Consider the following 288,358-nt stretch of genomic DNA (forward strand, 5'->3'; position numbering starts at 1 on the left):
GGGGAAGGGCTGAGGTGGGCCTGGAGAGGCCACGGGGGGAGGGCGCAGAGGGCCCGCGCAGCTGGGCCCACCCTCACAGGCACTTTGGAGACTGGTGTCCTGGGAGGCAGAGGCAGCCCCTAGCTCAGAGCAGGAGGGGAATGAGGGGAGACCAGGAGCCAGACCGCATGCTCCCCGCCCCCCTCTCCTGGGGCCTTTGGTCCTGGGAGATCCAAGCCTCCTCCCCAGCCCGAGGCCAAATTCCAGGAACCAGCCTGCCTTCCTCAGCAAGGCTCCCAGCTCCGCTAGCTAGCGGGGGACTGGTCCCAAAGCAACTCCTCGGGCAGAGAGAGGAGAGAAGCAGGGGGGAGGTGGGGTGTCAATGCCCTGAGGCAACGTGCTCCCCACCACACTCAAAGGGAAAGACACGGCCCACCTGGCCTCCTCCAGTTTGAGAGCGGGGCTGTGTGGGCAGAGACTGCCTCCACATGGGATTGTGTCTGCCACACAGCGGTCAGTGGCAATGTATGGTGGGGGGAGCGCTATGGTGAGGGACTGAGCAAGATATGGCAACTCAGGGTACCCAATATGGGCTGACTGTTCCGGCTTGATTCCACCCCCTCCCCTCCCCCTGCCCCCAGTGAGCCTGAAGGCTAGAGAACGCTGTGTAGGGTACCAGACCATGTGTGTATGTGGAAAGGGGTGGGGGAGCAGGCCTAACCCTCCCCACGGGGTGACAGTGACTCGTGACTTGCCTTGTTGCAAGTGTTCGAGGGTGCATGAGAAGTGCATGAGAAGGAACATCTTTGGGAGAATGTGTGTTTCTGTGACATGTCTGGACTGGCAGTGTGGTCAGGAGTGCACATGATTTTGTCATTTCGTGCTTTTGTCTTTGGGTTTGACAATACGTGTGACCTTGTGGGAGATGGTGTCTGTGCAGAGTCCACTTGCAAGAGGGAGACCCGAGCAGCCCAGCCAGCCCTCCTCACCAGTGGCTGCCAGGATGCTCTTTGGAAGCTAATTCCTCAGGGACAGACTGGGAAAGAGGTGAAGCCTTCAGGTGCATGTGCAGTGGGCAGGGAGAGGGGAGAGTGACCCCACAACCCGGGACAGGCCCGGCAACAAGGGACATGCTCTGTCCTGGGTAGAGGGGCCCTGGGACAGAAGCAAGAGGTGGCAGTGTCTCGATGTCAAGGCTGAGCTTGTGAAGGAGTATCCTGGGAACCAGCCTGAGTGCCTCTCTGCCCTTAAAAGAAGACCTCAGCCAGCCCCTGGCGCCAGGCTGGAGTTCAAGCCCATCCCAAGCCCCAACCCTTTCTTCCACCAGCCACTCAGGAGCTTCTTTCCTCCTCCCCAGCTGACAGGAGGTCCTGGAGCCCCAGGCTGGCGGAGGACAGAAGATGAGCTCTGAAGGGCACAGTCGAGGGCTGATGGCAGTGCCCCCTGTGCCTTGGGGAAGATCTGGGCAGACTTTGGGAGGGTGGGCAGAGATGAGCTGGGGCCAGGCCCTCTCCCAGGCCCGGTCCTCGGGCCAGGGCTGGTGGGACAGGCCAGGGACTGGGTGGAGGGGCGACGCTGAGGCCGTGGGGAGGCACTGTGGCTCCGCTAGGCGTAGAACTCCTCCTGCTTGTCAGGCTTCTGGTACGTGACGCTCGCCTGCTTGGGCTCCTCCAGCGTGTAGCTGCCCTCGTCCTTCTTCTTCATGCGGTAGATGAGCAGGGTGACCAGAAAGGCGGCAAAGAGGGCGCCCACCACCCCGCCCACAATCACGGCTGTGGAGGAAGAGGGTAGAAGTCAGAGCCCAGAGGAGGGGATGGGGGTGGGGGTGTAGGGCTTGGAGATAAGGGGAAGGCCTGGCGAGAGGGGGCAGGGCTCTGGGGGGTGGGGCAAAGAGTGGGGAGAGGAGCCGGAGACTGCAATGGAGTGAACTCTAAGTGCTGCCATGTCCAGCGCTCACTGCAGCCTGGTCAGATCTAGTTGCCTAACACACACTAACCCATGGGAGCGTCATACAGCTCAAGGGTGGTGCCACGGTACCCATCCAATGTAAGGCACCAACAGTCAGAAGATGCTCCAGTATTTTATGTGCCATTAGGAAGGAAAACCTCCGCTAACAAAACTATGATCCATCCCAACCAGAGGCGTTAACATATGAACAGCCATGCCCTGAGAATTGATTAGTGCAAGATGATTATCTCCGCTGCACAGATGATGAAAGGGGAGCCTCGGGAGGTGAAGGACCTGCCCGAGGCCACACTGCTCCTCTGGGCTCCTCCTCAGCAGGGAGCAGGGTATTGGACCTCCGAGTCCACTCTTCAGGAGACTCAGCCAGGGCAGGTCCTCAGTCTCTGGGCTCAAGGGCAGGGACACATCATGCCAAAGAAAGGACTCAGAAATTAGGACCCAGGAGTGAGATCCAGAAGGGGTCAACCAGCATGACTCAAGAAAGCAGGGGTCAAGGGCAGAGTCTGAAGAGGGGTCAGAGGGTGCTGAGGAAAGCGCTGGACGTAGTATGAAGTGCAAGTCAGACTCTGGGATGGGTGATGGTCGGGGACAGACCAGAGGGTGGGTTCTGGGAAACTAGGCTCCTGCGAAACTCGCACCCTGAGCTTCTCCAGGGCTAACTGAGGCCGGACCAGCCGCCCCACCAGCGCTCCTCCCGGGCCCAAGCCTCACCTACAAGCACCTCCTTCCGCTCCAAGACACTCTTCTGTGGCAGCTGAGCCGCTGAACTGCCGGACTCAATGGCATTGTCCAGGAGGCCAGGGCCTGGGCGAGCACCCTTGGGCAGTGTCCCGGGTGGGGGCGAAGGCTTAGCCGCAGCTCCACCCACTGCCACCACCTCATTGTCTGTGTCAGGCTGCGTGGTCTCTTCCTCCGGCAGCTCAAAGTCCCCGCTGGGCCCGCCACTCACTGGTACTTCCGGCTCATCCTGGATCGTGGTCAGGAAGGACTCTGGAGTTGGGGTCTGTGGGGAGGATGGCATGAGCCCAGGAGCCAGGTCCCAGCACCCCCTGTCACAGGGCAGACACACACACACACACACACACACACACACACTACCCCACTGGGCTAACACTTACCAAGCACTATGTGCCAGGCACTGTGCTAAGCATATTATGGGCATTTTATTCTCCTAACACCTCTGTGAAGGTGTTATTGTTATGCCCAGTTTACAAAATAGGAAATAGGTCAGAGAGGTTAAGTGACTTAGTAGAAATAGAACTAAAATCCAGATCTATCCAACTCCAGCATCTGTGTTTCTAACCACATGCTATGCTGTGTTTTCTCACTTGGCCACATACTGTCCCCATCCCATCTCCGTCACTTCCCCCTCCAGTTGCCGTGGAAGAGTCCTGTCGAGTTTCTGTTAGGGAACTGCTGGGGTGCAGCTGTTACATACTTGGGCCTGGTCCCCAGTCCACATGCCTGGGGCAGAGGGGAGCCCTTAGCCTGGGGCAGGTGGCCAGGGAACCAGTCCAGTGACCATGAATCTGGGTGGCTTTTACCACGTGGGGCAGGACCAGAGCCGGGATCAGGGCAGGGGTGCGGAGGGGCGGCCGGGGGTCAGGGCTGAGAGGCCGTGTGCAAAGGGTTTGTCTGGGTCTCGTCCTTGTCCCTGCTTCCTGCTTAGCCAAGCACCTGGGAAACAGCAGGCTGCCTAGCTGCTCAGGAGTGGGACCTGCTCTGCTGGGGCTGACTGGGGAGTCACAGAGGCTGATGCTAACCCTCCACTATAAGCCTGGCCCCAAAGGACTTTCGTACCCCAGTCAGTGTCACCAGGGCCCCTTCGTGCCCAGCAGACCCACCTAGGACCAGGCTACTTGTCCCATCTCCTTGATTCCATCCATCCCTGGCATGCCAACATCTCCACCCTCTTCCCTTCAGTCCCTCACCCCCCACCCATGCCCACCCCCACACGCACGCCCGGGTCTATGGAGCCCATTGCTAGGTTCAAATCCTGACTGCCATTGCTGGCTGTGAGGCCTGGGGAACATGGCCCACCTGTAAAAGGGGGATGGGTGTGCGGAGACGAGGCGGCACTGAGCCTGTCACCCAGCTACTAGTTTGCCTCTCAGACTGCCCACTTAGTCACTCTCAGACTAATAATAATAAAACAATAATTATGATAATAACCATACTAAAATTTTTCACTTCTGTACTATTGCCAGGCACTTCGGTGATGTCAGAGAACTTAAGTTTCTCAACACTATGATTTGCATTCTTATTTTCTCCTTTTCACAGATAAAGAAACAGAGGTACAGAAGGTATAGAAAGTATTGGTGACTTCCTGAAGTCACATGGCTAAAAAAGTGGCAGTGGAAAAATTCCCACCCAGACTCCCTGGGTCCTGAGTCTGTACTGTTACCCAGAACACACAGGCCCCTGGCCCCTCCCCCACCAACACACACATCACCCAATTCCTTCCCAACACCCTGAGACCCATCCTGGTCTCTCTTCCATCCCCACCCAGCTCAGCCCCCATCCTCATCTTGTGACTCACAACCAGCCTTGGCCTCCAGCCATCTGCTGCTCTTCCCTCCCCCTCCCTGACTGGCTCATTTCCAGTCCTCGCCTCTGCCCAGGTCCATCCTGTCCAGGCCCTGGCGCACCCTCCTCTGATCTCACTCCCTGACTTCTCCCAACCTACTTACCTGAGCCACCTCCATCGGCTCAGGGGCAGTGGTCCCCAGGGGCAGGGTGCTCTTCTCAGGGATGTCAGGCTCCTGGGTGGTCGCTGGCCTGGGAAGGGCTCTTGGCCTGGAGGTAGCGGTACTGACCAACCTGGGCGTTGGGGCCTCTGTGTCCAAGACAGCCACCGTGGTGGGAGGTGAGGGCACCGCTGGGGTGGTGGCGCGGGCCGTGGCTGCCGTGGTCAGTGGAAGAGGAAGAAGCCTCTGTACACTGGTGGTCCTTATGACAGAGGTGGTGGCCGTGGAAGGGGATGCCGCAGGGATGCTAGGAGCAGCGCTGGCCACTGTGGCAGGCACCAAGGCCACAGTTGGGGCCCCTGTGGTTGTGGCTGCAGTGGTAGCCATGGGAGTGGAGACAGTGGTGGCTCTCTGGCTGGGCTCTTCTGGGATCTCTGTCACCGCCGGGAGGCTAGTGGCTGGCTCTGGGGTGGGACGCTCAGAGGGGAGCTCTTCAAACGGGGTGCCCACAGGCTGGATGTCCATGGTAGGTAGCACAGCAGGGGTGGTGGGCACTGCCAGGGCCACGTCTGGGCTGAAGCGCATGGCTGTCTCAATGCCTGACTCTTGCTCGAAGTCTGAGGGGGTGGGGGAGAGGAGAGAGCTAGGGATCTGGGTGACTATGCGGGCACAGGCATGAGGATCCCAGGGAAGCAATGGTCATCCAGATGAGGGCTCCTAATCCTCACTCTTTGCACAGTTTTCCCAGGACAAGATGAAGGAAAGAAGGAAGGCAAAGTCTGGCCAAAGGTTACCAGCTGGCTGATGGCTGGTGGATGTTCCCCAACTCCTCTCTGCCTACCAACAATTCCTCTAGGGGGCCATCTCTTCCAGGAAGTCTTCCCTGACTATCCCAGCCCACCCAGCCTGAGGCTTCTAACAGGTTGAATCCAGGCAGTGATAACTAAGGGCCTACTGGCCACAGATCACACTAGAGGTTGGGGGAGCAGGGGGAAGGGCATTCTGGGAAGAGGCAGTGGATACAATAAGGGCTCCCTAAGGCACAGCAGAGGGCGAGAGGTAGAAGACCTTTCTACAGAGGAATGCTTGAGGAATCTGGAGGACTCAAACCAGGTCAAGTGAAGGGACTTGGGAGGAAATGAGAGGGAAAGAGAAGCTGCATCAGCTCCTAGGGGGTCTGAACCAGGCAGAGAAGTGAAGAGGAGCCAGAAAGGTTTGAGAGCAGAGACATGACCCATCAGAGATGAATTTAATGAAAACTAACTTGCAAGAGGCTTTAAAAAGCAGGCTAAAGTGAGAAGACTAGAGGCAGGGGCTTGTGAGTGGCCAGTTCCATGGCACACAGACCTCCTACAAACCCCTCAGACCTGCCCTGTCCTCTCATTGGGCCCCAATCTCAGCACACACCCCTGTTTAGAGCTCCCTCTCTGTGCCAGACCCTGATGGTTTATACTGAAGCCTTCCAGAAACTCTGAAAGGAAGGTGTACCTATCACCATTCAAGATAAGAATACAGAGACTCTGAGAAGGAAGGCAGCTAAAGGTGGCACAGCTATCAAACAGCAAAACTGGGATTCGAACTCACACAACTGCTGGCCTTTCCCAGGGCTGACCTCAGACTCAACTGCCCAGGCCCCACCCTTTCCCATCAGTGCCCAAACCCTGCCCTGGCCACAGATGACTGAACCAAAGGAGATTTTGCCCGGCTATGTTCCTCCAAGTGGTTGGAACAGTACTGAAAACTGGGTTGCTAAGGGACACCTGTGTTCCCACAGTGGAAACGGGAGGTCTGCACAGACCCCAGCAGAGCACACAAAGACAGAGCTGCAGGGAGTCCTAGGCTTGGATGCCTTAAGACCCTAGTTCTACCCCCAGAGGATGACTGGCCCTTCTTGTGCTTGAGGACCAGAAGCTACCCCTGTCTGACCTCCCCTCTGGTAGCTCCGGATGGGGCACTGGAGGCAGATGGACGTTGTCTGCACAAATCACGCACACAGGGAACAGCAAGGGAAGGTACTTACAGCCTGAGCCGGACCCCGAGTACAGGTCATCCAGCTCGTCATCAGGGAAGGAGTCATCGTCCCCGGAGCCCTCGAGGTCCACGGGCCTCTCAAAGTTCTCACTGCGCCAGCGCTGAGTCTGGGGAGGGCAGAGACAGGCACAGGGTCCAGCACCCGAGGCCAGCAGCCTGGACACGCCCAGAGGGATGACAGATGGGCTCGTGGACCGAGTAACAACAGAGGGACGGCATCAGCTGTGGCCTCCAGGTGGGCAGAGCCAGAGTGGGCCTAATTCCCACTTCCTACGCACTCAGGGGCCAGGGTAGAAGCCCCATCTTGCTGACGGCCACCACCACTGAGGACCGGAGTCACTCCCCTCCCCTCCCCACTCCATCAGAACCGCTAGGTATCAGAGCCAGATTTAGAGCCAGCATGCTGCATTTGAGTCCTGGCTCCACCACTTACTAAGTGTGTGACCTGGGGCAGGTTACTTAGTCCCTCCGTGCCTCCATTTACTCATTCTTCACAGCCACCAGCACCTGCCTGCCTTATCCGGTACGGTGTAGTACGTGTGCAGGGCTGAGCACACTTCGTATGCAGCAGGTGCTCCACACAAGTTCGTGCTTCTCTCGGTGTGGCCAGCGCCACAGATCCCCTTCCACAGAGGAGAGCTAGGCCCATTGCCCCAGGTCACCAGGGAGCATATAATGTGATGAGATGCACACTCGGCTTGGGACCAAAAGTCTTACACCTTGAAATCCCAGAGGCAGGGCAATTAGTCCCATCAGATAGACGTGACCTTGGGGTGAGTTGGGGCTCTAGGACGGAGTTACCTTGGATAAAGGTGGGACACATGGAGAGAAGGGAGTGCAGGCTCCAGCCTTGGTCCCGGATCCTCCCCAAAACAAGAAGTCAGAACCACCCCCATCATCGTCCCCCTCAAAGGATCTCAACAGCCGAGTCAGCTCAGGGGCTAGTGCTGTCTCAAGGGTCTCCAGGGGGTCAGGAGAGCTGAGAGAGCCTTCTCCTAAGATCCAGCTAACCAGGCCTGGGTCCAGACCATCCCGCCTCACTGCACCTCTGGGCTGAGAGCCAGCACCAAGGACTTCCAAGACAGGAGTGTAGAACACCTGGGAGGGACAGGCTTGGCCCCACGTCCAGCCACACCTTGACCCCGATTCCAGAATGGGCCCAGCCACAGACTCTGCCCCCTAATAGCTTTCAGGAGGAAGGCAAGATTGACTCCTGCTGCTCAGATCTGAACATCAGCCCTTGAGTCCTAACAACTGAAATAAAGAGAGAAAGGCAGAGGAAATAGAACACACAAAGGCTCCGAGGTGGGGAAGAGCAGCCTGCACTCTCAGATCCGGCCGTGCCTGCCCTCCAGCCTCACCCAGGGTCCCTCTGCACCCCTTCAGTCACTGGGTTCCAGCCATCCTGGCCCCTCTCTGTTTCTGGAACAGGCCTGGTCTCCCCTGCCTCTTTTGCTCATGCTGTTTTCTCCATCTAGAACATTCTTCCTTCCCCATCTCCACACCCTCCAACTTTGTGCCAACTAATTCCTACTCCCCAACACTTCCTTTGAGAAGCCCTCCTGCTTTGACCTTCCAGAGCATCTTGTGCTTCTGAATTCACGTCCATCACTACTGTGAGCTGTGTCTGCTCGGGGGTGCACATGTGTGGTGACTGTGTGTGCTCCCACTAAACTACGCCTCCAAGGAGGCAGAACTGTATCTGGCACATAGTAGGTATTCAGGGGATATCGGTTAGGGAATGGCGTTGCAGCTGGAAGATGTGACAGGGGTAGGACAGGAGCGGGAGCTGAGGCTGGGGAAGCCCATCACAGAAGGCTTCGGTGTCCAGCTGACGTCAGCTGAGGATGAGTCTGAGCATCCGCACTGTTTGGCTGGCGTGGAAGCCACGGAAGGTCTGTGAGCGAGAGCGGGGCCGATCAGCACTGTGTCTGTGCTCAGCCTCTCATGCCCCCATCCCTGAGAGGCCCCCTTCCGGAGCTTGTACAGAGCTAAAGAGAGGATCCCAATGCTGGCTTCCTGCCCCCAGCCTCGACCACCTGCTCCAAAGCCCTACCCAAGCCAGCCAGGGCAGGAGGCCAGGGCAGGGGGCCAGGAGATTCCCCTCCCCCACCCCCACCCTTGTTAACAGACACACAGACACACAGAGGCTCAAAGTAATGAATTAATCAGTATTTACTTGCTACCAGTGAGTCATGGAGTGGAACAATTAGTGTAATTGCCTCCGTGACTAATTGCTGGGTCTTCCTCCAGTTTAAACATTCCCGGAGCCCAGATCAGCCCCAGCTCCCATCTCCACCCCCACTGCCCAGAAAAACACCCCCCAGGACCTGAGGTGAGGAAGCTAGAAGGTTCCCCACACTGCCAGCACCCAAAGCTGGGCCAGCTTTGCCAGAATCCCTTGGAGATTCTGCTCATTTCTCAGGCAAACTGCCTGAAGCCAGAGACCGCAGCTGGGGCCCAAGGCCACACAGCAGGATGTGGAGTGAGCAGGGACAATGGCTCAGGCTCCACTCCTGGGCGGGGCCATGCTCACCGTCTTCCCATCCTTCCAGGCAGGCCAGGGAGACCTTTAGCTGGGAGGAGAGGCTCTAAGAAGTCTGTGGTCCCTAGGGACTCCCAAACTGGGGTAAATATGAGGCCCCAAACAGGGAGTCCTCACGATTCTTCACTGACAAGTGACGCCCAGTGGCCCCTAATATCCTGCTCCCAGAAAGGCCTGCAGAAAAATCCAAAGACTCCCCCCCACCCCAAACCACAGACCCTTGAAATGACACACCCAGAGACACGGAGGGAACTTACACAGACACACACTCACCTAAAGGCAGCCACAAAGGTACCATGTGGTGACGTGACTTTGGGTGCAGACAGGCCCATGCATGGGGGGCAGGCACTGGGTGAGGGTGTACGCTGTGCAACTCTGAGGCTCAGAGACAAGCATGGTGCCTCCAGTGAACCCATCAGCCTCCACTCAGGTAGCTCTCACCTAGATACTATTCATCCCAGCTCAGTAGCCATTGACATGACAACCGTTACCATGACGACCATCTCCTTCATGCTAAGGACCAGGAGCTCGAGCTCCCCACAGAGATGGGGGAGCAGGAGAGGGGGAGATCATGGAGGAACAGAGAGGATGACAGAAAGGGAGGAGGGCTGAACACATGGGATGAAGAGGCAGGGACAGAGAAAAGCCAGGGGTCAGGGGGGCAGGGGCGGGGAGGACTCACTGTGGGAGAAAGAGGAGGGAAGAGTGGGAGGTGGAGGGAGCGAATTCTCTCACATCTGAATTTAGCCTCACGCTCACCAGACAAAGCTGGGGAACAGGCCACCTCAGTGATTTTACAAACCTGAATCCAAGAGATCATTCTTTCCAAAAAATAAGCAGCCCCCAGACTGGGGTGGAGGGAGGGATAGTCAATAGCCCAGTCACCCCTGAGCTTGCCCGGGGAAGCTAAATGCTGGGAGCCCTGAGACCCGTGGGGGTGGGGGTGGGGGTGGGGTGCAGAATGCCATGTGTCCCAGCACCTGCCCCAAGGTGGCTGAGTGCCAGCTCTACCCCTCCCTGGGCCAGCTGGGGACCTGGGCTCAATGGGGCCCTCCCAGGAACACTGCAGGGGGCTGCTGGTGGCAGAAACTCCCAGGGGGACTGAAAGGAGAGAGGAAAGAGCTGCGGGTGGGGCCCTGAGCCTGGGAGGCAGCAGGGAAAGCCTCAAAAGTCACAAAATGCCAGAGGAGGAGGGTGACAAACTGCCTTTGACCCCCAAATAACCTCTCATTTGCATAATCCATGCATAATTAGCATAATTATCCATGCCATTCCCTTAAAGGAGAAGTGAATTGGAATGCCCCAGGACCCTTTGGCCTCCCCCTGACCTGACTGCACCCCTCCAAGTAAACTTACACCCTCCTGTGCCTGATACACACACACACACACACACACGTGCACACACTGCAGCTAACAGATGATCCAGCAACATCCTCAAGCACACACCACACATCCCAGTATACACAGCCATACCCTACAAAACATACAACTATACACACACACACACCCTGGTGTACACACATAATTATGAGCTACATTTACTGACCATAACCTGCGTGCCCACCTTAGCTCCAGACAATAGAGCCTGGCACACACCACCTCATACTCACCCATTTACTACACCCCTAGCTACATGTGTACACACACACACACACACCCTGCTCCTCATCTAACACACCCATGGATGCCCCACACAAACTTTGGAAAAATCTCATCACCACATGGTGGCTCACACCGACCCTCCCCATGTCCAAGCACGTCATTGCACACATCCCCGCGGCAGGGGCGGGGACACCGGCAGGCTCTGACACAAAGCTCTCACTTTGTAAACACCATTTATCCTGTTTGCATCCCCCACACCCACCATGCACGCACGGCCCAGGGTGTAGGCGGGAGAGCAGACCCACTGCAGAAGCCCCTGCGGCCCTGCCTCCCCACATCGCCAGTGCCAGGAGCAGACACCCACCCGTGCACCAGTGAAGGCCTGAGATCCCCAGCGGAGCCACTCATGGGGCTCAGCGGGGGTGGAGAGCCCTCTGCCCACCGCCGCTGAGGGCCTGGCCCAGGTCAGGCACGGGAAGCACACTACCTGCGCTGTCTCCTTCAGTCCTCACAGACGCCTAAAGTTTTATTACCCGCCTTTCCCAGATGCAGACACGGAGGCTGGAACTCAGACCTGAGACATGAGCATAGGTCCTCAGTCTCTGGAACCCTTGCCTAGGGCTGCCCCCAACCCGCTGCGCAGCTGGGGCTCCTGCACTGTGACCCAGAGCCCCACTCACCTGCTGCATGAGCTCAGCTCAGAACCACCCAGAGCCACATCACACACCCAGAGCCACATCACACACCCAGAGCCACATCACGCACCCGGAGCCACATCACGCACCTGGAGCGACATCACGCACCCAGAGCCACATCACGCACACCCCGTGTCCACACACCATGGGCTCTCACACACCATCTGACACTCGCAGCCCTGAATGGGCACCCACCCCGCAGATGCCCACCAACAAGCCCCTGATACCTGCGTCCCCCAGCCCCCTCTACACGCGTGCACTGCACACACCCCGAGGCACACCTCCCCTCCTGGGTACACACAGCACACACACGGCACCCTGCCCAAGGGACTGCCATGCACTGCCTTTCCCCACTGCCCCCTCCCCCACTTGTCTCGAGCTGACCCCCCAGCTGCACCTCAAGGAGGCACCTCAGGCTCCCTCACTCACCACCCACCCCTACCAGATCCTCCTCATAGTTTCAGGTGAGGCAATCAGAGCAGCCGGATATCAGGTAAGTCTCCTTGCTTCACAGTCGCTCACTGAGTATGGGGGACACGGTCAAGGAGAAAGCCAGGCTCCCTCTGCCCTCGGCCTTTTGCCAAGACCAGAGGTCTGGGGTCTCTCATGCCCAGCCCCTACCACCAGTCTTCCCAGAGAAGCAGGACAGCACAGAGGTTAAGCCAGAATGGATCAGCACCTCCCTGACTACCTGTGAGGAAGGAGGCCCGCCACGGAATCTCTGGCATCTCAGTTTTTTCACCTGTAAAACGGGGATGATAATAATAGGATATTGCTCACTGAATTGCTATGAGAACCAAACAAGCTCATGCTGATAATGAGCTGAGCACAGAACCCAACACCTAGAACTGAACAAATAAATGTAGCTGTGATTATTGCTAGTTCTATGTTAATATTCCTACTATTATTATTTCTGAAGATTTAGTCTCATTTAAGTCTCACCATCCTCATGAAGGCAGTAGAATCAGGATGATTACACCCATGCTGCAGATGAGGCTACAAGTGTCCAGAGAGGTTAAGAGGCATTGCCAAGGCCACCCAGCAGGGGAGAGCGCAGGGAGAGGAAAAGAGAGGCTGGATGAGGGGGGAGAAAGGGCGAGTTACAGACACAGACACAGACACACAAATTAGGTCAACTGGCAGGAGGCCAGGAGCCCAGCACCCCTGGGCAGTGCTAATCATGTTGCAAAAGCTTAGAATAAAATCGAGTGTAATTAATTCTGCCCAAGCTTCCTCCCGTGCACCAGCCAGACTCAGGCACTCTTCTGGTGATGAGACGCAATGCGAGCAGCGGTTGGGATCCCAGCTTTAGATGCAGGCAGTATTGGGTTCAAGTTCCACTCTGCCTACTTGCTGAGTGACTCTGGGCAAGTTACTTAACCTCTCTGCGCCTCTGTTTGGTTAAATGGGGACAATAATAATTCACACTCCATTGAGTTGTTGTGAGAATCAAGTGAGATAATGCACCCAGAGTACTCATGCTGCCCAGCACACGGGCAATGCTCCAGTTGCTTGTTGGCATTACCATGTCACATTTCCCACCGCAGGGGTCTCTTAAGGCTAAACGGTTCATCCTGAGTGGTCACTGAGTTCAACTTTCCCTTCTTACAGATGTGGAAACTGAGGCCCAGAGAGGGAACAGACCTGCTTTATCCCACCCCCTGATAAGAGGGTCCGTGGTGGAGAACTACCACGCCAGGTAGCACTCAGAGAGGTAAAGTAATCTGTCCAAAGACACACGACTTAACGACCAGCTCCTGGAAGCAAGGTGGTCTGAGCAGAGCTCTCTGGGTCCCTACAGGTTCTGTCGCCACCAGTCCCCGTCCCCAAAAGGCCCTTGGTCCTGTGAGAACTCAGTGCCCCTCACGCTCACCGGTTCCAACCCGGAGACTCAGAGCATCACCGCAGGAATGTGGGCCGGGGCCAGGCTCTGGGCAGCAGGACAGCCAAGGGGGCTACACAATGGAGAGCCTGGACTGGGGAGGAGGCAGCCTCGGTCTCCACCCCCGAGCCGTCCACAGCTGGCTGGGAACCCAGCACCCACCACATTCACTCGCTGCTGCGGGGGGGGAGGGGCAGGAAGACTGTATCTGCAGGGGAAGGGGCCACAGAGTCCAGGTCCCAGAGAGCAGAAGGGCCTGGGGGAGGAGCAGAGTGAGGGGGCACAGAGCATTCCACCAAAAAAAGATCCGCAAAGCCCAGAGGCACACTGGCGCTAAGACCCGCCCCCCCCCCCCCCAAGATCTTCCTTCCACAGGGCAGCTCTGAGGACAGGAAACACCCCTTTGGGTCCATCTCATCTCAGCAAACTGCTCTGCAAAGGACACCCTGGCAGCAGAGCCCTCCCTGCGCCATACCCCAAACCCACCCTCAGCTCCAGCCTGCCCCTCCCACTTCCACCACTACCTACCCTAGTGCTCCCACCATCCTCGCAAAACACCCCTTCCCCACGGGGCCCTGCCCTCATCCACACCCACCCTGGCCCAGATGCGCATCCCGGCTCAGGAGGCCACAGTCCCTGGGAGCCAGACAAGCCCCCTTCTCCCTTCTCCACACTTCCGTTGGCCCATGTGTAAAATGAACAGTTGAGCTTGATGCGTTAAGGGCCTTTCTTACTCCGACACTCAAGGCATCTAAAACGCCAGCCCTCAGGCCGAAGAGATCCAGGGCAATGTTACTTATAAGAGAGAAAAAGTGGAAATAACCTACATTCCCCACAGCAGGGCACTAGTTAAATAAGAGGGCACATCCCGAACATGGAATATTATGCAGCTATCAATAATTGAGCTTTCACAAACCCATACTGTTGAATTAGGCCTTTAAAAAGCATAAATGCACAGCGAAAGGTTTTTATTTTTTATTTGTCTCAAAGGATATTGAAGGACATGAAAACATGCACAAGTAATACAGCAGGGCTGTTCAGAGGATCACGGAGGCGGCTCAGTCTCCCACACCTACGGCCTTGGGCAGGTACTTAGCCTCCTAGCCGGGCTTCCCTGGTAAACGAAGATCATCACACCCACCTCATGGGGTTCACTGCAAAAGACCCTGTGCCCACGTGTTAATGAACTGCTCGATTCATGCTGGCTATTAATACTATCATCATCAAATTTTAAAAAAGTCTACAAAAAATATATAAAGAACTTGATCCTGCTTTACTGAACTCACTACCAAACTGAATTTCTAACTGCTGAATTCTACTAAAGGTTCCCAGAGGCTCTCTCTGGGCAATGGGATTACACAGTTTTTTTTTTTCCTCAGGACCTGTGTATTTTCCAATTTTCCACAATAAACGCAGAGCATTTTTATTATTAGGAATAGCACATTCTTTCTGAGTGCCCGTCCCTGCCATCCTCTGGTCGGTGACATTCCCCAGCCCCTTCATTCTGCTGAGACCCCATTGGGACTGTTCCTGAGGAAACGCAGGAGTAAACGGAGGAAGCAGCAGAATGGAAAATAATGCAAGAGCCTCGGAGGGAGCTGGCAGGGCCCAGGGCCGGCCCGTGTGCTGCACATCACCACAGTCGGGCCGGCTTTGGGGGGCCCAGCTCCACCCACCCGACATCAGTGTGGTGGGCGGCCATGGTGGCCCACAGTACCTAGACACCTCACCTGTCTTCTGTCTTCTCCTACCAGCCCAGTTCCTGCCCTGCCATCCCTGCCAGTCCCAGGCAGGGTGCTGGCTGGCCACCCTAGAGCTGCTCACACTGCCACCTGTGCTTAGCCAGAGGTGACAATGCAACCCTGGGAAAACCAGCCCTTTCCTCAACCCAGGGCTGGGGTCCCGCCCCCTCACTGCTCCATCAGTTCCCAGCCAACTGCCCTCTAGCATCACCATCTTGGCCACCTTGACCCGCATGGCTCATTTATTTCTGTCCCCTGAGAGCAGGACCACCCACTGAGGTCCGGGTCCAGACTCAGCAGCCTACTCACCCAGTGGCCCACCCTCATGCTCCTCCCATGCTACACCCTTCACGGTTCTGGGAATTCAGGCAGCTCAGGCTTTGCACATGCTGTTCCTGCTTCCTGGAACACCCTTCCCCATCTCTTCCTGCTTCGGCCCACACAGTACCCCCACCAGAAAGCTCCTCAGGGTGAGGCCAGCATCAGTGTCCACACAACCCTTCCTTCCCCTGCACCAGGGCCCTGCACAGGGACAGAAAGACAGACTGGCTGAATGTTTGGGGATGAGCAGAAAAGGAGGACAACTGCTCCCATGACAGGTGGCCTGGCTCAGGTGAGCAGCCCCACCCACCACTCCACGATGTACCAGCAGGTGACTGGGACTGAGCCTCCAGGCTTTGCAACCACCCCTACAAACAAACAGGCAAGGGCCCGCCCATTCCTGGGGCCTGCAAGCCTCCAAAAACAACCCAGTGTGGGGTTAGGTATTCCAGTCCTCGCCTCCAGAGAGCCGGGTCAAGTCCCTTCACCTCACTGGGCCTCAGTATGCCCTTCTATGAAACGGGGATAATGATTCCCAGCACACGGAGACACCAGCTGTGATGGGCCGAGCAGTTATTGCAGTTAGTAGGTGCTAGGGCATGACACAGTCTCCCTACTCAAAGTCTGCCTTCCTGCCTGACCACCAAATCCACCCGTATGACCTCCCACGGCCCCTGTCACTTCAACACCAGGGCTGTCTCATAGCTCCCCACTGCCTGAAATCGGCTCATCATTTACTTATCTAATGTCTGCCTCCCCTCCAACAGCTCCTGGGGGTAATGACCGGGTCTGCCAAGGCCACTCTTCTGTCCCGAGGGCCCAGAATATTTCTGGGGCACAGTCAGCCCCCATCAATATTTGTTCAATGAATACTAGGAGTGGGATTGCTCCCTACAGAACTGCATCACCCACTTCCGGCCCCCAGTCTCTATGTAGTTCTGGACAGGGCCCTGTCCTCTAGCCTCAGTTTCCCCATGTATAAAATCAGGGGGTTAAATGAAGGTCTCTGCAAAATCCAACCAGGAAGGACTCCAACTGAGCTGGGAGGACGAATGAGAAATTGAGACTGATCCCAACATAGGTTTTTCATAAAACTATGCAAATTATATGCAAAACATGCAGATTAGCAGGCTCCCAGCAGAACCTACAATTCTAGCCACTTTACAACCAGGCCTGGGCTAGGGGAAAAGTAGTATTTACTGAGCACCTACTAAGCACCTGGCCCCTTACTGATGGGAGCCAGGTGAAATGGGCCTCCTTACTCCACAGACTTAGAGAGACCAGGCAGCTTGCTGAAAGTCACAGAGAACCTAGCTGGAGAGTCAGGATGGAGGTGCTGGGGGGCAAGGCAGGTGGGTGTGGGGCCTGGTGGTGGGGAAGGGGGCTGAGAGCAAATGGAAGCCCCAGTGCCAAGTGTCTGGTTCCCATGCTCACAGGACCTGAGAGAAGGCCAGTCCAAAAGGCAGAAGGATCCTGGGGGCCACCTGAAGCCAGGTGAGGGAGCTCCAGGGACCTTACCAGCCCTGGGGTTCCAGTAGGCTGACCCCCAGCCCTCCTCCAGGAAACTGAACAGTCCCCGCTGGAGTCAGCCCAAGACAGACCCAGCCCTCCTGGCTGCGCTGGGACACCTCATGGCTGTGACATCCTCCCTAAAACCTCCCAGGCACATGCCAGCATCACCCCGAGGTCACACAATGAACACCCCTACTCCTGCAACATCCCCATCTGTGTGAGCATGTGCACATGCCTGTGTCCCCAGGCCCAGCCTCCTGAGCAGTGGGCTGTGGTCCCCTCACCTTCCCAGTTGCTGGGTTATTTATAACCAGTGGGAACTAACTAACACAGGGTGGAGATGTGACTCCCCACCCCGTGCCTGGAGCTGTCCCACTGGCTTCAGGGATGGAACAAGCCAGACTCAGTGAGTCATGGGCCTGCAGGGCCATCACCACCATTGCCCAGATGGAAACTGAGGTGCAGAGCAAGGAGATACAAAAACTGCGGAAGGGACTGGCAGAGCCCCAAGAGACCGGCCTGAGGCCACACCAGCCCAAGATGACACTGGGAGGCACGGGTGGGGTCAGGAAAGGGCGGGGACAGACTGATGCCCCAGCTCTCCCCCTCATCTCCTGAGTCCTGGGAGACAGGCAGGGCCTTGTCAAATATGGATGGCCTATAGACACCTGAGGGACGATGGCTGCAGGAGGAATGTAGCCACCAAGTTGGAAAATAAACGCTGGGGAGGCTGCGGAGAGCCAGAGCCTCATACACCACCAGCGCAAATGGAAAGCGGTGCCGCCACTTTGGGAAACAGTCTGGCAGTTCCTCAAAAGCTTAAACACAGTCACCATATGATCCAGCAATTCCACTCCTAGGGTATCTATCCAAGAGAACTGAAAACATATGTCCACACCTTTTTAAAAATAGCAGCATTATTCACGACAGATGAAAAGTGAAAACAACCCACATGTTCATCAACTGATGGATAAATAAAAGCTGGTATGTCCATACAATGGAATATTATTCAACAAAAAAAGTAATGAGGTACGGATGCATGCTGCCACATGGATGAACCTTGAACACATTACACTAAGTGAAAGAAGCCAGTCACAAAGGACCATATGTTATATGATTCCATTTATATGAAATGCCCACATAGGTAAATCCATAGAGAGAAAATAAATTAGTGATTGCCAAGGCTGGGGGCTACAGGGTGGGGAGAAGTGGGGAGTCACTGCTATTAGGTATAGAAAAAATTTTAATAGGTTATAAAAATGTATAAAGTTGGTTATGGTTGCACAACTCTGTAAATATACTAAAAACCATCAAATTATATGCTTGAGATGAGTGAATTGTATGGTATGTGAGTTAAATCTCAATAAAGCTTTTGTTTAAAAAACAAAAAAGAATGTGAGCTTGAGACTCAGAGACAGCAAGAGACTGGCCCAGGGTTGCACAGCAGAACCTGGACTCAAATATTCAGCTGGGAACAGAGGTGAAATTTACCCTGCTTACCTCCTCTCCCATCCGAGTCTCCCCAAACCAAGCCCCACGTGAAGCCTTCCCAGCTCCCACCTCCAGAGGGCAAACATTGACTCTGCAGACCACAAGTGGGAGCGGCCCAGCATAGCAACGGCTTCCTCTGTGTTTGTCAAAGGCCACTTTGTCAGGTGGGACCACTGGAAGAGGGCAGACTTGGCCCCAAGTGACCCAAGAGAAGGGTGGCAACTCTAAACTAAGCCTGGCTGCCATCTCCATTCCTACAGCCAGGGTCCCAGCTCCAGCTCCCAGTGGTCCTGAAATGCCCCCTCCAGGCCCTCTGTCTATGTGGCTGGTCCCTGGCTGCCCTTAGGAAGACACATGAGGATATGTCCCTGCCAGGGAAGGGAGCGGGACAGTGGCAGGGCCCCAGTAGTGAAGCACAGCTGAATTTGAAGACAAGTCTGTCTGTCCCCAGCTCCCTGTGACTATCTAGGGCAGCCACGAGGACAGACACGTCTCTGGGGCCCACCCCTCATCCCTTGTCCTGCCACCACTTGGCTCCTGGACACCGGCCTCCGTCCAGCCCATCCGGCAGCCGCCAAGCCTGCGGCTGGTTTCCGCTCTCTAATTCTCTGCTCAGAGGCCCGTCTGTCCCGAGGGCTGTGCCAGGCCTCTGTCTGGCAGGTGCTCAAACCCCAACGAGGATGAACTCAGGTATGAGGCCTGTGTGCCTTAGTATCCCGCCTCCAGCCCACTACCTCAGTACCCTTCCCTGTCCCCGGCTCTGGCTCTGGTCCCGTCTAGGCACTAAGAGGGGAAGACGTGCCCTCACAGAACCTTACAGAGCAGACTTCAGGGCAGAGGCCACAAGGATCCTGAGGGGAAGCCAAGAACTCTCCAGGGACCCCCAGCTGCTCAGTCCCAGCTGTGGGGTGGAGGGAGCCACAGAAAACCCTAGAGCCTCTTCCCACCAGCCTCCGGGGGTCCGGCACATCCTCAGCCCGCTGCCTTTCAGAACAGCCCTCCCCACTGGGCCCCAAGAGAGGAGTCCAAACACCCACAAGGGGCTTAGGGACCCTGAGTGTCCTGGACCTGGTGCCCTGCAACCCAGGGAAGAGGTATGCCCTGCTCCCCTCACAGGTCACTTAACCATGGCTTCCCTGACCAAACCACCCTTCGAGTCCCAGCCCACCCATCCATCACCTGACCCTCCACAAGCAGTCAGAGGCTGCAGCCCTGGGCTCCTACCATCAGATCCCCAGTCACACCAGCTTACCCCCTCCCTGCAGGAGGCTCCACTAGGGCGGGCCCCAGGCCAGCCCAGGACCCCAGTGGGGTCTGGATGAATGAGCCCCAAATGGTCCAGCCCAGGAACTGGAGCAAACGGGACCTGTAGGAAGAAGAGCCTGGATTGGAAAAGCAGGGCTCAAAGTTGAACATCAGCAAGGGGCTGCTCCTGGAACCCAGTCTTCCTCCCCAAACCCCAGGACAAGGACAGGGGTGGTGATTGTGACCCTTGTAATGACAGCGGCCTCTCATCACCACTGCCCCCATTAATATCAGTACTGGTCACCAGCTCTGGGCACAGCAACATGATGGACCCTGGGCCAAAGAAGCCCTAATGCTTGCAATGACCCTGCAGGAGAATGGTCACCATCCAGCTTTACAGAGGGGGCATGAGTGCATTGAGCTGCCCAAGGCCACCCTGCGGACAAGGGAGGTCACGGTCAGAGCTCAAATGGAGCTGACAACCAAACCACCCTCTTTCCACACTTCTCACAGCCACTGCTCACAGACGCACCTAGAGTCCCTGGGTATTTCCAAACTCCCCAGGCACTAACGCCTTCAATACCCAGCTCAGGCCTCCCTTCCTCCTGGATGCTTCTCAGCCCTGCGACCACCCCCCTCCCTGCTCAAGGTCCCCAATTCAGCATATCCTGGTTGGGCCTCATCCTTCCACTAGGTCCAGACATGCTCTGGCCAAAAACAGGTTCCCAGAGATCAGAGTCCCTGGGATGTCTCGTGCTGAAGATTCTGACTCAGGAGTCAGGCAGCTGGTTAAATGAAGGGACCACCTCCCCTGGACTCTCTGGCTGTGTCACTTTGCTCAGGGGCACACAACCACGCCCCCTTCCCAGTAAGTCTGCACCCAGGGTCTGATAAATTACATTGAATGGAATCTCTGAAGGAATCCCAGTTTGAAATTTGCGGTGTGCCTGGAGGTCAGGCAGAACACAAAGCTCTGAGGCCCTCTGCACACCCCCTTAATCACTGCTAAGGAGGCAGATGACCAGCTGCCCCTCTGGCCTGGGCTCCCTAGATTCTAGGATTAAGAGCTGGGATTAAGGACAGACACATTCCTGGTAGCTTAGAGGCTCAGGGACATGTGTATGTGGGTGTGTGGTGTGGGTGTGGGTGTGTGCATGCAGGTACGCAGGTGCACATGTGCAAGCACACCCAGGGCTGTTTCTGGGCATGCGTGCAGGCACATCCGTGTGTGTACACCTGCGGGTTGTCAGGTGGGCTTAGATGCCTGTGTGGGTCTGGGTGTGCTCAGGTGAGTACAGTGGCTCTGTCTCTGTGAGTGGTACATGGGCACCAGGGCAAGTGTGTGTTTCCCCATTTCTGTGTGCTCATGTGTGTTCAGGTATGTGTGTGGGTCTGTGTCTCCGCATGTGTGCACAGGACAAGGGTGTGTGCTCAGGTCTGTGTGTTCCTTCACGTATACAAACGGGTCTACAGGGGTGAACATTCCTACACGTGCCTTGACTCCCCAGAGGCAGGGAGAATGTCTCCCAACTTCCTCCACATTCTCCCAGGAACTGCTGATATCCGTGGCTACCCACCCGTTGGGGGCAAGCCCCCCACAGCTGAGAAAGGAAGAGACAGCCATCTGGGGGACCCCCAAATCCCCTGGCCTGGCCTCACACCTGAGCCACTAAAACAGCTGACGGCAGAGGAGTGAGTCACAGAGGTCCTTCCCTACACAGCCACCAGGGCCCCCACTCACCAGCACAGACACAGCGGCGCCCATCACACATGTCCAGGTCTGAACCCAGACCTTGGCAGGAGGAGGGCCCTAGCTCCACACGGCAAAAGGATCACCCTGGGCCCAACCACAGCCTCAGAGACCATGCCCCCAACACAGAGTCGTGACCCCTTCTGGATCTGAGATGGTCCCCCAAAGCCTCCCAGCCCCACTACCTCATCTGAGAACGGGATTCAGCAAAGCCAGGGCTCAGCTCCCAGAGGCTCCTGGGGGGCCACAACCCTGGGGGTGCTGCTCTGTCCTGCCCCACTGGGGGATCCTGAGCAGCCAAGCTCCATCCTTGGTTCAGTGTCCTCATGTGAACAGCAAGGTGAGGGGCTGGTTTCCTTCGGCTTGGTGCCCTTAGAACTCCACTTTTGGAGGGGGGGGGATGAAGGAAAAGAGGGGTTCTGGGCCCAGGAAGGCAAGAAGTAAAGAAGGGGCCCTCCAGCCCCAACCTAACCCACCTCTTGAGCCCTCTAGGCCCCTGTCCCCCAGGACTCCTTAGCGTGTAGCCCCACTGAGTGGCAGCCCGGGAGATGAGAAGTTCCAACCAACCACACACAGAGTGAGTGAAGCAGAGGCCTCTGGGGACCAGAGCAGGAAGAGGAAGAAGAAAAGGGGGGGCGGGGGGGCGGGGGGGCAGAGGAAAGAAGCAGGAGAGGATTGTGGTCGGGAGGGGGGTGGAGGGTAGAGGGGAATATCTCTTATAACTAAAGCTGAGCCTCCAGAATCTCATAGTACGTCCACCTTCCAGAAAGGTGGAGTCCAGACCCAGTCCACCCTCAGCTGAAGGAGGCAGGAGTCCCTCGAGCCCACGGCTCCCTGCTGCCAGCCTCCACTCTCCTTTATGTAAGCTTGGGGACAACAGCAGCAGGGGGCGGGGGAGAAAGGATAAGGTGTGACAACTGGGGAGAACCAGAGTCAAAAAGATTGAGTATGTGTGAAAGCGTATGCAAAAAAAGATACAATGTAGCAATGTCAGAATCTGGGGAAATGAAACAAAGTACCATGTGTGAGGGCTAAACTGGGAGATGATGTAATTGGGGGAGTAGCTGCTGCAACAATGTATCCAAGTGAGGGCTCCAAGGAGATAAGGATGCAACTCTGTGGGGAACCAGGCTCCATGGAGCAGTGTAACGGAGTGCAGGCTTAGCACAGAATCCTAGCATGTAGAAGGCCAGCCCTGCCTTGGAACCTAGAAGAGGGAGGCAGGAGAGAAGGGACTGAAGAAGGGCTCACTGTGCGCGAGAAGAAGTCGGTAAAGGATCCCCAGAGGAGGGGACATCTGAACTGGGTTTTGGAGGATAAGTAGGAGTCCACAGGAGAAGGAAACAATCCATGGAGGTGAACAGCACATGGTTAGGCATGAAGGCAAATGAGACAACGTTGTACTGTGTACCCAGGAGTCTTGGGTGGAAGCAGTGAGGGCTGTCCAGGGCAAATGGATGAAGTTGGAGAAATTAAGTGAACTGGTAAGGGTCCATTTTGCATAGTCTTGGGCATGAGTACAGCTGGGCCTGCAGTCGGGGCAGAACACAAAGAGGTAAAGAGAGGAAATATGATACAAGGGATGATGCCCTGCCCTGGAGTCAGGAGAGAAAGTTTAGTCCCAGGTTAGCTGCCAACTTGCTGTTTACTTTGGGCAAGCCATTATACCTCTCTGAGCCTCAATTTCCCCACATGTAAAATAAGAAGGCTGAACTACCGGATCTCAGAAGATCCTCACTATGACTAGAGATCACTCCTCTGGCCTCAGTTTTTCCTTCAGGACAATGAACAAATTGGAAAAAAGTGTTTCCAAGGGTCCGTCCAGCTGAAACTGTCTTCAGTCCCCTGATCTTTCCCCAACCTGGGCTGTCCTCAGCCCATGGCCCAACCTGGACAGAAAATATGCAACAGAGAACAGACCCAGGTAGAAGCCAAAAGTGTCCCCAGACCTGGGTCAGGGCCACACAGGTTCAGGAACCTAGCAAGATCTGACTGGTCTTAAATTCAGCCTCTTGGGGCACCACACTTTACAGTTTGCAATACACGAGGTAGCATGGAGCAGTGCTTATGCACCAGATTGGACTCTAAGGCAAACTGCTTGGGTTCAAATCCTAATGAGTGTGCCACTTACTAGCTCTGTTACCTTGGACAAGTTGCTTAACCACTCTGTGCTTCAATGTCCTTTTTTTTGTGTGAAATCAGGATAATGGGCCTCCTTCCAAAGGCTGTTGCAAGGATTGAGTTTTTATATATAAGACATTTGGCAAAGTATCCTGCACATGGCAGGCACTCAACAGGCGTAATTCAATATTAACATTATTGCGTACATACTCTCGTTGGTACCCCATGCCAGCCCCTCAGAACAGCAGGGCTGCACTCATTTTACAGACCAACATCCTCTACCTGCAGAATGGAACCCAAAGCTTTGATTTGGACTCAAAGCCCGTCTTGTGAGCCACTGGAGTCTTTCATGCCAAGGCCCCGTGGGATTCAACCATTAAGCCCCAGAATACCCCAGGGCACAGTGCCACGTGCCCAGTTAAATGCAAGAAACAACCTACTCACATTCAGAATAGTGGCCCCCTTTAGCAATGGCTCCTTCACTCCAAAGGGAGACACGTTCCTGTCTCCACCTATGACACCCTCCCAGTTGGGAATTGCTACTTTTAACCACACTTCAGTTCCCTAATATAACATGACCTTTCCCACCTCTGAGCCTCTATCTACCCTGGTCCCTCTGCCTATCCATGTGCTGCCATCCTTTAAGGCCTGGTACAAAGGATGCCTCCTGCATGGAGCCCTCCCTGATTTTCCAGAGCCAAAACCAACCTCTCATTCCCCTGACTCTTGTCCTCAGCTCCTTTCATGTGCTGGCTCCCTCACCTAACTGGAGGCTTCCTAAGGTCAGGAGCCACGTCGAGCCCCCTCAGGGTTCCTAGTGCTCAGCACAGGCCAGACAGACAGGGGGTATCAGCAAAAGGTGGCTAAAGTGACTGGCAGGTCAGCAGCAGAGTAGGGATAAGGATGCAGGTACCTGATTCTCCCCAGTGCTACTTCATCCAGAAAACCATACTCACAGCCCAGCCCCTTATGGCCCGAATTTGACTGATCACGTCCCAGAGGCTGGGAAAAGAGGTGGTGCTCAGCATGATGGGCAAGAGGAAGGAAACCTCTGCCCTGGCCCAAGACGAACCACAGACAGACAGGCCATGTGAAGGACACAGGCATCCGACTCTCCCGCCCTGTCTGGCAGGCACATTCTCCCCTCCCAATGGGGCCACCTCAGGTCAGGCCCTGCCCTCTCTGGCCACAGGTCTTTCTGATGGTTCCTCAAATGGGGAGACTGGAATGACCTCTGAGTCACTCAGTCCAATCTCCCCACTTCACAGATGCAGAAGCAGAGGCTCCGAGGGGGGAAAAAAAAACTGTCCATGGTCACTGGACAAGTCAGAAGCAGATTTACCTCTGAGACGTAAAATCTCAGGAAAAGTATAAAAATGAAAATAAGTAAAAGTAACTTATCCAGCAGTAGCTTCCTTTAAACTAGCTGCCAACTAGTTAACTCGCTGCACCTCCCCCGACACTACCCCTCACCACAGCCTAGCGAGCGAGGCACTACTTACTGGTCACTGGGCAGAGGGGACAAAGACTGTGGCAAGGAGTAGCTTGCCCAAGTTCACTCTGCTCCTCCTTGGCAGAGCTGGGATTCAAACCTGTCTCAGAGGGGGAGGCGGGGCTTCCCTCGCTGCTGTTCTCCCATGCCTCCCCCCAAAACCTCACACAGGCACAACGCAACCAATGACAAGACGCGGGACACACACACAATACCCTGCACACCCGCAGCCCCCAGCACAGGGCCTGGCATACAGCAGGTGCTCAATAAGTGTTTGCAGAACGGACAGATTAGTCTATGAAAAGACAGGCCCTCTGCATGTGCACATACACATGTCCACATGTCCCCTCGGGTGCCTGGTGCCCCCAAACACCACGGCATCTAGGGAAGCGCAGACTGCAGCTGCAGCTAGCTGCTTCCCCTTGGCCACATCGCTTAACCTCTCCGGCCTCTGGGTCCCCATCGGTAAAATGGGGACAATACCTACCTCATGGGGTCACAGTGAGAACTGAAATAAAGCAGGTGAAGCACTGAGAGCTGTGCCTGGCATTTAGCATGCACTCTCGGAGTATTGGCCATTATCATGTCATCATTGTCACCGTCTGTGCCTATTTCCCCAACACAGAGGGCATCTTGCGGGTGGAAACCAGGTAGGATTCAGCTGCAGACATTCCCACCCCACTGCCCATGGCAGCCTGGCCCTGAGGAGGGGGCAGTAAACATGGTGGGTGAGTGAAGGGTGGAGGCAGACACAGGTACCCACACCCCAGCGTGGGCCTTGGAGAGGGTGGCAATTTATGGGTTCTGCCAGACACCCCAAGAAGCAAGACTATCCTTCCCCTGCTCCCAGTATAACAGCCCCCCAGCTCTCCAGGAGCCTTGCTGGTCAGCTCCCCTCCAACGCTAGCCCAGGGAGGGGGACTGGCCTCATGAGCCGCCCTGGTGCCCACAGTCGAATTGGCAATCAGTTTGCTGCAATTAGATTTTCCACATCCCGCTGGTGATTGATTCTAAATTACCCTTATTAAAGTCTGGGCTGGTGAGCAGGGCTGGGAGGGGGTGGGGCCTGGCTGAGAGTGCAGGGGGTACAGAGAGAGCTCTGGGAGGCCGACCCCAGGTACAGCAAGCCCATGGCCCATCCCAGGAGCAGGATGGAGGTGCTAATCAGCATTATCACCCTTGCCCCACCCCCATCTCAGGAAACTGGCCCTGAAGGGGCATGCTGACAAGGTCAGTAGTGGAACAGACAAGTCCAGATGAGAAGGGGCAACTGAGCACCGCTCCACCAGTACCTGGCCACGTGAGCTCTGGCAGGTGGCGGAACATCTACGAACCTTCTTCTAAGTGAGGGCAACGCCACCAGGCTCCAAGTGGCCTGAAGGCTCGATGAGACCACCTAAGGCTAGAGGACGAGGCCCAGTCCCTGGACCAGGCTGTGTCTGGGCTTTGGGCTGTGGGGCTGCCCATCTCCCCCGTCTCAGCTCCCATGCAAACATCAACAGCCACCTGCTCAGAGCCAGGGCAGGTGTGATGAGAGGAATGCAGCCAAGGTGCTCCGAGCTGGGAGAAAAATGAAAAGAACCTGGTGTCACCATATCCCAGGCCGAGGCTGCAAACAGCAGGGTCTCTCTGGGGTTCAAGGACTGGAAGAACCTGGAGTCATTGAGTCCAATCCTCTCTGGCTCCAGACTGGACTGCAGGCTGCCAACAGCACCAGAGAACCAAATGTCTCGTGAACTGGGCACCACAAGATCTGAAAAGTGCTTCCTGTAACCTGGCCCAGACCCTGCCTGCTCCAGTTGGAAGTCCTGGCCCAAGTTGTCCCTCGGAGGGTGACTCCCAACCCCAGGGTTCTGCTTTGGGTCATTGTGATCATTCAAACTTGGTTCCCACACTCTCCCAGGGAAAACTTTGTCCGTACCCTGAAAAGCAAGTCCTCAGGTGAGTCCAAGAAAGGGACAGGGAAACAGCAAAGCTGAAGCAGGTAAATGGAAGAAGCCAGCACTTCAGGAGCAGCCTTCTCCTTATCATGCACTTCATTATTTCATGTTCATTCCCAAACAACTCTAAGGCAGAGGCATTCTTTGCTCACTTTAAAGGAGAGGAGATCAAGGCTCAGAGAGGTTAAGCGAAGTTGGCAAGATCACACAGCAAGAAATGCGCAGAACCTGGATTTCAACCCTGGTCTAGTTGGCTCTAGGGTCCCTGCTCCTTCCACTACCTCAGGTTTGGAGAACCCAAAACAGACAGCACCGAGGCCCAGCTGGGGCATGGACGTGGTAGAACCCTCTCCACCTTGTATAAAAGGCCAGCTGTGCCCTCTACCCTCAGCAGCCAAGTAGGGAAAGGCCCAGAGCATTTGTCCAGGCCGCATCCACCCCCATCCCCAGCTGGGCCCTCAGCCATTGCTGCTCAGACTCCCCCTGTAATCATGGCTTCCTGTTTGGCGCTGAGAATAGGCCTGGTCAGTGGGGGAGGGGAGCGGCCGCCCCTCTGGCCTGGGCCTGCTCTGGAGGGAGAGGGCCGGAAGTGAAGGCTATGCTGCCTCCTGGAATCTTGGAAGGCTAGGAACCAATGCAAGGGGGTGGGGGGGTGTCAGTCAACAAATATTTACCAGGCACTGGCCTGATGTTCCCAGGATGTGGTGGACCATCAGAGGGGGCAGCAAACTAAGCCAGGTGGTTGAGGACTAGCCCAGACCCTACTCCCTACAGGGATGAGGGTCGAAGTAGGTGGGAGGAAGGGGCTGGGCCTTGTGACAATTTCTGGCTCCGGGCACCCTGTCCCCTCAGACACAAAATCACAGGGCTCCCAGCAGCTGGGCTGGAGCCCAGAGCCACAGCGCCAATGTCCCACCCAGATGTGGTGGCCAAGTCTCAGCACTCAGACCACAGGCTCGCCCCATGGGGCGCCTGGCACCCCCTAGCCCATAGGTACCCGCCTTGGACCCAGCAGGATACTGCCAGCCTCACTCTGTCCCCTCAACCCACCTCCTTAGGAGAGAACACCTAGCCTCAGCCTGAGCTCCAAAATTCACATTCCTGACTTCCTTCCTTCTTTCCTTCCTTCATTCATTCACTCATTTATTTATTCAAACCATTCAATTCTGAGCCAGACACAAAGTTTGCCATGGAGGCTCAGCAAAGAACAAGGCAGCCTCTGGCTGCCCTGCGGGTGCCCATGGCCTATCAAGACAGCCTCCTCACATTCTCCTGACTGCTGTGTGACTTCCAAGTCACTTCTCCTCTCTGAGCCTCAGTCACTCAGGCCAGAGAGAACCTTGGGCGCAATGGGGCAGCAGGGATGTAAATCTGAGCTCCACATGACAACAGTGTAAGGACCAGAGGGGATGAAAGGCAGGGCTGGCCACTGATGCAGGCTGAGCTTCAGCGCTGTGGGATCCAAGGCCTGTCCAGGAGGAAAGGTGGCTTTTTAGATCCCTCTCATCCTGAGGTCCTAAACATTTCCCCTTGCCTGTGCCAGGATCACACGGCCCAGACGTGAGCCCTGCCCCCACCCCAATTTTGTTGACGGCGCTGCAGTTTACCAAGAAAGCTCTCCTGGACCCATCCCAAAGCCGTTCACAGCAGCCCTGGCCCTGTGAGGTGGTGGAGAGCACACCTCTTCCCCCACCTCGCATCACCCACCTGCGAGACCGGGATTAGAATTAAATGAGAAAAGATACAGGACACACCTGGCCCAGAGCCTGGTAAAGAGCAGGCGCTCGTGAAACAGCAGGAACATGGGCATAATTTGGGAGGTAGGAAGGCCCCAGGGAGGTGAGGTAAGTTGCCCAAGATCACACAACAAGAGGGGATGAAATCAGGACGACGGCCCAGTCCTACTAGCCGGCCAGGCCCTAGCTCCATCCAGCGCTGCCACTTTCCAGCGGTGTGCGACCTTGAAGTCATTTAACCTCCCCATGCCTCAGTTTCCTCCTTTGTAAATGAGGGTTCTAGTAATTCCTACCTCCAAAGATTAGCATGAGGATTAAATAAACGCTGGTTCTATTATTAAGCCCTGAGAGGTGTGGAGGCTGCCTCCCACCCAAATCAAGCCCTCACTCAGCCCCTGCCAGGCTGGGGAGATGGAGACTGGACCACCGCCCACCCCCAGCTGCCTCAGTGGGCTCCAGCCTTCAGAAATCCTATTTTTGCCCCTTCTGGAGCGATAGCAGCTTTGTGGGGAGGCCCCAGCTCCAGTGGGAGGCACAGGAGGGGGGCCTGGGCAGGACCTGGCTTCTGGGGGAAGCTCTGTCTCATCCTTCTCCCCTTCAGGATGCCCCTCGCACCCACCCCTCTGCTGCTCCAGTGTTTTCCAAAGCCTGAGTTCAGAGCTGCCCTGTCTCAGTGTTGCTGGGGGACGGGCGGGACCCCCTAGTGTCCTGTGCCCCTATCCATGAGGTGGAAGGAGCCATTTGTTTTCTGTTTCTCCAGCAGAGCTCAGCCCAGCCCCAAACCCCAACACAAGGGAAAAGAAACCCACTGGATTCGCAGCTGGAGGCCAAGAGCAGAAGGCACCAGGTTCTAACTACGCCATGAGGGTGCTGTAACCCCCAACATAGTCCTGTAAGTCAAGTAGTTGTGCTCAGTTGACAGATAAGAAAAAAAGCCAAGGGTCGGGGCTAGCAACAGCCGGCTCAGTGTCACATGGTGGCCACTTGCGTAGCTTAGCTCAAACTGCCTCCTCCGGCTGCCCTCCTTGACCTCTCCAGGCTCCCTCCCAGAAAGGGCCCAGCTCCTGAGGGCTCACGACAAGGCAAGCTGGGCTCGGTCTACACAAGGAGCTCACTTTCTCATCACAACATCTCCGCGAGGCTGGCACTGTTGCTGTTCCCATTTTACAGACGAGGAAGTTGAAGCAGAGAAATCCCTTACCCAAAATCACACAGCAGGTATCTGTCCCCAGAGTCGCTGCCACCTTGGGGGCTAACAGGCAGCAGTTCCCTGTGGTGTCCCTGTGTCAGGCCCTAGCCTGGAATAGCCCAAGGGTCCCCAACTTTCCATTTTTACAAGGAGAACAATCTTGCCCTGGTCACACAACATTCAGAGTCAACTGGAGTAGCTGGAGGGGAGAGGAGTAGGGATTGAAATGGTGGGGGTGAGGAACCATGAATCAGGGCTTCAAAAGAATTCCCCGATTGATATGCTCTCCCCATGGTCCCTCACCCTTCCCCTCCCCACCCTTCCCACATTCCCAACCATAGAATGGCAACCTTATAAAAGAACAAGAAATTAATATTTGTTGAGTGCTTATTATGTGCCAGGCATTGTGCTAAGAGCTTTACATATTAACCCCTTTCATTCTCGTATTCCGCCCCATTTTACAAAGGTGGAAACAAAGGCACAGAGAGGTTAAGTAACTTCCACAAGGTCACTCAGCCACAAAGTAGTGAACTCCCATCACTGGCAGTATTCATACAAGATTAAGAGGCACCTAAAATCTCATGCAGCCCTGAGCTTCTATTATATAAGAACATGTTTCAAAGCTCAAATTTCCAGGATCCCCACATTCCAAGCCTTTTGGGATGGCGACTTAAGTACAGCAACTGAGGTGGCCATGAAGGCAGAAGAGAAGACTCCCCAAAGCACATGCCAGGACACACACACACACACACACAAACACACACGCTCCAACTCAGCACCTGCAGCATGAATGAGACCTGTTATCCACACTGAGGTCACTCCGGAAGCTCCCTCATACACACACATACTCCCTTTCAAGCTGGTGGGCAGGCCTAAGGACCATCTTGTCTGTCCCTCCCCCCGCTCCCACCAGCCACTTCCCATCCCAGTGATAGCCTTAGAGGACCCCGCCATGGAGGCCACTCCTGGAGCCATCCCCATTGGGGCTCTTCTGGTCTAATTCCATCCCTCCTCCTGTAGGCATCGCTGGCAACAGGGCACTACCCATTAACCTTTTGCTTCCCAGGCCAAATAAGGTGACGCCCCTCCTTGACAACCGGACCCAGGAAGATGTGAAGCCTGGAGAGAAGACTCCCCACACCCCCCATCTGGAGCCTCAGCCTCCTCTCCTTCAAGTTGAGCCCAGCCCATCCATATGAGCCTCCAGGCCAGAGCTCCAGGGTCTTGCTTTATCTGCCACCCAACATTGAGTGTGAATCATGCCCTCTCCCTTGCCCTCAGACCCAGGGGTGCCCTGCCTCATTGAGGCCCTACTGTGCACTAGGGTCTGTCACTCAGTGTGTTCTCAAACAGTTCCTTCTCCCACCTCCAGGGGAATGGGTTATTAGCACTGGTTTATGAATAAGGAACAGTTGTTCAGCGAGGGAGGTGACTTGCCAGGATCACACAGCTTGATTCCTGCTGGGCCTCCAAGTGTAAAGCATTTCGTCCGGAGTCCCTTTTCATGCATCTACACAGCCAGCATTCACTGAGCTCCTTCTGAGGAGGAGCGCGCACATCCCCTCATTTCATCTTTGAGGAGGGTGTTCCAGCCCCATTTTACAGAGGGGAAAATAGTGGCTCTGAGAGGTGAGACAATGTGTCAGAGGTCACACCAGCAGCCAGTGGCGATGGCAGAATTTGAACCCAAGGCTGTGTGATTTCCAGGACTCTGATTTCAAAGATGGTCTTCCAGAAGTGTAGCGAACAAAGTGACCCAGCGGCTAGGACAGTCTGGGTCTCTGTCCCTGCCAGGGGCCTCTTCTCCTCACCCCACCCGGGGAGAAATGGGCTGAACCATCCAGCCACCATTCAGGCACTTCCCAGAGCATTCAACACTTCCCTCCCCCCGGCTCACAGCTCCACGCTGGGAAGGCTGGTGAGTAGCCCATCTGTCCAAGAAGCAACCTCTGAGTCCTTGTCTGTCCTTCTCCCATTGTATAGGCTGGCTGACTGAGGCTCAAGGAGACCTGCAGGGGTAGAGTGAGTACAACAGGGGGTGGGGAGGGGGGCACCTAAGAGGCCTGGGTCCATTTCAGCCTGAGGAACAGCGGACAGGCATAGCTCCTGGAAGGAACCAAAAAGATTGGGCCTAGAAACCTCTAGCTCATTCCCAGTCCAGGCTCCAGACATGTGCCCATTGGGGAACTCGCTTGGAGCCTGAGTCCCTCAAAGGGGGGAAGGGGCCCTTCATCCCTATACCCTCCTCCTCCTCCTGCTCCCCCAGTTGGACCTGGGACAGAGCTCAACCCACAGCTGCTGCTGCTGCTGCTGCTACTGCTGCTGCTGCTGCTGCTCCTGCTGCGGTCACTCAAAGGGACACTCAGGAGTCACCTCATACATTTGCATCCACCTCTACCTGCACACACTTGGTCCCCCTCAGGGGTACATGCCCCATGCCCCATGGAGTCACCCATGCACCTGCATACACATACACACATGCACACACTCCCATGGGTCCAAGCACACGCCCACCACACAGTCCCCTGCAGGCACACACAACCATGGCCAACAGTCACCCAGCCCAGGCACTGGTACCACGCACAATGGGCCACCCTCACACGACCAAACACACAGGTAGGACATGGTGGCACTCACCCATCCCTTTCACCCATGCATACACAGACCACAGGTCCCAGCACCCTTCACTGAAGTGGACAGACACACACACACACACACACACGGTCACCCTCACTCACCCCCTCAGGTCACCTTCACACAAGTTACCCTCCACCCCACCCCTTCTCTGGACCCCCACTGCCCTCATCAAAGCGACCCTGGGAGGAACCAAATGCATACCCTCCCCCAGTAGGGGAACAGACCCGATGCCCTAAAAGTGGCCGTGGTCTGGGCACACCCACGAGCAAATTCCACGTTTACTCCAGACCCAAGACACACCCAGCCCTGGCCTCGCGCCCCCCAGGCCCCCGTCAGCCCCCACCCGCCCGCGCCCCTCACCCAGAGCAAGGGACCCCGCTCCGCCCCCGGGAAGGCGGATTCCCAGAGCCCCTGGGGAGGGGGAGCAGTCCCGGTTCCCGCCAGGCCTCCCGCTGGGCAGATGTGCCAAAAGGAAAGGGAACCAGCCCCCAGAAGGCGACCGGCGGCGGGGCCGGCTGGCCTTCCCCAACCGATGCCACCCCGGAGGGCGCCCACGGGAGAGGCGAGGGACGCAGTGGGGGAGGGGACCGGGGGATGGAGAGGGGATCCTGGCGCGCGTCACTCACCCCTGTGGCGCGCCCAGCCAGCAGCAGCAGCAGCAAGGGCGGCAGCAGCAGCCCGCGGGCCCCGGACCCGGCCGCAGCCCGGGTCCCAGCGCCTGCCCCGTGGGCGGCCCCTGCGCGGCGCGGTGGCCCCGGCTTCATGGCGGCGGCGGCGGGCGGGCGGGCGCCTTTGTTCCCGAGGCGCGGCGCGCGGGGCGGCTGCTCGGCGGCGGCGCGGCCCGGCTGCTGGACCGACGCGCGGCTCGCTCGGGGCTCCCGGCTCGGCGGCCCGGCTCCGCCTCGCGGCTCCGCGCCCACAGCCGCCGCGCCCGCAGGAAGCGTGCGCCGCCGCCCGGCCGCCCCCAGCGCGGGCGGGGCGGGAAGAGGGGCGGGGCGGGGCCGAACGCGACCCCCGCCCAGTGATCCCCGCCCCTCGTGCCCCCTGCCCCCTCTGCGCCCCTCGGCCCCCGCCTCCAGCGCCCCAGCTCCTCGCCCCGAGTCCGTGCGCCGGGGTCCCCCCGAGCGCCCCGCGCCCTTGTACAGGATGTCCCCGCCGCAGTGGGGTCAGCGGGACAGCGGCGCGCAGCCGGCTGCCGTGAGCTCTAGGACGAGGACCCTGTCTCGCTGAGCCTCAGCCCGGAGAATGGGGATCCCTCAGAACGCGCCTCCTCGGGCTGTCATGAGGGAGGGCAAGGATCCCGTGCGGGAATGCGGGGTGCGGGGGACGGGCCTGGCTCCTCTGAGGGTCTGAGTAGATGGGTCGCATTTGTATGATCTTTAGTAGCCTCCCCCCAAGCGCTCCGTTCACAGGGCTCTTCCAGGACCCATCACCCACTCCAAATCCAGGTCATCCAAGCCCACTGGCCATTGATGTCCCCAGGACACGGCTGGCTGGATGGCCTCGGATTAGGTAACGGCCCTCTGTGGGCCTCAGTCTCCCCTCTGCACCTGCGGGGTGTTGACTTCTGGGCCCTGTCGCTGGGTCTGCTGCGGAAAAGCTGGGCAGACCAGGAGCGGTGCTGCTTCCCCACCAGCTAGCTGTGTGACCTCCGGCGAGCGGCCCCAACTCTCTGAGACTCAGGTTCCTTAGGTAGAATGGAGACCCCACCCCCTCCAGGGCAGGTGGTGTAAGAAGTCTGTCTGTCCCTGCGGGGCCGCCTTTTCCCCCTGCGTGATGTGACGCTTCGCAGCTGTCTCTACGCCCTTATCCCCATCTGATGCGCTATCCACTCCCTTTTTTTTTCGAGTCTCCCACCACTAACTAGCACATGAGCTCCAGGAGGGCAAGGGGTGGGGTGGTCTTGTTTGCTGCTGGGTCCCCAATACTAGCAGAGACTGGCGGCACATGGTGGGTGCTCAACACAAATTTGTTGAGTCAATGAATGAGCTCACCCCACCCAGGGGTTCTGGGAGGAGAAGGGGTGAATACTGATTAAGCCCTAACTGCGTGCCAGGTGTGGCACCAAGTGCTTTCATTCTCTCAGCAACCACATGAAGTAGGCGAGGTCAGTATCTCCTTGATAGGAAACTGAGGCCCTGAGGGGGAGGTTTTTTGCCAAAAACGGCAGGCTAGAAGTCTCCGCTCTCAGCCCCTGTGTTCCAGCACCCAGTGAAGGGCCTGCCATCAGGAAATAAGAACTAAATTGAGCTGAATCTGGAACAATTCCCCTGAGGAAAAAGGAACTGAAACCAGGACGAATGGAGCTGAGAGGGGAATTGTGCTAGGGTGGGCTCAGAGGAGCAGACTCTGGGGCACCAGACATGATCTGCGGGTGGGGGTCAAGGAACCTTGCCTTGTCCTACGGGGCCCTTGGAAGGAGGTCCAGAGGACAAACATCAGCTCAACATAAAGTGGAGCTGAATTCCAAGGTGCTCCCTGAGAGGGAGTGAGAGCCACATTCTTAAAGGCTATGTAAGTCCAGGCCAGCTACCCTTTGGCAGAGATCGTGGAGAGGAAGGGAGGGAAACATTCCAACTCTGAGATTTAAAATTCCCTAGGAATTCTGAGCTCCCAGCCTCTAGAAATCCCATTCCTAAATTCCTTTAGGAACTCTGACCCATGGGTACCTTGGGGAGATGGGTGGAGAGGGGCTGATGGGGCCCAGTGTGTGGGCAGCTGCTTCTAGTGGAGATAGTAGAGCTTGGAGCTGAAGAGCTCTGACTCTGAGTTGGGCAAATACCTGGGCTCAAACCCAAGTTCTGCCAGTTATAAGCTGTGTGAGAGTGGATGAGAACTTTACCTCTCTGAGCCTCAGCTTCCCAACAGTAATACGGGAATAATGAGCACATGGGTTTATTTACTCATTCTCCAAATATCAGCTGAGCACTCGTGTGTGTCCACTCAGTGCCAGGTGCTGGGTTGTGAAGATTAATTGAGCTCTTCCCTGACATTGTCCTGGGGTTCAATGCAGGTGGCTAGGATGGTGCTTATAAAGGGACACGGATATAGGGAGTCACCTCCCAGGGAGGCTGCCGCAGGTGCAGAGAACAGACCGGCTCTGAGGAGCTCCCAAAGGGCAGAACTAGGGCTAAATGTCCCCCAGGTATAAGGAAGAACTTTGGCATAGTTGCATCTGACCACAGATGGCTATGGTCACTCTGAAAGCTAGGGAGCATTGTCACAAGTGGTATGCAAGGCTCAGAGCTAGCTCTCAGGGAGGCCACTAGGACAGTGTCCATGCATAAGGAGAGCATGAGCATTGTCCATCTTTAGGGGTTCCTGCCAGTCCTGAGACTTCTGGGGGGCAGCACCCACTCTTCCCTGACATCCTGAGGAGGAGAGGTGAGGTAGGTGGGAGTGTAGAATCCTTGGGCTGGCCAGGCCAGGAGCGCCACCTGCTGCTCCTCAAAGATACTGGTCACAGCCAGAATCAAGCCAGCTCTGGGCCCCTGAGTCTCTGCCCCTCACTCCTTGCTGTCCTTGGGGTTCACAGGTGCACACATTCACCTGCATTCCAGCACACAGTGCATTCATACGGTCACCCCCCCCCCATGGCTACCTGTGCATCCGAGCCACATGCCAGCATCTCAGGGTCTCTCTTCACCTGCCATCACCACTCACACAGGCATGTACCCACCCACCCCCACCCCACCCCCGCAGCACAATGACTCCCGGCCCACTTGTCACCTCTGGGGATCCTTCCTGGCTCCCTCGGGCAGGGTCGATCCCACCCCTGCCCAGCACCCTGGACAAGCCCCATCCATGCACTCCCCACCCTGCTGTTTTTATTTTTTAATTTTTCTAAATATATTTATTCTTTTAAAAAATGTTTAGAGAGCAAGGAAGGGAGAGAGAGAAAACATCAACTGGCCACTTCCCATACACACCCAACTGGGGACCAAACCCACAAACCAGGTATGATCCCTGACTGGGAACTGAACCCCCAACTTCCTGGTATATAGGACAATGTTCCAACCAACTAAGTCACACCAGCAAGGACCCTCCCTACCCTCTCTATTTTTAGTCTCTACTGTCTGTTTCTCTGGAAGTGGGAGCACTCAGGGTCCCCAATGCGCAGTAATTGCAGGACTCAAGCAGAGCTGACTATATGGCAGGTTCTGCTCTAAGAAATGCACACTGACATTATCCCCAGTTTAAAAGTGACAAACCAAGGCACAGCAATGTTACAAGACAGATGTGCCCAGGGTCACACAATGGGTGAATGAGAGCTGAGATCCTGACCCAGACTCTTAACAGTTCCACTCTAAGGCCAGGTCGGGAGTAAGTCAGGAAGCATTTGATGAATGGATTAGAGTCAGTGAGGGGACACACACTGTCACGGGGGCCCGGCCAACCCACAGACATACTCAGGCAAGCCTGGAACTCAGATTACTCTCGACAGGCATGCCTGGCAGCCATGCCTCACCTCCCACCTCCCACCACCCACCCAGCAGAACTTCCTCTGCTCCTGGCAGGGCTGCCTGGCTCTAACAAGGTGGAGAAGGGGAAGCAGGGCCTCAGCCAGCATCTCTGAGCTCCACGCCTGAGACTTTTATGCAGAGTTGCATCTCCAGGTGCTCAGTCATTGTTACCTGGCTCTGCCTGCCCCCAGAGGGTTGGCTAAACAGACTGGCTCTTTGGAACTCAGCATTGCCATGTGAGGTGAGAGCCAGGGTCCACTGAGGGCTTCCTCTCAGCCAGTTGCGGCTCTGGCACTCACCGGAATCGCTCTTGTTCATCCTCCCCACAGTCCTGTGGTTTGGAAACAGCACACACACTGGCCTCCCAGGGCTGTTGGCCCGGGGAACCAAATGAGCTGACGCTGGGCACCCTGTGAGCGGAGCTGGCGCACGGTGAGCGCAATGCATGCATGCGTTCGCTCTTTACTCCGTCCTATTTTATAGTTGGGGCACTGGGGTTCTGAGAAGCTGGGTGACATGCCCCAGGTTACATAGCCTTGCTGTGCCACCCCCTGTGGGCACAGGGGGACTTTGTGATCCTAACAGGCCTTGGAAACAAGTCTCTGTCTCCCAAGGTGGCCCCCACAGTCACACCCTGCTCCCTCTCATCCTCCTTCTCCATCACAACTTCCAGTCTTGCCCAAGATTCAGGCCAGAGCTGGGTATGCTTCTGAGAAAGTCTGAGTGGAGACTGTCCTGAGGTCAGTGACCCCAAAACTCAGGAACTGAAACAGGATTCTGGCAAGAAGGCTCCTGATCTAGAACCCACAGAGGGAACTTGGGGACACTTGGACTGACCCTGGAAGCAGGGTGACCTGATGAGCTGCTGGGTGCACCCCCAGGGCCTGCAATGACCAGGGCTTGGCCTCCATTTGTGGGGGCCTCCATCTGTGGGGAGGCCCCCGCCCATCCTGCCTGTGTGAGGGTCTCCCTGGGCCAAGCCTTAAGCTTGACCTAAGACCCCCTGTGTGCTAGCAAGTCCTTTCAAAGTGAGAGTGGGAGACAACTCCTGGGCTCAGAGCTGCCTGCAAGGCATGAGGTCAGAATTTGAACCCAGGCCCCTCCTAGGTGTGTGAGCTGGAGCTTTGTGAAGCCCCTCAGGGCAGGTGTGGGTGAGAAGGGGAGGGAGGAAGTCTGACTTTGTGACCCGAGGGCACAGAGTGAGGCTGGGCTGGCCTTGAAGGAGGGAGAGGAGAGGCTGCAGAGATGCAGATATCTTTGTCAAGGTCAGGGCTGGCCCAGGTGCCAGGCCAAGTGGCAGGGGAGGGGTCAGGGAAGAGGGGAAAGGAGGGACCTGGCACTTCAAGCTGGGTATGGATGGATGGAAATAGGAGTGGGTCTCAACTCTGTGGAACTCTGAAGTTATAAAGTTTGATGGGATTACAGATACAAAGCCAGGAACAAGGCCTTGGACGGGGGCACCTGAGACGCTCTGATGCTTGAACTTCGTTCATTTTACTGTAATTTGCCTCTGAATGAAAGCCCACAGCAGGGCTGTATTATACCACCCTACTACACCATGAACCGAGCCCAGCGAAGTCCTGGGGTCTGGGATGAGGGTGGGGTTAACACCACGCTGGGGGGTTGGGTGTCACAGAGTGAATCTAGCAAGACTCAAGGGTGGTGGTGACACCCCCAGTAAGCCCTGGCAGGTGGCCTTGGAGAGGAGATGCTCTGAGTCCTGCCCAGGAGGGCCCCCGAGGTCCTGCGCTCCCTCCTCCTGGAGGCTCCAGAGGTCAGCACTACGGTGAGGGGCCTGTTCACTGACCTCGAAGGGAGAGCACAGGCGGCCGGCCTTGGGCTGCTCTCCACACTAGCCCCTCCATGCACCCATTTCATGAGGGAGAAAACTGAGGCCCCAAAAGGGAAACAGACTGGTCCAAGGTCACACAGCATATGGCAGAACATGCGCTGCTTCACTCCTGCTGGGGGGCATTCTCTCACCACCCCCTTCTTCTCGACCAGATGCCCTATTGTTTGGAAAAACTCAGGGAAGGACCTCCCCCACAACGAAGGCCCTCATCCAAGCCTCTCCTTGGGTCTGCCCGTTCTGGCCAGTTCAAGGTCACAGGGCTAGAAAATGGCTGCATGGGGGACGGGAAAGGAGAGGGGGGAACCGCAGGGATTTGGAGGTGGAGGAAGAGGGGGTGAGGGCAGGATGGTTGTGGGGAGAGAGAGAAAGAGAACAAGGAGGACACTGCCATCCCACTAACATTCCCCCATGGCCCCATTCCCGGGAATAAATTGCACATTTGGAGTCATTTTCCTGGAAGAAGAAAATTCCTCTAAAAATATTTTTCCTTTCTCACCTCATGCTGGGGCTAGAGCAGCCCAGCTGGTGACAGCGGAGGAGGGGGCTCAGGAGCGTGACTTGGAGCCCAAGGTGAGAAGGACCGTGGGTTGGGGAGATTCCCCCATCCCCTGGGGCCATGGAATCTGAGGGAACACATACTGAATGTGTCATGGGGGAATTTTTTATTTTGGATTTTTGAGATTTGTAGAGACCAGCATTCCAACTTCACCCTCTAGTTACTGAGCCCCTCTGTGGGCCAGATGTAGGGGCCCAGGGAGCTGGCATCCCAGTGCAGGAGATAAGCTGCGTTCACGTGGGACAGGTTTCTCCTCTGTCCCTCACTGTCAGGGTGGCCCTGGGCAGGTCACTTCTCTCGCCCTGGGCCTCAGTCTCCTTGTGCGTAAATGGATCAGATGGGGGAGGCCAAATGCAATTCCCAGCACCTAGCAAGCAGCCCTGAGGTAGGGCCTGGCTGAGAAGAGGCCAGGGGGACTTGGAGGTCAAATCCCATGTCTTCCACTTCCTAGACAGTGACCTGGGGCCACCTTCCCCCCACTGAAGTTAGAGTGAGTGACCAGTCTCCCTTTCCCAGGGTTTGAGGAAGGTGAACAAAGTAATACAGGGTGGCAGCCAGCTCAGGGAAAGGCTCACAGCTACAATCCAATTGGCCATTATTTCCAGTCATTCTCTGATTAGGGATGCTCCAGGCCTGAGGTGGGCAGGTCAAGGTGCTCTCTACTGAGACTGAGACAGAGGCTGAACCACCTCTGGGACTACATGGCTGAGTCCTCCTGGGAGTCCCAGGTCCAGCCCCACCCAAGGACCTGCCTCGTCCCTGGACTCTGAGGAATGAACACCTAGAGTTTCCCCAAGTCCTGGCAATGGGCAGGGGCAGAAACAGGCAGCACGTGCCTCACAGAAAAGGTGAAAACCAGGACTTACGATTTGCCCAGGGATAGGCCTAGGCTATCTGAGATTTTGTGCCGAGAATTTGTTAGCTATTATTGCATAATGAATTACCCCAAACCCAGCAGCTTACAACAATAAACAGTATTTCACCCAACTTCTGTGGGTCAGGAGCTCGAGGCTAGCTGAGCTGGGTGGTTCTGGTGGCATCAGGGGTGGGGGGAGGACGTCTCTGAGGGGGGCTGGAGTCAGGACGTCAGCAGGGGAGCAGTCACTGAGGGCTGGGAACGTGGGGGCATCTCTGCGTCCAAGCTGGCAGTGTGGCTGGCAAGTTAATACTGGCTCAGAGCAGGAGGCCTCCGCTCCTCCTGTGGCTCTTGCCACATTTCGTCCTGGAAAGTGGTCAAGGGATCCTAGAGAGAGCAAGCTGGAGCTGCAGTGTCCTCGTGGCCTGGCCTCGGAAGTCACATGCCAACCTTTTCACAATATCCCATGGTTTCCAGGCAGCCCTGTTACACACATGCAAGGGTGAGAGGGCCAGAGGCGGGGCCCCCCTGGAGAGCGGGCACCACATGTGGTAGTGATTTGGTGCGTCCGTCCACCTTCATGCTTAAAAGTAGCCCAGTTTGCAGGATAAGTTAAATCGTCACCCTAGTGAAAACTGTAAGGACCCCAGCATAGCAGGGAACCCTGGGAGGCAGCAGCAATCATAATAACAACAAGAACGGCTCCTCGTTTTGGCTTATTTTGTGCCCAGCCTTGTGCCCAATGCTTTGAATGTACCCTGTGAAGTAGGACTATTATTATCCCCATTTTCCAGATGAGGAAATGGAGGAGTAAGAGGACAAATGACTTACAAAGGTCACACAGGGCCAGAGGAGCTGGGATTTGAAACGAGGCAGCTCTGGCATAAAAGGACTTGGAGGTTTTAGTTGTTTGAAAGTTTGGTGCATAAGCTAGGGATGTGGCCCCAGAAAGAGGCACCAGGGACTCGGGTCACATTAACGGAGGCACAAGACTGTCCTCCTCAGCCCCAACCATCTGACCTCATACCGCCTCTGTGAGGGTCAGAGGGCTGGGCTACCACTCCAGCTGACAGGTGGGGAAACTGAGAAGTCAGTGGTCTGCCAGAGGTAACACAGGACGTCAAAGGCAAAGCCAGGGCCTGTGAACCTGATCCATGACCACACACTGCCATCCAAGCCAGAGTGAGGGACTAGCCCTATGTCCAGGATCAGCGGGGGAGGAAGAAGGGGGTAAGCGAAGTCTTAGGGCAGATGCCAGACCTCTGGTCTCCGGGAAAGCCATCCCAGCCCTGACCGCGGCATCTTGAGCCCTTAGGCCTCTATGTATGACGCTTTCTTTAGGCAGCAGCACCCTCGTGTGGCTATAGCTGGTAACTACAGGAAGTCACAGGTTTTTCTCCCCTCACCTGCTTCCTCTCTAGTGCCCCACACATCTCCAAATTCAAGAGAAGAGAGTTAGTCCTGGGGCTGATGGAAGGCGGCAAGAGTGAGATGACGTGGACAGAGCCCTGGACTTGGAGTCAGGACCCGTCAGATGAAATCCGTACTTGTTCAGTGACTCACTGTGTGGCGTGGGTCTCCAACTCCTCTTCTGCAGAAGAGATAACCTCTAAGCTAGCTCACTCTGTCAGGTTTGCATGAGGATCAAAGGAATCACAAATACGATTGTGCTGTGAGGCACTGTGATCAGGTAAAGGATTGTTATATAACCTGTGTGAGAAATCTATCCTGGAGGGACTCTGCAAGAGAGACCAAGAAGGCAGGCGTCTACTTGGTGGGAGCCCAGAATCACATCCTTGGGCAGACGTGGTAGCAATGGGTGATGGCATCCAGGTAAATGAGGGGTGGCTGCTGCACAAGTTCAGCCCGCCCAGTGAAACTCAGTCCTGTGGACGAGGGGTCTACGCCAAGGGGAAAAGCCTCAGGCCTAGAGACGGTCTGATCCAAAGACTTGCGTCAGAACCCAGAACCTGTTTCCAGATCTGTGAGGTGGGGATAGATAACCCGGTTCCTTCCAGGACTGTTGGGGATAATGAAAGAACTTGTAAAAACCACCTCTTGAGATGCCTGAACAGTCAGTTCAGGATCAATGACTTTATGTAAATTTCTTTACCTAACAGACAAGGATTTTGTTCACCAAAACCTGGGCAGAGCCGTTGGATGAGTGAGGCTCATTTAAAGATGGTAAATGCCACTCGTTTATTGTACTAACGTGCCGGGTCCTGTACTGAGGTACGTAATTTCATCCCAACCAAACTTTGATGTAGGCGCTAATATTTATTTTCCTCATTTCACAGAGAAGGAAACTTGGCCTCAGAAAGATGATCCAGGTAATAAGAGTCAGTCGTAATTAAACCCTGTGTTTGCCCGACTGAAAAGCCACACAGGCTTGAAATAAGGGTTTGAGGGAGTGATCATATTTCTAACCAAGCATCTTGCTTTGTTACCACTTAAAAAACAAAACCACAAAACCAAAACATTTCACTAAACGTTATTAACATAAAAACCCGAGTGAAGTACAGACAGAAAACCAGCACAAGTGCCTACTATGTGCCAGCCACTTGACAGTACTACGAATTCTATCCTCCCTCTGCTCTAGGAGGCATTAGTTCAATCTTACATGGGAGGAAACAAGCTAACAGGCTCTCCCCAAGGCACAAAGACAATAGCAAAAGGGAAAGAAATCCAAGCCCCTCTGCCCACTGCCTCTGCAAGGGTCTAGTCAAACCATTACCTAGTAGCCATGACTTTCTCTGACATGATGTGATGTGAGAAACATTTCACGTATGTGTGTTTTCACCTTCAGTCCATTTCCAACAAGGAGTTTGGCTCCAGATGGATACACCTGAGCACACACAATGAGTGGTGGGACCCATATTTGAATCCAGTCGGACTCCAGAGCCCCGGTCCGCAATGCCCAGCACGCTCTCTGGCGGGCCCACCACCACCCCCTCAGCGGAAAGACCCGATTACAGCCACTGAAGCAAAATCAGGTTCTGAACACGAAACCTACGTATGTCAGCTTCCTTTCCCTGTCTTTATTACTGGGACTGCAGGGCCTGCTAGTGACCATCCCTTACCCTTAGGGGACCATGCAAAGCTCTCTTCTGCGACCACCCTGAGGTCACAAGTCCAGATGTGAGGTTATGTGGCTCCTGCCTGGCCTCCCCGATCCTGTAGTTGCCAACACAGACCGACATGCCAGTGGCAGTTTTTGTCAAAGCTTCTGGAGAAAAAGCGTAAAGAAGGGAAGGTGGGCATCCGCAAGGTACAGGGGACAGTCACCTTACTGACCTAGAGCCTCCTACACTAGAAGCTGAACGAAGTCCCCAGTTGGAGATGAGCAAGCTAGGTACTAGGACAGCCTGGGCTGGCCTCTGCCCATGTGCACAGTGGGGCCGGGTGAGGGCGGGGACAGCCCGGAGAGGAAAGGGGCTTGGAGGGGAGGCCTGGAAGACACCTGGCCTACAACCATGCCTTGGACAATGAGGTGCCCCAACACTTAACCTCAGCTGGGTGACATCTGTGACAGCATTCTGATCTAGACCCCGGGCTCACAAATGCTGCCGAGGCCAGGAAGAGGCAGGGATGATCGCCACAGAAGAGGGCGAACCACAGGGCAGACTTTCCCATGCTGTTCCCACGGCTGGTGTGCAGACTCCAGGCCCAGGAGGTGAGTATTCTCATTTTTCTTTCTATTGCATTTATTTTATATTTTTTAAAGAGGGGGGAGGGAGGGCGAAAGAGAGGGAGAGAAATATGGATATGCGAGAGATATATGGATTGGGGTGTCTCTTGTATACCCCCAACCGCAACCCAGGCATGTGTTCCGACTGGAAATGGAACCAGTGACCTTTTGGTTTGCAGGCCAGCACTCAATCCACTGAGCCACACCAGCCAGGGCCTCATTTTTCAACAGAAGTTGGAAATCTGGGTTACTGTGGAGTGTCTTGATTTTGAAAGCACTGGGCAGGCTAAACCCAACGTCTTTGGGTCAAACTGGGCTGAAGAAACAGTTTGACCCGGTGTCTCTATTCCAGTTCTCTTCCCCTCCCACCCCGCCCCTCATAAAACAAAAACAAAACAAGCAAAAACGAAAGAGGCACAAAGGAAGGGCTGCCCTGCGGCACTGCACTGGGGGGGTGGGGGGAGTTAAAGCACAAACTCAGATTCCAAAGTTCTGTATTTTTCAAAATAAAGATCACACATTGTTTAGAGACAATCTACACAAGAGTTACAAAAAATAGTTGCCCAGGCATAAGCATACACAGGTTTGTTAATTATACACATATGGTTACAAGTGTGCTTGCAAAAAAGTTCATTGGAAATATACACAAGGCTCTGGAAATGTACACCGTGTAGTGTTACAATTCTATATTCAAACAAGGAAATTTGACAGTATGTTACATTCACTTACAAGTAGACAAAATGCAAAATACAGTTCATCTTCTGTACAAAAAGGAAGGGCGAGTCACACTTTACAGGGCGAGTGGGGCTCTGATTGTAAGGGAAGCTGGGGCAGGGCTGAACTTTGCACGTCCTTTTGACTGTCACAAAATAAAACATTACTTTTTTAGGATTAAAAAAAACACTATTGTGAACTGAATCATCTTGAATAACATTTAGAAAGGATCTTGCTACAGTCTGACTAGGTGACAAATAAAACCAAGCTATATTTTTCTTTTTAAACATATAACTAGGCTGTATAAAGAACATTTATTTATTCCTTCAAAAGAAAAAATTTACTTCTGGTTGAAATTACAATTTACAATATACAACACTATATGCTACGACCATAAAAGGTGTGAATATACACTGAATGCACAGGGCTGGCTAATTCTCTTTTCTTACCAAAAAACGTGTTTATGTTGATTCAAACTTCTCCACATTTACATTACAGGTATACAAATGTACAATTGTACAATCAAAAGTATGTCCGACTACTAGGGTACATTATAGATACAGATTAGACATCAAAACAAGAAAATACTACAAATTTGTATATATGCAAAGTCTACACCAAGTATACACTATATATTTATAGAAGCAAGACCAAAAGCAGAGTTGGATTTTTTTTCTCATGCTAAATAATCAAGATTTTGCCTTCCAATGTTAACAGAAAAAATCCAACAGGCAGTAAACAAGTACACCTGCCCAGCCTTGAAAGACATTCTGGGAGCTCATGTCTCCTCATCACAAAACAGACTCCACTATCTTCTTCAGCATAATAGTCTCCAAAAAAGGCAATTTTTAGACGTTTCATAAACTTAATGTCATAAAATGAAGCTTTAGCAACTCTGAAACGATTTTCATTTTATATATATATATATTTATAAACAGTGTTAAATGCCAGTTTGGGGTCATTTAACTAAAGTTCAAACTTCTCAGGTTTTTTTGTTTATTTTTGTTTTTTACTAAAATGAGGAGGTGGGGAAGAGCTATTTGCAAAACTTGCCAGCAAGGCAAATGAGTTAAAAACCTTTTTTCTTTTATTTTAAACTTTTTTTGTTAAACCAACCACCCTTAAAGTTGCCACGTGTGGAATATAGATACAACATTCAACAAAATAGGTGGCCTCCCATGTACACTGGTTACCTATGTACAAGTATCCTATACACCAGTAAAACAGGGCAATTAATTAAAAAAAATAATTAGTACATGTTATGTGTAATAAAATTAAATTTACAAAGGCTTTTCCACTTGTGGATTTGATTCCTTTTTTTTTTTCTTTTTGGAGAAGGTAATCCTGGCGCAACCATTCACCCATTTCAGATTCTGCACTAGAACATTTCTGGTTGCTGGTTGGATTCACCAGTGGGCTAGTGAGGTCAGTGGGAATGAGGGGACAGGCCTGATGTTGCCTCAGATAATACCATTGGGGGGGCCACAGATGGGCCCTAAGTCAACGCCATTCTTCATGTAGTATTTCTCCAGCTTGGCCAGAATGTGCTTGCCATAGGTGTACTTGCGAAGAGTCGCGATGTGGGGCCGGATCTGGGAAGGAAGCACAGTCTGTGTCACTCTGGTCTAAAAATAGAGAGGGGTCAGCTCCTAGGGTGCTCCCAGGCACAGCAACGTGCCTCCAAGAACGCACAGCCCACAGCAATGCCTTTCATGCTCCAGCCAAAGCACCTGAATTCCTGAGCTACACTGACCTGTTAGGTCAGGAGAGTAGCCCCTATTCTGCGCGCTGATGCAGTGCGCGGGGGCTCCAAAGGGAGAGAAACACCCATTGGGTTGCCTCTCGCACACCCCCAACCAGGGACCTGGCCCACAACCCTGTTTCACAGGCCGGTGCTCAATCCACTGGGCCACATCAGCCCCAGCCAGGACAATTATTTGAAATGTAAATGTGATTTTGGCACCACAGTCCTGCTGTAATGAACTTGCTCTACTACTTCAAATACAGTCTTGTCTCCTTCCAAAACTTAACACACCAGGTTCCTTCTGCCTGGAAAGGTTTTCAGGGCTCTATTCAAATGTCACTCTTGGGGAACCCTCCCTGTATCCCTATATTAGGAGAGACACCCTGCCAACATGCCCACAGGGCCCTCCTTAATACATCCCCAGCATCACTGTAACTATTTGTGCATAATAAATACTGTCATCCTCACCAGGACGGCAGCCCTGTTAAAAGGAGGGCTCGCTATAGAGTGTGTGCTTAATGAGTGTTAGTTGGGTAAATGAAGAGACATGCTCCAAACTTCCGCATGTCTCCTATGCTCCCTGTGCCGTCACCAGCCTCGTGACCCACTGATCTACGAGTCTTACCACACAAGGCTTCAGACTCCCCCAGCCTTCAGCTGCCATCGGCTGCACCAGTGTGGTGTTTTGTTTTGTTCTGCTCTGAACTGCAGATGGTAGATGCCGCGTCTGGCTCAGAACTTGAGTCCATAACAAAGATTCTCATTACCGAACTTTGTTCTCAGTGAGGGCAAGTGGCTCATCATTGCCAGACCAAGGCCATCCCCTCCCCTGTGAAGGGCTGAGTGAGTTCAGAGCCCAAAGGCTGAGGGTCCAGGTCAGACGCACCCAGGGCTCACAGCACAAACCAAGCTGCAGCACACCTGCCTGGGCCCTGTGGTCTGTGGGGCTGGGTGAGGCTGGCTGACCTGTGCCGTGACTATTCCTGAAGCCGTGGGCCTTTGCAGGTGCCTTCCGGGCAGCTCCCACTCACAGCACCCAACTGCATACTGCTCTCCCTTCCCTCCTGGCTGACTCCTCTTCAGTCTGGATCCCACCTCCTGCCAAGCCTCTCCTCAAAGACTGGGGTGCATGCCTCACCACTGCTTCCCATCACTCCTCCCCACACTACGCTCGGTGGGCAGGGATGAGTCTCAGTCATCTCTGCGCTGGCATCTGGCACCAGGTAGAAATGCCAGGCCAGCCACTACACTGGGCAGGCACCGTTTGGGAAATGGTGGTGGGGTGAAGAAGAGGAAGGTGGGAGAAAAGGAAATAAGGCAAGCAGGTTGATCTGCTGGACTGAGAAGATGGCCTCCTAGGAGGAAGTGGATAAAAGCATGGCCTGAAGATCAGGGAGGGAAATCTCTCTCAAGGACTGAGTTTATGACTCTTTCACAACACTGAATTTTTTATAAAGGTGGGGTGGCAAACATGAGGCAATGGCCACTCCAGATAAAAGGAAAAAAGAGCACAACATGAGACATAATTCAGTGACAAATTCTGCAAAAAGTAGCAAGATATCCACCCTCCTCTGCATTCCAGAAATATGAAGAAGCCAAGGCCTTGCACACTTTCTCTCTGACTGAGATCTGCCCAGCTCGGCCTACCTTATGCATGACTATTTTCCGCTGGGCTGGCTCTGCCACATCGATCATCTTCTGGACCACGTAGTTGGCATACTGGTCCTTCATCATGGTGTATAAGGCACTGTGGGGACCATCGTTCATGGTGCACACCTCATCGATAAGCACAGCACGCTCTGTGCGGGAGGCATGAGTGACACACTTCTCCACAACATTGCTGTAATAAGACAAGTTCAGGGACAACTCTTAGAAAAGGGGGATCCAGTGCTTGTCTGGCCTTTGCCCTGACCTCAAGATCAGCAAGAGATCTTAACATTTTTGAAAGATTAATTCAACAGCTGTTTGGTTCTGAGACTCTCCACCTTTGCCATGTGTGCCCTCCAAAGTGAACCATAACCAGGTAAGTGAAGGGATTTGAACACAAGGTTCATACGACTGGTTAATAGCCAAACAGGTAAATGAGCATAATTTCAACATAAATCAAAACCGATCTTCACTTTTGGTGGGCTTACTGAGACCAGAAACAAAGTCTTACTTATGTCTATAGCCCCAGTGCCAAGCTCTCTAACATACTGAGTGAAAGAATGTATCAAATCTGGTGAGCTAACCTATCAAATCTAAGGAAGACAAGCGCCTCTACCACTGGATACAGCGATACAGAAACCCCCCCCCCCCCACCTTCGCTCTGCAGTACTATGCAATTCTAGCTGAGCCGAAGGTATGGCAGCAACGTGGAAATGAATCTAATAGCGACTGCCTTCTCCCTCTGCAGGAAAGGGAGTTAAGCTATTCCTGAGCTGGTTCAGAGAGCACAAGGCCAGCCACAAATGTTCAGAAAAAGAATGCCACATTTGCCGTGACTGCTTGGCTGGGTTTATCTTTCATCCATTCCAGGCCCACTTTCTCTATACAGTAGAGAGGATCAGAACAAGACTTTGCTAAATGGGTTGAGGACAGGACACTCATTCTTCTGGGCGGAGGACTCAACCATCAGCACTGTCTTTCAAGAAACTAAGCAGGTAGATCAGTTACCACTATGGGATCCCAACTGGCCAAAGGCTTCCACTGTAATACACGATTAATATGGTTTCAGTCTTTAAAGTTGATTCTATTATTTCTGAATCTGTGGTTTCTTGCCCATTTGTGGGTATAAAATCAACTTGGTGATTTGTGACCAGCTTTATTTTTTTTAAATGAAACAGAATAAGGATATGTAAGCAGCTGCGGACATTTTAGCTCTCTCTCGTGCTCTCGCTCTCTCGCTCTCTCACTCTCTCGCCCTCTCACTCTCTCGCCCTCTCGCCCTCTCGCTCTCTCGCCCTCTCGCCCCCTCCCCCCCTCCATGCGGCTTGGTGAAGAGGCCTTCTCCATGCGGAATAAAGAAGCTAAGTTCTCCATGTGGCTTGGAGAAGGGGTCTCCAGGCTGCTTTAAGAGGCTCTCGCCATGCAGCTTTGAGGAGAGGAGATCCATGCGGTTTGCAGGAAGAAGGCAGTTTACAAGGAGGCTGAGAATTGAGAATCCACAAGGTTCTGGATTAAAAGCTGGTGGACCCCATAACACAGACAAGACCTCCCCAATCAAAATTGAGTGATTGGCAGCTACTGGTAAAGCTGAACCGTGTTTGGAAAGTAGGGAAAAGGTTTCTCTAACTTTTCTAAAACTAGCCTGGTTTGGTAGGGGGAGGCAAGGATATGTGTTTATAGGTGTTTTAAAGAATATAAGACTTAACAACAGAAATCCACAAATAACTAAATCTATATAACTGTTAAATAATTCTTTTTCTTTTCACAAAAAAAAAAAAAAAAAAAAAAAAGAAACAGAATAGCTAAGAATCAGAATCAACTGTAGACAATACAACTTCAGTTACGTGTGTGCACATGTGCCTGTGCTGCAGACCTAATAAAAACATACTTGGTGTTCTGCATCACCACCAAAAATGCCAGAAAGTCACTAATCTATTTTTTGGTTTATTCCTACTGATCTGTTTTCTATTTAATGGCTCCTTCTTCTGTTTTCTCTAATTTACTCTTAAGGCCATAAGTAAATTTTATTTTAGATGATATATTTAATTTTCATTTTATTTTATAATAAAGCTTCTGTCTATTAACATTTGCTATATCTTAATTCATTACCAGCATATTTCTCTTTATATTCTTGAGTATAATTAAAATAGCTGCTTTATAATCCTCCTCTGCTAACTCCAACTCTGGGTGGTATGGTTGTTTTTATTTTCGTTTTCTATTTGTTCTTTTTTTGTTGAATACAGGTCACATTTTCCTGTTATCTAAACACAGAAAATGATATACTGTAGAAACTGAGTTCTGTTATGTTCCTCCAAAAAGTATTGCTCCTCCAATCTACCTTTTTAGTGGAGTTAACAGTTGACTGAATTCAAACTATGAACTTCTCCCATGCAGTAGGCAGCAGGTGAAATCTCAGTTCACTTCTTTTAGCCTTAGTAGGGCTGCCTGCAGTGTGTCCCATGCAAATGTGATTGAGGAGTCAACCAGATACTTGGGAAGTTTAAATACAGGCATCCCCCTCCCATAGTTCTCTTTCTTTCCAGGATTTCTTCCCTGTCATTTTGCCACTTCTATTGCCAAGATTTCACCAAACTCTGCCTTCTTGGAATACTAGAGATTTTCTACACCAAGTTAGGAACCCAGCTTTGAGCAGACTGGGAAGGGTCTAGAGGTGAAAAGCCATTAAAAATAGAAAATTCCCTGATTATAGTCAATAATACTATATTATAAACTTCAAAGCTGCTAAGAGAATTAATCATAATGGTTCTCCATACAATAAAATGATAATTATGTGACATAAAGATGTGAGCTAATGCAACTAGTTATCATAGTGCAATATATAAATGTATCAAACCAACACATTGTATACCTCAAAATTGCTCATTGTTATATGTCAATTATATCTTAATAGAAAAAAAACTTTTTTTTTTTAAGGAGAGGAGGGCAATTTCCTAGTGCAATTAACTTTTTCTAAGTTTCAATAGTCCCCCTCTCACCTCCCAATGTACATGCTCATGGTCACCCCTTAATGCCTTCAGATAGTTTTCTGGCATTTTGTCCACAGTTTATAATTGTAATCTGTGGAAGAGCAGGGTCTACAGTAGCTGCTCAGTCATTACCTGACCATGAATCTTTGCAATATTAACATTTATACTATATCCAAGGGTAAGATACTAAATACAATGAACAAAAAAGTAAACTGCGCAGTGACCCAAAGGAGAGACCTAAGAGATTCAGATACCCATTTCCTTGGTCAGGGGATGGGGCATGGAAGCAACACAAGGCCTACAAGATAACCCCTGATATGATTAGGCTATTAAGTCTCTGCATCTATGGATGCTTTTATTTCTTTTCTCCATATCCTATGCTTTAATATTTTAAGGTTTTACGAACTAAAAATAAACCATTTAAAAACATCAAGATCATATGAGTCACGCATGCCTTACAATTTGTTCTAAAAACCATAGAAGAAAAATATATCTGTGGCTGGTGTGGCTCGGTGGATTAACCATCAGCCTGCAAACCGAAAGGTCGTTGGCTCAACTCCTAATCAGGGCACATGCCTGGGGTGTGGGTCAGGTCCCCAGTTGGGGGTCAAGAAGCAACTGTTGATGTTTCTCTCCCTCCCTTTCTCTCTCCCTTCCCCACTCTCTAAAAATAAATAATGAAAATAAACATCTTAAAAAAATGAAAGAAAGAAAAATATAAAGCACAGTGTTATGTGTATGGTAGGCTATGCAGATTCTATTCAGAAGACCATGCCACTAAGCCACCGGAGGGTCATCGATTTCTTCTCCAGCCTCTGCTGCTTATAAGTTACCTAAAACATCTGTCACAACCTGAGAATAACTAATGCCTTTTAGGCTTAAGCTGGTACAACAGGAAGAGGGAAAGAGGTTCTAAGACTATGAAGGCCTGTACGTAGATATGATACAATGCCTCTTTATTCAGGTACCAAAGAGGAAACTGAGTAAAGAACATTTCATAATTCCAAACAAATAAGCTAATGAAATGTTCAGTTTACCAAAGTACAAAACCTAGTATTCTTTTTTTTTTTAAGGTTTATTCTCATTTGAGAGAGAGGGGAAGGGGGAAGAACTCTGATGTGACAAACACCAATCAGATGCCTCCTGCATGTGCCCCAAGGGGACATTGATCCTGCAACCTGGGCATGCATCCTGACCAGGAATCAAACCAGCAACCTTTCAGTTATAGGATGGTGCTTCAACTGAGTCACGCTGGCCAGGGCTAACTCTAGGGAAATGAGGAGCCCACTAAAGGATTTCTTACGTTTAATGCTTTGTAACAGAACTATTTGACTTCTTAAACTATGTATACTTTAATAAAAACAAACATTTTTTTAAAAAAAGAAAATTCTTTCTTTCTCTTTAGACCTAAAAATACTATTTAATCCTCTCTTCTAGAAAACAGTCTATGTAATTCAAAGCCCATACCTTGCAAATTTGTGCTGGCTCAATACAAGTACATTGCCTCGAATTTCTGCTACGATTTTACTCTTATCTTCAGGACGACCATGCTCCAATACATGTTGAATTACATAATTCCCATATTGATCCTGTTTGAGAAACAATAAAAAAAAAAAAAAATTCATGTAAAAATGAGTTCATTTTGGGAGAGGCCTCCAAAAAAAAGAAGAAAGAAAAAGAAAACGAAAAAACTGATGAACACAGACAACACTGTGCTGATTGCTGGGGGGGGGGGGGGGGAATGGGGCAAGCGGAGGAGGGGATGGAGGGGGATCAATGGAGATGAACAGAGAGACTTGATGAGGGGCGATGACCACACAATAATTCAGTGTACAGATGGTATGTTGCAGAATTGTGCACCTGAGACCTACAGAATTTTGTTAACCAGTGTCACCACAATAAATCAAAATTTTAAAAGAGCTATGGTACATTTATACAATAAAAAAATAAATACAATTTTAAAAAAAATTAGTTCAGTGGGTTACCTAAATCCTTACATCTAATCAACTTCTATTTTCCCTGTAACACTATGATGGTTTACCTGAATACTAATGAACATGTAAGAATTTTTAAAAGACAGGTAACGACAGTTTCTCCTATGATTATGAAACACAAACACATCACTACTAGAAAATGGAATATTTATATATATATATATATATATATATATATATATATATATATATATATATATATGCCCAAAGAGCCTAGTTGGGTTCTTCATAAAATACTATATACAAAAAACAAACAAAAAAGGTGGGTGGGAATAAAGAAACACTTTTCCCTCAAACAGAAATGTACAAATGATCACTGTGCCTATCTACAAAGAAAAACTAGAAACAAAGTTTATGTCTAACAAAACAGATAATGCCTAATTAAATAACATTACAAGCATATAATGGACATCCTCATTCATCTAAAGTGAAAGACACTTTGAGAAAATAAATGTGTGTAAGGAATTCCAGAGGCAAAAGTACTTTTGTAAGATGTAAAAGATTAGAAGAGTACAAGAAATATTTTTTTTAAAGTGCCAATGCCAAGTATGTTTGCTTCTGGATGGGAGGATTATAGATAATTTGTTTTGTTGCTAATTCCTACACTTCCAAATTCTTCTACAATGAATATTTAATACATTTACAATATCATACATCCCACCAAAACAAAAAATAATCACTAACCAAAAAAAAAAAAAATTTACTTCAGGATATCTTTGGGCCTTTGGGCATTTTTAAAGTCTGTTGAGCATTTTTAAACAGAAATAAATTCTGGCTTTAAGAAAATTGCTTCAGTATAACATATTACATGTAGGAGTTGTCAAATGGTTAATATGACATGAGAGAAATTTGTAGGGGTAGATGCAAAAGAAAGCATCAAAGCTAGAGAGAAATCAACTAATCCACTTAGTTAATTAGAAATGATAAAACTGAGATCCAGAGAGATTAAATGGCCCGCCCAAAGTGATACAGCTAGCTAGTCCACAGCAGAGCTCTGGGAGGCATATCTCTTTGCTCCAAGGCCAGGCTCTAGTCATTACCCATATTCACAAAACATGAACCAGGCCAGTGTCAATGAAAACTTGCCCAAAAGCTTCGGTGTGCATTTTAAACACATTAACATTACCCTCTACTGGAATGGATACCTGTGCTGAGAAAACACACAAGCTCTGGGCCAGCCCGAGCCCACAGGTGTTTGCAGTTACTCTACTGGCAACTCCACTACCTGTACAAGTTGCTCTGTGTGCTGGTGAAGCTCCTCTAAAATAGGGAGTGTCTGGTCAGGGAGGCAGTGCTCCAGGATCCTCTGAATCACTCGGCAGCCGTAAGGATGCGTGGACAAAGCAAACACCTAGGGCAGACAAACAGAAGTGAGAAAGCCACAGCAACAGTTGTCACTTTCGATGCTTCAGATTGTTAATATACATTATCCCACTAATCTTCACAATGACCTTGACAGTCATGGTTATTCTCTACACAGAGATGAGAAAACTGAAGCTCTTATAAGTTTATATAATGTGCCAACAGTCATAGTAAATGACAGAGCCGGGGTATTTCCTAGCATGACTCAAAAGCTCAAATTATAAGTATGACATTAAGCTCTCTCTTCAAATAGTAAGGTTTGTACTTATATGTGTATGTAAATCCTTTTCTTAATTATCCTAGGAATTCAGAGATGTACATAAATTCAGAGCTGAAAAGATCTTTTCCAAGGAGCCTAGAAAGGAACAGAATCAGTCAAGGTCATGAAAAATATATTTAGTTTAAGAGTCCACCCTGTCAAAGGATGGACGTGGTGGGGTGGAACTGGGATCAAATCCTGAGTGCTTTCACATAATCACAAAGTAACGTCCTGAATCGAACAGTGGTGTTTTCTAGCAATATGCCAAGAGAAGCTCTGCTGCTGGGTCTGGTGCGAGATAAGACACAGGTTTCAGGCCCAGACCACCTAATCTCAATTCTGCCCTTCCTAGTCAAATGACCTAGACCAACTTGCAACTCAGGCCTGTTATCAAGAACAATGACAATATTCCTTGAACTGGTGTGGCTCAGTGGGTTGGATGTCGCTCCACAAAATGAAGGGTCACCAGTATGATCCCACGTGCCTGAGTTGTGGGTTCAGTCCTTGGTTGGGGTGCGTAAGAGAGACAACCCATTTCTCACAAAGTTTCCCATCCTCTCCCTCTCTCTAAAAATAAATAAATAATATCTTTTAAAAAATGAAAAAGAAAAAAAGAATAATGACAATAATTGTAAAAACAGACTTTCGGCCAAGATGAAGGCGTAGACAGACATGCTGCATCTCCCTCCACAACTAAGAAGAAATACAACTACCTCAAAACTAGAGACAACCAGAAATTCCAGAAAATCAAGCTGCATGGAAGTCCAACAAACAAAGATACAAAGAAGAAATACTCATCCAGACAGATATAGGAGGGGCGAAGAGGACTCGGTGTGGTGCTGGTGGTGGCGCAGCAGCCAGTGGAAAGTGCAGTCACACATTTTAAAAAGCAGGGAGGGACACCTGGGGAGTGCTCCCGGCACCAGACCAGACCACACAGCTCACGGTCCCAGCACCGGGGAAAATAAAGCCTTATTGTTTCTGACTGTGCAAACCAGTAGGTTGGGGAGGAGGAAGAAACTGCCAGTCTCTCAGCAGAGTCTGCTTGTTTAAAGGGCCCCACGGTCCTAGAACATCTGTAGACCCACCTACTCTGGGAATGACGACCAGGGCAACAGCTAGAGGGGCGCCAGTCCCATATGGGCAGTGGGAAAAGTGCCTGGAAAAGGACTGAGTGCTGGGCAGGCAGCATTGTTCCCTCTCGGACTCCTCCCTGACATACAGGGCCACAGCGTGGTGAAACAGGTCGCCCTGCACTGATGAATCCCTAAGGCTCCGCCCCTTACAACGTAACAGGAGCGACAGCCCTACCTGGGACGCAGAGGCAAACAAACACAGGAGCCTGTCAAGATGAGGAGACAGAGAAGTATGGCCCAAAAGAGGGAACAGATCAAGGTTCCAGTGGGAGAACTAAGCGGTGAGGAGATAACCAACCTCACAGATGAGGAGATAGCCAACCTAACAGATGAAGAGTTCAAAACACTGGTGAGAAAGATGCTCACAGACCTAACAGATATGCTTAAGTACAACAAATGCAAAAAGGAAGAAGTGAAAGCTATGCTAAATGAAACGAAGGAAAATCCACACAAAACCAATGGTGAAGGGAAGAAAACCGGGGTTCAAATCAATGATTTGGAACATAAGGAAGAAAAAAACTGTCAACCAGTACAGAATGGGGAAACAAGAATTGAAAAAAATGAGGAGAGGCTTAGGAACCTCTGGAACAACTTTAAATGTGCCAACGTCTGAATCCCAGGGATGCCAGAGGGAGAAGAGGAAGAGCAAGAAATTAAAAGCTTATGTGAAAAAATAATGAATGAAAACTTCCCAAATTTGGCGAAGAAACAGACATACAAGACCAGGAAGCAGAATCTTAAAGAAGACAGACCCAAAGAGGATCACACCAAGACACATCATAATTAAAATGCCAAAGATGAAAGATAGAGAATCTTAAAAGCAGCAAGAGAAAAGCAGAGAGTTACCTACAAAGGGGTGCCTATAAGACTATCAGCTGATTTCTCAAAAGAAACTTTGCAGGCAAGTAGCGACTGGCAAGAAGTATTCAAGGTGATGAAAAGCAAGGACCTACAACCAAGATTACTCTATCCAGCAAAGCTATCATTTAGAATGGAAGGGCAGATAAAGTGCTTCTCAGACAAGGGAAAGCTAAAGGAGTTCATTATCACCAAGCTATTATATGAAATATTAAAGGGACTTATTTAAGAAAAAGGAGATCGAAACTATGAACATTAAAATGACAACAAACTCCTGGCTGCTGTGGCTCAGTGGATTGAGCGTCAGCCTACGAACCAAGTGTCACTTGTTTGATTCCCAGTCAGGGCACATGACTAGGTTGCACGTCAGGTCCCCAGTTGGGGACGCGTGAGAGGCAACCACACAGTGATGTTTCTCTCCCTCTCTTTCTCCTTTCCCCTCTAAAAATAAATAAATAAATAAATAAAATTGTTTGAAAAAAAAAGAAAGCTCCTGTCCTTTGACTCTATTTTTAAAAATAAAAAATAAAATAAAATGACAACAAACTCACAACTATCAACAACTAAATCTAAAAAATAAAATAAAACTAAGCAAACCAGAATAGGAACAGAATCATAGATATGGGGATCATTTGGATGGTTATCAGCTGGGATGGGGGAGGGGGGAGAAATGGGGAAATGGTGCAGGGATTAAGAAGCATAATTGGTTGGTACAAAATACACAGGGGGAAGTTAATAACAATACAGTTAAGACTGAAGCCAAAGAACTTATATGCACGATCCATGGACATGAACTAAGGGGGGTGGGATTGCTGGAGGGAAGTGGGGTACTGGGTGGAGGGGAGCAAAGGGAAAAATAAAACTGGGACAATTGTAATAGCATATCAATAAAATATACTTAAAAAATAAAAAAGAAAATGAAAAAAATATATATATATATACTTAAAATATGTATACAGGATGAGAAATTTTAAAAAGTATGGCTAAAAAAAAAGGTAAAAACAATATCAACAGCTAACACTTATTAGATGTTTACTGAATGTTAGTCACTGCACTTAGTGCTTTATATATGGTTTTATGTATGTAGACTCACATGTGTCAATACATACTTAAACAGTATAACTATATTGCTCAATTATAACCATAAAAATGCTAAATGCAAACAGCCTGGAACAACTTGCCTTATTTCACTCAATTTTATGTTTCAAATATTTACTTATAATAAGGTGGGCTTCTGCAGTATAATGTTGAGTAAGTATACAAGGTTTTCATTTAAAAAATTTTTGTCCAATTTTCTGCTAATGGACATCTAGATAACTTAGTCTTTTCCTACTAAGAGAATAATGCTGCTCTGAACATGTCTAAATATGTCCTGTGATGTATATTCGCAGATGTTTCACCTGGTATACACCTAGGCCAGGAGTGCTACGTCACAGAAAATATAAATGTTGACCTTGAAAGATGATACTAAATTACTTTCCCAAACAGTTATGCTAATATCTATTCCCAGCAGAAGTGAATCACATCTCACATTTCTGCCAATAAATAGCAACTGGTGGGTAGAAAAGTCTATCATTTGTGGCTTTATTTTGCATATTCCTGATTACTAAAATAGAATTATTTTTTCATATGTCTACAGGCAATTTGTGTTTCTTCTATCTAACAATGCTTTGGCCCATTGTTGCATTAATTTATATTGTTCTCTTTGATTATAGGAGTTCTTTATGTATTCTGATTATCAACTCTTTGGCAGTTTCATCTTGAAAATATTCTTTCCCATTTAGTCATTTAATCCTTTTACTTTTTCAGTTACATTTTGAAAAATATAAGATCTTAATTTTTGAGGTAAAAAGATCCCCCCTCCTTAACTCAGAAAATACCAATAACTCCCTGAGTTAATGTCTGTAATTTACATTCCCCTGCCATATTTGAACAAACCCCCAAACCTAAAAAACTCTAAAATCCGATTTCAATCTAGGCTTAACAGAACACATGAATACACCTGAAAAATCTACTTATTATTTCCCATTGTTTTTTCCCTTTTCTAAAAAAAATTTTTGCACACCCAAGAACGTATGTTTCACTCTCTTGTCCCACCTAGTTTAGAAGGGGTGTGAGGACTTTTGGGGGTGTGTCTGTGTGAAAGAAGTTAATGACAACAGTGAATTAAAGGGGGATTCTAGAAAAACCATGGTATAAAAAAGCTCTGCTTGGAAGCTGGTGCTGAGAGCATACGGGCTCTTATGACACAAGGCTAAATAAGAATAAATAAATAAAAGCTATTTCTAGCTGTGCTGTCACTTGATAGAGTTCAAATCAACCTGATCATCACCCTATCCACACCCCCCCCCAAAAAGACTCAAACAAGAAACACCTTGTTATTTTAAACATATATTCACGTATAACCTGCAATATTGGTTCTTTAAATGACTTGAATTTTAAAATGTGATTAAAACTTTTAAACACCAAGATAAAACAGTACTTAAACCAAAGGAAAAAATTTATTCTTCAAATACGAGATTTAACCTTAACAACTCTGATGATTAACTCATCCCAACATGAGCAGATGGCTGCATTAATGATGGAGAGAAGCCCCATGGACAGTTAAGGGCAGCATCTCGGGCACGCAGAGCCAGGTGTCTGACACCACTGAACAGAGAGCTGCTATTTACTGCAGCACTTGAGAGCACTCCACAAATCCTGCCCTGTTCTCTGCCCACAATGGAAACACGCACAATCCGTTTCCCTTATTTCATTCCTAAGTCACTTACCTGTCCTTTAAACGCATCGATGATAAACTGCAAAGACTGAGGCTGCACACATTCAATGCATTTCTGAACCACATGATTGCCATTTTGGTCTTTCACACACTTCAGGACATGGCCATCTAGTTCCCGAACCATTTCATTCTATTGGAGACAAGGAAAGAAAGTACCACCAGAATCACAGCGAGCAAACACCTGGACAATCAATGTTCTCCGTATCAAACACAAAAGCACTGAGCAGGAGGGGAATCCATGGTAATGAAAGTAAAGCAATTCAACTGTGGCACTACGGCAATAAATGATGAATAGAATTTTTCCATGTCATCGAACTTTGTTAACAGTAAGCAGTCTTTTAAAAACTATTCTAACTTGCAAAAGACCTCTGGGAGATTAAAAATGTAGACATCTTCAAACAGAATGAACCCTATATTAAGTACTTTATTAGAGAATTTCACATGCAATTCAACATGTTTCTATTAAGACAACCCTGTAAGGTACACATTATTAATAACAGTCGTTAATCTAGAGCTCACTATAGGCTAGGCATACTTTTTAACTGCTTAACATGCTTGGACCCAATGAATCCACATTAATAATCCTATGGAATGGACACTATTACAGAAATGGGAACCAAAACAGAAAAATTAAATGACTTGTTAAAATCACAAACCAAGACTGCCAAGAGTCAAACACAAGCAATATAGCTCCTGTGTGTGGCAAAAGTGTGTCAGTAAACCACCTGTCAATTATACATTATCCTCCACAACCCTCTAACCATATATAAACTGAACCTGAAAGGGGTTAAGTAATGCATTTAAAACTACAGATAGTGACTGAATCAGAATTCTAGCCCAGGTCTGTGATTCCGACATGATGTTTCCACCTGGCTACAGTGACTGCGATGTCAGCAGGAACAGTACTCTCAGTTAATTCATGAAAAGTGTCCAACGCAGGGAGCACCTCGAGGCCAAACACTGAGGAGCGGGGGGAGGAGTTTGTGTGTGTAGGGCATGAGCGGGAATGACCAGGGAGGACACCAGGTCCATGTGCCAGGCCTGCCACTGCACGAGGCAGGCACTCATTCGGGACATGGTGGGGGGCGAATGAACGAGAGAGCGCAAGTGAAGGGAAATGGAAGGGAAGCTGGATTAAAGTCTAGCCTGTTGGAATGATCAGTTCAGGCTGAAGAAAATGACAACTTACTAGTTTCTTACATCCTTCGAGTCTTGCCAAACAAAAAACCCACCTGTAAAACTGCAACTACTAAAACCTAAGCTGTTGTCGAAGAGAAGAGTGTTTGAAACCAATGGTTTTAACACAAGACACTTGACCTACTATAAATTTACAAATTGCATAGTTCATGCTTGCCATGCACAGAAATGTAGCCACAAGCACCAAAGAAAAACTGTAAAAGAAAAGCTGACAATTTAAAAGGTTCGCTACATGTACCACGGAGAAACACCAAACACCAAGAGAAAAGTTAAAGGGGAAACTTACAACTACCTGCTGGTCTGAGGGAATAAATTCAAGCGCTTTCTGGATAACACGGCAGCCATACATCTGCAGTGCCAATGACAGGACGTGACCTCGAATCCGTTCTGCCAAAGCCAGCTTCTGGTCAAGGCTGCCAAACTAGACATAATGTGTGGGTGAACACCATTACTTAGGTAGAAGGAAAGAAACCAGAGAAAGCAAAAGCATTCATTATTCTGTATCAACCACTGGCATACATACCCCTTTTAGCCCAGTCACCGAAGATTAAACCTTTTGTTTAAAAAAAATCTTTGTTTCTTCAACAGAATAGTTCTCAGTCTCTTATTATTAGGAACTGTTTTTAATGTTAAAAAAAAAATTTCTCAGCTACCAACAGTTGTAGCTTCACTATTAATATCTGCTAAATGAAAATGTTATAGCTCAAAGCTGCTATTAATATTATTTTTTAAATCTATACTCAATTAATTACTAGAGCATTTGTTTACTCTAAAATAATAATCCATGTGAGAGACATTGTTTATTAGGGCTTTAGACAATGTCTGGGGAAGATTCAAGGATAACTTTTAACAAATCAATAGCACTCCAGGTGTCTGAGGACCAGATAAAAAAATTATTTCGCCCTGGCTGGTGTGACTCAGTGGACTGAGTGCCGGCCTGTGAACCAAAGGGTTGCTGGTTCAATTCCCAGTCCCTGACATGCCGGGGTTGTGGGCCAGGTTCTCAGTTCAGGGTATGCAAGAGGCAATTACACGTTGATGTTTCTTTCCCTCTTTTTCTCCCTCCCTTCCCCTTTCTCTAAAAATAAATAAATAAAATCTTTAAAAAAATTTTTTTTTAAAGTTCTTTCATCTACATGCAATTTAAGCCAAAGTACATATGGGTACTGTTTTGAATTAGTGTTCTGTATCATTACAAGAACTGATATTATCTATTATACATGGCAACAGAATCAGGAGAAAAAGAAGAACCAAAAGGTACTGCTGCACCATGTTAAGACTCTTCCTAGAATGATTTTCCATCCCTGGTTTTTAGTTTTGTTTGAATAGCATAATCCTGAGGCTGAAGAAACTTAATGCCCAACCCACTCCTTTTCTATACACGGGAACTAAGGTCCAGGGACTTTCTCCGGGTCATGGAATTTCTGTAGCTTGTCCCAGATCATATGGCTATAACCCACTGTTCATTCAACAGTGCTAGCTGCGTCTAACCTCTGGAGCTGAAGATTTCTGTATTTTTATATCTGACAAAATAGCAGTGAAAAAATTGTTTAACATGTTTAGATCGATTTCTTAGTCCACAGCTGGAGAATCAAGTGTCGAAGAATTTAAGTCTTTACGAGAAAAGTTAGGAAGATATAGGCTGTGAGTGTACCATTTTTTATATCTTCATACAAATCAAAACAAAATTAAGACCGAAGAAGTTGACAGTTTTCTTTTGCTTTGTGGCAGGTACTGTACAGTTTCAGCACCTTCCCCCTGTACTAGATTCTTCACTTAAGTGCTTCGCTCCCTTCTGGATTAATAGCTTGGGGTTGTGGATTCCAGTGCACCGGGGCTACAGTGGTAAGCCAAGAATCTCCGCCATTCTGACAATTTAGTTTAGAAAGGAACAGACACCAACCCAACAATCTCATTAATCCTTTCCAAAGACAATAATAACAAAAGAACATTAATGAAGGAAAACGAAGGAACCAAGGCCAAAGGACAGCCCAAGAAGCGTTCAGTAATCCTCATAATTGCAGTTTATGATGAAAAACACTAGAGTTCTTGTTCAAACATAATTATCTAGGAATCATTAAAAAAATTTCTTTTCAGAACACTTTATTGGAGCTACTGCTAAAATTATAAGAATTATTTCCTCTAAAAACGACATGTTTAGTGAAACTGCTGTAATGTGCTGATCAAATGGGGACAATGGTTCTTTTCTCTGAACACGTTTCTAAAACAGACTGGTATCAACTGCTTGGGCATGTAAACGACACATCGCTGCAAATGAACTGGAAAACATTCAGAAACTCCAGCTATAAGATAAATTCTGGGAATCTATTAGACTGTACTATATATTTAAAAGTTACTAAGTGAGTAGATCTTAAATGTTCTCACCACAAAAAAGGAAATGGCAATTATGTGACGTGATGAAGGTGTTAGCTAACACTACAATCAGAATTCTTTCACAATACATAAGTATATCAAATGAACACATTGTATACCTTAAACTTACACAATATTTTATGTCAATTACATCTCACATATAAGGAATAGATATTGCCAAAAAAGAAAACTTTAACACTACACACACTTCATTTTGAGCACCAGAATGGGATTGCAATTCTAAAGACTGCTAATAAAAATCAAAATGCTCTGGAAATTGTCTAAAATCAAATGACAGAGAGAACAAAGGCTTACTTCAAAGAACTTCTGAATGACGTAATTTCCAAATACATCCACCATTAGCTGGTAAGCGGCCTGGAGGATCTCATTGAAGACAAGCTGGCGCTCAGCTGGTGTGGCACGCTCTAGTTTCAGTTGAATGAATCTGAAATACAAAGTAAAAAGAGCAATCACAGCATTTTAGGAAGACTTGGAAACAAGAATTTCCTCAACTTATATATGATTTCTGAAACTATATATGTACTGATATGTACGTTCACACAGGCACAGGTGCATGCGGGCGTGCAAACATACAACAGTATTATTTAAATGAATCCCTTGAGCTCGCTTAATTGAAGAATTTCTAAAAAAGAGCAAATCATGTTTGTGGTGTTAAGTATACCCTAAGTCAACTGAACCTTTAAAAGTACATTTAGCCTTGGCTGGTGTGGCTGAGTGGATTAAGCACTGGCCTGTGAACCAAAGGGTCACCAGTTCAATTCCCTGTCAGGACACACGCATGGGTTACAGACCAGGTCCCCAGTTGGGGGCATGTGAGAGGCAACCACACATTGATGTTTCTCTCCCTCTCATTCTCTCTCCCTTCCCCCCTCTCTAAAAATAATAAATAAAATATTTAAAATAAAAGAAGTAGATTTAAGTTTTAATATATTTCATTACAGTAGGACATACGCACAAAATTTCTATGTGGGTTTGAGGACAGAAAAAGAGGAGGGGGTGAAGGAAGGTGGGCATAACGCAAGAACTCCACCTGACTTTTTCCTTTAGAAACCTGTCCCACATTAAGAGGCTCAAAGCTTATAGTCCTTAATATATTCTTTACCTCATATTTATATGAAGCAATAGTCTTTTAGGATGTGGAATAGTTGTTAGAAATGTCTGCAGGGTGTTCTGAAGTAGTAGCTACTCAGTTTGTCTTTTTTTGGTTCAGGTGACTACCAAAAAAACCACGTTGCCCTGGCTGGTGTGGCTCAGTTGGTTGCAGCATTGTCCCATAGACCGAAGGGTCTAGGGTTCGATTCCCTGTCAGAGCACATACCTAGGCTGCAGGTTCAGTCCACATCGGGGCGTATACTGAAGGCAACTGGTTAATGTTTTTCTCCCTCCCTCTCTCCCTCCCTTCCTCTCTCTCTAAACAATAGGTATGTCTTCGGGTGAGAATTAAAAAAAAAAAAAAAATCATGTTGTCTCTCAATTTGATCTATAGGATCCAAATATGAGAAATCTTCACTGAGTAGCAAGCTGGCAGAACTTAATGAGAAAGGTTCTTTAGAAGTTGTTTCAGTGAACACAAAGAAAAGAGAAATGTAGACAAATTGGAAAGAAGGATGACTAAATCATAATTATGCTTTCTCCCCAGGACCAGGGTCCCTTTCTGTGAAGCCCACTCGAAAAGTCACACAGGGAGGGGTACACCAAGCTAAATTCTGTTTTGTAATAGCTTCTTCTCTCTTACCTCTATGCAGACTGTCACTTCTACAGAATGAAACTATAAAGAAAAATGGTGGCGTTGTCTTACTCCTAAGCAGCAGGATACAGACTTGCATCTGAATAATTCTTAATAGGGATTAAAGTAGCACACACGGGCAGACATTTGTCTTTGTCTTAGTGTTTCTGTGTCTTAAATTGTAGCCATGTTGTGAGGGTGTCTCATGAACTAGAAACACCAGACTAAGGTTTGTTTAAAAAAGAAACGTTTGTTTTAATTAAGCATTAGACCCCAATTTCTGAATTTCTCTTCTCAATCATTTGTGTATCTGGTGACCCTCATAATCCACATGTCTCTGCAATAATGGGGAATATACAAAAAAGCAAACTTTCAATTATTTTATGGCAATTTATTTAGTGTCTACCTCATCTGAGGCATGAAATTTAAGGTATTAAGATTTCAGTTACCTTAACTGCCAAAACTAAGTCCTCACCTGGACCCATGCTGGTCTTGGGAAAATTCCATTATATGCCCAGCAATTTCCCGCAGTTGTAAATTGGGGTACCGGTTATTTCGAAAATCTTCCAAAAGCCTGCTTCTGCCAGAAGGCATGACATCAGACATTCCATAGCGCAAACGGGAGGAAGAAAAGAGGGTGCTGCTGGGGCTGAAGAGGCTGGAAGCACTGCTCGCACTGCGGTACTTGGCTTCAGCGCCGGGAGCAGCAGAGATGAATCTTCCACTGCCATTTGTGAGTCCTCCTGTTGGTTACAGAACAGGAGAACTCAAGGCTCATTGTTAAGGAACTCTGTTCAAGAGTGGAAAAAGCATCGCACATACGAAAACCTGCATCTAGTTCTGATTCCTTTTCAATTCTATTGCTTTTGTATTAAGAATCAATTCTCCTAGTGCCACGACTTCCATAAGAGCAACTCAGCAAGCTGGAAAGAAACTTTTGCACAAATGTTACCAGGAGAATACTTTTAACCACTGATAGGTTACTGCTAGCAAAACGGAGCAATAGTTAGTGTAGCCATTAGTAAGTAAAACAATTAGAAAACTGCCTGCTGTGCAATCCAGCACCTGAGCACCAGGAATTAGAAAACACAAAATGCATGGAGACTTCACTTCAGTGGTTTTCCACCCTGAGCTCTTATTCCTGCCAACAGGGAATAATTCCCACTCCCCTCTGAAACACTATCTTAAAAAAAAAAAAAAAAAAAAATCAAGGGTTCCCAGATTCACCTGTTTTATAAAGGGAGCCCCCGAAAAACTCTGAAGGAATGGTTTGCCACTAAATAGAAGTCTTAAAATCACTAAGCCACCCCAGGCCACAGACTACACACAAGGATTAGGGAAAAGAATAAAACAAAATAAAGACATATGCTTTGATGAAATGGCAGGTTTTCAAGTTCTGCATCGGGAACGAGCAGCTGTTAACACCTGTTGAGACAGAGCCTGAAATGCCTGCAGTAGCAATAACTTTCATGCCACTGATATTGCTGCTGTGAATGATGGCAAGGGAATAATAACTGTGAACTCCTAGACAGGTAAAATAAGAGATAAAACCAAAAGGCTTATCAAAATGTAAAGCAGAGCAATGAATTATAACGAGTATATATTCCCAATAGTCTTATATTTTTTACAATGGTAATTTTTTAAAAACTTTAAATTATACTATAAAAAGAACGTGAAGTCTTTTTCTGTCCCACCCCCGACTCCTTTTAAATAAAAAAGCAAAGTAGATAAGAAATACACATAAAACAAAAAGTGTGTGTAGATGAATAACAATTCAGGATCCACGAGAAAAGTCACCTAAGGTGAGCTTCTTCATGAGTTTTAATGACTGTCTGGTTTGGAGGTTAATGGTAGCTACCAAAATATACCCGGATTAGATTTCTCCACAAAATTCTAGGACTCAGCTTCAAAGGTCTGGGTCTCAATGAAAGTAATGAAACCAATAGGAAAAGGTTCAGTGTCAGAATTTGTAAAACATTTACTGAGCATTTGTCCTAAGCCAGGCTCTATAATAGAAGCACTTTACACACACTTTCTATTAAATTCTCACTGACTTTTTTTTCTTTCTTTTTTTTTTTTTTTGGTAACAGAAAATTAAGGCCCAAAGAGGTGTAATGCTCGTCCAAAAGACACACATTTTCATGGTCAGAATTTGTCATAGGACTCTGATTCCAGAGTCAGTGCCTTTGCAACTACACAAGAGTCCTTTTCAGACTCAGCTATATCAAGCTTCTTTATTCTAAAGGCCACTTATTCTTGTCAAATTCTACAATATTTCTTAATCCAAATGGAAAAATTTCTTTTTAGAAAAGGGAGAGAAGGGGTTTATAAGAAAAGAGAACAGTGGCCATATCTCTGCTCTTTGTTCTACTTCAGAAATAATTCTTTCTTCCCTAACTTCATATTGGAGGAAAATGGGCAAAGAGATGGTAATCAAGTAGGTCACAGGTCCTGGGAGAGTATGAAAATAGCAAGGAACATGCTTAAGAAGGAATGGCATAAATATACATTTTAAAATTAATTTCAAGGCATTTTAAGAACCTGGTCACTGACAAGCACACTTAGGGAAAAGTAAAAAATCAAGAGAAACAGAGCCACACTTCTAAAAGGCCCAACACACATCCTTATAAATGGAAGGTAGCCAGGTCCTACCTCTACACTTACGTAAGCCAATGGATGCACTTAATGTTCACGGCACAATTAGTTTGATTTTGTTACTGTGATCAAAAGCATACTGACTGGAGCACGTCAAGGGTAAAGCCAACAATATTTATACATTTGTCCTAAGGTTCTGATTTGGGGCTCTGGTCTCCTTGGATGCCAGACAACATACAAGGCACATATAACACACATGTGCACATACACAGCTTTTGTTACTGAGAAACCAATTTGAAAAAGAAAATTCCCCAGACACTACATTACAAATGGCAAACTGACAGTTCACAGGCATATTTGCTTGAGCCAACTAATTTTTCTCTGAACATTAAACCAATGATTAAAGTAGACTTTTGCTTAAAATTGTAGTTTCCTGATCAGTTTTGAAAAGGTACCTAGAAAACAGCAGGCCATCAGTAAATATCTCATTCAGATGGGAAATATGCAGAAATGTGTTTTCCAGTTCACTGTGGTTTACACATCTACACAGTCTTGGTCCCTAGAAGTATTTGAATTTGCAATCATGTTATAAAAGGAACATTTCAGACAGGGCCTCAAATGGAGCCTCTTAGTGATTGCATAAGGTTTTCCACAGTATTTGACGGTGGTGAATTTCACAGAGCTACGTCCCATGACAACATTCTACAGAAATTAAGGGCTTAAATGTTTTACTTAAATTAGTATATGCGGGTTTCCAGTTCCACATGTAAGGAGGAGCATGGAAGTCACCACTCCATCCTAACTTCAAGTATAAAGCTAAACAGACTGAAACGTCAACAATTCTTATTGGAACCATAAGAGAAGAGAGGACACAGAGCAAAATACTGCCCCGAGACTGGAGACACAAACAGGCGAAGGAACACAGGTCACACCAGATTATCAGAACGGGAACAAAGAGCATTAACAGAACCAGTACCAAGTAGGAAAACCTGCCCTGTAACTGACAAATTAGAGGCTCAGTGTGGACAACTCTAGAGTTAAAATTCCAGGGGACCCAGATGGACCCAGATACACGGGGAAGAGGGAGGCGTGAGCCACAATAAACATCGGAGAAAATTTTCCTCAGGCTTCTAGCAGTGAAGGGAAAAGAATATTGAAATGTGCCAAAGCACTCTGCCCTTAATTAATATAATAATGCCCTCTGGGGAAACTAGTTAACCAGAGCCTAACTGACCTGGGGAAGGAAAACTAGTTAACCAGAGCCTATCTGACCTGGAGAAGGGAAACAGCCTACTCAAACCATCCAGTCCCACCAAAAGGGGAAAAAAATACTAAGAAGCACTCATGAAGTTAATAGTCAAGAGGCACAGGCTCTGTAAATGAATGAGATATGGATCACAGGACTCTCCTGACATCTCACCACCACATTACTAAAAGCCTATTTACAGCAGTTCCTTTTACCCAGTATGTCAATCAGGCATGGCTATTTAAAAATGGAAGGAAGGAAGAAAAGAAGGGAGGGAGGGAGGGAGGGGAAAAAGCAAGCATGGATAACCAAAAGGCAAAAAACACTCTTTGAAAATAAAGATCATAAAGATACATGGCAAGGATGTTGGAATTATCATACCTGGAATTTAAAACAACTATGACTAATATGCTAAAGACTTTAATAGATAAAACAGACAGTATGCAAGAACAGATGGGCAATGTTAGAAGATGGAAATCCTTAAAAAGAACCAGAAAGAAATGCTAGAGATTAAAAACAAAACACTGTAACCAAATGAAGAATGCTTTTGATTGGCTTATTATCAAACTAGGCACAGATGAGGAAAGATTCTGAGCTGGAAGATATATCAATAAAATCCTCAAAAACCAAAAATGAAAGAGAACACTCACAAAAGAAAAAAAAAAAAAAAAGTATAGAATATCCAAAGATTGTAAGACAACCATAAAAGGTAGAGCATATGTATGATGGAAATATCAGAAGGAAAAGAAAAAAGAAACATAAGTATGTAAAGCTATAATGACTGAGAATATCTCCAAATTAATGTCAGACACCAAACCACAGATACAAGAAGCAAGCAAGATAGAAGCCAGAAAACTACAGCTAGGCATATCATTTTCACACTATAGAAAATCAAAGATATATAAAAGTCCTAAAACAAGCCAGGTGGGGGCAGGGGAGGACTTACCTGAAGAGGAACAAAGATAAGAAATTACATCCCACTTCTCAGAAAAAATGCAAGCAAGAAGAGAGAGGAGTCAAATATTTAAAGTGTTGAGAGAGAGAAAAAAATCCTACCTAGAATTCTACCCTGAAAAATTATCCTTCAAAGTTGAAGAAATACTTTTCAGAAAAACAAAAATTGAAGAAACGTATTGCTGCTAGGCCTACCTTGCAAGAAATATTAGAAGTTCTTTAGAGAGAAGGGAAATAATACAGGTCAGAAACTATGATCTATATATAGAAAGGAAGAGCATCAATGAAGCTTAATGTAATAAAAATAAAAACTTCTCTTATTCTGAATGGATCTGACAAGTTTGTCAAAATAATAGCAACAATGTATTCATTTGTGTATACCTATGTTTATATTATAGGCATATGTTTATATGTAAATGAAATGAATGGAGAAATTAGGACTATTTTCTTATTATGAAGTATTTGCACAACACATGAAATGGCACTGTCTTATTTAAAAGTAAACCTGGATTAGTTGTAAATGTGTAATGCAAACTCTAGGGCAACCATTAAAGAGTTTTAAAAATAAAATATAACCAATATGTTAAGAAAGGAGAGAAAAGGGAATCATATTAATACTCAATTAAAACCACATAAGACAGAAGATGTGTAAAAGACAAAAACAGGAAAAAAGGCAACAAACAGAAAACAATAATGAATATGGTAGGCTTTAATCCAATTGTATCAATCATTTGAATGTCAATGGTCTAAATGCACCAACTGAAAGACCAGAGATTATCAAAGTGGATCACAAAACACATCCCTATATGATGTCTACAAGAAACCTGCTTTAAAAATAGACACATATAGATTTAAAGTGAATGGATGAACAAAAATATACCAAGCTAAATTATCATGTACATACTTCAGTTGTTTTATACAAGTCTACCAAAGGGTTTTTTGCCAGTAGCCATGCCATCTGGCTGTGTGGAATGTTTTTGTTCATTTGCTTTTTGTACTTGTAGTTCTAATAGATGCCTAATGGGCAAAGCCATGTCTTTTTCGAAAACTTCCCAAGGCTCCCAACATCTGGCTACACATTTAATGCAGGCAGAGGCAACACTATTTACCACAATGTTCTCAATCCACTCCCTAATATACAGCCAGGTAGCCCTAAATGAAAAGCCTAAAGTTGATTGTCTTTAGTGCATAATACTGAGCCCAAAGTTCACTTTCACATGGTTAGTTTTCCAGGTGACAAGTCACTTTCAGAGAACCAAGTGAGAAATCACAAAATACAGTATTCCCTCACTTATCGTGGGTATTACGTTCTAGACACCCCCCCCCCCCCGATAGGTGAAAATCCACGAAGTAGGAACCTTACATTTATTTTAGTATGTATATATATTTTAAGGCTTTATAACCCCTTCCCACACATTTATAAACCGTTCCCAGTCCCTTATTAACCTTTTCCACTTTTATAAACACTACTTATATTCTTAAACATATTCTACACTCTAAAACCTACGTAACTTTAACAACATACATGTATACAGTACCGCAAAATCCCGCGATATAGCGAAAACTCCGCGATAAATAATTAAATATAATATTTTTTAAAATCCCACAATACAGTGAGGCCGTGATTAAGTGAACTGCGATATAGAGAGGGACTACTGTACTCCATTTCTATATAGAAAGGAGAAGTACCTAAAGGCATAACAAGACTAGTAAACAACCTAAAATTAGTACAATTTACTGAACAATCAATTAGAAAAAACTACTGCAGGAACAGAGACAACCATTTGGTGTTTGAACTTTGCTTTTCTTAAAGGACTAAGGGCACATATAACCTTGAATTTAAAGGACAGAAAGAAACAATTTTAAGAAGACAGGAAATCTATTATGATAATAAAACCAAATGCTTGTATTCTTTGCCCTGGACAGATTGTTAACTTTTGAGTTCTTTATTGCTGTATTTCAACACTGTGGTAATTAACAAGCACAATACTTTTCTCCCAGGGCACAGGGAAAAGGCTAGGTGTTATCACCATGTATATAATGAATTTTATCTGCTACTTTTTAAATCTTAAGAATTTAAAAATGGTACAATCTAAAAATTAAGGAGAAAACCCTAAGCCTGAAGAAGCATTTCAGGGAACGGGAAGAAGAATGTAGGATGGAGAAATCTATGGGTAGCCAGGACATGAAACCATTAAGGTAAGAATCAGACTTGGGACACTCATATCTATACCACTTACTCTTTTTGTTGTTGTTGTTGAAGTTAGAGGTGGAATTTATAAGAGATGCATGCTTTAGGTATAAACGAGAGCTTAACAGCTTCTTCTATCCCACATATAAACCACAAATAAGGATTACAGACCTAGCTGTTAACATTATTAATTAAATAATTATAAAAACAATACTTTTAAATTGAAAAGTATAACATTCAAAGAACTTTTTAAAAAATCTTCATCTAAGGGTATATTTATTGATTTGGGGGTGGGGTGGGGGGGTGGGGGAGAGACAGCAATCAGTTACCTCCTATACATGACCCAACTGGAGATCAACCTAGGGTAGATGCCCTGACCAGCAATCGAAGTCACAGCCTCTTTGGTGTATGGGACAACACTCCAACCAACTGAGCCACCCAGCCAGGGTAGCAATATAACACATATTTAGCCAAACAAAATTAATATTTGCAACATCTGCCTTGCTTGGGTCATAAAAATGTTATTTGTATTACTAAACATGCGTGGGCATATATGCATAGTTGTGTACGGGAGAAGACTGACAGAATGGGAGAAAGATTTCACATTTTAAAAAACGACCACCCTATGTCAACAAATTTGACAATTTAGATGAAAAAGACCAATTCCTAGAAAGTCACAAATTACAAAAATTAAGAAATGAAAAATCCGAATGTATACAACGTATAGAAACTTATCTAGTAATTTAAAAGCTTCTCACTAGTAAACACCCAATCTAGGATGGCTTCACTGTTGAACTGTATCAAATATTTGAAAAAATAATACCAATACTTCACAATATCATCCAGAAATAGAACCTATTCCAACCTAAGTTATAAGGTCAATATCACTACAAGTCGTCAGACATCACAAGAAAGGAAAATAATAGATATCCTTCATGAATACAGATGCAAAAATCTTCAACTGAAACATTTACACACCAAATCATGACCAAGTAGGATTTATCCCTGGAATGTACAATTGGATTAACATCCAAAAACAATTAATGTAACATACCATATTCATAAAGGATAAAAACCACATGATCATCAATAAAGAAAGAAAATGCACTTGACAAAATCCAAAACCCATTCATGACATAACTCTTAAACTTGAAATTGAAGGGAACTGAACTTAATAAAAAATATCTATGAAAAACCTACAATGATCACACTTAAAAAGTCAAAGACCACTTTATTCCCAAGATCAGAAACAAGGCAAGGATGTGTGTTCTCATCGACTTTATTTAACACAGTACTAGAGGTTTTAGCCAGTGAAATCAGGCAAGAAAAAGAAATATAAGGCATCAAGATTGAAAAACTGTCTTTATTCACAGGTGACATGATTCTATATATAGAAAATCCTAAGGAATCACCCAGAACTATTAGAACTAACAAATAAGTACAACAAATTTGCAGAATACAAGATCTATATACAAAAATCCACTGTATTTCTATAAGCAAGCAAGAAACAATCCAAAGATAAAACTAGAATACAATTCCACTCACAGTAGCCATATATGTTTATAAACAAATTTGACAAGAGATATAAGACCTGTACACGGAACATTTCAAAACTTTGCTGGGGAAAAATGATGCATGCATCTCATACAATACTAATTTAACTCGAAAAAAATATAAGAACTAAAATAATAAACCTTTTAGAACAAAACATGTAAGAAAATCTTTAAGACCTTGAGCTGGCCAAAGATTTTTATACCAGAAAGCATTATAAACTAAATCTCATTAAAATAAAAAATTACTGCACTTCTAAAGACAACATTTAAAAAAATGAAGACAAGCAAAAGACCGGAAGATTACACATGCAAAACATATCTGGAATATGTAAGGAACTCTGACAACTCAATAATAAAAAGACAAACAACCTAAATCAAAAAATTGGCAAAAAATAAGAGCAGACATTTCACCAAAGATATATGAGGGATTAATAAGCACATGAAAAGATGCTCAACATCATTAGTCATTAGAGAAACGGAAATTAAAACTACACACTGCTTGTGGGAATGTAAAATGGTACACTATCTTGGATAACAGTTTAGCAGTTTCTCATAAAGTTAAACATAAAAACAACATACAATTCAGCAATTCTACTCCTAGAAAAATGAAAGCATGAGTCCACAGAACAATCTGTATACAAATGTTTATAGCAGCATAATTTCTAATAGCCAAAAACCATAACCAACAGAATTCCTTCAACTAGGAGTGGTTAAGACAAAATGTAGTATACCGTAAAATTGAAGACAATTCAGCAATAAAATGAAACAAACTACTCATACACATTACATCAAGGATGAAATCTCAAAAACATGAGAAGGGAGAGAAGCCAAACAAGAGATCACGTTAACTGTATGGTTCTATTTATATGAAATGTCCAGAAAAGGCAAATTTAAAAACAGGAAGTGATCAGTGGTATGAACAGAGAGTAACTATAAATAGTCACATGAGGAATCTTACTGAGGGGATGAAAATATTCTAAAACTGATTTATAATGATGGTTGCACAATTCAGAAAGTTATCACTGAATTATACACTGGAAATTAGTTTTATATAATTTTATGGTGAGATATAACTCAAAGTTGTTTAAAGTTGTTTTTTAAAAGTTTGGTATTCAAATAATGGGTATTGGAAAAAGCATTGAAGAGTCTTAAGTAGGCACTCAACAAGTGATTGTTTAATAAATAATGAGAGAAAAATAACCAAGCAGGTCAACGATATTTCTTATAATATCCTAACATATATTTGACTACTGGGAGGAAGTGTGAAAACGGTATCATGGAGAAAAGATCCACACTGGAATAACAGATATAGGCTAAAATGTGCTTTCAAACATTTACTAACTGTGTGATATTATGAAAGTCATTGAAACCATGCTGAGTTTAAGTTTCCCTGTACAGAACAGTCATTTGAGTATTTAATACAATGAATGTACACAATGAATAAATATTAGCATGGTTGTTAGTGATCCAAGAAATGACAGCTGGTGGCAGGAGTGAAGTAGTATTATTAATAGAAGCTATATTAGGAGTGGTCCAATATATACTTGGCAAAGAAATGTTAAGTTTCTTGTACCAGAATGTCTTTAGGGCCTTTGTATGGACACTGCTAAGAACCAAGTACCACACCTTTATTTAGGACTAAAGCATACAAGAACTGTTTTCAGAAGGAGACTGAGCTGAGGCAAAGCTCTAACCAATCAGGATACAAAGTTCCTCAAAAATGACATATATGATATTGTTGTACATGCAGCAATGCAAGTCCAATGCAAATACATGCAACTAAATTGCTTCAACAGGTAAATTTTTTAAAGGAGAAGATACGTTAAAAATAAAACTAGGCAGAAAGCTAGTCATTAAGAAAAGAAATAACTCACACCAATAGTTCTGCCTACTTCACAGGGGGAACATGAATTAAGAATAAGGAGGTATTTCATTAAACTGCTAATACATTGGAAAGAGGAAAGGCACCATGCATGCAAGTAATGTTTCAAGCTCCATTTTCCAGCACCAAGAGCCACAGCTTTTAGTTCAGGGGCTGACAAGCTACAGCCCACAGGACAAATCTGGCCTGCCACCTATTTTTGTAAATAACATTTCATTTTCAACAGCAGAATTAAATATTCACTACAGAGACCATCTGACCTTACATATTTAGTTTAGTACTCAGTAAGAGCTGACACAGTTCAAGTGTATAAACCAAGGAATTAAAAGGTAAGATTACTGCATCTGATAATGCACTGGTTTAAAAGATATCCTGGAAACATCATGTGACAGGATATATAATGTTAATTGTTCCTTTCAAGTCAAAAAGGTTTGACACTAAATCTGTTCAGATATGAGAAGACCTAGGCAAGATATGTAGGTCAATTTCCTCACTTCTGTATCATAGGCATAATATTGTACCTTCCAGAGCTATATAACAGCACCCAAAACCATTAGTAGTATCAGGTAATAACTACTCAATAATTGTTAGTTCCTCTCATCTACATGCTAAACATGATTCTGCATTAACCCTCAGTCTTTAAAAAAAGGCATTCTGTCACTAGAGAACACTTTTATGCAATGTACTCCATTTCCTTAGCTATCTGATACAGACTTAGCAATCTGGAAGGTCCCTACAACTTTTCTAAAGTAATGTCCGTATGTAACCTGGGACCATGAGCTCTAAAACTCTATAGTTATTATCGCATGAAATTTTGGGATACACACACAAACACAAATGTGTATATGTACTTATACATATAAATAATGTTGCCTCAAAACTAATCTCTCAAACTCAGAGATAGCATGATTAGTTCTAGAATAGCAACTATATTATCCTATCCCCTTCAAGTCTCTTTTATTTTTAAAAATCATTTCCAAGTCTTTGTCTTTCCAAATGAAAGCATACTATTCATTTATAGTCAGTCCTCATTTCTGAGTCCATAAAGCAACTTTTAATCTTGCTGATTAAAAAGTGAAAATAGTCCATGTAAACTACAGACTCTGGACAATAATGATGTGTGAATGTAGGTTCATCAATTGTAACAAATGTCCCACTCTGGTGGGGGATATTGATTTGGGGGAAGGCTATGCATCTGTGGGGCAGAGGGTACAAGGGAAATCTCTGTACATTCCCCTCAATTTCACTAAGAACCTAGAAGTGCTCTTAAAAAAAAGTCAATTAAAAAATAATAACAATAAATGGAGAATTACGGGAAAAAAATTAAAAACCAGAATCTTCTAGACAAAGTGTCCATACATGGTAATTTTCCCCAGAACAGTCCAGATTTAGGCCTGTCATCACAGCATACCCAGTTCACTCTGAAAAGTGTTCTGGGCTGCATGATAAATTATATGGTCATTCTAATTCTATGTCTCAACTTCTGCCACCTAAGAAATAAATCAGTACTTCAAAATTCAAACCTGATAAATAACTGGGGGAAAGGAGTGTACACCATCTTCTATCACTTCAAGGATTTAGAAATTTGCCACCTAAGTGAAACAAGTGTCTTTATATTTTTACAGCTTGTGGCTTAAGAAGCCTCTTTCTCCTCCTCGCCTTCTAGGATCTAGATGGTAACATTTTAAAATCCCATATGTAGCATACAACTGGGAAATATACACCTATACCCATTAGCATGCTATATAGTTCAAGAAAATATATACAAATATATTTTTAAGAACCTGGCAAACTTTTTAAAATAAAATTATGTGGAAAAAGTAAGATATTAAATGTATACATGGGGGAAGTCTGAAAAATAAGGCAAAATAATAATCATGGTAATATTTTAGTTATAAAACTAGTTGAATACATCCTTTTTCTATGTCTCTGTTTTCCAGCTTTACTTAAAATGAATCTGTACTGTGTTTATAATGAAAGAGTCTCACGTATACCCAAAGAACAGGGAACAGGATGTTCATACTAAAGCTGAAGTGAATATACAGGGAATAAACCCAAACTTGAATAAATCCAAAACTACTACGCTATGTAGGTATAGCCTAAATAACATGAGGTACTCAAGGAAGGCACAACACCCAGGAAACTTCCAGGTTAAAGGGATTGTCCTTTGCTTATGCAAAGTACGTCTAATGGCATCAGTGGCAAGAGATTTCTAGAGTTAAAGGTGGTGTTAGAGTAATGGTTCTTACCCAGGTTTAAGCTTGAAGAGGATCCATGTGAAGAGAGGGAAGGAGGTGGTGTCTGTGAATGTCCTGGTCCCTGACTAGGGAGAGGCATGCCCACGGGTCCAGGAGAGGAGGAAAAGCTAAGGCCGTTATAAAAACTGTGTCCAATGGGGGTCAAGCTGCTCGATGTCCTCTTATAAAGGTCACTGCTGCCAGTCAGGGAGTCACGGCGGGAGCCACTGCCAGTGTTGGAGTTTGCAACTAAAATGGAATTAAAACAATGCAAATAAGAACAGGCCTGTTCTTTGACGAACAAGCCCAGTGACCTGTTCCTAACACTTTGATCCAGACTCCTTACCACTACAAATTTGTCAGCAGAGACAACCTAACTGTTCATGTGGCAGTTCTAGGGGCAGGTAAGTTAATAAAGAGGACATGGCTCAGGTTAACATGAAACTTTTGTTCAAACCATTACACAAATGCTAAATTTACCTTCCTTTTGTGTCATATATTATGGGGTGGAGGTGGGTTCAAAAGCCCTGATGGCCACATAAGCTATGGAAAAGGTGAAAGAAAATGGGCTAAAAAGAATGCCTTTCATCAACCCAAAGGTTCTAGTAGAAAAATGGAGTACAGAAAACAGATGTGTAAATGGGGTAATTGCCCCATACACAAGACATACGAAAGCCTGTTTTCTCAATAGGTTTGTTCAATCAAAAGTTATTTACTAGATCCCCATTCCAGTGTAAGATACCTTCTCCCAAACACACTCTTCTCTTTTGACATCACACTATTTTACAAACACTCTAATTATCCCATTGTTTACCTTACTGCTTTCCTAAATTTTTTCTCCCATCAAAATGTTAAAAATATCGTGGTCGAATTTCCTTCCTCCCACTTTTCTGAAATATCCACCTTAATTCTTCTCAAGAGACTGCAGAAAACTCATGACTTTTTAGGCCTGGAGATTGTAGAAGAGTCCTTTACCCTGTGATTTTTGGTAAATTGTCTTCCCTGTTTTTAACATCCACATTTCTATGCTTTCCTCCATTTTCTCCCCAATGCCTGCAAAATCCCCCAACTTTTCTAATCCCTGTAACAAATCGACTTTGAAATACAAATAAGTTGCAACACGAGTGTAAACCTGAAATAGGCCTCAACTGTATATCTTGATTTTAAGAGTCCATCATCTCAGAGATAAGTGGGACGGCTGGATTCCCACGGGGCTCGGTCCAGCTCTGCCTGTGGTATCTGTCCATGGTTCCATGCATTGTCAGTGTTCCATAAAGATAGTAAAAATAATTAAAATTCAGTTTTAACAGCATAGCAGTCTGATTTCTACCTGCTGTTCCAAACCCTCCAAGGGCTGATCCCAGGGTGGCGCCGAGAGAACTGCTACTTCCAAATCCCAAGGATGTGTTGGCGGGCTGGGCAGAGCCCTGGGAGAAGAGGGAGCTGCTCTGGGAATTGCTGCTCAGAGAGTTGTTGCCATAGAAAGAGCTGGATGCCAGGTTGTTATTGGGCTGCTGCTGGGGTTGGGGTTGAGGCTGCTGGGTGCCTAAAGGGCGAAATGGTCCATTTGTTGTTCCAGCAAGACCACCGGCTGCTCCATTTGCCGAAGCTGCAGCCGCTGCAACTGCTACAAAGAAGAAAAAAACTGAGCTATAAAAGGGATCGGCCACATTTCCTAACTATATTGTTATCCTTTTTTGAAAAATCTCTTAATTCTCCTGTATCTTTTCAAACTGACACAAACTTTGTAAAGAACTACACAGATCTGCCTTCATTGGAAGCTTTTATTTTCTATTTCAACTTTCAATTTGGAGTCAAAATACCACTAATGCAACTTGACTATGTTGGTAATTGTAAAGAGTATGTAGTTTAAAAACAGGTACAAATACCAAATATATTCATTTTAAATATAACTACTTCAAAAATCTCACGTTTCACAAGTATCTATGTTAAAGACATTTTTCTAGAACCAGTGTCAACCATCTACTAAAATCACTCAAATTCCTAAGACACTTAAGCATGTTGCTATTATTCCTAATTATATATAGCTTAAAATAAAACCTATGACCGACCCCAACCAAAATTTATTCTTCTGTTCTGTCTCTCTACTCCTCTCCTACCCTCCCCACCCTTCCTCCTGCAAAAACAACCAAAACCAAAACAAAAAAACCTACATTATTTTAAAATAATGACACAGATTTCTGTGAAATCAGCCTTGAACTTCTGCCAGTGATACCATTTTATTTAAGTAATCTAACCTCCTTTGTTCGCAGTGGAATGGGTCCCTGCTGCTAACCAAATGGCCCATGCCATCCACAAAATCAGAATCTAACAACGTCATTTTCTGCTTCTGATTCTCTTTGGAATACTATAGGGCAGAATTATTATATTGAGAACTGTGAAATAAGGTGCATTGCCACCTAGTTTAAGAATGTCACCCATTACTGCTTTAGATCGCTGATGGAAACTCACCTGCTTGTGCGGCTGAGGAACTAATGATGACTGGGGCGGGAGCCACAAGTCGCACAGGAGCTCCAAGGCCATTTCTCGCTCCTGTATTCACCACGAGGGCCCCAGTTTGGTCATAGTAAGCAGCAGGAGCCAAGACTGGATAACCTAGGAATAGCAAGCCAACATATTATAAATATATATAAAACTAACAAATGTCCCCTGGGCACCAGCATACTGTAAATAGTTACAAACTCATCTCTGGGGACAGTCAGACCTAGATACATATGCTGGCATCAACACTTACATGGCTGCATGACCCTGAATCTCTGGTTATCCATTTCCTCATCTGTAAAATGAAGATGATGACAATAATAATACCTGCCCTCATAAAGTTCTTGTGAGGATTAAGCTAAAAGATAAAGGTGAAAGATCTAGCATGATAGACGACACACAAAGACTAGTGTTATTATGCACTAGTGTTAGAAAAGAAATTTGGCGCAATGGAGAATACCTACTATACTCTTCAAAGTGCTAACTCAGGTTATCACCAGCAATCATACACTGACAATTTTTTAATGTTTTCTTGATTATATAAATAACAGAGGGTACAAATAATCATAACTATCATAGTACTTCCATACCACATACTAATCTAGGCCTAAATATTCTGCAAGTTAGCAAGAAAAACCTAGACAGGCTTCAATTAACAGATCTTTTAATACCATATGAGATGGAAATCTCCAAACCCTACTGACCCATATAAGAAATTACAGGTGATGTCTCAATAAAACATAAATTCTTAGTAACTAACAAAACAAATAATACAAGTTAGCCCTGGCTGGTGTGGCTCTGTGGACTGAGCACCATCCTACAAACCAAAAGGCCGCCAGTTTGATTCCCAGTCAGGGCACATGCCTGGGTTGCAGGCCAGGGTCCCATTTGGGGGCATATGAGAGGCAACTACACACTGATATTTCTCTCCCTCTCTTTCTCCCTCCCTTTCTCTCTCTCTAGAAATAAATTAATAAAATCTTTAAAAAATTTTTAAAAACAAGTTAAATGTACTCACTAAATTCATAAATGAATCAGTTAACTTGGCTATGTGCCATGGTCAATAAGGATACATAAAACTTACACTGAGGTCTCATAAAGATCTGTGTCAAAGGAAGAACCTCAAACTATATCCAGTCCATGCAAAAAATAGGACCAGGTTACAGTGAGCCAAAATTACAAATATTCAAGATATATATCAATCATACATAGGTAGCCACAAAGTACCTCTACTATTGGTTCAGAAGAGATCCCAGAAATGTAAGGGATGACATTATCAAGAAATATCAGGAATTTCTTCCTAATAATGCTGTTCAAAAACATCAGCATAGAGACTAAAGCCTTGGAGTAATCTATCCCTAATCCTGAGGGAGAAAACAGATCATCACCAACGAAAATGGCATGTTCTAAGCAATGTGTGGAGATGTGCACATCTCCACTATTCTAAGAGTAAGACTGGCTCAGAACAATTTGGTGCTCTCATCAATGAACTGTGGTCTAAGTGAGGGCAAGTATATGTCATCCTTGCCAGTCGCCAAATCATGACAAGTCTAGGCAAGCTAAAAGCACTGCCTATTCTCTGAATCTCTCCCAACAAGCAGACTTTTCCCCCTCAAAGTATAGGAATAACAATGCCGCCTCACCTGGCATTCCTGCAGCCAGTCCTTGTCCAAAAGCAAGAGCAGAATTCACTGCTGCAGCTGCCACTAGTGGATCTGTTTGCTGTCCCTGCTGATTCTGATTTGGGGTCAAAGGACGCTGGCTGGCTCCTCCACGAAGAACCTGGAACACAGAAATAAATCAACTACTTTCTTCTCATTAGATATAACCCACCACATGCTTAAGTTGGGTTGACTTTTTAAAAATTAAAACTTATTGAGGTAACATTCGTCAATAAAATTATATAGGTTTCAAGTGTACAATGCAATGATATATCATCTTGTATTGCATGGTGCGCCAACCACCCACAGTCAAATCCTCCGTTACCATATATTTAAACCACTTTACCTTCTACTAACCCCCCACCCTCCTTCCCTCGGTAACCACCATACTGTTGTTGTCTGTGATGAGTCCACTTTTAAGAACTGGTGGTTGTAAAAACATTTTTCCTATAATGGCATTTATTATATGCCACGGCTGTGAGGATAAAAATTGAATTAACATTTCATATAATGGAATTCATTCTACCATTCTTACTTTAAATGTATTACCTTTATAAGGCAGCCAAAAGTATATATAAAAGTGATATTCATTCATTAATCAAATACTTTAAATGCCTACCATCTGGCAGGTACTAGGAATAATGCAAAGAATAAGCTCCTGCCATCCTGGAGCTTTTATTCTGTAAATGAGACAGACAATAAACAGTAACTCTATAATATAATGTCACTGGCTCTGACAAAAAAAGTATGATGGAGTTGGGGGGAGGGCATTTAGATAAAATGAACAAGGATAATTTACCCTCAAAATTAAGTTAAAATATCCGTGACAGAAAAACAACACACACACACACACACACACACACACACACACACACACACAAAGGAAGCTACTGATGTATTTTCTTTATGGAATACGAGAACACCTCTACCCTACAACACTATTCTCATTCATCAAAGCCCAAATGAGTCCACCAGATTTAATTTAGGAGGCTTCTGACCTATTTCTATTTCTCCTCTCACAAAGTCCACAAACACACAGCAATCTAAATGGAGATAGATATTAGTTAAAAACACTGACATTTCAGTGCAAAATACCAGTTTGGTCACTGTGATAAAGAATTTACTTTTTTATTAATGAAACACAGATGTCAAGATGCTGGTAATCATTCTTATTCTGAGTACTCTGAAGAATCTATATCCTATAGCAAGTAAAAACGCAAAACCCAGACCAAAGGTAAAATTACCACAGTTTTTAAACAAATACATTTTGCAATGTTTTCAAAGGCAAAGTACTTATCAGATCACTTTCATTAACACTGCTATTTTTAACAGTTAAACATGTGGTCAAGGGCCTGGGTACAGATTATTCTTTGTACCATTTGGTTAAAAAAAAAAAAAAAAAAGGTAAGAAAAACACCACTAGGAATCTATTGAATATTTATTAAATGAACATAAGTTGAACAATACTGTCTACAATGGCAGGAAGAGATGTAAGGACATTTAATTTATCCAAAGTCTCTAATTTCCTTATCTATAAATATAGTAAGAGTAACAGCTTATCTTGCAGATGTGTTGAAAGTATGAGAATTAATGTCTGCAAGGCACACACCTAGTATGCAGGAGCTAATCAGTAACCAATAGCTAATCACTATAAAAACATTAGTGAGTGTTTAGGCCAAGACTTAGCAAGACACCTAACCAATAACCCAGAAAAGCCTCACTTTGAGAAAAGTAAACAGCATGTACAGAGATATGGCAAATGCTAATAGTTCAAAACTACAGGAGAACTATAAAACATCAATACAAGCACTGTTTTCATTGGGCATAATAAACTAGACTTATGTTTGGTTAGGAGTTAAAGGAAAGGTCAGGGGCCAGGGGAGTGGACAAGGTGCCTGAGGAAAAAGGTAGTCCTGACTACTGAATCCTATTTTAATGAGGAGAGCAACAGGTGTCAGTTTGGTACACTCTCTAGAAATTTATGCCGTATCTTGATGATAAATCAAAGTTCTTAAGTCAGCTGCCAATATCCATATATGGCATTAATAAGCACAGCAAAGTCTGAGCCTGAACTCAGATACAAACACGAGAGAAAACTCACCCATTCAGTATTTCTCTGTTTGGACCAACATTACATTTTAATTTATGTATCACTCAAATTCACACTTACAAGTCTGGGTTTTATGAAAGCAAATATATAAAATTTCACAAGTAATATTTTAACATCTAATAAAAAGGAGAAAGATCTAGTCAAGGAACAAGTATAAAGGACCCATGGATATGTGCAACAGGGTGGGGATTGACTGTGGGACTGGGGGGGACAGGAGGGGGTAGTGGCGGCAAGGTGGTACAAATAGGGACAACTATTAACTGAACAACAATAAAATATATATACATATATATATTTTTTAAATTGCTTTAATCATTTTAAAAAGTCTGAAAAATATATTTGTAAAACACTATCAAAGGAGTTAGTTTCCTACCTATCTTCACGATACAAAAGTCATTAAACTCAAATTTCAAAGGCACTGATTTAAACAGTGTTTAAAATTTACTAATACTTAATAAGTAAGTTGATATTCAATGGTGTATTTTAATTAATAATTGTTCATCCATCTATAGTTCGCCATGGTTGGTAGAATCAACATCTACAGTCTCTCCCCTAATCTAGAAAGTTCAGAAACTACTCTAAACTCTTCTCTCAAAATGCTATCTGTGTTTGTGTTCAACCCAACATCCAGGAGTTTTTCTTTTCTTTTTTTTTTAAACAAGTATTTTAAAATAGAAAAGAAAAAAGTTTTATCAGGAGTCAAAGGAATCTTCATAGTGGAATGGATGGACTTTCACTGACTTTGCTGAAACTTCTAGCAATTAGATTTGGAATAGTGCCTAGAACACAACAAATGCTTTCCAATAAAACATACAGTCCAAAAAGGCCAAAAGCAAAGTTTAAAAAGAGCCTCTCATTTCAATGACAATGACAAAAGAGTTCACCAAGAAAAATCTATTTTCTGAAAACAAATGAAACCAAAACTGGCAAAAACAACATTGGGATTAAAATATGGCTGCTTATTAAAAAGTAATGCTAATAACTTTTTCATAGTAGAATTTGTAATTGTAGATGACAGAAAACTGAAATGCAAATGATTATCATGCCCATTTTATAGCTAAGGAATCTATATTCAAGAAAAGTTATGCAACTTAGTCTACGTTAGCGTTCTTAAGTGCCAGTACCTCCCCTCTGGTAGCAAGCTACTTGTAAGGGCTCCAGAAGCGATCTGAGAATGGTGCTTAGCAGTTACTGTAGCACTGCAAAAAGGTTTACTATCAGTACGATACTCACTTTGCCACCTTCTAGCCATGTACCTTAACTGGACAATTCTCTAAGCAGTTTTCTCATATGTAAATTGTATAACATTATTTCAACTAGTTACACTGACCAAGAATCTGATTCATAAATAGCATTAATAAGCACAGCTAAGTCTGAGCCTGAGCTCAGATACAAACCTGAGAGGAAACTCACCCATTCAGTGTTTCTCTGTTTGGAACAACATTACGTTTTAATTTATACAACACTCAAATTCAGACTTACAAGGGATACATTTTGTTAACATTTACCTGCTGCTGCCCTTGCTGAGCCTGGGGGGTGGTCTGCTGATTAGCAGAATTTGTGGCTGCAGCAGCTGCAGCAGCTTGCTGCTGAAATAGATTGGCAGGGTAGACGCCCCAGGGAGTGACTCCATAGTACTGGTGAGGGACCACAGCTGGGCCTAAAAACAGCAAGAGAAAGGGAAGAAGTTTAGACTAGTAAGATTCATCTCTGGGTTTTCCGAAGACTATATATGACTTAGCAGATACTATTGTAAAATAATATTAACTTAAAAATACACTGATTCGTTCTAATCATTAATTCTATTTCTTAAAGTAGAAAATATTATACACGATGTCCACACCAAATCTTCTAAAGTCAGTAATGTAATCCAGGCCTAGAGGGAGAAGCTAGTGAAGGAGGAAACACTGGATATATCAAAAGGGAGCATAACTCATAGAAGCAGGAAGGGGTGAGTTTAAGAATATATGGAACCCTGGCTAGTGTGGTTCAGTGGATTGGAGCGCTGGCCCGTTTCCCAGTCAGGGCACATACCTAGGTTGTGGGCCAGGTCCCCAATTTGGGGGTGGGTGGGTGCGAGAGGCAACAGAGATCATGTATCTCTTGCACATTGCTATTTTTCTTCCTCTCTCTAAAAGTAAATAAAACCTTTTTTTAAAAAAATTAAAAAGAAACTACATGGAGGAATTGACCTTGGTCAGAAAGAAGGCAAAGGCATGCTTTCACCTAAGAATGAAAGGATATAGGAAAGATAGAGAAAAAGTTTGTTGTTAGAAGGGAAATAAATGTAGAGTTTGTGTGTTTAAAGTGATGGGAAAGAACAAAAAATTAAGTTGTACTCCGCTTTCAACGGTAAGGTTGGTACTGGTACCTGAAGTGATTAATAGGAAGGAACAAAGATCCTGGTACTTCATTAACTCCAGAAGCATGAAAATCCATCAGTCTTCTGAGACAAAATCCAAACACTCCACTGAACTTCCATTGCTCAATTTCTAAGAGACTTAGTTTTCCTATTTCTATTTTTAAAATGTCATAAAAGGCACGCAATACAACTACAGTAAGACATTGATATATGAAGTTTTTAATTTAAGCCAAAGTTGAAAACAAGTATAAACAAAAAATATAACACCTGAGTTCTTACAAACCTACTCGGTATCCTAAACACGACTAGACTTCCTGCTTCAAACTAAATTGCCTGTTCACCTTCTTCCGCCACAATCTACAGCTGCAGGCTTTGCCACAGAGTGGGCAACGAAGGGGTAACCGAGCTATATAGACAGCAACCTGGATGTGGGAGAAATCTAGACCACAAAATTTTCTGAAGCAGGTAGCAAGAAATATCAAGGCTGCCTACTTGCCAACCAACACAAAGGCTCAAAGCCAGCTCCTCAAATCTGCTGAAACACATCTCCAATTAGAACTTTCTTAAACAACAGAGTTTAAAATATTTACAATTAGATTAATAATCACACCTTACAATGAAGTTCCAAAGAGCTGTTTCCAATACACTATAGTTACTCTGACATTAACCCTATAGCAACATTACTTCACATTATAGTAGGCAAAATAAATTGGTACATATTTACTGTTCATGTTAAGCTTCTAAAACACAATTAAGTCAAATTATGTTGCTCTGACATTTCTAATTTGGCATCTTTCTGTACCGGTGGGGCTTGGCCAAGAACAAGAAGCACTGTTTGTAAGGTGCCCCACTGTGAAACACCACATCTGCCTACAAAAGCTATGTTACAATTGACTTATATTATAACAAAAAGCAAATGGGTTAAAACACTTTTATCAAAAGTCATACTTCCCAGATAAAGAGTGGCTTGCCCCCAAACTTACCTGGCTAGTGTTTATAAAGAAAAGTGGTCTTGGGCATTTAAAGAAAAGAATGAAAGAGGAAATACTACAAAGATCCTATCTGTGTCTTAGTTGCCTCACATGCAAAATGGGTGTAAGAGGTGTTAGGGTGTTACTACATCCACCTTGAAAGGTTAGGTTGCAACCTGCAATGATATTGCCAAGGTCCCCCCCAAAGCCAACAAAGCAAACCTCTACTGAGCACAGATTGCTATTACTATAAACATTTAAATTATTTTCTTCCACTGGCATTCCTACCACTTTCCCTGAGCTTGTGGCCCACAACTGAACTGAGGAAACTACCCCAGGGTGCATCATTACCTGAGCTTGACTCATCCGAGTATGTTTCAATTCCTACGTGATTAGCACTCCATAAGTATATGCAGTTTCACAGTTTGAGTATTTAACAGTGTAGTTCTGTATGAAAGCACTTAAATCATTCTCAGTCTGGCTCAGCTAATGAGTACAAAAAGCAAGATGCTTATCACCAAACTGTGATCTCAGTGAAGACAACATGTCAGGGAGAACTTAAGACAAGTTCTCTGTTTCAAATAACATAGAATAAGGAAAATACAGAAAAGATCATTTAAGAGAACATAGATGTATATTAGGTTGGCCAAAAAGTTTAGTTTTTTCTGTGGAATGGCTCTAGTAGTGCTTAGTTGTCTTTAACTCAATTTGAAACAATTTTGTTAGATTGTTTTGTGACAGCTGTCTTATCAGTATGCATCTAAAAAAAATCAAAATTGGTAAATTTTTGTGCAGCCATTTTAACATTGAAGATGGAATAAGATATGCAATATTTTCTGCATATAATGCTTTATTTCAAGAAAAGTAAAAACACAACTGAAACGCAAAAAAAATAAATGTGCAGGATATGTATGGAGAAGGTGCTGTGACTGATCGAACATATCAATAGAGGTTTGTGAAGTTTCTTGGTACTACTGACATTTAGGCCAAATAACTTTGCTATAGGGCTGCCTTATGCATTGGAAGATGTTTAGCAGCGCCCTGGCTCTATTCACCAGAAGTCAATAGAGGAAAATAGCCAACATACTCAAAATAGCCAAATCAATAAACGTTATGGGTGAAAATGAAAACTGTCTTTATTTTACAGAATAAACTAAACAGACTTTTTGGTGAACTCAATAGTATAGTGAAGTGTATGATTCAAACCCCCAACTCTACATTTAAATTGTGTGATCTCAAATAAGACAGCTCGCAGGGCCCCAAATTCCTAACCTGTAAAATCATCATGCAGCAACTCACAAAACAAAAGCACTCAGGATAAGTCCTGGGAAACAAATAATAAGGGCTCAATATATATTAATGGTAGTTAGCAATGACCATTCTTCTAGGAAGAGCTTTCTATTTCTCCCCCAAAGGCCAAGGGGGAACAGGGGAACTTGCATGTTCCCACTACACCCCATGCCAAAATATGAACAATTCTAAAGAAAATAATGTGAGTTCATAATTGCAAATCATACGCTCCATAATAAATGAAATCTTAAAATAATATTTAGTCACGATTAATATGACTTGGAGGGATCTGTCCCCAAAGACTATTTGGTAAGACACTTAGTTTGTCCTAACATTGAATTCAGTCTACCATATATTTAGGACCCCACTAAGGTAACAGCAACTATGCCAGAGTAAAATAACAAAAGTGCCTGCCTTTGAAAGAGTTCAGTCTCAGGGGGGAAAAAAGACCACTCGTGTAAATACCCAGAATATATATAAAACAATAATAAGTAATAGAGAAAAAATAGGAAAGGGTTAGCAAAGGAAGGCTTTCTAGAGGTATGGCAATAGCAGCTAAGGAGCTTCCCAAGTAAAGAATATAAAGAGTTTACTCAGAAGACCACGGTGTCCAAAGACACTGAGACCTAAACCACCATGGCATTTACAATAAGCTAAAACCAGTTTAGCATTGCTAGAATGTATGGTATGAGCCAATACTAGCCAATCTGGGGGGGAGAAAGTGATGCATATGTCAAGACATCAATGTACAAGCTATGGAGAGACCTCTATACGTTAACGGGCCTCAATCCTTGCTAATCCTCAGGAATGCCATGACTCCTCATTAATAATACGGATTCCAAAGAACAAACCACCACTCCACCCAAGTAGGCTATAATGATCAGCCAAGTTTGATAACTACTGTATGCAACATTAGGGTGCATAAGACAGAAAGCAATGAAGGGTTTAAGCAAAAGAGTAAAAAGATAAAGTTTGTGCTTGAAACAGTTTTCTTGAACAATTTTTAGGAGGCAGAGGAAGGAGAAGAAGCAAGGAAATTTGGAATATGTTAAGAGAACAAATGCAAAGGTCTAGGTAAAGCATATAAGGACCTGAACTTTGATAAACTTGAGATAGTAAGAAGGTCTGGACAAGGGGAGAAATTCCCAAAATATGTATGATCAACTGGTGGCTTTATGGATCAAAAACACCTATACAGGAGGTGGCTGACTTAGTTTGCTTTGGGGCATATCCAAGTCTGAGGCTACAGCTGAGCAGAGCTACCCAGCTGGCAGGTAGGTGGCACTGAAGTCAGGAGAAATTCCCACTGGAGACATGGATTTCTGAAAGAGTACAGAGAACACAGGCCCAATACAAATGACGTTCAGCAAGGGAGAAAAATCCTGTCATGCAGCAGAATGTCTCACCTAGAGTCGCTGCTGCAGCCAATCCAGCTGTGTAGGGGTCCGTCCCTGGGGGAGCAGCGCTGATGATGTATGGATTGGGAACAAATGCAGCGGGAGCTAAACCTGCTGAAAACATACCTGTCAGTAAAAACAAACTTGACTAAAACTGCAGCCCTACCAAATAGCTACATAGTTTGACTATTCATTCCAGGCGGTAGGTGAGGGGAAAAAAGAAAAAGAGAAGATACGATAGGTCGAAACTAAAGAAAACAATTTTAAATAAATAATATTTATACTAACAAGTGTGGTGACATTTATCTTTTGTCTTTTTTTAAACTTTGCTAAAAAATTACAATTAAAACTGTTTGCAGTTTTAAATTCAGAACAATTTCTAAAAGAATTAAAAGTATAACAAGCTAAAACAGACAATTTAAAGGACATTGTAATAGGATGAAGGAAGGACTTATTTCCATTTATAACAATTTTCCAAACAGTTTTTCTCTCAAAGAAAACGTGTATTTATAAAGACAACTATCTGCAAGTGTAAAATAACAAACCCAGACAAAGGCCTCTGTGCCTGGCTTTAATATATCTAGGCTGGAAGCAAGTCTTTTTCTTCCACAGCATACCACAATCCATGGCTGGCAATCTCCTTTCTCTTCAATTACGTCATTTTAACACATTTTAAAAAAGAAAGAAAAAACCTTCTACTTGTACTTGTTTACACTTATAGCACTTTGTTTCAGACACCTTAAAAAAAGGTCAAGGATGGGAATCATCTAGGCAATAAGACAAAAATATGCAAAGCAAAGCAACTGCTGTAGAAGAAGGGCAAAGTTACTTTTTTAAAAAGTAATCGTATAGAATACTTTTAAAATACATGCTGCTAGGAAAATGGATTTATAGGTACTACTTGCTTAATAAGAGAAGTTGATATAGTCACAGTCTATGCGACCCCAGCACAAACTATCATTATTTAATCAATTTCATCCAACCTTACCAACAGAGTTGATGCTAGTCACCACCCGAGTAAATACTTTTAAATCCTGAAAGAGCTGAGATAGAGCAATAATTGCTGGATACTAAGAAATCTCATCAGTTGAGGTCTGGAAGTTATGTCAAAAATACAGAATGTAGCTGGAGACAACTGGATGAGAGGAATAAACCATTCACTTTGAAGGACTTGTCTGGACTTTTATAATCAGCCTACTGGGTTTCAAAGCAGTCAGCACCCTAAAATAGTGGCCACACTGAAAATGAAGGAGCGACAGGCTTAAGGACTTACCGATGTGAGGCTGATGGGCAGCTGCTAGTGCATACTGCTGCTGCTGGGCAGCTGTCAATTGCTGGACAGCAAGCGCATTAGGTCTTTGGAACAGCTGAGGTCAGAAAAAGACATGGTGACATTAGAGAAACTTTTCATGAATCATTAAAAAAATCTCTGAATAAAAATTTCTGTACGCCCCATTAAGGCACGATACTAAAAACAAAAATGTTCTCATCCACTCCTCCATTCACATGGTTATCGCAGTGCTTCACAGTTCTCTCTTCCCTCCTCCTCTGCCTCAATTTGATGCATCCAGTTCCCATGTGCTAACTACATCACGGATTATATGTCCTTGAACCACACGCATACATACAAATGCCCTAGTGCTTGTCAACAGGTCTGAGGGGCCCGCCTGATCCAAGAAACACAAAAGTTAAATGGGGGTACTAGAAATGACTTACCACACTGCCCCTAGTGCTGATATCTCCCTTCAGTTCTTTTCAGACCCCCACACAAACTATGGATTGATCCTCACCTACTCATATTTTGGAAAGCAAAATGAAAAGTACTGATTTGGTCCTCTGGCTGCCTCTTCTTGCGGAAATGATATTGGATACCTTCCTCAACTAATGGCTTATCATAATGAGTAAACTGGACAACTGCCCCATTTTGGGGGGCTCCTGAATTTCCTGGATACCTCTTTTTTATATGTAGGAACAGAAGTATAACTACTAATAATAAAACTTGGATTATGAGCTCAGATCCATCATAGTTTTTATAGTTCCCATGAAAAGGAAAGGAGTTCAAAGAATCTTGGTATAAAGTCAATCATTTACTCATTCATTCTAAAGATATTTACAAAATAAATAATAACCTATTGGCACTGTGCAAGGAACTAAGGATATAACAATGAATCAAATTCATACACTTCAGCATGAAGAATAGCACTGGTACAAAGAAAGGGGATGCCAGTAACCTGATTCCAGATCAGAGGCCTGACAAGCCTCTTTCTGCAGTCATACTGAAGGCATCTTTATTTGCTGGAATCAGACTGAGAGCACTTACTGAAGAAACCTCCCTAGAAAGGACGTTCAACCTACTTGCTCTTTCTAAAGCACTTTTCAACAGCTCAGCTGACATCACTGGATGATAATATAACAGACCCAATGGATCTTGAATTACGTACAGATGTCCTCATACAGAGACCCAATTATTTCAGATATTAGGAGATAAAGACATTCCCAACTCAGCTTAATTATCATCACAACTGAACTTTCAATGGAAAGATCTGATCCTATGATTTGGCTACTTCTATGCCTCAAATATATGAGTAGACTGATTTTAAATAAAAAGAAAATAAAAGGTGAATTTTTGAACATGCTCGCCAACTTCACCTCTTACGTCTTTCTATATATTTATCTTTCTAAAAGCCAGAGTAAAACTTAGTCTTTGCTTTTACAATATGAATGTCAAAAATAACCATGTAGAGAGCCGTGGCCAGGTGGCTCAGTTGGTTTGAGAGTCATTCTGTACACCAAAAGGTTGCAGGTTAGCCGTGATGGTTTTGTGGCTCAATTGGTTGGGCGTCATCTTGCAAAGAGAGAGGTCGCCAGTTGGACTGTGGGTCAGGGCACATGCCTGCGTTGTGGGCCTGGCCCTGGTTGGGGTGCATGCAAGAGGCAGCTGATCATTGTTTCTCTCCCTCCCTTTCTCTAATAATAAATAAATAAATAAATAAATTTTTAATGGCTTCTGAAGGTAAAGCAATGAGGCAACATTTTTTAAAAAACACGGTTACAGGTTCGTTCCCCAGTTGGGGCATGCACGGCAGATAGCTGATCTGTGTTCCCCTCGCACATCAATGTTTCTCTTTCTCTCTCACCCGCTTTCTCTTCCTCTAAAATCTATGCGCATATCCTCTAGTGAGGGTCTAAAAAAAGGATAATAAAAATGACCATGTAGAGATTTCAAAAATACTTCAGTTGTTTTTCAAAGGTAACGAAAAGTTTCGTTTATGATGCCGGTAAAAAGATAATACTACTTTATAGGTATTGATTAAATATCGACTCTTCAAAAGAAATACTGGAATATATTGACAAACATATCAGAACAGCTGTTCGCTCCTAGGAAGGGAGCTAATGAGTACTATGTGGAACTGTGATCTTGGATTTTTGCCAGGCTGCTTTCACGTTTCTTTTTATCTAAAGGACAGTCTCACAGAACTCTTACCAACAGGAAGCAGTCTTATTCAAGAGCGGCCGCCAGGAGGCAAAAAGCAAGTAAAATTGTGGAAAGTTGATTTTTTTTTTAATTTTTGAAGGTTATAAAAACACCTCACAGTTCCACTAAGTATCTACTCTCTTTTTGATGGGACTCCAGAACTTTCCTAGCCTAAAACATTTTGAAATATTTACCATCTGAGACATTACTCATGGCTAACCACTTTTCCACCACCCTGCTGTAAACAAAATAATTCACTTCACTCAACAAACATGTTTTGAGTACATTATTAGCTAACTGTTGTGACATGGAAAACAGAGATGGTCCCTTAAGAATGTACTGTAAATCTTGAGGTTTTCTTGATTTATTAAGCAAAAACCATACGCCAAAGCCATTCCACATGACTTCTCGCTTCATGTTTTTAACATTACAGGTAAGTCATTATATGTATGTGTACTGCATCTGCAAATACACATATAAATAAACAGTATGTGAATACCATAAAAGTAATAATGCCACATAATGTGAGTTTGTGGTTCTAACCACCATGTTACCACACTTTGAGAGTAAGGAAGCATTACTTTTAACTTAAAATATACAGGCCCTAGCCTTGGCTGATGTGACTCAGTGGATTGAGCACCGGCCTGTAAACCAAAGGGTCACCGGTTTGATTCCCAGTCAGGGCACTTGCCTCGGTTGTGGGCCAGGTCCCCCACCTGAGGGCATGCAAGAGGCAACCACACATTGATGTTTCTCTCCTTCTCTTTCTGCCTCCCTTCCCTTCTCTCTAAAAATAAATAATCTAAATTTTTAAAAAATACAGGCCCTACAAGAACTCCCATATATTCCTGTATTTGAGAGTTGATTAATATTATCTCAGATGATTATGGTGATTAGAGAGAGAACTATTTTTTTTAGCGCATTTTACAGTAAACAATTAACAAAGTAAATTATGCATCTACAGCAGGCAGATTTGATTACGATTACAGTAATTCTGGCATTCTCTTTATGTAAATGGTCCAATATTAACTGGAATACAGGGTATTCAAAACAAAATTAGGTAATTGGTAAGTGATGGATTCCAAAGGATCCTGAAAAACTCATACAAATGCCGTCTGCTGGGCAAAGCACTGAACTCTGTAAACATTTTCATGATTTTCAGAAACCATGTTAATCATACCTAAGAATACCGTGAAATTTGGAGGAAAATGTTTGCTTTATTTTAAGGTTGGTATAATGATAAGTGTGCCACTATTGAATACAATTTATTTGGGTAGAATTCATTATTCAAGAGACTGAATGCAGAGGAAAATATATCAACTATTTCAAGATTGGGGAACTACACAAGCAATCTGATTTGACTCCCTTCTCTACCACTATATGACCTTACAAGAGACCCTTACGGGAGTTTTTATTCCAGAAAAAAGAATCTGGGCACTCAAAAGTATAACATAGTGACTTAGAGCAGGCATCTTATAAAATACAGCTACTACCATTACTGTTATCATCAATAATTTTTGAGTTTTCAGAATATGGAGTAGTATCTACACATGGAGTTAGCAAATGTTAAGACTGTCCCCCTCTGCGCCCCCCCCACTCCAATAAAATATACCGCCAACCTTGACTTTTTTTTTTTTTTTTTACCAGTTCAATGCTATATATATAGTGCATGAGGGATAAAGAGCAGTCTGGGGCTAGAAAGCCTGGATTCAAATCTCAGCTCCACCACTGACTTTCTTTGTGACTTTGTACAAGACAACCACTCTGTGCCTTGCTCTTCTCCTCTAAAAGAGACAATAAAAATATGTCTAACTCAAAGCTGTTGTGTTAAAATTCATGCATGTAAAGAGCTTAGAATAGTCTTTTATGTGTGGTGAGCGCCCCCACACAGACATAGCGCTTCTGTGAGTTACCTCTTACAGCCTCACCCCCAACAAGGAAGCCCAGGAATGGGGGAAACAGAAGGCAAGGCACTTCAGAGTCAATGTGAAAGTTAAAATCCGACTGAGTTCATGAGTACCAACTGCTCTCCACAGGTCACAGAGATAACAGGGAGGAAAAACATTTTTTTGTTGTTGTTGATGAGTACTTTTTTACTGTATCTCCATGTAGGAAAAAACTATGCAGTTGAATTTGAAGGTGAGTCAACTCCACATATCAAAAGGCTTTGTGTTTCTAAGCACCAAGTCCAAAAAGAAACAGCCTGGAGCTAGAAACCAAAACATAGATATTTGGGTAACTTACTGAATATGACCTTCAGTAAGTCTTTTAGCTCCATGATGTCTTAATTTTCTTATCTGTAAAAATATAATAGCTGCCCTACCTCCTGGAGCTGTTGTCAGGATTCATACAGAAAAGCCCTTTGAAACACTGAAAGAATTCTATCAATGGTAGGACTATAAATTTTTAATAAAAGTATGTATTGCAGCCAGTCCTCAGTACATGAAATTTGTACCAGTTTGCTACTGTTTAAAAGCTTCCAGGTCAAAGAGCACTTTAGACCAAGTTATTTGAACTGCTTAATACTTAACCAGGTTAAATGACCAACTAATGATTACAGTGATTTCTGGTTTAACAGGTACAATACAAACCATGCTGCTGAATTTTTTTAAAAGAAACTTCTTTACATTTCTTTTAACAGATGAAAAATCTCATTCCATAATAAATGATACCTAAATAAGGTAGGGGGAAAAGAACATATCCTTCCTCCAAGTATCTTTTGAAAAAAAATCACATCATAAAATTTCAACAGTCAAAAACAGTAAAAGGTAAGCCTCAACCAAACTACTAACTAATGTGAGCATTTTAACAGTGATTATACACGACACTAATAGAATAATCTTCTCATTTGTAAGCTGAAAAGCAAGCCAAGAATATTAAATTCCTATATTAAAACTATGCACACACTTGGCCTCATAAGAATGACATTTAATCACTACCACACTTTCAAAAGCAATGCATGCCAATTTCCTCTCCCATCTGACTAGGACTGTGAAGGAATAAATACAGTACATTTCAATTATGACTTTCAGAGTCTTTTTCTCTGTTAAAATTCATGCTTAACAGGCGAGTTTTAGTACATCAGTACGTAGTTTTGTAAAACATGCTACATCAGGATATTTTGAGATTTACTGAATTCTAAATAAAGAATATCAACAATTAATCTGATTAATCTATACTGACATAATCCTGGCTTTGGGTTCTGCTATACAGGATTATAATTTAATGAAACCCAGAAATAAATTTCTAAAATATACTTATGGAAATATTATAGTTGTATGGCTCTTTATTAAAATGAAAAAATATATACTGCTCTAGCATCATAACACAAATGGTGCCAAACACTATACACAAACTGTTCACTGTGTTTTCCAGGATTGAAGAGAGAAAAATATGGGGAAAATGTGAGTAAAAAGGGAGAATACTCCAGAAATATCAATGCGCATTTCACACTACCCTGAATTAGGGATTTTAACTCCAGATCTTTGTACTTGGGGAGGTAAAATTATCTTTATTTTCACAAAATTTAGTGTGCCCTTCAATTATAAGCAACAAACCACAGTCATTTGTGATACAGAAATCACATGTTTTCATGTTACTCTGTGATTGTTGGGCATCTCAAAATCTTGTGTATGCTCCTTAAGATAGTTATAGTTAATACACCTAACTCTTTTTCATGCATCACATGATAGAGCACATACATCATTAAATTTGTTGTTCAATATTTTTATAAATATTTTATGTAATTGGATTCCTCTGTAATCCTACTTACACTCTATATTTTAAAACATTATTCTGAGAATTCACCCCGTAGATCTCAGGTAACTGCTAAGAGGTCCATAACACAAAAAAAGGAATTCCTACACTAAGTACTTAGAAAAGTTAAGTTTATGATTAACAGTGACTAAATAATACCATTAAGTTTGTAACGAACTAAATGAAAATGGCCTTTTCTATATTTTGAAGCTGTTCTATATTATAATATCTCAATATAAGCTGTTATTAACAGTTTTGAAACTAACTTTCCATAGCAAATCAAAACACTGACTTAAAAGAAATAAGACAGATTCCCTCATAAAATCACAAACAAGCTACCCTACAAACTGTAGCAAATAACTAGAGGGAAAAAAAATAAAGGAAAAAGAAAAAAGAAATAGGTTTGGATACCCATTTAAGAAAGCCAAGATAAAAGGACAGAATGTACAAAAAGATGTGTGTCACACTAGATATCTGTGGCTCAATGTTCACAATCATTAATATTGTCTGGTACTCAGGCCTGGCTCTCAAGGCCTCTGTGACCTAACTCTGTAACCAGATACCTAGCTCCTTTTCCCCTTCTACATGTATTGGGTTGGCCAAAAATTCTGTTTAGTTTTTTCCATAAAATAAGACACAGCGTTCATTTTCACACGTAACTGTATTGATTTGGATATTTTGTCAGCTATTTCCTGCTATTGGCCTCTAGTGGGTAGAGGCCAGGGGTGCTGCTAAACATCTTCCAAACATCTTCCAATGCATATGACAGCCCCACAGCAAAGAATTATTTGGCCAAGGGATTTGCAAGCGGTACATTAGGCGGTTCTTCGCTTCGCGCTTTCAGAGCTGAAGGCTTTGGGGTCCCTTTCGTTCCTACAACCATATTACGTCAGATGGAAGCTGCGGAGGAAGGGCTGTGGCTCCCTGCAGTAGAAAAGTACTGGGCTCCATCTTCAGCTAGTCACAGCAGTTGTGTGACCCTGAACAAGTCACTTAACCTCTTGGTCTCAGGTCTTACTAGTAATGTCTTCTGCATCCTCAAATGCTGAATGGTTTTTTCACCTTCTTGCTCTAAGAAATCTGGCTCTCCCTTACGCATACAGTTACTCCTGTAGCCCTCTTAATTAATGACTTTTCTCTCCCACGCTCCATATACAACAGAGCTTGAAAACGGCGTGGGTATCTTATTTTCTCATTGCCATCTTGTTGTCTCTGTAAAACCACTAGCTCCTCTGAAATTTATGCCATCATCCACCACAATTCTTCCTTGTGGAGGTCATGTGTACGATCCCCGGGTTGCTAGACTTCCATCTAAGAAGATTTAGCACTTAATTCTTCCTCTCCAACCATTACTACTGGGATAATTTTTGGTGATTTCAGTATCCATGTAAGGTGCCCTGACTGGCGTGGCTCAGTTGGTTGATCGTCATCCTGCAAAGCAAAAAGGTCGCTGTTTTGGGGGTGGGAGGGACAGGGGAGAGCAAGGGCGTGGAGGGTCGGGGGAATGGGACAACTGTAATAGAACAACAATTTAAAAAATCGCTGTTTCCATTCTGGTCAGGGCAGGTGCAGCCCAGGTCTCCAGTAGGGGTCTGCGCAGGAGGCAATCCAGAGATATTTCCCTCTCGTTCTCCCTCCCTTCCCCTCTCTCTAAAAATAAATGAATGAATGAATGAATGAATGAATGAATAAAAAGAATTATTTGGCCAAAATGTCAATAGTACCAAGAAACTTCACAAACCACTTTTGACACGTTCAATCGGTCACAGCATCTTCTAGATACACTGCACAAGTCTTCTTTTGCGTTTCAGGTGCATTTTACCTTTCTTGAAATACTAAAGCATAAATACAATGATAAAGACAACTAAGCACTTACTAGAGCCACCATACGGAAAAAACTAAACAAACCTTTTGGCCAACCAATACTTTCTCCTCTTGTCAGCCTATAACCACACCATGGTCACTTCCATCTCCACACCTCTGCTCTCTTAACTGCAGTAATATGCACTTCACCTGTCTTTCAAGCTAGATCTAGGCACCCTAGGTCATCATCAAGCCCTCCCCCCAGTCTATCAGCATCCCTGATCAACCAATTTAGCACTCAGTTCCTCGGCTGTCCCACAACTGTTTCATGTACAAGAGCCTTACGATGAACACTAGCCCTGTTCACTATGGGCAGAACCTAAGGAAGGACACAACAGTCAACAGTTAACTGATTAATGTGGATAAAAGAATGTCTAAAACTGCTAGTAAACTAACACTCAGCACAAAAAAAAATAAACCATAATAATTAAGCCGTTCCTTCTTTAAAATGTCCTATAATTGCCTATAAAGCAGCACCACCAAAGTCGGTAAGACACAAAACATCTATGCAATCTCACTTTTTTTTTCAGTCAACTACCACGTAGGTTGACAGCTCTAAATTATCTACTGAATATGTATGTACCTGTTAATTTCTAATTTGAAGGCTTTAGTTTTACCATTTTCTCCACCTGAATTTTTATTCTTTTCCTGATATAAATACGTCTTGCAAGGCACAGCTCAAGATTTATCTCTTCCTTAAGTCCCCAGAGAACAGAGTTTGTTCTCCTATGTTTAAGGTTCCTAGGACATTGGCATGAATAACCTTATTACTTGTCATCGAGTACTGCCTTGTACTATTTAAATAACCAAATGAGTCAAAGTAACTAAACTGAGAGCCATGGCATAAGAGAAGCCCATTTCATTCATGAAAGATATACTTGGTTAGAGGTGAGAACAAAAAATGTGAATAGAAGTTTATAATCTGCAGTCCAAAGATCTGGAATTTCCCCTAAAGTTATCCACAAATTTTGGTATCAAAAGAATTATGTTCATTTATCTGATGAACCAACCATGGCTTTTGATGACAGCAATTGAGGGATGTCCAGGAGGTAAATTTCCTGGATATTATACAGGTCTAGTTATCTGTTTATGAGGCACAAGCTAGTGGGCTAGATCTAAAGGACTCACATATTAGTACATATGCTAGGCCTCAAAAAGTGGCCTCCAGACCTCTTAGAAAGCTAGTTTCAAATTTTAGTTTTGGGAAGCATATTAACCATGAGAGGGTGTTCTGAGATATTATAAGAGAAAAAGTTCCCTGAAAATTCGGTCCACTAAAGCAAAACAGAGGATACAGAGAGGACAAGGCCCAGGCCTTACCCGAAAGGAGCTCACAATCTAGCAAAGGCTATTAGACAAGTAATCATAACACAAGGCAGAACATGGTGACTTTTTTTTTAAAACAAAATACAAAGCACTACAGAGTTCAAAACAGACGTGACAACTTTTTGATTTGGAGACCAAGAAATGTAACAGCACTGAACCCTGAAAAATGAGAATGATTTAAATTAGTAGAAATGAAAACGGGAATAAAATGCAATGAAAAGCAAAAGGGTAAGGAAGACTGGAGGGATAAAATGTAAGAACAAACACCAATTTCCAACAGAATAACGATCCTTCCTTTTCAACAACTACTAGCTTTTTATGTAGCAGCCTTTGGGAGGTTAAAAGGTCTTGAAGGTACTTAGGAGTTTTGAGCCAATGGTTCCCACGCATGCTATTAGGGTGCCCAGTACAGAATGTGTAAAACAATCTACTTGGAAAAGCAAGAATCACGGGCCCAGGGGTAAACCACGCTCACATCACATGCTGGTGGGGTCTCTATGTACCAATGCCCCCATGTTGCAGCAATCAAGACATGTGTGGGGCACCAGAACCCAACAACAGTTTAACTTTCAAAATAATGATGTTCACTTTCAAAAACTGCTGAAATGGGATTCTTGGTGAAGGCACGTGGGTTTTATAAGTTGGAGTAGGTGTTGTGTTTGATGTGATCATGCGAAACTGCTTGTGTCTGTGCAAACGCACATTTCTGTTGTTCAAGTTCTAATAATTATCCAGCCTCCCAAAAAACTGTTAAAATTTTGAAACCAGAGATCAATAAATCAAAAGAGAATCCCAAGTCTGAGTATGAAGTAAAGAACAACTAAATGAAAAAGAATCAGATTTTCATTAATAAGAGGTTGGAGACAAATATTTCTTAAATAACAAGCAAAAAGGTTCCATTCGGAACGGAAGCTAAGAACCAAAAGTGGCCACAGTTCTAAAGGTTGCTAAAGAAATTCAGACCAAAAAACAGGGTAAAAAATTCATATGAAACTTTTTCTGGCAAAGAAAATGTTTTATTATTTTTTCATTTTTACTGTTGACATTATTGCAGATATACAGATAAAACTCCTTCATACTAACTAGGTTAAAGGAACTGAATAGGAATAGCCTATACTCATGAACTTCGATTTAGATAAAGAAAGTGCCAAATTAATTTTCTAAGCTGGACAAATTGAATTCTACACAAAAATATCATGTACCTATATTGGCTAGTGTGGTACAAAATACTCTTAAGTCTAATACGTCTTCAGCACCTGAAATAATTTCTAGCTTCATGCAAAACTGTTGTTTTGAGGATTCATTATGAAAAGGGGCAAAACCATGAAAGACTATTTCTTATAAAAATGATAAAAAACACAGGAAGTCTATTCTTATAAAGAAGAGGGCATTATCTATAGGGAACTACAGGAAAAATAATATATACGTTCGGTTTACTCTTACTAAAAAAGTTTGAAATTAAACCTAACATATCCACCTAATATGAGCACAGAGCATATGCACATCAGAAAAATTGCTTTGAAGGGATCTCATTCTGCAGACTTCATATGGCTAACCTATTTTCAGTCTGTCAATCAAAAGCCACTTAAAATCAGCTATTTATGACAACTAAAGGAACAGTACGGCACAAATGACCTCCAAAGACCATAAGCCAATTTCCTCATTGATAAAGCATTTGTAAACTTCAAAATAAGACGTTAAACTTTCAAACCTGAAAGTTTATATTTATGTTCCAATCCAAAATTAAGGCATATCAGAAATTCAAGGCCCACTAAATGGCTTCCAGCCACAAAGGAGAACTTGTCATATCTAACAAGACTGAGAAGCTACCAGCCCCCTTTTAATAATTCAGATACATAATTTTCATTTAAAAAAATAAAAAAGAAGAATCAGTAAACCCTAGAGTCAGTCATACCATGCCTTCAAAACCAGAAGGCACACATGCAATATTTTCCAGGGATTTATGAATAAAAGAGCCAAGTAATTTCACTGTAGAGTTTCTCTTGATTTGTGTATATTTTCCCCATTATGAAACTCTAATTCTTCTGAAACATACTACCTTTCAAAGTGCAGTGACTCAGTTAAGACATTACTAGTAAGATGACCTAGCACTAGACTCCTGACAATGGTAGATACGAGTTTTTACTATTTTTAAAACAAATCAATGGCATCACAATCACATGACTCTTCAGACAGAATAAGTTAGCATCCAAGAGGATGTGTCACAAGAGGGAGCATCACCTCACCCACTCTCCAGGCCCTGGGGCGAGGTAGGAGCCAAAGCAAGTACTTGTAGAGGAGGGTGGTCTCTTGCCAACAACCTCAGCATGGGAATCAGTTTCTCGAGGTGAAGATACAGAGGCTTTGTAAACCAACGTCACTGCTGGGCTAAGAAAGGATGGCCATCAATAGCCTAAAATAAGCCACCCTCCTCCCACTCCCCCCTCCTTAGTTACTTAAATCATGTGCTGGCTAGAGGAAGAGTAGAGAGAGTGACAGAGACACACACAGTACCTGTTGTTGAGAATTGTAGTCAAAAAGTCCCACAGTTGCTGCTGCTGAGTCCACAGGTACCTGCGTGCCTGAATAATCAAACTGAAGAGGCTCCATGCCCACATGTTCCATGGGGTCCAAGGGGACACTCTGGGACTCCATGTTGGAGAAATCCTCCACAGGCTTGGCACCATTGGTGCTGGTCAGCTGGGCTAAGCCCTCAGAACCATTCTGGTTTGAACCCAGAAGATCCACTTCATTAGCAGAGTTCTGGCAATTACCAGGGGTACGGCTAAACAGAGAAAGTAAAGGGCATTAAACCTTATTTTGAGTGGGGAGGGACACTACAGCAAGCCAAGTTTAAGGGCAATGTCCATGACATAGGTTATTTTCAGTAATACTTAAAACTATTTCTGCAAAACAACCAAGACCATTTATGCTGTTTCCATGTTATATCCTATGACTCTTTTGTTGCTTGCCTTTCCACCACAACCCACCCCTTAAATTTACATTTACTGTTATTAATTTACAATCCCTTTAACCAAGAGACTCAGATTTGAGGAACACTGAACTACAAAAAAGCACTACCTATGGCATCCATGAAAATAGAGACCCCAAAAAGCAAATATAAAATATGCCCCCATAATCAACATCTTGTTAAACATAGAAACAATGGAAAAGTAGTTTCTAAGGGGGAAGTTCCACATCTGAGAATAATTCTATTTTAAAAATAATTTTTATATAGGTAAAAAAAAAAAAAAGTCTTCTGTGTTATCTGGATATATTGGTCAATGCTAAAACTGTCTCCTCTTCTTCCCTTCGAAGAAACCAGAAGAAGTAGACCATTACAAAATAGTAAAAATAAATTCATTACCTAGGATATGTCCCTGCTAAGGAGATAACTCTAATAAAAATAATGAGGGTATAATTTATGATCCAAACCAGAACACTCCTAAGAGCAAAAAGGGGCACTATTAATACATATCCTGGGACACAGGTATAAATAAGTACTGTCCTGGGCAACCTAGGACACATAATCACCCTACACAAAAGGACTGTAGGATTCTATGAGTCTAAATCAAACTAATATAGAATTGTATTACAATCCAGTCAGAGGAGTGTAACCCGTGGCTATGTTCTATACATTTCATCTCCAAAAGAAATCCTGCAGCTGATACAGATTAAAGCTCATGTTGTGTTCCTTTATACACACAAGCCCTACCACCACCACCTGTCCCGAAGTCAAATGCCACAAAACACTGCTACAGGCTGCTTAAGATATAGGATGGAGAGGCTACCCAAACTCATCTGAAAGACTTTACGTAACTCTTTATAACTGCCTCAAATTTCTTCAAAAGACTGTAATCCTTTGCACTGACAAAATACAAAGACTAGATTAGAAATATTAACAATGAACATTGTTCTACAAACAATGATCCAAAATATATTATAATTTTGACACTGGTAGATATTAGGGTAAGATACATATGTGTGGTCAAACATACACTTCTTAGCTTTAGATTAACTTAAAACTATTCAAAATTAAATTCTCTATCTGTATATCACTGACCAAGAATTTTCACTTTTTAAATGATATATCATCACTAAAGGTTATCTACTTAAATGAAAACTACTTGCCAAACATGGAAGACAAATATATGATGCTATTTTAATACAGGATATATTAAATTATAGGTTAAAACCTGCAAATAAATAATGAGCAGAGATGGAATGAGGTGCATCCATGGAAAGGGTTATGTTTAAGAAAAATCATTTAAGCTGCATTTCTGGTTCTTCAAAATGAGGAAAATGATACCTGACCCGCCTACCTCAAAAGAAGCTTATGAATCTCAAATAAGTTCTCAACTGTTTTTCCATCTAGTCTAACATGCCAGAGAGACATGACAAACTGCCATTAGTAACCATGGTTTCTCCCAAGATAGTGACTTGCGAGAAACTTGGGAAAAGTCCCAAGGCACCCATTCCAGGTGATTTTGATATTTGAGAACCATGAAATGCTCTTTATGGAATCAATCTGCAAATGAGTCCACAAATACAAAGTCTGTTGTTTTGGCAAAGCACCAGGCACTGCCTGCTCTTAGAAAATCCAACCTTACCAGTTAATGTGTTATCTTTGTGGTATGGCCTATACTAGACCCAATTCTTAAAAAAGGACACATAAGGAAGGAAAAGGAAAACTGAAATAAAAATAAAAATAAATCAAAACAAAAACCCCTAACCCCCATTCAAAAATCAGAAGTGTAAAACATACAAACCTAAAATCTTTGACGTCTGCGTCAATCCCATTCTGCACTGGTAAACCATTGGTCTTGTCCATCACATCACCCTCCTCCTTCAAATCTCCTAGCTTATCTCCATCAAACGTACCCTTGTTCTTCTTTTCATTTTTGTCGTTTTCATCACTGTCTGCATCCCTTGGGCCCTGTTTAAAAAATAGCTTCAGCTTCACTAATCATCAACTAATGATAGTGGGCAACCACTGTGGACACCAGACTATACTAGGTTCTAATTAGAACAGGATAGTGTCTGTGCCTTTTTAAGACATTTCAATCTAATTAACAGACAACACAGCGGCAGGAACACTGCAGAAACTCTTGCCAAATGAGGGAGACAGACATACATTTATGTTACATAGTTTAGGACAATCTAACCATGCCCAACGTCCCACCATCCCAATTTTTTTTTCTTTCTGTGCAAAGCCCTGCCAAAACTTTGTTATCTCTTGGTCCCACTTCTCTACTCTCAAATCTAACTCTATGTAATAGCACAACTCCTAAGAGGCTCCAGATATGGCAGCTAAAAGTATAATTGGGAATATGTTAAGTCTACAAAAAGAAATCTCCTACTTCACCACTGCCTATGTAAACTCCTCCCTTACTTCCAAATATTGAGCTAAGTGTGGTCTGACAACATTCCCATTCAATTACTCTTATTTTGAGACATATGCCCAGCCAATTTGCACTAACACCACCCCCAGTTCCACCCTTTACCTCACAGTCTATGGCATCAATAATTCACCAATAATCCTTAACTTTAATTTTTTAATCCTTCAAAGCATATTAAATCTAGCTATGAAATTCTTTTGCCAGTGTTTATCTGTCTGCCTGTTCCATACTAGATTTTAAGACTAAATGGAAGCACGTTACATTGAATCACTGATGCAACAGAATTTATCTCTGAAGTATTTCAAACTGTGAATAATGAAAGACTGGACATAAAAAAACTGATGTGATGCCAAGTACGCTGGTGTCCTGTTTTCTAAGGAAATTAAATTTGTCTCCTCTTACCAACATCCTACGTTAAGACCTGGACATATAAAGCTAATGTGCCTTGATTTCCAAAAGGAAAAGAAGATTTGGTATAGGGACGACATGGTACAGAAAGCTTGGCACAATCTTACCAAAGAACAACTATTGTTTTTGTAAAAGTAGACAGAGGTAACCTCACTTGTCCCGCACCTCTGACTTCTGGTTTAAGGAAGAAGCAAATACCTCTAGATCAAATTCAAGCTCCTGGTAAAAGGCGAAATCAGATCAGAAGATGAGAGCTGCTGCACAGCATTTCCAGTTACCACAACCAAGTCTCCTTGGGGAGAAATCGATAATGGAGGCTGAAGCAGTGGATACTCAGTTGTGAAAGGGTAGGCCTACAAATGCAAAACTTAAAAAATGCTCTCAGAGTAGTTCTTAAAGATCTCTGGTCAAGGTGCCATCATGGGAGTTGACATCAGCCACAACAAAGACCAAAATGTTGGGTGCAAGGAGCCCAAGAGCCAGGACATCTACCTAAGGCTGTTGGTCAAACTGTACAGGTTTCTGGCCAGACGAACCACCACCACCTTATACCAAGTGGTGCTGAAGAGGTTGTTCAGAAGTCGCACCAACCAGCCGCCTGTCCCTTTCCCGATGGTCTGGAAGATGAAGCTTCCTGGCCAAGACGGCAAAACTGCTGTGGTTGTAGGGACTATTACCAATGATGTGTATATTCAGGAGGTGCCCAAACTGAAGGTGTGTGGATTTCATGTGAGCAGTCGCACCCAGAGCGGCATCCTCAAGGCCAGGGCAAGATCCTCACCTTCGACCAGCTGGCCCCGGATTCCCCAAGGGCTGTGGCACTGTCTTGCTTTCTGGTCCTCACAAGGGTCAAGAGGTGTACAAGCATTTCGGCAAGGCTCCCGGGACCCCTCACAGCCACACCAAACCCTATGTGTATGATCCAAGGGCCAGATGCGGGTACAAAAACTAACCCCAGATCCTACCTTGTTATTAAAAAGATTCTGGATGCTGAGGGAGAAAAAAAAAAGATCTCTGGCCAGAAAAGCGGACTCGTGTACCTTGAGATGCTTACCCTTTTCAACTACCAGTTCAGAGCCCACTGTACTTTTAAAATCATTCTCTGTTCAAATGCAACACAGAAAAAGAATGATGCCTTGGCTAAAATGAACAAAGGAATATATATAAAAGATGGAACTTAGAAAGGATATAAACTTAGTTTCATATGGCATCAAGATGATAAATTACAGATATGGCAGCCATTGAGATATGACTTTCACAGCAGAATTTACAAAGTAAAAGATTACTGGTGGTTCAAAAGGAGTAGGTGACAGCTAATTAAGCACCACACCAAGATCCCAAAGCAGAGGTGAGAATACGACAGGTTTCTGAAGACAGAAAGTTATTTCAAAATGTCCAGAGACAATAGCTCCCACCTACTGCAAAGGTAAAACTGACAGAAGCTGATTCATTTTAATATCCCCAGCACTAAATACAGTGCCTGGGAGAAGTTCAAAAACTATGACAAAGAAAACTGTACAACCAAAAAAAATTCCTACAAAATTTAACACTAAAAGAAGAAGGAGCCTCCCACTGTCTTTAGATAAGAATCCCAGAGGTGGAGATATGATCTAGATAACAAATAACTACATGAATTAGACATGATCCATGTCAGTAATAGAGTATTAGAAGCATCACCCAACTAACACGCCTAAGTCACCTTCCACAAATCTACAAATCAAGTCACTGGCTTAGGAGGAGACGCTCAGCTCCAATTTCTCACAAGGAGTTCACAAGGTTTGTGGATGAAAATGGGAAGACAATGGGATAAAGAAGTAGTAGGAAGTTTTACCAACAAGCAAGAAATCTGGTGACAGGGAGACTCGCTCACCATATCAATGCTGTGTTATCTTTCCTCAGTGACTCATAACAAGGGCTTACTGAGAAGCTTCTCAGCCAGTCTGGAAGCAGATTGCTGCAGCCTGGAAACTTGGCCACTGATACTTACATTCTCAATTATATAGCTAAAGGCTAGGTTTTCAAAGGTAGCACTGGGGGTGGGCTGTGTTTCACCTATACAGTCCATTCAAATAAAATATTACCTGGTTTTCTACTCTGAGTAGGTTATTGATGCCTCAGCAGAACAGTTGTTTCCTTCTATTTGAAGGTGGGGGTCCCAAGGGAGTCTTCTATTTCTTGATGTAGATGTATGGGTGTATTCATTTTGTAAAAATTCATGAAGATGAACACTTATGAGTTACACACTTTTCTATACACAGGTCATAGTTCAATATAAGTTTGCTTAAAAGAAAAAAGTTCAGTATATCAACAACAGCCCTAAATTTAAAAAAATAGTTGATATAAAGTCTGATTTCTGAATGGTAACAAGAGTCAAAAGTCTATTATTAAGAGAATACAGGATTCAGGATCATAAAAATGGTCTCAGAAATGTGAAGGCCCTAGAGAGAGAACAGGAGGTATAAATGGGCTGGTACATTTTATGGGATTAAAAAATTATTTTTTAATATTTAAAATAAGGTATCCATAACTACATGGTATTTAAGAAAGTACTAACTCAGATTGCACAGAATCTACATTCTATTTCAATTACCAACACTTACTGATCATAGGACTTTAACCAGGTTATTAAATCTGAGCCTTAGTTTTCCTCATCTCTAAAACAGTAATTTTGCTTAAAATACAGTAGTTACACACACCCGGAAAATAATATACTTGCAAAAATTTTGTAACGAATAATGCATTTTATACAAAAGTAATACGTTAGTAAAAGCTACACACTTGGAGGGTATTGCTTACGTAACATTATCTGTAATATCAAGATTAAAATCTTAAATGCCCCAATTAAGTGGTTTAACTTTAATATAAGTGAATATAGTCAATCTGACCCTACCAGGGCAATGGTTCTATGATTAGTTTAGACTTTTTTAATTTACAAGTGTCTGGCTCACTCCCAGAGATGATTCTTCTTCTTTTTCTTCTTCTTTTTTCTTTTTTTTAAAACCTTGGGGAAGTCTCATCTGTAATGTGGAAGGACAGAGCTGAAAGCACTGGCAGTGACCCGGGGTGGGGGAGGATGCTGGTGAGTGTAAGAAGGAAAGGATCGCTGATGATGAGTAAAAGGGTTTGAATTCCAGTGGAAGGCAGGGCATGGGAAGGAAGACTTTGGGGGTGGGCAAGTGTGGATCTGTATCATGATTGGATTGGTGATTTTATGGGGTTGGGGTTCCCTTTGTAAACATGTGTCACACTGTGCAGTTAAGATTTGTTTACTTTAGATGGATTACATTTTGATAAAACTTTATTAAGTTAAAGAAGAAATCTGCTTAGTTGGATCCAAAAGCAAAATCCCGAAGATATAAATGTGAAAAAATCATTCCAGAGCTTCTGACTTAACTGGTCTGTACTAGCTCCCACAAATGTTATAGAGTTCTCCAGTAACTCCAATAAGCAGTCACAACTGAAAACCACTGTAATTAAGTCCAACATAAACATCATAAAAGCAGAGTTTACGTTTTGCTTTTTTGTCATACATTACCTAGTACATAATAGTACTGGCAAAGTCTATTAGCTAAATGAAAGAAAACAAAGAAGGATTATGAAAGAAAAGATAAGAAAGGATTAATAGCATCTTTTTATTGTGAATTTCAATGTTAACCCAAACCTGTAGTACTCAAATATAGGCTTCAGTGAGTGCTCAAAATGAAGTGGCCAAGCCCAATCAAAATCTCAAGAGTGAGACCAAGAAGGGCTCTGTGAGACCCCTAGATCTACAGAGGCAGAGGAATATGTTCCATTGCTAGATATTAAAGAACTGAAAGAAGAGCAGACAGACAGAAGAACCACATATTGTAGAGGTCATAGTGCATCCATTTATGACTCAGCTTCCTCAAAAGCCTCATATAACAGGAGGAATATTTCAGGGAATATCTATTAGTTCTCAGTGAAGTCAAAGAAATGAGAATTTAATTTCTTCTCTTATTGCAAGTGATCTTATCACAAGGCTTCATATGGCAGAAGTTACATTTAATAAAATTAGTAATTTCCCTCTCCTCTTTTTAAAAAGGAGTATTTAACATATCTGCTGTCTGACACACAGAATCCAGAAACCAAACATTAACTAAAAAAAGTGGTTTATCCTGCATATATTGTCTTTTTTTTACAAAATGCCAAAAACTGAAATGTCAATTTCCTTTATAAAGTTCAGCAGTTTATCATTCTACCAGTAATTTTAAAAATGTTTTAAATTATTAAAAAATGGCCCTGGCTTGTGTGGCTCAGTGGATTGAGCGCGAGCCTGCAGACCAAAAGACTGCCAGTTCGATTCCCAGTCAGGGCACATGCCTGGATTATGTGCCAGGTCCCCAGTTGGGGGTGTGCAAGAGGTAGCTGCTCAATGTTTCTCTCACACATCAATGTTTCTCTCCCTCTCTCCTTCTCTCCTTTCCCCCTTCTCTAAAAATTAATACATTTTTTTAAATATTTAAAAATGGGTTAAAGTTTGAAATTACTAGCCATGTGAATTACTCTTTCAACCTGACATGTTTGTTACCTATTGTAAGGAACTCAACTAATAAACAAGCCAGTATGGCATAACAGAAAGCAATATGGTTAAGAACTGCAATTAAAACAAAGTTTGAATCCAGGCACCATCACTTCCCTTTCAAGCCTCATTTTTCTCATCTATAAATTCAACAGTTACCTCAAAGGCTTGTTTCAAGGATTAAGTAAAACAGCTCATAAAGAGCAATTTTTTTTTTAAATTCTTGGCAGTGCTCTATCCAATTTTCATTTTTTACCTCTGCCTTCTTTTAAGCACACCCACCCTTACCTCTACTCCTCCAAAGCTTCAAAATTGCTACACATCTCGTTTTCCCCCTCGGGAAGAAACCGTTAGGGCTCTCAGATGTGCGCAGAGAATCAAGCCTCCACCAGCTGCGTTTTGTCAAACCTGAGATACCACCAGTTTATGAGACACAGAATCATTTTTCATGCTGCTAAAAAGGAAACACTGGCAATTAAACTATGACATAGTATCATTTGAAAGATGCACCCCCAACTTCAAAATGAACAAAGTAAGGAGGTGCGCCCTTCAGAAAGAGTGGAACACAAAATATACCAGGCACTTGCATATACAATCACCAAATTCCTGGTGTGCAGAAAGGTAAGAGTGTTCCCGTCTGCTGTGTAACCACCAGATTCAGAAGAAAAAATAAAACATATCTTAAATGTGTAGAATGGTATTAGTTATTACAGAAATCAAAACCAAAAATTGGTTTTCTAAGTTCCTTTTTAATGTTTTATCTTGTCAGTGTCTAAAAGCGTGACGCTGCAAAGTACAGCATGCAAATTTCTTGTCCAGGGAAGCTCAATTCTGAAGGAACTCCACCCAGTAAATAAAAGTTTTTGTATTTTATCCACAGCTTCCTGGTAATTTAAACTTTTAAGGAAATTATCTCTTATAGTAGCATTTAACAGATTTTAATGTATATACAAAATCACCTGAGGGTCTTGTCAAAACGCAAGCTTTGATTCAATAGGTCTGGGGTAGGGTCTGAGATTCTGTATTTCTAGTAAGTTTCCAAGTATGATGATGTTATTGGTCCATGGACTCTGAGGAGCAAGATTTTTATAAGGTTTATAAAGGATTTTCATATATTATTACCTAGCCATATGAATTAGACTTTTGGGGTTTTAATTATCCCCATTTTTGCAGATGAGGAACTTAAGATCCAATTGAAACTTAAACCCAACTTTTATCTGCATTATATTACACAAAATTTTTTAACAAAATAAATTAAAGTAGCACTGATTACTTAAAAGCAGTAAACATCAGAAAAGCAAGTCATCAAGTTTTATGATCCAACTGAATTGCTGTGAGTGTACATGCATCCTCCAGGTCAGAAAGCAGTCAGTCTGCACAGACAAGCAGAAAGGCCCTCCCATGATGTTATTTCTAAAAGTCTTTCTTCCAAGATTAGAGTGGTCTTCACCTTAACTGAAGTCTACAGTGGTCTTTCTCCTTTCCATGGGCACCATAAACCAGAAAGATAGAAATTATGAAAGATAGAAAGTTCTGACTGGCTAGGCTTCAATCTATTTGAAGATCAACTGGTATTCAAAAAATAAAACCAATAGCAGGGTCCTTAGGCAATTTTACCCAGTAGCTTCAAAATCCTGTAGTTACATGTGACTTTGTAACCATTCTGAACCATGCTTTGGGGGAGGAGGGGTGGCGGGGGGGGGGGGGCTTATTCTAGGAATAAAAGATACAAAAATAAATTAATTAAATTAAAATAAAATAAAAGATGACCCTGACTTAATTGGTATTCTCAGGTTTCCTATTCTGAAAACTGCTATCCTGAAGTTTTTGTTTCCTATGTGGAATACGACCAAAAATTTACAGTGCGTGTTAAGAACAAAATACGGCTGCTGAATTCTAATTGTTACCCTGAAAGTACTCCAATCACAGAAGCCAAAACTACTAAACTGAATCCATTTCTACAATCAAAATGAACTTTAAAAAGCTAGACAAGGAGTTAAATACCTCCATTCAAGCTGTAACCAGAAAACAACCTTACTGAAAATGGAAAACACTCTATAATGAGTAGATTACTGTGGTTCTAAACCTTCTTTAATTGAAAAGTTAATCAGAGCCTGGATTATCTGTTGTCAGTATCTGAGAATCCCTTAGTACTTGTTTTGAGCTCTACATTCATTATGCCATCAGAATTGATGTTCTCTGCCCTGACTGGTGTGAGTCAGTGGATTGAGTGCTGGCCTGGGAGCTAAAATTTGACGGTTTGATTCCCAGTCAGGGCACATGCCTAGATTGTAGGCCAAGTCCCCAGTTGGGGGCATACAAGAAACAACCGATTTATGTTCTTCTCCCTCCCTTCTTTCCTCTCCCTCTAGGTAAATACATAAAATCTTTAAAATGAAAGAAAAAGAAATGATATTTTCTGCTCTAAGGGGATTAAAATGAGGCTTTTCCATGGCTTACTGGAGGTAATGCTAGTACAGCCACCTAAAAAGTAAAAACATCTGAATGCTCTCACCCAAAAACCACTAATTACACACCCTTTTGTACCACTAGCTATAAGAAGCTTGTTGGCCTCTGAACTAAACACTTGGAAGGACAGACTAGATTTTTTTTTTTAAGCTCACCTTTTCCAAGAAGATGCATGCATATCATGACAACCAAAAAGTGATTCAGGTTTCCATGACCAGAGTTTTGGTCAGATGTCATCCTAACCAACAGGCAGAGCAATGCCAGGTTAGGTGTAAGATCAGCAGAATACAACCACAACGTGTAAAGTAGTTTACTGATCCTCAGGAATCCATCCACCGATATTGAATATGCCAATGTGATAGTTTGATGTCACTGATCAGTCCCTCCCATATCACCCTTTAGATGGTACCCACATCAAAATATGCAATAATATTTCATTACCCACAACCATCTTCCCAAGAAGCTGGAACACAGTTGTGCAGAATTTTCATTTATCTTAATGCAAACCTCAGAAGCTCAGTAAAGTATCTGATTGTTAGTATTCAATCTCCCGACCTCTGTCCTGAGGTCTTAACTTTTGGTGACAATACTGTAAGAGCTAAAAATCACCAGGCTCCCAAGACAACTAAGACACAAATACAAGACATAATGCAAAAGACAGAGCTTTGTCTTAAGATTAATGAAACAGTTGTTCAAAAAGAGAAAAACAGCCCAGCCACGTGGCTCAGTTGGTTGGAGCATTGTCCCAATACGCCAAGGTTGTGGGTTTGATCCCCTGTCAGGGCACACATAGGAATCAACCAGTGAATGCATAAATAAGTGGAATGACAAACTGATGTTTTTCTCTCTCTCACAAATCAGTAAATAAAATAACTAAATTAAAATATATTTAAAAGAGAAAAACAGACAAAAATAATTCAGTCCCAGCGTTTTATCTTTCTCTTTATTCCAATTATTTTTCTGCCTCCTGCAAATTTCACAGTAACCCAGGCACATTCACCCGCACCCCTGGATAATGTACAAGAATTAGAAACTGAGCACACACATAACAGAGAAGTCATGGCAAGAGTCATACAGGTTCCAGTTCACCACACTAAAAACTTTCCTATACACAATACTAACTTTTCTCCTATAGTAAGTTACCGAAAGTTATAGGCAGTAATTAGAAGGCAGCACTTCCTATGAGGAATCTGTGCTCATGAGATAGTATGAGGATGAAAAAAAAAAGAGGTCAGCTGGGGATGTAGTAACACCATTCTTCCCATAGGACACTAGGCAAATGAGCGTTTTTGCCTGATCCCATTCCCCACATCCAAAGGGCAGATTGTGTTTTTCCCAAGCAGCCTCCTGGGAAAGTTGAAATAAAAAAATGTCTTTTCCCATCTGAATCCACAAGCCACTAAACCTGACCTATGCCTTTACAGGGTCAAAAGATCCAAAAACAATCAGGGTTGTTATAAAAGATCCTCTTCTGGCTAAATTCGTCACACTGAATTTCTAGGTATGGAGCTGGGAGAAATCCAAACCAGCCTCTTAAAGAAGTTTATTTCACTTCACTTTCTTCTGGTTTTTCTGTGTGATTAAAAGCTCCAGGCATGTCAAGTGTCAATGTCAGTGGAAGCATTACCTTAGACATGCCTACAATGAAGCTAACTCCATGCGGACCTATTCTCTTCATGACAACAAGTCACTCATCTAATGTCCACTAATATATTAAAGGACTGTACTTGACACTTGAGGAAGCTGCACCAAAAATGAACCACTGTTATTTAAAGAAGTTTCAAGTGGCATGGTGAAAATAGGACCAAGACCCTGACTCCGAGCAATGGACATAAGCCAGGAAAAGTACTGACAATAAATGCTGTAAGATAAAGAAAGCTACGGAGGAAAATATATACGATTTGGGGGGAGGGGGTAGAAAGAGTCTCTTAAATGATTGCCAACAAGTAGCAGTAACCCAAAAAGACTTCGGGAAGGAAGAGCTTTGAAAAGGTACAAAACAAACTGAGTTGGGAAAAAGGAGGGAAGACAGATTCAGGGTGCCTCTCATGGCCTTCCTATTTGTGACTTGAATATAAAATCAGACACAGAATACTAAATGAGAAAGATTCAAATACTTCCATCTAGTAAGACCTCTAGATCGAGGAAGTCGATGACATAAGAAAGGACAGGTTTTGAGAAAGGCTATCAAAGATGCTTGAGGAGGTCTGCTTAGCCTTACAAGGAAAGAGGCAGCAGACAGAGAAGCTGTTTTGGCTAAAATTGGGCATCAGAGAAGTCAATGGTAATGAATTAAAAAAAAAGAAGTACAGGTATATAATTAACAGAATTTCTAATTTTCTGACATACTGGATGTGAGAAACAAAGCTGTTCAAACAAGGTCAGAAATCATTCCATAATTAAAGCCTAGCTAGCAAAACAAGAATGATCCTACATAGCTGATCCATGTGAAGGATTCTTGGGTACACACAAATCACTATTCTCCAATCTATTTACTACTAATACCCCAGTTTCAACTTTATTTTTTAATCCCTACTTTTTACTTTTTTTGTTTTAAACCAAAAATGGTGTTTTCTGGTAGACCAATGAACTGAGACCTAGATTTCAGTTCTTACTTCACATTACTATCAATATGTCCAAAAAAACCCCCACATTTTTCTATTTTTAAATGTTTGGTTCACATCTACTAATTTCAATAAAAGTGTTTCATAATACTCTGTAATTACTGCTGTGAATATCTAAGGAAACCAAACAGACATGTTTTGTTTTAGGGGATTAAAAAGAGAGAGAGAGAGATAGGAACAAGTTCCTCAAACCAACTTACAAATCCTCCTTTTCTTAGACAGGAATCGCCCGGGGATGAGCTCAACACATACTCCACCATGCTAACGCCTAGTCCCCCACTCTCCGACCGCGGGGACAGTACAGAATTGACCTCACTGTTCACATGGAAACTCTGACCAGGTCTTCTCTGCACCATGATTGGCTGGGAAACTGAATGATCTACAAAAAAGATACACAAGCATGATACAGTGCAGCCAAAGGCTCAAACAAATTACGAGTGATGTCTCATGGATAAACCAATGACTGGGAATCAGGAGACCTGCCATGGTCAGTTGAGCCAAAACCTTCCATTGTGCTTTTTCCCTAAGTAAAATATTCTAAATAGCTAATGAAAACGGAACACACCCATCATATTTCCAGCATAGCAGAGCAATTCAACAATTCACATAACTTGTTTATCTAGCTAAGTGGATAAATTAATGTTTATCCCTTTCAAGTAGCAGAATTTTTTAAAATATTTTTTACTGGTGTTATTATAACAACAAAATATGGTTTTACCGCCCTTTTTAAAAACAATATAATTTGATCTTTTCTGATGACTCACTGTTATCTGAGGTTCTATTCTTACATTGTGCTGTAACAGCACACAGCTTTTGGGTTTTCTGTCTCCTTCCTCCCTATGATCTGTCATTTCTTTCTGTTGTCAGTGTGTCTGCCTTTGCAAGTTCTCCCCATCCCTCTTCAAGGGTAGTGTTGTCAGAAGAGTATCCGTGCCCAGTGACTTAATTTGGCCCCAAACACGTTCATAGATAGATCATCTCATACACATTACACAGGGGCAAGGGGGTAAAAAAGAAACATGACTTCAAATGGCAGGCATGGATTTTCAACTTCCAAGTATGCTGATAGCAGTACAGAACAAGAAGTTATAGCTGAAATTATGGTCATTTCAAATAAGACCTTTCCCCTGTGGCTAGTACTTCAATAAAATATTGAAGATTTGATTTGTGTTATGTTTTAATAAATTACAGCATATAGCTCCTTCATGGCAATTATACTATAGGACAGGACACTGCTTGACATGCTTATGTCACTGATATAAAATGCATGACTTGCCAACTGCTGAGGAAAGGAGCTCTAAGACAGGCATAAATCACAGTACAGATGCTAGATCTAGATTACCTGATGTTCCCCAGGCACTGTCTCGCCATTGATCACCCAGGAATATTCCTTTTGGTCCATCTTTGCTGGATTCATCTGTTTCCCAAAACTTTTTACCTGGCAAGAGCTGCTGCAAATTAAAAATAATAGATGCTTTTAAAGAATTCATAAAGGATGAAAGTACAGCAGTCAACACTTTCTTTTAGACAAGGGTACTGAAGATGCTCATGTGCCCTGAAAGTCTTTAATCTGAGTGATCTGGCTATACAGGTTGTGGTCAGAGCACTATATAGTACATTTGGCAAAAAGTCACAGAGTGGCTTAAAGTGGGGCGGGGGGACTAATAGTAGACCTATTAGCTAACTGCTTGCTAAGAAGCCTCTTACTGGAAAAAGTACAACTACTAAAACACTTGCCTACATGTGTAATGACCATACAAAGTTACTCAAGCTAGAGCTTGAACTGAGACCCCACCTACAGAATGGCAGAGGCAAAATACACCTCCTTTATACACAGAGATTCTGTTAACCAAAACACATTCATCACCAGAAAGGCAGGGTGGTGGGTGGAGGGACCACTTCCCAACTACATCACTAATCTATTCCAAGATTTTGGAAAGACAAAACAGTTGTCTTTCCCCATTACTGGAAGAGAAATAAAATTTCCTAACCTCAATTAATTTTAACAATGCTTAGTAATGCCATTAAAGTGACTTCACAAAACATTCTATGCTTCATAGACGTGTAGGCATCATGGCCCTAAACCAATGAGAACTTTAAACAAGCTTCAACCAAAGAAATGCAAAGCACCCTTCAAGCAAAACACAGTATAGTTTTACACAAGATCAAAGCATTTGTGACCAGAGTTACAAAATAAAATTCCACTAGAATGCCATCATTCTTCATTCTCTTGTCATCAGTTTTACTTACTAAAATGTCCCTCTTTATTTCCTCTAATTATGTTTTCATTTCAGCTGCTACTAGTCAGACAAGAAACCATGTGTTTGAGACAGTACTTAATCACTGCTTTTGAACATAAAAGAGCACACCTGGAGTGTGGAATCCCTCAGAGGAAGCACAAACCATTAGCTCTCCTTGACAACATATGTTTACCTTTCAAATATAAAACCCATAACCCAATGATAATAGAGGAATAATCCAACCCTGCCCTCACTAAAATGAATTTCAACTTTCCAAATCTAAATTTTAGGTTTCTCGGCATAATTTTAATCCAGCTCTATAAATCTATCTGACAGACACAGGTTACTACCTGGACCAAAGCAGTTTCCCACACACTTTTCTCTTCAGGTTCTATCTTCTAATGCAACAAGATCATGACAGAATACAGATTATGATCTGGCATTTAGTTATTACACAGAAGCATAGGTTTACTCAACGATGAGCAGTTATAAGCAGTCAGTTCCTAGTGAGCCTCTCAGGTCCATTCTCTGAGGGGAATAAGGAGATAGCTAGCTGCTCTGTTAACTTGAGAAGATCTGAGAAGGCAAGGATGGAACAAACAGGAGGAAAAGCCCAGACCATAGATGAGTAGTGGAATAAAGAAGCCCTGGACCAGACAACTTCCATGTGTTCTAGGACAAATCACGAAACTGTCCTGGGCCTCCTTCTCTTTGTACTAATGAAGGAAATATTTTTCAAGTTGTTGTTGTGATCAGAAGTTGTCAATGAGTGCCTACCACAATGCCTGCCATGTAGCAGTCTCAATAAATGTATTCAGTGGCATCACGCCAGGCAAAATAGCTGTAAGTCACAGAAGTGATAATGAAAATTAATGTGAACTACTCAAGCACAATTCAAGAATTCTTGTTTTTAAATAACTTCTCCTTTAGTCTCAAAAATGCCTTCTCACAAGATTACAAATAGAATTTATTTCCCTATTCATTGTCCCCTAACTATCATTCTGATTTCTTCTCCTATATTTTGTAGGGAGTGTGAGCTAACAGGAGTCCACATCTACTTCTCTGTGTACCAGAAGGAAGAATGTCAGCAAAAGGGACACCTCGCCTTTTGGTTAACTTTACTCTTCTCCATTTAACAGCAGAAAGAGAGCTAAGGTGATCAAAAACATTCACTATAGTGCTTATCCCTCTCCACACAAATTGAGAAATCTTTATTCAAAGCTTAAGGAAAGCTTCTATAAGTACCAGCCTCCATATGAAAAATATATATAATCTGTCCATAATTTGTCAAGTTGCTTACTGAGAGCAGCAGTCCTTGAAATCAAGACTTCCAAAACTACCGTATTTTTCGCTCTATAAGATGCACTTTTCTTCCCCCAGAAGTGGGGGGCAAATGTCTGTGCATCTTATAGAGCAAATACTGCGTCACAAACCATGATGTGTATTACCTGACCTGTCAGCAGTGGCGAAAGCTGTTAGAAGAGGAAGCGAAACCCCTGGGGACGCTTAAATGTCCCACTTTACGGCTGAATCTCAGGGCGTCTGGTCAGTATGAAGATAGCGAAGAAAGTGTTATCAGTGATTGTAAGCAACTGAGCTTCATAAATTCTGACATGAGCGATGATGAATTCTTGGGGTTCCCAGAAAGCCAGAAGAGTACTTGAACCTTAAAAGTCTCTCCTCATTTGTTAATGACAGTGATGATGGTTCTTAATACCGCTGCTGTTCACTTTACATAGTTGAAAAATTATCCTGTTATATTTTAATAAATATTTTAGTACACCATTTGGCTCAGAATATTTTTTTCTTGTTTTCCTCCTCTAAACCTAGGTGCGTCTAATGGTCAGGTGCGTCTTACAGTGCAAAAAATACAGTACTTCTGAAATCCTGTCATCTTTCACTGTAGCTTGCCAGGCTGTCTTAACACACAAAGCCAGCAAAAGCAGGTGAACATACAAGCAAGGCTGTATACAGGACAAATTCCCTCAAAAGAAAACAACAACAGAGCATATAAAAAAGTGCTAAAAAGTGAAGATCCTATTTCAAAGTGGTAATAAATTCAACAAGTCTCAAGAATACACACCAAAAACCTGAAGACCCTAGTCAGATACCAGGAGGTCATGTCGCCTACTATCAACAATTGGTATACATATAAATCCTAAACAGATGCTAGCAACAGCCCCAAAGTACTAGAACTCAATATGCTCTGGCAAAGTAAGCAGCAAGAAGATCAATTAACTATTATCAATGAAAACAGCAGGAACTGAAAAGGTTAAGTCTGTAAAAGACAAAGAAAAAGGTGGGGGTGGGGGTGGCAGCACACTGACTCTGGGAGGAAAAAGGCAGACACTGTGGGTTGGCAAGAGTGCCCTGCAAATGGGAAGGAATTGGTAGCAATCACATATTCAAGAGTCAACTAAAACACATTACTGTTCAAATCTGATCATATTAAAAGGAATTATAGTATGAAATCTACTGGATTATAAAACAAAGTGATGTTGAGTATCCAACTGTTATTCAACAGTAACTGATCTGGAGGTAGTGTAATCTACAGCACTGGCTAAAACATCCTGGGGTTCACTGACCACTGGCATAAATGCCAGCAGTTGCCAGATCTTCACTTAAACCATATCTAAATTCAGTCACCAAAAAATGAAGAGCACCTAGTGGATAAAAAGATAGTTACAGCTTGCTTACCCCATCAAGAACTTGGAAATAAATGCTGTTCTTTGACAGGACAAAAAAAGAACAGATCTCAGCAGAGGTTTACAAAATTCACTTAAAAAACATACCAGGCAATAAGAGAATTAAAAGACTTGACAATCCTAAAGGAAGATAACAGGGGTTAGGAATTGATCCAAAAAAAGCAAAAGAGACCCAGGTAGTCAGATGTAGGCAGTGTTATCCAGTTGGCATGTTGGTGCATATGATGCACAAACAAGTCTATTCTTATAAAAACAATTAATGCATCAGGCTAGATAGAAGCTTGACTACAGTAGTCTAAAAACATCCAAGTAACTTCCCTGGCTCAGATTCTGCTTACCAAGCAACCTTGGTATAAGAACTTGGCTTCCCCCTGTAGCCAAGCATGCTTATCACTGGATGTAATTATCCTGTCCACTTGAGTTATTATTTCTCCTAATAAATTAGTAAAATAATTATGATTTTTTAAAATTAGTCTCTGTGGTTCTGGTTTAGTGTGGGGTTAATTTCATAATCCAATCATCTCTGAATTAGTGACTGAAGTCCCTGTTTCAAGACCTACGAAATGGAGAACCAAAACTTTGGAGAGCCTACGTCCTCCTAAGCAACACAACAGACCTGTAGTCCTCCTTGTAGTAAGTATCCCATTAAATGGGATTCCTAATTACTCCTCTAATGGTGTCTGTTCTCAAATCTTTGGGAGAAGGAAGTGTGTGTGTGTGTGTGTGTGAGTGTGCACATGCGCATGCACACACGCGCACACACACACACACACACACAATTATTATCCCAACTTAAACTACAGGTTTGTAAAAGAGAACACCTAAAGAAAAAAATCAAGTATGCCTATTTATAAAGCTTCTGGAGAACAAAACAGAAATCAAGCACTGGTTTACAAATACTGTTATCCACTTGGGAAACCTCTAAATTTTGACTGAAAACACCTTTTTTATTTTATCATCCAACAAAAAAAGACAATGCACAAAGCCACCCTCGCACAATCATTTCGTTAACCCCTCCTAAGGGCCCTTTAAAGAGAGGTGGAAAAATAAAGGGCTGAGAATGTCAAGAACCTCTAGGCTTACTTTAAGATATAATATAGTGGTAAAGCGCACAAGCACTCTGAAATCATTAAAAAAAACTAGCCCTGGCTGGTGTGGCTCAGTGGATTGAGTGCTGGCCTGTGAGATCAAAGGGTCACCAGTTCTATTCCCAATCAGGGCACATGCCTGGGTAGCAGGCCAGATCCCCGGGTGTGGACACACTACAGGCAACCACACATTGGTGTTTCTCTCCCTCTCGTTCTCTTTCTCTCTCCCTTCCTCTCTAAAAATAAATTTTTAAAATCTTTTAAAAAAATTAATTGGTTTTAAATACCAACTTTGTGAATTCAACCCCTCTATGCCTGTTTTCTCACCTACAAAATAAACTGTTATGAACATTAAATGAGATGGTGCATAAAGAACAATGTTAAACACAGAGCAACCACTCAAAGAATTAGCTGTTAATTCTTTGTTGTTAAATAACACTGACAAAACTAATGACTAGTCAATGAAATGCTCCCATGTGCCCAGCTAGCAGGATGTGAGCACAATATCACCCAGCTCTCTTGCATGCAAATTCCATAAAATTATCCTAACAAAAAACTACATGAAGAACCGTGACTACAGCTTTGCAGAAACTAAGAGGCAGGACGATTTATTAAGGACTGGGCTTGTTTGACTATTCCAGCACTAACATTTGCATACGGAAATATCAATGAAGTTTTCTGATGGTCTCAACACTAGATGCACACTCCAAAAAGTACTTTGTACTCAAGAGCAATAAAAATTAGGCCACTGCTTATATACTCAACACAGGCTGCACAGAGCTGTCTCTCAGAGCAGAGATGTGGCTTCTTAAGGAGCACTATTCACAGGAATGCTACAGTAATGCAGGCATGATCAGGTTTGATCATGTTATTTGGCGATGCAAACTTCCAACACAAGCTTAGTTTCATTGGAATGTAGCCAATGCTCAAGTCAAATATCTGATATTTTAACTAGCTGGTAAGATATAGTGCCCCCCCTCCAATTTTTTTTAATCTCAGTAATAAATATCTCATTACATTAAGAGAATTTGACATTAACTCAGAAAAAGGACCATTCAGAACTGACTGAAATATAAACTATTACCAGTTAGTGCTGAAAGTCACATGTTCTAGACAGAGCTCTGATATGTGAAAATTTTCAAAAATCCCTTCTCAAAATCTTAATGCCCTTAGGGGATTTACCTAGCCCTCTACACCATAGAGGGTTGTTGTGAAATCAAATGACATTGTATACAAAGCTCACAAGTACTATGAACTATACACCTATGAATTATTGCTAAAGCTTTTACAAGAAACACTTTAAATATAAATGTGTAAATCAGTATCTTTTACAAGGTTTAAAGAAAATGTATAGCCATTCACTGTTAGAATTCTTTCAGACAATTCTTTTTATATCAGAGAGTATATATACATCAAGAGTCATGTTCAAGGGGAGGAATGGGGGAAAAGGGGGGACAACTGTAATAGAAAATAATAAAATAAAACAGAATGATGTTCATTCCTCAGATTTTATCTCAATGATAAAAGAATCAAAAGAAAAATTCTATATTCAACATATAAGAGCAAAAATGCTGGGAACAAACTAAATGTTAAATAAGGTGGCTGTTAAGTACAACAATGTAAGCTCACCCAAAATAGCCATAATGACTATTTGTAATATTTATAGAATAACAGTACTCTTTAAAAGTAAAATATTTATATAAAGATTGATTCTCCTCATGAACCCTTTCCTGTTGGATCGAGATTGGAAAGAAAAATAAAAACTGAAATAGGTACTTGTTGGTGTCGTAGATTATGGGTGATTATTAGAAAATATCCTTTTTTATCCACACCTAAGGGCATATTTTTTAAGTTGCTTTTAAAGAGAGAGGAAGGGAGAGAAAGAAACCTCAATGTAAGAGCGATGCATCAATGGGCTGCCCTCCGTGCCCAGACCGGGGATCAAACCTGCAACCTTTCAGCTACTGGATGACACGTCAACCAGTTGAGCCACATCAGCCAGTGGTACAAAATATGCTTTTATTATGACTTAGAACTGATTTTCTAATAAATAAAAATCACTACAAATAAATGAGGCATTTTCTCTTAAACAGAGACATTCCACTTCATCACAATTTTAAAATGACAAAAATCAGTGGCAATTTAAGGAAAGAGCTCATAACATGTTTCAAACATTTTAAAGCAAGCAGATAATAACTTTCAATCCACTTTGAAAACTACAGCTTAAATAAGGAATGTTCAAAATGTTCAATAGTTTCATCACAAATCTGGTGTTTCAGGAACATGACCTAAATTCTCACTTCCCATTTATATAATATCTACTAATTAAGGAAATACCCCGCCCTCTTTTTAATCAGTTACTCAATACATATATGTAAAGATTATTTTTATTTTAAAATCTTATTTATTTTTAGAGAGAGAGGAAGGGAGGGAGAAATAGAAGAAGAGAAATATCAATGTGTGAGAGAAACATCTACTGGTTGCCTCTCACATGTGCCCCAACTGGGGACCAACCTGCAACCCAGGCAGGCATGTGCCCTGACAGGGAACAACGGGTGACCTTTCGCTTTACAGGATGACACCCAACCAAACAAGCTAAATGTAATTCTCAAATCACAAAAAAACTTTCCAGAAATAAACATTTGCTATAGGTTTTCTACATTTCTCTATGACACAGCATCACAATCTGACACCTAGTAATTATTTCTTAAAATTTTAAGCTTATGTAGCAAGATGGTTGGTTACTACTGAAAACAAACATCCATATTAACGGGCTCTTAACTAAATCTCTCTTTTGGCTGAAATCTAATATATTCTTCTAAAAAACAGTTTCACTTTTGCATAATTGTAATTATGCAGTATATAAAATTAACGAATTTTTTAAAAAGTATTTTGCAAAGTTATTAACTACTTTTCATAAGCACTGTTAATAGTTGTATCTACTGTCCTTTAATAACATTTCTACCAATAAGGATGAAATCACCCAAATCACTTAGGCTTGGACAATATGAGGCAATTTGACCCTCTCTTCCACATCTGGCAGACCAATACTACTTTTCCCTCTACTGAAAAAATTTTCAAGTTTCAACATCTCAAGTATCTACTGATGTAAAAAGTATTAGCTTGAACAACCTGTATTTAGCTGCTACTGGAATAATGAAAGTAGTAAAAGATTTCTTTGCCCTGAAATAAAAGATTGCCAAGAAAAACCTCCCAGGAATCAAACTGATACATTTAGGAAGCATTTTAAGATAAACACACTAATAGTGTGGTCCAGCTGTTAAAACTTCACAATCCACTACAAACGAAGAAGGAACAACAGGAATATGATTGGTCACAGAATGCCTTAAAGGGAGGAGGGGACGGGAGGGGAGAAGACAGTGAAAAGGACTTTACCCAAAGAGCAAAGATAGAAATGAAAGCAAGTGGAGCACGTGTTCACCAATAAGAAAGAGCCTGGCACTGATACAGGAGAGGAGTGATGAGAGGGCCAGTCACCAGAGAGGCTTTATGAAGCAACAAGTAGCCGGGCTCTAATCCAACAGAGAGTAACATCATGAAAACTAATTTTAAAAGATTAATCTGACATTCTTCCATAAAATAGAGTGAGGGAAAGCACATGGATAATATAGGCAAAAAAAAAGAAGAAAGAGAGAGAGAGAGAGAGAAAGAGAGGAAAAACCTGTAGAAAGGGGCAAGGAAGGCACAAACTATAGCTTAGATGCATCTCTCAATCTTCAAAGCATTAAAAAATAAAGCTATGAAATTTCGAAAGTGAAGATTCATTGCCCATTAAGATGATCAAGAATGAAGCCACTAAGTATACATGAGCCAGTCTACCACTGAATTTCTTTTAATCAGGAATCCATTCTGTAGCATGAACTGAGTGCAAAAGCTAGATGAAAACAGGATACAAATATATAAAAATATGGTACTGCAAGTTTCAGTTTATAAGTTCAACAGTAAAGTTTTACGGTTGTCCTGAAGATCCACTGTGGATTGCTGGGAAACAGTAAGACTTTAAAAAAAAAAAAAAAAGGCAATCAAATAGAGGTAAGAAAAATTTGATAGCTCTTAAATTTCAGGACAACCACAAATTAGAATTGCAAATAGTTCTTCAACTGATGATTACTGTAAAAATTTATTCTCTTCAGAGGAGCACAGGGATTTCCCAGTGTTCTTTACCACACCAAGAACACAATCATTGTTAACAACTTCATCCTTGAAAAGAAACACACACAAAACATTGGCCATACTTTCATAGAGCATGCTTTTCAAAAAAAATTCAAAGTTGCTGGTAGCACCTCAATCTCCATCTAATTTTGTGATAAATCAACCTGAGGCAAGCTCCACAGTAATCCACTGAAAGGGAATTGTTCTTTATACCTTCCCCCTTCAAGTTATTAGGACAGAGCCAAAAGAAACTTTTCTTTGCTGTCTCCATAAAACTTGATAGACTAACAGTAGACTATGTTCAAAATATGAAGAAGATGCCCAGAGTGGCCCAGGCTTTTTCTGCAGGGTATAGGAAAAGTATGTAAGGAAACAGAGGACTATGTCACCTCTGCAAGCTACCTATAAATAAATAAGGTCATTTGTTTTTATGCATGTAAACTGTATGATTTGATCTATAACATAACCACATTCATGTTATACTACATCTAGACTTTAATTAGATAAATGATTCTTGTTATAGTACTTGAGAGCCCAGTGTACAAAAGATAAGCCTCCAGATTACTTAGGAAACCTGTAAAGCTCACGAATAAAACCATAAAAACATCTAGATTACATCATGATATATCCCCAAAGCATAAAACAAATAGCTCAATTAAGAGGAGAAAAAGGTCCTTTGCCTCAAAATAGGACCAAATATTCAAACCCATCCCCATACCCACTCAGCCTCCGAGTATTTTTAACTATTAAATTGACAAGACAAGAATCTCAGTATGCCAAATGTGGACAAGTTCCCCTTCTCATGCATTCCAGGAGATGAATATTTCATAGATACAGCTACTATATACAGTGAAGAGCAATACAGAAAATAAACTATCTCTTCTATGTGCTTTGTTATGAGAACCACAGAATACATTAACCAAGAGACAATGAATTAAACTTTGATATTCTGATTTCTCATCAATTAAATAACAGTATACAAGAATTACACACAACATAGCTTAATACATGCTTAAACAAGAACTACAGCAAAAGTAACTTTAGTTTTCTAAATACGATTATGTCTGCTTGTGTATATAATGAGGATATTTCCATGCCTCAGCAAATGACCCAGAGAAACTGTTCTATTGATCTGGTTACAATTATATTAAATAAAAGTAATTATCTAATAGTTCAAAACTGTAAAAATTTGCAGAGAAGACTGAATAAATGCTTTTCAGTTGTGTCTGTTCCTCATCCTCCCCTGCACTCCCCTATATCCCTGAGGGTAAAACAGTATTATGAACAGAGGATATAAACAATAAATATTTACTGTACTGAACTGAACTGGGGGCAATTGAAAGAGAAGATAAAGAGGACTCCATGCTTAGAAAAAGGTATTTACTGGTGTAAGATCATTCAAAAATATATATTAGGCAGCCACTGTTTACAAAGTACATTATTAGCTAAAGCCCCTGACCTCAACAAACTTAAGTACGGCAGATAGAAAACATTTACACAAATCACCATGTATAAAATAAGTTAGGGCCATGAGAATGATACAAAAAACTTCCTACTTGAATTCATCTCCATAGCTTCTGGTTGGTGAGAGCAAGAAAGCTTTTACAGAAGAGCTAATAATTAAGGCTGAATTTTGAATAATGGGTAGACTCTAGACACGCAGAAATGAACAGAAACATTTAGGATTTGGAGAGAGATCTGGGTTCAAATAGCAGGCTCATGATCATGTTAACCACTCTAATCTCTTTTTGCCTGGTCTATAAAAGGGCATCATAATATTGGAGGACCACTGTGAAGAGTGTAATGTATATGAAGTGATTAGCACAATACCTGAAAATTATATATGCTCAATATATTGCAGCTATTATTATTGAGTTCACCAAAAAGTCTGTATGGCTTTTTTCCATAAAAGACACATTTTTAATTTCCACCAATGGCTTTATTGATTTGGATATTTTGAGTATGTCAGCTAGCTCCCACATGGTATCACAATGATTGTTCTCAATAGATCTCAATTTGATAGCTATGAACTTCAACTGGTCTACCCAACCGTGGAGCATCATCCAGTGAGAAATCTCCAGCATAAAACTTTGCACACCACTTTCGACACCTTTGATGAGTCACAGCACCTTCTCAATACACTTTTTTTTGTGTTTCAGTTGCATTTTTACCTTTCTAGAAATAAAGCATTTTATGTCAAAAATGTTGCATATTTTCTTCCATCTTCAATATTAAAATGGCTACACAAATATTCACCAATTTTGATCTTTTTTTTTTTAATGTACCCTGATATGACAATCTAACAAAATTGTTTCAAATGAAGTTAAAGACAACTAAGCACTACTAGAGCCATTTTACAGAAAAAAAACAAACGAACTTTTTGGTCAACCCAATATTTCTGAGCCTAATGAAATAGAAATTAAAGTCAATCCACCATCCTGACATGTGACCTTAGGACACCTTTTCCTCGTGTAAAAAAAAAAAAGAAATGGTACTAATATCTCACAAAAAATTATTGGGAGATTCACACAAGGAATGAATTCAATGTCAAAGTGTCTTGAAAGTGTTAATGTTTTATTGTATTTAGTTGGATTGCCTTTATATAAAGCATATTTATGTGAATGAAAACATTTTAGCCAAAGGAGGATCAAAAGAGAGAAATTAAATGAAGACAAATTAAGCAGTATGTGGATCAGTTCTAACCTGCTTCAAAGGAGCATGTTTTACTGCATTCAAATATTCCAAGATAGCTCAACATATACCGTGGTAGGTCTGCCTATCTGCTCAGTACAGGACAGTAGACAGATATTGGAGTGAGTGAAGTTCCACACAGGTCTCAAAGAAACAGGACAGAATTGGGAAGCAGGTTCCAAATGTCATTTGCATCCACATTTTCAGGCTTAGAAGGTAATTTCATTTTATCTTGTTCCTCAAAATGCCCAATCCCAATCCCAAAACTGTTAGGAGATCCCAAGAACTTTCCCAAACAAGACTCATGAAGAGGTCTTGTCATCCCTAACATAGTCATTAATCTAATACAGGAAAGTTATTAACTAGGATCACATTCCTCCAGGTCACTTGGCCTGGCTTACTACGTTTTCTCTAAAGTAAACATTTCATTTTAACAGCAAGATGTCAAAACTGCCCAACAACCAAATGGTATTAATACAAAGTTACAGAACTAGGCAGCTTTTGCCTTTCCTATTAGTATTCAAAAGCTACATTTTGGGAAAAAGGGATTCATTACACTGTTTGGTCAGATCTTTTTATATTAATATACCACAAAGACAATATTAATCTTCTCTCCCTTCCGCACAAAAGGTTGCATGATCTTGCTGGCAGACCAGATATCTCCTTTCCAAAATTCCATTTTGGAGTCAACTTAGTTCCTCTCATGAGATGCTAATTGCAAGGAATTACCAATGTGAGGCAGGACTATGGATCCTAGAAGGACTTTTAGCTACCCCAAAGCCTCCAATTCTATGAGCCATTCTGTTTGCCATGATGGAAAAATTTGGGAAAACATTTTAACAGGCTTGGTATCCATTAGGCTCCCCCTTGCCTTGATTTCAGAATTGCCAACCCACAAGCCCTAACAGACAGACACTTCAATGTCTTAGGCAACTGCAGAACTTTTCATTAGAGAACACAATGAAAAGTTATGGAACCTCGACATCATGAGGGCAAAGTCACTTAAAAAGGCATCTTTTAGATGCCCTATGCAATGTCCTAGAAAAAGCAGAACTATCCCTGTTTTCTATATTTTTAAAGATAAAATTATGGGCAAAATCCAAGAATCTTAGACTTGGAAAGGATCCTGGGAAACTATCCAGTCCAACTTTGTCTTACAAATAGAAAAAACAAAGTCAAAACAAGATGAATATCTGAGGACTGGAAGCTGTGGCTTCAAAGTTCTGGTCCAGTGAGATCTCTATCTCAACAAGTTACACCTTTCTTAGGGTTACCAGCTCTTGAAATCACTATCAATTTCCTCCCTCTACAAGCCATTCTATCTCACATGTATGGAGAGAATTCCCATGCAATGTCTGATGAGAACCTGAAGCTTTATTTTAAATATATCTCACCTTATTCTATTTCCAAGGAACATATTAGGATTCACTATTATTACTACATATACAAGAGCACTTTCCAGATTTCATTCCTCGGGTGTACAAACTAGTCTATTACCAAGAGTAAATTTCTCTATGCTTCGGTTTTCTAAGACAAAGATGAAAGATCATATATCTAAATGCATTAGTTTATTCCAGAAACAATCACTATTATTTTAACATTCCTGAAAGTTGTCAAGTTTAGCACATATAAAACATTATGCAATCTTAAAGAGAAAAAAAAGTTATTTTTTAAAACTTAGAAAACCAATTATACAGAATAAAGTGCCTTTTCTGTCAAAGGCTCTCAAAGTACTTTCCAATTAGAAACCCTCTCCTCTTTGGAAACCCATCCCTTTTAGGATGTGAACAGTAATAATGCTTCCCTCCTACAGGTGGAGCAAATAAGTCATGCAAGATCATAAACTAAATCAACGCAGAAGCAGAGCTCAGAAACCCAAGGTCAGTGAGCCTTCCTCAGTGCCACAAAGATACATTCCTGAATACTCAACTACCAGACTAATCTTTTCATATGTAAATAAAGAAGCTGCTCAAATATGTGCTTTTAAATTTTTCAGAACTTGAACTTTAAGTTGAATGAAAGCAGTAGATGAAATATTTGACAATAATTTGTGGCCGTAATCCTGAGACATTTGCCTATCTTCCTTCTTAGGTTGACTTTCTAGAATAGGGGGCAGGTAAAACCCTTGTGCTCTGAGCTCTTCAGTTAAGAACTGTAGAACTGTACTTCAGACAACCAGCAAGGTTTGAAGGTGATGTTTTAAGAAGCAACTTCTTTAGCAATATTTCTACTAAGACAAGCTCTAAATCTTGCAAAGTGACACCAAGAGTTTAGTAGTGACTGATGAAAAAAATGTAACAGAAGTCAAGCAGCCTCAATGTTACCAGAGATCAAATACTTTTAATGTAGCCAATTCTCTTTGAATTCTAAAGATCCATACATTCCCAAACACAGGTACTGTTTACTCTAATGAGATGTCCCTCCCTCCTTCCCCACCCCCTCAACACACAAATACAAATAAAATAACTGCAACAAAAATATACCATGCCTGGCTTAAAAGTCCATGCAAGTTACTTGGAACTTTAGTATTTATATGGGTGAAGGCTATATTAATACACGTCCCTTTCCAGAGATGTTTTACTGCTTAAAGGAAAGGAAATTTAATGAAGTTAAACTAGATGTACATTTTTAAGTTTTTATTATAAAAGCTTATTTTCTTCATTTTTCTTTTATGCCAATCTCCCTTTTATCACTTGGGGGGGGGGGGGACCCACCAACATTCTCCCAATCCACAGCTCTGCAAATCCTAACTAAACTAGATGATTCCCAAGTCTTCCCTCCATTCAAGTAATCAAACTAATCCTGCCAATACTGATCACTCCCTCTTCTAAACTCAAACCATACATAAAAAAATAGGTACACTCTTTCTGTTGTCATATGTATTCAGTGCTTCCTCAACAAGGTGAAGAAAGTTCCTCAAGTACAGAAACTTTCCTCCATACTTAGTTTGTCCCCTTTGTGCAGACACAGGTTTTGTTTTCAAAAAATAACTCCAGTAAGTATTTGAGAGGGAAGTATAGTAAAGCATTTTTTGAATGCTCCCCAAAATCAATTTTTATAAAGCTTACTAAAATGAGATTTTTACTGTCAATCAGCTTATAAGTATTGGCTCTGTTTATTCTAAGGGCACATGCTTTGGAGAGGAAGCCAGGTCAGAATCCCAGCTCCACCACTTATTAGCTGTGTGATGCTGGGCAAAATAATTCATTCCTACTGGCCTTTTTACTTATCTACATAATAATACTACCTTGATAGTTATTGATGAAATAATGCATGCAAACCCCTTAGCATCTGCCTCATAGATGGTCAACAAGTGGTAGTTGTAATTACTTTGTGAATAAATAACCAGGAAAGAAGGAAGAGTCACTGTATTACTGTTGTACTGTTGGAAAGTACTTTGTTTAGTTATTTACTACGTTTACATACAGGTCTGAGGGATTCTACATATATTATCAAAAAAAAGGCATTTCTAACAAAACTAAAGATGAAGTTTGGAGACCTCGGAAAAAATGCATCTTGGACAAAAAACAAAAGATTTAAAAAATATATTTATTAGTGTCATTTAAGTAAAATTCACTTTCTAGTCAATTCTGTTCACAATCCCTGTTAGAGGTTATGAAGTCCTCATTACAAAACAGCAATAGGGCATTGTTTTTATTTTGTATAATTAATTTTAAAAACCTGGGATTATATTTTTGGTGGAGCTCAACAGGTTAGAATCACAGCCGTGAAGATAAATGGGGTTTTCCCATCTATATATATTATCAGATACATCTGTTAACTTTCTGACCAAACTTTGCTCCAGCAGTTAATTTAGAAAACCTTTTACCTAATAACCATATATTGTTTATCAATGTACACTGTTTCAATGATACTAGGCAGGCACAGGAAACACAATGACACCTACCAACCTTCTCTTAAAGCTCCAGGGAAGGAAACAGAAACAGACTAACAACCCATGACCCTAAGATGATAGGACACTAGACTCTGACCACAAAAGGATTCAGAAAAGTTGGAAACAAAATCTTACAACCAAAGAAGCAAGACCTCAAGACCAAAACACCAAAAGAATCTAACTATTTAATATCTAACCACAAGGGCAGTCTACAAATATTCCTTATAAATCAGGGAAGAAATTATCTTAATTTTGAATCCTCAGAACCTAGCACAGTGCCTGGATCACAGAATATTGGCTAAATCAAACAACAAACTTATTTAATGAATGGTATTAAAAAAAAAAAAAAGAATCCAGAATATAGCAATTATCCCTTCATTTAAAGCATTAAAATAGATGTGGGAAATTTTAAATATTAGATACACAAAAAATAAAACAGAAGAAAAAAAAACTAAGGTAACTCTCTAGAACAAGGGAATCACAAGTCAATGTCCTCAATTTACGAACCCATAACATCTTAGCAATTCAAATTGTATGTTCTACCTCATCACCATACATTCTTACTGTCAACAACTAGAATCACCAGAAGTTGACTGTACTTAATCTATAGTCCCCTTTCTTTTAGAATTACAGCAATCTTCCCCTATCAATGTAATGGATGATAGCAAATTTTAAACATTACAAACAAACCAAAATTCTTGTTTCTGAATTCTATGTATCTAAGGGATGACTGGCTCAGGCCTCTACTTCTGGAATTATTTATTTCATCAGAAACCTAACAACTTCCTCCTCACAATGGAGCTCTATCTAAACAACTTCCTCAAAAATGGCACTACTCTAAAAATAAGTTATCAACATTCTGATTAGCAAACAATCTAAGTCTCCCTTCCACAAGCAAATGGAATATGAAACAAAGGTAAGGACATTTGATGCATATAAAATTGTTTTGTAAAATTATAACACCTCCATTTACAACTGACTGGTTAATACTCAATAATTTGTGCTCATATTTTGTTTGCTTTGTTTTGTTTTTAAGACTTTAAGCTAAGGTTAGCATTCTTATAAGATTGTTTTCACAAAATTCTGCAATGCTCGATTCCTATCATGAGGAATGGCCACAAGGAAAAGCAAGCACATACTTCTGGAGACTAGATTCAGACACATCTGATGAAAGACAGCTCCAGCCTTCCCTTAAAAACAGGCCTGCTTTTCTGGCACATCAGTTCACTTACCTCTCCCATCGCTCTTCCCTCCAGAGCAAGTGCTTGAAAATCATGATTCAGTTCATCCATAGAACGTACCTATTGTTCAGAATAGAGGAGAGGAAAGTTTCAAGTTAGCATCTTGAATTTTACATACACGTTAAACACAATTGAAAAGCTTTTTATGTTGACTTTCATATACTGACAAAGACAATAACAGTTTTCAAGTGGTTGAGATTAAACATTCACTTACCTTTAACCATCAGGGTTCAGCAAACACCCCTGCTTTCTCCCCTCCCATTCCCTTTTGTTTTCAAAACATGAAAAGCATATAATCAAAAAAAAAAAAAGAAAAGAAAAAAAAAATTACATCATATGAGAATTATGTTAGCTACTTTTCATATGTTTTAATAAGTAAAAACGAACATACTGAAGGGGCAATTACACATGAAGATGATTATGTAACCTAAACCTGGCTGCTGAGTAAAAGACCACAGTACTTGTCCCCAACTAGGAACATATAAATTAGAGGATTCGCCCTAGCTGGTGAGGCTCAGTGGATTAAACATCAGCCTAGCAACCGAAAGACCGCAGGTTCGATTCCAGTCAAGGCACATGCCTGGGTTGTGGGCAAGGTCCCCAGTTGGGGGTCTGCAAGACGCAACCAGTCACTCTTTCTTTCCCTCTCTTTCTTCCTCTCTTCCCCCTCTCTAAAGATAAATAAATAAAGGCTTTTAAAATTAATTAATTAATTAATTAGAGGATTTGATTGATTCAACCCATCCTTTCTTTTGTGTTTTTTTTTTTAACTGATTCTGGGGTGGGGGGCTGAAGAGAAGAGTCAGAGAGAGAAGAGAGAGAGAGAGAGAGAGAGAGAGAGAGAGAGAGAGAGAGAGAGAGAGAGAGAGAGAGAGAGAGAGAGAGATATCAATTTGTTGTTCCACTTACTTACACAGTCATTGGTTCATTCTTCTATGTGCCCTGACTGGGAATTGAACCCACAACCTGGCGTACCAGGATGACGCTCTAACCAACTGAGCTACCTGGCACAGGCCAACCCAGTATTTCTTTGAAAACCTCAGGGAAAGGTGCTGCAAATTATATAACAGAGTGCCCCCAACATTTTTCCATACTGGAAGATCTTGGGGAGACTCCTAGAATTTCTAAATCAAAGGGGGAAAAAATAGTGCATATCGCAAGAATTCCTTCAAACTTTACCTATCATTAAATGAACTACCCACATCATCACAATCTTTCTAGACTTCAAATTAACTTATCACCACTGTCATCACTAAAAGATTATGTTAAGATCAAGGCTGACCTATGAAACAGATTATTCAAAACAATCAAAATTCAAAAACCCTTTATTGTCCAATGGTCTGCTGCTCCTCTCAGTTACCAGCACCAAGCCACCTCTGCTGCCTTAGGTTAGAGTACAGGCCCTAGTTTATTAAAGAGGAAAGCTAATACAGCATAGGAAATGGAGGAGCCAAAGAACCTATGCATGACCCAAGGACATAAACAATGATGGGGGAATTGCCTGAGGGAGTGTGGGGTGCTGGGTGTAAGGAGGGCAAAGGCAGAAAAATCAGGACAACTGTAATAGCATAATCAATAAAATATAATAAAAATAAAAATAAATAAATAATTTTTTTAAAAAGGCTATTCTCACCCTGGCTGGGTTACTCAATTAGTTAGAGCAACATCTCAATATGCCAAGGTTGCAGGTTCGATCCCCAGTCAAGGCACATACAAGTAACAACCAATGAATGCATAAATAAGCCGAACAACAAATCTCTCTCTCCTTCTCTCTCTCTCTCTCAATCAATTTTTTTAAAAAAGAGGAAGGTTATTATGCCTACCTGAGAAAGACTGCTGAGTGCCTGAAGCAGGACTCTCTCAAACCCCCTCATCAGATCACTACCTCCCAACGCAGGTGCACAATTTCTAGCAGTGGGCAAATGCAAAGAAGGTCAAGCTAGGGCCAGGCAGGGAAAGGGATGAGTATGGAAAATATGAACCAGAATATAGCTCGGGGAACCAATTTAAGGATTTTATTAATATATTACCTGCATATCACCCAATAATCTTAATTTAACTGAACTGATATGACATAAAGATACAGTTATACTTTTAAATCACGTTATTTTCAAAACTCAGCTGATACTATGCTACAAATGACACACTGTGTTACTAAGGTGTAACAGCTTTGAGATGCTTGCTAAAAATATAAATTTATAAAATTCAAAATGAAGTTAAAATTCAGCCATGAGAACAAAACAGAGACAAGCCTTATAGTGGTAAAGCAGTTTGAAAAGACCTTGCAAAACAAGGTATGACCACACTGTAAAGTGTTCATTTAGGTAAGCACACCGAATAAGCTCCTAAATTATATGCAGTAAAAATAAAGGGGTATGGGAGGGTGAGGACAGGATGTTAGCTGGAAACTCAACGTATGTTACACGAAACCATTTTGAGCCTTCAGGCCAGAGTTAACATTTACAAAGCACGTAAATCAAATGCATAAAGCGCTATATCTTGCTCTTTCTGTGGAATCTAATCACACATTTAACTAGAGCTAGGTACATCTTCCAAAAATCTACAAATAGTTCCAAGAGCATTGGAAATTCTATTTATTATTTTCCCAAGGAAAATGTAAGAGGAGTAAGCAAAGACAGAACAAGCAATATGCATATTTTAATGTACACATCACAATTTAAGTGGCATTTCCCATTTAAGAGATTAGAAAACAGCCTCAGAGAAACAACTTCCCTAACCATTGTTAAGTAGGAAAGAGGACTTAAATGGCATCACTAGGATCTAAATCCAGGTCTTAAAATTTATAGAGCAAGGCCCTTTCTGTATCACCAAGCTGCCTACGCAGCCAGAGGAAGCTTCCGCGCCCAGATAAAACTGCCTTCAGTTTCTGCTGTAGGCTTTGATGAGTTCGCTCCTTTGGTCTTGTCTTCTGGTCTTGTCTTGCTTTCCACTGTACGTTCCCCGCTACCTTCAAAATATGTCTGCCTTCCCCTGTTAGCAATTTCCACTATTCTATCTTCCCACGCGTCATTCTCTCTCACCACTTCTTTGCTCACTAGCTCACTCTCTCAGGCTGCCTCTCTCACTCTCTTTAGCTCTCTCTTTACCTTCACCCCTCCCTCTTTCGGCGTATCACCCTCTGCCTCACCTACCTTTTGTACTACCCTTCTACTTCCTGTAGAGGACTTTTGAGAAAGCAGCCTCACTCTGTGAAGTTTTTGTGAGTCCAGAAACTCTATTTTAAACCATTTTGTCTGTAGCTGACTACACACACACAAAAAAAAAAAAATATCATTCTCACAAAACAGTTTTTAGCTAGTAAGGAACTTAGTGTTTAAAATGAGAGCTACAGAAATAGAAAAAAGAAAAAAAAAGAGAGCTACACCTGGTATGGCCATCAACACCAGGCACTCTCCAGACAAAGTTCTTCCTTACCTTCCTAAGAAACAAAAATAATCATCAGAAGAAGAGGCTCAGACATCAACAGAAATCAAAGAATGAAGACACAACTGTAAGAAATATTATAGGCAGGTAATGAAAAGCCTTTTCTATTGTAAAGGAGGAAAGCTGGCTGTAAATTATAATCAGAGTAAATGCTCCCACCAAGGCTGAATAATAGGCCATGGCTGGTGTGGCTCACTGGATTGAGCACCAGCTTGCAGTCCGAAAGTTCACCAGTTTGATTCCCAGTCAGGCCACATGCCTGGGTTGTGGGCCAGGTCCTCAGTTGGGGGCGTGCGAGAAGCAATCTATTGTATATCGATGTTTCTCTCCCTCTCTTTCTCCCTCCTTTCTCTAAAAATATATAAATAAAATCTTTAAAACGTGTATTTAAATATATGCACAACCCATGGACATGAACTAAGGGGTGAATTGTTGGCAGGAAGGGGATACTGTGTGGATGGGGGCAAAGGGGAAAAATTGGGACAACTGTAACAGCATAATCTATAATAAAATATACATTTTTAGAATAATATTTTCAAGTTCTTGTACTCAAAACTCCCCTTTCTCTAAAATTCAATTTGAGTGGCCAGTCAATGTTAATGTCTAGTACTACAGTACTTACTAATTCTTTCACTTTTGCTAAATGTCTCTAAGACTCCCTTGCACTACCTAATCTTATCTATCTCCTTTGGTTTCACAAAATTATTTCCTATTTTTTCCTTTGGGCTACTTGCCAGGAATGTAACTCTCTCATGCCCATCCAGGACTTTACTACTGCCCTCCCCATAAAGGCATCTCCCATGCCCTTTATTAAAGTCAAAGCAAGATGTCCACTTCAGTGCCTGACCCACCCTCCGTATTCTTCTCTTCATTCCACCCAATGATACCACCCACATACATGACATAGGCTTCTGAGTTTCCCTTCCATTTCCTAAATCCCAGAATTTCTTTTGTAAGCCCCAACACCATTGCCCAGATCCGAGAATTTTCTTCTGTAAGCCTTCTAACAGGAATTCTGTCCTAACCTGAACCATAATTTAGCAAATTAAGTTGGTTGGAGCTTTACCATATAGTAAGTTATAAAATCAAAACAGATAAATCCAGAACAATACATCATCACATTTGGAAAATGAAACATTAAGCAAAAACATCACAAACCTTTAAGAATCACATTCTGAAGTGTCTATCCTACTCATTATCCCCTGAGAAGCCCTACTTACCATACCCAATGTGCCACATACACTTATCAGAATCAACAATGAGCCCTGGCTGGTGTGGCTCAGTGGACTGAGCACTGGCCGAAGGGTCACCAGTTCAATTCCCAGTCAGCAGGCGAGGTCCCCAGTTGGGGGTGTGTGAGAGGGAACCAGTTGATGTATCTCTCATACATCGATGTTTCTCTCCCTGTTTCTCCCTCCCTTCCTTTCTCTCTAAAAATAAATAAAATCTTTAAAAAAAAAAAAAAAAAAAAAGATTCGCCAATGAATGATATACACTCCACTATTTTCACATATGTAGAGATAACGAGCTACTTTACAAGTTTGATATAATGATTAAATAAGACAATATGTCCAACTTAGTAGGCATGTACTCCACTGTATATACCTCAAAGATTATTCTCTTTAAGCTACTGAAATGCCTCCTCCACACATTGATCCCTTCTTTCCCTACTCTCCGTTAGTACAGGGCATTCTTTGCTTATTCCTGGTGTGGGGAGGTTCAGGGGAGTAGGAGGCTCTATTTTGGTATTTTCATAATCAATATATTAGAAGTACCTAGATCGTGTGAACATCTAACTTATTAACCAAAAGTTAGCATTTTTCTCTTCTCAATTCCCTGCTAAATAATCAATTCAGAGAAACTTCCATTCTTTATTCTCATTTATTCTCATTTATTCACTAGCTCAAGTCTATGTTCTTTCAGTTCTCCCTTTGTTAAAAAGAATCTCAGTAACGTCACCTAAAATTCCTTCATTCTGTGACTTCTATACCACTACAGTTTTCTGATTCTTCTCCTACCTCTATATTTAATTTGTTTCTCTTTTTGCCAGCCAACATTACAGGTAATTGAAACTAAGACTCAGACACATAGGAATCCAAATGTAAGAAGTTAATGATCTAGCCCTGACCAGCATGGCTCAATTGGTTGAGCGTTGTCCTGCAAAGCAAACGGTCATCCGTTCTTGGTCAGGGGACATGCCTGGGTTATGGACCCCGTCCCCAATTGGAGTGTGTTATAGGCAACCCTCTCCTCCTCTCTCCCTTCCCCTCTTAAAATAAATAACTAAAATCTTTTTAAAAAATAAAGAAGTTAATGATCCAAATATGAATTATAATTTATCAGTTTTTGAAGCAGATATTATTACTGGACGTTAAACCTCAAAGAACAAAATAAAGCCAGATACCATGGCAGACCATCCAGAATAAAAGATCTAAAAAAGACGAAGTTTTGATAGCATTCTAGTTCAGTTCTTGCTTGGCCTTACTTTGCTAGCATTCCTGTCCTTGGATTACTGTTCTGTAACTGTTCACTGTGTCTTTACAATGAATGTCCCTTTAGTTGAGCCAGTTAAACCAGTTCTCTGTTGCTTATACAGAAGAACCAAAACTCAGACTCAAGGGTATCACTGAATTGGTACTTATTAAATAACACTGGAAGTTTATATTTTAAAAGAGTAACTCAAGAGCTATACTCCACTTGAAAAAATAAAATCCAACAATCAACATTTTAAAAATTATTTTCTGTAACAGACAAGTTTTAAGACCCATGCCTAAAAAAGGGAAATTTCATGATTCCCACAGCCTCTGGCTACAAACAACTATACCAAAAGTATTCCCCTACTACCTGCTTTAAAAAAAAAAAAAAAAAAAAAAGATAAGCTGACCAAATCAGATTTCTCTCTTAGTATTTGGGCCAGATAGCTATGGAGAAACAAACTGAAATTTCCTAAAGACTTGGAAGTTGTGGCTATCATTTTGGATTAAGTATAACCTGGTGAATTAGCAAAAGATGATGATCAACATAGAGAAAAGAAAGAATGCACTGAAAAAAAAAGCAGACAAGAGACTATGGAACCCCTATGAAAACACAAAGCCTCCCAGTGCTCTGGGGTTCAGAGATAATCCCTTCAATTTATTTAATACCCCGAATTTTTGCTAATTAGAATAGATTTCTATAACTTGAGACTATAACTGCCTTTACTAGAATATTTATTTCCTCAACCACTAAATCTACACTGTCAGATGCTTTTCTCCTCCACACCTACCTTTGTTTGCTCTCCTGGGGGATTTTTTGCACAGGTAAGCCTAAATCATGATGGCTCCATTTCACAAACATAGATCCAGAACAATATAAGCAGAAGAGTTGGTGCCAAAAACCATTACGGAAAGGAGATACCAGTGAGAAAAAGCCAGACAAAAGTAAAAGAAACTTGAGCAATGAGAAGATGAAATGAAATATGAGAATTAACCTAATTTGAATTTAATCATTAAGGGGGAGAAAACCTAGTAAGTCTGTACCACTGCATCTTCTGCTTCATTATATATCTGTATTATAAACAATAATCAGTGAGACTTACTTCTTCATGCGAGGCCCTGTCCTACAAATTCTTTATATGCTTTATCATAATCTCCTTAATAATCTTAAGGATCTGAAAATGCAGGTGGCTCTTATCCCTATCTTGTAAGAAAAGCAAAAAGTTATTATATCGCTCCAATAAAATATAAATAAATCAGCATTCTTCTTGATTACTGGAGGGAAAAGAACAAAAAGCTTCTCTTTTTGCTTAAGTGGCTGCAAACTCTACTACATTATCTTATTTATGAATTTTCCATTCACTGTCAATAACTGCACTGAATACCAGCATTTGCCCTGGCTGGTGTGGCTCAGTGGACTGAGTTCCAGACTGCAAACCAAAAGGTCACAGGTTCGATTCCCTGTCAGGGCACAGGCCTGCGTTGCAGGCCAGGTCCCCAGTTTGAGAGGCAACCGTGAGAAGCAACCAATTAATGTTCCTCTCACACATTAATGTTTCTCTCCATTTCTCCCTCCCTTCTACTCTCTCTGAAAAGAAATAAAAATCTTTTGTAAAAAAAGAAAAGAATGTGATCTTCTTGAACTGTTCTAGTTGATAAAACTCCCTGCTAGGCGGGGGGAGGTAGAAGAGGATATGGGATAAGTGGTGATGGAAAAGGACTAGACTTAGGATGGCAAACACACAACACAATATACAGATGATGTATTACAGAACTGTACACTTGAAACCTATGTAATTTTATTAACCAATTTCACCCCAATAAATCCAATTTAAAAAATAAAATTCACTTCTGAGAACAGGATAAACCATGAAAAGTTGAAACAGATATGGCACTGTTTCCCAATATGTGATGTGACTGGGGACAAAAACAAAGTTTCAATGTTTTACAAATTCAGGAAAGTTAACCTTGTTCCTATTGCACCTTGTTTGCCTATCTCTGATATGCTTTCAAGAAACCAAAAAAAAAAAAAAAGGCTGCAGCCCTTCAAAAATGCTTACGGGCTCCTTACCTTCAGGCCCAAAAGCACCTCAGTATTCAAGACCCTACATTCTGATCCACCTTATACCTTATCAATTCAAAATGACATCTTAATAGTCTTCAATATAAAACATACCACTCAATAAGTCTCTTCAATATGTCTGATGACATAATGTATTCATCCATCATTTATGAGATACATACTATTTACCAGGTGCTGGAGACAAAAGGCTGAAACCATCATGGTGGGACTTAACCAAGGTATACAGGGAGTGCTTTTTAAAAATACATGAATTGCATCTCATCACTGGAGATTTTCATTCAGTTAGGTCTGAACTTAAGCCCAAGAATCTCATTACTGAAACAGTTTCCTACCATTCAACAGTGAAGGGAAAAGTAAATATTCAACTCCAATACACAGAGCTGAACGCTTCAATTAGATGTGTACTAAACATGATGGTGGCATCTAAAGAGGACACCCAACCTTCATGAAAAGGAGGAGTTAAAGGGGAAGATGAAGATATTTTTACTTGAAGTTTGAAAGATGAGGGAGTGGCTAGGTAGATGAGAAGGGAAAACTACATAAATCAAAACAGCACAACAACTATGTTGAAGAATTCACAAATTATAAAAATAGCATGTGTGTTCAGAAAGTTACAAACACTTTAGCACAGCTGAAGTGAAGTGCCAGTAAAGCTGGAGAGGTAAGCTGGCTCAAAATGCAAAGGGCCAACAGGCTATGCTGAGGAGCTCAGAAGTTACTTAAAAGCAATTAAAAAGCAAAAAACAAAATTTAGGCAAGGGTGAGACATAAGCAGATTTGTCTTCAAAAATATCAAATTGGCAGCAGCATAGAATAGGCAGAAGAAGAAGTGTGTGTATGGGGATGAAGGGTTACAGAAAACCAGTCAGAATACTGTAAATGTTCTAGCAAGAAATATGAACCTATCAAATAAGGCAATATGAATACAGCCCTGGAACTATTCAAGGCGGGAGGTAGGAATCTAAGATCCCTAGGATGCCTGTAATGCAGATGCCATATACAGAAATAGAATATAGGGAACGAAGGAAACCAATGAGTTCCATTTGGGAAAGCATCATATCCTTCACTGGCCTCCTATAATTAAGACACATAAACTCAATTCTGCTGGTGTCCCTAAAGTATAATAAATGAGCAGCAAGTAGGGCTTACACTGTGTGGTGTGTAAAAGAAGCCTATGTGTGTGTTCTAGGGAAAAGTTGACTACACGTCTCCAAACAGGTCTAGTAAAAAGAGCATGAACTAATCACTTTCAACATCTATGAGAGCTTAAAACACAGTACCTCATTTTTTTGACCCTACATTTCCTCATCCATAAAATAGAAATGATAAAAACAGTTACTGGGGGTTCAAATCATATGTAAAAAACTAGAACAGTTCCAGCACACCATGTCATTATTACTTCTAGATACATTAAGGAAGTATTCAATAATAAAATTACCCGCAGATGTCACTGGAAACACTCAACCTATCCTAGTAACCTCTGTTTTTTAAAAAAGTTTTTTAAAGACTTTATTTATTTTTAGAGAGAGGGGAAGGGGAAGGAGAGAAACATCAATGTGTGAGAGAAACAGGTTGCTTCTAGCATGAGCCTTGACCAGAGGGGCCCCAGGGACCGGCCCCAGCCCAGGCATGTACCTAACCAGAAATCGAACCAGAGACCTTTCACATTACAGGATGACACCCAACCAACTGAGCCACACAGGTCTGGGCTAAACTATTTATTATTTAAAACAGAGATAATTAATATAAAGGAGATCACTGCACTGAAAAAAGTTAAATGATTTCCAAGATCTTTTCCAACACCAAAATTTCACTGTAAATGTATCAGCCAATTTTTTCATTCAATACAGCAAACCAAGCTCTTAACAGAAGGTATAAAAGGTCTTTCTAACTTATAAAAATGTCAGTTTGAAATTTGAAAAATACAAAATGTACAAGAAACCAAATTATCTGTAACCTCCCTATCCACACAAATAGAAGCAGTATTTTGTTATATTTCCTCCTAGTCCTTTTTTCATGTACATCACTCTTAATAAATATAGAGCTTAAAGCTATTTTATAGATAATATTAATAAATGAACTGTAATACAAAATTCCTCTCACTCTATAGCCCCATCTCAGCACCCATTTCAATACAGACACTCAACTGAAATTCTCACTTTAAAACAACTTTTTTATAATTTCTTCCTAAGTTTCTTCAGAGAAAGAACAATATATTTTCATCATTTTGCTAGGCTTCTGACCCATATAACTAGTGTCTTCCTAATTTGGACAATTGGGAAAAAAAAGAACAATTTGATTCGATAATTCTTAGCAAATTAAAAGACTTTTTTAATTAACAGAAAGTATGGTGCTTTTAAATACATACAATAACGAGAATTAGGCTAATGAACCGTTCCCTTGTTGAAGTCCTTAGGGAATTTTCTTTAATAGAGAAAAATTATTTATCATTAACAGATCAACTGACTGTTTATTCATGATATGTAAACGTACAGTGTCCTGAAAACAGCTGTTTTCCGTAATTTAAATATTCCTCTTTCCAGGCTTAAGTTACTTATGCTGTTAATCTTTAAAAAAAAAACAAAAAAACAAAACCTCTTTCATCATAGATGAAGAAGTTATATTAACACAGGAAAACTTGTCACTTGGAAAGCTTCAAAATTGATGGTATAAAGTTGTAGATAAACTAACGCTCCCTACCTCTATTTCTAACCAGCACTAGCACCACTGAAGAAATTTGTTATTTTGTATCTGTACATTAGAGACATATGCACCTTTAAAAATCTTTAGGTACTAAGCCCTGGCTGATTTAACAGCCAAAAAAGGCAGAAATAACACAAAGGTCCATCAACTGATAAATGGATAAATGAAATGAAGTATATGTCTATATAATGGACTGTTATTCAGCAGTAAAAAGAAATGAGGTACTGATACATGCTAAAACATGGGTGAACATTGAAAACATAAAAAGTGAGCCCTGGCTAGTATGGCTCAGTGGACTGAGTGCCGGCCTGCAAACCAAAGGGTCACAGGTTTGATTCCCAGTCAGAGCACATGCCTGGGTTGTGGGCCCCCGGTTAGGGGTGCACAAGAGGCAACCACACATTGGTGTTTTCTCTACCTCTTTCTCTGTCCCTTCCCACTCTCTAAAAATAAATAAAATCTTTAAAAGTAAAAATATAAATAAAACATACTAAGTGAAAGAAGCCAGTCACAAAGGACCACATACTGTATAATACCGTCTGTATAAAATGTCCAGAAAAGACAAATCCATAGACACAGAAAGTAGACTGGTGGTTGCCTGGAGCTGAAGAGAGACTGCTACTGGGTGCAGGTTTCTGGGGTTGAGGAAAATGTTCCAAAATTGACTGTGGTGATGACTGCACAACTCCGTAATACTGATCGCGGGTATTACGTTCCAGACCCCCACCCCTCGTGAAGTAGGAACCTTACATTTATTCTACACGCTTAAACCTACGTAACTTTAACAACATATGTATACGGTACCACAAAATCCCATGATATAGCGAAAAGTCTGCGATAAGTAATTAAATATAATATTTTAAAATATCCCACGATACAGTGAGGCTGTGATAAGTGAACCGTGATATAGCGAGGGACTACTGTACTAAATGAATTATATATCAATAAAGCAGTTATTTTACAAATCATTAGGAAAACCAAATTTCCACAAACTTAAAAAGTTTCCTGATGAGATTTGTAAAAACATTAAGAAAGGTACTGTCTTCCTGGCCGGTGTGGCTTGGTTGGCTTCATTCCAAAAACCAAAAATGTCCCTGGTTTGATTCCCGGTCAGGGCACATGCTGAGGCTGCAGGTTCGGTCCCCAGTCAGGGACCATATGGAAGGCAACCAGTTGATGTTTCTCTCTCACATGGATGTTTCTCTTCCTCTCTTTCTGCCCTCTCCCCTTCTCTCAAAAAAAAATTATTTTTTAAATAAGTTATTTTGACCATAAAAGAGCACTTATTAAAGGCAATAAACAGACTAATCCATGTCTGCTAAGTCTTCTGGAGCCATTAATAAGATACTTTAAAATCAACAGTTCTCAAAAAATATTACAATGAAAAAATATGAACATTTCTCTGGAGAAGGTCCAATAGCTCTTCAACTGCAGGTTTTATCACCAACGTATCACCCTTCAGACCCAAGTTCTTAAATCAAATTCCCAAAATATTAAACTCCCTTGTTGCCAATCACTGACCATCACTTCTTAAAATAGTCAAAGCAGGGAGCAAAATGCCAGAGTAGTCCATTAAGCTGAAGCCACACTCCCATACTGGCTCCTTACTGTACCCAGAAGGAAACTGAGTGTAAAAACAGGGAAGAGGCAACAACAACAAAAAAAACTATTACTTACACTATCTCCAACTCTCTTAGCATTATGTTGTCAGTTCTACATTCTAAACTTTTTAAGTATTCTTTCTACAATACCCAGAAGTATAATTCTGTACTCAGGCTCAACCTGTAGAAAGTATTCAGTAAATGCTGCTGCCTGAGAGAAAACGGACACAACATGCACAAAAGATGTATTTCTTCTGCAAGTACAGAGGTGTGATGAAAAACAATATCATGTCACTTTACAGTTTACAAAGCACATCCATAACTAAAATCTGAAACATAGCTCTTAAGTAACTGCTGTTTTTCTCTTATGAAAAATCTCATGATTCATCACATTTCCCTCTTTTTTTTTGGCCACAGGGACACCCAGAGAAAATTCTGTAACCCACCACTCTATAATCATATTTCTAAACTCTGTATTTACTCCCTTCATTTTCCTGACATATCCTTATTTTCCCACTGTTACATCTCAGTACCACCAATCCCATAACTTTTTTTTCCCTAATTCCACACCAAAAACCTTTGAAACAAAACAAAAATATACCCTAACCTCTGCAAGCTGTCATCTAGTAGGCACATACCATCAAGTACCATACGGCAACTGAGTGAATATTTTTAACACTGGAAGCTAATTCGTAAAATTGGAAAATCTTAAATTATAGTCAAAGAAGGCCTACTGATGGTCCTTTTGACCAAGAGCATAACATCAAGTCTTTGTTAACACCAAAGTGTTTTTAAAGGCTCTAAGAGCACAAATGTAAAAGAAAACAAAATATGAGAGCAGGAATTACTCAGCTTTATTACACGATGTTAACTAAATGCCACTGGCCCAATGCTGGGGGGTTTTAACAATTTACCCAGAAAGACAAGACTTGACTCATGGTCTAACACTCATTCAGCAGAAACAACAGAAAAGGATCTCCAGGGAATGTCGAAATTCCCAGTATGGAGAATACTTGAGCTTCCTCCCAGTTTAACGCAGTATTTATTAATTTCAAGTGTAAGGATTATCTCAAAGTCATTGGAGAATAAGGACAGACATGTCAAATTTGAGTGTCAGATACCACTAAAAGATGGCAACACCAAGTGGAAGAAAAGAGGGGATACAAAGAGAGCCAAAGATAAGATTCATCCACAGATTTTTGCACGGCTATACAGAATTATCTCCCACCAGCTCTCAATTTACAGTGGATACTGATACATCCTAGCACCAAGACTACAAGCAAAACTGAGGAAGCCCTGGGGAGTTATCCTCTAAATGTTTCTCCCAGAACTGAGCTTCCACCTATCTCTGGCCCTTAAAATCCAATAGAGCCCCGGCTGGTTTGGCTCAGTGGATTGAACACCAGCCTGTGAACCAAAGGGTCGCTGGTTCAGTTTCTAGCCAGGGCACATGCCTGGATTGCAAGGACAGGTCCCCAGTTGGGTGTGCACAAGAGGCAACCACACATTGATGTTTCCCTCCCTCTTTCTCTCTCTAAAAATAAATAAATAAATAAATAAATAAATAAATAAATAATTTTTTTTAAATCCAGTAGAGACTATAGTTCAACTGACCTAATCAACCTTAAAATGTTTTCCCTATTTCATCACCTACTTTATCTCACAGTTTACAGAGAAAACATATTTCACAATAAGAGAATAAAACTATCATAACAAGGCAAAGACTTGACCTTGGCGTTTGCATAATGAAACCTTTACTACTACTATGATAAAAAGCTTAAGTTATAAAAATACTGATAAAATAAATACGTAAATTTTAAAAAAAATTTTTTTTAAGATTTTATTTATTTTTAGAGAAAGGGGAAGGGAGGGAGACAAACATTATGCGTGAGAGACTGGTTGCCTCTCACATGCCCTGAACCGGGGACCTGGCCTGCAACCCAGGCATGTGTCCCTACTGGGAATTGAACCAGGAACCCTTCAGTTCACAGGCTGGTATTCAATCCACTAAGCCACACCAGCCAGGGCTGAATTTTTTTATTTAATGATTTTAGAGAGAGGAAGGGGGGGGGGTAGAGGAGAAAGGGTGGGGGGAGAGGAAGGGAGAGGGAAGGAAAGAGAGAAAGAGAAAGAGAAACATTGATTTGTTGCCCTATTTATTTATGTATTCACTGGTTGATTCTTGTATGTGCCCTGACCAGGAATCAAAACAGCGATCTTGGCGTATTGCGACGATGCTCTAACCAACTGAACTACCCAGCCATACGTAAATTTTATGTAACATTTTAATTATTAATTTAGTTAAGAAGGTGTATTGTCTAGTGTTCTATAACTTTTTTTAAAGACTTTATGTATTAATTTTTAGAGATGGGAAGGAAGGGAGAACGAGAGGGAGAGAGAAACATCAATGTGTGAGAAACATTGCCTCTCACACCTGCCCCAACAGGGGACCAGCCTGCAACCCAGGCCTGTGCTCTGACAGGGAATCAAATGTGTTCGCTTTGCAGGACAACGCCCAAACAACTGAGTCATACCAGTCATGGCTAGTGTTCTGTATCTTGATCCACATCATTGTCTTGTTTACAATGGGTAAATTTAACAGACAAAAATAAATACATTATTTTTCCAATGGGACTGCTTTCCCTCACCTCCAAAGACCTCAATTTGGCCCCAAAATGGAGACTTTTAAGTTTCTCAGTATACCAACTACAAACATTTTTTTTGTATTAAGACAAGTGACAGCCCCGGTCGGCTAGCTCAGTTAAGAGTGTCATCCCAATATACTGAAGTTGCAGGTGCAATCCCAGTTCAGAGCACATACAAGAAAAAAAAAAATGAATGCAGAAATGGGTGGAACAACAATGCACTGTACTCTCTCTCTCTCTCTTTCTAAAAATCAATAAATTTTAAAAAATGAATAAATAAAAACAAGTGGTACTTAATTCTTATCATCTTAACGTAGGGAAAGAAAACAAATACAGAAAGGCCAGAGAGTTTGCAAATGTTACAACTTTTTTAAATAAACATAAAAATTTAAACACCCTTCCTCACCTCAAAATATTATTTTATGGTTTCTAAATTTCACCTTAAACATCTCAGTTTGCAAGATTTTTTTTTTAAGATTTCATTTATTTACTTATAGGGCGAGGGGGAAGGGAGGGAGAAGAGGGAGAGAAACATCAACGTGTGGTTGCCTCTCGAACGCCCTCAACTGGGGACTTGGCCCACAACCCAAGCATGTGCCCTGCCTGGGAACCGAACTGGCAGCCCTTTGGTCTGAAGGCCAGCATTCAATCCAATGAGCACACCAGCCAGGGTTCAGTTTGCAAGAATTTTTGAAGACTGCATATTACCTCAACACATGCTCTCAAGCTGTTAATATTTTAAATTCATTTAATGGCCCTCCTGTTACTTATCTGTCAAGTTTCACACTTTGAAAATAAAACTTAAATATTAAAAATTCAGTCATGTATATATTTTGGCACAGCTTAACGAGCTCACTAGTAAAGGAAGGGAAAACTCAGAAACTAAAAGATTTTCTACATCAGGCAGGAAAATGCTAACTTCCAAAGGTAAAAAATGTTTTAGTATAAAAAAGTGATGGCTTATAAATCAGAATAATACTGAGAGAAATGAATGTAAAGTACCCAGTATAATAAATAGTTCCATTCCCTCCAACACTGCTGGCTGGCATCACAGCCTGTGATATTCTTTACTTCACCAGCTCACTGGTAAAAGCATTCTGACAATATGATCTTAAATTCTGTTCCATTATCCCGAAAGGCTTTTTTAAAGAGGCAAAGGAAACAGGCCCACCAAAAAAGAATAGCCCAGTGGTACTGCAGAATGTGCTGGCAGTAAGATCACTTTATATTGAGTTATTTTGTCTCAAAAGAGGTAAGTTTCCCACAATTACTACTTAGAATACACATGTAATAAGAATAAAACTGGAAAAGAATACACTTCAGCATTATTGCTCCTGTGGAAAAAAAGGAGGGGCTCTTCCAACTACAGGAAAAAATTCAACATTATTTGTATTCACCTTATTATCAAGTTTGTCACTCTACAATTCAAGGAAAATAATTCTTTGAATATGTTACTTAGAATGTATTACTTTGTTGCAATAGTTTGGTTTGGTTTAGTTTTTAAGGCTAGAATACTCCTAGGGAGGCAGAAATATACAGAGAGCATGGGCACTGGAATCAGAGACCTAATTTCAAAACAGGTTCTACCTGGTAACTACACTTCATTTTCTCATCTCTCAAAAAAGAATATTACTTCCCTCATGGGACTGAGGATTAAATACAGGAAATATATACCCAGTGCCTAGGAATAAGTGTTCAGTAAATTTATCCATCATCATCACTGATTCTCAACCTCTTTTGTACTACCCACCTGACAGAGAAACCCTCTTACTCCAAACAGTTAACCATGGCTGGCTGATGAGGATACTGATTCTCCACCTAGAGATATGCCCCTGCACTTTTTTTATTTTTAATGATTTGATAGGGCTTTTTTATTTTTAAGATTTTATGTATTTATTTTCAGAGAAGGGAAGGGAGAGAGAAAGAGAGGGAAATATCCATCAGTTGCCTCTTGCACACCCCCAACTGGGGGGCCTGGCCCACAACCTGGGCACATGCCCTGACTGGGAATCGAAATGGAGACTTTTGGTTCACAGGCCAGTGCTCAATCCACTGAGCTACACCAGGCAGGGCTGCCCCTCCACTCTTCAACTACACTACACTCACCACTGCTGCTTGCCCAGTCAGCCTCTACCTGTTGCCACGTGTTTCCCAGCCGGACAGCTGAGCTCTAAGCTCCATTACTTTACCTGGTGGAAATCTCAAGAACTTGTGTGGTCTTCCCTCATTCAAACAACACAAAAATTTCAAACACCTCCTGGGAAGGGGGCATGAAATACACAAGAGTCTCTGCCCTAGAACAGTTCGGTCCAGGAAGTGAGATCAATACCAAAACCAATAAACTATAGCCCTGGCTGGTGAGGCTCAGTGGATTGAGCACCAGCCTGCAAACCAAAAGGTCACCAGTTCAATTCCCAGTCAGGGTACATGCCTGAGTTTCGGGCCAGGTCCCCAACTGAGGTCATGCGATGCAACCGATCGAGATGTTTCTCTTGCACGTGAATGTTTCTCTCTCTTTCTCCCTCCCTTCCCCTCTCTCTAAAAATAAATAAAAGCTTTAAAAAAAGAACAAAACCAGTAAGTTATAATATACTATAATGACTACAGGAGAGGTAATTTGTGGGTGACCAACATCTGCAACATAGCAGCTACCCTCAGTTCCCTAAATGCTGTTCATTATATCATGTGTCCAGTCCTACAGAATTGTGTTGTGATGACTCTAATTCAGCACCTCCTACCTTGGTGTGTCTGTCGGTCTGCCTGTCTGTCTCTCTCTGTGCACAGCTGCCTCAATCTCAAACTCAACATGTATAATACTAAATTTAATTATCTTGTCCCCAAACCTTATCTCCCTCTGTATTCATCTTCCTGTATTACTTCACTTTCCCAAGGGCCTTAAGAGTGCCATCCATACCTTATTTTCCATTGCTCACACCAAAACTATTAAGAGTAGTTATCTAATTAATCTCAGTCCTTACCCATTCCAATCCCATATTGCCAACTCAATCTTCTGAAAATACCACTAAAGGCCACCCCATACGTACACACTAAAAAGTGCTACTCCTACTGAAATAAATCTTAGCCTGGCATTCAAGGCCTCTACCTTTATGACAATGTCCTTTTCCCCCAACTTTATTTTAAGGCCAAAGGATTAAGGACTCATACATTCAATAAATTTCTTCTGAGATTCTATTAGATGCCAAATTCTAGGAACTGGGATATTGAGATGAATAAAATTTGATCCCCTCCTCCAAGACACCAAGCAAATCAGAAATAAATGCCTTAATAGGTATATAATAAAAATAAAAAGTGTCCTAAGTTTCACAAGGATCCCCCCCATACCTCACGTTAGTATACCTCACCTACACACAGTAGGTGCTTATGAAGCAGCACTGATAGGTGATCATTCCAGTAAACCAAAGGCCTATTATCAATGTGCTCAATAAATTTCTGTTGAAGGAACAGGGGAAGTACAACTGAGAATTCAGATTTGCAAGTATGCTTGCACCTAATTTGTTTCTGAAGCAGAACAGAAGCAGTAGAGGCCAACTGACAAATGTCAGTTTTTTGCTAGTCAGTATTCAGATAGTGGCAATATAAGTATTCAGATAGTGGCAATATAAAATGAACCTTTGCAGATTCAACCTATGCCCAATTTCAAAGAATAGCCTGTTTAAAACATTCTAACCCTTTCATCACTATCAGGAAGTTAGGAAACACATACCAGGCTAAATAAACTCTTCTCAGTAAAATATTCTATATCCCAGCTATGGTTCTGGATTAGTAAAAGCATGTTAAAATCAACCAAATAAAACAAGTTTGGTTAAAACCTAAAAGCCACAACCACTCCTCTTTGACACTAAACATTAGATATATATCAGTTCCATTTCAAATAAATTTCACTTGAGCAGCTGATTTGTTATCAACTTCCTACTACTTTCGACTATTAACATCTTAAAAACAAGTCACCCATATCCAACAGGAAAGGCTCTAAAATAAATATTTGGCCTTTAAACAGCCCAAAGAGTTTTTAAACGAATATGCAAGAAAAAAGTATTGTTTAAAAAAGTATACCCAGAAATGCAATTACACATTAAAACAATCTTAAGTCCTTTTTGAAATGAATTGGTCGTTTACTTTTTAGCCCCAGAATGATATACAGTATTCCCTCACTTATCGCGGATATTATGTTCTAGACACCACCCCCCTGCGATAGGTGAAAATCTGCGAAGTAGGAACCTTACATTTATTTTAGTATTTATATATATTTTAAGGCTTTATAAACCCTTCCCACACACTTATAAACCGTTCCCAGTCCCTTAACCTTTCCCACTCCCTTATTAACCTTTTCCACACTTTTATAGACACTACCTATGTTCTTAAACATATTCTACACTCTTAAACCTACATAACTTTAACAACATACGTATACAGTACCGCAAAATCCCGCGGCATAGCGCAAAATACCGCGATATAGCAAGAAATCCAAGATAAGTAATTAAATATGGTATTTTTAAAAATCCCGCGATACAATGACGCCGCGATAGAGAGGGACTACTGTATGACCCACTGACAATGTTAAAATAATCATCCTTTAACACAAGTGACTCTTTAATTTAAACTAAATGAAATTAGCAATTTAGGCTTTTGAAGACATTGACTAAAAGCAGATAACCTAAATGGACAGCGATTAAGAAAGTTTCAAAGCTGAAATAGTGAACATTTTTTTACCTGATGTTCTGCATGAATGTTATCCCCAGTTGGCCATCGATGTTTGCTATTATTATAGCCGCCTCCACCACTGCCTCCTCCCCCAAGCTGCTCACCATGCTGCCTCTGAAAGAAGTAGTCCACCATAGCGTCGTCCTGGGAACGGCCTGCAACTCCTATGGATCCTGGGACAGGGCTGGAGTGTGTCCCAGCTGCAAGAGCCTGATTTGCAGCTGGTTGTGGCTGCGCTTGCGACCCTGTTCCAGATGTCAAAACAACAGGCATGTTGGGATTAGCTGGTTCTTGAGGGTGATGTTTCAGGTGGGGGCTGAAAGAGTCCTGCCAAAGCACTGCTTTTCTCTTCAAGACACATGCAACGCTCATTCCACCAACACCTAAGGACAAACAGGTTGCAAATGGTTAAAATGTGCATTTTTTAAAACATTATTTGACATACACCAAGATAAAAGTGAGCTCCATGTCTTTTGCAATATATCATCTACAACTAGTTTATAACAAGCAGCTAAATATTTTAAAATACTTGAACATAACACAATTTTCTAAACTGAAACCTCCATTTTTAAGTTGTTGAGCATATTGTACGGAAATAAATGTAGCTTGGTGGCAGGTACCAGACAATGGATGGAGATCAGGCCTCAATACAGCACCTTCAGGGAAACATGTTGTTATCAAAGGTAATAATATAGGATTAGACTTCAATCAATGGCTCTACCCAGCTTATTTACACCTTAAGCCAAATGTGGCAGATACTTTTTAAATGAACAAGAGCTTTATAAAATATCACTTTACAGCTGAATCAGACATAAGGCAATAAACCAAACAAAAATCCAAACCCCATATATAATTAGTAATGACTCAGATTGTGTAAAACTTGACAGGACTCTTTAAAATATTCAACATATCCACAGGACGCTTCTTGAAGAAACAATAAGGCCCCATGATCAAGAAAAGCCACAGAATGTTGTTAGCCTGAAACTTGTCCTCAGCTGCTATTGATTGCAGGAGAGGGGAGGAATTTTTACCAATAATTTATAATTATAATTGCAATCACATCATTATTCCATTAGTACTCTGACTCCTATTGAGAGTATGAGACCATACCAAATTCAAACACTTTGCTAGGGAAGAAGGTCTGTTTTTTAAAAAATAAAAATAAAAAAAGCAAGCCTCAACACAAGAATTGCGTGGCAAATATATTGCAGACATTATCATACCTATTTTACAGATGAAAACACTAAGGAACAGAAAAGTTACATGATGTGCCCAAGGCCATTCAGCTAGTGAGTTGGCGACAAGAGATTCAAACCCAACCCTACCTTTGTCAACCCATTGCTACAGTCCTGTAAGTCAACACATGTAGGACTTCTCTCACCTACATCTGCTATTCCTTCTTCTCTGCAAGGTTCAACAAAGAATCTCCAAAATGTTATTATGAAACATTACTATTTAAGTTTCTTAAAATCAAAAACTACATTTGTACATAATATATAACACTTGTCACTTTGTAGGAGGTAAAAAAATGCTACAAAGTAATCAGTAACCAAGCAGAACACATCTGTCCACAGACACTAGTCTACAGTTTCAAGGCTGATCAACCTGCTACAAATGCTTTATCTCTCCCTAGCCCAACTGCAACACTTGAAAGACTCACAAGATTTATGAGAAATCTATTATTCCTTTATAGTATAACTAAACCTTCCTGATAAAGCATTTGCTTCTCAAAACTAACTCATGTTTTGAAGCCAGAAGCAAAAAGACACAGTGGAATTCGTAATTTGTTGAAAGCCTAATTTGGAAATGCCTGGTCTCAGTTAACAATTCCAATCCATTGGGTTCGTCTAGCTTTCTAGACTTCAGTTTCTGCTTTCATGAATCGAACTGTGTTCATGGTTAAGTGCCAAAATCAGAAAAGTCACTGCTGTGCTTACCATAGGTCTTTGCAAAGTGCTAACCAGCCTAATGCCTTCAGTTTGATTTTCAAAAGAATTCACTGCCCTCTTATTACCAACAGTAGCCAGTTCCATTTTCTTCTACAAGGGAGTATCAAACAACAGTCTTTGTTCTAGAGTAAGCCAAGAATCCCAAACACTAAGTTTTACCATTAAACTAGCAACCTCTTTGAGCCTGGTTCATCTAAAAAAATGGAGGGGAGAAAAAAATCTTTCCTCTATGCCTTACAAGTTTATTTTTTAATCAAAACAAAATAGATGTAAAACTTTTCGGTAAACTAAAGTCACTATGCTGAGACCCCAGGAATTCAGTTACCATCAGTGAAAGCAATGGCACTACAGTCCCTGAGAGGACTCCTAAAACAGAAAATGCAATCTTTTCTGAAAAAGATTTGCCATAATACTCATCTAATCAAGCATTTCCATATAAAAAGGGTGTTTACCGCTGAAACATACGGAACGCAACTTTCATTACAAGGGATGGGGGGAAGAGATTCCTATAAAAATATTCAAACAAAACAACTGGCTTTTGTAAAGCTATCTGTATGCCCTGAGACTTCCTGCTTTACCTAATGAGGCAAGGCTGTTTCCCAAAACAAGAGAAAACCTGGCAGAAGGGACAGTTTGAAAGTAGCAAATACCTAAGCAATTAACATGTGTCTTGGGTAGCTTTGCAATTAATATCCTGGCAACTACAGCACAAAAAAAATTTTAAATCAGCTACTTAAATATTATAAAACACTGAAACTGCTGAGCTTTTTAGAAAACTCTCAAAGCCCACTAAAAAGTTATGTGTAGCATTTGAAGTGGTACATTATAAAAATGAGTATTTTAAGCAACTAGAATTAAGGGCTGATTCCAGTTACTGTTCCACAGTTTTCAAACTGTTTACATCAAAGGCTTTAATAACACGGCTAAATTTCAAACAAAGGAACACGATTTAATCTAGCTCCACGGCTCACCTTTTTTTCTACAAAAATGTTTAGTATTTTAAAAGGTGTTTATTTTTACCACACTAAGAAAAAAATTCTATGGTCATAAATTTATTTTAAAACAGCTCATCTCAAACCCAAACTAAACTTCAAACCCAACTTCAAAAAACTATGGCCTTGGACAAAATGAATTCAATTGTGACTAAGGCAAAATACTAACTCAAAGTTCAGAATCCAGTATTTCCCAAAGATCCAGATAAACAATCAACAATCCCCAAGAGTGTTTTATAGTTAAAATTAGCAATGGATCAAATGTTGGGTATTTTGCTTACTAAAACTGCATCAAGAGCCACCTATCTTGGAGGCTTGTCTTGATGAGTTTTTGTATTTTCATAAAAATTAAAAAAAAAAAAAAAAAAAAACCCAAAGAGCTAAAGATACAAAGCTATGGCTTCAAAAGTAAATGACTTTAAAACAGAACCCCCAAAACGCGTCCTAAACTACCATTCTTAATCCCAGGAAGAGTGAAGTGAGCGAATTGTTACCGACAACTAAAAACAGTATCTTTTTCATTGAACAATGAAAAGTAACAATCTTACAAGTTATGGCGAGGAAAACACTTTCCCTGATAATGGGTGTGTGCGTGTCTTTTTTTTGGGGGGGGGTTACTACAGAGGGGAGAAAAAAGTTACTGGAGCGGATTCCTCGCCTGACGTGGGAGTGGTATTGACAAGTATAATAAATGATCTATGTTTACCAAGAACGTTCGTGAGGACTAAAACTATCTAGTATTGTGTATCTGTTTTCCTACTACTGAGGGGTGGACCCTTCTTTGAGTTAAGACAGACACGCACCAACACAGGGAAGCTCAAAGAGGAAGAACCCACCAAAAACACCAGCTCTCACGGAAACAAAAGGCCACACGCACCCAGGAACCTAAAAACCGATCTGAAACTTCCTGATCGCCACTTCTCCACATTTATGGCTCGCAAAGTTCCCCCATGGTGGGTCTCGCCCGTAGACAAGGGCCATGGCTGCTTCTAAAGAGATTTATTGTTCCTCCTGCTTCGGCGCTGCCACGGAAGCTCAAGAAGTCGAAGAAATCGAGGGTGGCACGAATTTACACTTCATGGCCACACAGAAGACTCGGGGCTTCACAAACCCATCAAAATAGCAACCCCAATAGCAACATCAATCTTCGGGGGCTTCAAAGAGGCCGAGCAGAAATGTAGAGGTACGCCTATGCCCTGGGCCCGGACCTAAACCTCCAGCATTTTCCCTGTTTCGACCCCACTCCCCACCCCCTCCCTCCTTTGATAACAATAGGGGCCTTGCTGCTGACTCCAAAACATGTACGAGGAATAGCGAGTGAGAAGCCTCAGCAAGGGCCCCGGGGGCTTTTCTAAACCCCTTCTTACCCCCCAATCGCTCTCAAACACCAATACAATGGGACATTCTGCTCCCTGAGGGTCCGGAGCAGCGTTTGGGGACTGCGGGGTGCGGATACTCACGGGCGGAGCGGTAGGATGCGGATGGATTTCAGCCCCCCGATCTTCTCTCTCTCCGGCGCTCTCGCTCCCCCTTACCTTTCACTCCGACAACATGGCGGCCCACTGGGGACTGGGCTGGCGCGGTGCATCATGGGATAGGCTCTGGCCCCGGCTCCGGAGGTGGCGGCAGCATGTGCGGAGCAGGCAGGCGGCTCTGGAACAGGTTGCCTGGTTGCCATGCCAACCCGAGGCCTGTGTGAACTTGGGGAACTCACAGGCAACACGACAGCAGCTCGCGCGAGTGCCCGCCTGCTAGGCGAACGCGCGCAGCCGCGGATAGAAGGCGAAGTCCCGGGGGCCCGCACAGGAGCGCGCGACACAGAACTGGGCACGCGGGGTGAGGACAGAGACGATCCACAGAGTGAACTAAGGGAGTTTAGACACGACACCTTCTGCCCCCGCGCCCTCCCTATTTCATCCCCCGACTGTAACAGGCTGCAGCATAAATGGACGCTTACTCTCAAGGCTCTGGCGTGACAGGTGCTGGGATCAAAACCCTCTGCTGCAACTTTTTGGTTCTGTGGTTTATTTAATCTTCCTGTCTCCATGGTCCCATTAGCAAAATGAAGAGGAAAATGAAAACGGCTACCTAAAATTGCCATGAAGATTAAATGAAATAATATATATAAAGAGCTCAGTACAGTGCCTAGGACTTGTAAGCCGAACCTCTCTACATAATTTGCGGGATCTAGCACAAAATGAAAGTGCGGGGTCCCTTGTCCAAAATTGTTAAGAATTTCAAAACGACAATAGCAGAATCTTAAACCAAAAACATAAGACTGACGCTGTTCTTAAGGACTCAGTCAGTTCTAGCTGTTGTCATTCTGTCCAGTTTTGAAAATGAATAAAAATTTGCCATTTGATAGAAGTGATTTTTCCAGTCTGTAGTATTTAATAAGATGTACATAGTTATTCTCTCTCAAACTAAACCCAAGGTGTATTAAAAGCTTAGGCAAACCACAATACTCTAAGAGACCGGGGGGGGGGGGGGGGGGGGGCGGATATATACAGGGGTAAAGCTTTATAATTGGAGGAGGGAAGTGTTTACAATGAGTCAAAATCAATGTGATTTTAAAAATTAAAAGAAATTTAAATATTTTTACAGTAAGAAATGCCAGCGACAAAGAACAAATGAGGAAATAGCCTTATATTTCAATATACTTAGTAGACAAATAGTGAATCTTCGTGATAAATACAGAATTTAGGAATCAATTGAAAAACAGTGATCCAGCCCTGGCTGTTGTGGCTCACTTGCTTGAGTGCCGGCCTGTGGACTGAAGGGTTGCTGGTTCAGTCCCAGTCAGGGCATATGCCTCGGTTGTGGGCCGGGTCCCCAACTGGGGGCATGAGAGAGGCAGTCGATTGATGTTTCTCTCCTTCTCTCTCTCCCTCATTTCCCCTTGCTCTAAAAATAAATAAAAATTTTTAAGAAGTGATCCAAAAGAGACAGACATAAAAATTACTAATGGCCAATAAATATAAATGATAACTAACGTGGGACTGACAGGTGGAGGGCGGTGGGGGGAAGTGGAGAATTAGCATTTATCCAAATATGTTATCTAATGCTATTTGCTGAGATTGAAATCATCCCTAAAACTTGGGAATCTTCACAATTCATCTGGTTAAACCCATACCCATACAAACTGGAGTGAGGATTAGGGTGGATATGAGAAGAATATTTTAACTCCAATCAGTAGAAACTGAGTTCATATCATTGTAACCTAATCAGAGAACAACAGAGATCTCAAAACAGAAAAATTTAGTGACGGCCATTCAAGAAAGCCTTGGTTCAAGAATTTCAAATGCTACCACTTCCTTCGGTAGTGGTTCTCAAACTATGATCTCACTGGTAAGTCCACCAGCCTGGCCATGCTGACAGCAGAGAACAAACCCCAGAATGAACAAATGCTGTTCAATTCCACAGCCTTATATTCTCTCTTACAGCCAACCGCTATTGGCTAGTAGTTACCGTCATGTTGTAAATTGAATATAAACGTTCTCAGAGTTGGAAAACTTCCAATGAGCTGGAAAGATACTCTGTTACCAGTGTTTGATTGACTTGCTCTCTCCACTGTGTTACACTTGTGTTTCTGCATATTTATAGAATCTCTCTTGGGTGGCACTTTCCTTTATTGTTTTGGTGCTTGGTAATCGTTACACTGTTAGCATTTTCATTGTCATTTTGTTTCTTAGCATACCTAAGAGTGTTTTTTCCATAGCGAGGTAGGAGTGAGGGAGCATTTGGGCCTCAAAACTAGAAAAATCATTGGAAAGTTAAATTAGTGAAGAATTGCTGAGCCAGAATCTGGGAAAGGAGAGAAATTGAGGAATTTTAGCCCCACACTTAGGACTACTTTTCCAGGCGGTGCATTTCCTGAGGGGTAGTGAGCCGTGCATGAGTGGCTCATCATCTCAAGCACCAGAAAGGTTACAGGTTCCATCCCACTCAGGACACACACCCATCCCCAGTCAGAGCGTGTGCAGAGGACAACCAATTGATCTCTCTCTCTCTTTCCCTCTCTGTCCCTCCCCTTCTCTCTTTCTAGAATCAATAAAACATATATTTGGGTAAGGCTACAAAAACTAAATAAATAAAGGTTATTCAGCCCTGGCCTGTGTAGCTCTGTTGGTTGGGCATGGTCCCCACAAACCAAAAGGTCACAGGTTTGATTGCTGGTCAGTCAGGGCCTGTGCCTAGGTTGTGGGTTTGGTCCCTTGTCCGGATGTGTAGGAGAGGCAACCAGTCAATGTTTCTCTCTCACATCGATGTTTCTCTCCCTCTCTCACCCTCCCTCTCCCTCTCTCTAAAAGGTAAACTGAGCTTTGAACTACCTCAAAGCCTGAAATTGTATTAAGGTGACCTCAGAATGTTATTGCCTCCAGACACCTGGGTGGGGGGGGGGGTGAATCTGCTCTGATTAACAATATCATCCTAGGCTTCAAATTATTACTATGAACAGTTGTTCAAATACGATATGCATTCCACAAACAAAAATAATCACACATACTAGAAGACAAGATAACATGAACAAAAGAGAATTGAAAAAGATCCTAAACAACCCAAGATATTATAGTAATTAAATCAATTATTATGTTCAAGAAGCTGAATTGAAGATTGAGAATTTTGGCAGAAAAGTAAAAAGTATACAAAATAACCAAGTGGAAATTTTATAACTGAAAAATAGAATAGAAATTAATAACCCGGTGGATTGGGTTTAACAGCATAGTAAATGCTGCTGAAGAGAGAATTAGTAAACTTAGAAACTGGGAGTAAATAAAAATGAATGAAACATAAAAAGGCAAAATAACAGAAAAGAGAGAAAAGGTAAGAGTTCCAGAGGAGAGAGTAACACCGTTTAACTACTGGTCCAGAACTGGAAAAATGGAAAGACAAGACAAAAGAGGGGCAAAATAAATATTTGACATGAAAAGGCTAATTTAACAAAACTAATAAGAAATTTTTAAAAAGCCACAGGTTCAAGAAACACTATGAATTATAAACAAGAAACCTCAGGAAAATGAAAGCTCGTATATAGGTGAGGGTTGAGGAGATGGTAACTGTCTTTTCATCATTCTCAAGAGTCATGGGGTCAGATCAGGGTATTGTAGAAGCCTCAGTGAAAACAAAACTAAAGCAAATTCAATCCATGGCAAGAAGTGGAGGAAGTGAAGTATAGGGTTGGGAAGAGAAGTGTAAGAAACGAGAAGAAAAGCTAATAGCAAAGAAAAAGAGAATTAGGAAGTTTATTAATAAAATCCCAGAACTAAAATTCTAGACAATATGACCATAAATGATCTCAGGACAGAGGAATCCAATAGCACATGAGAAAGATGCAAAAGTACTAGCTTGTTAGGAAATACAGGTAACCATACAGGTAGAGATTTTAGAAATTGACAGGAATTAAATAAACATGAATATGGGTTTTACAGTAATTACCAAAAATATTTAAAAGAATTTATAACTTTTAGTTATTTTTTAAGATTATATATATAGATATATATGTGTATATATCTATATATAGAGAGAGATTTTTTTTTTTTTTTTTTAGAGAGAGAGAGAGAAGGAAGAGAGGAAGAAAGAGAGAGAGAGAACAGTGACCAGCTGCCTGTTGGAGGCCCCCAACTGGGGACCTGGCCTGCAACCCAGCTTGTGCCCTGACTAGGAATTAAACCTGTGATCCTTTGGTTGCAATCCACTGAACCACACCAGCCAGGGCACATTTATAACTTTTAAACCAGCAAAAGAAAACTTCATTGAGAAGTTTAAAAAAAAAAAAAAACACTAATAGAAAATAATATAGCAGAAAAAAAGTCTTAGGAATAATTCTAATAAATATAAAAATGTTAAACTTACTAATAAGAGACAAAACTCTGTGATTGAATGAAAATATGAGACACGCTTAAAAATAAATAGCAGCTACATGTGACTCAGAAGACATGTATTTATATAATGACAAAGATGTAGGTTACAATTTTTTTTTTAAGTCAATAGAACATGAACTATTGATATCATAGTTTTATACATCAATATCACAGCTTCCAAACACAGTAGTGTAACAACAGCAGGAAGAAATAGTAAATCAAAATTAGAGATTTTTAACATAAACTATTTCAAAATACTCAGATCAATTAAACAAAAAGTAAGTAGAAATATCAAAAATTAGAACAAGATAATTAATGAGCTAAACATACTGGCATATGTAGAATTCTATTCCCAAACAAAATAGAATTTTTAAACAAGTATAGTATATTTTCAAAAATAGGACATATGTGTTACTTTAAAAAAATCCTCAACAAATTTCAAAATGTCAAAATCAAATAGACTATGCTCCTCAACCATGAGATAAGAAATTAAAAACTTTGTTTATTGTTGAAAACTACAAATCCCATATACTTGGAAACTAAATTACACTTTTAAGTAACCATTGCATTAAAAAAAAGTATAAAGGAAATACTTACAAATGAATAATAATGAAAATACTACATGTCAAAATGTGTGAGGGAAAGCAAAAATAGTATTTAGAGGGAAGTATATCATTTTAAATATACTTTATTTCTAATATATTTTTAGGAGATAAAATTGTTCAAAATGAACAGGCCAAGCATCCAACTCAAGAAGTTAGAAAAAGTTACAGAACAAGCCCAAAGAAAAAATAAAGGAGAACCATGTGGCTCCTATCAAAGCTAAGGAAATAATAATAAAATTAATAATAAGGAAATAATAAGTATCAAAACTGCAAAAGATCTGTTGGTTCTCACATTCTGTGGAGATGGCCATAGTCAATTACATGACCTTGCAGAACTCTTTAAAAAAATATGGAAAATTACCAGACAAAACTACCTTTTGATAAGCGAATTGTAGATAAATACTGTAGATACAAACAGTCATTCTGCTTGTGACATGAAAGGCATATTTTCTAAAATGCATTACAATATTGTGAGGAAATAGTGAAAAATCAAAAACTACTCAAGTATTTGCCTTTTAAAATGAATGTAACAACGTATGGGAATGGCAATATTTAGAAATGCTTTAAGGATCTATTTGCTAATATATAGGCTTTTATAGACTATTCAAATGATAAAAATAAAGTGGATTATTTATTTATGTGATCACACATTTGGATGAGACATTTCTCCAACATTTAACCTTGTCGATGGTCCCCCACTGCTTTTTTGTATCATCAACTTGGGAGAAAATAATTGATGTCACCATCAAAATGTGGCTACCATTTCCAGAATATCTAATTACTGCTACCGTTGTAGTCACTGCTGGGATAAAGTTGCTATCATGTAAGTGAATGAAGCTTTCCTCCTTTTATTTGACTGAGCACCCAGCATCATTTTACTGACATATCTCTGACTACTTCCTATATATAGATAGCTCCTGAGAAAACCTCACTTTGTGTGACAAATTATATCTGGAGTACGTAATGTGTTATTTTTCTAAAGAATAATAATCTGCATGTTACAAAACTGAACATACCTAGAACATACCTAGAAGTTAGAATTCATTATCGCCCTGGCTGCTGTGGCTCAGTGAATTGAGCATTGGCCTGCGAGCTAAGTGTCATTGGTTCAATCCCAATCAGGGCACATGACTAGGTTGCCCATCAGGTCCCCAGTTGGGGGCTCAACTGAGAGGCAACCACACAGTGATGTTTCTCTCCCTCTCTTTCTCCTTTCCCCTCTCTCTAAAAATAATTAAATAAATCAATAAACAAACAAATTAATTAATTAATTTAAAAAATTCATTATCATAAGCATTTAGCCAAATCTGAGGCTAAAACTCAACACACCATGTCTGAGATATATCAATTCCACAGTCCATTTACCTGATGTATTTATTTGAGTTAACTCTTTTATTCTGGATTGTTTAAAAAGAAAGGGTAACTAAATCCAATGTTTTTGCATTTATTTCTAAATTTTAATTGAACTATTAAACTGGCAAGATTAAAAGGATATTTGAAAATAGATTAAGAGAAACACAATCTAACTTCCACTTTTGTTTTATTTTATTGGAACATATGAATAACCTAACAGGAGAGTTAAAAGATTCCTCTTGCAACTATGTTGTCAAAACATTTAGAGTGAGTTCCCTATTTAGGATAAAGTGATGTAATGTCTGGGACCTGATTTAAAATAATCTGGAGTGGGGGAAGTAAAAGAGGGTATAAATGAAACAAGATGATACAGGAATTGATAATAGTTGAAGTTGAGCAACAAATATATGGTAATTTTATAATAGTGAATACTATAGTTAGAATAAAAGACCATGAATAGGCAAGATTCTTAAAATCTTATTAATGAAGAAATTTCAAAATACATAATTTAAAAAATAAAGTTTAGTTGTGGCTATTCTTGGTTTTCTATTCTTACATATATTTTTCAGAATCAACTTGTCAATCCAATACTGTCTGATTTTGATCAAAAATCTATTGAATCTACACACTGGCTGGTATGGCTCAGTTGATTGAACATCCTCCTGCAAACTAAAAGGTCACTGGTTCAATTCCCAGTCAAGGCATATGCCTAGGTTGCGGTCCAGGTGCCCAGTTGAAGGGCATGTGCAAGAGGCAACTGACTGATGTTTCTCCCACACATAGATGTTTCTCTCACTCTCTTTCTCCCTCCCTTACTTTCTCTCTGAAAATAAATAAAATCTTTAAAAAATACTCTTATATGAAAGTGGATTTATCAGCTTGTCCATATGATTCTATTAATGTTGGTTTTGTTTATGCTACTTTATTAGGAGCATATATGTTTAGGATTTTTATATCTTCTTGGTGAACTGAAACATCTACCATCATATAATGATCTCTTTTTATTCCCAATAATATTTTTATCTTAAAGTATATTTTTCTTCTGATATAAATTTATCTACACAAGATTACTCTTGGTTAAAATTTACCCTAAGGGTCTTTGTTTGTTTGTTTGTTTGCTTGCTTGCTTGTTTTAGAGAGAGAGAGAAGCATCGATTTTGTTGTTCCACTTATTTATGTATTCATTGGTTGATTCTTGTACATGTCCTGACCATGCATAGAACCCACAACCTTGACACAGCAGGACAATGCTCCCACCAACTCAGCTACCCAGCCAGGGCCTCATTTTTTTTTCCTTTTTTTTTTTTTTAGTGCAATCAAGCAGACCTTGACATTTAACTGATGAGTTTGTCCCTTTAAACTTGTTGCAATTACTAATATATGTAGACATTTCCACCTTCTGTTTTATTTAATTTGACCTGCTTTTTCTTTGGTTTCTCTTCTTTCTTTTTAAACCTAATATCTACATTGTTTCTCTACTCAGATGAGAACTTTAAGCTCTGGCCCAGTACTTCACTCATCATAATGAAGAGGTATTAAGAAACATAATTCTGGATTGTTATGAAATAACTTTTCCTTTTTTGGAGAAAAATAGGTATTTGTGCTTTGTTTGTTTTGTTGTTTTAAGCCTACAACAAACCTTTCCAAAATTTTTGAATAACCTTACTTCTTATCTCTTACAGTATCTCCTAGATTTATTTTTTCTTCTTGAATTCTCTCCAAGAACATTTTCTTTCTTTTTATTATTTTGGTTGCTGATGGTGAATTGATAATATTACAGTACAGCAGAAGGATTTAATCAGCGCCACGTGGTGTTTTGAAATTCACCCCAACTGTAGGCTGAGTGACCTGCAGGCTGGTCAGACTGCCAAAGTCCAAGAGCTTCAGCATCTCCTTAGTGTTAGGATCAACTTCAATGATCCCCTGATCACCGGGGCTGAAACCTCTGGAACGTAATTCTCTCTCCTCTCTCTCTCCTCTTCCTGCAGCATGATGCAGGTGCCTCCCACGAGGCCTCTCTGAATATGCTTCATCAGATGTGTGACAGAGCCCACTGTCTTCTTTTGGAGCTTCTCGCGGGGTAGAATGGCGATCTTACACGTGCGCTTTTTGCTGTGGAAGCCATTGCCCAGGCCCATGCAGTACTTCTCGATGATGGTTATCCAGGCTGCCTTCTTCGCTGTCTTGGTGCAAACGCGGCCCATGTTGGCAGGTCCCTGTTGAAAGAGCTCTACAAGAATATTTTCTCTTTTTTTTAAATAATTTATTTATTTGTTTATTTAGAGAGAGGGGAAAGGAGAAAGAAAGGGAGAGAAACATCGCCGTGTGGTTGCCTCTCACTCGCGCCCTCAACTGGGGACCTGACGTGCAACCTAGTCATGTGCCCTGACTGGGAATCGAACCAGCGACACTTGGCTCGCAGGCTGACGCTCAATCCACTGAGCCACAGCAGCCAGGGCCTAAGAATCTTTTCTATGTGAGTCTTTTTTGTGGCAATACTTTGCATGCCTGAGACTATTTTTATTATTCCACATTCACATTTGAATGGTAATTTGAATAGTTCAAAACTAATTTCCTTTAATCCCTTAAAAGATTTATTTTATTTTCACCTTGTACCTATTTTATCCACCATACTACTATATAGCACAACTCTACTGTAGTGTTGTGGTTGAAAAGACCAATTTCAGTCCTGTTTCTTATCCCTTTGTAAGTTCTATTTTTTTCTGATTAGAAGTTTTTACAATTTCTTCATTTTAAATAATATTCTTAAATTTTACTAAAATTTATTTAGGATTTTTAAAATTTCTTTTTGGCACTTCATGGGCTCTTTCAATCTGATGTCTTCTATTATTTATATCGTCGTCGGCAGCCGTCCGTCTCGAGAGACGATGGTGTAGCTTCTTAAGAGTCTATCTGCACCGCCGAGAATGGCTGTGCAGTCCGACTCGGGAGTGACATGGTATCTGTCTCCTCCCGTGTTAAATCGACATCTTGCGATGAAGCTACAGAGCCTGGGCAGGGTGATATGGAGGGTCTGCTGTTGCCCATGCAGCAGACCCCCCTCTCTTTGCAGCTGAAGGATCCAAGGGAAAGACAGAGTCAATACAGCTTGGCTTCAGGTGCGCCGCAGGAGTTGCCGGTGTTGACTACAACGTCAAACCACCTTAGGGACTCCGGCTCCGGATTTTCTGTCGGGGTTTACTCCCTTAGCCTTTCCCCTGAAGAGGTATGCCGCAAGGCAGCGGAGGTTTTTTGGAATCAGAGTTTTCCTTCTCTGATGTGCCCTGACTGGAAGATCGAACCAGCGACACTTAACTCGCAGGCCGACGCTCAATCCACTGAGCCAAACCAGCCAGGGTCAATTTTATATTTATAATTTTATTATTTATATATATATATATATTACGCATTTTATTTATTTACTTTTAGAGAGAGTGGAAGGGAAGGAGAAAGAAAGGGAGAGAAACATCAGTTGTGCAAGAGATACACTGATGGGTGACCTCCCACATGCCCCCAACCCCCAACCACGGAACCTGGCCCACAACCCAGGCATGTGCCCCAACAGGGAACCAAACCAGTGACCTTTTGGTTCACAGGCCGGCACTCAATCCACTGAACCACACCGGCCAGGGCCTGATGTCTTTCAGTTTACTTAATGCTGAAAACTCCTTTCTTTAAAAATACTTTTTTTCTAGTATTCCTAAATTATAAATGTTGTCACTCCTACTTCTTTCCTCCATGTTTTATAATACTTTCTTTCCCGTTTTCCTTTACTTTATCCTTCCTTTCTTCCTTCTTGGAGTCTTCCTACTGATCTTAAATTTTAATCATCCATCCTTCAGCTATATCCATTAACCATTTATCTCATCTATAATGTCCTTTATTTCACCTACCATATATTTTTTTCTGGCTAATATTTTCACTTGGTTCTTTTTTATTATTGTTAATTCATGTTTATTTTTTATATCAGTACTTTTCTTATCTTTTTAGTATGCTTATTTTTTATGTTAAATCTTTGTGCCCTTTGTTTTTAAGACCTCTGTTACTGATAATATGGGTAATCGGGTCTTTAATTCTGTTTTGACTTTTTTGAAGTAGTTGTATTCATACAATATCTTCTTAATTTGTCCTGTCAGCTCATATTCTTCTGGGCGTTTTGACTCCTCTGCCTGGAAATGCTTCTTGAGAAAGGGGGAAAGGTGAAAGGTCAGCTCCAGTCTCAGTCAGTCCCAATAAACATTTCAAAGCCCTTTTGGTTTTATCTTCAAACTTCTGAGAAACAAACTGGAACTGCATGTGGGGGGTGGAATGGGTGAGAATGGAAGGCATCAATGCCCAGTGCTGCTCAGACACCATCTGATTCCCACTTTTTCTTTTTCTTTTTCTTTTACCCACTATCTTGATTTGATCACTGTCACAGGTCTGAGCCATGACCCTAGATGTCTGCAGGGAGTGACCAGGGAACAGTGGAACCAAGGTGATGCTGGAGAGGAGACAAGAGCAGAATTTAAACTGCTTTTTACTAATTTATCCTTTCATAGCCCTGCAGACTGCCCTCTGTCTCAAGCTGCATATGTGTGTGTGTATACAAACCAATTAAAAATAGTCTTCCTGGGTGTTTCTTTCTGTCTTTCTGGTTCCTCTTCTTCTGGATCTGTTTCAGTTTAAGCTTCTTGCTCAGAGGAGGGGGCTTTGGGGAGGAAACAGCAGCCCATACCATGCTGCCATTTTAGTAGAAAGTGGAAGCACATGTATAATCTTGACTCCAATCTGGGATAAAGGTAAATTCTTCAAAAAATTAAACATAGCATACCATGTGACCATCAATTCCACTCTTAGGTATATACCCAACAGAGCTGAAAACATATGTCTACACAAAAACTCACACACAAATGTTCATAGTGATATTATTAATAGCCACAAAGTGGAAAAAACCTAAGTGCTCATCATTTGATGAATGAAGAAACAAAATTTGGTGTATCCATACAATGGAATATGATGCAACCATAAAAATGAATGAAAATACAATGTGGATGACCTTGAAAACATTATGATAAAAGAAGCCATGGACACCACGCCGCTCTCCTTTATTGGAGAGGTAATAAAATCTTTATTCGCTACAAAAAAATAAGTAAATAAATAAAAGAAGCCACAGAAAGTTGACTATTGTAGGATTCCATTTATATGAAATGTTGACTAGGCAAATCCATAGAAACGGAAAGTAAATAACTAGGCACCAGGGACTGGAGAAGGAGAATAGGAAGTAACTGTTGATTGGTTCAAGTTTTCTCTTTGAGGAGGTGAAAAACTAGAATTAAACAGTGGTAATGGTTGCACAGATCTATGACTATGCTAAAACACACTGAAACGTATACTTTAAAAGATTGACTATTACAGTCTGTGAATAATCTCAATTTTGTAAAAAATTTAAGGTAATCTACTAAATGAAAAGTAAAAACTATTTTCACTTATAAAAACACAAACACATAAATAAAATATTAGCTAACCAAATCAAAATCAGATACTATAGTGTAGTAATGAAGAGTGTGGGGCCCTGGTCAGTGTGTCTTAATTGACTGGAGCATCATCCTGTTACTGAGCAAAAAGGGTTTCGTTCACATGGTGCCTTGGTGTAAGATCTAACATTTAGTGTAGAGAAAAACAGGTCTTTATTTACAATATTCCAACCTGTGGGGTGCTGGGAGCACTTCTGCTCAGAGCCCTGTTCTCCCATGGGACCCAATACTTTCCTTGCTCCCCAAAAGGCAAGAAACCAAAAACATGCTCAGAAGCTCCCCATCCCTTAACTGTCAGCTCTCTCCTACAGGATCTGGGGTACGATGTCATCAGCCTCCGTATAATAGTCCAGGAAAGCATGTGCCATGTTGCACTGGATCATGGTGAAGTAAGTCCAGGAAAGTCACAAGTTCTAAGAAAGTCCTCTCCGCATGTCCCGAGTTCCAAGAGTACAGAGAGAGTCCGGGTCTGCAAGGCAGAGTCCTAGGCGGCTTCAGAGTCAGCACGATCAAAGCAGCAGCATGCTGGCTTTCTTACTAGCCCAGGCCTCATGGCCCTCTCCTTTCCTTTCAAAATGCGTGGCTCTCTGCTCTACCTCCTTTCAAACTGCATGGCTCTGCTCTCAAAATGGCTGCTGCCTTATTTTAAAACCCTGATGGCAGTCTGTGACGCAGTGGGTGTGGTGACCTGTCCTGGCCACTGGCAGAATCTCGCTCAAGCCCAGTAACGTTTTTACTCACCGTTCTATGGTCAAAGCCCCTCTCCCCCATCTGCTTGGTGCCACGGTGACCATAGCCATTTGCATGACTAAGAAACTACCAGCCCTGGCTGGTGTGGCTCAGTGGATAGGGTGCCAGCTTAGGAACCAAAAGGTTGTTGGTGTGGGTCCCGGTCCGGGATTGTGGGCCAGGTCCCCAGTTGTCTCTCTCACATGTCGATGTTTCTCTCCTTTACTTTATCCCTCCCTTCCCTCTCTCTAAAAATAAATAAATAAGTAAAAAAAAAAAAAAAAAAAAAGAACGAAAGAAACTAGCTACCAGCCATAGATATGCAAAGTACCCCAAAGGCTGCACCTTCCCCCTCCCCCATTCCCAAAAGCACAGGCCATGGGGACTTTTGAGGACCACTGTTACAGTCCCATAACCAAAAGTTTGTGGGTTTGATCCCCAGTCAAGGCACCTATGGGAGGCGTCCAGTCGATGCTTCTCTCTTGCATCAATGTTTCTCTCTCACTTTCTCTCTTCTTCCCTCTCTCTCTAAAAGCAATGAAAAAAATGTTCTCAGGTACAGATAAAAAGAAAGTGTGGGGAGCATTTGGATCTTGCTACCAGGCATTGTTGTTGGTTCAATTCAAATAAACTCATAAAAATTCTCTATAAAAACAAAACAACAAAAATGAGTGTGGACTCTGAAACCAGGCTGCCTGTTACACCCCATGGTCCATCACTTCCTGAGTGACCTTCAGCAAATCATCTGACCTCCCTATGCTTCAATGTCTCCATATGAAAAGTGGGTATAATAACAGTACCTACCTCACAGGGTTGTTATGATGATTAAATGTAATAATATAATAAAGTATTGAGAACTGTGATTGATACATAGTAAGTGTTAATAGATTAATGATGAAATAACAGATTATCTCAACAGATGTTGGAAAAAGGTAGTTTATAAAGTTTACCCTATCATTATAATACTTTTCAAACTCAGCAAATTACGAATCGAAGGGGACGTCCTTAACTTGGTCAAGATTTTATACCAAAAATGAACAGCAAATATTACACTTAATTGAGACTTTTTAATGTGTTCCTTGTAGCATGGTAACAAAACCAGAATGTCTGGTCACCACCATTGTTTATCATATTACTGGAGGTCTGGCCAAGGCTGTCAGGAAAGAAAAAAAGACTTAAGAGGGGTGAGGATTCAAAGCAAAGAGATGAAATTATCACTGCTTGCATATGACATAATCATCTGTCTAAAAAAGTCAATAGAATCATCTGAAAAATCTATTAGAATCTATTAGAGAGCTCCACAAGGTTGCTGAATATCAGCCTTCAAAATTAATGCAACTTCTCTCTACCAGCAATAACTGACTAGAAAGTATAATTTAAAAAAATAAGAAACGCCCTGGCTGGTGTGGCTCAGTGGATTGAGCGCCGGCCTGTGAACCAAAAGGTTGCCAGTTCAATTCCCAGTCAGGGCACATGCCTCGCTTGCAGGCCAGGTCCCCAGCTGGGGGCAAGTGAGAGGTAAGTGAACCATGTTCCTCTCCCTCCCTTCCCCTCTCTCTGGAAATAACAAAAATTTTTTTAATTAAATAAAATAAAAAACATGCCCTGATTGGTGTGGTTCAGTGGGTTGGGCATTTTTTTGTGGATCAAAAGGTCATCAGTTCAGTTCCTGGGAAGGGCACATGTCTGGGCTGCAGGCCAAGACCCCCGTGCAAGAGAATGTTTCTCTCCCTCTTAAAACAAACAAATAAAATATTTTAAAATAAATAAAATATATTTTCAAAAATTACACAAATTAGTTTGATCACATTAAAATGAAACATTTATATTCAAAGATGATACAATGGAGGAAGTTAAAAGACAGGAGACAGAGTGGAAGAAGGGAAGAAGGTATTTGTGATGAGTGAGAATGACTAAAACTGACAACGACTGAAAAAAACAAGAAATTCATGCTAATCAACATTGGCAAAGATATGTGAGCGGGCAAGTTACAGAAAAGGAAGAGCAAAAGGCTAACAAGCACATGAAGAGATGCTCAGGGTTATTAGTCATCTGAAAAATGCAAATTAGAGCCATGGTGAGATACCACTTCATACTATTACAGTAGCAAATAGTAAAAAGCCAAATAATTGGAATGTTGTCAAGGAGAGAGGCACATAGGATCTCTCAAGCCCTGCAGCCAATTTAGGGATCAATATATCTGAATTTGATCAGATTAAGGTTAAGCCTGTCCTATGATACAGAAATTTACCTCCATCTTATATTCCAAAGAAATGTTTACAGTGTTCGTGCATCGTACAAGGATGCTTATCATGGGCCCGTTTGTGGCTACGGAGACCAGTGGATACCAGATGTCTAATACTGGGGGAGGGAAAAGGCGAAATAGGGTGGACACACTCAGTGGAGTGCTGTGCCTCAGCACACAGAACACCATGAATGGACCTTTTTTTTTTTCTTGAATTTATTGGGGTGACATTGCTCAACAAAATTATATAGGTTTCAAATGTACAGTTCTGCAATACACCATGTGCACATTCAAGTGTGCTTACCATTCCAAGTCTAGTCTCCTTTTGTCACCACTTAACCCCCATTTACCCTCTTCCACCTGCCCCACCCATGTTCCCTCTGGTAATCACCATACTGCTTGCTGTCTGTGTTCATGGGGTTTAGTTTTTGTTTTTGTTTTTTGTTTACGTCCCTCGCCTGTTTCACCCAGCCACCCAACCTGTGCTCCCCTCTGACAGCTGTCAGTCTGTTCTGTGTATGAATGGATCTTTAAAATATACTGTTACGGAAAAAATTTTAAAGTAAGAAACACAGTCTCATTTTCATAAATTAAACTCAAACACACAAAAACATTATTATTACAATATTATTTTAATTCACAATAATACATCATTATAATTCCAAGGATATATATTAAATGATTGTCCTTAAAGGGAGGGGAGAGAAGAGGATGGAAATGGGGGAAAGAGAGGTGCTATTCTGGCAGCAGAGGGGAGACCGGATTATAAAACAGCCAGAATGAAAACAAAGTAGTGAGGTGTGATGTGGGGTGCCATCATCTACATGGGGAGAGCTCTGCTGTCAAGTGTATATTTGGATTCTTTCCAAGTTTTCCCAATAAGCAAGTGAAACATTTGACTGTGTCTAGGCCTTTGGGTAGGATGACCATATGCCTGTTTGCTGGGAAGACATCTTGGCTTATACTCAAGATGTCCCAGATAACACCATGTCCTTTCACTCCTTGTTGGGATAATAAACATACGGTCATCATACCTTTGGCATGCATCTGTGAATAAACAAAGATCTTTGTACCAAAGGGAGCTTACCTTCTAATGTGGATAGAAAGACAATATGCAATAAATATCGTCGTCGTTGGCAGCCATCCGTCTCGAGAGACGATGGTGTAGCTTCTTAAGAGTCTATCTGCACCGCCGAGAATGGTTGCGCAGTCCGACTCGAGAGTGACACGGTATCTGTCTCCTCCCGTGTTGAATCGACATCTTGCGATGACGCTGGAGTGTCCTCTCCAGTGGAGCTGAAGCTACAGAGCCTGGGCAGGGTGATATGGAGGGTCTGCTGTTGCCCATGCAGCAGACACCCCCTCTCTTCGCAGCTGAAGGATCGAAGGGAAAGACGGAGTCAATACAGCTTGGCTTCAGGTGCGCCGCAGGAGTTGCCGGTGTTGACTACAACGTCAAACCGCCTTAGGGACTCCGGCTCCGGATTTTCTGTCGGGGTTTACTCCCTTAGCCTTTCCCCTGAAGAGGTATGCCGCAAGGCAGCGGAGGTTTTTTGGAATCAGTTTTCCTTCTCTGATGTGCCCTGACTGGAAGATCGAACCAGCGACACTTAGCTCGCAGGCCGACGCTCAATCCACTGAGCCAAACCAGCCAGGGTTATATGCAATAAATATAATAAGTGAAATATGTAGTACATTAAAGAATACAAGTGCTCAAGATAAAGGGAAAACCAAACCCAGATTAAGAAAAGAGGAGTCACGTGTGCTGGGTGTGGGAGGGCAGCACAGATTGCAGTATTTAAAGAGGGTGGTCAGGGTAGGTCAGCCTCCCCCAGAAGGTGACATTTGAATAAACACTTGAGGGAGTTAGCCAAGCTGACATCTGGGGAAAGAGAAATCCAGACAATGGGGAGAGCTCTTGCAAAGGGCCTGGGGTGGGGGGCAGAAAGAGCAAGAGAGGAAAGAAAGAGTAGGAGGAGAGGTGAAATCTGTGGGGCTGAGCTGACCCTGTAGGGCCTCAGAGGTCACTGTGAAGACTGAGATGAGGAACCGTTGCAGGCTATTGAGCAGGACCTCCGCACAATGTGACTCATGTTTCTAAAAAATAACACTCTGGCTATTGTGTCAGGCATAGACTCAGTGGGGTAAGGGTAGAAGCATAGACACCTCCTTGGAGGCTGTTTGCAGTAAACCTAAAAAAGAGATGGTTGGGGTTCAGACAAAAGTGAGGGAGTGTCTGTGGAGGTGGTAAGAAGAGGCTGGATTCTGGATATTTTTTAAAGGTACAGTAAATAGGATTTACTAAATAGAGGAATGAGGTGGGGGATGGAGGAGTGAAAGAAAAGAGAGGAATAAAAGAAGGTAGCTTACCAAAGTGGTGGTCTTGGTGACAAGATCGTTCTCTCCAGATTTAGGCAATAAAGAACAAGGAAGGGTGTGCCTTGTCTGTACAGAATTTTTAAGTCATAATAAAATGGACTAGATGCGGGTCTGCTGTTGATTATCATCACGCACCAGCAATTTTAAACGATGTCTAAAAAGTTATAAAATACTCCCTCCCCACTTGTCTGTCCCACCCTCCACCCCCCAACCTTGGTATGCCAGTTAGATGATTGGAGGATTCCGAGGTCAGAGTTCTGGAAAGCTGTCCTCATTTTGTTGTGGAAGCTTATGGAATGAGGAAGTTGAGGAGATGGGGGAGGGAGAGATTAGGAGTTCTGTTTGAATTTTAAATTTGAGATGCCTATTCATCCTTCAAGCAGATTCAAGCAGTACCGGTGACAAGACAGAGAAGTAAATTTGGAGTTCAGGAAAGAGGTCTGGGCCAGAAGTATAAATGTGGGAGCCGATGGCCTACAAATGATATTTAAATCAGGCAACTGGGTGAGATTAGGGAATGAAAGTAAATAGAAGAGAAACAGAACAAACTTGAGCCTTGGAGAACTCCTACTTCAAGAGGTCTGAGAGAAGGGAGGGAACCCACAAAATGGGAGGCAGGTGATGTACGGTCCTGGAAACCAAGAGAAGAAGGCGAATCAGGAAGGAGTGAGGGTCCCTGGCCGGGTAGCTGAGTTGGTAAATAAACACATAAAATAAATAAATAAAATTTAAGAAAAGAGATGTTATGTTTTCAGATAACAAAACAAATGGAAAGTTTTTAATGTAATACTCATAGTTCTTGAGGAAAGAAATAATCACCAAATCCTGGTTACTTTATTCGACCTCAAAGGATATTTTGTCCACATTTTGGTCTACATTGTAAAGTCTTTGGGGATAGAAAATGAATCAAATCAACACTAGAATGAGAATGAGAGCAAGGATTGGCAGCATTTACTACATATTTCTAATAAACATGAAAAAAAGTGAAATGCACACCAACCACATTGAAAGCTGATTCCAAAAATATATCCATGTGAAAAGGAGAAAAATATTGGGTGTTGTTTTGAACATGTGACATTTATGATTCACTCGTTGGTGAGGGACTACCTAAGCTCATCCAAGAAAGTTAATGAGTGTGACAATGGGAAATGTTCTTTACTGCCAGGAATCGTAGCAAAATTTGATAGCATTTATGCAAAATATAAACATTGGCACAAAATAATATTATACATTGTTTAGGGAATAAAAGATGAAACTAAATAATTAAAATTATAGATGCAATGAATAAAATCATGCTAAAACAATAAGAAATAGTAGACACTACTTATTTATTTTAAATACAGCAAGCTATGTTGAATACATAATAATTCTTTTAGATTTGTTGATTTCCAGAATGCAAATATATCTATATGTGAACATCTTGGGGCATTTGTTTAGCAGATGACTAGGAGAGGATTTTATATTCTTAGTAGTCTACTTACAAAAACTGAATCTAGACAAAAATAACCCAAAGGGCCAGAAATATGGCAATGCAACAAAAATGCATGGAAAATGATAATGGATTATAGCAAATGATCCTTGAAAAATGGTTCTAGGGAAATCTTTCTTCTTTGTTTTGTGTATTCTTTAAGCTTGATAGTAAATGATGTGCTAAAAACTTTTTGTGACAACATTGAATTTTACAAACAAAAATATTGTCCATAAACTATCCAGTAAAATTTTATTTTTGATGAAATGTTGGAGTGTTTTGAACACATATTTTTAAACACAAATTTTCAAATGTTGAATGTCAATATTGAATTGACAGTGAGAAAGTCCAGGGGATGCAATGTTACTAAAAACTCAAAAGGCAGATGCAAAGCCCTTTTTAGGAACTGTTAATTATATTAATAAAGAAATAGATTCTACAATGCCAAGTATACTCTAGCAAACTTCAGCTTTTAAATGTATTTTCTCAGGGCTAATATGAAATGGTGTTTAAGTAAAATATTATAAATAAATCACACAGAAATGAAAAATTTAATATATATATATATATATATATGCTCTTAAAAACACTGAAAAACTTCAGGTGTCCTTTGTTTAAAAAAAAAAAGCAAGATTTATGAAAAATAGCTTATTAATGCCAAATGACAGAATTTCAACATTGATGGCATTATTCATGTAGAAAATGCAAAGAAAAAGGAGAGAGACTCATATTACTGTGATTTCTAAGATCCAAACTAAACTTCAAAATTATTTTATTTTAATTTGCTATACTGGACCCACTAAAAATACCCTTAAATGAAAGACTTACGATACTGAAAGAATATCATGGCCTTTTAAAAGTATTCTAATCCAGACTATAAATCTAATTTGAAGAATTATAAAAAATTTGGGATACTACAACTCTGTAAAAATTTACAATTGAAATCAACTGCAAACATGAAGGAAGTGATATTGATGGGACATTAATGTATTAAGACCCCAAAATCTTATTTTCTAAAATCAAATATGATTACCATTTTCTAAAATCAAATCAAATATACAGGGTGGAGGAAAAGCAGGTTTATAGTTGTTCATATGGAAAATTATACAATAATTAATAAATAATAATACAGGAATAAACTATGTTTCATGCACTCATAACTGTAAACCTACTTTTGCCCCTCCTTGTATTTGCAGTGATAATTTTCTATTATTTTACTTTCAATATTTTTAATGTGTATAATTTATACAGAATGACTTAATGTCTGTCATAATTGTTATTGTTGAGAAATAATAATCTAACTTATAAAATATCTTACTGGAGAATAGGGCGACTTTTTCTAATTCCTCAAAACAGGGATCAGCAAAGTATAGTCTGCAGGCTGAATTCTTGACCTGCTTCCTGTTTTTATATGATCTCTGCAAGCTAAGAATGGTTTTAACATTTTTATTAAAATAATTTTTTTTAATCTATTGATTTTAGAGAGAGAGAGAAACATCAATTTTTTATTCCACTCACTGATGCATTCATTGGTTGCTTTCTTGTATGTTCCCTGTCTGGGCATAGAACCTGTAGCAACTAAGCTACCTGGCCAGGGCTGGTTTTAACATTTCTAAGTGTTGGGAGAAAGAAATCTAAACAAGAATATTGTTTCATGACATATAGAAATGATTTAAAATTCAAATTTCAGTGACTATCATAAAAGTTTTATTGGGACACCATCACGCTCATTTGTTTAAGTATTTTCTGTGGCTGCATTCACGTCCCAACAACAGAGTTAAGTAGTTTCAATAAAGACCATATGACTTACAAAGGCTAAAATATGTACTATCTGGCCCTTTAGTGAAAACCTTTGTCAACCTTTGCTCTAAAAGTCACCCTGTAAGTGTGGGGCAGCTCTGTAGAGACTTGAATCCTCCGAATCTTTCAAACACCTACTGCCACCTGAGCACCTTGCCTTGATGACCCACAGATGTCTTGAATTCAGCATGATGCATACCTTCCCACCATACCTGCCCCTTCTGGCACCCCCATCGCCCCACTTGCTCAAGCCAGAGCTTTGAAGTTACTCTTGAATTCTCTCCACTTGAACTTCCCTTTTCACTAATCGTTTCTTTAGTATCTTCCAAATCATTCCCTTCTTCACACACATCAGCATTTCCTGCAGGATGACAGCACCAATGTCCCCATTGGGGATCCTGGCCCCCACTCTTAGACCCTCTAGTACATCCTCCACCAGGTAGCCAGTGATCTTTCTAGAATACAAATCTGACCTTATTGATCATTTCTCTCCTGAAATCCCCTCCATGGCAGAGAATCGGACCATTTGTCTGTCCACGATCTCTTCCACTCATGGCATCATCTTTTCTCTGGCTTTCATCGTATGGGTATGACAGAATTGACAATCCCAGCATGTGGCCCCACAGGCCACCCCTAGGTGAGCACAAGTCCCACACTGGGCCCATCATGTTCTCTCTCCTGGGAATTTTAATCTCGAGTGAAGACACACAGAAATGCTGAATCAATTTATATGGGAGTCAGCTTTACGGGGTCGAGTTTCAGGTGTGAGCTCAGGAGCTGTACAGCTTAGATTTGAATTTCAGCTCCACCACTCACTAAACTGTGTGACTCTGCGCAAGTCCCATAACTGGGTCCTGGTGTTCTCACTTGTGCAATGGGGATCAGAACAACAGGTCACACTTACTGAGGCCTCCCCTCTTGAGAATTAAGTAGGCTCCTGCATGTGAATGGCTGAGAGCAATGCTTGGCACATGGTGGGAACCTAGTAAAGGAAGTAGTCCCTAGAGCTAGTACACAAATTCCTATAGCTGTGACCCCCTCTTCCTCTTCCCTGGGCCTGGTTGTTTGTCCTTCAGCTCTCTTTAAGGGAGCCCCTTGTCTTTCTGAAAATAGTTGGAGTGGAATTTTGTAGTCTTTTAACTAAAGAACTCTAACCAATACTCTCTGTAGCTTCCCATTGCCCTGGGGACACAGGTCAGAAAGGGCTCAGGGTCCTAGGTGTCAGCCCTGCCAATCTCCCAGCCTCATCTCTTGCCACTACCCCTCTCAATCCCTACCCCCTCCAGCTCCTTGTGTGGCCACGTATTTGCCAAGCTCTCCCTTTGACCCTCAGGGCCCCGAATCTCTGTTTCCTAATCAGGAAGGTCCTCCCCTACCCTTCAGGTATTAAACTTTTTAACTCCTCCCCATTCTGGTAAATAAAAACAGGTCACACCACTCGTTTCTGATTGGCCTCTGGAAAGGGGCAAGGCCCTGCTCGCTTCCACCCACGCCAGGTTTGGGATCTCTGATAAGAAGAGACTTGTGATAACTTCAAGACAAGATTTCTTGACCATTTAATTTCATAGTTTGCATTTTTTAAGTTTTGGCCCGGGCTGGTGTGGATCAGTGGACTGAGTACTGACCTGCTAACCAAGGACGGCCCGTTCAATTCCCAGTCAGGGCATGGGCCTGGTTGTGGGCTGGGGGCGTGTGAGAGGTAACTACACTTTCATGTTTCTCTCCCTCTCTTTCTCCCTCCCTTGCCCTCTTTCTAAAAATCAATAAATAAAATCTTTTTTTAAAAGTTTTTATTTTGGATTTTCAAAATGAAAATGCTATTATAATGTATTGTTTTTTCAATGGGCCACACATATCCTGGGGTTCTGCCATATGTCCTTCTCTCTTCTCTCCTTTCTCACCTCCCTGTCCATACATTCCTGGGGTGCCCCTTGGTCACATTCATTTTCTCTTAGTTTTCCTTATCGCCAGCAGGCTGAGAATTTTGGGGAGGCCCTGGACTGCCTCTTCCCAACTCAGAAGCACCAGGGCCCAGCAGGGAGGGAGTCAGTTAATGTTTAACATGTGAGTGAATAAATACATTTTAAAGGGAGCTGAAGGAAAATAAGACCTATGTTCTGCTGAGTCAAGGAGCCCACATGGAATCTGGTCAATTTATTGTTCACAACAGAGTCACAAGCTGGCGCTGGTACTGGCGCTGGTCCTGGCACAGCCTTTAGCTCCATCAACCCCGGGGTGAACCCTCCCAGAGCTGTGACATTAACTCCACTGCTCCATCCACCCTGGAGGAGGTCAGGAATTGAGAGGGGCCACCTCATCACACAGGTGGGAAGTGACAGGTGGGCTGTTTACCCAGCCGGAGGAGTAAATAAACATCACAGGTGCCTGTAACTCAAAAAGAAGAAACAGATTGTTCACAGAAAGGTTGGCTGGCCCAGGGCACAGTGAGTAGCGGCATTTTCATTTTGTATTTTCCATTTCGTGCCATCTAGAACATATGTTACCTTTCAAAGCAAAAACAGAACCAGAATAAATATCGCTTTCAAAGTTGTCTTTTTGTGCATGTGTTTTGATTTTGTGGCTTATTATCCTTTATTTTCAGTTGAGTAGAAGCTAGGCTCCTTTCCCCAATGTACACACAGATTCTGCACACATACAAAGCCCAGGCATTAAATCATTACACAAAATTATAAGGAGGAAGAAGAGGTAGGGGAGGTGCCCAGGTCCTGGAAAAGTTGGGTGTGAAAACGCCTTTGGGTAAGAATAGGAGCAGATCCAGTTCAACCAGGTGGCCTCTGGACTGTTGTGACTGTTGCAGGCTTCACCCTCAGGTCCCAGAGCTCGGCCACACCTGGTGAAGGGGTGGGGAGAGAAGGGGAGTGGAGAAGTGAGGGGATTAGGGGTGGGTTGGGACAGTTCATGTAGGCGCAGCCCATAGGAGGTCTTGGCCTTTACCACATTTGCTTGTTGACCTGACTTTTTTAAAAAAAGAAGAAAAAAAAAAGAAATCATTTCCCATCTGCTCCTTTTCTATAAGCATCTAACACAAAAAAATTGTGAAGCAAAACAATTAAAATATTTTAAAATTTCGATTTTCAAAGCAACTTTGCAAATGGAGCTCTCTTTCACTCCTTCCCCTGCCAGGCCATCACTGCAGGATCTGGTACTGGGGGTGGGAACAGGCGGGTCAGGGCCTGCCTCCCTACCTCCCACACCAGAATATTAGAGGAAGGAGCTTCAGTTGCCTTAGGCCAAGAGGAAATGAGCACCCTCCCCACTCCCCACCTCCCCAAAAAAAGCTTGACCCCAGACCCACTCAGGGTCCTGCACAAATTCATTTTACAACCACCATAAACATTCTGAGGACTTCGGAGTGCGGAGGACTGGCTTCTAGTTTTCTGAAGCTGTCTCCTGCTTAATTAAGAAACCCACTGCCTGCTCAACAGCTGAAGAAACACAGGAAGGATGAAGAAGGAAACTTCTCCCAGCTCCACCACCCCATGCTGCCCCAGAGTCAAACTGAAAGGTTGTCTCCCAAAATAGGGATGACTAGGAGGACCCAGCAGGCTTTGAGCCTCAGGCTCTGGAGTCAAGCCAACGGATGTGGGCTTGGATACCTGATGGCTTACTCGATTTCCTCATTTATAAATTGGTGCAGGCATTGCCCTACAGGCCTGATACATATTAAAAGTCATTTCATACTGACCACAACCCTAAAAAAAAAAAAGAGTTCCTATTGTTATCATTTTACAGAGGGAAGTAAAGTCAAGAAAGTTACTAAAATCACACAACTAGTTAATGGCAGAGTTGAGATTTGAACCCATGCAGTTTGGCACCACTAAGTTCTAGGGCCTCTATGAGGAAGGCACGTTTACTGTACTTGCCCCAGAGAACCTCTACTAGAGTTAAAGGAGATAGGATACGTAAAGTGCTTTGCTCAGAGCCAGGGACTTGGTCGTCGGCAGCCGTCCGTCTCGAGAGACGATGGTGTAGCTTCTTAAGAGTCTATCTGCACCGCTGAGAATGGCTGTGCAGTCCAACTCGGGAGTGACACGGTATCTGTCTCCTCCCGTGTTGAATCGACATCTTGTGATGACGCTGGAGTGTCCTCTCCAGTGAAGCTGAAGCTACAGAGTCTGGGCAGGGTGATATGGAGGGTCTGCTGTTGCCCATGCAGCAGACCCCCCCTCTCTTCGCAGCTGAAGGGTCCAAGGGAAAGACGAAGTCAATACAGCTTGGCTTCAGGTGCGCCGCAGGAGTTGCCGGTGTTGACTACAACGTCAAACCGCCTTAGGGACTCCGGCTCCGGATTTTCTGTCGGGGTTTACTCCCTTAGCCTTTCCCCTGAAGAGGTATGCCGCAAGGCAGCGGAGGTTTTTTGGAGTCAGAGTTTTCCTTCTCTGATCAGGGACTTGGTAAACTCCTGGTATGCACAGTCCATCATCATCATCATTAATTGTCATATCCAGTTGGCATTCTGAAGTAGCCACAGCCTTGACCCTGGCTCCACAAACTTGATAAAGCCCTTATGTGCTTAAAAAACAAACAAAAAAAAAATCATTGTGGATTTAAAAGGAAGATGGAGAAGAACAGGGAAAACTAACAAAGAAGAGAAGGGAGAAGAAAAAAAAAACAGATGCTGGTGATGTAGGCAGCTGCTAAAATTTTCTCTTTAGTGCTTTCATTTTATTTATTTAAAAAAAACTTTTTTAATAGATTTCAGACTTCCTGTCAAGATGGCAGCACAGGCAGACATGGCTCGCCTCTTTGCACAACCACATCAAAATTTCAACTAAAATAGAGAGCAGCCATCACTCAGAATCATTAGTAATAGAGTAGAATGGAAGACTGACAACTACGGAATTAAAGAAACCACATCCATCCAGACTGGTAGAAGGGGCACAGATGTGAAACAGGCTGGTCCTTACCCATGTGTGGTAGATAAAAAATTGGGAGAAATATCTCGGGAGCCAGGAGCCCCAGCCCCACACCAGGCCCCCCAGCCCAGGGTTCCAGTGCCAGGAAGATAAGTCTCCACAACTTCTAGCTGCAAAAACTGGCAGGGATTGAGTCAGTGGAAGAAACTGCTGGAGCCCCAAGCAGTTCACCTTAAAGAACCCACACACGGACTCACCTACTCAGACTCACTCCCTCTGAGCTCCAGCACCAGGGTAGCAGCTTGAAAGGCACCAGTGCTATAAAGGAAGGAACTGAAGTGTCTGGCATCAAGGTGAGCCGAGGCCATTGTCCCCTTTTCTTAACCCTCCCACCACAGAGCCAGCAAGCTCATGCCATACCTGAGACTCCATCGACCTGGCTAACACCGACCCACCTTGGAGATCCCCAGAAACTCTGCCCCACCCAACTTATAGACCCACCCAAGCTGCTTTTCTGTATGAATGGCTAGTCTTGGCTCATGCTTCACAGCTTCCTAAATCCTATCAAACAAGCAACAGGTGGCCTCAGTGATCCCAGGTCCCACGCTAGCAGCAGCCAGCCTAAAATCACAGCTCAGTTTTGCCTGGGAAGCTCCAAGCACAGCACAAGCAGCAGCCATGTCATATTGCTTTATAGCTCAGGCAGGATGGCTCTGGGCAAAACACAGGTGGGGGCTGACCTTGGCCTGCATCACCAGAAATACCCCAGGGCCAGCACACCCAGTAGACAGCCACAGACCATGCTGGAGCACCACAACCCTGCCCCTCACAGCTGATCCTCCATGGAGGGCCGAGGTTGGTGGTCAGTGATCACAGCCAGTCCTTGCAGCTGACTAGGCTGAGTAAATTCCTCCCATTGATCTGGCAATAACAACCAAGGCTCAACTACAAGAGGAGAGTGTATTCAGCCCACATGAAGGATGCACCTTAAGTAAATCGCTTGGGTAATAGGGGAGGCTGTGCCACTGGATCCTACAGGACACCTACTATATTAGGTCATACTACCAAGGACACTGGGTAAAAGCAGCTCTACCTAATACATAGAAAAAACACAGGGAGGCTGCCAAAACAAGGAAACAAAGAAACATGCCCCAAATGAAAGAACAAGTCAAAACTCTGGAAAAAGAGCTAAACAAAATGGAAATAAGCTATGAGATGCAGAGTTCAAAACACTGGTTATAAGGATGCTCAAGGAGCTTAGTAAGGACCTCAACAGCATAAAAAAGATCCAGTCAGAAATGAAGAATTTAGTAATTGAAATAAAGAACAATTTACAGGGAAATAACAGTAGAGTGGGTGAAGCTGAGGATCAAATCAATGATTTGGAACATAAGGAAGCAAAAAACAATCAGAACAAGAAGAAGAAAAAAGAATTAAAAAAAGAGAGAGAATAGATGAAGCAGCCTCTGGATAACTTCAAGCATTTCAACATTCACATCATAGGGGTGCCAGAAGGAGAAGAGAAAGAGCAAGAAAATGGAAATCTATTTGAAAAAAGTAATGAAAGAAAACTTCCCTGATTTGGTAAAGAAAATAGACATGCAAGTCCAAGGGAGCACAGAGAGGTCCAAACAAGACTAATGCAGAGGCCCACTCCAAGACACATCATAATTAAAATGCCAAAGGTGAAAGATAAAGAGAGAATCTTAAAAGCAGCCAGAGATAAATTAGTACCTACAGGGGCATTGCTGTAAGACTATCAGCTGATTTCTCAAAAGAAACTTTGCAGGCTAGAAGAGATAAGCAAGAAATATTCAAAGTCATGAAAAGCAGGGATCTGCAGCCAAGATTGCTCTACCTAGCAAAGCTATCATTTAGAATGAAAGGCAGATAAAGAGCTTTCCAGACAAGCAAAAACTAAAGGAGTTCATCCTCACCAAACCATTATATGAAATGTTAAAGGGACTTATTTAAGATCAAAACTATGAGCAATAAAATGGTAATAAATACATACCTGTCAACAATTGAATCTAAAAAATAAACTAAGAAAACAAGAAGACCAGAAACAGAATCATGGATATGGAGAGGGTTTTGATGGTTGTCAGATGGGAGGGTGGTATTGTGAGAAACGCTCACAATAAAACACCAGGACACAGGACTTGAGCAGCAAAGCGAGGCATTTATTCACGCGTCTGCAGAGTCGGGCACACCACCAGCCAGGAGAATGTGTGCGCAAAGTAGACAAAGAAAACTGGTTTTATACGAATGCAATTAGCTCCCCCTCCCTAACTCGATTAGCTCCCCCTCCCCTCTCCTTTTCCCCGGTTTCTCCAGTACTGATTAATCTGGGTTCACAATCTAATGCAATTAACTGCTTAACTCAGGGTGTGATTAAGTAAGGGTAATCTAGTTATAGGTCTATCTCCAACTTATTTGCAAAGTTATCTAACTACATCTTCCCATTTCTCTGTGTTTGGTGACAAAAATTTTCCTCCTTTTGATCCCAGAGATATGTGTGTGGAGCTGCAGAATGTCATTTCCTCACCCCTTTTCCATGATTCATCTGTTAATTATCTCCTACTGGTTTGGGAGTCACTGGCTTGCTTCTTTATCCCTAACAGCATGGGGGAAAGGGTGAAGAGGTAAGGGAATTAAGAAGTACAACTAGGTAGTTACAGAATAGGCATGGGGATGTAAAGTACAGGATAGGAAATGGAGTAGCCAAAGAACCTACACGTGATCCATGGACATGAACAATGGTGGGGGGATTGCTTGAGGGAGTGGGGTCGCTGAGTGGAGGGTAGCAAAGGTGGAAAAATCAGGACAACTATAATAGCATAATCAATAAAATATAATTTAAAAAATACAATATATAAATACATTTAAAAATTGACTTTAGTGAGAGAGAGGAAGGGAGTGGAAGAGAGAAAGAAACATGAATTTGGGGCTCCACCCATTCATGATTTCATTGGTTGCTTTGATCTGGGATCCAACCCTCAACCCTGGCTGGCTATGGAGAAACCACTCTAACTAACTGAGCTACCCTGCCAGAACTCTTTATGTTTTTATTTTTAAGTGACTTTATGCTTCTTTACTCTTTTTAAAATTACAATTCTAATATGTGCTCATTATAAACACTTCAAAAAAAATTTTTAAAGTCGTCATCATGGAAAACATTATGGAGATACCTCAAATAAATTAAAAGTAGTACTACCATATGACCCAACAACCCCATTTCTGGGTATTTATCCAGCAGAAATGAAATCAGGATCTCAAAGAGATATTTGCACTCCCATGTTCTTTGGAGCATCATTCACAATAGCCAAGATATGGAAACAACCCAGTGCCCATTGACAGATGAATGGATACTATTCAGCTATGAGAAAGAAGGAGATACTGGCATTTGTGACAACACGGATGAACCTGGAGGACATTATGCTAAATGAAATAAGCCAGACAGAGAAAGACAAATACTATGATCTCGCTTATACGGGCAAATATTTGTCAAAGGGGATAATGTTGCAGTTAAGGAGTATGAATAAGAGGTCTAATGTACTGGCATAATGACTGACAATACTTAATAACACTGTATTGAGCACTAAAATATGCTAATAGAGTAGATTTCAGGTGCACTCATCACACACAAAAAAGTGCTAACTACATGAGGAAATATGCTAATTAGTTTGACTGCAGTAATCACTTCACTATGAATATGTATATCTAATCATCATTTTGTACACCTTAAATATATATAATTTTTATTTAAACATGTATAGATAAATGAAAACGAAAACCAAAGAAGTCAAGCTTGGAAGTTCTCTCTCACCCGCATCTGTTTTCACTCAGAGAAATATCAGACTGTATGTCCAGCTCTACTGCATTCCTTTTAATAGCTCCATAGTATTCCACAATCAAGATTTTTTTTCATGCATCCCCTTCTTTTTTTTTTTTAAATAGTTTATTTGTTCGTTTGTTTATTTTATTTTTAGAGAGAGGGGGGAAAGGAGAAAGAGAGGGAGAGAAACATCACTGTGTGGTTGCCTCTCACGTGCCCCCAACTGGGGACCTGACGTGCAACCTAGTCATGTGCCCTGACTGGGAATCGAACCAGCAACACTTGGCTCACAGGCCGATGCTCAACCCACTTAGCCACAGCAGCCAGAGCTTCATGCATCCCCTTCTTGGAGAACATTTGCTTGTGATTTTTTTTCACTACTTCATATAAGACTTCAATAAGTATTTTTATAGAAATATCTTTGCCCCCTCATGAAAGCATTTTTTTTTTTCCACTTAGAGTACCGAAAAGTCAGAGAAAAGCGGACCTTGGAGACAGGCTAGAGGTTAGCCTGGGACAAACTGCTGCTGCCCATTGTTCCCCTAATTGGAAGTTTGTGGGGATCATTAGAACTTAGAACTTAGGGAGAAAAAGCACAACTGAGAAAGAAAGGGGGGAAAAAGGTGTGGGCATGCTGCAGAGGGAGCCCACCAAAGTATTTTTAAAGAATAAGATTGTTTAGCACATTTAAAAAAAATTTTATTCATTGATTTTTAGAGAGAGACAGAGAAAGAGAGACAGAGGGAGATATTGACATGCTCCATTTATGTATTTGTAGCTTGATTCTTGTATGTGTCCTGGCCAGGGATCAAACCCATAACCTTGTTGTATCAGGACAACGTTCTAGCCAACTGAGCTACCTGGCCAGGGCCAAAGTATTTTTTAATGATAGATCTCCCCAGAACAGAATTCCTATGCCTAATGAAACGTGACCTTTCACTAAGTGAGTTAAATATTTATCAAAGGTCTATTATGCCATGAATTCTTGCAGGTGCTGGCAACATAATAGTGATTATGACAGATAAGTTCCTTGCCACCTTCATGGGTCTCACATTCCTGAGGAAAGCAAATAACTCAAGTGTTAATACATACAGTGAAATTCTTCTCCGTAATAGTTACCCAATTTTCAAGTCTATTTCTAAAATATAAGGGTGCACAAATACAAATATTCCACTATCACACAATCAACCTTTTTAAGTTTTGTCAGTCTGGTAGATGAAAAAATTGTACTCTTCTGTTGGATTTTTTCATAGCAGGGGTTTTAAACATCTTTTTATGTGCCTCAGCCATTTCTTTTGTGATTTACCTATTCGTAGTCTTTATTTTTTATTAAGTCATTTGTTTTTAGGTGAGCTGGGCTTACAATGTGTCTATCACATATATTTTATAAATATTTATTCCCAATCTGTCATGTTTTTAACTTAGTTTTGAACTTTTTTGCAATACATAAGTTTAATTGTTTTTTCCTCATTAAATTAATCAATCTTTTACATTACGGCTTCTGTTTTTGTGTTTGTTGGTAACACCTTCCTCAACCCCACGTTATAAAATTATTCACATATTTTCTTCCTGAACTTTGAGAGTTTTAGGTTTAACATTTAAATCTGTATGAAGCAGGACTCCACCTGGGCCACTATCCAGCCTCTCTCTGAGAGTCGTCCCTCCCATCCATGAAGGACTTGCTGCGACTTAAATATTATGGCCCTGACTTCCCTGCTACAGAGGTTGACACTGAGTGAGCTATCCTCAAACAAAGAACTCTTTTCCTTATAATCCTGCTGCTAGCTGTGGGAAACTACCTTCCCTGTCTGCCCTCTGGCAAGCTCTACTAATCCTTAAAGCCTGCCCTTTGTTCTGGGTGCCTGCCTCTCCGGGTGTCTCCAACACCCTCAACTGACAATTAGAGGTTCACCCTCCCCAACTGGCCCTGTCACCTGTGCACAGCATTTCATTCCCACCCTCGCCCAGTGAATCACACTGGGAACTTCTGCAGGGCTCAGATCCCAGGTACTAGTTCTTGTAGCCAGGGCCTGGTAGGCAGTAGTTGCTCCCTGAATGTTTGTTGTCTAAATACATAAACAAGTAAATTGAGTTCTTACTATATGCACTTAGCCTGTATATGTGTATATATGACATTGATCTATACATACTTTCCTACTTATGAAGTAATATATGACTATTATGTTTACAAGTGTTGGAGTCTATGAAACATTCCTCTCCCCCCATAATCCTGCCCTTTAGTGATAACCACTGAGAACAATTTGACATACAAATATTATTTTGGATTCTTCCAACCAGCTATTGAAGATAGGTGTTATTATCCCCTTTTCCAGTTGAGAAAACTGAGGCCCAGGAAGTTGGAACAACTTGATCAGGGTCACAGAGCTGATAAGAGGTTGAGTCAGTATTGGCAGGAGAGGCTGTCTGGTCCCAGAGCCTTTGCTCCTTTCACTGAGACTTACTGTTATACCCACAGATTAGCAAATGAAGAGCCTGAAGTCTTCTGTGGAATTAAATGAAATAATGGATGCCAAGCAGCCAGCAATGCCCAGTACTCAGAGGACTACTAGAAGTAGGAGGGTCCCCTGATGGTTTCTCTTGGACTTGCCACTTTTGATCCTCCAGGGACTCTAACATTCTGTTCTGGGGTTTGGTGCATAACCCAGGATCATAGATGGTGTTCTCTGAAGGGCCAGGTCCTAGATAACGTGGTCACCAGCAGAGGAGGTTGCAGACCTGGACGAAACCTGAAAGGTATTATGATAGGAGGATGCACCCTAGACAAAGTTCAGGAGACTGGAACCCTAATGCTATCTGTGCCACACACTTGGGCAAGTCAGCTCACCTCTCTGAGTTTCCACTTTGCTTTTGTAAAATAAAGATGGTAAAAACTGCCCTCACTGAGTCACAGGGTTATGGGGAGGCGATGAGCATGAAACTGGAAGTGTTGGGGGACCTCCTGCTCTCTAAGTCTCTTGTGCTTTTCTCTCTCTTTGTACTTATTATCTTGTGTTGGAAATATCTTCTTTACTGGTCTGGCACCGCTGAGAGGAGAAAGGGAATCAATCTTATATACACGTGTCAAGTCCTACATGTGCATTAGGTTTGTTGGACAACAAGGGGTTAAGCTTGCAAACTCCAGAAACAATTGCCTGGGTTCAAATTCCAGCTCCACCAATTTATAATTGTGTGAATCTGGGCAAGTTACTTAGCCTTTCCAAGACTCAGTTTCCTTATCTAAAAGTAGGATGAAGACAGTACATACCTCATCCTACTCATGTGAAGATTAATTGAGCCATTCATTACACTTAATGTGTTTAGAACAGAGGTCAGCCAGTTACAGCCCACAGGCCAGATCTCGTCTGTTGTGGATATTTATGCAGCTCACGAGCTTTAAATGGTTTTTCCATTTTTAATTCCGTCAAAAAATGAGTAGAAATTTGATTTCTCTTATTTTATATAAGTACCTATATGAAAGCTTCCATTTCGGCTCTTTGCCTGCATATCTTAAAATATTTACTATCTGGCCCTTCACAGAAAAAGTTTGCCAACCCCATGTTTAGTATCATTCCTGACCCCTAGGAAGAACCCAGTGACTGTTAACTACTTATTACAATGGTAAGAGAAGTATTTTTATTTCTATTTTTACAGATGGTAAAATCAATGTTTAGAGATAACCAGTTAGTGACCCTGGTCACACCTATGATTCTGGCGGCATCACTCCGGATGTTTGGGAGTCTGTGAGGTTGGCCCAGGGTTCACCCATACAGATGACTCCTCAGTCATCACCCATCCAACTCCTTGGGCACCATGTTGGAAGAGGTTTAAAGGATTCCTGGCCTCAGCACAGGAGGTGAGACACAAATTCCCTTCTCTAGGTGGATTTCCCCTCAACCAGTCTGAGGATTTCAGCAACCCAGCATCATGCACACAGCATACATTCATAAAACAAAAATTTATGGAGAAGCTCTGGGCTTCACTGTTTCCCTGCTGGGTCTGAGGGCAGGACAGGCAGCTGGTGGGCTCCTGCCCAAGGCCTCACCACTGCAGCTCAGAATGGGACAGAAAGCTCTGCTGGAGGAATGACTGAGGCAGGAGGCTGAGAACAGCTGTGGAGACAAGAGACAGGGCCATGTGCTCACTCTGGAAAAGATGTATGTGTGCCCAAGAAGGAAGGCTCCATCCCGTGAACTGGGCATCGTAAATCTGTACTGGATTAAAAGCTCAGGGTTTGGAGTCAGGCCGACCTGGTTTGGAATCCCAGCTGCAGGCACTGTTTAGGTGGCCTTGGGCCAGCCACTTCCTCTTCCCCATATGGAGACAGAAGTGACCTTAACAATCATGCAGGCAGAGGCCTTCATTTTGCAGTTGAGAAACTATTATGAGTTAAATTGTGTCCTCCTAAAATTCATATGTTGAAGATCTAACCCCTAGTACCTCAAAATGGGATCTTCTTTGGACATAGGCTACTTTACAGAGGTAATGAAGTTAGAAATGAGACATTTGGAGACAGATATGCATACAAGGAGCACACCATATGAAGATGAAGGAAGAGATTGGGGTGATGATTCTAAAAGCCAATTATCAGTAAAGATTGCCTGCAAACACCAGGAGCTAGGGAAGAGGCACAGAACAAATTCTCCCTCACAGCCCTATGACAGGACTGGCCCTGTTGGCATCTCAGACTTCTGGACTTCAAAACTGTCAGGCAATACATTTCCGTTGCTTCAACCAACCACTTGGCGGTATTTTGTTGTGGTAGCCATAGCAAACTGATACAAAAATTGAGGCCAAGAGACCTGTATTCTAGCCCCAACTAGACTTAGTTGTGTAACAACACTTAACCTCATCTTAAGATCAGTTTCCTCATCTATAAATTGCAATCAGGGTCCTACCAATTCAGCAAATATTTCAGTCACTTATTATGTTCCTGGTCCTAGGAATTCAGAGATAACTAAAACCTAGTTCTAGCCCATAGAGAGATCACAATGGGGGCACAACACTGAGTCTGTTGTAATTTATAGGAAAGTAAAAGATGATCACCCTGGCTGGTGTGGCTCAGCAGAATGAGTGCCAGCCTGCGAACCGAAAAGCCACAGGTTCAATTCCCAGGCAGGGCACATGCCTGGGTTGCAGGCATGTTGGGGGCATGCGAGAGGCAACCTATGGATGTTTCTCTCTTATATTAATGTTTCTCTCCCTCCCTAAAAATAAATAAATAAAATCTTAAAAAAAAAGATTATTTGTATATTGATAGAGATCTGTATGGAGTGTAGTTGGAGCAAAGAAGAAGGAAAGGTCAGTTCTTCCTGGAAGGTATGGGTGACGCATGAGCTGGGTTTTGAAAGATGAGTTGGTGTTCACCAGGCTGAGAAGGCAAGGTGGGGAGGGGTGGATCAGGCCTTCTAGGCAGAAGAAACAGCTTGGCAAAAAGAAAGAAGGAAAGAAAGGAAGAAAGGAAGAAAGAAAGAAAGAAAGAAAGAAAGAAAGAAAGAAAGAAAGAAAGAAAGAAAGAAAGAGAGAAAGAAAGAAAGAAAGAGGAAGAAAGGAAGGAAGGAAGGAAGAAAGAAAGGAGGAAGGAAAAGAAAGGAGGAAGAAAAAAAGAGAAATGAAATGAAATAGCAAGAAGTGCTTAGGGGAACTGCAAATCATTCAATAGTGTCCGTCCCCAAGAAAGTAGAAAGATGGGAGGAGAGCTACCTTGAGAATTAGCCTGGTCAACGGGTTAGAGTATTAGGGGCATGGACTCTTTTGTTTTTATTTTTATTTTTTTAAATAATGTGTTCTTGCGGTGCAACTCCTTCGGGCCTACGAGGAGGACCGGGAGTCTCCATCCCCCGATTCCCTTGCTCTTACGGGCTCTCAAGTCGTCCGGGACTTGTTTTTCCCCTCCATCCCTTTCTCCTTTTTCCCTCAATAAATCCATTACTTGCTAAAAAAAAAAAAATAATAATAAATAATGTGTTATTTTCTAAAAGACTTTATTTATTCATTTTTGGAGAGAGGAAGGGAGGGATAAAGACAGGGAGAGAAACATAGATGTGCAAGAGATACATCAATAGGTTGCCTCTTGCAGGCCCCCAACTAGGGGCCTGGCCCACAACCCAGGCATGTGCTCTGACTGGGAATCAAACCGGCAACGTTTTGTTTCACAGGCCATCACTCAATCCACTGTGCCACACCAGCTGGGGCTAGGGGTATGGACTCTTGAGGGCAGGAAGACCTGGAATCAAATTGCCTACTACCAGGTAACCAGTATGATCTTGGGCAGGTTAATCAACGGCTCTGGACCTCAATTTCCTCACCTCATTTTTTCTTTTTAAAAATCTTTTAATAAAAGATTTTATTTATTTATTTTTAGAGAGAGGGGAAGGGAGGGAAAAAGAGAGGGAGAGAAAGATTGATCGGTTGCCTCTCACACATGCCGCAACCAGGAACTAAACCCGAAAAGCAGGCAGGTACCCTGACTGGGAATCAAACTGGCAACCTTTTGGTTTGCAGGATGATACCCCACCCACTGAGCCACACCAGTCAGGGCTTCAACCTCACTTTTTCATTCATTCAACTATTAAACATCTATTCTGTATGGGGCACTGTTTTGGGTGTTCAAAATACAATGGTGAACAGGAGTTCTTGTCCTTATGGAGCTTAGTCTATTGGGAGAGACAGACTACAAAACAAATTATGTTTATTAGGATTAGATTTAGCTGCTAATGCAACTAAGCCCAAACCAATTTTGTCTGGGCGGAGGTCCAGGATTTCTATATCATTCTGTTGTCAGAACACAGGTTTTCTCTGTTTTATGGTTCTACTGTGCTTGGTCTTAATCTCAAGATTCAAAAAGCCAGTTCTACACTCCAGGAATAAATGAAAAAGTGAAAGGGAAAGGGACACCCAGAGTCTCTTAAGAAGAGTTTACACTTAAGACACTTAAGGCTCTTAAGAAGTGTATCTGAAGAATAGAACACTTTCACTTCCGTCTCATTAGGTGCAAGGAACTCTGGGAAATGTAGTCTCTATTTTAGGTGGCTTTGTGCCCAGTTGAATATTAGGAATTCTATTACCAGAGAATAGAGAACAACCAGCAAAGTCTGCCAAGCAAGTATAGCAGGAATTGCATAAAAATTTTTCTGGTGTACCAGATTTGGGGATTTGACTCCAAAGTGGGACAAAGAGGTGCTAAGCGCCTTAAATTCATTTTTATTAGCTGCCTTCTTTTTTTTTTAAAGTATGTTTATTGATTATGCTGTTGCAGTTGTCCCAATATTTTTCTCTTTGCTCCCCTCTGCCCAGTACACCCCTTCTCTCCATCAATTCCACCCCCGCTTAGTTCATGTCCATGGGTTGCGCATATAAGTTCTTTGGCTTCACCCTTTCCTATATTATTCTTAACTTACCCCTGTCTATTTTGTACCAAGTAATTAGGCTTTTTAATCTCTGCACCATTTCCCCATTTCTCTCCCTTCCACCTCTCAGCTGATAAACCCTCCAAATGATCTCCATATCTATGATTCTGTTCCTATTCTGGTTTGCTTAGTTGGATTGTTTTTAATTTTTAGATTCAGTTGTTGATAGTTGTGAGTTTGTTGTCATTTTAATGTTCATAGTTTTGATCTTCTTCTTCTTAAGTAAGTCCCTTTGACATTTCATACAATAATGGCTTGGTGATGATGAATCCCTTTAGTTTTACCTTGTCTGGGAAGCACTTTATCTGCCCTTCCATTCTAAATGATAGCTTTGCTGGATAGAGTAATCTTGGTTCTAAGTCCTTGCTTTTCATCACATTGAATACTTGTTGCCAGTCCCTTCTTGCCTGCAAATTTCTTTTGAGAAATCAGCTGAGAGTCTTATAGGCACCGCTTTGTAGGTAACTTTCTGCTTTTTTATTGTTGCTTTTAAGACTCTCTCTTTATCTTGAACCTTTGGCATTTTAATTATAGTGTGACTTGGTGTGGTCCCCTTGGGTCTAGCTTGTTTGGGACTCTCTGTGCTTTCTGGACCTGCATGTCCATTTCCCTCACCAGATTTGGGGAGTTTTCCTTCATTATGTTTTCACATAAGTTTTCAATTTCTTGCTCTTCCTCTTCTCCCTCTGGCACCCCTATGGTTTGGATGTTGGCACATTTAAAGTTGCCCCAGAGGTTCCTAAGCTTCTCTTTATGTTTTTCAATTCTTGTTTCCTCATTCTGTACTGGTTGACTGGTTTTGTTTTTTTTCATCGTTATGTTCCAAATCATTGACTTAGACCCCAGTTTCCTTCTCTTCACCATTGATTTTGTGTGGATTTTCCTTTGTTTCATTTAGCATAGCCTTCACTTCTTCCCTTATGCATTTGCTGTACTTAAGCATATCTTTCAGGCCTCTGAGCATCTTTCTCACCAGTGTTTTGAACTCTACATCTGTTAGGTTGGCTATCTCCTTGTTTGTTAGATTTGCTATCTCCTCGTCGCTTAGTTCTCCCACTGGAAACTTGATCCATTCCCTATTTTGGACCATACTTCTCTGTCTCCTCATCTTGGCAGGCTCCTGTGTTTATTTGCCTCTGTGTCTTAGGTAGAGCTGTCACACCTGTTTTAAGGGGCAGGGGCGGAGCCTTATGTATTCATTAGTACAGGGCGACCAATTTCGCCATGTTGTTGTGCTGTGTGTGGGTGAGGGGTTTGAGAGGGAACAATGCCGCTTACTCAGCATTTGCCCCTTTTCCAGGCACCTCTCTCACTTCCATATGGAACTCGTGCCCCTCTAGTGGTTGCCCTGGCCATCGTTCCCAGAGTGGGTGGGTCTGCGGATGTTCCAGGACCGTGGGGGCCCTTTAAACAAGTGGACTCTGCTGAGAGACCAGCAGTTTCTTCCTCTGCCCAACCCCCACTGGTTTGCACAGTCAGAAGCAATGAGGCTTTATTTTTCCTGGTGCTGGGACTGTGAGCTGCACAGTCTGGTCTGGTGCTGGGAGCACTGCCCAGGTATCTCTCCCTACTTTTTAAAATGTGTGACTGCTCTGTCCACCAGCCTGGTGCTGCCACCACCACACCACGTCCTCTCTGCCCCAGCTCCGCCCCTCCTACCTGTCTGGATGAGTATTTTTTCTTTATATCTTTGTTTGTTGGACTTCCATGAAGCTCGGTTTTCTGGAACGTCTGGTTGTCTCTAGTTTTGAGGTAGTTGTATTCCTTCTTAGTTGTGGAGGGGGATGCAGCATGTCTGTCTAGGCCTTCATCTTGGCCAGAAGTAAGTGCTTTAAATTCTTAAATGAACCACAATAATTGGGGAACCTCCAGATAGGGTCAACTTCAGGTGTATGAACACTGCAGTTTCACAAGACCCTCATCCTCAGAAGTACCCCAGACTTAGTTTAATGCTCTGTTGTCACCACCTTGAAATTCTTTAAGTCATTTTATTTTATTGATTTAATTTGAGAGAGTAAAGGAGATTAAAAGGAAGGAAGAGAGAGAGAGAGAGAAACATCGATTCATTGTTCCACTTACTTATACAGTCATTGGTTGATTCTCATGTGCACCCTGAACCTGCAGTCTTGGTGCATTGGGACGATGCTCCAAACAAGTGAGATACCCATCCAGGGCTTGAAATTTTTAATAATTTCATCTTTGAACTCAAGCTTGGATAAGAAATCTGAGAGGACCAAGGAGCCTCCACAAGAGCAGGGAAGATAAGCACACTGTGCCATTCCTTGCTGCCCCCTATTTGCATACAATGTTCACAAGGCGTGAGCACAGAATTCTAGTGGACTCATGATGTCAAGAGCTCAGTGAGACTCAAAGCAAGAATAAAGAAAGCCAGTTACATCTACACATGAATAAGTGGGAGCTCTGATAATCCCAAGGGGTTGTGGTTCCTATTTCAAACCAGAACTTGCTTCAAATGCAAAAAGAAGATGATGGCATTCTAAGAAACACAAATGGCCAGGGGCCCCTATCATGGCCTTTCTTACTCATGTTACTTTCCCATATTAACCAGTCACTTATTCTGTGATAGAGTAACCCACAGTTCATTTTACTTCATATTCATCAATTATTATTTCATATGATTAATTATTAGCAGTAGTGATAATTAAGATTAACATTATTTGTAGTAGTAATTATTATTTCATTTCCTTTCTTATTCATCAGCAAGCCATGTTGATAGAATGTATGCATATCAAAAAGTGAAATAAAAGCAGTTGAGTGAGGCCCTGGCCCAGTAGCTCATTGGTTAGAACATTGTCCCACTCTGCCAAGGTTTTGGGTTTGGGCCCCAGTCAGGGCACATACAAGAATCAACCAATGAATACATAAATAAGTGCAACAACAAATCGATGTTTCTCTCTCTTGTTTCCTTTCTTTTTCCAAAGTCAATAAATAAAAGTTAAAGAAAAGGCAGTTCAGTGAATTTGGTATAGCGTTTCCCTTGTTTTGGTAAATATGCATGTTGGTACAAGCTAGAAAACACAAAGTGTGGCAATTTGGTGATTCTGCATAAGAATTCAATGCTCTTATATTTGCATTTAAAATCAGAAATTTATATATAATATTAAGAACAGAATAATTATGTTTGAAGAGATGGAGAAAATGTCAGCGTTGCTGGAGCCAAGCATGTAAAGCAGGTGAGAGAGGTAAAGGGAGCTGGGAATTAAAGTGTCTTATAAATCAAGCTAAGGAATCTAAAGTTTGATTTTTAATTCTGAGGATAACAGGAAACCATAAAAATATTTAAGGATTTCAGAGCTGTGTTTCAAAAGGATCAATCTTGCTGCATAGACACCTCCACCTATAAAATGGAAAAGTAATATCTATTTCCCAGTGTTGCTGTGGCAATGAAATACAATTATGTTCATAAACCACTTAGCACAATAATAAATACACTGTAAAATTGTCATCAGTAGAAGTAATAAAAATAACCCATAAATCAGATGTGATTAGACACCTAAGAGAGTAAGTAAATCAGAGGTAACAAATGTGGCCTTAAACCATGTTTTCTTTGGCCAGAATAGTTATTTAAATTTTAAAAAATTAGTTGCTAACATTTAAAAATCTGGCATTTTTACACAAATTTTAGATTCTAAGAGTCTCCTAAAAATCAGAACACCTGAAAACAAAAAAGAAAAAAATCAGAAGACCTGGCAACGCTGGTCACATACCCACATGTCAGAGATCTTAAGAGTTGTCTGGCTGGTGACAGCTGCCCGTCTCAGAGGTACAAACCCTTAGTTTGCCCCAGTTCCCACCTGGCCCACTTCATTCTTTGATGATATCAGCCTCACTCCTTTAGGCACTTGAATTTGAGAATCAGGGAGTAAATTAACTGTGTCCCAGGTGACCTGGGAGTGCAAGCCAGCACCCTCTAATTGTATTGCAGTCAATTTGCAGAAAGGCTGAGGGAATAGGTGGGGATCCTCCACCTAGAGTAAAGAGATAAATATTGACAGTGCCCTTCTATCTTAAAAGTGTTTTTAGTTGCAAGTAACAGATACAAATCTCAGCTAGCTTAATTAGTAAAGTGAATTTTATTAAAAAGTTGTTGAAGAGGCCGTGGTTTAGGACGGCAACCTGACCCAAGCATTATGTTCTGTCTGGAGAACCAACCAAAAATATTTATTAATTGTGTATCTGCATTTGAAAAGGGGGGGCTTCATTTCTCGGTGAACTAGAGGCTTCAACAAATTTCAGGATGATAGAAAAGGATGGCAAAGAGTTACCTGATGAAACATACTGGAGAAAACAGCAAGTTTGAATATGTGAGGAGGGGACTTCAGGAAGAGAGAGAACCTATTTTTCTCACAGAATTCTACAGAGGTTCCTGACTGGGAAAGGAGAACTGGGATAAAGGGCTGGAGTCAGAAATGGGCTGTAAATGTAGGCAGTATTGAATGTCCTAGCCAACACCCTTCCAGGACACAGAACATCAGGATACGATGTGAGTGCTCTTCTCCATAAAGCAATGAAACCACCTCTGCGGAGACAGTGAGGATAGCCAAGGTGGAAGCTACTGTCCCATATAAATCTCTCCTTTAGAGCTCCTCCAACCATGACGGTCCCTCCCACTCCTCCAAAATTGAAGTTCAGTCTGAAAACCTCCAGCAAGTTCACACAAGTTCCAGAGAGCCTTTACATTGCCACCTTCTTAGAAACGCACACCCAACAAGGCATTCGAGAAAAATCTGCCACGTAAGAGCAGAAGACCAAGATGTACAGGTAGGAAAAAAGACCTTGAAGGTAACAAAGATATCATTTAGGGGACCCAGTTAGTATCTTAGAGAAATCTGAAGTTGTTGTAACCCATTAAAGAGCAACAGCATGCTTTTAATGAACAGAGAACAAAAAAGACTTATTGGCATTAATACTGATTGTTTAATATTATCTATCTATCTATCTATCTATCTATCTATCTATCTATTTTTTAATGCAGTTGGAGGCCCTGGCTGGTGTGGCTCAGTGGCTTGAGTGCCGGCCTGCAAACCAAAGGGTCAGCAGTTCAATTCCCAGTCAGGACACATGCCTGGGTTGCAGGCTGGGTTCCCAGTTGGGGGCAAGCGAGAGGCAACCACACATTGATATTTCTCTCTCTCTTTTTCTCCCTCCTTTTCCCTCTCTCTAAAAATAAATAAAATCTTTTTTTAAAATGCAGTTGGAAGATTTTAAAGAAAAGGTGATAAAATTTACCAGAATGTAGAACTAAGAAGACAGGCAGAAATTTTGAGAGCTGACCCAAGAATAGACAACTTGAATCACTGACATCAAAAAGAGATTAGAAGGTTCTTAAAGCTCTATCATTCTTCTTTAAAGACTTTATTTATTTATTTTTAAAGAGACGGGAAGGATGGGAGAAAAAGAGGGAGAGAAATATCACAATGAGAAAAAAACATGAATTGGTTGCCTCTTGCATTTGTCTCTGACACTGGAGAGCGAACCTACAACCCAGGACAGCTGGAATCAAACAGGTAACATTTCGCTTTGCGGAATGATGCTGAATCAACTGGGTAAAGCTCTGTTATTTTTTTAAAAGGTATGAGGCCAGATGTTCAATGAGGAACAAGATATTTAAGTGGTCTCAAAGTAATGTCCCACAAATACTTATTAATTACAAATTGAAAAATAACCTCACAGTAAAGAAACTAGGAGGACACCAACTTAATCCAATGGTCAAAGTTAATGTCACCATGACTGGGAGAGATGACAGTTTGTCAAGGTACTAAGCATTGGGGACACAGCTCACTCACTTCTTTTTTTTTTTTTTCACTTCTAAGATCATCCTCACTTCTGTGATATTCCTGCTAAAAATGCACAGCCTGGGCCTAATCATGAGGAAACATCAAACAAACCCATCTGAGCGACATTGTACAAAATAACAACCTGACTTTTTCAAAATGCCAAGGTCAGAAAAACAAATTAAGGCTGAGGAACTATTCCAGATTAAAGATTTTTAAAAGGACAATTAAATGCAATTTATGATCTTGGATTAGATCCTGGATTGGGCGGGTGGGTGGGGAGTAGATCTAAGTGGCATCACTACAATAATTACTGATATTTAAATATGGATTGTGTATAGATAATAATAATGCACTAATATTACATTTCCTGATTTTTGTAATGGTTCTGTGGCCATATAAGAGAATGTCCTTGTTTTACATGGAAAAGAGAAAGATTTAAAGAGAGAAAAAGGAAAAATTATAATTATGTACAGAAAAATATAAACGATTATTGAATCTGTAATACCTTGTACTATACTGTTATTAAAACTTTTCTGTAAGTCTAAGTTATATCAAAATTTTTAAAACTCATTATTAAAAAGACATCAGATCATATGATTTCACAGCTGATGCTCTCTAACCATTAAAAATCAAATCTAATGCCATTTTAGATAACAAAATTGAAAGCCTCACAGTTTATTTGTATAAAATTAGCGTAACCTTAAAATTTAAAGTTGATAAAGAAGCACACAGACGTATTATATATATCAAATTCACATTATATAGATGTAAAAGTTCTTTTTTAAAAAGATTTTATTTATTTTTATTTTTTTAAACTATTTTATTTAATTGTTTAATTAATTAATTATTTATTTTTAGAGAGAGGGGAAAGGAGAAAAAGAGGGAGAGAAACATCACTGTGTGGTTGCCTCTCACGCGCCCCCAAATGGGGACCTGACATGCAACCTAGTCATGTGCCCTGACTGGGAATCGAACCAGTGACACTTAGTTCGCAGACTGACGCTCAATCCACTGGCAAAAGTTCTTAATAAAACCTTGGCAATTCAAATTCAGTAACATTAGAAAATAATGTACATTGGCCAAATAGGCTGAATTCTGGGTATGTAAATGCATTAACTCTGAGGACGTGCATTGATATGATATAAATTTAAAGAGAAAACCCACAAGATTATGTAAATTGAAGCTAAAGAGGCATGATCAGTTGTTCTTAGTAAAGACTCTTAGGTAAAACATGGATAAACAAAATGACATGTTTGTAGCAGTTTTACTAATAATAGGCAAAAAATGGAGATTATGCAAATATCCATCAATAGGAGAACTAAAAAAATATATGTTTTATATTTGTAAAGTAGACTTTCATAGAACAATAAAAATAAATTAACTTCTGCTCTACAAAGAGCCTAAGTGAATGTCATGTTGAGCAAAAGAAGACAGAGATCTAAAAGTACATACACACTTTATGGTTACATTTATATACAAATTTTAAATAGGTAAAATTGCTCTATTCTGATAGAAAGTGATTGCTTTAGGAAGGATGTTGTTGGGAGGAGTTAAAAGGAAGCTTCTGGCATGCTGGAAATGTTCTCTGTTTTGAGCCGAGAGAGAGTTCCAAGGATATGTTTATTTCTAAAATTTAATGAGATATACATTTAAGATTTGAGCACTGTATTTCATCTATGTTATACTTCACTCATTCTTTTAAATATAAATAAATAAAGACTACTCAAATATTATTTTTTTAAAACCCAAGCACTTACTTTTCAAAGTTCAACAGCAAACATCATTCTAAATGATTGATCCCTAAAACCATTTCCATCAAAACTGGCAGAAGATAGGGATATCTGCTTACATGTCATTATTGAATATTGTTTTCAGAGGCTTTATCCAGTTTAATTCAGTGATAAAATGAAGTAATCAGTCTAAATATTGGGAAAGAAAGGATAAAATTATTATTTACAGGTCCCTTGAAGCTTCCACACCACTTCTCTGGTCCCCTTAGAGCAAAATATCTCAAAATAATTTTTCTAATCTTATTGTCTCCACTTTTTCTCCACGTATTTTCTCTTAAATCTATTCTAGTCAGGCTTTTGACCCCACACTGAAACTAAAACAAGGTCACTGAAGACCTTCATGTGCTAAATCCATGGGTGAGATCTCAGCCCCCTTTTGCTTGCCCAATGAGCAGCAGCTGACCCAGTTGACCACTTCCTCCTTCCAGAAACCCTTTCTTCATTTAGCTTCTGGGACATCACACTCTTGGTCCTCCTGCCTCTCTGGTTTCTCTTCCTCTGTATTCTTTGACAAACCCTCCCTTTTCTAACCTCTAAATGCTGGAATTCCCCATGACACAGTCCTTGGACACCTTCTTATCTACCTTCCCTTCCTAGGTGATGTCACCCAATTCCTTGGGTTTAAATTCCATTTCTGTGCTGACAACTGCAGCTCTGACCTTTCCCCTGCCCTCCAGACAAGGAATTCCACTACCAGCTAAAGTTTTCCACTTAGCAGTCCAAATAAGCATCTCAATTTTTCTTGTGAAGCCTGCCCCTCTCCCAGTTTTCCCCATCTCATCAGTGACAGCTCCATTCATCCAGTTGTTCAGGACAAAAATATTGTACCCTTCTTGATTCTTCTCCTCCTTTCGTGTCTCCCCTCACAAATCCGTTGACAATGTTGTCAGCTCTGTGTGTAAAACATATCTCTAATTCGGACTCTTTAAAAAAAATTGATTTGAGAGAGAGAGAAGCATCAATTTGTTGTTCCACTTGTTTATGCAGTCATTGATTGATTCTTGTGTGTGCTCTGACCAGAGATTGAACCCGCAACCTTGGTGTATCGGGATGATGCTTTGACCAACTGAGCTACCTGGGCAGGGCCTAATGTGGACACTCCTTACAGCCCCACAGCCACCAGGCCAGTGCAAGCCACTATCATCTTTCTTCTGGGTTATTTAATTTGGCTCCTAATGGCTTCTGTCTTTGTCCTGCCCCCATCATCTAGTCCCCATGCAGCATTCAGAACAATACTTGAAAAACTTGTCACTTTCCTACTTAACTCTTTATCTCCAAAATACATTAAGCACATACTCACATTGGGACCTTTACCTCTGCCAAGAATGTTCTTCCAGTGGTTCACATGATTCAAATAGTTTCTCAAGTGTCAGCTGATCTCAGTGGCCTTTCCCAACCCATGTATCTAAAATAGCCCCTTCTATCACTCTGTAACCCCAAGCTTGCTTTATTTTTCTAATAGAAGTTATCATTCTGATATATTTTATATTTATTACTTGTAATTCTCTATCTCTCCTCACTAGATTGTTGCTCTATAAGGTTAAGGATTTTTATGTTTTGTTTATTAATGTGTTCTCAGCACCTAGAACCCTGGACTCATAGTAGTCTTTGGCCCACAAAAGTTTTTCAATAAGTATTTGTTGATTTAATGAGTGCTGAATGATATTTTTATTTACTTAGGAAAGCCCAATAAACTCTAGTTGAAGAAAAAGAAACCCACACCAAACTACCTGCAATAGGTTGAATAATAGCTCCCTAAAAAATATGTCCACCTCTTGGGGCCTGTGAATGTGACCTTATTTGGAAAAAAAAAAGTCTTTGCAGATGTAATTAAGTTAAGGATGTTGAGACAAGATTATCTTGGATTATCTAAGTGGGCCCTAAATCCAATGACAAATGTCCTTCTGAGAGATGCACAGAGCAGAGACGGCCAGAGAAGAGGAAAAGGCCATGTGAAGACAGAGACAGAGACTGGAGTTATTCAGCTACAAGCTAAGGAACACCTGGAGCCACCAGAAGCTGGAAGACGCAAGGAAGGACTACCTACTAAGGACATGCGCCTGCCACCTTGAGTTTGGACTTCTGGCCTCCAGAATTTGGAGAAAGAAAATATCTGTTTTAAGACACCAAGTTCGTCATGACATTTGTCATGGCAGCCCTAGGAAACCAATACAATTTAGTAAGGAGGATGAATACAACATAAAGATGACAAAATCAATTGTTTTTCTTTGTACTCTCAGTAAATAATCAGAAAAAATAATTTGGGAGAGCCTTATTTCTTTTTTCTTTTTTAAAAAAAAGACTTTATTTTTTAGAAAGAGGGGAAAGGAGGAAGAAAGAGGAGAGAAACATTGATTAGTTGCCCCTCGCACACATCCTACTGGGGGACCTGGCCACAACCCAGGCATGTGCCCTGACTAGGAATCGAACTCCCGACCTCAGTTTGCAGGCTGGCACTCATTCCACTGAGCCACCAGCCAGGGCAAGCCTGTATTTTCCAATTTGTCAAAGTTAACTTCAAATCTCAGAGGAAAAAGACAGAGATGAGTTCAGAAGAACAACATCTAAGTCCTAGGAATTCCAGAAAGAGAATAGAAAGAGAGAAAACATGTTATTGCTTAGAGAGGTCTAATAACACTGACTCTCAAAGGGAAGGGTTTGGGTCTCAGTCTGATCATCCCCAGAATGAAAATTTTCTTCCGCCCTCCTGTCTTCACCCAGACACCAATTTGGACAGGCAGCCCACATCAAGCCACAAAGAGTACATCCACATCCACATACACACACACAAACACACAGATAGTAGGAAAACCAGCCCTATATTTATATAACTAATATAAATTCACTCCAGGAATCCTTCCCTGGACAGCTCAGCCCCTTAAGTGACTTTCTGTGTCCATCTAGGCTGAGAAGCAAGCAGCAATTTAAAAATACCAGCTTCTCTTGCCAAACCAAAAATTAAGATCCATCTCACCAGGCAGACTTCTACATTATTAATAGCTAAGAGACCATTAAAACCTGTCTTGTCTTGCCCTACTCTGGTCCTGCTCCACAGCCTGGAATAATCAGAAAGCCCCAGCTAGAGGTGCTATCAGGACCCTAACTTGATATGCCTTGGCTTGCCCCTCCCCTTGTTTACAGTGACCTCCAGCAATGAACTCAAGGTCGCTCATCTAATGGACAACCAAACACAGATCAGAGGCTCATCTCCTGTGGCTTTTTCACTCGACTGCTTCAGCAGGTTTATCTGACTGTGAATGATTCTGCACAGAAAAGGGTAGTCAGCATGACAGATGTCACCAGTGGTGTGCTGGTAATTGTCAAACCACCCACTGTTGGGTGAAAAGATAGCTCTGATTTGTAACATCATAATGTTTGGTGTGAACATTCTCACTGTGGCTGATTTCAAGCCGATTTCAGCTCGACATCCACCTGAAAATTGAACAGTGTGCAGTTAGGAGCAGAGGTAAACAGACTCCAGCACCCCATGGTAAACTCAGGGCACTTCCCAACGACATGCTACCAGGGTTCTGACACCTTATAGATTGTCTTGCCTCCATCCCACCTCAACATTTTTTAAAAATGTCACTTGTAGGGATTTATACTGAGGCAATGGGAGCAGAGTGGGACAGAAACCTGGGCGTCTCAGGGCCTTGGTTCCTAATAGCAGTCCCACCACATATGACCCAAGCCACCAATTAAGTTGCTTCATCAATCTGAGCCTCAGTGGCCTCACCTGTAAAATCAGGATGTTGATACCTGACAAGGTGGTTGTGAGAAATAAATAAGATAATATTCATGAAGTGCTTGGCAATCAGTCAATATGACTTCCTTCCATATATTACCATGAACAATTGCTTATGATATAACATTATGTGCAAAAATCATAATACCAAACTCTTCCTGTGCTTTATTATCAGAGAGGTACCAGTTGCCTGGGATGAAGGCAGGGAGATTAACAGAGATGGGCATGAGAGAACTTTCTAAGGTGATGTAAATATTCTTCATCTTGAGAACGGTGAGGGTTACAGAGGTGAATGCCTTTGTCAAAACTCATTGAACTGTACACTTACAAGCTGAGGATTGCATTCTATGGAAATTATACCTCTATTTAAAAATGAAAAAAAAGAGGGGGGAGCATGATTATAGATTACAAGTGACTTTAAAAAGCATAAATATTAACAAGTGTATATGAGAAAGAGTTGGGTGAGCAGGCTCACTTGGCCAGGCTAACTGCCACCCCCCCCACCCCCGCCCCTGCCCCTTTCTGGCCTCACCTGGAGGTGGTCTGAATCTCTCTCTTAGCATGAAAGTGTCCAGGCAGCTGCTGATCATGGTGACCATGGGGGTCCTGGTCTTAGACAAGGGAACTATGTTGTCGGGTATCATCACACAACACTAACATCTTTCCAGCAGACCAGTGCTCCAAGACCACCTGCTGAGGGAACCGGAAGTCAGAGTTTAGTCATGAATTCCATTGTACAAAGGGCTACTAAAACCAGTCCATGTGACTCAGCTGGAAAATCTCACCCTGTAGAGCTGGCTGTTGGGCCAAGTTTATCCAACAGACATGGTAATCAACCCAAGCACGCCTTTGAAGACTATTAAGCAATGCCTTCCTGCTTCCTGGATTTCTACAGCCAGTGCCCCATGTCCTGCGCTGAATGTGACCCTCCCCAACCCACTGGCATCTATGAACTGACTGGAAACTGTTGCCAAGATACCAAAGGCTTAGGAAGCCCAAAGGAAACCTGTCCTGCAATGTTCACAGAAGAAGGAAAATAATAATAATATCAGAAACATTCTCTCGAACAGAAACCAGGAAGATTTGCCCTCTTGTATACCCTTTCCTACCTCCCATAACTGCCACATATAAGCCAAAAAGCAGCAGAAGTGAGTGAGAAGTTAGTAAGGTGAGCAGAAATCCCTTTTCCTGTCATTTAGAAGATAGTTGACCTAAGACCCTAGCAAATATAAATCCTCTCATATTGTGTTCCCATTTCATTTCTACAAATTTTAATCTGGACACCAAAAGATGGGCAATGGGGTTTAATATTAAGATTTAGCTTTTGAAAGAGTCTAATGTGGTTTCCACTTAGTTGTCTCCTGTGAGTGAGCAAATAACAGAAATGTCTAAACATCTAATGATACAGAACTTAAAAATTTTTACACAGTAAAGAATTTTAAAGAGCAACTGAATGTTATCGCTTTTTATCTGTAAGACTAGTATGTTTATAATGTTTCCTTAATTTCCTGGGAAAGTAATAAAAAATTACATAATACTAACTTGGAGAAAGTATCTCAACAGGGGTCTTGGGGCTGACAGATGCCAAAAAACACATTTCTTGCTCCAGGATACAATACGTGACATTCTATATCTACAAAATGAAATTCTGAATAAAAACAACGTGACTTGTCGGCTGAATACTGCAGAATATAGCCCTGGCTGGTGTGGCTCAGTGGACTGAATGCTGGCCTGTGAATTGAAGGGTCATCGGTTCAATTCCCAGTCAGGGTACATGTCTGGGTTTCTGGACAGGTCCCTGGTTGAAGGCGTTCAAGAGGCAACCCCTGAATATTATCTTTCACACATTGATGATTCTCTCCCTCTCGCCCTTCCTCTCTCTCTAAAAGTAAATAAATAAAATCCTTTTTTTTTAAAGGCAAAACAAAACAACAAAAAATACTGCAGAATATAAATGCAGTACTGCCTTTAAAATAAGAAACTTGTGAACAAGTTGGCCACATATACTGATTTAATTTTGTTGGTAAACACACTTTCAGTTTATCTGTTTCAAAAATAACCCAGACAGGATTTTCAATAATCAATCTGCTATAAAAACCCATCAAGTGACATGTTGGAAAATATTATTTTTAAATCACTTTTATTTTTTATTTGAAAGCACATGTGTGTTGAGACTTACAATATATGCTAGAAATCAACACCATGATATGAGCTTGAAGAATATACACCAAGTTGCTTGAATTTTCTCGAGGCAAGCTGGATTAGATCTTCTGTTATGAGAAGTTACTCAGTTTAAGAACTGTGTGGGTTGCAATCCACTTCCCAGATTTTCTTTTTACCCCCTAACATTCTGATGGCTAACAAAGCAAAGTATAATAAAAGAAACAAAAGATACCCCAAGGCACTGAGTACAGCCAGCACTCTTTGTTGTGGAGAAATAGAAATATTGATACATTGGGCATGTATGGGGAAAAAAAAAAAGCTCTACACAAATTATAGTCATAATTAGTAAACAGGAATAGCAGTAAAAAGATTTTACATGATTAGGGTCACAGGTTAAAGAGGTCTTGGAAGTAATTTAGTTTGTTGCAGAAGGAGCCTTGTTCCTGGGGAAAGCAGGTGGCACTGGCTAGCTTTCAGGGCCCTCCCAGCTCTGGTCTCCTGAGTGTAATCTGAGCAGCCATTATGTCACCATTCCGGTAACTGGATTCCTAAGTGAGGCAAAGGGGTCAGTGCTATGCCTGGCATGGAGAGGGCTGAGGATCAGCGCACCAGAGAAGAGACAGAGGGCTCACCTGGCCATGCAGAAAACGGCCCTTTCACTCTTCTTTCCCTTTGGGCTAAATCAAATGAACATTCACAGGCTGAATGTTATTACCTGCCTTTGAAAATTTGTTTCAACTCATAGTATTTTACCCAAGGCACTTAAAACACAAATGCTAGCAAATGGTTCTCATAATTTTTTGGTGCCAAACACTTTTTTCCCCATACTTTTAAAATTTTAATTCACCATCAGTCTTTCAAAATGGACAAGACTTTTAATGGGATTACAACCACATTTCACTTTTAACATTTGTTTCTGTATAAAACCTTTTATGTTACATAATATCATGTACTTTCCAAAACTGTTGTGAAATATTAGACTATATGAACTGTCAAGTAGGCTCTAAAGCATTCTTTATTGCTCTATTATAGCACTATCAAATTTCAGAAGAAAAAACAAAAATAATACTAAGAAGTTGACCCAAAAGGGAAAGAGAAGAAGGAAAAGAGAGAGAAATTAAGTGCTATGGAGACCAGACTAAAAGCATCTAACAAGCATTCTAGGAGCTGAGAATGGGGCGAATGGCAGTGAGGCAATTCTTGAAGGAATAAGGGCTGAGGGTTTTTCCAGAATAGACAAAAGGCATGAACCTTCAGACTGAAAGTACCCAAACACTGAGAGGCTTCAGTAAGATAAGTCATCCAGCTGATAGCAGTGGTAACCTCTGAAAGGGCTGGGATCAGCATGATGATAGCCTTAGCTATAACGCATACTTTTTTAAATAAGGAGACTAGATCTGTGTATTTCATATGCAGCCAGGAATTGTTTTTACATATTTTTAAAGATTTCGTTGATTTACTTTTAGAGAGAGAGGAAGGGAAGGAGAAAGAGAGGGAGAGAAACATGAATGTGAGAGAGAAACATAGATTGATTGCCTCTTGCATGCCCCCAACCGGGGACCCAGTCCGCAACCCAGGCACGTGCCCTGACTGGGAATTGAACCGGCGATCCTTCAGTTTGCAGGCCGGCACTCAATGCACTGAGCCACACCAGCCAGGGCAGGAACTATTTTTAAAAGAATCTAAATGTTTAGCTTCTAATGGGGAAGCAGTCAGTTGGAAGCTAGGGAGAGAAGTCTTGAGTGAGTAGCCACTTGGATCATTGCATAGGGTATCAACCCACAAGATGCCAGTGTCTGGGGAGATGGGAGACAGCCACAGAAAGCACACTGTGAAAACTGTCACAATAGATGGAGACTTCAACCACTCCTGCTCGCGGTGTGCTGATGATAATGCCAGGTGCTTAACAAGCAGTAGCTGATCTAAGTCTCATGACAACTCTGTGAGGCTGGGCTGTTGTTATTTCCACATTATAAAGAATCTAACGCTTACAGTGTAAGCTGCTTGCCTGATGATAAGATTATATATTAATAACCACAATAGGTAACACTTTTTATATGTTCACTACAAAGCAGGCAGTGTTTTAAGAACTCATTACATGTATGTATTAAATCATTTAATCCTCACAACAATCATATAAGGCAGTACTAGTTCACCCTATTTTACAGGTAAGGAAACTGAAGTCCAGATGTGTTAAGACCCTTGTGCAAGCAAGAAAGTGGTAGAGCTAGGACTTGAACTTCACCTGAGAGAGTCTGTGTCCTTAATTTCATAATATTTTACATATGTGTTGAGAACACAGAAGAGACTAGGAAATAATCCACCTTTGAGGACGAGGGGTTCACCATGGAACAGGGCAGGACACTTTTGAGTGAGTCTTAAAGGGTGAATAGGATTTTGCCAGGCAGAACTGGGGAGAAAGCATTCAACAGAAGACAAAGCATGAGCAAGGTGGCAAGGTGGAATGTGGTCTGGAGGGCGAAGAAGAGGAAAGATGTGGGCAGGTCTGGAATGTCCCACTGAGGGAAGGGTCTCTGGTGGTCTCTTAAGTGCTTGAGTTTTAATCCCAGACCGAGAAAAAGTAACTAACATGCTCTGTCCTCAGTTTCCTCATTCAAGGGGCTATTGCAAGGATTGAATGAGATATTACACTAAAAAACATCTGCACACTGCTTGGCACATTGGAAGTCTCCGTACGTGTTAGTTATAATAAGTCATTATTACACATGTAAGTACAATTGCTCCTTACATTTCTGTTTTGGGCACAAGTCTTTGTTTCAAGTGACAAATGTGTCTGGTTTTGTTTTGGAAGACTCACATTGCCACGGGAAGTGCACTGGTTTCAGGGACAGCTGGAGCCAAGGACTCAGAAACTGCCAAGTCTCTCATTCCTGCTTCTCTGTCTGAACTCTACTGTTTCAGGTATTTATTGGAGTCATGGTGGCCAGAGGCTATAGAATCTCCCATCTTTACCACCCAGCAGGAAGGCAGTCATTCTCTCTAGCTCTGAATTTAAATTATCATCAAGGAATCTCTGATAGATATAACATGGCCACAGAGGTGTGGGCCTGTAAGACTGGGGAGCACCCATTTGAAACACAGGGCATACAAGGTCTGTCCAGAAAAAGTCCAGCCGTTGTTAATATAACGGTTTGTGCAACATTGATGTAACTTGGCAGCCAAGGAGAGTAGACTGGACTGCGCATGCTTCAACAATGACAACTTCACTGTACTAGTCCGTGGGGGCAGTAGATGCTGTTGAGTGAGCATGTGTGCTGTGTGGCCTTCACATTAAAAAATGACTGAGCAATGAATCTGCATCAGATTTTGCATTAAGCTTGAACATTCCTCCATGGAAACTCTTAGGATGATTCAGAGGGCCACAGCTATGGGTAACTTGTGACTGACAGCTACAACAGAAGAAAGTGTCTGCTCATGTATCACATCTCCTGCAGAATTTTTTGGCAAAACAAGGTGACTCAGCCCCCTACAGTACAGATTTGGCGCCCTGCGACTTCTGGCTTTTCCCAAGACTAAAATCACTTTTGAAAGGGAAGAGATTTCAGACTGTCCATGAGATTCAGGAAAATACAGCAGGACAGCTGATGGTGACTGGGAGAACTGTGTGAGGTCCCAAGGTGCCTACATTGAAGGGGACTGAGGCATCATTGTCCTATGTACAGTGTTTCTTGTATCTTGAATCTTCTTCAATAAATGTCTCTATTTTTTATATTACATGGCTATATACCTTCCGGACAGACCTCTAATGAGGGGGAGAAAGGGACAGGACCATCTCCCAGGCGAATGAGGTGTAGATCTGGGCAGACAAAACAAGAGAGCACACCCCAAAAAGTACATTCTAGCACATACGGGTTTTTGCATAGTAACAGAATCAACGTACTTTGTTTCTCAAGACTGTGTGTTTGTGTGTGCGTGCGCATGTACATGCCTGCAGAAAACTTGTTTTTCTCTTTAATATTTTGTAAGATCTTCTTTTTGTTCCTATTGTTCTAAAGTTTCCTGCCGATGTAACTTGGCATGGACCAAGTTTCATCTAATTTTCTGGGAACTCAGTGAACCTTACTATGGTAATGAGTGTTTTTGAATTTTTTTTTTTTTTTTTTTTAGAATTTCCTCCCTTGTTTCCTCTATTCTGTCTGGAACTCCCAAAATGTAGGTCCTAGACTGGCCCTCTAGTTTTCTGATAATTTCTCTTTCATTTTCCACCTCTTTGTCATTCTGCTCTACTTCCTGTGACATCCACATAACTTTATATCCAACTCTTCTGTTCTAATTTTTCTTGCTATTATCATAACTTCAATTTCAAGAGTTGCTTTGTGTAAAACATCATTTGACACAAAAAAAGACCCGAACTTCTTAAAGCATCCCCATGTACAAAATACAGAACAAAGTTCTTTTTATGAGATTGATTTTCGCAGTATCAGGTCCCGCTCAAGAAGCTGGTTTTCAACTTCACACAATTAATAGCTAAAACCAAGATGGCTTTGTGCAATTGCCCAAGTGCTGATTTTACTGGCTTACATGGATCTAGTCAACACTGCATTTTGGACCAAAAGAAACACCACATTTGGAAGCAGAGGAAATGGAAAAGGTGCCACCTGAGACTAATACTGTGCCATTAGTAGGCACATAGACATGTCAGATGATTTAGCTTCAATCTAGAAAGCTGTTAGTACAATAAAGCTTTTATTGTAGATTGATGACCCTATGGGCCTTAGTAACTGTTAGAATCCCCAAAGAGAAATGTCTGAAAGAACAACCGAAGTTCCAAGACAATCTGTTGGGGGTGTAATATTCAAAGTGGGAAGAAATACTTTGAAACTTAGGAGATGTTTTGGAAATACTGTAAGTCTGAGTATAAGGGTGCAGGAAGGTGTGAGGCTCTACATCAAGAATTCCTTCTACAAAACCGAAGAGTCAAGAAATACTTGTCTTATTCATACAAAAGCTTCCCTATGTAAGCATGTAGATGTTTGCCTGTGGATCTGAATTCCACACTAAATGATGTTATCAAAAATAATGACTCTAAATAATACAAGCTGCTACAATCTCCTCTGTGTAAGATCAGAATACCACTTCTGATACAGTATTTTATGTTAAAGTACCTGGGCTTCCAAGGGACAAGTTTATGGCTTAAATAAATATTGTTTATAAATAATTCTTACTTTTCCAAAGTGGTGAAGATTACTTTCCTTTTTAATAGGTTTTATTCATTTGATGTATTTTTGAGAACCTAGTTGAGCTTAATCAACAATTTCACATCAGCTTGTGAGCCAAGTGTCGCTGGTTCGATTCCCAGTCAGGGCACATGACTAGGTTGCAGGTCAGGTCCCCAGTTGGGGGCGCGAGTGAGAGGCAACCACACAGTGATGTTTCTCTGTTTCTCTACCTCTCTTTCTCCTTTCCCCTCTCTCTAAAAATAAAACAAACAAATAAATAAATTATTTAAAAAAAAAAGACAATTTCAAAGGCAGCATGAAAATAACCAGTATTGAAAATGTTCATAATTTCAAGGAAAAATTCAACTTTGGGAAACTGAGATAGAAAATGATGTGTCGGTGGTATGTGGAACAGGAGAGAGATCTGAAGGTCTCACTCTTCTACAACAGAATGTCAACGAGTCTCCAGTTCCAAGCCCAGTCCTCACTCATAGACCAGGACCATGTGGTTCTGTCATCTCATGGAGTTTTAGGGTTCTCAGCAGTGAAGTCAGGAGGCTTCTCAGCTGTGCCCTGGCTGGCTTTAGAGTCCCCCCCCCGCCCCATCACCTTTCGTCTCAGTTTAGTGAGAAGGAACGCGTATTAAAGTGTGTGTACAGTCTGCCATATTTAACTGGAAATGAACAGTGATTTTTTTCAAACTCTTTTTAAACCAGAGGACCTTTATTATTTTTCAGTAGGAAACCACTTGGAAGTCCAATATATTAAAGAGACAAAGTGGAATTGCTTCGGTTGGGGTGGGATTGAGGTGCTCTCCACATGATTGTTTTCCTATTTCTGAGTCCATTCATCTCTAGACCAGCGTTTCATTTGACTTGATTTGTCTCAACGAATTGGCAGCGAGGGCCTGTGCTAGTTCCTGAGAAGGAGATATGGACAACTAAGTCCCTACCTTCAGGGAGCACGTGGTCCGAAGGTAAAGACAGACATGTATATAAAGAATTATGAGGTTTCAGGCCACTGGAATGAGAAATGGAGGGGCAATCAGCAGGGAGTGTCTTTCAGTTGACCTAAGCAGGAAGTGAAAGGGCTTTTAAGAAGGACACAAGTGCACATGACAAGTTCCCAGAACAAGATGTGCAGACAGGCAGGAGGCCCTGGACCCAGAAAGCCACAAAGCCACTCCTTTACTTGCATCTGTCCTCTGGAACACACATGGGCCTTGTCTCCTCTGCTAGTCACTCTTGGAGTTGTTTTTGTTTTGTTTTGTTTTTTAATTTATTTATTTTTAGACAGAGGGGAGGAGAGGGAGAAAGAGATGGAGAGAAACATCAGTGCATGATTGCCTCTCACACACCCCCAACTGGGGACCTGGCCTGCAACCCAGGCCTGTGCCCTGACTGAGAATGGAACCAGCGATCCTTTGGTTTGCAGGCCGGCGCTCCATCGACTGAGCCACACCAGCCAGGGTGGAGTCATTCTTGACTCTTGTTTTCTACACCTCTTTGCAATCTGTCAGCAAGTTCTGCTGGCTTTACTTTCAAAATATACCCAGAATCTGACCCTTTTCAGCAACTCCGCCGCTGTTTCTGATCCAAACCACCCTCGCCTCATGCCTGGAATCTTGCAGTGGCCTTCAAACAGGTCTCCATGTTTCTGCCCCTGCAGCCACCTTACTGATCACGCTTTAGAGGGCAAGTCAGATCATGTCCCTCCTCAGCTCAAAACTTCCCTATGGCTTTTTCACTCATAAGGCCCTCCAGATCCAGCCCCTGTGGCTTCTCTGACTTTATCTCGTACTATTCTGTCCCTGCCACAGTGGTCACCGGACACACTCCCACCTCAGGGTCCCTGCTCTTACTGTTCCCTATTCCTCAGTTCTTCCCCCAGGAACCACATGACTTGCTTCTCTCTTCCTTTGGATCTTTACCCAAATAGGAACTTCCCAGTTAAGACTTCCTGAGCACCTTAGGTCTCATTTTAGTCCTTGCCCTCTCCTGTTCCACTTCTCGGTTTTATTTTCTTTCTCCTTAGCGCCTATCACCATCTAACTTTATTTTTCTTATTTATCTTGTTTACTGTCTCTTCCCCCTAAAATGTACTCTCTAAGAGAGAGCAGGTGATTTTGCTTTCATGGTTCATTGATGTATTCCCAGAGCATAGAATATTGCCTGACACATTATTGTTGCTCAGTAGATATTAACTAAATGAATGAAAGCCTGTGTCCCTCTTTTTTTCTCTGTAGTCTGTGCTCTCCTTCTTCTTCTTCACCTTCTTCTTGTTTTCTTGAGTATCTGGTGGTACAATTGCTGGGTTAGTTCTGGAGCTCTGTGACGAATTTGAAATTCTCAGCACAAGAACTCTGATTGACCCAGTTTGAGTCAGGTGTTCACCTCTGGACCAAATCAGCTATGATCACTGGGGTGAGATCATGTACATGCCCTTCTCTGTGGTAGGGGTCAATCCCCAGAGCACCAGGGCAGTACAGACAGCCCCAAATGGCTCTGTGGATGTGAAGAAGCCACTTACAATTTATCTAGAGTTGCCATCTTAGTTTTTTCAAACAAGGGAGGAAAAAAAAACAAACAAACAGAACACTCCATATTTTTACATTTGTGACAAAATGCCCATGAAGATTTCCTGCCTCTTTCAACTTCGCCCTCTGACTTAATCTGCCCCAGCTCCCACAGTCCTTCCTACAGCGGTCCTGGCCCGCAGCCGGGGAGGAATGGCTGGGAAGAATCCCTGGCGGTGGGCTCCAGAGATGAAAGGTGCTGCTGGAGAGTCAGACTGGGGCAGGCCGAGAGGGGGTGAGGGCAGCCGCTAACGGTGAGTGCTGGACATTGGTCTAGAGAGAGGTGAACCCAGGAGGCCCAAGAGCAAAGCAGAGACAAGAGGCAGCACTGTTTCAGAGAGAAGGCCATCGAAGCTGCCTGCAGCCTCTTTCCAGGTCTTCCTCTCGCTTTAGGTAGCAACTGTTTGTTTGAACTTCTCGTCCTTGCTTGGAACTGCCGGTCACTAGGGATGTGGGTGAACAAGACAGAAGAGGGCCTTTTCTTGTGGAGCTTACATTCCAGTTAGAGAGAGAAACGTGAAATGATAGTCATATGGACGCTTTCCATTCATTAGAAGCCTGCTTACCAATGGGAATTAATAAGACTATTTAGTTATTTACAAATGTCCCGTAGGTAAAATACAGTGTGTTGTAAAGAGGTATGACAATGGATTTCACCCAGCCTGGGGCCTCACGGAAGGCTTTTCTGTGGGGACTTCAAAGATAAGTAGGAGTTAGGTAGGCAAAGAGGGAGGGGGAAGAATATTCTAGAAAGAAGAAATGGGTTATGCAAAGGTCCTGAGGCAATTAAGAGTACGGCACATTCAGGTGACTGTGAGGAGTCCAGTGTGGCTGGAGTGTACTGAATGAGAGGAGATGAGTGTGCGATGAGGCAGAGGTGGTGGGTGGGGCCCAATCAGGCCACCCTGGTAACCGTGGTAAGGGGTTTGGGTTTTATTCTAGGACCAGTGGGGAAGCATTTCTGCAAGAGCCCTAGCAGTGGAGCAGCATAATGTCACAGGCAGCTTAGGAAGGTCACCCTGGAGGCAGGTCTAGACATGCTGACATGGAAGAACATTCAGGACAGATGCTTAAAGGAAAAAGTCAGGTCGCCAAAAGAAACACACAGACCTATCTCAGTGATGAAAAAAACAAGCAAACAAAACACAAGTCTGAGTGCAAACACATAATTGGGGATCTGAAAGGACACCCAGATAATTAATAGCTCAGTTTGCCCTCTCAGGGAGCAGTGGACTTGAGACTGGTGAAATTAAACATTGCTTTGTGCTCTTTTTTTTTTTTTAATGTTACAGTTATAATAAAGCGACTGTATTGCTTACTTAATTAAACAAATGACCAAGTAAATAAATAAAGATGTCCTGTTTCAATAAAAGCAAATAAACAAATAAGTTGGTTTTTCCAGAAGCAGTGGCCAAGATGAAGATTCTTGTGCAGGTGATTTACTAAGGAAGGGCTCCCAGGAGACCCTGGTAGGGGGTGTGGGAAGCAGGACAGGAAAGGGCGAACAAGGATGTGATTTCAGATAAAATTCTGAGGGGGCTGTAGCAACTGGCTGATCCTACCGGGAATTCCGGAGTGGAAATACTGAGCTGTCTGGAGTCTGAGGCAAGGGAGCTGGGCTTCCATTCCATTCTGCTCAGTCATTGGCTTAAGCACGCCCAGGGGATGGGGGAGGGGTGTGGGCGAGGGCTGGAACTTAAACTGCAGATACTGACGGCTCTCCGTAGGGCACTGCATCGCCTCTTGGGGTGGGCCTTTGGAAACTGAATCGCCAGCTCCGAAACCAGGAAAGGGTCACACAGAAATGATAAAAGGGTCCAGGAGAATTTGTTGTTGTTGAGCAACAACAATGTCCATTACAACATGAAAAAATTTGATAATATGTGCGCATGGTTAAACAAGAAACTCAGTACAAAATTGTTTAGTCCATTCCTAGCCATTTTCGCTTGGCCTCAGAACTGTCACCAGAGATATTCTCACTTTTCTTATTTCACATCTTGGAGAGTGTACTATGACAATACATTTAGACACACTAATTCTCTTCAGTGACTGCTCAGTATTACATTACAGTAGTCCTTCTCTGTATCGCTGTTCACTTATTGCGGCTTCACCGTATTGCGGGATTTTTAAAAATATTATAATTACTTAACGCGGATTTTTTGCTATATTGTGGGATTTTGCGGTACCGTATACATATGTTGTTAAAGTTACGTAAGTTGAAGAGTGTAGAATATGTTTAAGAACATAAGTAGTGTTTATAAAAGTGTGGAAAAGGTTAATAAGGGACTGGGAAAGGTTAATAAGGGACTGGGAAAGGTTTATGAGTGTGTGGGAAGGGTTTCTAAAGTCTTAAAATATATATAAATACTAAAATAAATGTAAGGTTCCTACCTCGCGGATTTTCACTAATCGCGGGGTGGAGAGGTCTAGAACGTAATACCCGCGATAAATGAGGGAATACTGTATCTGACTAGATTTTACTTGGAGCATTCCTTTATGGAGGACATTTAGATTACACTTAGTCTTTACTACAACAAACAAATCTGCAATGAATATTCTTGGGTATGTCTTTATGTACATGCACAAGGATATCTGTAAGTCAGATTTGTAGAAGTAGAATTGTTTGACTTGAGGTTACATGCAGTTAAATTAAAAAAAATTTTTTTAAATCCTCACCCAAGGACATTTTTCATCATTGTTTTTAGAGCAAGAGGGAGGGAAAGAAGAAGAGGGAGAGTGAGAAACACTCATTCAAGAGAGAAGCATGAAAGGTTGAACCTACAACCTAGGTATATGCCCTGGCAGGGAATCGAACCCAAACTTTCAGTTATGGGACAACACTCCAGCCAAATGAGCCACACTAGCCAGGGCTGCAGTTCAGTTTTTAAAATAGATATTAGCAAATCATCTTCCATAGGCCTGATACTGAATTAGACCCTCACCAAAATTATTAATATTCTGACAGGCCCTGGCCAGGTAGCTCAGTTGGTTAGAGCGTCATCCTGATACGCCAAGGTTGTGGGTTCAATTCCCAGTCAGGGCACATACAAGAATCAGCCAATGAATGCATAAATAAGTGGAATAAAAAAATCAATGTGTGTCTCTCTCTCTTTCTCACTCTCTCCCTTTCTCTCTCTCTCTAAAATCAATCAATAATAAATAAAATAAAATGTGAATCAACTCATATGACTCCTCTACCTAAAATCTTCCAACAGTTTTTCAGGGTAAAATCTACCTGCCTCTCTCTGGCCCACTAGGCCTCTCAAAACTGGCCTTTGCCTAACCCCCTAAACTCATCTCTTCTTTCCTCTCCCACGCTACAGCACTGGTCTTCTTCCCACTCTGGGGTGTGAGGAGGTCCTTCTGCCAAGAACTCACCTTTGTGGCTTGCTCTCTAACTTCATTAATAACTTAATTCCCATTATTTCATCTCTCTCAGGCTTCTATCCTCACAATTCCAAGTCCAGTAGAAAAAAGAGAGCTCTCTTGCCCAGGAGGTTGGATACAAGTCTAGTACTGGCTTTCATCGCCCCAAATTGCACTGGGGTGCATCCCTGAACCAATACTGTTGTCAAGGGGCTGAGATGATCTGATTGGGTAGGCTCAAGTCACATGCCCACCTGGGCTGATGGAAGTGAATGCTGAGTGGGGGAAGTCGGATTCCCCAGAGAAAAATTGAGGTCCTGTTACCAGAGGCTGAAGTAATGCTGGGCAGCAAAGATAACAAACAGATGTCTATTTTCTGGGTATGCCCAGTGCCTGACATAAGAAGTGTTTGGGGGGAAAAATTAAAAAAGAAAAAAGCAGCTGGCATTGCCTACAAGGACACCCCTGGGGATCTCCTTCATCAACATTCATTCAGTTAACAAATTTTTATTAATATCATTCAATTGCAGGCTCTGTCCATAGGGAACCTTGGTACTCTTTTGAATCAAAATATAATAATGTCACAGGTTATACGAAGTATGTAGAACAATACCTGGCATACATTCAACAATATTTATTAGGCTTTTATTTGCATTGGAGAGGAGCTCAGACCACAGCTGTGAATACAGTAGGTGGCTCTTCTCCTTCTGAGGCTTATATTCTAGGAGAAAAATGACAGTAAAAAAAGAAAATTCATGGAGACACAAGCCACTCATAAACGCTGAAAACTTCTAGCGAGAAAAATTGAGTGGCCTGGGCCACTTCTGTTTTTAAAGTATATTTTATTGATTATGCTATTACAGTTGTCCCAGTTTTCCCCCTTCGCCTCCCTCCACCCAGTACCCACCTTCCCTTCAGCAATCCCACCCCCTTTAGTTCATGTCTATGGGTCGTGTATATAAGTTCTCTGGCTTCACCCTTTCCTATATTATTCTTAACTTCCCCCTGTCTATTTTATACCAACCAATTAGGCTTCTTAATCCCTGCACCATTTCCCCATTTCTCCCCCTTCCCCCTCCCAGCTGATAACCCTCCAAATGATCCCCATATCTGTGATTATGTTCTTATTTTGGTTTGCTTAGTTGGATTTTGTTTTTATTTTTTAGATTCAGTTGTTAATAGTTGTGAGTTTGTTGTCATTTTAATGTTCATAGTTTTGACCTTCTTCTGTTTCTTAAATAAGTTCTTTTAACATTTTCTATAATAATGGCTTGGTGATGATGAACTCCTTTAGCTTTACCTTGTCTGGGAAGCACTTCATCTGCCCTTCCATTCTAAATGATAGCTTTGCTGGATAGAATAATCTTGGGTGTAGGTCCTTGCTTTTCATCACATTGAATACTTGTTGCCAGTCCCTTCTTGCCTGCAAAGTTTCTTTTGAGAAATCAGCTGATAGTCTTTGTTTTAAAGCTTTTATCAATTTATTTTTAGAAAAAGGGGAGGGGAAGGGAGGGAGAAAATGGGAGAGAAGCATTGATTGGTTGCCTCTCACACACCCCCAAATGTGGATCTGGCCCACAACCCAGGCATGTGCCCTGACTGGGAATTGAACTGGTGACCTTTTGGTTCACAGGTCAGTGCTTGACCCACTGAGCTACACCAGCCAGGGCTCAGCTGATAGTCTTATGGGTACTCCTTCAGGGGTAACTCTCCACTTTTCTCTTGCTGCTTTTAAGATTCTTTATCTTTAGCCTTTGGCATTTTAATTATGATGTGGCTTTTAATTATGATATGGCTTCTTTGGGTTCAACTTGTTTGAGACTCTCTGTGCTTCCTAGACTTATATGTCTATTTCTTTTGCCAAATTAGGGAAGTCTTCCTTCATTATTTTTTCAAGTAAGTTTTCAATTTCTTGCTCTTCCTCTTCTCCTTCTGGCATCCCTATGATTCGGATATTGGTGCTTTTGAAGATGTTCCAGAATTTTCTTATTCTCCTCTCATTTTTTTGAATTCTTGTTTTTTCATTCTGTTTTGGTTGAATGTTTATTTCTTCCTTATGTTCCATATCATTGATTTGAACCCTTGCTTTCTTCCCTTCACTGTTGTTCCCTTGTGGATTTCTCTTTATTTCACTTACTGTAGCCTTCATTTCTTTTCTTATGCTTTTGCCATACTCAGGGAGATGTCTGAGCATCCTTATCACCAGTGTTTTGAACTCTTCACATGATATGTTGGCTATGTCCGATTTGTTTAGTTCTTTTTCTGGGGTTTTGTTCTGATTTTCATTTGGGCCATATTTCTTTGTCTCCTCAATTTGGCAGCCTCCCTGTGTTTGTTTCTGAATATTAGGTAGAGCTGCTTTGACTCCCTGTCTTAGCGCACCTGTTAAGTTGTATGCTTCGGAGCCTTAGGCATTTGTCAGGGTGGGGCAACCTGATTCACCACTTTGTAGCGCAGTATGTGGGGGAAGGGTCGGAGAGGGGGCACTGCCACTGCCTGGCTGCTGGAGGCTTATCGGCACTTACATTATTTCCAGTCACTTCATCCCCTTCCTGTATGCAACTGGTGCCCTTCCAGCTATTGTCCTAGCGGTGGTTCCAAGAGTGGGTGGGTTTGTGTACATTCTAGGACCATGAGGGCCTTTTAAAGACTCTCCTGAGAGAGAAGCAGTTTCTTCTGCTGCCCCAACCCTCACTGGTTTTTACAGCTAGAAGTTATGAGGCTTTATTTTCCCAGCATTGGAACCCTGGGCTGTGTGGCCTGGCCTGGGGCTGGGATCACTCACTCGCAAGGTATCCCCCCGGATTTTTATCCACCATATGTGAGTGTGGGACCACCCATTCTGCTGACTGCTGACACACCGCATCCTCTCCACCCCAGCTCCCCATTTTCACCCCTCCTACCTTTAAATCCTTGGTTGTTGGACTTCCATACAGTTGGATTTTCTGGCAGTGCTGGGTGTTGTTTGTTTTGGGTTGTGATCCTTCTTAGGGTTGTGCCATAAGCAGATAGCTAAAGTAAAAGGATTGACAATGCCAAATGCCCGGGAGGATGTGGAACTACTGATACTCATACATTGCTGGTGAGAATGTAAAATGGTATAACCACTTTAGAGAACTCTTTGGCAGTTTCTTATAAAATTAAACATACAACTACCCTATGACCCAGCAATTCTACTCCTTTACCCCCCGAAAAATAAAAAGTCATGACCACAAAAAGACTTGTGTGAGAATGTTCAGAGCTTAATACAAGTCCCCAAATGAAAACAACCCTACTCTCCATCAACAGAAACACAAATTATGGTATAATTATATAATGAAAAGCTACTCAATTTTTAAAAATTGCTAATACACACAATATGGATGATTATCAAGGAGATTATGCTGAATGAAAGAAGGCAGACTCAAAAAAACATATTGTATGCTTTACTTTATATGAAGTTATAGATCAAACAAGTTTTATCTAGGATGATAGAAATGGGAACAGAGGTTGTCTCGGGTGGGCGTGAGATTCATTGAGAAGGAACTCAGTGAACTTTCTGTGCCAAGTCTTGATAGAGGTGAGTTACATGGGTGTTCTCATTTGTCAAAACTTACAGAACTGCATGTTGGAGTTCTGTGCATTTCGCTGAAAGAAATTTGTACCTTAATTTTTTAAACAAGTATTTGAATAGGGAAAATTACTGAATACTATGGAAATGTGCGACAGGATACCTCCACCAAGGTGTGGGTGTACTGCAGAGATCAGGGAAGGAGAATGTGAGGTTTCAGTCTTTAGGAAGAGACTAATTATCCCTGCAAAGTGGCGTGGTGGAAGAGGGTGAAGTAACGTTCACTTTATACCTGCAGCCTTCACGTTTGTTTTTGCATTTAATGTCACAACGATCCTTCGATATCAGCATTTTGGCTCCCATTTTACAAGTGAGGAAACTGAGATTCAGGAGGTCAAAGGACTTGCGCAAGGCCAACAACTAGGACGTGGCAGGAGCCAGGTTTTAGGGCTACCTATTTGGTGTCGGCTTCCCGAAACATAACCTGAAACCGTAACTGCAGCCTGCCCAGGTTGAGAGGGCCGGGGCAAAGGAATGCTTTACAGAACAAAAGAAGGGCTGAGCTGGTGAGCTTGCACCTCCCACCTTCCCAGGAGCCAGCCTCCAGGTCTCCAGAGAGAATGGGGTGGGGTTAGGGGCGCCAAGGCCCGGATCCACTCGGCTGAGTCAGCGTCTCCCAGGACCGGGGCAGGTCTGCTCTAGAACAAAGAGTTCCTGGGGCAGAGTGGGGTGGGGCGGAGTCTGATCCGAGGGAGTTGGGGGGAGGCTCCAGTCTGGGACTGGCGTCCAGCGCGAGTGGGGCGGAGCCCGAGCGGACGAGAGGGGGATGAGGAGGGGCGGGGCCCGATACCCTGGACTTGGTGGGGCTGGAAAGGGGGACTCTCCCGCACCGGGTCTGAAGACTAGAAGGGGAGGGGATGGAGGTGGGACCTGAGCTCGGGAGACAGGGAAGGGCAGCGGTGGGAGAGATTCTGTAGGCGGGAACAGGGCGGCTGGAGCGGGCTGAGTCGCGAGCAGGGGCGGGAATGTGGGGGAGGGGGGTACGGGAGGGGGTGCGGTGGGAGGGGCGCGAAGAGGGACTCAGAGTTTGAGCGTCAGGTTGGCTTCTGGCAGTTCCAGTCCATGGCTCGCTCCGCAGCCCCGCCTGCTGGACCCCGCCAGTCCTGGAGCAAGTCTTTCCCCACTCTGGGTCCTGTTTTCCTGTTCTGTGGATGGCGATGACCTGTCTTGTTTCGCAAGGTCTTTGGAGAGTGGATTGAGAGAATGGAAACGAGGAGGAAAGCTTGATGCCATTCCCTTACCTAATGTATTTTGTACTTGCTAGGCAGAACTGTCTTCATAGCAGTACTAATACTTAATACACACATTTCCATTTATTCCACAAAACAACCCGCAAAAACAGGTAATATTATCATCCCCATTTTACAGCTGAGAAAACTGAGGCTCGGAAGAGCTTTTGTAGTGTGCCCCCGTTAACAAGCTAGTAAGTGGCAGAAGCACTTAAACCTGAGACCATATGGGAAGACCCTGAGGTTACATGGTGAGGGGTCCAGCTGAGCTCAGTCCTGTGGCTGATGTCACCAAGGCACCAGGAGCGCGAGTGAAGCCTCATGGACGTCCTGGACTCTCTGCCCAGACTAGCCATCCACTAAGCATTGTCAAGGGACCCCCGTTGACGCCATATGGAGCAGAATGACCCAGCTGAGCCCTGCCTGAATTCCTGATCCACAGACTTGTGAGATGTATTAAAATGTTTAAAGCTACTAAGTTTGGGGCTGGATTGTTATACAGCAATAGATAACTGGAACTGATGAAACAACTCCCTTGGGGAGCCAGACTCAGGATGCTGGCCAGGCAAATCCCAGCACTCAGGAGGGTGGGTGAGTGATACTCTGGTGGGGAAAGGGAAACAGTGAGAGCCTATTTGCACCCTGGCAGGATTGTGGCTGGAGGGACAGGCAGCCCCCCACCTCTCCCTGGCTGGCCATTGGTGGTCCGTGCATGGCATGGGCCTCACAGTGAAGGTGTTGATTGACCTCACACTGATGGCATGGGGCAAAAAGGGCACAAAAAATTGAGCTCAGTGATGCATGGCTTTACAAACCCTGTGCAACACACACACGGAGGGACTAAGGGTCTGCATTTACATAGGTAAAACTGAGGCTTAGAAAGAGAAAGTGGTTTGTCTTTGGGGCAAATAAAGCTCAGCTATGAAACTGTGGCCTGGCCAAGTCAGAGGGATTAGAGGCCCTCGAAGATGTCATGGTGGTGGTGACTCCATGGGGCTGGGTGCGTGGTCGACCAGCACATGTGCATTAACCCTGGGGGATGGACTCCCTGCCAGGAGGAGGTCTTGTACACCTTTCCCAAGAAGAAAAGAGTGAAGGGTTTAGGCCAATGGTCTTGCTATGCCCATGGAGAGTGTGAAATGCCGCAGGACCCAGGTAAAGAGGCAGAATCACCACATGTGAGAGAACAAGGACTTTAGGGTCCAGTCATTGCTGTGTGACCTGGTGAGGGAATGGGCACTTTGCTCTATTATGCCTCAGTTTCCTCAATTGTAAAAAAGCTTGAGGGTCCCAAGTACCGACCCTGCTATTTTTTCATTCCTTCATTAATTCATTCACTCAGTCACTTACTCAACAAACACCTATTGGGCACCAACAGGACCAGGCTGGATACCTAAGGTGCACTTCTGTAACGGAACCCCTGGGCTGCTCCGATTGAAACAGAACCCACGGGCTGTTTAGTTAGGGGCCCGACTGCCTACCACCAGAATTATAACTCTCAATACCAGAGTTTAGTGAAAAGAAAAAGAACTGTTTATTTAACAGTTATATAGATTTAGATTATTAGCGGATTTCTGTCGTTAAGTCTTATGTTCTTTAAAACACCCACAAACACATAGTTCTGCCTCCCCCTACCAAACCAGGCTAGTTTTAGGAAAGTTAGAGAAACCGTTTCCTTACTTCCTAGACACAGTTCAGCTTTACCGGTAGCTGCCAATCATTCAATTCTGACTGGGGAGGTCTTTCTGTGCTGTGGTGCCCGCCAGCTTTCAATGCAGAACCATGTGGATTCTCAGCCTCATTAAACTGCCTTCTCAAAACCTCATGATGTTTCCCTCTCAAAACAGCATGGAGAACTCCCTTCTTAAAGCAGCATGAAGAGCGAGTCCTTCATAAAGCAACACGGAGAGCCCCTGCTAAAATGTCTGCAGCTGCTTTTTAAATCTCCAACTGTGTCCTCTGACACAGTGCGTGTTGCAACCAGTTCTGAGCATTCACAGAACCCTACTTGGGCTCTGTAAGCTCTTTCAGTATCATCCCACCGTCCAAGACCCTTCCCATCTTCTTGGGCCTTGAAAGCATCAAAGAAAGCCATTTGCGCAACAAAGTTACCAGCCACTAGCCCCAGGTATGCAAAGGCATTCTAAAAGCTGCTTCCTTTTCCCCATCCCCCAGCCGCAAGCTCTGGGTTTTTTTTTTTGGACACTCCCATTCTGTAACACTTTCAGCAGTAATGTGTCCACCCATAAGGCCTAGGCCCCTGGTCAATCCTTGCAGGCCACAGGGAAGGTAGAGATAATTGACCCCAGACCTGGAACAATTCCTTTTCCTTCTAGGGGCTCTGTCTCCTCCACCTTTAGGCAATGGGAGTGCTTATTCAGTGGAGGCTTGGCGAGGTTTCCTGGGGCTTCTGGGCAAAGGCTGAAGAGAGGGTGAGCAGATCATAGGGTGGAAAGAAGGCAGGAGATGGTGGCTGGTTCTCAGGGCCAAGTTCTGTGACAGTGAGCTGGGCCCATTGCCCATTGCCATCCCAGGAGGGCAGGCTGGGGCTGCAGAGGCTAATGGAGGCGGGATCTGGCAGGAAAGTCTAAGCAGCCTACAGAGCTGTCCCAGGCCAGAGAGGCCTCTGTAAGCCTTTTCTGGGGATCAGAACTGAAACTCGGGTCCTTCCAGATGGCTCCGGAGTGTGATCTGGGAAGGGAGTCCTCAGGCCATCCAAAATATAATGAGTTCTTCCCCTGTGTATAGTTTCTACAATTTCAAAGCCCCTACTCTTAACCTCTATGGCCCAAAGATATACATTATTAGATCATTTTAGAGATGGGAATATTGAGGCTCAGAGCAGCAGGCTAGCCCACCTAAAGCAACTCATTAAACTGGGATAAGAACTCACCTTCCTCGTCACTCCTGTGTTCTATCTCAACCCCAACTCCCAATCTACCCTCTTCTTAGGACCCTGAAACTCCCAGTCCACATCCATGGTGATCCAGGAGCTGTCATCTTTCAGGAGGGGCAAGGTGATGGGGAAGGGTGAGGATTCTGAGGTTCAGAGACTGGGGTCGAATCCTACTATATTACACTCTGGCTCTAGTCAAAAAGAGGACACAGTCCCATGTCCAAACATTCCTCCCTCCTTCCCCAGCCCCCTCCACTCCCCTGGAGGCTAGGGGAAGGGCACTCACACTTCATATTTTACACTTACTACCACCTGTGAGTACCGCCTGGTGAGACATTTTACAAATGAAGCTACTGAGCTTCTGAAAAATCAAAAGACTCGGCCAAATGGTAGAGCCAGGACACAGACTAACTCCAGCGCCCAGGACCTCTCTGAGACTGAGACCAAGAAAGGACAGGGGGAGGGGGAGGCACTGGCTGGGCAGCAGGATGGCCAGGCATTCAGGAGAGCAGAGTCTCAGGGATGCCTGGGTTGGGAATCTGGCTGACTGGCAAGAAGGGGTGGTCCCCCAGTCTAGATGTCTGGAGGCCTGGCAGATGCAGTACCAGCCAGCAGGTGTCGCTGTGACCGCCAGGTTCCTGGGTGTTCTGATGGAAGGAGTTCAAGTGAGATACTCAAGAGCAAGATCAAAAGTGGGAAAACAGGGGCTGCACCTCTCCTGGATATGGTGGGGAGGGTGAACCCCACCATATTGCTGATAAAAAGGGTCTGGCCAAGTGCTGAATAATCAGGCATTGTCTTTCCTACTTTACCACCTGTGAAGTCTTCATTTCTCTATGCCTCAGTTTCCTCCTCTATAAAATGGGAACACAGTGACTGCTTTACAGGGTCGCTGTGAGGATTAAGAGAGTTACGTAAAACAGGCACATTGTAAGGAGTCATGAGCGTTTAATGTTGATTCTTTTCCTCCTGTCAGGACCAACCCGCCCTGCTGGGCCCCCAAGCTTTGCTTCCCATCGTCCTCACAGACCCCCAGTCTCACCTAGGACCCTCCCTGGACACAAGGCCAGGATACCAAGAAAGCAGACACAGATGTGTACACGGTGTTTTCACCTGGAGGGTGAGAGGTTTGGAAGTCAGTGTCCTGGATAGGTGACATCACTGTTTGAACCTCAGTTTCCTTGTGTACGAAACTGTGACAGTATCTGTGAAGGAGCCAGCAGCCTATGGGAAACCCCGAGCCCAGTGCCTGGCGCCACAGCTGCAGGACTTTTGGTGCCAGTGTTGTCGGCTCAGAGTCCCTGCTCTTCTCTCACAAAGCACCCACAGCTTTGTGATTCTTAATCTGCTATTTGGGAGTCTCTGATGGCAGAATGGGGTCCTTGTGTTGCTATGGTATTTCTGAAAGCCCGAGGACCATCCTATGTGGAAGTGGGGAGAGTTCGCTCAAGCTGACAGAAGAGTTTATTCCGGGCAGGGATCGCCAGCTTTCCAGAAGGTCACGTGGTGAGTCCTGCCCCGCGGAGTTGGGACAGCTGTCTTGGCAAATGGGAAACAAATTAATAATTAATCAGTGCTCTGTTTTCTAAAATGGGACCTGGATGGGGATGGTAATTTTAAAAGTAGCGAGCCACGGATCTAGTTTCACTCCTCTCTTCATCCCAATGCCATTTTATGAGCAGAGGACACGGAGGCCCAAGTTTGGAGCCTCGAGATCGCAGTCTTGGAAGTGGCCTGTGGTTTGGTGAGACTGGGGGTCAGGGGCTGTCATTCTTGTAATATTCTGTAAAGGAACTAACATTTATTGGGGTCTACTATGTGTCAGGTGCTTTACAGGAATTCTCACTAATTATCACAATAATACTTTGAAAAGGCATGTCATTTTACAGATGAGAAAAATGAGGCCCGAGACTTGACCAAAGTCTCACTTGTCCCCTCAATGACCTTACTTACTTTATTTCCTCTGTGTAGAACTGTGGTTCTTACTGGGGATGATGTTGCTCTTCAGGGACATTTGGCAATGTCCAGAGACAGTTTTTTGTTTTTGCTTTTATTTATTTTCATTTTGTTTTATTTTTTTAAGTACATTTCATCGATTATGTTGTTACAGTGGTCCCAATTTTTTTCCCTTTGCTCCCCTCTTCCCAGTACCCCCTTTCCCTCCAGTAATCCCACCCCTCTTAGTTCATGTCCATGGGTCGTGCATATAAGTTCTCTGCCTTCACCCTTTCCTATATTATTCTTAACTTCCCCCTGTCTATTTTATACCAACCAATTAGGCTTCTTAATCCCCGCACCATTTCCCTATTTCTCCCTCTCCCTCCTCCCAGCTGATAATCCTGCAAATGATCCCCATACCTATGATTCTGTTCCTATTCTGGTTTGCTTAGTTGGATTTTGTTTTTATATTTTAGATTCAGTTGTTGATAGTTGTGAGTTTGTTGTCATTTTAATGTTCATAGTTTTGACCCTCTTCTGTTTCTTAAATAAGTTCTTTTAACATTTTCTATAATAATGGCTTGGTGATGATGAACTCCTTTAGCTTTACCTTGTCTGGGAAGCACTTTATCTGCCCTTCCATTCTAAATGATAGCTTTGCTGGATAGAGTAATCTTGGGTGTAGGTCCTTGCTTTTCATCACATTGAATACTTTTTGCCAGTCCCTTCTTGCCTGCAGAGTTTCTTTTGAGAAATCAACTGAGAGTCTTATAGGCACCCTTTGTACGTAACTCTCTTCTCTTGCTGCTTTTAAGATTCTCTCTTTATCTTTCACCTTTGGCATTTTAATTATGATGTGTCTTAGTGTGGTCCTTTTTGGATCCAACATGTTTGGAACTCTTTGTGTTTATTGGGCTTGTGTGTCTGTTTCCTTCACCAAATCAAGGACATTTTCTTTCATTAGTTTTTCAAATAAGTTTGCAATTTCTTGATCTTCTCTTCTTCTCCTGTTGGCACATTTAAAGTTGTCCCAGAGGTTCCTAAGCCTCTCCCCAATTTTTATTTTTATAATCCTTGTTTCCTCATTCTGTACTGGTTGACTTTTTTTGTTTGTTTGTTTGTTTCTTTGTTTTTTTATCCTTATGTTCCAAATCATTGATTTGAACCTGAGTTTTCTTCCCTTCACCATTGGTTTTGTGTGGGTTTTCCTTCATTTCACTTAGCTTAGCCTTTACTTCTTCCCTTACACATTTGCCATACTCAAGCATATCTGTCATATCTCTGAGCATATTTATCACCAGTGTTTTGAACTCTGCATCTGTTAGGTTGGCTATCTCCTCATCTGTTAGGTTGATTGTCTCCTTATCGCTTAGTTCTCCCACTGGAACCTTGATCCATTCCCTCTTTTGAGCCATACTTCTCTGTCTCCTCATCTTGACAGGCTCCTGTGATTGTTTGCCTCTGTCTCTTAGGTAGAGCTGTCACATCTGTTATGTTGTAAGGGGCAGAGCCTTAGGAGTTCGTCAGTACAGGGTAACCTGTTTCACCACATTGTGGTGCTGTGTGTGTGTGTGGGGGGGGGTCTGAGAGGGAATAATGCTGCTTGCTCAGCACTCACCCCTTTTTCAGGCACTTCTCCCACTTCCATATGGGACTGGCGCCTCTCTAGCTGTTGCTCTGGTCGTCGTTCCCAGAGTGGGTGGGTCTGTGGATGTTCTAGGACCGTGGGGCCCTTTAAACAAGCGGACTCTGCTGAGAGACTGGCAGTTTCTTCCTCCACCCCAACCCCCACTGGTTTTCACAGTCAGAAGCAAAGAGGCTTTATTTTTCCCAGCACTAGAACTGTGAGCTGTGTGGTCTGGTTTGGTGCTGAGAGCACTCCCCAGGTGTCCCTCCCTACTTTTATAGCATGTGACTACGCTTTCTGCCAGCCTGCCACTGCCACCACCACATCGCATCGTCTCCACCCCTCCTACCTGTCTGGATGAGTATTTCTTCTTTATATCTTTATGTGTTGGACTTCCATGCAGCTCAATTTTCTGGAACTTCTGGTTGTCTCTTGTTTTGAGGTAGTTGTGTTCCTTCTTACTTGTGGAGGGAGATGCAGTGTGTCTGTCTAGGCCTCCATCTTGGCTGGAAGTCCTCCAGAGATATTTTTGGTTGTCACTGCTGGAGGCAGGTGCATCTTGTGGGTAGAACCTAAGAATGCTGCTAAACATCGTCCAGTGCACAGGACAGCCCCCCTCCCAAGGAATTACCTAATCCAAAATGGAAATAATGCTGTTTGAGAAACTCTCATCTAGGGAGTTCTATGCCCCGCCCTCTGGGTCATTTCCAGGAGGCCCACTCTGAGTCCCCACTTGACAGTTGCTCCTCCTGGTAGCCCCTACAGCCACCATCTGTCCTAACAGGATGCTGATTGTGCTGCCTCTGACCAGAGCTCTTTGGCAAATGGTACTGGATTGATAGTCACTAAATGCCTGTTGGCTTGAAACACAAGGCAGTGCCTATCTTTCTATTGATCCCTTGCTTTAACTAGACTGGTGGCTCCTGCAGGACTGGAGTGTGTGTAAAAGACACCACAGCCCCTGTGTTCTTGCCAGAGAGCTGGTAGGCTTTTTGTCACTCCAAGTATGCAAGTGGAGGTTGCATGATGATTTACCAACGCAGAGTGAGAACCTTGCAGAGGTTAAAAACACAGGCTTGTATGTCAGAAAGATCCTGATTCAAGTCCTAGCCCTGCAACTTGCTCCATGTGCAAACTTGGGCGTGGTACTTTTCTGAGTCTTGGTTTCCTCACACTTATGAACTGGAGATAATAATAGTAATCACCTTATAGGATTGCTGTGAGGATCAGACCTGACAGTCCATCCATAGTGTTTAGCATAGTGCCTGGCAGATGGCAGGCATCCTGAGAATGTTGGCGCTTACTATTGTTAGGAGATGCAAGGACTGATATGGTTTCCCTTACATAATATCAAGGTTCCTTCTAAATATGAAATTCCCCAAACATGTTAGGCTCTCTTACACCTCTGTGCCTTTGAACAAGCTGGGTTTGTGTGTGTGTGTGTGTGTGTGTGTGTTTGCCTGGAATGCTATTCTCTCTGCATGTGTCTTCCAAATACACTCCTCTTTATTCTTCAAGTCTCAGTTCAAGTGCCACCTCTTCTATGAAGCCTCCCTTGATTGTCCCCTTCTCCTCTGCTTCCACCATGATTCGCCACCACATCCTCAGGTCATACTGCCATTATAGTCTATGTTCTTCCATTATAGTTTTCTGGTATTAAAATATTCTGTATTAAATTTCCTCCCTATCCAGTCTGAGCGCTCCCCCCAGGGACAGGGACTAGGTCACATCTATCTTTGCACCCCAGCACCACAACACAGACATGTGGAAGCAGCAATAAACATCCATGGAATGAACCCTTTGGGTCTGATTATATGAGGTCCTCCAGCAGGCTTCTTCCATAAATATTTATCAAGTGTCTACCATGTCCCAGGCACTGCACTCTCCACCAGTGAACAAATCAGATGTACTTTTCCCTGTTCCAGGGTTTGAGTTTTGAATACAGAAGGTCGCAAGGAAGAGTGGAAGGAAGGAAACTGACCATCTATTTCTTCTAAGCACCTGTTGGATTTCTTAAAAATAATGTATTATAGCAATAATCAGAGTCCCTGTAGGGGTTTTAAAGTATGTCCACAAATTCTTTGACAGTCTTTCCCTCAAAAGGTGGAGATGAATTCCTAACCCCTTCAGTGTGGACTGGACACAGTGACTCACTCCTAACGAACAGAATGTGGTGGATGTGATGGTGTGTGACTCCTGAGACTAGGTCTTCCTTGTCTTCTCTCTCACGCTCTGTCATCACTTGATCTGGGCCATGCTGGCTGCCGTGTCATGAGCACAGTCAAGCAGCCCAATGGAGAGGTCTGTGTAAAAAGGATCCCAGGCTTCCTGTCAACAGCCACGCGATAAAGCAATCTTGGAGGTGAAATCTCTAGTCCAGCCAAGCCTTCATCCATCTGCAGCCCTGGCCTAAGTCTTGAGTGCAACCTCATGAGAGACCCTGGCCAGCACCACCCAGCTAAATTGCTTCCAAATTTCTGACCCTCAGAAACTGAGACAATGTTTATTTAAGCCACTAGGTTTTCTTGCCAAGACCTAGAGCAGTGGTTCTCAATCCTGGCTGGGCATCAGAGTTTCCATGAGGCAGTGTGTTCAGTGGCTAGAGAATGAGCCCAGGGGTCAGGGTGGCTGGGTTTAAACACTGATTGCTGCTTACTAGCTGTGTAACTTTGGATATATGACTTAGCTTTTCCCATCTCTAGTGGCTTCATCTGTACAAGAGGGTGGTAATAGAATTTATTTTCTTCAGATTGTTAGGAAGACTAACAAGAAAATATATGTCAATTCTGCCTATAAGATAAATTGTAAGAGAGAAAGCTAGGATCTTGTCTGTCTTGTTCATTGATATAGTCTCAGTGTCTGGAACATAGTAGGCACTCAGTAAATATTTCTTGATATAGAATGAAATCAGTAAACTGAGAAACAAGTCAGAAACGCTAGTTCCTATCAGCATCTTGGTTTCCTACCTCAGCCTTCTCTGCTGGTTCCTCCGGATGTTCTCCAACTCTAAATGTGGACATGCCCAGCACTCAGACTTCAACCCTCTTCCCTGTCTAAATCCACTCTTTGGTGACTTGACCCATTGTCAAGACTTGAAACACCATTCCAACACCAGTCACTCCACACTCATCATCTTCAGCCCATAACTCTCAGCTGTCTCCTTGGCATCTCCACTTGAACGTCTAGCAGGCATCTCAAATTGAACACGTCCAAAACCAAAATGTTGGAATCTGCCCCCAAAACTTTTCCTACTGCTGTCCTCCCTGTCTGGAGGGCAGCTCTATCCTTCTACTTGTTCAGGCCAGAAAGCGTGGCTTCCTCTTTGGTCCTTCTCTTTCACTCACATCCCACATCCAATCTACCAGCAGATTCTGGTGGTCCTACTCACAAAATGGATGGGAATTCAGCCATTTCTCATGTCTTTCACTGCTGCCACCCTGACTGAACTACCAACATCTCTCACCTGGATTATCTTGGTGGCATTGGGCCTGGTCTCCCTCTGTCAGCCCTGACTTCCTACAGTCTATGCTCCACATAGTATCCAAAGGGATCTTCCCCAGCACTGTGTTCTATTCCTTCAGTGGTTTCCCATCTCATTCAGATTAAAAGCTGAACCTTATGATGTCCTTTGAGGCCAACAGTGTCTGGCATGCCTTCCCCTCCCCATCTCTCTGACTTTACCTCTTACCAGCCTCCTCTTTCTCTGCTTTAAACCACACTGGCCCCCTTGCTTCTGCTCCCACCTCAGGGCCTTTGCACTTGCGGTTCCCCTTGCTTTCTACCTGACCTTCTTCAGGTCTTTTATCAAAAACCCTTCTCAGCCCTGGCTGGTGTGGCTCAGTGGATTGAGTGCTGGCCTGTAAACGGAAAGGTTGCTGGCTTGATTCCCACTCAGGGCACGTGCCTGGGTTGTGGGCCAGGCCCTCAGTTGAGGGTGTGCAAGGCAACTGATAGATGTTTCTCTCGCACATCGGTGTTTCTCTCTCACTTCCTCCCTCCCTTACCCTCTCTCTCTCTCTATAAATAAGTAAATAAACAAACAAATAAATAAATAAAATTTAAAAATTCTCAGTGAAATCTTCCCTAAGGGACCTGAATTCCAATTTAAAACTGGAATAGATTCCTGTCCTGCACTCCCTTCCCTGCCCTGCTTTGCTCTCTAACACTTAGCTGGTGTATCAGAGATTTTGCTGGCTTTTCTATGTGTGTTTCTGCCAAATAGATATACTCCCTGAAAGCAGGGATTACTTTCTGTCTTGTTCAATGTTGTATCCCCAATTCTTGGCACATAGTTGGTGCCTATAAATTAAAGAATTAATTCAGGTGCTTGGGTCCCAGTGAATTAGATCTTGGTATGCGAGTGGAGCCCAGAAATCTGTATTTTAAAAGGGCAGCCCAGGTACATTAGGGTTGAGAAGCCCTTTTTCAGAATGTCAGCAGGAAAGAAGTCATCATGCAAAGTTCAGTCTCATTTCACCAAGGAAGGCACCAGGGCTAGCGGTGGGAGGAGTGACCCCAGGTCCCAGGTGGGTGGGGCAGAGGAAGAAGGAGAATTTAGGTATTAGGGAGCTAGCACAGGGCTCTCTCTGTAACTCCCATCTGTCTGGGCCTGCCCAGTCTGATTCCAGGTCCTTCTGATCCGGGTGGGGGATGGGGAGGGGGGAACTTCTGAGTCACTGGAACCCAAGTTTAGGCCAGAGCATGGCCCCCAGCTCAGGTGGCCATGGAAGCAAATTGGAGGTGCACTCACCTCCTCCTGGTGACTGAGGCTGGGAGGGAAAGGAAGAGCATGGTTCTGCCTTTGCCCAAACCTACTTGGTGGTGAAGTTCTACCAATGTTTAAGTTCAAGAGTTGATCACAGTCTTTGAAATGCCTAACCCATTAAAAACATTTGTAACAAATGAAATTGAGCTTTGGGGAGATAACTAACATCTAGCTTTGATATGAGGGAGCTGACAGGATTAACTTGGTGGAGCTGCCATGATATTGGCATAAAGGAAGATACAAAAATGTTTGCATGCCTCTTTACCCAGGCCTAGGGTTTACCCAAACTGGATCCCCTCGGGGTATGTGTGAAAAGAAAAAAGTGCAGATTCCTGTCATCGCCCAGATGTCAGGTTCAGAAATTTGGATTTTAAGGGATTCTTATGTCTGCAAGCTTGAGAAACACCACCTAGCCCAGTAGCCTGTGGAGTAATGAGTCATATAAGGCAAAGAGGCTTTGGCATCAGGCCCTCCCTCATTTCTAATCTGTTTAGAAACTGCAAGACCTGATTCCAACATGTTAAAGAAAACTAAGTATGTCTGTAAATCCCAACAGACTGTTGTGCTTGTCAAATACACCTTGGGGAATTAATATTCTATTGCTTCAAAGAATGCCTTGGGCACCTTTGTCACTGAACAGTTACTGGAGATGGCCTACTCTGTCTGGATTATTCTAACGTGCAGAGGTTGTTGGGAGATGGCCCCAGGGATGGCAGCAGCTAGGGGAGCTTCACTGGGCGCGGTAGAAGGACCAGCATGATGGGTTCCAGCATGAAAAATTTGGACCCAAGTATGCTTGACTTCTGCATTTTGTGCTCTTCGTTACTGTACTAGCTCTCCCAAGTTTACACAGAGTTCATGGTCACACAGATATCCCAAATAACACACATTTACACCGCGAAGTGAGAAACCCTAGGCTGCTTCCAAAAAGAACACTGCCTCATGCTTTCCTCCTCCAACCTACCTACCTCTCTAGCCCTACCAGTTCTCTCTAAAGCACAGTTCTAACTGGATAGCTTCTGTTTGAAACTCTTCAAGTGTCACCACATCAGGATGATACCCCCTGGTTTGACATTCAGGGCTGCTATAACCCGGATACAAATTTCCTGTGGAAGGAGGATAATAGCTCCCGAAGTTGTCCACAATCTAATTCTTGGAGCTTGTGAATGTGTTGCATGGCAAAAGGGACTTTGCAGATATGATTAAGGGCTTTGAGATTTTCCTGGACTCTGTGGCTGGGCCACATCTAATGACACAAGACCTCCAAAGCGAGGAGCCTTTCCTGGCTGTGGATAGAGACGTGATCATGGAAGAAGAGTCAGACAGATGTGACACTGCTGGCTTTGAAGATGAAGGAATGGTGACCTCGAGCCAGGAAATGAGGGCAGTCTCTAGAAGCTGGAAAAGGCAAGGAAGCTGATTCTGCCTGAGAGCCTCAGGAGATGTAGCCCTCCAGTCATCTTGATTTTAGCCCGGTGGTACCCATGTTGAACTTTTGCAAGATAATACATTTGTATTTTTTTAAAAGATAGTAAAGCTGTGGTCATTTATGACAGCAATAGAAAATACATTCCCCATGAAGCTTCCTCCAACCAGTTAAGTCAGCCTCTGGCTGGTCTTACTCCAGATGCTGTGTGTTCTCCTCCCTCCACATGTCTGCTCATGCCGTTGCCTGCCCAGGATACTCAGGGCATCTCTCTCCTGAGCTCCTATTAACAACTGCCTTTCACTCTCCACTGTCTTCTGTATTGGCGACCCGCTATTAGCATTCACCCTTCTGTCTGCCCATCCTATGGGCTCCCCTCCAGACCATACGCTCCTTACAGGTAGTGTCTGTGATTTAGTTTCCTCTGGACTCCACAACCAGGAGTCATCCACAGAGGTTTGCACAATGGGCCTGGAGCATCCTTTTGTAGAGGCCCTGGTTCTTAGTCTGCAGCTGCATAAGGATCACCTGGGGATCTCTACAAAAACCTCAGGCCTACTAAATCACTGTGGAAGAAGGGGAGACAGCTATGCATGTATTATTGGGGGAAGATTTCTAAGATTTGGAAAGGGAAAAAAGCAGGAAGTTGAAAGTGAGTAGAATACGTTGTCATTTGTGTGAAAAAGTGGGAAATATTTATATAATTAAAAAATTGACGATTGCCCTGGCTGGCTCAGTTGGTTAGAGCACTGTCCTGATGTGCCAAGGTTGTGGGTTTGAACCCTGGTCAGGGAACATGCAAGAATCAACCAATGAATGCACAAATAAGTGGAACAACAAATCCACATTTCTCTCTCAAATCAATATTTTTAAAAATTTGATTATCTTTGGAAAGATATAAAATAAGAGACTAAAACCCCTTGCAATTGTTTGAATTCTGTACCATATGTACATATTACCTGTTCACAAAAGTAAAATTTAAAAAATTCAAAATACTGATTCTAGTGTATCTCCAGAAAGGATCCAGGATGCCCAGGTGGGGCACAGGATCTCTTTCTAAAGCACTGTCGGCCAGTTCATTCCAAGTCACGAGCTGAATTGTCAACAAATGGGCAGAGCCAAGAAGCAAAGGACATTTGGAAACATGAACTGAAAATGCACCTACCCAGAAAAATAAATAGAAAGCTCTCCAAGGGATTGGAAAGCCCTGGGAACCCATTGATTCAGTTCCACCTCTGCATTTTATGGACCAGGAGAGAGGGAAAGTAACTTGCCCAAAGCTACACAGCCCATCAGAGGCACAGGCCAGTGCCCTACAATGTTTGATTGTGGCAATGACATTGACTTTCAGCCCCTGCCCACCCGCATGCAAGGACCCTGCTGACTCACAGGGCAGGACAGGAAGATAGAGAAGAAAACACCATCTTTAATCAACCCACCTGCACAGAAACCAGGGAAACACTCCCTGCTTTGCAAGGTCCCAGTGAGAACTTGGTCACCTTGCAAAAACCGTCTTATAAAAACAAAAGGCTTTCAAAGCACCAGTGGCTAAACCCCTTGAGTAGAAGGGGGTTTGGGGAGTGGATGTGAGATGACAGCTGGTTGGAGGTGGGAGAAGGGAGGGCTGGAAGCAGGAGTCAGCCAAGTGGTAGGGCAGCAGCCAGGCTGGAATGGAACTGTCCCTTCCTGGAGCTGTACCCATCAGCTAACTGGGCTGACCATCTGGGACCTCAGTACCTGTGGTGATCAGAGGAACTCCTAGGGCTGGTTTCTTGGTACAGAACCAAAGCTGGGATGGTGGAGTGGGGTCTCGGCTCAGGATGCTTTGGCCTTAGACAGTAGGGAATACAAGATTGGAGCATGACGAGCATGGAACAAAGTGGTCACCATGGGCAGGCTCAGGTGTGCAAACGGTCTGCACCTCCTTCCAGTTCCCTGATGCCTCCCACCCTCCTTCCTCACTCAGGGCCACTCCTGTTTCACAGACTGGGAAGCTGAGGCCTGATCCTCCTGCCCTTGGACTCACCAGCCAGGGCACAGGATGCAGGGTGCTCAGGGATGTCTGTGCAAGGAGGTGGGGAGAATGAGCTCTCATCTCTACTTGCTCTCAAGGAAAGGTGCTGGCCCTCTTGACCCCTCCCCATGCCCCACACCCCCATTCTGCATCCTGGACACTGGAGTAGTCATAAACACTAGTGATCTGTGAGCACTGGTGACCAGCAGTGCTGACCAGCCCTTTTCCACTCTTAAACCATTGGTCTTCCAAATGGTGAGGTGGATGGAACTGTGAGGGGTTGGTGGAGTTGCTGAGGGGGTAGGGCATCATGGGTGTAGCAGCTTCAGGGACCTGGAAGGGGGTGTGGTGACTGAGTTGTGGACCCCCTTTCCTGGAGCTAGAAATGTCTGCCAAAGGTAGACCAAAGCCAAGTCTAGCAAGGCTTCCCTGTGGGTCAGGCTGAATGCAGGGCTCTGGGCTCTGTATGTCTGGTTCCCAACAAGAGAACAGGTATATTGCTTTAAGAGAGGCATTGGCAAGTGGTGGCAGTGATGTGTAAATGTGGTGTAGAGCACATGGATTCTAGAGTGTCCAAGCTGGAAAGGGGCTTAAAAATGGAATTCAAAGACCAGACACTGGGTTTTGGAAAAGGCTGAAACTACAGAAAGTATACTGTGTTCAAAGCCTGCTTCCGCTAAAAGCTTAGCAGTGTGGCCTCAAAGCAAATTGCTTCACATCTCTGGGCCTCAGTTTCCTTATCTGCAAAATGGGGATTATAAGGATTATAATCCCAGCCTAACCCAAGGAACTGAGAGTCAAATGAGAGAGAAGGCTAGAAAGAGCTCCATCTGCTAAGGGATCATTTTAATTATTTGAGGTGGGGAAACTGAGGACCAAAGAGGACAAGGGCCTTGCCAGCAGTCACACATGATGAGGCTGCGATTATAACCCAGGACTCCTGCTTCTAGTTCACGGTAACCTTCCTCAGAGCTGGTGAATGAGAATGGTGAGATGGGATGAGTCTATCCCTTCTGCTTTTACTCTGGACGGTAGACAGAAGCTGTGTGACAGTTGAAAGGGAGAGGTTGGAGAAGGGAGGGAGGCCCCAGCCCACGCCAAGGCTAAGATAAAAAAAATACAAACCTCAAGATTCCCCTCCCTTGTCCCACCCTGCCCCACCCCTGAAGTCCAGGCTGTGAAGGGCCAAGTCCAAGTCCACCGCAGGCCCAGATCGAGCCGCGCAAGCTGCAGTCGGCCCGTGAACCGCCAGGGGGCGCGCTTGCCATCTTGGCCCGAGTTCGTGGCGGCAGCTGTCAATCTAGCCACAAAGCACGCGGCGCCGGGGTTGGCGAGGGGCAGAAGCTACCCCGACCTGCAGAAAACAGAGGCAGGTTAGGAAAGTGGACCCCTAAAATAAGGGAGCAGATTGCCCGGGCTGCTCTTCCCGACCTCCCTCCCCTTTTTCCCCCGACACTAACGCCCAGGGCCCCACCCCACCCTGCTTGGCGCCATGACCCACGTGTACAGAGGCTGCAGTTGTAAATGCGACGTCTTCTGGGGCGCCTGGTATCCATAGGAATCAAAACCTCCGATGAAGTCAACTGCACAAGGAGAGGCGGCAAATGGTTAGGAATGAGTCTGTTGCGGGCGAAGTTTAGGATGCTGTGCTTTGAAAGGAAAGAATCTGAGGGGCACACCACGTTAAGGGCCTTAGGGGCGGGGCATTGCTGTCTGAGGGGTGGGCCTATGGGGCGGGGACACGGAGGAAGAGCTCGGCCAGTTCCCTGCGTAGGCCCTAGGATGATATCCGGACATCCTTAAGGAAGGAGTCTCTTGGGGAGAGGGCTCGAGCCAACTAAAGGAAGATGGAGGAGTGGAAACTGGAAACAGGCAGTGCTTCCTAGGGGCCAGCCTCGTGGAGCCCCTGCAATGGGCAGGGCTTAAGAGGGGCGGGGAGGGGGCGGTGCTGGGGCTTTGAACTGGGTTCCGGGACGTCTGGGCCTTAGACCAGAATGGGCTGGCTGCACACCCCCTCACCCACCCCTGCCGCCTCTTCTCTCCCTCTTGCTGAGGCCTCTCGGGCCCCTGTCCAGGGTGCTGAAGGCGAGCGCAGGCCCGCGGCCAGGTTTTACCGCTTCCCTAGGGGCGCCGCACACTTACAGCTGTCCTCCTCCTCCAGGAACACTTTGCTCACGTAGCAGGCGAACACAAAGCCGAACAGCTGTGGGAGGAATGGAATGAGGAGAGGGAAGCTCTTCCTGCACCCTCTGTCTGGCCCTGCCTATCCGGACTGGAGGGACGGGGTGTGCTAAGATGAAGGCAAACCCATAAAGACTTCAAGTTAATAACTGGGCGTTAAAGTCAAACACAGCTGGTTCTAATCTATGTTCTGGGAGTGTGACTTTGGACAAGTAATTCTTTTACCTCTTGGAGCCTCAGTTTCCCCAGCTGGATCTGGACAATACCTTACTGGCTTGTTAAGAGGAAAGAGAATCATGTGACTTTGTATGTGTAAAGTTCCTAGGGCAGGGCTGACCCTTCTAAAAATGAGAACTACAGTAGTCCCTTGCTATATCGTGGTTCACTTATCGCGGCCTCACTGTATCGCGGGATTTTAAAAAATATTATACTTAATTATTTATCGCGGATTTTTTGCTATATCGCGCGATTTTGCGGTACTGTATAAGTATGTTGTTAAAGTCATGTAGGTTTAAGGGTGTAGAATAAATGTAAAGTTCCTATTTCGCGGGGGTGGGGGTGGGGGTCTGGAACGTAATACCCGCGATAAGTGAGGGAATCTGTATTACTATCTTGGAGCCATTCTTATTGTATTTTTACAACTCCTTTTGGTTGATATTGCCATTCCTTTAAAAAAAAAAACACAGTAAACATATTTTATTTTTAATCGATTTTAGAAAGAGAAACATCAAGCCCTGGCTGGTGTGGCTCAGTGGATTGAGTGCCGCCTGCAAATCAGAGGGTTGCTGGTTCTATTCCCAGTCAAGGCACACGCCTGGGTTGCGGGCCAGGTCCCCAGTTGGGGACATATGAGAGGCAACCACACATTGATGTTTCTCTTTCTCCCTCCTTTTCCCTCTAAAAAAATAAATAAAATCTTTTTAAAAGAAAATAAAGAGAAACATCAATTTGTTGTTCCACTTATTTATGCCTTCACTGGTTGATTCTTGTATATGCCCTGACCGGGGATTGAATCTACAACCTTGGCATATTGGGACAATGCTCTAACCAACCGAGCTACCTGGCCAGGACCTGTCATTCCTTTTTTTTTTGAGTAAGGAAACAAGTTTGGAGATGGCAAGATCACACAGCAGGTATATTGGAGATTTAAACACAGGACTGACTCTTGGTTTGATGCTTCATCCTATTCATTAAATCTCTCATTCCCTGAATGAGGGCTGGGGCAAGGGTGAAGGCAGGAGGTACAGGATACAGAAACAGTCAAGCAGAAGCACAGGCATGCTGAAAGACCTAGGTTTGGCTCTTCTTAACTAGGGCTAAGCAAAGGGATTTGCAGACTCCACTTTTGGGAGTATTGTGACGTGTGGGGAAGGAAGACTCACAGCCAGAAAAATCTGCAGGGCGCTGCTGAGGGCTTCAATGTAGGGATAATCAAGCAGACAGCCAGTGACAGAGATAACATGGTGGTCCTCCAGGGCCAGGCGGGAGTTCAGGACAGGTGTCACCAGGCAGCCTGGCCCGTTCTCCATCCACCAGGAGCGGTGTAGGGATGTGTTGAAGGTCATGATGAAGTCCCGGTCCTGGGGGCAGAGGCCTAGAATACTGAGCTGGGATGGGGGAATCCTCCCCAGGTCCCAGGAGACCATACATAAAGCCTACTTAACATCTGGACTATTATAGCAACCTCCTCCCTTGATTTGTGGAGGACCTGAGAGTTGGGGTGTGTGTGGGGTTCTGTATCTGCAGATCTTCATGTGGCCAGTAGGTGGCGCCTGATGACCACACAGGCCCCACTCTTCCATCAATGATGGAAGGGGCTGGTACCCACCCACAGGAACCCCAGAATTTCAGGGCTGGAAAGGACAGTGACAGTGACCAGGTAAAATTTTCCAGCCATTGCGGAAATCTTCAATACAGGTGCTTTCATGGCCCATTCAGCCTCTCCAATGCTCTCTCTATATGTGACCCTGGGCAAACGTCCCTCTTTGGTCTTCAGTTTCCCCATTTGAAATGGAGAAAGGGCGGGCCTAGATCAGAAGTTGCTATCCATGGTGTGCATCCATATGTTCATCAATCCATTCACTCACACAGGCCACTAACAAATAGTCACTGTGTGCTTACAGGTGTCAAGCACTGAGATGTATGATCTCGTTTATCCCCTCAGCAACCAAAGAAAGTTGGAGTTGTTCTTATTTGCACTTACTAGATGAGGAACTGAAGCTCAGAGAGGGTAAAACACTTACCCAAGATCACACAGCTAGAAAATATTAGAGCTGGAATCTGAATCTAGTTGGGTCAAACTACAAAGCCAAATGCTCTCATTCATTATCTGTTGCCTCCTTTATATCTAAAAATGAAAGTGAAAGTTGTGCCCTCTGGGCTTGCTCATCTTGAAGCTAAATGCTCCTGCTTTCTTCAATATTTCTCCATGTGACACGGTCTGTTCAATTTTTCCCAAACAAACTCTACCTAATCTTTTTCTCTTCCAAAAAAATATTGATCAGCACTGGACTCAAATCTTTGTGGTCTAAACAGTACAAAGTGCATAGGATTTTCCCCTCCCTTGCACTGAACATGCATGGGGCCTTAGAGCAGCTTTCTGGGCCACCACATACTGTTGGTTTCTACTGAGCTTGTTATCAAGCGGGACCCCAGCCCATCTTCACACAGACTGATCTTCACCCTTATCTGCTCCATCCTCATTTGTGTCTGAGAAGTACAGAGGGGACCACAAACAAAAATGTGGGGTGGGGCATGGAACACAGATTATTTGGGTGTGTAGAGGGAGGTTTCTTCAAGAGAGGATACCCCCAGACACACCACCCTGGGAGCCATTGGGTAGGGGTTGAGAAACGTCAGGCTTTGCCCTCTGGCACTGCCAGGCCTGAGGCTTACCTGGGACAGCTGTCCAACTTCCAGGTAGAAGCAGATGATAAATGCATTCCAGCCAACCCAAAGCACCAGCCAGGCTGCATACTGGGGAAAGCAGAGGTGGGGTCAGGGTGGGGCCTGGGGGAGTGGGTTTGGGGTATGTCCATGGAGACAGAGCCAATGGACTGAGAAGACATTTGCAGGGGAAGTTACAACAATATCTCACTCAAAGAGCACTGAGAATAGTTTACAAATCATTTTTATACCTATCCAGTCTTGACAACAGCCCTGCAGGGAAGGCAATGTCCTCTTTTCAGAGATGACTAATTTAAGGCCTAGAAAGGGTCTTTTTTCCAAGAGCACACAGCTAGAAAGAGGTAGGGCTAGCACACAAACCAAGTCCTTTGGTGGCTAATACTATCCATTCAGCAGAGAACAATAGCTCCCAGACATGGCAAAGAACTGGAGAAAAACTGGCTATTTCCATCCGAGCCTATAATTCCAGTGGCCGCCACCTTGCAGACATGGCTGTCTACACTGGAGCCCGGGGCTTCCTGAGAACTGGAGAGACACATTCTCATATCTTGCTTAGCTGACAGAAAACTCTGGAAGGGCCCTATTCACATGGCTTCTGGGAGCTGAAACTGTGGGAGTAGGGGAGAAGCCCTAGAATGAGTGCCCGTGGCGTCTGGTGGAAGCAGGACACTGTGTTATTGTTACTGTAGGTTTCGAGCATTTCTGTAGTAAATCTACTGAAAGGCTTTTTCCCAAGAGAGGCGTGTGAATTGGTCACTGAGGAAGAGAAGGGAACAAAGGTGAGCTGAAAGCAGGAGTTTGACAGAGTCCATCAAGAAGCAGGACTTAGAAAAATGAAGCAGGAGGAAGGAGCTAAGGACACAATCCACTCTTGGGATGGCATACAGGTACTGACCTCAAAGCCACTCTTGGCCATATCCTTTTTTTTTTAATTTCTCACCTGAGGATATGTTTATTGATTTTAGAGAGAGTGGGAGAGAGAGAGAAATGCCCATGTGAGAGAGAATCACGCATTGGTTGCTTTTCTTACGCATCCCAATCGAGGATCGAACCTGCAACCTTTCTGGGGTACAGGATGACGCTCCAACCAACTGAGGCACCTGGCCAGGGCTAGACCGTATTCTTTTTTTTTTTTAATATTGAATTTATATTTTTTAGACAGAGTGAAAGGGAGAGAGGAACATCGATGCATGAGAATAACATCGATCAGCTGCCTCTCTCTCTTGTGTACCAGCAAATGGGGATCTAGCCCACAACACAGGCACGTACCCTGACCAGGAATCGGACCAGTGACCTTTCAGTTTTTAGTCCAGTGCTCAAGTGCTGAGCCACACCAGCCAGGGCTAGAGCACATTCTTGATGAACTCAAGGGACAAAAGCCAAGCTTTCCTGAAACAACCTGAGAAAATAAACAAGACAAGGTTCCTTCCTCCCACTGGCTTTCTGAGGCAGCATGGGGAAGTGTAGCAGGAGCCTTCACTCTGGATCCGATGCTCTAGTCCTGGCTCTGCCACTTATTAGCTGTGTGACCTTAGGCAGCGTTGTAACCTTTCTGAGACTCGTTTCTTCATCTAGAAAATGGAGATGGTACGATATACCTTGCAGAGCTGTTGTAAAGATCCAATAAAGCACGTGAGACTCTTAGTAGAGTGCGTGATACATGGTAGGCACTCACTAAATAATACATCATGTTACTATTTGGATTTTTCCCCTGCTGAACAAAGAAGCATTGCGATTTGGGCATTCATACCAACAGGGGAGGAGGCAAAACAGAGCAGGGGTCTTGTGTCCAGGGTGGGAGGCAGTTCTGGCTGGAGGAGTGGGAGAGGAGGGAAGGGGTGAGGAGAAAGGTTGGCTTGGGAGGGGGTCAAGGGAGCCATACCAGAATGAGGTACCGGGAGCGGTACTGCACCGTGCCAAAGATGCCCAGGATGACGGCCATGATGTGCAGGAAGTTGGCGAGGATAGGAGCCCATTGGTAGCCCAGGAAGTCAAAGATCTGTCGCTCCAGTGCAGCCACCTGTGGGAAAGAGCAGATTGAGGCCGCAGTCACCCCCCCAAAAGGGAAGGACAGGGGCTCCTCCTTGACCTTGTGGAGGAGGTGACACCAGTAATCATGGTAATGAGGCTCCATGGCTTGATTGTGCACAAATCTTAGAGCCATCCCAGCCCTGCAGTACCAAAGGAATGCTGGGAAGTGGGGGCAAGTCTGTGAGGTAGGGAGGAGGGGACTGAGTCCTGGTCATGACTTTGGGGTGGGCTGAAGGGAGATGGGAGCCAGGGTTCAGAACACCTGCCTCCCCATCAAGAGGCCCTTCCCACTTGCACCTTTCTTATGTGGGGCTCTCGGTTGGGGGAGTCAGGACCCAGACTCCTCCCCCAGCCCTGGAGGCCCTAGGGAAGCCCCTGGGTCTGAGTCACATCTTCGAAGGCCCCCTCTCTGGAGGATGTCCTGGCCTATGGAATCCATGGGCCACAGAGAAAGAGATTTTTTTTTTACTCCCCTTCCCTGAGGGAGCTAGAGTAGACTGCAAAATTGTCCTCAAATTCTTCTTCCCGTTTCCACGCTCTTTGGCAGAGCCCAACCACCTTAACGCGGTACCTGGTCACATGACTGGCTCTAGCCAATGGGAACTAAGCAAACTCCGGGCAAGTGAAGGCTTGAAAAATGCTTGTGCACTGGACCTTGCTCACTTGCTGCAATTGTAACCGAGAAGGCCTTGTGAAAGAGCCGAGCTCACCTGCTGGATTATGAAAGGTTACGCGGAGGGGCACTGAGGCACCCCAGCCAACAACCAGTCAACCATCACAGTGAGACCATACTAGCTCATTCACATGCCAGCCAACCCACCAGGTGATCCCAGACACATTAGCCCAGACCAGAAGAATCTCCCGGCTGACCCACAGAATCATGAGCTGAATAAAATGGTTCTTTTAATACATTTTGGAGTGATTTGTTTTGCAGCAAAAGCTGTTACAGGATGCAATCAGCACTCCCTTCCTAGCAGCCCCTAGAGTTCAATCTTCCAGCTGATACACATAGGAGCAAAGGTGCTAAGGGGACCTATTAACTGACCAGTATCCCTTCTTCTGGTAACAGAACCCATGTCTTTGTTTTGGAAGCTGCCTCCCAAACACTGAGTCCATGTGGCTTGGAGAGGGGCTGAGCTCATTTCTAACTTTCACAGTGGGCTTGGGTCCGAAGCCTAACCATATAATCCACACACAGTAATCTGTTCAGGGATGGGTACACACTGTGTGCCCTGCTGCTGAGAGTCACCAAAGCTAAGGGACAGAGAGAGTGAGGAAGGAAGATGAACAAGCAGGGAGAGTGTTCCTGGTGATATCATTAAGAATCCAGCCATGCCTAAAATTAATTGTCCCTTTCTGTACTTGTGATTTCTGTGACTTGCCACCAAGAGTCCTGACTAAACTAGAAGGGGAGAGAAAAGGGTCTGGCTGGGGAGAAATGGGGAAGATTCTGATCAAGTGAAAAGATCCCAGAAGCTTTTTTCCTGACAGAGAGGCAGGGGGAGGTGGAGCTGGTGCTACCACACAGATGGCAAGGCTGGGCAGAGACCCAGGAAGCTGCGGGCTCAACCCTGGCACCCACCCACCTGGCGCCAGCATGTCTCTCGTTGGTGACTCCCATCCCAGGGCCCTGCAGATTATAAAGAGCGTTCCAAGTTCATCTCTCACTGGATACTCCTTGGCAGAAAGGCAGAGCTGAGATCATCATCTCATTTTGGAGAAAGAGACCATGAGGCTCAGAGAGGGAAAATGACTTGCCCAAGGTCACACAGTAGGTCAGTGGCAGAGCCAGGCAACCATTCTGCCTTTCTCTGCCACCTGTCTCATCTTGGCACCAACACATAACCTTTCCCAGTTGGCAGTGTCCTGGGAGTTAAGAGGTGTAGTTCTGGTTGAGAGTCTGACATTGACCATGGGGGACCTTGGGTAGGCCGCCTTCCTGCTTGGTCTTCTATATATAGAGGTCGCTAGACTATATGACTTCTAAGGGCCCTTTTGGTTTTGACTCCAATGGCCTGCCGACCTTGGGGGAGAAACTCTCCAGGCTGCTTCCCCTGCCAAAAGCCCCTGCCCCTCTTCCATTTTCCTTTCTATCCTAACTCTGCTAGACCTTAGGGACCTGGTGGTTTGGGATCCAGCATGATGCTCTCAACTCGGCTGGCATCTGGTCCTGGCAAGAAGGTTGCCATCAGAGAATAAAGGGCTGTGACAGAGTTGCCCAGGCTCACAGTGTAGTTGGGGAGACATTGCCTGGATATGCCTACCTATAAAACATGACATCACCCTCACCCATGCTCAGCACTCCTCTGTATTCTTGGGGACCTCACTGATAGAGTGAGCAGCATGAAATAGTTACCAAGAAAAAAAAGAAGCTTTTTCTCAGGTTCGAATTGTAACTTTACTGTGTGACTTAGGGCAAATTACTTTCCCTCTCTGAGCCTATTTCTTCAACTATAAATAGGGAAGATAATCCCTCCCCTGAGACATTGTTATGATATGGAGACATCACATAAATTAACAGACAATTAGACTTGATAAACGGTGCTTATGAGTAGAAGACTAATAGATGAAGCTTCTTTGTTTGGTATCGAAGGCTTGCCAAGAAGGGGTTCAATCCTTTATTCCAGGTCAGCTTCTGCCCCCAAGTGGCTGAAATAACAGTTGAAGTCCCACCTTCATTTCCCTTTTCCTATTCCAAATCCTCCTTGGTCTTCAAAATACAACACAACTCCCTCCTTTTCTAGGAAGGTCTTTTGACTGGCCCAATCTCTTTCCACTGAATACAGAACAACAGCTGTTCTCGTTACATCTCCACACACAATACCCACTCATTCATTCATCCACACCCCAAGCACATCCACTCAGCCATCCTTCCGACAGCTGACATGCCCTCATCCATCCAGGGTCCGTTCCTTATTTAGTCTGCGTCAGGTCCTCTGCTAGCACTGGGATGCAGATGTGACTAAACTGTGGCCCCTGCCCTTTGGGAACTCAGAGTCTAGCAGACATGGATGGAAAATCGGACAGTTACACCCCAGTGCTGTCAGCATTATAACCCAGGCCCAAATGACGCCACCTCTCCCTCCAAAGGTAAGTGCACAGATAGATTGATATAGATGGATATATACATACACACGCAGTATATTTAAAATTGAGATTTATTGTCTTATAAAGAATCAAATATTCAAATATCCCAGAACTCCTGCTTGTGCTGCAGTGATGTGCAGCTAACGAACAAATACAGATTAGAACAGAAAAACAGAAGTAACTTCCCCATCTGGTTGCACCAGCTGAGGAACAATATCTGAGGGCTGTGGTGACCGTCAGTCACAACTGGCCTCAGTGAGTCTTTTTTACTTTGATGACAGTGGAGACAAAAGAAACCCACTTTTTTTGCAAAAATTTCAAGTGCACGTGTGCACTGAGAGACCAAATCAATTTGGGGGACATTTTTACCTGGTCAGCTTATAAGCCAAGTCAATCTAGCTTATCGTTATTTTTATTGTCTTTTATTGTTGTTCTATTACAGTTGTCCCATTCTTTCCCCATTGCTCTCCCCTGCTCCCCTCACGCCTCACCATTCCCACAGTCAGTCCCCACCCTATTGTCCATGTCTGTGGGTCATTCACACTAGTTCCTTATCTAGACCCTTCCCCTTCTTTCCCTCCATCGCTCCCTCCCCTCTGGTCACTGTCGGTCTGTTCCTTGTTTACATGCCTCTGGTTGTATTTTGCTTGTTTGTTTTGTTCATTAATCTCCTGTATTAGGTGAGATCAAGCTAGCTTCTCGAGTCTGTCTCCTAAATGGGCTGGTACGGAAGCTTCTGCGGGCAGCTGACGCAGCATCCTTCCTCGGCGTCTGGAAGAGGGAGGCTGGCCACTATGCTGTCAAGGGCATTTTTCAAAATACGAATCAGGTCGAGTCACTCTGTCATCAAGGCAGCCCAGAGGCTTTGGGGTAATCCCTACAGCCTGAGTCTGCCAAATCTCCAGCCATACAGCATCCCAGACAAGCAGGATGGGTCCCCAGAACAGTCCCAGAGTGACAGATGAGAACAAGACCCTCTCTGGATCTTACCCACAGAGTAAGTCCCACATGCCTGCCCAACAGTCCTTTCTACCCTCCATCTCCACAAGCCTTTGTGCTGCTTCCTCTGACCCAGCCACCCTGTCCCTTTTCCATGAGCCCTCCCACAGCAGTAAGTGTCCCTTATAGCCTCAGGGGTCCCCCAACCCCTTACATGTTGCACCAAAGGGTGCTGCTTTTTTTGAAGTCTTCTCAAGTGACTCTGTTTCTCTTCTCTCACCCCATGTTCTCCAAGCCCAAAGGTGAGGTTGGTATCTTCTGGGGTCCCCAGGCTGCTTGCAGGACTATACAACCCAGTGGCTCTGCCATCCTCTTCCACTGCTGGCCTCCTTATCCACTGGCCTCCAGCTCTTGCCCCCTCTTTGAAAGCAAGTTTCATCCATGCATCATTCTGGTCAGCTTTGACATCTGGGGCCACTCCATCCAGCACCCCAACCTCTCAGTCTCTCCAACTCCTCTCCCATGACCTTTCCCTCCATTCCTTCTCACCTATCATCAGCCCTTGGATTGTGCCATCAACTGTAACTGCCCTGCCTCCAAAGTCACCAATTCAACAGCCCCACTCAGACCACCCAGCTGGCTTCCCAACCTCCTTCACAAAGATGAGCCCCGTCTGGTGCACCGGGTCCCCAACCCCACCCCTTTATTCTATCCCATTCCCTGGTTCTTCACATCCCAGCTCAACCTGATGGGATCCCACGAGCCCTCATTTCAACATCAACTTTGCCTGCAACCCAAACTCTCATACTCCTCTGCCTTTTCATCACATGTCAGGAAAATCCCACTTCTAGATAAGATACACCCAATGTATAGATTTCTCTGCTCGCACAGCATCCAGACGCTGTTGGAGGAAGTCAGTCCAAGAAGGTAGGCAGCGTTCACTGTAGATCCGTAATCGACTTCATGAGGTGCCCCAATGCTGTCCTACAGCCCTACTGGCCTTCCCATTGGGGAACTCACTCTCCCCAATGACTATTTTCAGATCTTCTCACTGTCCTCAATCCTCTTGGGAGGACGTGTCTCCCCCGGTCTAACCCGCTATATTTAAGGCACTGACCCTCCTCCTAACCAAGGCCAGTTCCTCCTCCTGCACACTGAATGCCATCTTCTGTCTTCTCAGGTGTCCACACCATCCATGGTCCCTTCTCTCCTGTAAACTCAACCTCTCCCTGTCCAGGATCCTTCCCACTGGCTCCTAAACATGCTCAAGCTTTTCCCATTAAACAAACAAACAAAAAACGTCCTCTTGCCCCCTTCCAGCTAATGCCTCAGCTACCTCAACGCTCTCGTTTAAAGGTCTCCACGGCTGCCCTGCTACCCGCTCCTCTGCCCACTTGCTTCTACAATTTGGTCCAGAAGTTAGCAGAGCCTGGGTTAGAATCTTGGTGCCATTGGTTTTTATACAACTCTGTTAGGGCAAGTCACTTAACCTCTATGTGCCTCAGTTTACTCACCAACAAAATGGGTATGATTCACAATACCTTCCTCATACAGTTGTGAAGAGAGTCAGTATTATTTAAAATTATACTCCACTGGCCCTGGCTGGTGGATTGAGTGCTGGCCTGTGAACCAAAAGGTTGCAGGTTCAATGCCCTATCAGGGCATATCCCTGGCCCCAGTTAGGGGTGTGCAAGAGGCAACCAATTGCTGTTTCTCTCACACACAGATGTTTCTCTCCTCCTCTCTCTGAAAATAAATAAATAAAATCTTTAAAAAATTATACTCCACTGCAGAACTCCCTGCCTCCCCACTTGTTTTATTTCTTCTGTGGCCCTTATCATTGATTAACATACTACCCACTGCTTATTTATTGTCTATCTCCTGCCTTGGAAGGCAAACTCCATGAAAGCAGGGACTTCTACCTGCGATGTTCACTGCTGTATGTCTAGTGGCGAGGGCCATGCCTGACACCCTGCAGGTGCTAAAGTTAAACTGACTCTCCACCCTCCCTGGCCACTCCCGTGCAGCTCATCCTCGTGTGCACTCACGCTTCTGCAGATCAAATATCCAGCCCTTCTTCACGCTCCCCTAGCCTCAGCAAACATGCGCTTACCCAAGCTTCATTGACTACCTGCTCAAGTTTCAGCCTCCAACCCCTTTATGAGCAACTACTCAACATGAACTTAATATGCCCAAACCTGGTCCATTTCCAGTGTTCTTGGGCCCCATGATGTGTCCAGCTGCATGAGCTAGAAAGCTCAACTTTAGGTCCTGGTCTCCCTCCTGCTCCCTCACTTCTGTGCTGGGCCTGTCATGAAGTCCTGGCTCTCTGATCTCTGAATATCTTACACACCTGGCTGCTTACCTCCCTCCACTGTCTTCTTTCACCTGGCCATCGCAATGCCAGCACCCCCTCCCCCCACTTCAAGCCTAACCCACCCTTCTCTTTCCAGAGTGAAGCCTCCATGAGGTTCCCCTGCTGCCCCTCCCCCTCCCCTCCCCTCCCCCATTCTGATTATTTATTTATCTGGTAGCTGCCAGCTGAGGGGATGCAGTTGCCATGGGAACCTTTGGCCCTGAGTCAGGGCTGCCTCTGTTCTCAGTAGGATGCTCTTGTCTGTCTAGACGCCAACCCCAGGAGCCCAACACCAGGTGGGGGGGCAAGAAATGAATAATGGAGATGGGCCCACCCCAGCCCCAGGAAGCTGGCTGGAGGAGAGGGCAGGGAGGGGGTTGGGCTTGGGGCCACAGAACCCATCAGAAGTCTCTTGTACCCAAGTCCTTGCCAGCCAATTCTGCAAGTCAACTACTTTCCTGGCCAAAATTCCAGGCCTGTCGCCACGGGACTTAGGCACAGAAGTCAGGCTGTCTGAGAAAGGATAAGGGAGCGGCCCTTGAAGTTCCTAGAGATTGGTTTGGTCCAGCCTGGTACTATCTTTTTTATTGACTTTAGCTCACCTAGGGCTGAGTTGGGAGGAGTTCCCCATTTGGGATCAGGCAGGCCTGAGTTCCATCCCCAGCTCAGTCCTGGTGTTACCTTGGGCAAGTTCTCACCCACTCTGAGCCTAGAAAATGTCCCAAGGATTCAGACAGCATAAGTAAACTATCAGCCCAGTGCCTGGCAAACAGTTGGTGCTCAGTATATAACAACAGCCTTTTCTGCATCCCCAAACTCAAGCCCCCCTTTTCCCAATGGGTTTCTGAGGCAGCTGACAAAATTAAACTTGACTCAGCCCCTCATCCGTGAAATGAGGGAGTAGGTTTGAAGCCACAGACAGCAGAGCTGGAAGGACCCCTGGAGATCTGCTGGCCCAACCCCCTCATTAGGGAGGTGAGAAAACTGACAGCAAAAAGGGGCAGTGACTTGCCTAAGGGGGGGGTTCTTCTCACCCCTCCTGAGTTGTGCCCCCATGTCCAGGGTCCATTTGGGGACAATGCCATTTGAGCAGGAGTTGAAATAAGCACCCAATGAGAGATTAAAAGGAGTACAGTCATGGAGACCAGGTAGTCTTTGTCATGGCCAGAGGAGATGGGCTTCGCAGGGACTCAATTAATTGAACAAATGTTTCTTGAGCATCTACTATGTGCCAGGCCCTGGGCAGGGTATGTGGCCATGAACAAGTAGGTAAGGCTCTTGCCTCAGGGAGTTCAAATCTAGAGACAGATACCACAGTCCTTTCGGAGTTGATGATGGAGATTTCGCTGCTAGGTTTCCCACCTAACACACACACACACACACACACACACACACTCCCTTTGTTCTCCAGGGCTCCCACAGTCTGTCTGTCTCTCTCTGTCCCAGCCTGGATCCTGCTGGAAAATGGCCAAAGCAATAACTATTAAGTGAAAAAAAAAAAAAAAAAAGCTGCAGAACAATATGATTCCATTTGTGTAAAAAAAAAAAAAAGAAGAGAGAGAGACACACATACACACAACAAAATGTGTGTGACTGTAAATTCAGAGTCAAGAACTAGGGGAACACAACAAATGATCATGAGAAGTTCTCTCTAGGGAGTGGGAATAGGGAGATGGGGAAACTCTTATTTTTAAATATATACACTTCCGTATTTCAGAAATGTTTTTGCAACAAAGTTATGGTTTAAAAAAAAGAAGATTTTATTTATTTATTTTTAGAGAGAGGGGAAGGGAGGGAGAGAGGGAGAGAAACATTGATCGGTTGCCTCTCGAACACCCCCAACAGGGGACCTGGCCTGCAACCCAGCCATATGCCCTGACCAGGAATCAAACCGGCGGCCTTAGGCTTACAGTGCAACGTCCAACCAACTTAGCCACACCAGTCAAGGCCAAAGTTATGTTTTTCCAAAAACACGTTTCTAAATGTCGATTCATCGCTTAGAGTATGTAAAAGAGGTGCTAGAGTGGCTCAGAGGATATGAGGTCTCCCCCTCCACGCCTCATTGTTCTCATCTGTACCATGGGAGCACCTGTAGCCCCAGGTAGGTCTGGTGGTGCCTGCAGGGGGACTGGCCTTCAGGTCCTGTGACCTCTGCTGAGAACAGAAGGGCTCTTTCTCCCTAGAAGCTGTTTCTGCTGGCCCCTGGTACAGCCAGTCCCCAGGTTCTGCCCGAGTCATCACAGCTCTGCCTCCCCTACCTTACTACGCCCACACCCATCACCACCCTCCTCTAGGTCCCACCAGCCAAGGGTGCCTTCTCCCCACAGCCCAGTGCAGCTGCCTCAGTATGAAGCTTCCTCCTTGATAGAGGGGACTCAGCGGTCACCTGAATCTCCTGAAATGACTCAGACAGGAAGAGGCAGAGCCAAGATCTGAGTCCTTATCTCTACACCCACTGCTCTTCCCACCTGCCAGCCGTCTCTCCAGAGACAGGGGCATAGGAAGGGACAGAGCAGGGGTGGGGCAGAGCTTGCTTTGGATCAAGTGCCTCTTGTGAGTCACCCAGCCCAGCTTTCTGTGGGCAGTCATGCAACAACTAACATTTATTAATCTCCAATTAGTGCCAGACACTGTTCTGAGTACTTCACATCTGTTCTTTCATTCATTCTACAAACAGTTCTCGAGGGCCCTTCTTGCACTAAGTGCTGAGAACTTAGTGGTGAATAGTGACAGCCCAGCTCCTGTCCTCATGGATGACAGTCCTGCCTGTTCCTTCTTCAGTGCCTGTACTAGGAAACCTGTCCCAGCCCAGACAGCAGGGGAAGCAGAAGAGGGCAAGAAGAGGGCAAATACTTACCCATTAGAAAACAAAACAAATTCTCCCTGAAGAAGATTAATACCGTTGCTCAATGGGTCTTAGAATTGTAGACTCATTTATGAGCACCTCCTGTTTATAACCACGAACACTCAAATGACATCTCTTAATCCTACCCCCATTGATAGACCAGGCCCAGAGAACAGAAGGAACTTGCCCAAGGACACACAGAAGAGCTGAGACTCCAAGCCAGTTTGGGGCCAAGCCCTGGTTCTTCCCTCGCACATGGCTCCCCGAAACCTGCTCTGGAGTCTGTTTGCATGCCCTGGCGTTTGGGAATCTCACCCCTTGTTGTTCTGCTCCCTCCTCCCCGGGACAGCTCGCCATTCCCCCAAGCCCCCCGGCTGCCATCTGTCTTTCCTCACACCCTCCCGCTGTGGCCCAGCCCTCCACTTCAGTGGGGCCTGGGGCGCCAGGGAGCAGCTGGTCACCACCTTCCGGGTAATTAGTCCTCAGAGACCGGCTCGTGGCTGTTAGGGAGGCCCAGGACTGTCTCGGAGCTGATCTGGCCAGCCCTGGTCCTGTCAGGAGGCAGCCACTAGGGCTTGGCCTCAGTTTCCATGGCAACCCCACTCCAGTAACTGCTGACCCATCCATCCCTGGTTAGAGGGCTCCTCAGGCCCCTTCTGGGCAGATCTGTCCCACTGCACCTCTGAACTGGCAGTTCCATTAGAAAGAAGGGATGGGTAGTGGTCTAATTAGCATCTATCTACATTAATTTACATAAACCACGGGCCTGGCAGCCCAGGGTGATACCAAGGTCAGTCTAAAATAATTCAAAGGGTCCCTCCATCTCACAGGGCTTATCTCCTCATGCACCATCTGGTCCAAACCCACAGGCAGAACAGTGGGAGGCGGTGTGGGCAGGGCAGAGAAGGACCTGCAGGCCAGTGACTCTCTGTGACTCAGTCCCCTTCTCTATGGAATGGGACAGGAGGCCTACTTCACAGAGGTGTTGAAAGACTGAGGGGTCTTCTCCATCATTCCCAAGCCCAGGCTCTGCTCTGCCCCTACCAACTCCCAATCTCCACTCCTGGAGCTCCTTACTTTCTGCCTGTGAACAGATACACCTTACAGGCCCAGAAAAGCCAGCAGGAGCAACTATGTCACCCTCCTCCTACCAGACCCCACCTCCCACTAATCCACAGGAAGTGGATTGGAACCCAGAGGCTACCAGCATTGGTCTTTCATCACACCTCTGGGCTTTGCCCCTGTGCTGATGGACCTGCACCACCCAGTCCAGTGCACCTTTTGGAGGCCATGAGTGGCAGTTTAGGGGAATGGGGCAGCGGGAGCCTCAGTCTTCCCATCTGCAAAATGTAGATAAATGGTCTCCACCATTCTTAGAGTTGGTGTGAAAATTAAATGAAATAATAAATGTCAAGTCCCTGACATAGTAAGCACTCCATAAATATTAACAATTATTATTACAGTAATGACAGTAATGAGAAAAACACCTCAAGACTAATTGGAAGGTTGAGGAAGGGTTTACAGAGGAGGTGGTATTTAAATTTAGCCTTGCACTGACTATAATAATAAAACACTGGAAACACTCTGGATGTCCCTAAGAAGGACTCACATTAAATTATGGCCCCTCCACAGGATGGAACACAACACAGCCAATTACAACGGGGTATGGAAAGAGGGCCAAGTGGGGCGGAGTGAAAAGGCAGGCCACAGGGCCACTTGAGTAGTATGACCCTATTTTTGTGCATAAGAAACAGTTACTCTGGAGAGTGGGATTGGGGGCAGGGGGCGGGTCTTTGAGAATCAACCAGAGATATTTCTGCAAGGTTTTACATGGAGGGGTAATACTTTTAGGAGAAAACAAAATGAAGAAGAAATTACTGGGGAACAAATGAGAATGGACAAAACCCTGAGGTGTGAGTGCGGTGAGCAGTCCTGGTTTGCCTGGAACTGTGGAGTTTCTTGGGGTGCACCACTTTAAAGGATAAAACCCAAAAGTGCCAGGCAAAACCCCAGCCAGGTGGCTCAGTTGGTTAGAGCATTATCCCGATACGCCAAGGTTACAGGTTTGATCCTTGGTCAGGGCACATACAAGAACCAACCGATGAACACATAAATGGAACAACAAATCGATGTTCTCTCTCCCTCTCTCTCTGTCTCCCTCTTTCTCTCTCAAATCAACTTAAAAAGAAACCAGAAGTCCCAGGAAAACTAGGACAAGTTGGTCACCCAGATGTCGTAGGGTATGGATGACTTGGGGGCCTGGGGTGGCTCTGAATGAATGAGGTGAGGGGTGGCAGGGTGGTAAAGACCGCAGCTGGGCTGCAGACCCAGATTTATCCCACTGGCCCCTAGGAGCCACGGAAGGTTTGAGCAGCGGGACAGGGGAGCTGGGTGCTTCAGCCATGGTGCTCTCTGGCTAAGGGGTGGGGAGTGGAGGACGGGATGGAGGTGGGACATAAGGTGGAGGTGCCGAGGCCTCCCTTGCTCGGGACACCATTCTCACAGGACTCCCACCTTCTCCCACCTTTGCAGTGTCCATCTACCTCTGCCTATACCTCCATGTCCAAACTGTCGGGGCATCCCCAGTCCCAGGCCCCAGAGACAGAGACACCCAGCAGGCTCCGGAGTGGGTAGTAAATGCCTGGGAAGAGGGAGCCCTTCAAGAGGAGCATTTCAGAAGGGGATGAGGGGACAATCTGAGCGAAGAAAACCCAGTAAAACCCAGGCTCTCCCAGGAAATGCTGGCTACAGACAAATGGACATTTGGATACATATAAAAGTGATTACAGATCTCCCCATTTAGTACCATAAATGACACCATATAATTAAGCCAAAAAGTCATGGCAGAAAGCATCTTAACGGAGCAGGCACTTAGGCAGGGAGAATTAATTCAGGAGGCACTGAGAGTTTCAGGGGCGGCTCTAAGGATGGAGTCGGGGTGGAAAAACCCAGAAGGTAGACAAATACAACTGGGTGTTAACATCTGCCCTGCATGGGACTGAGGTCTGAGCCTAGCAGTTATCAGCTCTGGGAGCCAGGCAGACCTGGGATGGGGTCCCCTCTCATTCACTCGCTTTGGGATCTGGAAAAGTCATTTTCTGAAGCCTGAGTTTCTTCATCTATAAAATGGGACTACTACTACTACTAATACCTGGGGTTGTGTGAGGGTTCAATGAGGTAATGTGAGTAAAGGACTTTGCATATAGTAAGTGCTCAGTAAATTATCATTAATTGGACGAGCCACTTTCCCTCTCTGCATCTTAATTTCTCAGTGTCAGAAACAGGATAATAATGTCCTGTCTTCTTCAGAGAAATTAGAGATCAAATAAGATCACAACCATGAAAGCAATTTATATACTCTAATGTGCTTTTAAACTGTAAAGTACTGTGCCCACATTACTAGGGTAATTATTAAGACCTTGGTTTCAGAGCAAGGTCAGATTCTTGCTGCTTCTTCCCTGAGAAGCTATACAGTGTCGTGGTTAAAGCTATGGCTAGGAGCCAGGCTATCTGGGCTTGAATGCTACCTTTAACACTTATTAGCTGTGTGACCTTCAGCAAGTCACTTAACCTCTCTGTGCTTTAACGTCTCCATCTATAAAATGGGGATAATGATAATAGTACCTATCTCACGGGGTTGTTTTGAGGCCTAAATGAGGGAATATGTATAAAATGCTCAGGACTCTGCCTGGCCTGGAGCCTTGCATGGGTAAAAGCTCTGTTAGCTTTGGTGTTACCACAGTGAAGATTCTGGGCCTGAGTACCGCACGGAGGACTCATGTTCTGAAGAAGAGACACAGTTTTCCTGGCGTGCAGGCCCCTTGAGGCCTGGTAGGGCTCCCCCCACCTCCACCTGTCCCCTTGTTCTGCCCCTTCTCTCCTTATTCATCCGCCAAGCATTCATGGCACACCCCTCCACTGGGGGCACAGATGATGGACGTCAAGTGTCAGTGTTGTACAAGCCCAGAGAGCAAGGACTTCCCTTCGGGGACTGGCATTGAGGCTGCCCTATACAAGCTGCTTATGTTCCTTCAGTTACTCCTCTCCACTCTTGAACGGTGTTATTTTCATATGTGGAAAGAGGCCCAGGGAGCAGAGTGGTAGACCCTGGGTCGAACAGCAGGCAGGTGGCAGGGGCAGAATTCAAACACAGACCTGTGGGCTCTGAGGTCTGCCCACTACTACCCCCCATTTCCCCATTAGCTCTTCTGGTCCACCAGTGGCTGCTGGGCCCCCACTGCATCCCCACTGTGGCCTAACCCTAACCCTAACCCTCCCAAGGAATCTGCTAGTGCCACAGATGACACTGAGATGTGTTCTGTCCAAATCCATACTGTACCAGTCATGTGACCACCGGCAACTGTCTAAACTGCCCCTATGCCTCAGTTTCCTCATCTATAACAAGGAAAAGATTAAAACCTACCTTTCAGAGTTGACATTAAAGGATGTAAAATATGGCACTTGGTACAGAAGGGGCACCTGACAAATGCCATTCTTCTGGCAGCTCTGAGTCCTGTCCTCCCCGCCTCCTCACATGCCGTTCTCCACCCCGGGCTCCTGGAGACTCATGTCTGGGCCTAGGTAGGTCACCGCTGAAGCTCTCATTCCTGGCTTCCTTCCTTTGGAGAAGGTCTCTTTTTCTGAAGGCCTTTCTTCCTTGCTCATTAGACAACACAGAGTCCTTCCTACAGCACTTTTGCTGCCTCCTCAAGCAGGGTGGCCTGCCTGCTTCCCAGTACCCATTGAGACCTTGCACACCAGGGCACAGTTTGCTGGGCCCCAGGACCCCCTCACACCGCCAGCCTTTGGTAGGTAGCGGCCAGCCCTGGCCTGTAGCAGAGGCACTCCAGCAGATACCGGACGAGATGCTGCCCTATCAAACTCCTGACTTTCTGCGCCTCCTTCCAATCTGGCTTTTCCTTACTGGGCTCTGGTGTGGGTCTGGGACAGCCTGTCTGACTCAGAATCATGTTGCTGAGACCTTCGACTAGTTGCATGACCTTTGAGGGCCTCAGTTTCCTCATCTGTAAAATGGGAATTGAAATCACTACTCTTCTTGCCTCCTGGGTTAAGGGTGGATCCAATAGGGTAACTGAGGTCAAGGAACTATCAAGCTCTCCCCTCATGGGGGAGACTCCCAGGGCTCACACTTTTTGTTCCCACTGGGCTCAGAGTAGCAGCCCAGCAGTGTTCAGGCTCCGCCTCCTTCCCACCTGAGCATCCCTAATAGCTCCAAGACTCACGAGTCTGTTTCATCTTAAAAGAATATGCATCCAGCATTCTACTCTGAAATAGAGCGTCCTCTTCATTTCCCCAGAAATCAGAATAGAATCGATGCTCTGCACAGATGCATGGCATCTGTATCCTGTGGCTTAATGTTCTCCTCCCCCACCTGGCAGGTACAGAACCTGCAATCTGAGATGCTAGCAGACTGGGTACAAATCCTGTCTCCACCACTTACAGGCCACATGGCTAGTAAGCCACTCAGTAAGGCTGAGGCTGTTTTCTCATCTGAAATGGGGATACAGTATTCCCTCACTTATCGCGGGTCTTACGTTCCAGACCCCCCTGCAAAGTAGGAACCTTACATTTATTCTACACTCTTAAACCTACTTTAACAACATACGTATACAGTACCACAAAATCCTGCAATAGAGCGAAAAATCCACAATAAATAATTAAATATATATTTAAAAATCCCGCGATACAGCGAGGCCTCAATAAGTGAACCACGATACAGAGAGGGACTACTGTAATTTATACCAAACTTCAGTCTAGGCCAGGGTAAGGCTGAGAGGAGTGAAAAGAAAGGATCCAAGCCTGAGTGAGGTCAAGGACATAGCCAGCTGCAGTCACTGTAGGAAGGGTCTTGAGAAGACCTGCTCTGCTGACCATTAGTAGTCACAATACTAGGTACTGGGGATACAGTGGCGAGCAAAAGCAAAAACAGACACAGCCCCTGTCATGATATAAACCTTCAACAAGATGGGAACAGAAGGGAACTTTTTCAAACTGGTTAAGGGCATGTTTGAAAAACCCACAGCTAACATCATACTTGATAGTGGAAGTCTGAAAGTGTTCCTGCTAAATTCAGGAGCAGGGCAAGAATATCTGCTCTCCCTGCTTCTATTCAACATTGCATTGAGGGCTCTAGCCAGGACAGTTAGACAAGAAAAAGAAAGCAATCAAAGTCACCTGTATTGGAAAGGAAGAAATAAAACTAGATACATATGCAGATGACATGATCTTATATATAGAAAACCCTAAAGAATCTATAAAAAACTTAAGAGCTACAAGTTAGATCAGCAATGTTGCGAGATCCAGGATCAATATAAAAAATCAGTTGTATTTCTATACATTAGCAATGAACAACCCAAAATTGAAATAAGAAAATGCCATTCATGATATCATCAAAAAGAATGAAGTGTCCTGGATAAATTTAACCAAGGAGGTGAAAGATTCATATAGTGAGAACTATAAATATTGTTGAAAGAAATTAAATAAATAGAAAGGCATTCAGCATACATGGATTGGAACATTTAATATCGTTAAGGTGGCCATAGTCCAAAATCAATCTTATAATTCAATACAATCTCTGTCAAAATTCCACCCTTCTTTTTTTTTTTTTTACAGAAATGGATAAGCTGGTCCTAAAATTCATATAGAAACACAAGGGAGCCAGGATAGCCAAAAGATTCCTGAAAAAGAACAAAGTTGGAGGACTTAAACTTCTTGATCTCAAAACATTCAATGGCAGTACAGTACACAAGGTTAGGTATATAGATTAACGGAATAGAACTGAGAGTCCAAAAATAAACCCGTATATTTAGAGGTAATTGATTTTCAACAAGGGTGCCAAGACCGTTCAATGGAGAAAGCAAAGTCTTTTCAACAAATTGTGCTGGGACACCTACATACCCACATGCAAAAGAATTAAGTTGTACTCCTACCTCACACCATATACAAAAAATAACTCAAAATGGATCACAGACCTAATGTAAGAGCTAAAACTATAAAACATGTAGAAGAAACCATAGGCATATATCTGTGGGACCTTGCAATAGGTATGTCTTAGACATGATACCAAAATACAAGCAGCCAAGGAAAAACTAGATACCTTGGACATTATCAAAATGAAAACTTCTGAACCTCAAAGGATACTATCAAGATAGTAAAAAGTCAATCCACAGAATGGGAGAAAATATTTGCAAATCACAGATGATAAGGGTCTAGAGTCCAGAATATATAAGAACTCTTACTACTCAACAATAAAATAATAAACAACCCAGTTTTAAAATGGGCAAAGGACTTGAATAGACATTTCTCCAAAAAAGATATATATACAAATGGCCAATAAGCACATGAAGAAGTACTCAACATCATTAGTGAACAGGGAAATAAAAATCAAAACCACAGATACTATTTTACAAGGACAGCTAAGATAAAAAAGGCAGATGCTGACAAATTTGGGGGCGGAGGTATAGAAAGCGGAACCCTCAGGCATCACTGGTGGGTCTATAAAATGGTGCAGCCGCTGTGGAAGACAGGCCGGTTCCTCAAAAAAAATTAAACATAGTTATCATATGGCCCAGTAGTTTCATTTCTAAGTATACACCTGAGAACTGAAAATAGAGTTTACACAGAACTGCTACAAGAATGTTCATAGCAGCATGATTCACAGTGGTCAAAAAATGGAAACAACTGATTTATGGACAAATAAAATGTGCTGTGTCCACACATGGACTATTAAGCCATAAAAAGGAATGAAGTACTGACACCTGCTACAACATGAATGAATCTTAAAAACATTGTTCTAAGTGGAAGAAGCCAGTCACGAAGGACCACATACTGTATGATTCCACCTATATAAAATGTCCAGAAAAGGCAAATCCAGAGAGACAGAAAGGAGATTAGTGGTAGCCAAGGGCGGGCTGGAGGTGAAATGAGGAGTGATTGCTAATGGACTTGAGGCTTTTTTTGGAGATGAAAATGTTCTGGAGTTAGATAGATAGTGGTGATGGTTACACATATTCTGTTAACATACTAGAAACCACTGACTTTTATATTTTAGAATGGTGAATTTTGTCCTGGCTGGTGTGACTCAGTGGATTGAGTGCTGGCCTGTGAGCTGAAAAGTTGCTGGTTCAATTCCTAGTCAGGGCACATGCCTGGGTTGCGGGCCAGGTCCCTGGTTTGGAGCTCGTGAGAGGTAACCAATCAACGCGATGTTTTTCTCCCTCTCTTTCTCCCTCCCTTTCCCCCTCTCTAAAAATAAATAAATAAATAAATAAATAAATTTTTAAAATAAAATAAAATGGTGAATTTTATGAATCATACCTTAATAAAGAATAAGGAAGAGGAAGAGAAGAAAAGTCCCAGACACAGCTTTAAAAAATATATATTTTATTTATTTATATATAGAGAGAGGAGAAGGGATGGAGAGAGAGAGGGAGAGAAACATCAATTGGTTGCCTCTTGTACCCAACCAGGAAATTAGCCCACAACCCGGGCAGGTGCCAGACTGGGAATCAAACTAGTGACCTTTTGGTTCACAGGCTGGTGCTCAATCCACTCAACCACACCAGCCAGGGTTCAGACACAGCTCTTGTCCTCATGGAGCTTTCATTCAGTGGGGAAAAGGGGGAGAGAAAACCAAATACACAAACTTACACACAGAGAGCAAAATACTGTTGTATGAAGTGCTCTGAAGGAAAGGTGCCAAGAATGAGAGCTATGATGAAATTGGTCAAGGAACACTTTCTAGAGGAAGTGATCTGAAGGAAGAGCAGTTATTGACGGAAAAAGGTTGCGGAGGAAGACAGAGCATGTGCAAAGTTCCTACTGGCAAGTAGAAGGATCCAGAAAAGATCCCCATGGCTACGGCAGGGGAAACGAGAGGGAAAGGGGCAACAGAGGGAAGGGCTGGAAGGGCTTTTGTGTTCCATGGCCCGATGCCAACGTGGCAGGATCGGCGGCTGAGCAGGTAAACAGCTTAGAGCTGGAGAGGGGTCACCAAGCCCTCTGAGTACCTCCTTCCGCCAAGCGTCATACCGGAGGTATCAGGTCAAGTGCTTCCAGTCAACATCTAAAAAGGACTTGGGAGGTCATTTCTCTGGGCTGAGCCACTCTTGATGTGACCTGATAGAGAGGAAAAAATCCAATTCCCTGGCTTATTTAGTGGCACCTCCTGTACTGATGCTCCCAAGAAGAAAATACTGATGAAAACCAGCCTCTTTGCTATGGCAACAGGAACCACTTCTGACTTCCCTCCTGACTGAAGGCCAGGTGGGGAAGTCTGCCTAGCAACAGTGGTGGGTGTCAGGAGCCCCTCCTCCGGGGCTTCCGGATTCCCCTTCCATTATCGCCCCAGCCTTGGCTCCCATCCCAGCTTCCCCGCTTCTGCTTCCAGTGGAGAATCATCACACAGCGACCAACATCTAAACAGGCCTTCACAGCTCAGTCGGTGATTTATGCCACCACTGTCAGGTGGGATGATTAGCCCCATTGGACAGATAGACAGTGAGGTTCAGAGAGGTGAAGCGGGGACCTGCCAGCCTGGTAAAGGTCAGCCAATGTGCGCAGGTGTCCTGCTCGGATTCATCTGTGGCACAAAGGAATAAATGAATGGAAGGACTGTCATCCCTCCACCCTGTCTTCCTCTTTCTTTCCTGGTAATCTACCAGTTCTGGGGGGTAGGGGTGCTCTGCTCTGGTGTAGTCCAAAAGAGGGCCAGGGGAGGATTCATTTGGGGCCTGAGAGCCAGGGCAGTGAGAAGGGGTGAAGGAGAGGCCCTGTGCAGGGTCCAGCCTGGGCCTCTGACGGGGGTACCTCGCCCCCCCGCCCTGAGGGGACTGCGCTGAAGTATTTCCCTTAAATGCCTGGCTCTGAACGTGAACGCTGGTATTAATAACGATGGCTAATATCTTGTGTGCACTTACTGTTTCAGGCTGTGTGCCAAGCGCTTGGTGTGCGTCATCTCATTTAGCCCTCAACCACGAGTGAGGAATGGGTCACCGCCCCAGTTCTAGAGAGGGGAGCGCAGCCAAAACCTCAGAGCTGGAGAGAGGGCACAGCTGTGGCGAGCCCAGGTGGGCTTCACCCCAGAGCCCAGGCTCCTAACAGATACTGCAGCCCCCAGGAGACTTCTCACTTCCCCATCCCCCTGCCCCTAGGCTGGCTAAAGATTAAAGGGAGGGCAGAGGAGTGAGAAGAGGGAGTGGAGCAGACTCTTGCAATCGCTTCCTGGCCCTGGGCCAGAGCCTGTTGGAGGAAGAGGTGGGCTGTGGAAACACGGGTGGAGGGAGGGCCCCCTCCTAAGAACTGGGTCCCTGCCTGATCTCCAGGCCCAGGGTTCACAGGAGGAACAGGAAGAAATGGTTCATAAGTGCCTACTATGTGCCTACACTGAGCAGAGCACTTTACAGGTGGCCTTTCATTTTATCCCGAGATAATAGCGGACACATTATATATGCCAAGTATCTCTTGACTGCTGAGCAGGCTTTGATTCATTTAATCCTCACAGAAAGCACGCCAGGTAGAGACTGAGATCACCCTGGCTTCCCACGTGGGAAACGGAAGCGTAAGGAAGAGAACTGCCCAAGGTCACACAGCTGCTAGTGATTTGAACCAGGACTGACTTTCCTGCTAGAGGAGCTGTGTCCCCATTTTCCAGGGGGCAGGGAGAGTGAGGCCCTTTCTTGAGGTCACCAGGTGTCAGAGTGGGGTTCCAGCCCCACCTCCTGAAAAAGTATGTGGCATTATGGTGTATTTAGTGGCACCTCCTGGTTGGATGGGCCCCTTTGCCACTGCTCCCTCACCATCTGCCTGGAGGCATCAAGACCAGGGGAAGGGCTCTAGCTGCCGACTTGTCCATGGCTGCTCAGAACTGAGCAAAGGAGCAGACCACTCCCACCCACCTGAGGGTGTTTCTTTTTGTTCAGAGTATTTTTATCTGAAATCACACACCCAACTGCAATCCTTTTCAGAAGTGGCATCACCCCGCTTCCTAGAACAGTCCACGAAGGCCCTGATGCCAGGCACAGGAGTTTGATTTAATAGGCCCCACTGCCTCCCTGGGTCTCTGTGGACCTTTCTGTTCAAAGAGTTGGGGAGGGATGTTCTCTGGGGACCCTCCTGGCTCCTGAAGCCCAGGGTCCTCTGCCTGGGAGCTTCCCACTCAGCAAACAGTCATGACTGTGTGCCTTTTACACACACCAGCATCCAAGGGCTGGCTCATGATTCCTGTTAGCTCTAATTACAGCAGCTACCACGTCCTAAGCATTGGCTAGGGGCCAGGTGCTGTGCTGAGTGCTTTTCATGAATTCTCTCCCTGAGTTTGCTCAGTAACCCTAAGAGGCATTTTACAGATACAAAAACTTGGCTCAGAGACGATGAGCAACTTGACTGCACTCACACTCCTAAGGAGTAGCACAAATAGAATGTCTCAACATCGCCTGGATAAATCACATCCCCCCACCCACCCTCCCACCCAATTCTATCCCATCAGGTCCGGGGTGGGCGCAACCAGCCCAGCCTGTCACAGCTGACAACCATGGTGTAATGCTCAGGATGGGCCCCAGAAAGCCTCTCATTTTAGCGGGGGATTGCTGGGTCCCTGGTGGCCTATCTTGGGGATGACAGCTTGTAACAGCTTGGGGACAGCAGCCTACTCAGACTGCACATGGGGCTGCTGACAGCAGAAGGCAGTGACAGGCTGGTGCAGCCAGAACCCCTGGAGGCAGATCAGGCACCTGGGAGCCTCTGCCTGTACCCCACACCACGTCCAGGCCCTTCTCTCTAACACTGGGGGTCTTCAGGACTGAAGCAAGAGTGTCTAAATATTTAAGTTACAAACTAAGCTCACAAACCCTTAAATGAAATATGTTCTATCTTCTTACCTAGACATAATGGTCTGGAAGGCCAGACTGTGAATTTAAATTTCTCTAACTCCTTAAGAGTTCTGGGCTAGAAGACAAGTAGCCTCTTCTAGCTCCAGCTAGCATTGCCACTTCTGGCTTCCTTCTCGGCAGGGACCTTATACACAGGTCTGGACATACATGTGGGCAACACCCACATCTGCCCCTCTACCCCTGGGGCCTGCGGGTACACACACCAGCCACTCAGGCTGTCCTCTAGAGAAGCCCTGGCAGGTGCTGAAAGTGGGCTTGGGGCTGACTGGATTGGGGACTCTGGGATCTATCATGAATAAACTGGTAAATCTTCACTGAAGATAGGTTCCCAAACCAGAGTCTCAGGCCACACAGGTCCCTGGGCTCTGGGGGCACCACAGGAGGACAAGAGAGAGCTTGGAATTCAGTGTTGGAATCCAGGCAAACCACAGCTCTGCCACGTGGCCCAATGAATTCCCCTCTTGGGTCCCATTAGCTCGTCTGTAAAACAGGGATGACAGTTTCTGCCTGGTAGGGTTGCAGTGAGGAGGCAATGCAGTAAGGTCTGCGCACAGGTTCGTGCTTTGCTTGCAGACTGTTCAGCTGCACGCTGACCACCGTCTCTAAGAAGCCTTCTCTGTGACACCCAGATCCTTCAGCATCTTCTCTTGTATAGCACCGGCCACATCCCAACTAGATCACTGATAACATCGGAGCCCACAGGGGCAAGGACTGTGCCTACCACACTACTGAACCCCCAGCACCTAGCACCAGAGTAAGCAACAATGAATATCTGACTGCTGAGTAAATGAAGCTTTGTGACTATTCACCTGGGTTTTCTGTCTACTCGTGGGGTTCATTCAAGCACCACACATCCACGAGGGCCTTCTGAGGGCCAGGCCCTGAGATCCAGATGGCTCAGACACCTCTCCAGGCCACAAAGAATTCAGTCAAGGGAGAGAGTCCATGTGGGAATAGGAATGAATTCCAACAGTGTGGTGCCTACAAAATGGAGGTGGTGGGGGCAAGGTGTTGCCAGAGCCCGAAGGAAGACATCAGTGTGTGGTAGGGCTGCAAAATACAGAGAAGCTCCAGAGAGAAAATAATGGATTAGCTGGCCTTACAGAGATATAGAGGGGAAAGGACCTCCAGAGGCCAGAATGGCATATGCAAAGGCCCTGAGTGTGAGGTGCAGCTGGTGTCCTGAGCTCAGGGACTGGAAGTGGTTTGTAATAGGGTTGGCAGGCCAGCAGACAACCCGGTATCCTACTGGTTAGACCACGAATCCTCAACATGTGGTCCCCAGACCACAGCATCAGCAGTACCCTGGAACTTGTTAGAAAAGCAAATTCTCAGACTCCATCTCAGAACTAAATCAGAAACTTGGGGCAAAGCCCAAAAATGTGTTTTAATAAGCCCTCTAACTGTTTCTGATGCACGCTCAAGTGTGAGACCCTACCCCCAGCTAGACTTCCTCCAGAAGTCAAGGAGGAGCCATAGATAGGTTATATGGGGGTGGGGGGTGAGGGGGGTGTCTGAGCATCAGAATGGCACCTTCCTGCGATCACTGGGGCACTCCAGGAGGGGCTGGTAAAAGGCCCACATCTAGAAGTTGGCCCCACTTGGACTTTCACCTCCAAATGGACAGAGCTGCTGTGTGTCAGTAGGGAAGGGGCCACTGGGAAGTCAGAGACCCTTGCTGGGCACAGGGCCGGTTGCCTGTCAGAGAGAAAGGGGACAGCTCCTTACAGAGGGTCAGTGAAGGGGAACTGGTTAGCATGGTAACCTCCCCTCAGGTGGGGCAGAGCAAGGGAAGAAGGAAGCCTGGTTGTTCCCAGGCACCCCGTCCCCACTCCCAGGAGGGAGCCCCACTGGCCCCACAGTCCCGTCCCCCCAACTGACTGCATCAGCCCTACATCCCCTCCTCTGTCCATTTGGGCCCAGGGTGGCAGCTTCCCATCATGAAGCCACATCTTCCTTGTCACAGCCTAAGGGCTGGGGGCTTTCTCCTTGGTTAAGGCAGGGGCTCCTGTATCCATGGTGACCCTCTCAAGAGGCCAGAGACCCTCAGCTGCCAGGCCTTCACTTTCCCTTGCCAGGCTGGTTCTCGGGGCAGTGGCTCCAGTCTGGGAGCAGGGACCCAGATCAGTGGCAGGGCTCTCCCACTCTCTCCAGCTGACAGAGTGAGAAAGAGAGGAACAAGGGATTCAATGTGTTACCTGCGACAGGAGACAGACGCACGGGCATGTTAAACAGCCCAACAAGGAAACTCAGAACAACTCAGGCCCAGAGGGAAGTTCAAAAGAGAGCAACCCGCACTCTCAAACCTGGTGGAGCACAAAGCCTGAGGGTTCTAGAGTCCAAGGGGCCTGGGTTCGAGTCCTGTACCAACACTGTGTAATCTTGGGCAGGCCATCACTTCCTGTGCTGTTTCCTCACCTGTACATCTGCGATATTAGTATCTACCACCCAGGGTTCCTGCCCAATTGAGGAAACTGATCTGAAGTGAAAAACACAATGCCCGACGCCTCCCTGCGTCTTTATCTTCCCCGTTCTCAGGGAGAAGAGGGGGACACAACTCCTGGGTGACCTCCCTCTGCTGGTGGGACATTAGTGGGGAAGAGCAGTGGCTATGGGGTCAGAAATGCTCCATAAACATTGACTGCTAGTACTGTTATTATTACTACTAATCACCTGGCCATGAATGGAGTCCTGTCTGGTCAGTTGCTTCCTCCCAGTAATTTACATTTCCTATTGTCATTGCAGTCTTCACTCACCGCAACCTGATCCAGGGATGTTTTCTAGAAAGCAGGAGCCATGAGCTTCTTAGTTTTCCTGCAACGCACAGCCCAGCCCTGCCAAGCAGCACTCAATTAGCTCAGCATGGAAGGGACTTAGAAATCATCTACTCTAACTTAGTATGCAAGCAGAAAGCCCTCCTCCCTAGCCTTATCAAGTGCTTGGCTACCTCTGGGGATGAGGTCCTCATTCCCTGCTGAAGGTGAATTGGTGCCCAGGACTCTAGGGAGGCTGAGCTCCATGGGGTGAGCAGAAGTTGAATGGGCAGCTGCTAGAGCTGGGGCTGGAGGGAACTCCCGAGGCCACCCCCACGCCCTGGCAGCCCCCCTTCCCCTCCCGCTGAGAGTTGATAATAGAAGTGATTCTAATTATGCTCTAATTGCTTTCTTCCAGGCAGTTTCTCTGGAGCCAAGGAGTTCAGAGTTCATGAATAAATGAAGAGGGAGGAAACGGGAAGGGATGTTTATTGATCCACAAATCTACGTGCTGGTGTCTGCCCCACAAACACTTAGACACGGGGCTGTGTGCAGTTTTGAATACGGACATAGAAACACAAACATACACACCACAGTCCGCAAACCCGCCTCTCCAAAGAATGGCTGGGGGTGTAAAACAAAGGTAACAAGAAAAGTGTCCTAAATTGGCTTTGGGTCCCAGTCCCAACTCTGCCACTGACTTGCACTGTGGTCTTGGGCAATTCCTAGTTTTCCCGGATGCATAGAGTTGGGACAATGGTAATGTCTGACAGCCTCCTCTCAGAAAACCAAGGCGTCAGGATGTCAACAGGAGGCAGAACCCCGAGCTGGGCCAGGTGGGCACTGTCACCCTCACCCTCAGATCGCCCTTTCACCCAGATGCCTCATTCTCTAAGAACTGGCCAACCTGCTGGGGGCTGCAGAGAAGTGGCGGGAGGAACACCCACCCACATCTCCGTGCTGGTGGGACACGTGGCGGGAAAGAGCAGGGGCTCTGGGTGAGGACGTCTGCTCAGCCACTCACCAGCTATGTTGCCCCGGGCAAGGCACTTGAGCTTCCTGAGCCTCAGTTGCTTCATCTGTTAAATGGGAATGACAGACTATATGTTATGAAGGTTCACCTAGGACAGTTAGAAAGAGGCCAAAATTTCCTTCAAGGTCAAAGCCAAGTGCTGGGTCTGAGGGACCTTAGGACTCCCTGCTTCCTCAGCGGCTGGGGCCAGGCCAGGTGGGATCATGACAATCTTCGGTATGTGTTTGTAAAAGGAAACTTTTTTACCCCTTCATGACTTCCACTAAGAAGCCAAAGGTAGGCATCCTGTCTTTGGCATTAGCCACATCCTGCTCTGCCACTGCACTGCTGTGTGACTTTCAGCAAATGACTTCAGTTCTCTGAGTCCAGAGCCCTCACCTGGGAAACGGGGATAACAACAGTCCACCTCTGGGGCTGCTGCGAGGGAGACATGAGATGACACAGGTGAGGCCATGTCAGATGTTAGCAGAGGCAGCCTCGAGTCCGACTGCCTGCAGCCTCAGATCTTCTACTAAATCAGGGTGCAGTGAGGGTGGATGGGCCACTCTAGGCGAAGCTGTTACAACAGCAGGCAGTGTGCTGTAAGTGCTCGATAAATCTCCTCTATTAGACTACACCACGTGCAGAGACCCTGCAGCTCATTTCACATATGGGGAAATACAGCCCCACAGGGGTATGAGGACTTATCCAAGGTCCCAGAGCCAGTTCACAGCAGACCCAGGCCTGTGTGGGAACCAGCTGCACGCAGGGCTCCTGTCCAGACCTCAGCTTGCACAGATGAACACAAGAACCTTTCACAGCACCTGGGCCATCCTACTCAAGACTTGAGGACTCTAGGAGGTAGGGGGAGGCTGAAGCTCCTCTCTCTTGTCCTCCCTGGTGGTTCAAAGCTGGCTCAAACCAGTGGGGTGTGTCAGAAGGCAGGGAGGACTGACCCACCTTTCTGGGCCACCTGGCTGGCTGCAGAGGCCTCAGAAACAATCCAGGGACCCAGACCGGAACACCATTTGTCAGCCCTGCATGGCGGTGGCGGGCTCATCTCCATGGCAACAGTGCAGTGTGAAGGCATCCTGGCATCATTAGGAAGCGCACTGAGTAGTATAAACAGAGGCTGCAGTAGATTACACGCCTATTATGAGCAGTCTTGGGCTCTGAGCACTGGTAATTATGCCTAATTGTGCATTTAATTGTGTAATTGAAAACCCACATCTCTGGTTCAGGCTGGGGCTGGAGAATCCAATCCCCCCACCCCTCAAAAAAAAGAGGCTTAGGAACTATTCCTATCCTGAAAACCCCAGGGCTGCCTTCCCTTCTAGGGCAAAGGGCAGCCAGAGCAGTCACAGGGAAAAGAGCCCATAGACTCCCATTTCCCCCACTTCCTGTGCCAGGTTCTGTGATTGAGGGTGGGGGTGGGGGTAAGAGCTTGCTTAAGGCAAAGGCACATGGTTAGAGCCCAAAAATGCTCACAATTTTAATTACTCATACTAGATACCATTTTATGCTATTGCCATTGTCCTCTCAGGACACAGAACCACATCTGGTGGCTCCAAGGGACCTGGGTCATCATTAGATCCATTACGTGTCTAAGAGGTTATCCAACTTATATATAAACCACTGCCAGGGGCAGGAAACTCACCACCAGATTGTCACTCTGCCACTGCAGAACCTTCGTAGACAGTGTGAAAACCACTGTAACACTCTCTCCCCCATCCCCAGTGGCACAGGCTGGAGAAAATGAGGCTGAGAGAGAGGCAGGGCCAGTTCAAAGTTGCCGCGCAAGTGAGTACAAGAACCATGGGATTCTGGCTTGCAGCTGAAGGCATATTTTGTACCCTAAGGCAAATCAGCGCTTAGGATTGTGCCCAGGACTTTGTGGGTTCTTCATAAATATTTGCTGAATGCAACTCTGGGTAGACACAGCTGGTGGCAATTCTTACTCTCTGACCCAACAGTATTTAGTTTTTCTGGGGATAGTGATGGGTCAGAACTGCCTGCTCTGAACTTCTGTGGTCTGAGACTTTATTTTACTACCAACTATGCCATGTGGGATGGGGACAGTATAAACACTCATTCATAAAGAAAGAGGAAAGATGTTACCCGAGTCCCTGACAACCTGACACCCAGATGTAGTCTGGAGCAGGCCATCAAAGGCAGAGTCTCCTCCTCTCCCCAGGGCCTGATACTCCCACCAGTCACTGCTGCCCGCAGCAAGGTGAGCCAGTGTGGCAGCTGCTCTGATCTCCACCTGGGAAAGGACAGAACTCACTGATGACTCAGAGCTGGAGCCCAACCTTCTACCTTTACAGAGGGGAACACAGAGGGTCAAACCTTTCTCTCTGATTCCCTCTGAGCACCAGGCTCTGTGCCCAGCTCTCCCTGTGTTATCTCAGGTCACTGTCACTACAGTCATCATATTACAGAAGAGAAGACCAAGGGGCAGTCAAAACCAAGGCTACAAGGCTACCATGTCCCATTTCCTACCCCCACAGTATTCAGATTCATAGAACCTGCTTTCTCATTTCCAGGGCATTCAAGAGTGTGAACCCTATGTGAGCTCCTACTCAGCTTTTTTTTTTTTTTTAAAGAGAGAGAGAGAGAAAAATTGATTTGTTGTTCCACTTATTCATGCATTAATTGGTTGATTCTTATATGTACCCTGATCAGGAATCAAACCTGCAACTTTGGTGTATCGGGACGACACTCTAGCCAACTGAGCTACCCAACCAGGGCATACTCAGCATATCTTACCTCAAAGGAGTCTGCTACAACTCTTTGGGGCAGATTATTACTATCCTGATTTAGAGAAATGCAGGTGGAAGCTCCAAGAGGTTAAGTGTCTTGTCCAAGATCACCCAGCTACAAAGAGGCAGAGATGGGACTCAAACCCCAGCCTGACACCAAAGCCCAAGCTCTTCCCAGTCAACCTCCCTGCTCCAGGATTCGCCAGCTGCTTTGAGAGGCAGGACTCAGGAGGCCATGGCAACACATTAAAACCTACAACTACAGTTACAGATCTTCTAAAACCTCGGTGCTTGCTGGAAGCAGCATGTGTCTCAGAGAGGCTTGCTTTGCTGCCCGAGACTCTCCCTCAGCCTCCGAATCACCATCTCTCCCTTTCCAAGTCAAGAAGGGAGGCCAATGGCACTGGGACTAGGATTCCTAGGACCAAAGGCAGCTCCACTCCTTGTGGCCCAGAACTAGCTTTGAAAAAAAACATATTTCTGGTCTCAGCCTGCTCTCCCAGCACCCCGCCCCTCCCTGAAACTAGAGGAAAGAAGAGACGTCAATGATTACAGCTTGGTTCAGATTTTACCACTGTCCCCCAATCCTTTCCCCTTGATCACTCATCTGAGGCCTAGACTGCATCTTGTTTCCTTGGTAACAAGTCACTCTATTCTTCTGAGACTCAGTGTACCCATCAGTGAATGGGTATAAAAACCATACCTATCTCACAGAGTTGTTAGGAAGGCTGATAAGTCTTCAATACAGTTTCATTTCTTTCCTGGGTAACTTTTCCTCAACCTGCATCACAGTTTCCTTAAACCCTACACAGGCCTTGGGATGAGTAGAAATGTGTATGGGGTCGCGGTGGGGGCTGGTGGAGCATTTGAACAAGCAGATCAGAATATCTGGTACCAACAATCCCTAGTGGCTGAGGAAGGGTTTAGATTTCTCCATTGGCTTCTGCATCCAGCATCTTATAGGGAGAGCAATAGGCCATGCAAGGTAGAAGCTAGGAGTCCTACATCTGGGTTTGAATCCTCATTCTGTTCCTACTATATACGTGGCCATGAGTAAGCCAGAGAGTAACAAGGGACAGGTATACAAAGTGCTTAGCACAGTGCCTGGCTCATAGCAGACACCGAACAAAAAAAAGTTGTTTATTATTATTACTGTTTTTGTTATTACTATTTCCCACTGAACCATACATTTTCCATATAAAGAAACTAAGACTTGCTCTAACTGCTGTGGCTCAGTGGGTTGGATATCATCCCCAAAACTGAAAGGTCACTGGTTCAATTCCTGGTCAGGGCACATGCCTGGGTTGTGGGCCAGGTCCCTGGTTGGTGGCGCACAGGAGGCAACCAACTGATGTTTCTCTCACTCTTTCTCCCTCCCGTCTTCTCTCTCTAAAAATAAATAAACAACATCTTTAAAAATTAATAATAAAAGAAATTAACACTTGAAGAGCTTTTGGGCATGACTGATCACTAAATCTCTAATCTACGCAGAGATGGGGACAGAAGTGACTTGTCCAAGCCTCAAGGCAAAGAAGAGCCAGCCACTGGGAGTACATCACCCCCTCAGCCAGACACTGTGCTCTTCGGGCACTGTCCCATGGAATCCCCCAAACTGCCCTGGAGTAGGAGCTGTTGTTCTGACTACTTTATAGGAGAGAGGCAGAGGCTCAGAGAGGACAAGGGACTTCCTGGAAGTCACAAAGCAAGGCAGCAATGACTGTCTGGCCCAAGAGGTATTGCTCCTAACCCCTATGCCAGCTTTTACAGGAGCTGCCATTTATGGGCAGCTTATCTCAAAATCACCCACCCACCCACCCTGCAGAGGAGAACCAGGGCCCTCGCAGAATTCCCCTGCTCCATTCCACCCTGCTCTGCCAACATCATAAGGGTCTTGAGAGCTGCGTGGCCTCAGTCTGTTCATCTGCAAAAGGGAGTTGATCACCACAGCTCCCACCTATCTAAAGGGGTCAGCGGCCTGAACAATTTCATGCTCCTGACTCTGAAGCCTGAAGCACCCACAGCAGAGCCAGCCACTCCCCAGGAAGCCGTGAGCGTGCAGACTCAGCTGCTTCAGAGCGCAGGCCCCCACAGGAGCCATCTCCCTCCGGTCCTCGCCATCACTATCGCTAATAACGACATCAATCAGGTTGACCACGTTTCACACCATTACTCGCAGCTCAGCAGGAAGCTACATATTTCCCCCCTCACCCTCCACCTTCCAGAAAGCAAAAAGCATTCCAGAAGGGAAGAGAATGAAACTGATGTTTTTCTGAGTACTTACTATGTATATGGCACCTGGCTAAGCCCTTTTTACAACTGAAAGGTAGGGATGACTCTCTTTGACAGAGGAAGGCCCTGGGTTCCAGAGGAGTGAACGAATGTGTCCAAGGTCACACAGAGCTGGGACAAGAACAACCATAGCAGTGATGTATTACTGAGCCCTCACTGGCTCACAGTGCCAGGCATGTGCATGATCCTGTGGAAATGGTATCATTTCCATTTTCAGATGAGGAAACTGAGGCTTGAAGCAATGCACACACCTGTCTGAGGTCACACACTGCTTAAATGGGAGCCGCAGAGTGGCACAGGGCAGAGAGGATGGCCCTCTTCAGGCAGCAGAGTGCCCGCATCCTGGTTCTGTCACTGACTAGCTTAGTGGCCGTGGGCAGAGCTCCTCACCTCTCTGAGCCTCAATTTCCTCATCTGAAAAAGGGAATGATAACATCTCTCCCATTGTGCAGAATAACAATAAGAAGGATAAAAACAGTAAAATAGCTAACGTTTAGCGATCGTTTAACAGGTCCCAGGCACTCTGCCAAGCACTTTATATATGTAAGTGCATTTGGTTAAATGAGGTAATGCATATAAAGTGCTTAGCACAGGACTCCAGAACTGGGAGTAATAATGGCAATGATGAAGAAATTGATGATGACTCCCTTGGGTAAATCTCCTCAGCGCATTCTCTTACAGGAAGAATAGAGTGGCCTGTGAAGTTTCAGGAAGTAGGTGGACTAGGAAAGAAGGGCAAGGGCAGGGTCTGGACAGGGGGAGGAAAAGGGAAACACATAAAAATTAGAGAGTGAATAGCATTAATAATGTTAAGATGATACATCAAGTAGGAGCCAGGAAAGCAAGGGACACAAGATGGTCTGCAGGACGGAACCTCCAGGACAGCCCAGATCTCACCCCAGAGTCCCAGGTGGGCAGAACTGGCAGGACCCTAGAGACACAGACGAATGGCTCTTCCCATTTTACAAATGGAAAAACCGAGGCTTGCAGTGGGGAAAAGACTTGCCCGAGTTCACAGTATGTCAGTGGTGGAGCTGGGCTTGAAATCCAGGCCCCCTGCCTCTCAGCTCAGGGCCCAGTACTTGCTGTGTACCATGAAGGGAGAGTGCAGGGGGATACCTGGATGTTTGGGCCACAACTTCAGGAAAGCACCCCATGGTATAAGCGTGATTAAGATGCTATACTTTATTGAATCTCACTCTGTACCTGGCATAGTGTGCTAAGTTCATGAAAAGCATTTCATCCACACAACTCTAAGAACTGGGAACTGTTTATATTATCTCTGTTTAACAGATGACGAAACTGTGGCTCCACGAGGGCAAGCAACTTGCCTAAGATCACACGGCTACAAAGTGACAGTCTGGACTCAAACCCAGGTCTGGCCTGTCAAACTCCAGAGTCTGGTCCCTAAACTTGTCCACCTGAATGGTACAGCCCCTACCTGCTTCTCCTCCTCCCTAGTACACCCTCACACCCTCCCCTCTCCCCCAAAGCAAGTCTGCCCCAACTGCAGAAGAATGTTCAGAACTGGCCTGTTTTATTATAATGATCAAACCCCATTCGAAAAAGGAAAATGACACGGTTCCTTTTGTCAAGTTTTCAGCCAAGAAACCAACAGCCTCTTCCTTCTCTGTCTCTTTCCATTGGATGAAAAAGTAGGTTCCCTTCTCCCTGGGGTGATGTCAGGCTGGTGAATTCCCGCATCCGGAAGCACATTATGGAAGCTGCCAGGTAGCAGAGCTCCTGGGAGTGACAACTGAAGGGACCCACTCTGCAATCAGCCCAGACAAAGTATCAGAGCCAGGAGACCAATTTTCAAGTTCCTCTTCCAAGCACGTCCCCAAATTATCTCATGTGACCCTCATGAGCTGTCCAAAGCCACCCAGCCAAGACACAGGAGATTCAGAATCCCGGCCTGTCATATCTAACTACAAAACCCCGTGTGCTGATGAACCCTCTATGTGGAAGGGTGGGTTTAGCTTAGCTGGTAGGGCTATGGAAGCAGGTAAGCGGGAGGTAGGGAGACTGCCTCCATCTACTACCTTCATCTCTCTATAGAGTAGTAAGCATCTCCCAAGGGACCCCTGACTTAATCAGGGCCGGAACTACTTATTTTATAATCAAGAAGGCAACGGAGGATACTGGTCAGCTGCCTGGCTACAAAGCTGGGTTCCTGACTGTAGAACTTTGGGCAAGTGACATTATAGGGTCATTATGAGGATTTACATGGAAAAGTGCTTACAAGGGTACTAGTAAGTGCTCCCTAAAGCTAACTATTGTTAATATCATTAACAGAATGAGCATGGGACAAGCTATTCATAGTGCTTACTTTTGCGTCATGGAACTGGGCATACAGGGAAACTTACCTTTATCTTTTGCTGCTTGATTATTTATTGATTTATTCATTTTTATAATATTTGTATAGTACTCTTCTAATTTAAAAAAGTCCTAGTTTAAAATTTAAAAATGAAGAAACAGAAAAAAGAATCCTGTTTTAGCACCTCTTGGCATTTTATGTTCCTCAAAGTACATAAAGAAGGTGTTTCTACTATGAGCCAGGAGTTGCCAAAATAACTGATTCATTCATTTATTTTACAAATATTAATGGAGTGCCAGGCACTGTTCCAGCTGCTGGGGATTTAGCAGGGAACAAAACAGATCATTTCTACCCTTCTGGAGTTTCCATTCTACATGATCTTAATTAATCTCCTCTGTAACCCTCAAGGATGAGCAATCTACAGAGAGGCAGACCAAGGTGGCCCAGTGAGGGGAAGTCACTTGCCGGCATTCCATAGCTGGGAGCAGGGCTACAATCACCTAGGCTGGGCTGTTTCTACCACTGCCCAAGAGGTCAGGTCTGTGGATGGAAAGTGTGGAGCTGGTGTCTCCAAGAGGTGAGAAGCAAGATGAATGAGCAGGTCTGCACATGCAGGCTCAAAGCTTCTCTCTATCACTGTATGTACCAGTGGTGGAGAGGGGGCAACAGTGCAGGCAAAAGTGGAGGCTCAGACCAGGGGGCAGGCGTAATTCGCACTCAGACTTTAGGGTTTTGCCCATGGAAGTCCCCATATGTCCCCATCTAGCGAAGCAGCACAGCTTCAAAAACCTCTTGTTGCTGGGCCTCAGCTACAGGGCAGGCGGGGGGCCCTGGCCTCCACCTTCCCAAATCCACCTGCCAGAGCCTGAACTTCATGAAGGGCAATCGGTCCCCTTCAGCTTCTGAATTCCCGCCACTAGCTTCCCTGAGACAAGGGCCTGAGTTCCCTAGGCTGGGGTTAGGCATAGTGTCCTCAGATGCTCCCATCCTCCCCAGACTTCCCACCTCGCCAGTGCCAGCCCAGGCAGAGGAGCTGCTCTGCTGTCCTCTCCCTGGCTACTCTGGTGGAACTGATGACTGATGGGGCACGCAGGGCTACAGTGGCCACAACCAAAGCAGGGAGGATACTTCAGCACCCGGTTTGTCAGACTGGCTCAGTACTTGGCAGCTCCCTGTGACCCTTTCCAGGGAGGTGGCTCTCCATTCCCCGGTCTGCCCAGTCAGGAGGGTGAAGGGAGGCAGAAGCAGCACAAAGGAGTGAACGGTTCTCGGAGTCTGGTATCCCAGCAAGATCTCAACACACAGATGAACATGGACCACAAATGGTCAGAGATCTAGAGACATCCCAAATGGAAACCCAGAGAGAGAGAGACACAGGAGCAGAGACTTTTGTGAGAAACACTCACAGGGGCGGGGACCAAGAGGCAGAAACCTAGAGGAAGGAAGACCCATGCAAACGAGTGATTTAGAGGAAAACAATCGGCAGGGACCTCAACAAATCCATAAACCAGCCCTGCGCACACCCCCAGCCCCAACCAGCCACGGTACCACAGCGTATCTCCTAACCGGAGGTCACTGGTACATTGTGGGCCAGACGCATGGAGCCCCAGGCGCGGGGCGGGGCGGGCCGGGGACTCGCGCATAGGGCGCACTCCGGGACTGGGGAGCGCTGGGCGAGAAGCGCACACAAAGAGACTGCACGGCCAGCAGGAGCAGGCTCCGCCCGTCCACTCCTTGACTCTAGACCACCCCCCCTACCCCGGTACTCTCACGCACACATAGACACAGCACCCCACCCGCACACCCTGGGACCCCGCCCTGCCGTGCCCCACCCTGCTCCGGCCACCGGGGAGCGCGGCGCTCACCAGCTGCAGGCAGCAGAAGGCGACCAGCGTGCAGCGCCCGCTGCACTTGCCCATGGCTCCAGGGGCCGCGCAGGCCGTCCGCCCGGCGCCCCTCCGCCCGGCGCCCCTCTAGCTCGGCGGCCGCCGCCTCCTCCTCCGCACCGCGCGGGCTCCGCGTTCTTTCCTCTGGGCGCCCCGGGCGGCGGGGCCGGGCGCCTAGGGCCGAGCCCGGGAGCGCCAGGTCCTCAGGGCTGAGGCGGGCCGCCTGCGCTCCGAGTCCATGGTCCGTCCACCCGCGCGCTGGCTCTTCTGAGCGGCACCTTCTTTGTCTGACCGACCGGCCGCCAGGCGCGCCTCCTGCCCTGGGGCGGCTGGCGGGGATCGCGGAGAGGGGAGCGAAGGCACCGAGCGCAGCGCGGCGCAGAGCACACTGCCCAGCTGGGGCAGCCGCCCGGGCGCTCCGCGGCCGCGGCTTCCCGGTCCCACCACGTGGCTCCGCCGCCGCTGCCGCCAACACCAAGAGGGAGGGAGGGGAGAGGTGGGGCGGGGCAGCCGCGGGAGGGGAGGTGGGAAAGGGTAGGAAAGTGGAGAGTTGGGGAAGAGAGGCAGGGAGTAAAGTGGAAAGAGTACAGACTTGGAGGCTGATAGCCTTCGGTCAAACCCGGACTTCACTGCTTGCTCACTCTCTGTGTGACCTTGGGCAAATCACGTCACCTCTCTGGGCCTCAGTTTTCTTAAAGTAGGAATAATAATGTCTGCTTCAGGGTTGGCACGAAGATAAAATACATTTATGTCAACAAAGATCTTAGCCCCGTGCCTGGCCTCCTGAGGGTGCTGGAGCACCCCTCTGTCCATCAGGTCTTTAGGGTCTTGGTGTTTAAACCTTGGCTTTCTATTTCCATTCCAGTTCCAGATCTGCTGCTCCACATCCCAGCTTCCCTCCTGAATGCCTGGTGACATATTCTTCCTTCCCTCTTTTCTTCTACTAGCATTTATTGAGCCCTGACTTACATACGCATCCCTGGGAGTCCTGGGATCCAGAATCCCACTAAGCCAGCTTCCCAGTCAGGCTCCTAGGGGCAGGTCTGCCCAGGGGGGCTATGGCCAGCCTCTAACCCAGGCTGCAGTGGAGAAGGGAGTCAGGTAAGGCTTGCCAGTAGAAGACCACCTTCTCCAAGACCCCTCCAAAGAGCACGCACCCTTCAAACACACCTTAAATTCATTTAATCTTCCCTGCCCCACACCTAACTTCTTGAAGCCCTTGGTGATTAGCATCACTCAGGTGGGAATCCTTCATCCTCCCTCCAGGCTTCTCTATCCCATTAGACCTGTGCACTGTACAGTATTCCCTCACTTATCGCGGGTATTACGTTCTAGACCCCCCAGCGATAGGTGAAAATCCACGAAGTAGGAACCTTACATTTATTTTAGTATTTATATATATTTTAAGGCTCTATAAGCCCTTCCCACACACTTATAAACTGTTGCCACTCCCTTATTAACCTTTTCCACACTTATATTCTTAAACATATTCTACACTCTTAAACCTATGTAACTTTAACAGCATACGTATACAGTACTGCAAAATCCCGCGATATAGCAAAAAATCCGCGATATTTATGATATTTTTTAAAATCCCGCGATACAGTGAGGCCGCGATACAGTGAGGCCGCGATACAGAGAGGGACTACTGTACCTTCTAGCTAGTATCTGTGAAACACCTACTATGTGCCAGGCTCTCCACTGGGGATAAGGGATGCACCAGTCTCTGCACTCAATGAGAAAACAGCCTAGTGAGGAATTGTCATTAAAACAAGAAAGCACACAAATAAACACCTAATGACAAATTCTGGTGAGTGCCTTAAAGGATAAGGAGTAAAAGAGAGAATAAAGGGGCAAAATTCAGGTCTGGAGATCAGAAAAGACCTCCCTGAGGAAATGACATTGATACCTGAGAAGACAATAGAAGGGAAGGAGAAGCAGAGGAGTGAATAGTGTCTGGCAGAAGAAACAGAACATTTCTTTTTCTTTCTTTCTTTCTTTTTTTTTTTTTTTTAAGATTTTATGTATTTATTTTGAGAGAGAAGGGAAGAGGGTAAGAAAAAGAGGGAGAGAAACATCAATGTGTGGTTGCCTCTGGCACATCCCCAACTGGGAACCTGGCCCACAACCCAGGCCTGTGCCCTGCCTGGGAATCAAACCAGTGATCCTTTGGTTCACAGGTTGGCACTCAATACACTGAGCCACACCAGCCAGGGCAAAACAGAACATTTCTTATTCTTGCCTTTCCTCTCCACTCTCACTAGCCCTCTTGACTCAGAAGGCAGTATAACATTGATTATGACCACGGTTTGGACCCAAAGAGCCTGGGTTCCAGATCCAGCACTGCCACTTGTAAGCTGCTTACATAGTAAGTCCTCAGATGTATTATCATCTACTTCCTAAAACTGGCTACATGATTTTGCGGGGTCCTGTGCAAAATAAAAATGCAATGCTCCTTGTTACAAAATTAAGAATGGTGACTGAGCAGAGCATTAAACCAAGCACAGGGAGGGCCTTGCATGACTAAAGCCAGCCCTATCTTCTCCCTAGACTATTAAAATAGTCTCTGCACTGGTCTCCCTCCTCTACCCACTCCTTCCTTAGCATGCCACTTGGTAGTTTAAAGCACACAGGATACTCATAGAATTGAAACAACATGTGCTGAGGTTTTCACTTGGAATAACAAGCTGAGATAATAGTGGGAACTTTTCTCAAGCATGCTTGGGGGAGAAACAGCTGTGTTCAACTAGGGTCCATGACTAGCAGGTTTCCAGGAGCCTGTGTATCGTATCGGCAGCCGTCCGTCTCGAGAGACGATGGTGTAGCTTCTTAAGAGTCTATCTGCACCGCCGAGAATGGCTGTGCAGTCCGACTCGGGAGTGACACGGTATCTGTCTCCTCCCGTGTTGAATCGACATCTTGCGATGACGCTGAAGCTACAGAGCCTGGGCAGGGTGATATGGAGGGTCTGCTGTTGCCCATGCAGCAGACCCCCCCTCTCTTCGCAGCTGAAGGGTCCAAGGGAAAGACGGAGTCAATACAGCTTAGCTTCAGGTGCGCCGCAGGAGTTGCCGGTGTTGACTACAACGTCAAACCGCCTTAGGGACTCCGGCTCCGGATTTTCTGTCGGGGTTTACTCCCTTAGCCTTTCCCCTGAAGAGGTATGCCGCAAGGCAGCGGAGGTTTTTTGGAGTCAGAGTTTTCCTTCTCTGATGTAGAGAAGGAGCCTGTGTAGTCCCTTTAATAATATGCAAAGCTTCCTGTGAACACATGTGCCTTTTTCTGGGGAGAGGATCCACGGCTTTCATCAGATTCTCCAAAGAGTCCATTTCCACAAAAGAATAGCAACCAGCCCACATAGGATCAGCCCCGATATAACAGTTCTCTGCCAGATGTTCTTTCAGATAGAGCCTCTGCCAGTTGCCTCAGTGATGCTATCTATGCAATTGAATAATAATAATAATAATAGCTACCATTTATTGAGCACTCTAAGCTAGGCAATTCACGTACATTATCTCATTTAATCCTAATAATAACAGTGGATTCCACTGGAGCTAGGACTAGCCCTTGCCAGGTTTTTGGCTGTATCATGTGCCGGTGACACATGTTCCAAAGCCTGGCTGACTCACTCTTAAGTCTGTCCTTTGGAAACAGGGAGGGATGGCCTGTCTGCTCTCAGCAGAACTACCCTCTGGTCCTGGGTCATTCCCACCTATTATAAGTCTTCCTTAAGTAGGAATTTTTGTTTGAAGAGTTCCTATTTAAATTTCAAATCTCAGCTCAACTGTCACTTCCTCCCTGAGTCCTTCCTTAACACTGTGATCTGGGGGAAGGGCCTTTCCTTTGGGCTCACACGTGGTTTGTGATACCTATATTATAGCTTTTACTGAGATTTACTGGACTTGTCTGATTTTGTTTATTTCCCCCGACAGACAGTGAGCTCTATGAAGACAGCGACTGTGTTATAAATTACCTCTACATCCTACAGGGCGTGGATCATGTCAGGAGTCAGCAAATATGTTGTGAATGAATGATTTTCCTAGCCTCAGGCCCCAGTGTATCTTGTGCCTTCTTTACCACCTGAAAAGCCCAGGGCTCAAAGGGGGAGGGCAATCTAATTATAGGAACGGATGGAATCATCTTTGGCAAGAAGTTGGAGGGGTTTAGGAGCTGGGGATGATGTGGTGGTGGGGGCTTGTGCGTCCACATGAAGGATGACGAGCCCCTCTACTAGGGAAAGATGGTGGGGAAAATGAAGCAGAATTTAGTAATACAGGACAGAGATGACTCAGAACATACCCATGCCTCCAGAGGGAGAAGGCAGAATGACAGTCAGCTCTAGAGAGGCACAGTAGGAGCTGCTGAAGTAATGAGATTCCCGGGGTGTTAGAAGTTCCTCCCTTGGCCTAAACCAAGGCTAGTCAGGATTTGAATCTTCATCCCTCTGGGGGTTAAAACACTGAAAGCTTCTGAGAAAGTTTACTCATAAGATAGTCAAACTGTTACACCTATTTCCCCTTCTTCCAAGTTAGAGGCCTGAATGTGCTCACTAATTAGTTTCTGGAGTGTTTTCTGACAGCAACCAATTCTCCAACAGGAGCTGGTTGTCCAACAATTCAAGTCCAGTTCTGACACTTAACTACTGGAGCTACTGGAGAGCCACAGCCTAAGGGCTCAGTCTCACCAGACTGCCTCCACGTCAGATGCCAGCCTGAGGTCACCCCTAACCTCTGATCAACCAGCTATAAACCGAGGGTTCCCACAACCCCCTCCTCACATTCCATAATTTGCTTGTGAATAGTTCACAGAACTCAGGAAGGTACTAACTTACTTTTATTGGTTTCTTATAAAAGGTACAGAAGAACAGCCAGATGAAGAGGTGCATAGGACACGGTCTGGAAGGGTCTTGGGTGCTTCTGTCCCTGTGGACTTGGGATGTGCCATGCTCCTAGCAGGGTCACCAACCCAGAAGCTGCTCTGGGTCTCATTGTTCAAAAGTTTTTTATCAAGCTGAATCTCCAGGCTGAAAGTTTCCACTCTGATCACTTGGTCTTCCGAGTGACGAGCCACACCCTGAGACTACCTATCTAGGGGTCCCACCCTAAATCACCTTATGAGAGCACACTCAGTTGTGATCAGAGTGGACTCATGAATGACAAGAGACACTCCTATCACTGAAGACACTCCAAGAGCTTTAGGAACTTGGGGCCAGGAATGGCAATAAAGACTAAATATATTTTCGTATTATATCCCAATCACTGACATCTAGTACGTATTCTGTGCCAGGCACTGTTCTGAGCAATTTCATTGCATAAACTCATTAAACCTCACAGCAACCCTCTGAAGTAGGTATTATTACCATCCCCATTTTCTAGACAAGGAAACTGAGGCTCAGAGAGATTAGATCACTTGTCCATGGTCACACCACAAGCAAGTGGCAGAATCAGGATTTGAACATAGGAAGAAGTACTTTTCTTTACCATTCCTATCCATTCTGTACAGATTTCAAACTTTTCTTTTTTCTTTTTTTAGTACCAGACCCTTTTCTTCAAAAGAAATACTACATTTCTAAAACTGAAAAAAGTAGAATTGCTCTGGCTGTGTGGGGAGAGAGGACTGGCACCCTGCACTCTGTCTGCACTCACCTCCTGTGAAGGCCTCCGAGTCAACACCAGAATCCCAGGTCTCTCAGAAACAAAGTGGAAAAAAACCAATGGCCTAGATCAGTGGTTCTCAACCTTCCTAATGCTGCGACCCTTTAATATAGTTCCTCATGTTGTGGTGACCCCCAACCATAACTAAAGCATAGTGATTAATCACAAAAACAATATGTAATTATTTATGTGTTTTCCGATGGTCTTAGGCAACCCCTGTGAAAGGGCCATTTGACCCCCAAAGCGGTCGCAACCCACAGGTTGAGAACCGCTGGCCTAGATGATCTTTGAGGTAGCTTTTCTGAAGAGGGGAGAGACAAAGAGGGGAAACATGAAGAGCAGAGAGGTTCAGTGGGTTCTGTGAAATCACACAGCACGTTGAGGACAGAGCTGGATCTTAAGTCCCTGGACAGTTTCATTACTGTCCCTGGCACTGAGCTACAAGCTTTGAAAGCAAAGATGAATAGAACAGATGCCCCTAAAAATCCTTGGGATAAAAGCCTGGGGCACACTGGCCACCAGTGTGATATTGTCCACTGCTTATTTTCTTACATGCAGCAGTTTCACTCATTTGCCTTTCCTCTCTGGCCCTTGATGGCATCTGAGTTTGTGATTCTTGAGTGTGTAGGAGAGGAAGAATATATAAACAGATAGCTACAAGCAGTACATAGAATGGCACAGCCTCTATGAGGTACAGAACCAGAATGGTGGACAGAATGGATAACTTTGCTTAGGGCGAGGTGGTGATGGAAAACGTCGGAGAAAAAAAGATGATGCCTGAGATACAGATTGCCAGACAGAAAAAGAAATGCAGACACAAAACACACGTAACAGTAAGGTGCATTTCAGGAACTATGACCCCCTCTTCTGTTTAACTCTTGCACATACTTTTTACTTCCTATTGCCTTCTACTGCCACCACCCCTCTCCAATCAACTTTCTTCAAAATCCCAGTTCCAGAGCAAGTCTTAAAAGAGAAAGAAAAAACAAAAACCTCCGATAAGAAGGGATGGTGGAGAAGAAAAGGAAGGTAGAACAGGGTGTATGTGAACCTGCAGGGCCTAGTCAGAAATCCTGAACAGCTCTGACGGCAGTAAAGCTTGTAGCAGGTTTACTGTCCTCTGGGCCTGTGGGGTCCAGAATCGCTAGCACAGAATCTCTGACAGCCAAGACAAATCTCCCTGTGCACTAGTTCTTGGAGGCCACAAGGGCTTTCAGTTAAATTCTGCCCTCAGGCCAGCTCAGCTGGGTACATTTGGGAGATGGCAAGCGGTGCCTTCCAACTGGCCCCATCCTTCGTTGGGCCTTTATTATGCTGCACTGTGCTTGTCCAAGGGCCACCTGGAGTTCAGGCCCGGTCCCTCCGGCAGGTCCCAAGTGCCCTCATAGGATTCTCAAGCCCCTGCTTGCTCCCACCCCTTATTTTCCATAAATCTTCACCCACATGTCCCCTCACACCCAAGCAATTCATTTCATCCTAAAATTACCGTCTTAGTCTAAGGAAAACAGCATCTAAAATCATAGAACAGTAGAGCTGGAAAAGACCACTGAGGTCCTCTCATTGAGCGGCTCCCAAATGTTAGTGCACAGACCTGCATCCAAACCGGGGCCCCACATCAGCCCACCTCAAGCAAAATCTCTGGAGTTGAGACCTGACTATGGCTATTTTTAATATATGCTCCTCAGGGATTCCGATGAGCAGCTCTAACCCTCTGAATCAACAAAACGCAGGCATTTCCGTCCGATGGTCACCCAGCTGCTGCCTGCACACCTCCAGAGGGGAGGAACACTGTACCGTTCTGTGGACACCTCTGATTTGATTGCTTTCTCCGTTGAGTGTAAATCCGCCTTCTCACACTTCGTCTTGGCTCGGCACTTTGAGGCCTCCCAAATGAATGTTGTCTCTTTTCCAAGATAGTCTTTTGATGTTTAAAGAGAGTGATCTCTTCTACCTTCCCTAGTTCCTACAACTCTTCCCCACACTGATCTTCTCAGTGGGCACTCAGAACCAAAGCACCCTTAGGTGTAGTCCTCTGAGCACAACCAAGAAACCTCTTCTGGCTCCCTTTCCATAGGACAAAACCCAAAGCTGCCGACCTGGCTTTGAAGACCCTTTGCAATCAGGCTCCACCACTTTTCAAGCTTCCCACCCACCTGGCATTCCCCCAATATGCTGTTACCACTCACAGTGTGTCGTTTTTGAATACACCAGATTTGATCGGTGCTCTTCCTTTTTTCCCATCCATGTTTTTTCCACTCCAAGACTGTATTTACCCCCCTCCCATCTCCCTCTCTTCTCCCCAATTTCCAATCCTCCTTTAGGATTCACTTTAAGTGTAATTTCTTTAGTAAAATTTTCTCTAATTGCTCCTTAGGTACTACCTCCTAGTTTGTAGGTATACCTCTGACAGTATGTATTAGACTGTATTTGAATTGCTTACTTATATATTACTAAAACATGTACACGAGAGGGCACAAAGCACAAATAAACGTGGTACATTTTTCTGGAGTGTCATTTCTATCTGGCGCTCAATGATTTAAAACACTTATTAATATAAAACAAGCACAACTATTTTTATGAAGCAGCACACAAAACCACATACATTTAAATAGTCAATTTCACTGGGGAAAAAAGAGGTAGGGGGACTGTTTTAGATTAAGAGACACTAGAGAGACAGAATAGCCAAATGCATGAAACTGGGTTGATTGCAGGTTGAAAAGTGCTAGACATTTTTGATACTGAGGAAATTTTAGTATGATCGTTATTGTTGCTAATTTTTTTAGGTATGGTTAATAGTATTGTGGTATAAAAGAGGATGTTCTTAGGAGATACCTGCTGGAATATTTAGGAATATTTAAGAGTCAAGAATTATGTCACCACCTTACTTTCAAGAGTCATTGAAAATTACATATCTGTGTGCGTGAGACAGATTATTGAATCTAGGTGGAATGTACGGATGTGTTTTTAACCCATCGCAAGTTGAGAATACTGTAAGTCAAATAT

The 288,358-nt window shown here is 43.8% G+C and overlaps 3 protein-coding genes, 2 non-coding genes and 2 pseudogenes across 15 annotated transcripts; 1 reads left to right on the top strand and 6 right to left on the bottom strand.

Moving 5' to 3' along the window:
• Positions 1-684: 684 nt before the first annotated feature.
• Positions 685-33,326, bottom strand: SDC3 (syndecan 3). The gene is made up of 5 exons (XM_090268256.1): positions 33,189-33,326; positions 6,652-6,769; positions 4,635-5,248; positions 2,656-2,947; positions 685-1,751 (listed from the first exon to the last, which is right to left on the bottom strand). The coding sequence occupies exons 1-5, from the start codon at positions 33,324-33,326 to the stop codon at positions 1,585-1,587; spliced, it is 1,329 nt and encodes a 442-aa protein (XP_090124382.1). The 3' UTR covers positions 685-1,584.
• An 11,128-nt stretch (positions 33,327-44,454) lies between these two features.
• PUM1 (pumilio RNA binding family member 1) lies at positions 44,455-157,781 on the bottom strand. Of its 9 annotated transcripts, none has more exons than XM_090268970.1 (23): positions 157,692-157,781; positions 153,300-153,673; positions 133,610-133,678; positions 116,928-117,033; positions 115,786-115,964; positions 104,915-105,081; positions 102,660-102,930; positions 90,999-91,092; positions 89,735-89,851; positions 85,214-85,365; positions 81,578-81,716; positions 80,188-80,229; positions 79,905-80,048; positions 78,763-79,059; positions 77,445-77,681; positions 65,250-65,517; positions 63,343-63,472; positions 60,941-61,075; positions 59,450-59,587; positions 54,289-54,414; positions 52,537-52,658; positions 48,083-48,275; positions 44,455-46,283 (listed from the first exon to the last, which is right to left on the bottom strand). In XM_090268970.1, exons 2-23 carry the CDS (start codon positions 153,660-153,662, stop codon positions 46,152-46,154), a joined length of 3,621 nt encoding a protein of 1,206 aa, XP_090125096.1. In that variant the 5' UTR covers positions 153,663-153,673; positions 157,692-157,781; the 3' UTR covers positions 44,455-46,151. The 9 variants fall into 9 exon arrangements, with proteins under 9 accessions (XP_090125096.1, XP_090125097.1, XP_090125095.1 ...); XM_090268971.1 differs by having other exon boundaries at positions 60,947-61,075; positions 116,928-117,036; XM_090268969.1 differs by having other exon boundaries at positions 116,928-117,036.
• LOC150014504 (small nucleolar RNA SNORD103/SNORD85) lies at positions 47,162-47,246 on the bottom strand. Its single transcript, XR_016510289.1, has one exon. It is a non-coding gene; the product is annotated as a small nucleolar RNA SNORD103/SNORD85 (small nucleolar RNA).
• Positions 81,389-81,466, bottom strand: LOC150014505 (small nucleolar RNA SNORD103/SNORD85). The gene has a single exon (XR_016510291.1). It is a non-coding gene; the product is annotated as a small nucleolar RNA SNORD103/SNORD85 (small nucleolar RNA).
• LOC150014506 (large ribosomal subunit protein eL18 pseudogene) lies at positions 106,373-106,904 on the top strand (annotated as a pseudogene).
• An 8,063-nt stretch (positions 157,782-165,844) lies between the features above and the next one.
• Positions 165,845-166,254, bottom strand: LOC150014507 (small ribosomal subunit protein eS17 pseudogene; annotated as a pseudogene).
• A 73,326-nt stretch (positions 166,255-239,580) lies between these two features.
• On the bottom strand, positions 239,581-279,768 carry NKAIN1 (sodium/potassium transporting ATPase interacting 1). Of its 3 annotated transcripts, none has more exons than XM_090271522.1 (7): positions 279,681-279,768; positions 245,398-245,535; positions 243,504-243,584; positions 241,991-242,188; positions 240,570-240,630; positions 239,929-240,010; positions 239,581-239,781 (listed from the first exon to the last, which is right to left on the bottom strand). In XM_090271522.1, exons 1-7 carry the CDS (start codon positions 279,732-279,734, stop codon positions 239,772-239,774), a joined length of 624 nt encoding a protein of 207 aa, XP_090127648.1. In that variant the 5' UTR covers positions 279,735-279,768; the 3' UTR covers positions 239,581-239,771. The 3 variants fall into 3 exon arrangements, with proteins under 3 accessions (XP_090127648.1, XP_090127647.1, XP_090127649.1); XM_090271521.1 differs by having other exon boundaries at positions 241,991-242,215; XM_090271523.1 differs by having other exon boundaries at positions 241,991-242,202; positions 279,681-279,743.
• Between the last annotated feature and the right edge of the window lie 8,590 nt (positions 279,769-288,358).

The sequence above is a fragment of the Furipterus horrens genome, unplaced genomic scaffold (assembly GCF_987537825.1).
Source record: "Furipterus horrens unplaced genomic scaffold, mFurHor1.1.pri manual_scaffold_3, whole genome shotgun sequence".
Lineage (NCBI taxonomy): Eukaryota > Metazoa > Chordata > Mammalia > Chiroptera > Furipteridae > Furipterus > Furipterus horrens.

What these genes read in the sequence shown, in the direction of transcription:
- SDC3 (XM_090268256.1), bottom strand. Translation starts at nt 33,326, where the DNA reads ATGAAGCCGGGGCCACCGCGCCGCGCAGGGGCCGCCCACGGGGCAGGC. An exon ending in TGGCTGGGCGCGCCACAGGG is followed by an intron (nt 6,770 to 33,188) that starts GTGAGTGACGCG and finishes TGCCCTCCCCAG; the next exon opens with ACTCAGCGCTGGCGCAGTGA. An exon ending in CTCGGGGTCCGGCTCAGGCT is followed by an intron (nt 5,249 to 6,651) that starts GTAAGTACCTTC and finishes CCACCCCCTCAG; the next exon opens with ACTTCGAGCAAGAGTCAGGC.
- PUM1 (XM_090268969.1), bottom strand. Translation starts at nt 153,662, where the DNA reads ATGAGCGTTGCATGTGTCTTGAAGAGAAAAGCAGTGCTTTGGCAGGAC. An exon ending in ACATTCATGCAGAACATCAG is followed by an intron (nt 133,679 to 153,299) that starts GTAAAAAAATGT and finishes TCTGAACAATAG; the next exon opens with GTACGTTCTATGGATGAACT. An exon ending in CCTCAGACCAGCAGGTAGTT is followed by an intron (nt 59,588 to 60,940) that starts GTAAGTTTCCCC and finishes TGTCTCCAATAG; the next exon opens with AATGAAATGGTTCGGGAACT.
- NKAIN1 (XM_090271521.1), bottom strand. Translation starts at nt 279,734, where the DNA reads ATGGGCAAGTGCAGCGGGCGCTGCACGCTGGTCGCCTTCTGCTGCCTG. An exon ending in GCTCCCGGTACCTCATTCTG is followed by an intron (nt 243,585 to 245,397) that starts GTATGGCTCCCT and finishes TGCTTTCCCCAG; the next exon opens with TATGCAGCCTGGCTGGTGCT. An exon ending in CCCTGCAGATTTTTCTGGCT is followed by an intron (nt 240,631 to 241,990) that starts GTGAGTCTTCCT and finishes TTCCTCCCACAG; the next exon opens with CTGTTCGGCTTTGTGTTCGC.